The 288,358-nt window shown below is 37.3% G+C and overlaps 1 long non-coding RNA gene and 1 pseudogene across 3 annotated transcripts; both read left to right on the top strand.

Annotated features, from left to right (window-relative positions):
• Nucleotides 1-51,381: 51,381 nt before the first annotated feature.
• On the top strand, nt 51,382-285,970 carry LOC149177328 (uncharacterized). Of its 3 annotated transcripts, none has more exons than XR_016258760.1 (5): nt 51,382-51,580; nt 52,247-52,479; nt 52,631-52,896; nt 52,991-53,142; nt 205,860-206,099. It is a non-coding gene; the product is annotated as an uncharacterized LOC149177328 (long non-coding RNA). The 3 variants fall into 3 exon arrangements; XR_016258759.1 differs by lacking the exons at nt 51,382-51,580; nt 205,860-206,099 and adding exons at nt 51,596-51,975; nt 285,658-285,970; XR_016258758.1 differs by lacking the exon at nt 51,382-51,580 and adding an exon at nt 51,597-51,975.
• On the top strand, nt 66,612-67,649 carry LOC149177329 (heat stress transcription factor A-1 pseudogene; annotated as a pseudogene).
• Nucleotides 285,971-288,358: the final 2,388 nt, after the last annotated feature.

Raw genomic sequence — 288,358 nt, 5'->3', positions numbered from 1 at the left:
AAAAACTAAGAAAAAGCAAAATCTAAGAGGAAAAATGTAAAAAATGGAAATTTCTTAATTTTTAGCAGGGTACGCAGGCAACCTGTTAAGCCAGGTGCGGGCCCGCTCTGTGCACACAGCAATAGTGCGTACAAGTACGCACTGTGCAATACTCAGAGGGTGCATACTACTGAAAAAACCAAGAAAAACTAAATTCAAACTGACCCTAAGCTAACCCACCCAAATACAAAGTCATAGAGCCAAAAACCAGAAAATAAATGACTTTTCTCAGATCAAAGTTGCATACAAAGGAAAAGACTTTCACATCAATGGAGTCCCCAGCGGAGTCGCCATTTTTTCAGGCGGAAAGAGTCGATAGTGCGGACACAACCAACCTCCCTAGGAGCCTAAGACTCTCTAGTGACAAACAAGACAAACAAGAGCAATCCTTCTCTAAACATGCATTTACTATACGAGAAATCAAGTGTTTAGATCCTACCTGTAGTCCAACGCCATTGTAGCAGTCCAGCCTCACTGATCCGGATGAGCTCCTCCTTCACTTCGAAACCTGCATTCACTAGCAATCAAATGATTAAATAGCACTTGATAATCTCATAAAATAAAACATATTTAACACATAGACCAAGGAGTACATGAAACAACTCATAAATAACAAGTTATTGAGAAGAATGGACTCATTTGTATTAATAGGAAACAAAAGGAACAATTACAACCTGAGCCTTGGTGTTGTGCAAGTCCCTCCCAGGGTCCATCAAGAGTTCTCCTTTACTTTGACAAAGCTCACCCACTTCCAAATAGAACAAGCAAAGATGGCAATCTCTCCTCACAAGCTTCTAAATGGGAGTCCTAATTCCAGCAGCATCTACCCTTAGAAATGTTTAGCTTTCAACCTCCTCTCCCTTTGGCCCATGCCTATATTTATAATGCTCTAGAGGAAGTTATTTAGGTCCACCATCAATGGGATAAGCCCCTCTTTGGATGGGATAGCTCCCTTATTGATGGGATAAGTTCCTCTTTGGTAGGGGTACATGAACCATCTGGAGGTGCTTCATACACATCAAACATACTTCTAGAAGCCTCTAGAAATGACCACAAGTAACTTTTTTGGAGTGAAACTTGCGCTTTTTTACCTTTACAGGGGTACGCACCTGCCCCTTTACATACAGAGCGTACAAGTACGCAGCTTTTGTGAACATTAGGTGCGTACCCGCAGGTAAGGCCGAGAGAATCTGCGTACCCAGAGATAAACACATTTACAAAGATTTTCTCTCTTTCTTGAAGTTTGACATGGAGAGCAGAGGCATGAGACTTGCCCAGGAGGATAGCATGACTGTTGATGGAGCCATACTAACTGTAAATAGCCATGGTGACATTTTTTAGTGTAACACTATATTCCAATTTTTTTGAGTTGTTTCATTTTGATAGGTCCTTTAGGTTAAGGGAAGGCCAAACAGTTTAACCTTGGTCTCTTTAGATTTCAATTTCCTGTTTTAGAATATAGAGAATGATATCTGTCCAAACAGCTTAATCTTGGCAGATTTGTAGATAGGTAGAGAATCAAAGGAGCCCAATCGCTTAATCTAGGCCCTTGGCAGAAATAAGTGTAGATTTAGATAGGAAGGCAATCAAAAGAAAAAATTGTAGAGCTGGGTTTGCAAGTCTAAGTGCACCCAATCCAAAAGAAGGAAAAATGCTAGGAAAGTAGGCTGGGTAGGTAGTTTTTGAGGTTGCAGAATGATGATTCATGATCAATTTTGTGTTTATAAGTGTTATATCTTTTCAGATCACAGTCATGATGCAGTTTTCACCTAAAGGATCTCAAGCTGGACATAACTAACTCCACTCGCTTCTTGTTCCCCAAGTCACTCACTGATTTTCCCAAAGAGGTCAAGATCTTCTTAAGCCTCTTAGTCCCATCATGTTCCATAACATTGGCCTTGGTGAAGCTCTGCTTCCCTCAAGGATTTCCATTCTTCTGTTACAAAGTTCTATTTCCCCAAATAGCCTAAGGTCCCTTACCTTAGCGCTTTCTGGTCACCTCCATATTAATTACTAACTATATTATCTAACTCCCTAATCCGTTTCCATTTCCCCTACTAAAACTATGTATAAATTCCCAAAAATATTAAATATCCCCTCCCTGGCACTATAGCCATATTTTTCCTAAGTCTGGGAAAAAACAGACTATCTGGGGTTGTTTTTAGCCCATCCGAGTCTTAACAGGAGTTAGTTTGACACCTGGTCATACTAACAACCTTTTTCCCCTAGTCCTAACCCTCAAAAACCCATTGTTTCACCCTTATGCCTAAGTCCCAAGTGCAAAAATATTAACCTGCTCGTTTGTACATGACCCAAAACCCATTTTTTAAAAGTTTTTAAACCCCCCGACCGCGCCATATGAACATTCGCATATTCCCGCGTCCTGTCCCTTAGCCCTCCGCCGTATCGTCCTTGCCGCCAGCCGTCAGATCTGGCCCGCCCGAGATCTACGGTGGGCGGGCCTTCCCATACGCCAAGAGCCCGAGGGTTAGCGTCCGGGAGATGGGTAGTATTACCGCCGTACTCCCGCCACGCGTCACCTTCCCAGGCATGGTGGAGCCCCCCTCCCCGAAACCACCTTTGCTCCAAGGTGATGCACCCAAAAACCACAAACCGCTCTCCTCTGGGTGACGTAAGCCCCATGTCATAGTGCTACGTCATCCGCCTGCATGGCCTCCTACCACCGTACTGCCGAATCACCCTGCCACATCACTGCCACCGTGTCCCTTTACCATATGGCCATGTCACCTCCGTATGTACTGACGTCATCACCTTGACGTCATCCCGCCATGTCATCCACCGTACCATGGTCCCACCTGCTGACGTCATCCTGACATCATGCTGATGTCATCATCAATTTTGAGGCGAAAGGCGAAAATCGTGCTTAGGAAGCCCGGATTCAAATTCTGAGGCAGTTTTTCATGCGTGATTAGCACCTACGGGAAAAGGGCCGAAATGGAAAATCCCTCATGTCGCAGCCCCCAGCAAGCCCAAAAGGCGCCGAATGACCCATTTTTCTTTGCGAGGCATGCAGAAAGGATCAAAAGACAGTTCTGAAGGAGACCGAGGGCCGAACAACGGCCATTAAATTTTGATTTAACGCACAGCACATCAGAGAAGCAGCCCAATTCATTTGTCAAAGAGTATCAGAGGAAAGATGAAGCGGCAAAGAGTATCAGTTAAATTTTTAAATGGAAATCTCCAGTTCCCAAAGTAGGTCAGCATTAAATGGCCTCCAGCAAAGTCAAATCAGGAGGCGTAAGCCCATCCCAGCTCTCAAATCACAGTTAAAGCATTTAAAGCCACTGAACTACAATGGAGCAGAAGTCCATGCGCAGTTGTTGCAGAAACACTGCACCAAGCCACCGAGGACAACACTTTAATTCAGTTATGATACGGCTGCCCTCAGCGCAGCCCATAGATATTTTCTTGCATTTATTGTTGATAGGTTTAGGTTAAAATAGTCATTTACTTTCAGACCTGTTTAGGTCACAGCTGTAATAAACAATTTTGGAGAATTTTCCCTATATATACCACCCTCTATATTGTCTCAAGGGTTGGTCGATTGATAATTTTCACTAGAGACTCGCACGGTATACCTGATATGTTTTACTTAATCAAAGATTGCTGAAGAGATTGGAGGAATGACTGTCTGCTTTGTGTCTACTGATCTGAGGATGTGAATGTGGAATTCTTGTGCTGCAACACGGCTCAATAAGTGCTTCTTACCTTTGTTTCCATCATTTCACCATCTAAATAGCAGAAAGAAAGATTAGCTTAGAACTTGTTTAAATGCACTCTAAGCTCAATTTCTGTTGTTTCTTTATGTTTTTTTCATCTGAACTAAATTGGATATGAATATGAATTCCCTGTGGCTCATATTTACTCTAATTCACATGTGTTTGACAGTTATCTAGGGATTCTTTACTGCCCCTAAATAGAGCACATTCACCCTTCCCTGTTAAGCTGATTGAGAGATCCTTAATTGCCTCTCCTTCCTTTGCATTCTTTCCATCCTTTAAACTTGAAAAATTGTTCCATGTGCAGCTACCTTGCTCCTTATTCCTCCTATGACAAAGAAAATGCACCAGCGAGTCCTACTCCTTGACTCCATGCCCAATGGTTTGAAACCTCCACACTATACCTGCCTCTTTACCTGAAAACATCAATTTTCCCACCAAAACACAAACAAAACACAAATCCCTGAACTCAATAGCTAGCCTAAAATCATCATCAACAAAGCTAAATCATAAAGAGAGAGCCCTCTCTGACTGCAAGTGGGCTAGAACCTGCAGTCCAAAGTTGGTTTGTGGTTACCTCGGCCGTATCCCTTCACTCCGACCTGGGGGACAACCTGAGTGATAACAGGACCTCCATGTGGGTATAGCCTCTCCAATGTGATTTCCGTAAATAATAAGTCTATTAGATGAATATTAAAAAAAGGGCCTCTCTAATATAATTTTAATATGTGACATCATAAGTCGGCCTCTCCTCCAATAAACGTGTCTTTTGGGTATTGATGAGACTCATATATATACAAGTTAAAAACTTCACCTCAAGAATTGATCTTGGGAATCTATCACAGAGAAGAAGGACAGTTCACAACTCGTGAACGTGAATTAGCATAAGAAAGGAAGCCAAAGGTCGAGCGAATGAAAGTGGAAGCTGAAGGTCGAACTTTCTATTGACTGGATTATTTATTTTGAAAAGCTCGGACCTATGTTTGACAGTGATTCAGATAACAGTTCAAAAGGACGCTTTGCAGATCTAAGAAGATTATCTAAGTATGAACATGGTTGTTTTATAATTGTGTGCACAACCTAAAGCCGCAACAATCATTCTTCTAAAGCAGTTACTCTTTAAGCGTACTCTTGAAACAGTTACCGTGATAGAGGATCGAAACAAAAAGTTGGTGTGTGCAAAGCTTAGTACAATTCATTGAAGGTACATTGAAGTCGTGAAGATACTATTGAAGACCATGATGTGTTAGTCATCATGATGTGACTTTAAGATTTTGCTTGGATTTAATGAAGAGCGACGGTGACACCATGAGTCAATGTTGTCATTGATTTGATAGCATGGAGACTACAGTGAAACTATAGAATGACACAATTCAGTGAAGAAGATTTTGGGAGCAAAGAATTACTATCAAACATATCTAGACAAAATATAGCAGTTGGTTGGAGCCCAAAGGGTTGGTGCCGTGAAGGTTGGAGCCTCGAACAAACAAGGTAGGTGTCTTGAAAGATAGGGTCGGAGCCCTTGGGGTTGGTGCCTCAGAATTGGAAGGATTGGTATCCTTGGCATTGGTGCTCCTAAATCCAAGGTTGGTGCCTTGACAAGATAGGGTCGAAGCCCTAGAGGTCGGAGCCTCATCAAAACCAAGTTGGAGCTTGGAACACATTTATATTTTATTTATTATTTTACTCAATAAAATTATACTTATACATTTCTCTATTTAAATTGTGAATAATTAAACTGGTAATAATAACAATTGAAAGAAAATACTGATTCACCTCTGTCTCAGTATTTCCAACAGGCTCTTCATACATAAATGTTGTTAAATCTTACTAAATGCCCACTAATGCTTCGTTATCTCTTAGCTTTATTGCTCATAAATGTCTGCATCATAAGTCAGGAAGAAAGCTTCTAGGGCGGCGAGCCTTTGAATTGCGATAATATTGATTTTTCGATTTGCGAAGCAATATCACATATCACAATATCACATTATTCCTTTTCACTTTTCATACCTTCCCTTACGTTTCTGCGAGATGCAAGATGCGAGCGGCTCGTTTATTGCCTCAAAACATAGCTACTTGTCAGGTTTTTCTATGTAAAGACCTTTTTAATAAGTGGCAGACCTAAACATTTGTTCATAATGTATCCAAGGAGTGGGTCCTGGTCTTGATCGCATTTTGCAATATCAACTAATGTTAAGTTTGTGGTGCTCTTTTAAATTCTCGAAATGTGATGCGGTAAAGGTTATGATGCCATTGCAGTTTCACATTTTGCTTGTTTTGAGGTAACCTTTTAAGGCGGGCCCTTTATAATTAACGATATGCGATGAGAGACTTGGTTTTGACAATAAAACCTTTAGGACCTAGTTTATATCAAAATATGATAGTTTCAAGGTATAAGGCATGGAGTCCCCTTTTAATCATTTTTCACTAAATTTGGTGGGTTAGCAAGGTTTTTGATGATGCTTAATCATGCGATATGTGGGAAGGCAAGCATTTAGTAGTTCTTTTGAAAAAGGGGTTTGATTGACATCTTGCTTTATTCCAAAATTAAATAAGAAAAATGCCTAAATGCTAAGTTTGTTTTTGGAAGGATTTTTTAAAGGGTCCCCATTTATTAATGTAACATTAACTACTATTATTAATAAATTAGGGGTTGTTGAATAGCACAACAGAATGCAGTGGAAACTTTTCAGAGAAGTATGGACATTGCATTTGCAGCTGAGATAAATAGGTTTGTAGTGGTATATTTATATGATATGATTGTGTTTTCTAAAAAAAAAGAAGAACATCTCAAGCACTTGGAGAAAGTCTTTCAAAAATGCAGAAAATTCGGTATTTCTTTAAACTTGAGTAAGAGTATTTTTTCTTTGACAAAGGGAAAGTTGTTGGCTCATATTATATCAAAGGAAGGAATTAAGATTGATCCAAGTAGGGCTTCTGTGATCCAGAAAATTGGTCTGCCCAGAAATAGAAAAGAAATCTAATCTTTTTTAGGTAAAGTGAATTTTGTGAGGAGATTTGTTCCTAACTTTGCAGAAATTATGAAATACATCACAAAGATGCTTAGGAAATATTATGGTATTAAATGGATAATAGAGGCTAACCATTTGTTTGAAGAAATAAAAAGGCTCTTACTTAGGCTCCAGTCCTCATAAATCCTGATTTTTCAAAGCATTTTATGGTTTTTACTTTTGCTTCAGAACACACAATTGCTAGAGTATTGTTGCAGAAAGGACAACAAGGTTATGAACAACCTATTTCATTTTTCAGTAGAATACTTGGAAATTCTGAATTGAAATATAACATCATGGAGAAGCAAGCTTATGCTTTGGTGAAAGCTCTTAGATATTTCAGGGTGTATGTCATTCATTCACACATTATTGCCTATGTGCCTAATGTTGTAGTAAAGGACATATTAAATCAAGTTGATCCAGATGGTAAAAGGAGTAAATGGATTGCTACTCTATTGGAGTATGATTTGGAAATCAGGCCTACAAAATTGGTAAAAGGACAAGAATTGACAAAGTTGATGACTCAACTAAATTTTGATTGTCTAGATATCAATTTTGTTGTAGAAAATTTAGATACAATTGAAGATGAAGAGGTGATCCCTGTTGAAGAAAAGTTTACAATGTCATATTGGTATAACGGTGTTATCTTTGTACTACAAAATCATAGAGCTCCTCCTGAACTAAAAAACCAAAATCCAGATTTTTCGATTTGAAATCAGTGAGATATTGTATTTTGAATAAATGTTTGTATTGGAAAGATTTAGGTGGAATACTTCTTAATTGTCTATTGGAAGATGAAACTGAAAAAGTGATCGAAGAGTTTCATAAAGGTGATTGTGGAGGACATCATTACTAGAGAGAAATAGTGAATAAGATACTCAAAGAAGGATTTTATTGTCCTTCAATGTTCAGAGATGTATACAAAAATGTTGTTGCTTCTCATGAATGTCAAATATTTGAAGGGAAAAGGAACTTACTCTCATTGACTCTAAAACCTGGTTTTGTGGAAGCCCATTTCCAACAGTGGGGGTTAGGTTTTATTGGAGAAATACATCCTACTTCTTCAGGCCAACGATAGTGGATCTTAACAACCACTGATTACTTCACAAAGTGGATTGAAGTAATTCCCACAAGACAAGCTACAGATGTAGTCGTTATTAAATTTCAGGAAAATAACATCATGTCAAGACTTGGCTGCCCCGTGAAGATCATCACTGACAATGCTCATGTTTTCAAATTAAAAAGGCTGGTAAGTTTCTGTAACCAGTATAATATCGCTCTTGGTCATTCTACAGCTTATTACCCCCAAGGTAATGGCTTAGCTGAATCTTCAAACAAAAGCCTAGTTAGAATCATCAAAAAGATTTTGCAGGAAAATAAAAGGTCATGGCATTTAAAACTTAAATTTTATCTATGGGCTAACAGAATTTGTACTAAAAGATCTATAGGAGTTTCTCCTTATGAGTTAGTTTATGGAATTGAAGTTGTTTTTCCTAGTTCGCTTGGAGTTCCAGTCATGAAACTATTACAGGGACTAGAGGAAGAACCAAATTCTATCCAAAGGAGTATCAACCAACTAATTGCTTTACAGGAAAAAAGATAAGAAGTTTACAACAATCGTCAACAATATCATAACAGAATCAAAAGTACTTTCGACAAAAAGATCAAAGCAGAAAATTTCAGTCCTCAAGATGTAGTTTTGAAGTGGGAAGGTAAGATTGAAGATAAAGGAAAACACGACAAGTTTGAGAATATCTGGAAGGGGTCGTATAAGATTTGAGGTTATCATGGAATAATACATTTATATTGCAAGAGATGGATGATCAACTATATGCGGGAGGACATGTTAATGGTAGGTTTCTCAAACATTATATCTCTCAATCCAATTGAAAGAAATACCATTGTATATATTCCATTTTTCTTTTTTTATCATTTGCAGGTGTGGATGATATATTTGACACTTTTAAGCCCGAAGTGAAGGCCATAAAAACTTGGAGATTATGTTGTCATTTTCAGTTTTCAATAAGGCAACTGGTCCACTGGTTCTTTGTTGCACCACAAGGGCGCTACATCCCCATTGGAACAATTGTTATCCATGATAACATCTAGAAATAAATTTTAGCTTGATTAATCATTTGCATCTATTTGCTTCTTTTCCAAAAGAGGTTGTTGTACTTTGAAAATTGGATATTAAAGAAGGAAAGAACAGGTCCAATTTGAATTATTTTGGATAAATTCCCATATTCTATAAAAACCAATTTTCTTTCACAAACCCCATTTTGCCCTTTCTTTTATGAAAACTCTAGCCACAATGACCCATTTTTAACTTTAACTAAAATCCCTTTGTATTTCCAACTCTAGCCGTGTTTCCCCATTCCCCTTTGAAATTTATTGAAAACATTAATAAAACATGCCGTAAGCCTTTTAAAAGGTTGGGACTTACAATTTATATCACAATCGTCCTTTTCCCTTTTTCGAAATCATATCCGCCTGTGTCCCTCCTCCGCTTGCGATTGCAATATCACAAATTGCAAAGTCTCTCCTTCGCCGATATCGCAAGTCCTCCCCATTGATTGTGATATCACAAAAACCCATCATCGCTCCTCCGCCAATATCACAATTCCTCCTCGCTGATTCTAATATTATAAGTCCTTCAGCTATTGTCATATCGCAAGTCCTCCGTCGATTGTCATATCCACGTTCCATTTCCACTCCACCCGCCGATTGTGATAAAGACCTTCCCGCCGGTCGCGATAAGACCCTTCCCACCGATCACGATAAATCCTTCCCCCACCGATTGCGATATCACAATCGGGGATCACACAAAACATAACTCCTTCCTTCACTCAACTCCCTTCTGACTTGCGATCGTGATGGGTCTGAAAGGTTATGTATTATAGTTTTGATAAATTTCAAGTCCGACATATTGGGAAATCACCATAAAATCAATGTTAAAGCTCCTTTTCTCTTTCCGATGGCGTATTTCAATTGCGATAAAAATAGGCCTAGGTGAACGACCCAGATTGAATTAGTCTGGAACAATGACCCAGATCAACGAATATTAAAATGCCCTTTTTTCCTTCCGCTCAATGGGACAACGAGGATGTTTTTTAGCACCATGGTCATCAAAGAGGACAGTGAGGGTGTTTTTCGGCATATATCCAGCAGCATGGTCATCAAACAGAACACAAAGAAAAGAGGACAGTGAAGGCACTTTCAAACACGTTTCAAACAACAAACAACATGCCTACCAGTGCAATAAACAATATTGCTTATTTAAAGGCCCAGAAACAGCACAACAGAATTCAAAAGGTCGGATGCTTTGAATTTCCACAAATACAGTGCCAACATTACAAATAGTTGCAATTTTTCTTGAATTATTGTAACAGTTGGATGAATTTTGTTTAGATGTGACTCCTATTTGTATTCAAACTGTTAAAATAGAAAATTCCTACACTGTTAGTTAGAAGAAAAGGAGGAAGAAGACTCTAAAACAATGAATCAAATTTGGCGCAAGTGGCAAGATATGTAAAGGGATCTTTTCTCTGTAAATAGGAATATTTTTAACTCTAAGAAGGGTTGATGGAGAGTGTGAAAAACTAACCTTCTGTAATATTTTGTTCTTTTAATAGAAAATTAGCAGTTACTTTGTTTTTGTACGTGGGATTCGTGTTATGTCTTTTATGAGTTTTTACTATGTTGTTTCAAGTTTTACAGAGTATCTTGATTACTTGGAATTTTTTCAAACAACACCAATTTCCTTCATTTACTGTGTATGACTGTGGGTGTCCATTTGTATCAGTTTTAAAACCATAGATGCCCCAGCTTCCATTAAACATTGTTGTTGATCATAATCTGTTTTAATTTGACTCCATGCCCAATGGTGGCAGTCATCACATTTTTCTTCACCTACAAAATCACAAAAAGAGATCAGAGTTAGTGATCTGAATTTTGAGTTTCACAGTCATTTATAAATATTTTGAGAGAGCCCTCTCAGATTGGAAGGACTACCTTCCAGTCAAAAGTTTGTTTGAAATAGTTACACTTGGTTGAAGGTTGATACAACCCAAACCTTTCCAGCACAGTGATAATAGGTTGCAGGGGATTTCTTCTTATTTTCCTTTTGTATTATGTTAAATTATTGTTATAGGGTTGCTCTACTCCTAGATTCGTAATTTTGCCATGCCAGGTCATCTCTCTGTGAGCTAGCCTCAAGCTTGGACGAGCTCCTGGGAAACAATGTGGTGGTTAATTAGTTATTAGGTTCAAGGGCACTTGCGTGGATTGTGGTTTAGTTCCATGGCTCGATCCTCTCACAATGGGGCCACTAAACAGGGGGTCCTGGCCAAAGCCGAAATAGTGGAGCTAGACAAGGAGACTAACACTCCCAGCCACAACATACTAGAGGTTGAGGGCATCGTAGTATCTCAAGCATGACCTGCGAGGCTACTCAATATTTCCAGGCCGACACGCCCCCACAAGTTCAACAATTGATTTTTGGGTGGAAGATTGTAGATTTTTCCTGTAGATTCACAACTCATGTAATTTCCTAAAACCACAAGACAAGATTCTTCTCTACTCTTTAACCAGCAAAAGCCCATAAAGAACGATAAAACAGTAATCGAAAAGAGGAAGATAATCAATGACATATAACACAATATGTATCCAGGGAAACCCACAGATCAAAACCCCTACTATCTATATTGCATTAATCAGAAATCCAAGATGAGAATACAATGCTTGTTCTCACAAGAAAAATCCCTGCAAAGTATAATCAACTCTCAGCTCATAAGCTAGTTCAATCCAAACTCTTGGCCTATTCTGCAACTCTCCAAGCCCCTATTTCCTTGCACTCTTGGTCAAATAATTTTGATGAGTACAATATGCTCTGCTCAACCTGCATAAGTATTTCCTATCCTTCGCTTGATGACTTCCTTTGGCTAATACTTAGCCAAATTTCCAAGCCTCCAAGCTTCTAATTCCTTGCACAACTCCTGAGAGAATTAACCTGTATTTAAAGGGAAATCCACACTCTATAATTGCACAATCCAAACATAGGTCCTTCTCTGATTGCATGCATGATATTTACAACCTAGTAAATAATACAACTGCTAGTACATTGTCCTTGCACTTTAGTCTCAATTGGGTCTTTCTCTAAACTGACATGCATGAGTTTCTCATGAGGGAATCTTCAGTCAACCAGAGTAACGCTTATGGATACACCAGTGCACCAACTGACTGTTAGTCCTCTATTAGTTCCCCAAACAATTAGAACTAATTTAATTGACCATAATTTAGTAAACTAAGTTATCTAATTACAACTTAATTTAAACTCATCCTGGACCCCTAAAATTTATGGAGAACATATACATGACTATAGAAAGACTTCCAACTTGAAATTCCTAAGCTAACTAAGTTAATTAAACTTAATTAACTATTTAAAAGTTGATATGAGAATATAATTACAATTTTAATTCACAATTTAATTCAAGGAAAAATTAAATTGGATATTTTGGATTCTATTTTTAACATTTCTTCTTGCTATTTTCAACACTCCCTCTGACCAATAAAGGAATTCAACTCTATCCTGATCTTGAACCTTTGGAATGTTTTGCATGCAACACTTCTCTCTAGTGTTGTTGCTACAACAACTCTAGCAACAAAAAACATCCAACCTGGATCAGTATGATGCATCTGTCATCAAAGTTTATGACTGCTATTGCCTTTGTCGACCGAAAACTTTGCGCTTTTGCCTTTATGCATTGGTGTCAAATCTTCTCTATGATCTTTAGTATCTGACTGCTCTAGCCTCTATCACTCTAATCTCTGATTGCATCATCCGCTACTGATTCCTCCCACTATTATGTACTTTGGGCTCTCGTAGCAAGATATGATCCATGAGATAAAACCTCTCAATGGGCCTTGCCCAATTTCAACCCTCTTGGAACTTATCACTTCACATCGCCCCACCTCATGCCTAGAGGTATGGCTGCATGTGCTCCCTCTGTCCACTTGGCTCAAAATTTCCCCTACTAGAGGTATCTTCATGAGTGGATGCCTCCACTCGATCTCCTCTCTGCTTCTCCAATTGTGGCTTCTCCACAATTTCCTGAAGATGCTTTTGAGGCTTCTTTTGGGGTTGCATGTTGAGAGGTAATTCACTCTCCCTCTCAACCACCAAGTCTCTAACCTTTACCTTGCTCCTCAAGGCTTTGCACACATATTGTACCTCAAGAGCATACAAGTTCTTGACTCGTGCACCATTTTTTTTTCATCTGTCCTGTGGCAATGTGTCTAAGGAAAACCTTTCCCTTATTAAAAATCACATCATAGCCACGGTCTTCCAATATTGCGACAGAAACAATATTCTTCTTTAGTCCTGGAACATACATCACATATGTGATCCTGAGAGTGGAGTCAGACTCCATTTGAAAGGTAACTTTACTGATCCTGATAGCTCTATACCTCCCATCATCTCCAAAATCTATACATTGCTTGAGGTCTTTCTCATCAAAATCACTAAAGAGATCTTTGTTCCCCATCATATGGAACAAGGCACTGCTATCAAGATACCACATGCCTCCCATGACAATTTTGGCCATGCATGCAATGAGAGTGAAATCAAGTTCAAATTGTGAAGCTAGTGCTTCACCTACTGCATCTACTACAATCTCCTTCTTGCTTGCTTTTGTCTGTGGGAAATTCATGGCATAGTGCTCGTGCTCTTGAAAGTGAAAACACTTGACTTTCGACAACTCCATATTCTTTTCACCCACCTCTCCTTGGGACTTCTTTCCCTTGGCCTTCTTTGCCTTACTCGCTAAGTCAAATTCCTTTTCCACTTCCTTGGAAGAGGTCCCATCTCTGGTGTTCAGTTGAAACTCCTCTTGTACCAAATCCGACCATATTCATTCCCAATTTGGTAGCTTCTCCCTCACATTGGTAGAGTCCTGATAACTATGCCAACTCTTGGGAAGTCCTAGAAGATCTAGGTTCACCATATCATCCTTGGCATTATTGATTCCAATACTTCCAAGCTCATATTGACAATGAGTGAACTTGGTCAAGTAATTTGGAATTGAGTTTCTCGCCTTTGTCTTGATTTTTCGAAGTTTATCTTTTAGTGCCAACTTCGTATGATCACTGTTGTTCTAGAAAAGTTATGTCAATGCTTTCCACATAGCATACAAAGTCTCCTTCCCATGAAGACTTGAGACAATGTGGTCTCGAACTCCCCCAAGGATTATCTGCCTCGCCCTTGCCACACACTTCTTCCATTCGGCCAGATATTTTGCTTCTGACACAGGTGGCTTAGGAATTTCTTGATCAATGAATTCATTCGAGCCATTATCCTCCAACATGACCTCCATCTTGTCCTTCCAGGATATGTAATTCGAGGTTCCATCCAAGGCATACTTAAGCCGCAAACCGTAGAATGCCATCTGCCGATCTTGAAGTATGTATTGAAAATTCGAATTTCACCTGTAACCCTAAATTCAAAAAATTTGAAATATCCTCTACTGTATTGTAATCAGCTCTAATAAAATGTATATTTTTCCTGTAGATTCATAGCTCATGTAATTTCCCAAAACACAAGAAAAGAATCTACTCTACTCTTTAACCAGTGAAATCCCATAAAGATCGATGAAAATAATAATTGACAAGAGGAATATAATCAATGGCACATAACACAATATGTATCCAGGGAAACCCACAACTCAAAACCCCTACTATCTATATTGCATTAATTAGAAATCCAAGATGACAATACAATGCTTGTTCTCACAAGAACAAGCCTTGCACAAGTATAATCAACTCTCAGCTCACAAGCTAGCTCAAGCCAAATGCTTGGCCTATTCTACAGCTCTCCAAGCCCCTATTTCCTTGCACTCTTAGTCGAATAATATGGATGAATACAATATGCTCTGTTCAACCTTGAGCTCAACTTGCACAAGTATTTCCTATCCTCCACCTGATGACTTCCTTTGGCCAATACTTAGCCAAGTTTCAAGGCCTCGAAACTTCTAATTCCTTGACAATTCCTTAGAGAATTAGCTTGTGTTTAAAGGGAAATCCTCACTCTATAATTGTGCAATCCAAACATAGGTCCTTCTCTGATTGCATGCATGATATTTACAATTCAGTAAATCATAAAACTTATAGTACATTGTCCTTGCACTTTAGTCTAAAATGGGTCTTTCTCTGAACTGACATGCACGATTTTCTCATGAGGGAATATTCAGTTAACTGGAATAACACTTGTGGATGCACTAGTGCACCAACTGACTATTAGTCCTCTATTAGTTCCACAAACAGTTAGAACTAATTTAACTGACCATAACTTAGTAAACTAAGTTATCTAATTGCAACTCAATTTAAACTCATTTTGAACCCCTAAAATTTAGGGAGAACATATACATGACTACAGAAAGACTTCCAACTTGAAATTCCTAAGCTAATTAAGTTAATTAAACTTAATTAAATATTTACAAGTTGTTATGAGAATAGAATTAGAATTTTAATTCACAATTTAATTCAAGGACAAATTAAATTGCAATTTTTGGATTCTATTTTTAACATATCTTGTTGCTATTTTCAACAAAGATAGATATAAAAAAACAAGCAGAGAATATTGATTTGGACATGGTGGAATGACATATATAATCACAGACCCAACCCACTCTGGAGGACGATACACCCAATTTCTATAGAAATTCCTTGTAGATTCAAACTGTTAATTATAATTTACTAAAACAATAGACTTGAATCTACTTTACTCATCAGCGAAAACAACTAAACGATCGTTAAATCACGAAGCATACAAGAGATAGAATTTAATCAACACATTACACAATGATTTCTTGCAGAAATCCACAACTAAAAACCCTTGTTATTTGTATATTGCAATAGTAAAAAAATATGAGAAGATTACAATGCTTTGCTCAAGCTTGAGCAACCTCTGCAGTATCTCTATCTATTTCATTGCTTCCTAGACAAGCCTAGGCCAATACTTAACCAAATTTCTTCTTTCCCAAGTCCCTATTTCCTTGTGTTGTTTGCTTGGGAATTAGCCCCTTATTAATTATGAAAATCCCTCAATATGAATTACGTAATCCTCAAAGGCCTTCATCTTACTGTATGCACCACTTGCACAATTCAGATGATTATACAACTAATAGTACATTGTCCCTGAACTCCAATATCAACTCGGTAACTCTCATATTTGACATGCATGGGTTATTTAAGAGTGAATCATCAGTTAAATGGTTGAACACATGAAGCAACACCCCACTATCTGACCTCCTACTAGTTCCTCCATCACTTGGAACTAGTTTAACTGACTTTAACTCAGTTAAATTGGATTTATTATTTACAACTCAAAATAAACTCAATCAGGGCTCCTATAATGTAGGAGGCACTCTACATGACTCTAGTTAGACCCTCAACTCGAATTAATTGAGCCAACTAAGTTAATTTAACTTAGTTAACTTGTACAAGTTGTCTTGTTATGTGGAATTACAAATTTTCTCCTAATTTAATCCAAGGACAAAATTAAATTAGGATTTTCTTGGTCCAATTTTCAACATTTCTTATTTCCATTTTAAACACCCCCTCTCAAAAAGAAAGGGGTTCACATCTATCCTAATCCAATACCTTTGGGATGCTTTTGGTCCCCAAAAGCTTTTACTGAATGAGGTGAGTAAATTTTTCCTCCACCTTCTCTCTGGTGTACCATTTAGCTTTGCCTGGAAGTTGCCAAAGGTCTTGTTTCCCTTGTCTTGTATCTCTGGACCTCTTCTGCAAAATTGTATCTTCTTTCAACTCTGTCAGAGCGTCTAGTGCCAAATCCTCCACAAAAGGTAGGACTTGTTCCTCTTCCTAATCTAGCATGGAAGGGTCATAGAGTTTCAAATTCTCTACATTTACAATTGAGTAAATACATATATATGGTGGTGAATTGAGTCGATATGCATTATCACCCACATTTTCTAGTATCTCAAAGGGACCATACCTTAGAGCCTTGATTTTCTTACTAGGCCCCTACAGCCTCTCCTTGTTCAACTATAGCCATACTCTGTCTCCCACCTTGAATGATTTCTTTGTTCTGTGCTGATCATGCCTATCCTTATACTTCACCTGCGACTTCTACAGTGTTTCCTGTACCTATAAATGGATCTACCTAATCTTCTCTATAATTTTTTCATCCCTCAAAGCATCTCTTGTAAGGCCTTCCTTCAATCCTCCTTGCTGCCCATATGCAATATCCAAAGGTGAAGGTGGAAAATATCCAAAACAAGTTTCAAATGGGGACTTTCCTATAGAAGTGTGGACTGCTATGTTATAAGAATGTTGTATATATACCAGATTTTCATCCCAGGTCTTTAGATGCTTATGGTTTTAACCCCTCAAAAGCTGCGCCAAATTGTTGTTGACTACTTTTCTCTACCCATGTGTATGTGGATGGAATGATGTAGATCTCTTCAACTTCGTGTCCATATTCTCCCACAATGTAGTCCAGAATGCACTAATAAATCTTGTATCCCAGTCTGAAATGATGCTCCTTGGTATCCCAAAGTGTACCCAGACCTGTCCAATGAACAAGTTTGATGCTTCTTGTCCGCTGATGGTATTTTTACATGGAATCATAATGAACATCTTGTTGAACCTGTCAACTACCACGAACAGGTAGCCATGTCCCTTTCTGGTTGTTGGTAAACCTCCCACAAAATCCATTGAAATGCTTTCACAAGGATGAGTAGGTATAGGTAAGGGATGATACAGAGCCTGTTTCCTATTGTGAGGCGTGCTAATACGGCAAAGAATGCATCCTCTTATGAATCTAGCTACTTCTTCTTGCATCTTGGGCCAATACACATACCTCTACAAGTTACCACGGTCTTCCCTACACCAAAGTTCCCTGCAACCTTGTAGGTGTGAGCCTCTCTAATCAACTACAACTGCTCACCTTTAGGAACACATAGCTTATCCAGCTTGTAGATTAACCCATCCTGGAGATGGTAGTCAATAATGTTGTCACCATCGTGCACATGACTCTAACTTTGCAACTGTTGATACAACTCCTTGAAGTCCTCTTCTTCTGAATATGCCCTCTGTATACATCATGTGTAAATGGCTCCATGTGCATAAGAGTCCCCAAAGTTGTAATCTTTGATGTGGGTGGCCTTGAAAGCATATCAGCCAACTTATTTGTGTTTCCCTTCTTATAATTGATCACCAAATGAAACTGTTGTAAAAACCCCATCCACGTGGCTGGTTTGTTGTAGCTTATTATGGTCCTACAAGTACTGTAATGGTTGGTGATCTATGTGGATTATTTTCTCCTTTCCCATGAGATAGTGCTTCCACTTCTTCAAAGCTTGCACCATGGCATAGAGCTCCTTATCATAAGTAGGGTAGTTAAGAACTGCCCCATGAAATATTTCAGAATGGTAGAAAATGGGTCTTCCTCCTTGCATCAAGATAGATCCCATAACATACCCACTTGCATTTGTCTCCACTTCAAAGGGTATTTGCAAGTTTGGTAATGCCAAAAATGGTGCTTCACTGATCTTCTTATTTAACTCATCGAAAGCCTTTTGCTACTCTTTTCCCCACTGGAAACTCTTGCCACTTTGTGTTATGGTGTAGAGTGGTGTTGTCACCGCTAAAAACGAGGCTATGAATTTCCCCAGGTACTGTGCTACTCCAATGAAACTCTTAACCTTAGTAACATTAGTAGGCATCGTCCATTTCATGATGGCCTCCATCTTGGAAGGATCTATCTTCAATTCTCCTCCATCAATCACATATCCCAAATACACCAAGGACTATTGTGCAAACTCGCACTTCTTGAGATTTGCTAGCAACTGGGGCTTCTTCAATGTTTCCAGCGCCTATATCAAATGTGAAATATTCTCCTCCTAGGTAGCACTATATAGCAATATATCATACAAATAGACAATAACAAATGAATCTATAAAAGGTACAATACATCATTCATTAATCTCATAAATGTAGATGATGCATTACATTGGCCAAATGGCATAACTAACCACTCATACAAACCTTGTGTGGTTTTGAAGGCTATCTTCCATGTATTTTCTTCTTTTACTCAAACCTGGTGATATCTAGACTTCAAGTCCAACTAGGTGAAGTACTTTACTTGCTTCCACTGATCTAGCAGATTTTCTATCCTGGGTAGTGGGGTATTTGTTCTTGAGAATGATTTTATTCAACGCCCTATAATCTATACACATTCACCAAGTCCCATCCTTCTGTGGCACAATGATGATGGGTGACCCACATGGTGATGTACTTGGTCGAATGACACCTTGTTCCAGTAGTTTCTGCAATTGTTTCTTCACCTCACTTGCTTTTATAAGAGACTACCTGTACAACCCAATATTTGGCAGTGGGGAGTCTGGCAATAATTGGATCTCGTGCTACACTTCTTTCTTAGGGGGTAGCCATTTAGGCTCTCAGAACACGTCCTTATATGACTATAGGAAATCCTCCAATTGTTGTTTTTGTTTCTTAGTACACCCCTCTAGGTATGCCTTATCTCTTATTCACTTCCCTACAGACTAATTTTCTCTTAAAAATAATAAAACATACTTCTTGTGGAACTAATTAATTTCTTGGACTGGTTGGCACTTACCAGTGAAACTTTTTACTTGCCTTTGTGCGCGTTGATGATGAATGATTTTCCATCCTTGATGAGATAGTACTAGTTAGATCTCCTCATGAAGATTGCATCATGCATGTACATGTATGGACTCCCAAGAACGACTCCACATACATCAAGGGGAACCACATCCAGATCTACTTCATCAATAAACTGATAGCAAATCTATTTTTTCATTGTTTTGTTACCTTCATCTCTGCATCCTTATGTACCTATCCCAGTGGATACGGGTTTGGATGATCACGAACTTCCAGCCCCAACTTCTTGACCAGATTTGCTACAATGAGATTTTCCTACGATCCTGAGTCAAATAGAGCATCAATCTTCGTCTTCTTGACCTGTATCTTTATATGGAAGAGTTTGGTCATTTCTTTCTCTTCTTGTTGTTGAAGGCTACTCATATTCACCTCCTTCTACACTGATGTACATTCGATCTTCTCATCCATGTATAAGTTTCTTTCAACTTAGTTTCTCGAATCAGTGGCCATGAGATTCTTCTTCTTATTCTCTTTCTTCTTGTTTTTTGGGTTTAGCTTTGGATGCAATTTCCAACACTTATCCTCTATATGGCCATCAATGTTGCAGTGGTTGCTAGGACCTTTGCACTGGTGTGTTGTGGCTTTCGTCTTTTTATATTTGCCCCCTTTTTGCTTCTTCTTCCCCTCCTCAGAAATGTCTTGTTGCTCCTTTTGCTTCGATCCACTTTATTGCACTCTTTTCAGGCCTATGTTCTCCAGGTACTGTGCCTGTACACAAGCCTCGTCCACTATTTTGGGATTGAATAAAATCACTTGCTCACACAGATGGTGGTGCAGAACACCCAAATACTTGTGTACATTTGGGTTCTTTGGAGAGATACCCAACATTATAGCCATCTTTCTGAATTGTGTGGTGTACTCCTGCACGCTTTGTCTTGGCTTTTGCCTGAAGTAATGCCACCAGATCCATTGGTCTTCCATGTACCCAATGGGATAAAACTATGACTTAATGAGGGTTTTGAAATCCTCCCACTTAGTTACTGCAGGTTCTCCCTCCAACCTCAGGGTTTCCATGTGGCTCTCCCACAAATTCATTGCATGGCCCTCAGATTTCAGTCGCGCGAATGACATCTTCTTCCCTTCCTCGATCTAATGGACACTAAAAATAAACTTCCAGTTGTTGCAACTGGTGGTTTATGTTCAGAGTGTCGATATCGTTGTGGTATGGCTTGATATCGACTTTTTATTCCACTTTAAATGGGGATTGGTTCATGACACTCGAACTGGGTTGATCTTTTCTAGGTTCTTTCTTTGGCTAGTTGTCTGCATCTTCTGGATCTCCCAATCCCCCATATGATTTGTCCTCTACATTCAAACCCCCTTCTTCTCCAAATATCCCTAGCTTATTGCTTAGGGTTGCCATGAGGAGGTTTACGTTGCAGTTTATATCCACAACTTGTTCTTTGAGCTGTGAAAACCTCATCTCTGCAAGATCACGAGGTTCATTTACATATTCATCGCCCATGATCAGGGTTTTACGATTTTCGGCCTGGCCGATCTAGATCCCTGCAATCTCCACAAAATACCCAAATAAACCCACTATGATACCAAATGATCTGTAAACCATCATGGATATTCCACTGGACAGTTTGTCACAACAAATATGATAATATTATATTAAAAATATGAGATTCTACATTATTACAATTTTATTTAATTTATAGATCTATAAAATTAACTGTAATTAGTGCATACATGTAAAATTAAATCAAGTAAAAAAGTAGGGAATGACAAAGTAAGCCCACACGCACATAATACACAAGATATGCTCTCTGGGAAACCCTTTCGGGAGAAAACCCAACTGGAAGGTGAGGTCGCTTTATGCTCTTTCTTTGTTTGGAAATATGGCTGCAGATACAAAGAAGTAATGTTTGTGGCCCATGGGATGCTACAATGCACATATCCTCTCTATGTGATCTACCTCCTATCTCTCTTGGCTATCTTTACTCAACTATGGAACAAAATGGTATCTAAAGAATGGAATGCCTCTTCCTCCTAGTGGCCCGGTTATAACAACTCGATAGCCTACTATTGGTTAAGTTTGACTACATCAACTCTTAACTAGAGTTACAAAATAGACTCTTCTAGAGTCTTTTACATCAAAAACACATGGCTAGTCCCTTTGAAATAAATAATGGGGGCTGACGCGCCATCCTCCCGAACTATAGGCGTGAAAATAGGAAGGTCAACTTCTAAGTGGCATAACTTTTGCATACGAACTCCAATTGATGTGATTCTTGCATAGTTGGAAATCTATCTATGTGTAGAATAGCATGAAAAGGTACTACATTTACGAGGTAAATTCCCCCCCCCCCCCCCCCAAAAAAAAACTTTGTTTGATGCCTCAAAACACTCACGGAAGGTTTCAGACTCAGTTTCGCTAAATTGGGTCCCGCCAGTAAAAATAGTCATGTGAGATGATTCCGTCACTTTTTCCACTCCAAATGCATTGAGATGGATGAAAAAAAATATAATGATACAATTTGAATCATCAACACTATTATGCACTCCTTAGTATTTGACTAACACTGATTCTCCTGCCACTGAATACTGTGGGCCCCCGTAGCAAGGTAACGATCCATGAGAAAAAAATCACCTCAATGGATCTTGCCCAAATTTCTGTACTTTTGGGAATATTGCTTCACATCGTCCCACCTCTCACCTTGAGATATGGCTGCATGTTCTCCTCTTCCCACTAGCTCAAAATCACCCCTCCTGGAGGTCTCTGCTTGAATGGATGTCTCCATTCGGCCTCCTCTCTACTTATCCAACTGTGGTTTCTCCACAACTTGTTGAGGTTGCTACTGAGGCTACATGTTGAGAGGTTTTATGCTCCATATCAACCACCAAGTCTCTAACATTTTCCTTGCTCCTCAAGGATTTGCATCCACCTTTTACCTCAAGTGCATACAGGTTCTTGACTCACACACCGATCTATTTCACCTGTCTTGTGGCGATGTGTCTAAGGAAAATCTTCCTTTGTTAAATATCACATCGTAGCCATGGTCTTCCAATATCGCGACGGAAATAAGATTGTTTGAATATTTTTGTGGTGGGTATCTTGGGTATGTTTAATGTTCAAAAGTAATTCCACAGTAGCCATATTTTTTAGTTGACATTTTGAGCCTATAACAAGACTCATCATTGTCCTGATGATGAGTCTTGTTATAGACTCGAAACATCAACACAAAAATATGGCTACTATAGAATTAATTCTGAGAATTAAAAATTCCCATTAAACAAGATTCTTCTTTAGTCCTGGAACATACATCACATCTGTGAATCTGAGAGGGGATCCAAACTCCCTCTAAAAAGTAACTGTATCAATATTGATCGTGCTATACCTCCAATCATCTCCAAAATATATTTTATGCTTGAGGTCTTTCTCCTCCAAGTCACTGAAGAGATCTCTATTCCTCGTTATATGGAATGAGGCACCACTGTAGAGATACCACATGCTTCCTATTACAATGCTTTTCATGCATGTAATAAGAGTGAAATCAAGCTTGAACTGTGAAGCTATAACTTCACTTGTTTCTGCTATTGCAGGCTCCTTCTTGCTTTCCTTCTTCTATGGGCATTCCATGGCATAGTTCCTGAACTTGTGATAGTGAAAGAAATTGGTGTTGGACAAGTCTTTCTTCTTTCCCTCTCACCTTGGGACTTCTTTTCATTGGATTTCTTTTCTTTGTTGACTAATGAAAAATCCTCTTCCACTTCTTTGGATGAGGTCCCATCCCTGGTGTTTCACCTTATCTCTTCTTGCACCAAGTCAGACCATAAACACTCCCGCTCTAGTAGCTTCTCCCTCCCATTTACCAAATCCTAGTAGTTGTGCCAGCTCTTGGGAAGGCCTATAAGGGTTAGGATGACCAGATCATCTTCAACAACTATAACACCAACAATTCCAAGATCATTCTGACATTGGGTGAACTTGGTCAAGTACTTTGGTATTGTGTTGCCCTTCTCCATTTTGGTTTTCCTAAGCTTATCCTTCAATGCCAAATTCCTATGGTCACTATTGTTCTGAAACAGGTTTGTCAAGGATTTCCACATTGCATATGGAGTCTCCTTCCCATGGAGGTTCGAGAAATATGATCTCGAACTCCTTATAGTATGATCCTTCTCGCCTTTGCAACACATTTCTTCCACTCTTCCAGATCTTGAGCATCTGTTGTTGGAAGCTTAGGAATATCAGTGTCTATGAATTCCTTCATCTTGTTGTCTTCCAAAACTACCTCCATCATGTCCTTCCAATCAATATACTTCAAACTACCCTCAAGGGCATATTTGAGTCTTAATCCATAAAATGAAATCCTGTTGTCTCTAAAGAATTATATTGCAAATTCGATTTCACTTGCAAAAGACAAACTCATATTCTCCTCTTCTAGGGTGATTTATGCTCTGATACCATGTAGAAATTCCTTGTAGATTCAAACTGCTAAATGTAATTTACTAAAACAATAGACTTGAACCTACTCTACTCATCAACGGAAATCATTAAACGATCGTGAAATCATGAAGCATACAAGAGAAAGAATTCAATCAACACATTACACAATTATTTCCTAGGGAAATCCACAGCTAAAAACCCCTATTATCAATATATTGCATTAGTCAGAAAATATGAGAAGATTACAATGCTTTTCCCAAGCCTGAGCAACCTTTGCACTATCTCTATCTGTCTCACTGCTTCCTAGACAAGTCTAGGCCAATACTTAACCAAATTTATGCTTGCCCAAGTCCCTATTTCTTTGCATAGTTTCCTTGGGAATTATCCCCCTATTAATTAGGGAAATTCCTCAATATGAATTGTGCAATCCTCATAGGCCTTCCTCTGACTGCATGCACCACTTGTACAATTTGAATGATTATACAACTGATAGTAAATTTTCCCAGAAATCCATTCTCAACTGCGTAACTCTCAAATTTGGCATGCAAGAGTTATTTATGAGTGAATCATCAGTTAAATGGTTGAACACATGAAGCATCACCCCACTGTCTGACCTCCTACTAGTGCCTCCATTAATTGGAACTAGTTTAAGTGAATTTAACTCAATTAAATTGAATTAATTAATTACAACTCAAAATAAACTCAACCAGGGCTCATACAATGTAGGAGACACCCTACGTTACTCTAGTTAGACCCTCAAATCGAATTAACTAATCCAAATAAGTCAATTTAACTTAGTTAACTCGTACAAGTTCTCTTGTGATGTGGAATTACAATTTTGGTGATGTGTGTGTGTGATATTCTTTCCATGACTAGCCCCACGCGCAATGTCGTGGGGGAGGGGGGGGGAGGCGCGACCAACCCTCCTTTCATTGCATTGGGCATAGCATGGGGGTCACAAGGGGGCTTGTTGGGGGGTTTGAGGGGGGCGGTAGCCCCCCTCTTCAGGGTTTGGGGTCCGGGGCAGTGCCCCAGGAATCTTTTCTTGGACCCTATATTAGGTGAGCGAACCTACCTATGGTTTTGTGCATGGGTTTTGCACATGGTTTTTGGCATGGTTTTTTGCCCATGGTATCTTGTAGATCCGGTCAATGGAACTACAATTATGTTCTAATATAAGGTTAATGGATTGGGGTTTATGAATGCCTCAACATGTATATATATGTATTGTAACATTGAAAGGAATAATAATGAAAAATCAATCTAGTAGTCCCGGTTTTGGGGTCCAGGGGAAAATCTCTGTGTATATCTATTTTTATGTTTTATGCTCTCGCCATTATTTATTTTCTTTTTTTAAGAATTTGTTTGCATATAATTTTTGTACAGGGCTAAAACCTACATTTTGTATCATAGTTGTTTCGACTTCAAGGGGATGCCTTTGTTGCTAAGTGGTTTTGATCAGACCTATGGTAGACCATGTTCAATGGGAGATATACGGGATCAATTCTTGCGGTGAAAGAAGATGGAGAGAAATGGAAAGATAGAGATCAAGAAATTTAATGGTCAGATTTTTGAGTTGTGGAAACTCAAGATGGAGGATCTTCTAGTGGATAAAGATCAGTGGATCATGGTAGATCCGGGTAATAAACCAACGACAATGTCCGATGAAGATTGGAAGAAGTTGGATAAGAAAGAAAAGAGAAAAATATGGTTATGTATCTCAGATTCAGTATTCTTGAATGTATTAGGGGAAGCTTGGGCGAAGGCTTTGTGGGACAAGTTAGGGAATTCATACCAATCTAAGTCTCTGGTGAATAAATTGTTCCTACGGAAAAAGTTGTATAACTTGAGGATGAAGGATAGAGACTTAATGATAGAGCATATGAACGCCTTTAATGCTGTGGTAAGCCAATTTTTCTATGTTGATATTAAAATATCAGATGAAGATAAGTGCATCAATTTGTTTTGTTCTCTACCAGATTCGTTGGATAATCTGGTTGTTGCAATAGATAGAAATACAAATACCTTGTAGTCTGATGAAATAGTCTCATCCTTGTTGTTGGAGGAGATGAGACGCAAAAATATGGATGGACAAAATGGTGATGCCTTGTCTATACAAGGACGATCCCAAAACAAAAACAAAAATAAATCTTCGAGTGGGAGATCTAATCTAGAGGGAGATCTAAATCTCTAGGAAAACCTCTAAGGGTGTGCTCGAAATGCGGAAAGGAAGGGCACTTCAAAAAGGATTGTATATTTAAATCTCTTGAGAAAGGAAATGGATCTGATGATGCTCCTTCTACAAAGGTGAAAACCCCTCAGATGAAGGTGGAGATGTGTACTTGGCTTATTCTTCAAGTACAAACGTAGATCATGAGGCATGATTGATTGACTCAGGTGCATGCTTTCACTTCACTCCCCACAGGGAGTGCTTCTACGAGTATGAGAAATATGATGGTGGTGATGTCTTCCTATGGGATGATAGGAAGGCTAGAATCATCAAGCACGGAAAATTCAAGTTGAAGTTGCAAGGTGGAAGGATTAGAATACTTTTGGGTGTTATACATATTCTTGCATTGGCCAGAAATCTAATTTCTGTAAGCAAGATGGATGATGCAGGTGTAAAGATAGTGTTCGAGAAAGATACCTGCAAGATGGTTCAGGGAGCACTGATATTGATGCAAGGAGTTTAGATTGGAACTTTGTACAAGCTTCTGGGCATTATTGTTATTGATGGGTGCAATAGTTTCGTGGTTCCTGAAATTGGAGTCGAAAACCTAATGGTCTCTGGAGAAAAGACCATGTTATGGCATCAAAGGCTTGGAAATATTGGAGAGAAGGGCATTCAAATACTTCATGGTAATGATATGGTAGAAGGTATGTCTAATTTCTCTCTGGATTTCGATTTCAGTGAACATTGTGTATATGGGAAGCAGAATCGAGTGAGTTTCCCCTCTGGTGCTAACAGGGCAAAATTGGTAATAGAGCTTGTGCACAGTGATGTGTTTGGACGTGTGTCGGTTCCATCACTAGGTAAGTTTGTGTACTATGTATAATTTATAGATGAATTCTCAAGGAATACATGGACATATTTCCTTAGAAAGAAATCTAAAGTTATTGATAGGTTTAAAGAATTTAGGGCTTTGGTGGAACACCAGACAAAGAAGAAAATAAAAGTGTCGAGGATAGATAATGGTGGAAAGTTATGCAAGAAGGAATTTGAAGAGTTCTGTAAGAAGCATGGTATAGCACAACAAAAGACTACTCCATACACACCTTAGAAAAATGAAGTTGCAGAAAGAATGAACAAGACGTTGATGGAAAATGCAAGAAGCATGCTCAATGGTGTCGGGTTAGGACAAGAATTCTAGGAAGAGGTGGTGTCGATCATTTATGCCAATGCTCATTAACAAAAATCCTTGTCCACTTCATTAGTTTTATGAAGCAAATTTGATTTTCGAGAGGCCACAATTTCCATGGAGTCATGTTTAAGCTTGTTTGCACATCATCAAGACCAAGATGTTGTAAGAATTGCACATTTGTTTCCACCAACCATATTGAAAAAAATGGTAAGATTTTTTTACCATAAATATAATGTGAAACAGAGGAAAAAGGTGAGGATTTCCACTATATCGATGTTGATGAAGAAAGTAATGTCTATGATAAAGATGATGATGGGTTGACCAAAATATATTAAATTAAGACAATGTCTATCTAAGGGGAATTTTGAAAGGAATTTTTTAATATGGAGGGTTGTTTAGGTGGATTATTCCTTCAAGCTAAGGATACATGAAGAGAGAAATCAAAATTAGTCTATATGTCATTAATCTTCTTTATTGGATTTAGAACTAGTGAAATAAAGGGGTCTATGGATGTGTAAGAAAAAAGTGTATTGATTAGGGCTTTGGCATAATATCAACATACAAATATGTCTTATTTAACAGTAACATTAACATTAAGGATGTGTTCGAATGTAAAACATAAAACTAACATGTAAATATTCGGTGGTTAAATCACCTAACCATATGCGAAAGACCAAGAAACACGACATTACGGTAGTTACAAATATCTATCCCACCATGTAGAATGGAAGTGAGATTGCCATAATAGAAACAAGTAGGGAACAAACAGTTCCATATGGACTCAAGATAAGTTTGAACACTATAATGACATGTTGGCACAGAACATAAATGTAGAGATAACAACATATTTTAGGGGAATTTTCCTTGATATTTTATTAAAAAAAGATATTCAAAACAATGGAAATAGGATTTTTATTTTGCGTGGAATATGTATGATTTGTCCAAATAAAAATTTATATAAGTTTGAAGAAAAATGAATTTACCCCCCCATGTGATAGTTAAAATATGGTAATAAAGACCTTTGATGGGGTGCTTGAATTGTGATAGTGTGGGGGGCGGGCTAGCACCTCTCACCAAGCCACATGACAGTGGGACATGACAACACACACCCATAATGATTTACATAAGCGCATGTAAAGGGCACATAGTAGCCTCTCATCTCCCATTGATATGAAAGACATATTTGTTTAGGTTCTATAAACATCAATCGATGAATTACATACATTCAAGGAAAGAAACAAATCGCTTGAGGATATTTGCTCGCATAGTGAGCTTATCACTCAGTCTCAACTCATTAAGTTTTCATTCAATGGTTGTTAAGTGGTGAGGAGATGTCTCAATTCTCGCTCAGTGAAATTATCTCACATAATTTCCATAGTGGTTAGGCTATTAAAAGGTGAGCCATAGGGAATTAGCTCAAGGGGCCTCCTCAGCTCACCTGTGGTAGCATATTTTTATTTATTATTTAGCCATGGATAATAAAAATACCTCTTTAGTACTATGACTGGTTTCTAGTTTTGGATTTTGTCTTCACAAGCAACTTCCTCGAGGGGTCACGTAGGAAAACAACCAAGAAGGCTTCATTTCTCTTGCCCCTGTAGTCATCCATCTCTTCTACAGACCTCTACAAGTATTTATAGAGCATTGGTTGGGCTATTGTAGGAAACAACTCAGTCTATTGTAGTGCTTCCTCGAATTGTACATCCTACTAGGTGTACAACCCATAGGAGGTTTCAAAAGCAAGCTACTCAGGTTCGATTCCACCCCTATTGAGAAAATTTTTAAATTTTTCATTATTATAAGCTTGGTGCTATCTATTATTCCTTGTAAGAGTGAAGGAAACAGGTTCAATTTTGAGAGTGGGTTTCCCCACTATCACGAGGTCACCAACATATTATTTCGAGTCAACCATCATTGTCTTCCTCTAGCAAAAGAGGCCCTCCTCATTTGTAGCACTACTCAAAGGTTCAACATTTCTTCGGAGATCAGCTCCATGCTAGGGGGAAACTCAATTTGTCATTAGGACCAAATCGATCTTCAGGAGGCTAGTACGCCACGTCAAAGAGCCTGAGTGCAACATGTTTGGTCAATTTAGTGTGTTCTAAATTGCTTATTAAAATGTCAATCCGGGATTCGTAAACTGACAAAGTGAAGTGTACTATATGTACAAGATAACCATTTTCTTAGTCTTTTGTCGTTTTTGAGTTTTTTAGTTTGTTTTTGGATTTATCTTTTATGGATTCCCTAGTGTGTGATGGCGAAAATGAAAGTTAAGTATGGATAGTAATGGTGATTTCTACAGTGATTTTCCAAACATAAAAGTGTTCAAAAAGAAAGCTCTAAAATAACTATAATGAAATCAATTCTTAAGAGGAAGTAAATGTATCAAATAGTGAACTAATGACAATGGCCCAGTATCCTTACTGTTGTATGAAAAAGAAAGTAAAAACTGAACTTAAAGCAACTCAAAGACTGAAAGCAAAGCAACTAATTCACACTACTTCAACTCTTCTGATCCTTTACCCTTCAACTCAATCTGCCTTATGGGAAGCAATCATGAACAAGTTAAGCAATATGATATCTAAATTGCAAAAAATTAAATTGCATAAAGGAAACTAATCACACTACTTCAACTCTTCTGATCCTTTACCCTTCAACTCAATCTGCCTTATGGGAAGCAATCATGAACAAGTTAAGCAATATGATATCTAAATTGCAAGAAAGCAAACTAAATCACACTACAATAAGTAATATTCTGATTCCTTACTAATAGAGTCACTTGACTATAGAAAGAAACCATAAACAAATGAGTAGTATGATGTCTAAGTAGCAGAAAAATAAATAAGCAAAACACAATTTGAAAAATGACAGTGCTGGAATTTAACTTTAGAAAATGAAAACAACAGCCAAAATGAAGGACAAGATGATCTCATATGTCAGTAGTTATCAAAAAGATGAAAATTTGCCCGGGCTGCCTAAAAAAACCTGTAGAAAAGCACTGATTAGCTGACAGCTATAAGAAAACATAAATGAAAATGTAAACAACAGTGAATTAAAACATCAAAACAACATGTTATATACAAGCTAATAATTATGAAAGCAAAAACATAATAAAATCAAATGAGAACTATACAAAGCTTTAGTGCGCAGGGGCCCTCTGCCACCTCAGCCAATCAACGAACAATCACAAAAACGAGCTCAGGAAAGTAGTCTTCTCATGTATTAAAGCAACAACAAAACACGTAAAATAGAGTACAGTGGGGTGATAACAACAGTCAAAAATTACATCTCAAAAGCTCTTTACACAGCATTTATCAACACATTATTTATAATGAAAAGTGCTGTAACTAACTCCTAAATCCTATGCTGTTAACTGTGTTGCCAGAGACACATAGATCTCCTCAGCCCGAGATCTAGCGTAATGGTTATCATGTCCATCAAATCCTCGGAGTGGTAGCTGTTGGATTCAGGTTACGGGGTTGATCTCCAGGTGTGCCGATATCTCTGTGAGCTGAGGACTGTGCAAGTAAACCTTCACGTGCTCAAAACAGAGACGTGCCACCGCTAAATTCCTTGGTTGGCTTTGCCTTTGACCCTTGTTGATCGTGACCGTTTATGGATGATTTGGCTGATCTGAAGGGACACGTTCCATGTACACGTCACCTGTAGCTTGCCCATGTGGCTCGTTTCTTCATAGGACACCTGTAGCATAGCCTTTAACAAAATGGCTGCGGAAACTGACAAGTTTCCGCAGCTGCCTGAACAAAAATCTAAACCAAACAACAGTCATAAGCATAGTTAGAAAACCATGTCAGAAGCTCTTTTTAGACTATAATGCAATGATTTAACAGCTTGGTGGATGAAGTAAGTGGAAAAAGAAGGCTGAGAGGGTGTATAGGAAGGTGCAGGTTTGAGGCTCAACATACCCCCACTGTGAAGGTGTTGCATGTCCTCATGCAACCAAAATTTAGTCATTTCCCTCTAATCCATATGTTCTGAGGCTTCTGCTAGGACATCTAGCCCTCTTTTCTTCTTCTTTGGTGCTAACATCATCCTGGGTTTCCTGACTAGACATTTGAACTTGAGATTAATCAATGCTCTGCTTAACTTTTTGCACTTTTTCTTCAGTTTCTTGTTTTTCTTTTGCCACAGTCCTAAATGGAGCATAGTGTTATCATGGATAATCTTATCTACCTTGCTCTGCTCTTTGAGTGCTTCATTTTCCTGCTTGATATGCCTATTTAGGACTTCTAATTCAAATACCTCCTGTTTCAAGGACTGAACTTGTGCATCTAGTGGCAGAGTGGTACTCGGACCTGCAGCTGATTGTTCTAAGGATTCCAGGTAGTTATATACCTCTTGCTGATTGGGATCTACCTCAGGTGTCTTTCTCGGACTAAGCTCAAAATCTGGTGGAGGAGGAGGACTGCTCTCTATTTCTGGCCGAAAAGGGCTTTCATCATGTGGAGGACTTGATTCAATGCTTGGCTGAGCTGGAGATTTCTCAAGTGTCTCTTCACCTAAATTGATAAAGTGAGGCTGTTTTTCTTGGGTTTTACTCCCCTTTCCTCTTAGCCTAGTGCTCCTCCTTAAGTATGGACTAGTACTCTTTTCTTGTGTACTCTATTTTCCTTTTTGCTTTTTCTTTGCTATAACAGCTTGTTCTTGAAGATGTACTAATCTCTCTGACAGTGTTTGATGATCCTCCTCTATGGATTGCTCAGGAGAGGGGTAAACTTCTTGAATGGTCCTTTTTTCTTTCCCTTTTTTCTGTTTCTTGTCTTTAATTCTGTTCTCTTTTCCTTCTTGAGTTTCTGTAGTAGGGGAGTCTTGGATTGTGGTATCCTTTTCCTTCCTCCTACTTTTTCTTGGAATCTTTGGTGGACTACTTCCAGAGGCCTCAGATGGCTCTTGGAAGTAGTTTCTTATCAAGAATTTCTCCCAAGTATCTTTAGTTTTCTTCAGCTGGTCCTCAATAAGAATTTTTATGAGTCCATGATGATATAGATGAGGTTCAATGTTGCCTATGTGTTTTTGAACTGTAATACTCATCTTTTTCAAACTCAACAGCAGAAAATGAGGCAAATTAAGAGTGTGACCCTCTAAGAAATTCATCATCAGTCTAGCATGATACATATACATAGAACCAAAACGTCCTTCACACGTGATAAATTTTTGGATAACTAACAGCAGACTAGACCATTCCTCTTTTAGTGCATGAACAGGGATGCCTCTTGTAAACACGGTGGTATCCATACCTTGGTTTTGTAGCATAATTCTCCATATCTGATCATCCACACTTTTATTTTTAAACCACCTCTCACCTTTCTGAGGTAGGCCTGTGGCAACTGCTACTGTGGCTTCAATCACCGTGAGCTTCAAGTCTCCAATCTCCACTGTTTGTCCATCAAAAGACCGTGCAAAAGCTTTGGTCACCTCCTTGTTATGGCCTTTAAACTTTTGGATAAATCGTAACCATCTGGCTTTCTTCAGCAATTCTTTAGTTTGAGGATAACCTTCCAAGTATTTCGATCCTTATGGATCTGCTCTCAGTAATTTTCCCATCCTATGTTTTGAATTTCAACTGAGAGCTCTTCTGCGTGTGAGGGTTCAGAGAAAAAAATGGCTCGGTTACAGGGTTTAGGATAGACTGTAGTGGCTGCAATCGGGGTTTAGAATAAACTGTAGTGGCTGCAATCAGGGTTTAGAATAAACTTTAGTGGCTGCAATCGGGGTTTAGGATAACTATAGTGGCTGCAATCGAAAATGGAGAACAGGGAATGGAAATACCTGAATTATAGGAGGAATAGAGGGTGAGCAGCAGTGAACAAGTTCATAAAATAAAATGCGGATGCATGTGAGGAGTATGGTATTAATGGAGTGGTAAACGAATGGAGTAACGTCGGGATTCTTTTGAATCGGATGACTGTGTATGAACTGTTACACGTCTCAATGGACGGCTGCGGAAAATGCGACTAAGGAGAACCATAGCGAAATAGGTAACGTCTCAAGAGTACGGGTAATAAAAGAAAGTGCAGTCAATCTTGAGTTTAAACTCGAAATAATCATGAGACTGTTGGAGAAATGAATGCAAGATGTGTGGAGTGATATCGTGGAATAGGAGTGGTTTAATGGAGCCATCGTATCAAATCATTGCACGTAGTAGAACTTTTTATGGTTTGATAACTATGCGTAATTATGACTTGAATTGTTATTTGATAAAAAAAATTGCTCATACCTTTGGAAACTTTGTCATTTCTTGCTCAAGGCTTCTAACCAATTGCTCTTCCTTGATGTCTTGGAGATGCCCCATGTCTTCAGCTCAATTACACCTGCATTTCATGATTATTGCACTAACAGTTGACTGTAAATTTGAAAAACAGAGTGATGGTGGCTGTAGAAATCATTTCTGGCTGCGGAAACTGCTTCTGGCTGCGGAAATGGCTTCCAGCTGCGGAAACGGCTTCCAGCTGCGGAAACTGAGACATCACCCACTTAGCTGAACAAAGATAGTTAGAGAAGAACTAATTGAATGAAAATAGTCATGAAAGGGACTTTTATTGATGAAATGAAATGGAATGAGTGGAATGAAATGAAAATGAAGTGGAGTGAAGTGAAATGGAAATGAGAATGAGATGGAGATGGAGTGAAATGGCAAATGAGAATGAGATGGAGATGGAGTGAAATGGCTAATGAGAATGAGATGGAGGTGAAGTGAAATGGAAAAGGAGATGGAGTGAAGATGGAAAGATAAGGAGAGGAGATTTTTTTTAAGAAAATATAGAGTGTCAAGTGTCCTTGATTTTCACTCCATATTTTCTATATAAGACTGCCAATCTATGATTGGTTTTCAGGCTTATACATTTTTTTTTTTTTTTAACTGAAAAAATAAAAGGCTAGGCTGGTGGGGAAGAAGGATTCTTCTCCACCAGCCTTATTGCAGAATTCTCTTGGAACATCTTGACAAATTCTTCTTTTGAGAGTGGCTTATGATAAATTTTCAATCGGTGGCCATTCACAAGAAAAGAAATCTGAAATTCATCAATGGTCTTGACTCTTACTGCTCCATTGTTAAAGACTTTGTCAATCTCATATGGCCCAAGCCAATGAGTCTGAAATTTTCCTTTGAAGTCTTTAAACTTGGAATCAAACAGTAACGCCCAATCTCCCTCTTGAAACTTTCTCTCTTTGATGTATCTGTCATGCCACTTAGCTCTTTGATGTTGAACTAGATTAGTCCTTAAAATTGCATTTTGTCTGATCTCATCTAGCTCATTCAGCTGCTCCATTCTGTGCTTTTGGGCTTCTGATAGATTCATCCCCAACTGGACTGTCATCTTGAAAGTCTTGACTTGAAACTCAATGGGAAGCAGGAATTCTTTCCCATTAACAAGTTCATAGGGAGAATGTCCTGTTGTATTCTTCCATGTAGTTCTATAGGCCCATAAGGCTTTAGGAAGCCTTTCTGCCCAATCTTTTCTGTGTAGATGAACAGTTTTGGTGATGATGCTTTCAAGAACTTTGTTTATAGACTCCACCTGGCCATTTGCTTGCGGATGGTAAGGAGTAGATTTTCTGTGCTTGATTTTGTATTCTTCCATCAGCTTCTCGATCAAGTTAGATGTAAATTGACTTCCCTGATATGTCACAATTTATCTTGGGACACCAAAACGAGTAAAAATATCCTCAAAAAGAAATTGAACAACTGAATTTTCAGTGGCATAAGGCAATGCTTTGGCTTCTACCCATTTAGTGACATAATCAATGCATACCAATATATACTTCTTTTGTCTAGATGGTGGATTAATGGGTCCAATGAAATCTAAAGCCCATTTTTCAAAGGTTTCGATGAGTACCTGTGTTTGTAATGGCATTTCATTTGAAAGAGTCGGTCTCCCAAATCTTTGGCAGCTGTCACACCTTTTGACATATTGTTTTGCATCTTTGAAAAGGGAAGGCCAATAATATCCTAAAGAAAGGATTTTGTAGGCTATCCTTTTGTCAGCAAAGTGTCCACCGCATGGTTCATCATGACATGCCTTGAAGATGTCAGGCATTTCATCTTCCCGAACACATCTTCTGATCACACAATCTAGCCCTGTTTTAAACAATTCATTAGAAATCCATGAATAACTTGAACTCTCCTGAATAATTTTTCTTTTTTCACCAGGAAATAGATGTGGAGGTAGCTTTCCTGTAGCCAAATAGTTAGTAATATCTGCATACCAAGGAGTCTTAGTAGTTATTGCAAATAAATACTCATCTGGGAACTTATCCTCTACAGGAGAATCTTCATTAGTATTTTGGATTCTAGACAAGAAATCAGCTACTGTATTTTGTTTCCCTGGTCTATTTAACATAGTAATATTGAATTCTTGTAAAAGTAAAAGCCATCTTGTAACTCTGCCATTAGTAACAGGTTTATTCATGAGATATCTAATTGCAGAATGATCAGTATGGACAAAAGTTTCATAGCCAGTTATATAGTGTCTAAACTTATTGATTGCATGAACAACAACTAAGAACTCTTTCTCAGTCACAGTATAGTTTAACTCAGTGGGAGTCAAATTTTTACTGGTGTAGTAAATGGCATAAAGAACTAAATCCTTTTGTCCCAACGCAGCTCCTAGAGCTGTATCTGAAGCATCTGTGGAAATATGGAAAGGAAGTTTCCAATTCGGCACTCTCAAAATGGGTGCTTCAGATATTCTTGTTTTCAAAGTTTCAAATGCAAATTGACAACCACGATCCCATTTGAATTCACAGTCTTTTGTAAGTAATTTGAAGAGTGGAGATGCTATTTTGGTGAAGTTTTCAATAAATCTTCTATAGTATCCAGTAAATCCAAGAAATCCATCGACTATCTGAAATTGGATAAATGAAGTTTACATTAAGTAACTTTTGGAGCTCTTCTTTCACTATCTCCCTAAGGTTTGGATTCATCCTTCTCTGAGGTTGTCTGATTGGTCTACTGTTTTCCTCAATGTAGATGTGATGAATGCAAGTCTTAGGGTCAATACCTTTCATATCAGTATATTCCCATGCAAATGCGGTAGAATGTTTTTGCAAGATTTTGGTTAGTTCTTCCTATTGTGATCTTTCCAAATTTTTGTTGATATTCAATGTTTTTCCTGGAAAGATCTCAATGGTGGAACTACCAAACTCTTCCATAGAGAAAAGAGACATTTGTCTAGATGATAAATACTCAATGTCAGAATCTAACTGAAATTGTGTGTGTTTATATTTTGAAGATGTTTCAAATTTTTCTAATGTGTTCAGAATTTGACTATCTTCACTAACTTCAGAAATGGTAAAGACAGGTTGTATAGTATCCTCATCATCAACCCACTCATTATCTCCTATTTCTGTAATTGCTTTTGCTGGAGGATACAGATTGAATTTCTTTGTCGAATTACCATCAGAAATATACATATCCCCAGACCTACAACTGATGAAAGCATCGGCTGTGGCTAGCCAAGGTCTTCCTAAGATGAGAGGGTGTCCTCCTAAATTACTCTTGGGGGTTAAAATCATAAAATATACTGGATATTCCCAAGAGTCTAAGGAGACTGAAATGTCTTCTAATACACCATCTGGTTTAATAATTGATCGATCTGCAAGTTGTAGTAAAGTAGGTGTAAAGAGAAGATTAGGAAGTTTCAGTTGTTCCATAGTCTGTCTACTCATAATGTTGATAGCAGCCCCTAAATCAATCAAAGTATTTGGAATTTCAACCCCATTGATATGTGTTTTGACAATTGGACTACCGGGATCTACATATTTCTGCATAGTAATTTTTCCCATCATGATGTCTGCAATTTTCCCTACCAGGTGGATTCTTCTTGTGTCTCTAGGTTTCCTTCCTGGTCTTTTAAGACTCAACTCCTTTATTGTTTTTGCTAGAATAGGAATCTCTCTAATGGCTTGTAACAAGGGAATCTTGATACAAACATTCTTCAATTCATCTAGAAAATCATAGTCAGGCAACAAGATTTGTTTTTCCACCCCTTTGTCAATTTGTAATCTTTCAAGAAAAGGAGGTGTGGATGAAGATGCAGGTTGCTCAACTATAGGAGTTGTGGGGGTTAGCTCTTTTTCTTTTTCTTTCTGAGTGTTTGGGTTTTGAAGAGATGCTTCAGAACCCTTATTGGCTTCAAGAGATTCTTCCTCAGAAATGCTTTGATTTTGGGCATCTATAGAAGGTTTATCAAGAACTCTACCAGATCTGAGTTGTACATCATTGAAAGGAACAATCATATAGGCAGGAAATTGTTGACCTTCTACCATGTAAGCATTTTGAGGGTTTTTATTATTGGGGTTTGGTAATGGCTGAGAAGGAAGTTGATTTGACTTCTGTTGAAATGGAAGCAAGAGTTGAGAATTTGGGTTCTGTTGAGAGGGTTGTTGTTGTTGAAATGGCAATGATAGTTGTGGGTTTTGATTTTGAAGTTGTGGAGCTTGTTGGTTTTGAAAAGATGGAGGATATTGATAAAATTGAGCAAATCTCCCATAAGGATTTTGCATGCCTTGTACCCATGATTGAAAAGGATTTTGCATGCCTTGTACCCATGATTGAAAAGGATTTTGAGGTTGGGACCAAGGTTGTTGCCAAGGATTCCAATTTGGTGGGGGTTGAAAGTTCATAGAGTTGTTAAATCCTTGATTTTGTTGCCCCTGCCAAGGTCTCCTTGCAACAAAACAGAGAGACTCAATTGTATTTGGATCTTCTTGAAAGACAGCTTTGAGCCCAAGAATTGAAGGACAATCCTTGGTCTCATGATTTTCTGAACAAATTACACATGTTTCTACAACTTTTGCATCCAAGGGACATTCCCTGAGAGCATGATTTTTTCTACATTTTGGGCAAAATATGGCTAAAGCTTCAGCTTCTTCTTTTTGCTTATTGTGTATCTTAAGAGTGTCTAGTTGCTCACTAAGATTCCCTAAGATATCAATTTTGAATTCATCAAGCATATTGCCAATCTCAGCCCTACTTACTGATCCAGTTGAAGACTTGTTTGCTCTGATGAGAGAAGGATCTCTAGGCCCTTTTCCAGTTTTAGATTTTCCCCTTGAGAGATGGACGCATAGCTCTGCTATATTATGAAGTGGAAGTTGAGATATATCTCCTTTTCCCATCATGTTCAAAATATCTATCCATTCATCTCTAATGGCTTTTAATAGAAGGGATTTCAAGGTTTCCTCATCTAAGTTACTCATTTTTGCTCTTTTCAGGTTGTATTGAAATCTTTCAAGTAAATCCTCCAAGTTTTCATCTTCTCTTTGTACCATTTTAAATACTTCATCCTTGTGGTTGGTAGGCATACAATAATCCATGTATCTATCCAGAAATGTTTGTTTCATATCATTCCAAGTCCTAATGGATTGAGTGAGTAATCCCATGAACCATTTCAAAACTGCTCCTTTCAATGTTGAAGGAAATAGTTTGAGTTTTTGAGAGTCTTCTAGATAATCATAGGTTCGACACACGACCTCAAACTCAAATAGAAATGTTTCAGGATCTTCATTTCTTAACCCATGAAAGTTTGGGAGGACAGATGGTGAAATATTTTTCATTGTTGCTCGAGAATCCTCATCGACTATAGGAAATCCAAATGAGTTATCTCCATCCCTATTTCCCCCATTGTTACCTCTACCTCCTCCATTATTTCCTCCTCCTCCTCTACCTCTACCTCTACCAAATCCGTTAACTCCCTCTTCTGTCATGGTAGTTTTCTCAGAGATTTCAGAGTCCTCTGGTTCCTCTACTAATGGCGAACGAGGAGGAATTTCTCCCTCTTCTTCCTCAGATGATTCTACTTCTTCAATTACAATGTGTCTCCCTGTAGAAGAAAAGAAAGGATCCTTTCCTAATTCAGATTCGATGGATGGTGAGGAAGAGTCTCCTAACTCAACTACTGTCTATTGAATTCCAAGAATCCTAGGGCTAGGAGTGTAGGTTGGAGATGATGGAGGTGTCTCTTGTCTATTCCTTGAGGTAGATGGAGTTGTGAAAATCGAAGTCTTGGCTCTAGCTAAAAACCTTCCCCTAGAATCTCTTGCTCTATGCATATCATTTTTATTTTTCTTCAAGTCAGGCTAATAATTCTCTTTCTGATCTTCCAGGTCACTCTAGGTGCAAGAAGAGAGCATACTCAAGAAACTATTAAACCAATAACTTTCTCTTTTCTGATCCTCCAGATCACATTAAGTGCAAGAGGAGAGCATACTTTGAGAGGTTATCAATTTTCCTTCCTTGAATTTTTTTTTTTTAAGAAATTGGCTACCTAGTTTCACTTCCCCGGCAACGGCGCCAAAATGTTTGGTCAATTTAGTGTGTTCTAAATTGGTGATTAAAATGTTAATCCGAGATTCGTAAACTGACGAAGTGAAGTGTACTATATGTACAAGATAACCATTTTCTTAGTCTTTTTTCGTTTTTGAGTTTTTTTAGTTTGTTTTTGGATTTATCTTTTATGGATTCCCTAGTGTGTGATGGCGAAAATGAAAGTTAAGTATGGATGGTAATGGTGATTTCTACAGTGATTTTCCAAACTTAAAAGTGTTCAAAAAGAAATCTCTAAAATAACTATAATGAAATCAATTCTTAAGAGGAAGTAAATGTATCAAACAGTGAACTAATGACAATGGCCCAATATCCTTACTACTGTATGAAAAAGAAAGTAAAAACTGAACTTAAAGCAACTCAAAGACTGAAAGCAAAGCAACTAATTCACACTAATTCAACTCTTCTGATCCTTTACCCTTCAACTCAATCTGCCTTATGGGAAGCAATCATGAACAAGTTAAGCAATATGATATCTAAATTGCAGGAAATTAAATTGCATAAAGGAAACTAATCACACTACTTCAACTCTTCTGATCCTTTACCCTTCAACTCAATCTGCCTTATGGGAAGCAATCATGAACAAGTTAAGCAATACGATATCTAAATTGCAAGAAAGCAAACTAAATCACACTACAATAAGTAATATTCTGATTCCTTACTAATAGAGTCACTTGACTATAGAAAGAAACCATAAACAAATGAGTAGTATGATGTCTAAGTAGCAGAAAAATAAATAAGCAAAACACAATTTGAAAAATGACAGTGCTGGAATTTAACTTTAGAAAATGAAAACAACAGTCAAAATGAAGGACAAGATGATCTCATATGTCAGTAGTTATCAAAAAGATGAAAATTTTCCCGGGCTGCCTAAGAAAACCTGTAGAAAAGCACTGATCAACTGACAGCTATAAGAAAACATAAATGAAAATGTAAACAACAGTGAATTAAAAACATCAAAACATCATGTTATATACAAGCTAATAATTATGAAAGTAGAAACATAATAAAATAAAATGAGAACTATACAAAGCTTTAGTGTGCAGGGGCCCTCTGCCACCTCAGCCAGTCAACGAACAGTCACAAAAACGAGCTCAGGAAAGTAGTCTGCTCATGTATTAAAGCAACAACAAAACACGTAAAACAAAGTACAGTGGGGTGATAACAACAGTCAAAAATTACATCTCAAAAGCTCTTTACACAGCGTTTATCAACGCATTATTTATAATGAAAAGTGTTGTAACTAACTCCTAAATCCTATGCTGTTAACTGCGTTGCCAGAGACACGTAGATCTTCTCAGCCCGAGATCTAGCGTAATGGTCATCATGTCCATTAAATCCTCGGAGTGGTAGCTGTTGGATTCAGGTTACGGGGTTGATCTCCAGGTGTGCCGATATCTCCGTGAGCTGAGGACTATGCCAGGTAAACCTTCACGTGCTCAAAACAGAGACGTGCCACCGCTAAATTCCTTGGTTGGCTTTGCCTTTGACCCTTGTTGACCGTGACCGTTTATGGATGATTTGGCTGATCTGAAGGGACACGTTCCGTGTACACGTCACCTGTAGCTTGCCCATGTGGCTCGTTTCTTCATAGGACACCTGTAGCATAGCCTTTAACAAAATGGCTGTGAAAACCTGTGCTGGCTGCAGAAACTGACAAGTTTCCGCAGCTGCCTGATCAAAAATCTAAACCAAACAACAGTCATAAGCATAGTTAGAAAACCATGTCAGAAGCTATTTTTAGACTATAATGCAATGATTTAACAGCTTGGTGGATGAAGTAAGTGGAAAAAGAAGGCTGAGAGGGTGTATAGGAAGGTGCAGGTTTGAGGCTCAACACAACGTAGGGTAGCATATTATCATGAAATGGGGCACACTCAATCTCAATTGAGAGCTAAAAATTCTGTGGCTCAGTATAAAAGTTTACTCAACGGCCAATCCAAGAGGAAATTTCTCAAGTAACGAGTGAAATGGTTAACGAGAGGTGCAACTCCAGACACATTGAAGTGCTAGTAAAATTAATTGATTGGGTTCTAGATGAAAGGAATACTAAAGGGAATTATAAGCCATACATGTACACAAAATATTTATTTATTGGCACCTCAATATCCTCCTTAACAAAGTTTCAGTGGGAAAAACTGAGAGCAAGGAGGACATTCTTCTATCTTTGGATCACATGTAGTGGCAAATAGCACCTATGGACCACAAATTGGGTTGTATTAAGAAACACATGGGAATCCCTCCTAAATGAGGTTGTTCCTTGGGTAGCAACAAGGATCCCATTCTTGGTGAAGCCACCAATTCAAATAACTCAACTTAATTGTCTTTTAGTCTCTTTTCCTTATACATTTTATGTTTCAGAGTTTTAATATTCAGTCTAAAAATGGCCCAGGAGGCCTAGAAACTAGTATAGGTATTTTGGCTCTAGGAACTATGGAAAATATATTATCTTCTACATTTTTGAAGAGACTAAACCCAATGGTTAACCAAGTCAGACTTCAAGAAATTAGAATGTAACCCTAGGTTTTCAAGAAACACAAATCATTTATTTCTAAAAAATGGTAAGAAAGAAATAAAATGTGTTTGCCTCCAAATATTATGTGAAACAAAGTGTGAGAATTGTCACCATATCTATGTTGATGAAGATATTGGTGTTGATAACAAATATGATGATCATCTACTTCAAAGGTGGCCTACCAAGGCAACCTTTCACTGAGGGGAACTATGGACGGAGTTGTTTAATATAGATCCTTTTCTAGGTGAATCTTACCTTCAAAATGAGGATATATGAGGATGATAGAAACCCCATGAAAAAATGATGATTGGTTCCAAATCTATTTGAAGTAACAAATAATCTATATGTTGTTAGTCTTCTTTGTAAAAGTTAGAACTTATGAATTGAGGAGAGACTATTAATGTGACACAAAACTTGTGTTGAGTGGCATTTCAAGATAATATCAACGAACGAATATGTGTTATTTAACACTAATGTTAGTGCTATGACATGTTCCCAAATGTCTTGCGTGACACTAAAAGTTGGAGATAGGAAACTATGGAAAGCACACCATCTTCTCCTTGATATCTCTTCATCTATGTAATTGCCTTGTCTATTTCTCCTCATCCATGTGTTTATTATTACAATGCTCAACCTCTCTCCATCATTCAATGACATTCTCTGAATGAACTATGTCCACCCTAATTATCTAGAACATTACCATCAACTGAGATTTTAATGCTTCACTTCCATCTCATATTTCAATTTAGGATTTTGGGAAGCTTACCTATACTTCATCCATAAACTCTCTAATATCTCAAATTTCTATCAAGTTTCTACCATGTACCCTTTAATTATTGTTCATCATTTCCTTTTTCCTCTTTTCATGTTCGATCCATATATCCTATCTTTGTAAACCTTTTATTATTGACACATTCTATTATGTCCCAATCTACCTCAATGATACTTCACTCAATGACCATTAACTTATAGTCGACCTTGTGCCCATTCGCATCATCTCTACAATGCCTGTACTTTATTTCCATTGATGACACATTCTACATCTCTTCGACTCTCTTCAATCCATCAATGCCTCATGCCTCCACAACCCACACTTTGTCTTATCTTGTTGCAATGCTTTTGCACACATGTGGTAACCTCCAAGGTACTTTTATCCCCAATGTGTCCCCCATATGAGCATCATGTCAATATGTTGAAGTATCCTTGTATTCTTAATATTCCTATACTTCAAGCTTTCTTGTTTTAAAACTATTGTTGTTCCCTTTGCAAATTCACCATTGTTCTAGTTGTGTATCGACTATCCTCCCATACTTATCATTTGTCTCAAACTCCAATCCAACCTTGGTTTGCATGCTTGTACAACCCTCGGGGTTTTGAAACTCTGCCTTGTCAAAGTACCTCCAATGCCCCTGCATCAAAGTCTTAAAGTTAATTGAAAAGAACATATTTATGCTTAGGTGCCACATCCTCACCTCATTGCCACTACAATTCCTTATTTTTAGATTTTTCCTCTCTTCTTGTACTCGTCCTCTTCCAAGATAATCACTTTTACAAATACTTTTTACTCAATAAGGTGTCCTTCACAACATCCACCCAATAGAGTTTGTATTAGAGCTATCACTCACTTCTGCAATGTCTCCCCAATAGGCCATTATCTGATCCATATAAACTTCGCTTCCCTTTGAGAGACTTCAGTTGCACAATAATTTTTTCTTTTTCTTTTCTTTTCTTGTAGTTTTTCACTATTTTGTGATCTTCTATCACCTTCTTCATATTCATTTTTTGGAAGGACTCTTATTTTAACAATATAACCTACATTCAAAGGTTAACATGGTAATTGAATTACTCATACACACTAAAGGATTACTTTCATTTTCCTACTACACTCAAGACACTCATAAGCATACATATAAACACATAGTCATTTACAACAATATAAATACTAAAAATACGAGTCAAACGCTCATCCTTTAAACTCAACCACCCAAATTTTATTTAGTTCTAACTATCTTCTAAGCTTGTACACTAATTGTTGGCTCCATCCACCACTACCATAACTCTACAATGCTAAGTTAAAGGCCATGGTAGCTTGCAAAGTCTTAAGGTTGTTCCCTATTATTGAGTTTTCCAATCTCTATCTCTTTGCAGCTTATATTATTTAACATTCCTTGCATGTAAAAGTGACTCATGGTTATTTGTTTCCTTGATTTTCCGTCCCATTATACAATTTCTCAAAATGCTCCATCTTCTTCCTTGTGTCTCTTAATCTTCATTAATACCGTTTTGGTCGTTCCCCATCCATTCATTTATTGTTGCAATGCTCCCCCTCTCTTCATATTCTAATAGGAGTCTCTAATCAAACACACTACTGATGTTTTTGGGACCATCCTGTTGTGAGATTTAGCATTTCACTTCACTTCATCCACTTTTTGATCTAGTATATTTCGGGAAGTTTTCTTACATTCCTCAGTTAACTCTTTGAAACTCTCGAACTCTAATCCTTTTTGATCTTGTGTCCTTTTCTTATCATTTGTGGGCATATTTGGCCCCAGTGTCATTCCATATCTCTTATCTTTGTAAGCCATTTACCACTACCACATTATCTTAAGTCCCAATTTACTTTGCCAATCCTTCACTTAATGATCAATTGCCTATGAATATATGATCTGCCTCGTGCCCTTTCTCATCATCTTAATGATGTCTATAATTTGATATCATTCACCATGCATTGCACATCTATAGGAAACTCTTTGATCCAATTATCTAGAATGCCTCTCATAACCCATATTTTGACCTATTTCTCCCTCTACTGCGATTGCACTTATATGGTGATTTCCAAGTAATTTATGTGGTGATTTCCAAAATGATATTATCCTTATGCATCGGTCTTAAACATCATCCTATCAATATTTTGAAATATCCTTACATTCTCTCTGCTCAATGACAATATACATCCTTCCACATCTAGGATACCATCACATAGCATAACATAATTATGACCCATGACATCCTTTCTCCATTAAGAATAACATCACACATTGCTCAATGACAATACACATCCTTCCACATCTGGGATACCATCACATAACATAACATAATTATGACCCATAACATCCTTTCTCCATTAATAATAACATCACACATAACTATGGCACACTGCTTCCTTCTCCATTGAATGAGGAATATTCATACATGATACAATCCCTTCCGTTAATCCAAAACTGAGTTGTCTTTATTCAGAAGGGCTTCATTAACAAAGCAATACCACATCACGTGAGTTCATACTGGGGCATAAAAAATGATGAAAAATTGAAATAATATATTGAGAATATAATAGGGGGTAAAGGGATTTTATATGTTGTATAACAATATGTTTATTATAAGGTATTATTTATACAATACATTTGCCACACGGAGGCAAAAAACAAGTGGGCTGGAGAAATAGAGGTTCAAGAGTATTGTGAGAGGGAGAAAGAAAAAAATATGGTAATATTAGGTCCATAGTTATATAATATTCAAACTTATGGCCCTAGTATTGACATGCAATTCATGGTAATGTTAAACTCTACTTAAATTTTTAACATTACCATGAAATGACTCAAGATGTTTGAGAGTGGTTTTGACCTCATTAGATTTCATATGGAGAAAGTAGAATTTTAGATCTCACTTAAAATCCAGCAGGCTTATTAGTTTTTCAGGATTTCGGGATTTGAGGGATCGCAATGTTCTATTGGATTTTGTCATGTACTAGGGTATGGAACTCGTATTTAATCAAGAGAACCAAACCCTCTACATGCCTTGATGATAGTGACATTGGTTGTCAAACTCCTCTATCATGACCATACTAAAAATGTACCTATCACTCAAACGAAATCTTGACTTGAAATGCTACGTTTTTTCTATCTTATGTTAATGCTTAGAGGGTGGTATTATTGACAAAGATCCCAAGACATGCAATGAATTTGATTATATGTAGTTATTTGTCGTAGCGTGATTTTTTTGGATGTTAGAGGTCATCGAGAGCATATTTGTTGATGTATTTTTGGTTAAGATATGGATTTCACTTAATGTTATTTTGGTTATGTGCACCCTTACATGCTATATATAATTTGTGGACCTGTAGTTGATGAAGATTATAACTTAGCTATATGAATGATGTTATGTGGTTTAATCCATGTTTTTATGTTTTTATCACAAATTCATCATTCTACAATATTTGTTAACATATGTGCACCAAAATATATAAAAACCAAAATTGCTCCCAACCTAGGAGCTTTTGAAAATGTCACTCCTCGCTCCTGCTTACACTCCCACTTCCTGCTTGTATTCTGACTTCCTTCTTCTGCGCCCGCTCCCAAGTAGCCTTGCTCCAGAACATACATGCATCACATTACTAATACCTCTACGAACTATGTCTAATGTGTGTGTTAGGATTTTTTACCTATTGCTATGCTAGTGATCCTACCAATGATGGGGTAGTATAGAAGACAAAAATATGGCACCTTCACCCTTTCCTTACATTAGTGATGAATAGGTTGAATGAAAGTGAAGGAGACAATGATACTGACTATTGCTTGGTAGAGGGCGCTTGCATGACATAGGAGATAGGGAAATAGACTATAGTTTGGAAGAGAGTGCACGCATGCTAAGGGCACACATGTCACACCTTCAATTAATTTTAGTTTAGATGTTGTTTCAAATTTAGAAATTTCAGTTTTGGATAAAGTTTTTCTATTGTTAGAGCTTTTCTTTTGTTATTTTTAGCATGCATGCTATATTCTTACTAAGAGGCTACAAATCCTTAGTCAATTAGAATACTTATGCACGTGAAATTCCCATCTTAGGTAGATGACACATATTTGTAGGAAGGGATGTGTGATTGCATGCTCCTGTTCATCTTTAGATGGAGACACACTTACTTGGCACTCTTACCATGCAACTGTGGTGCACTAAGTGATCAAGTTAGGGTGATGATTTGACAAAGTCCAACTAGATAGGATTTTGCATGTGTTCATATTCATTGTACTTTCTCTCCCCTTCCTATTTTATAAGCAAGATGAAAGGTGCACCATTCTGTTGGTTATCAAGGTATTATTTTGAATCGTTGTAGTGCATCTTTTTCAATATGCAATAAAATATAGATGCAATTGAGAGTTCAAATCTATGTATTTTCCATTCAAATTTTCCACAATATGCATATGTAAATCAACCAACTTATATCTGCCTCTTTTTGTTGAAACTTTCGAGTTTTCAACTACCTAGTATTTAGGTTATTCTTTCTAGGTGTAGAATTTATTTACCATTGTTAATGAAAATAAAGGGATATAGATATAAAGGGGTATAAAAATGTTTATGAAAAAATGCATACCTACAATATCTAGTGAAAGTAGGGGCTTTTAAAATTGGGGAGGTGTATTGAGTTAGTATTGGTAGGGGGTTAAATAAACTGATTTTTAGAGGTGTTTTCCAATATGTGGTCAAATTAAGGGTATTGTTTAGTATGCCACGAACTCACGTGCTATGTTAGAGGTTCATTGAGTGAAACCCCTGTGTCTTTAGTTAAGACTTTTTAGAAGCTTTTCTGGTGGGTTTTTCCGATCTAATTTCTCTAAAATCCCTCAGGAATTTATTGAAATCACAAGCTTGATGGGTAACCCTTGCATAATTGAAGTGCCCTAAAAGTTTTTCAGAGTGCTGAATCTATATATATATATATATATATATATATACAGTCAAAATCAGTTTTTCCGCCCTCAAATTTTTCCGCCAAATTCCAGCACTAGAAAATCCAAAAAATGACACTAAAGATAACTCCATCCAAAACACATGATAATCAAACTATGACCCACCAGTGATCAAATTTGAAGGGCTGGTCTTAATTTTATTTGGAAGGGCATATATTTATCTAACCCTTCAAAGATGAAAAGTTATTTAAAAAAATTGTATTTTTATTAACAAGTGTATATTAAATGAACTCTTTATAAAAAAAAAATGCCAAAATGAAATGGTGTCCTTCTAAACCTTTAAAATTTAAAAAGTGGCTACATTAAAAGACTATAAAACCTCACTAGAATTTAGCATATAGGCAAACATTTTTCTCAAATTCTTTTAAAAAAAGTAAACATATGTTTATTCTATCTATTAGATAATCTTCAAAAGTATTTGAATTTACATCATTGAAAATATAAATTTATTTGCACAATGGAAAAAGTCTTTTTAGTTTTCATTTGTTTCTAATTTATACTATATGTTTTGTTCAACGTAAAACAATTTAAAGAAAACCAAAAAACAAATATATACCTTCAACAACCAAGGGAATTGAACTTTTCTCTTAACATTGCTCAATCAAAGAACACTATCAATAGACTTTCATCTCCATTAAAAACTTCAAGCTCTATAGATTCAAAAATTTATATAATTAAAAGGAAAGTTTTCCATATCTAATAGGGAAATATTGTAATATGTAATACACATATGCAGTGTGTTGTTGTATGGATTGGTTGGTCGTTTTTTTGTTGTTTAAGAATAGTTTTCAAATTTGGTCCTTACAATGAATTCAAGTTTGGTTGATATCTTTTTCTAATAATGTGGTTTCTGTTCGTTGATGTCTTTTTCTAATAATATGGTTTCTTTTCATTAACAATGTCTTTTACTTCTTCTATGATTTCAAAATCTCCTTAAAAACCCCTTCATAGCAGCAGCTACATGGAAACCCACACGCACAACTTATTTCCTATATGCGGAATGGAGAGAATGAAGCGGCACAGACAATAGTAGTTGTATGGATAGCTATTGGCATTCTATATTTCTAGGAAGACTGACAAGAAAAGGAAATTTAAGTTGTAGCCCCGTAGGCAGACCAATCTTCAGTTGTGTGGTTATTAATAGAGCACTCGAGTTTCATTTTAACATTTCTCCCTGGTTCAAAATTCTACATAATTTTATGGGAATGACACTTATTATTTCTAAATTTTTTTATAGCATTAATTTCTATGTTTTCAAAAACTAGAGAGTTAATAAAGAAAAATGTTTTTTAAGATAAGAGAAGAAATACAGGGTTTTAAATAAAGTTTGATTTTACAAATGTTAGGCTTAATAGTAAGCTTGATTAGAGTAAGTTCAAATGGAAGCAAAGCTAGGCTTTTGTAAGCATTATGGTTGTCAGTCATGGAATCATCTAAAAATAGAAAAGAGATAGTAGTAGTTATTTACCACCATCTAATGGGGTAATTTCACACTTGAACAATCTTGTATGAATGGTTGGTTGACAACAAAGAAATAAAATTTTGAAAATTAGGAAGTAAATGAAGATCCAATATAAAATATGGTTATGTAAAAATATCAATATTATCACTTTAATCTATTTCTAAACACGACAAAATTACATCTTTAACTAATGTATTTCATTTGTTACTATAAAATGAAAAATTATTCATTTATTACTATAAAATGAGAACATATTCATTTATTACTATAAAATAAAAATTCAAATTAATAAAGAGATTACTCTATCTATATATCGATGTTTGCTAAAAAGAAACCTTAAAGAAAGAACCCTATCGGTCTTATTATGCTATCTCAAGATTTCCATGCTGAACAGAGTTTCAAAGTAATGATGTTTTCATGGAAAATGTAAAGAACCCTATCGGCCTTATTATACTGTGTCAAGATATCTATGTGGAACATCAAAGTAATGTCATGAATATGTCCGCATAAAGGTAGGATGGAAGATGTTTTCATAGCCATAGGATGATCAATGCTCGAATATATTCAGCATGATCAGTGCTCGAATATATTCGGAATCCTCAAAGATGTAGTAGATGGTAGTAGTTATTTAGAAGATGACAAATAAAAGTTTGTGAATCAGTAAGTGTAGTTATCACTATCTAATGGGGTAATCTCATAATTCAACAATCTTGTGTTAATGGTGGGTTGACAAGAAATAATAAAATTTTACAAATTAAGGAAAATGGAGATACCACAGAAAATGCAGTATGTTGTTATGATGTAAAAATGGCAATACTATCACTTTAATCTATTTTTAATCATTGGACAAGTATGAAAAATATCGTTTTAAATGTTGAATTGCATACCTGTTGAAGGCCATTGATTGGGACTGTGAAATCGTTTGCCTTTATCGACAATTCAAAAGTTTCATAACTCCCCTTCCAATCCCCTAGAAAAACGAATATATGAAAAAATATGAAGTGAAATACTTCAGCAGATTGATTTTTCAGAGTTGATTAGAGCATGATGTAATTACAAGCATACGTAAATAGAAGGAGACACAAATCCACATCAAACCTTCGGGTTGAATGGAAAGATTAAAAGATTCTGCTTGATACGAAGTGTAACCTTGATGGTTCTCATTCCGCCGCTATTTCATCATTTCCTCCTCAGGAAGGGCAAAAAGTCGTCGACTTTGCTCAAAGACTTAGTCCAACAAATCTTCATCGATGAAATGATGGACGATATAAAAAAGATCCAGAGTCTACACATGACTATATAAAGATCAATAAATGATTCCATGCATAATAATTTTAATCAGTTCCGCCTAAATCAATGAACTAAATCAAAGGTCAGGGAAATGAAAGTTGAAAGTTAAAACTGAGAGTTAAAAATATTTTGCGAACTTGTGCTACACTCGCCGTAACGTTGAGATTGGAAAAATCAATGCAGGCAAGATTCACAAGCTTAGAATAATCTACCTCAGTTATTGTTAATTCTGCCTTTTGTCATTTGTTTCTTTTAAATCCCCGATACCTTCAAAATATGCCCGGTTCACAAATACCAATACATAGCTACTTCTCCTCTGCTATCAATGAATGCGAAAAGAAACCTCTGTTATCAACGAATGATAAACAACATATCATCACTGCTAACTCTATCAGTGTTGCCATTATGACTAATGCCCTCGGAATGGATGAATGACCTCCATTACGTCCCATTGCACTTTATCGAGTGTGGATTTTTTTAAGTGTTTCCAAAACCTACTGCAGACATTAAAGTGTTACGTCAATCGAATTGGATTTTTTTGAAATGTCCTACAGACAGGCAGCCCTTCATACAACATTTTATAATATTATTTAAAATTTTTAGAAAACTTATCAAAATTTAAATTTCTGTTAACTAGTAAATTTCTCTAAGCGCTTCTCTAACGTGCTAAAGGGCTTCGGAAGGGCTGTGATGTGTTCAAATTTGAACACTGTGACCCACTGCATCCTTTCTTAAGGGCTGTGATGTGTTCAAATTTGAACACTGTGACCCACTGCATCCTTTCTCCATTGGATGATGAATCTTTTTACCTGATACAATCCTATCCGTCAATCCAAAACAGAACCGGCACCCTCGAAAGATCAACAGGATGTCAGAGAGATCAACATCAATGGGTAGTGCTACAAAAAGCAGGAATTGATCAACGGGTGGATGTCAGAGAGATCAACATCAACAGGTAGTGCTTTTGGGTAGTGTTACAAAAAGCAGGAATTGATCAACGGGTAGTGCTTTTGGGTAGTTCTATAAAATGCAGGAATTCACATAGAATCCGTTGTTTGAAATCAAGGCGAGTTTGAATTACCTTTGCACTTTACATTCCCTTTCTCCACCTCTCAGGGCTACTGCGTTCAGCTGTCGTCTGGTTGGTTTGTTTGTATGGAGCTCCATGTTGTGTGTTCTAAGTCTGAGTCGAGTCGACTCGAGTCGAGTCTGGTCTGTATGAGTCTAGTCTCCATGTCATCTGTTTTCTGTGTGTGTTGTCTGTAACGGCATTGAGAGGCAGAGGAGGCAACCAGCACATCAATTTTCGAATCAGCAACACGCATAAGGTTTCAATGGCTGCGAAATTGGGTGCTGTCATCTTCCTCCTCAGATCCGGATAAATTTCTGTGGAATCTCTTTCTTACTGTCTATTTCTTTATTTTTAATTATAAATTACAATGACTTCTCAGACACCAATATGAGGGTGAGGTTAATTGCACTCATCCTCATCCTGGTAAATTTATGCTCAGTGTCTTTCTACGCCTTCTTTTATTTATCTTTTCTTTCTCTAAAAAAATTATAGATAAAAAATTAGATTGGCCAGTAACTGAGATATGAGTTCCTATTTTAATTTTATCAGAAAGTAGACGTCAAGACCGGCTGCCCCTGTCTTAAAATCACTTGAAAGAGGACGATCATGCAGTTGATATGAGGGTTTTCCTCTTTGAAAAACGACTGCAGAGGAAGTGGATCTGCTATAGAATGAGAAAAGACAAAAAGGGAAAGAGGGATTGGGGAAGAGGTTCTGGGTGGAGTCAAAAATATTACAGAGCAGAGCAAAGAGCCGGCCAGCTCCAAAATATAGGTACCCAGGTATAATGTTATATTTATGACAGTAGGCAACTTACATCTGCAGAAACAGAGATATAGGTTTCATTATTTTTCATTTATGATAGTAGGTAACTTATGATCTGAAGAAACAGAGATGCATGTTTCATTCTTTTTTCATTTATTGATGTTACAGTGAATTTAGATTTTCATCGTTGATTATGATGCGGAGACAACTAGTTCTGTCATTTAATAGGAGTCTAAAGATGGGGAGCAGTATACTGCAAATTATAAGGTGAAATGGAGTAAAGAAGGGGTTAGCCACCCCAATCATGCTTTTGCTCTTGCTTTCTTTTTCAGAGCTTCAAACTGAGCTGAAGAAGAAGGTGCGCTATTTGTGGATGGAAGTGCGAGATGGGGTGACCGACCAATGGTGGCTCAACGGTACCTTACTAACCAAAGGTATGTCCCTGCCCACCACATTTCACCCAGAATTTGGAACTCAGTCCTACCCTGTGTTGATCATATATGTTAGCCCACCCACCCGGTTCAACAGGTCATATGCGCCTACTGCTGAGGTGTGGGAGGACGCTTGTAATAGCATTTCCACGTGCTTTCGAGATATGCAAGTGAGTTGGGGCCTGGGAGAGGTGCCAGAACAGTTGCTAGGACCAGGAGGCAATTGATGAACACATTGATTCGAAATTGGTACGTCTCCCTGCTGTTGAAATGAATTTATCCCTGGCCATTTATTTTTATTTCTTTGTCTTCTTCGACACTCTATATGTTTAGGAATTCTCTAGGAATTAAACTATTTTAACTCATTTGAAAATAGGCACGGAACAACTCAACTCTCTTAAACCATCTAGGTTTTTGGAGATCTTAAATATCAATCTAACAAATTCAAATGTGATGATGTCTAGACTCTAACTACTGCTTCACCATACTATTTGTGAGGTAGCTTTTTCTTCACATGGAGTTTGCAGAGGGGAAGAATCGATGGTCTTTTATCATTAGCTCTCCCTTACGGTGTAGTGATTTAGGGAGTACCCTAAGTCATTGGACCGAGTAAGGGAAGAATTGAACCCTGAGCTTTGTCATCTCAAAACTTAAATCAAATTAAATACCTATAATCCGACTCATATATTTGTTTTCACAAACCTTTCTATTGCTGAATAGTCAGAAATTGTGTTAATTGAGGGTTGATTAAGTTTATTTTTGGTAGTATAGAAAATTTTATTATGATGGATTTCTCTGGTAGGAATATGGTGCCATGAAATTATGGTATTTTTTTACAGCATACATGCTTTTTGAAATGTTAGTTTTACTAGCATTGGAAAACAAATTAGTACAATGAAGCCAGCTAAGCAATGTCTCTCTGCCATTTTTGTAAAGTAGACCATGAGATCCATATTTACAATCACCCTCAAAAATTTGTTTAATCTTTAATGTTTGATAGTGCCCAAAATGAAACCCTCGTTCTTCTGAGGCATTAGTCCCTATGATAGATTGTATTAGGTATTTGTTATGCTATAGCACTATGGATTACGATAAATTTTTCATGTTCCAACACTAATTTAGGGGTTGTATATAAGCTGTATATACTCAAATCTCAAGTAGCCATAAAGACTAGCTATTGCTGATTGTGGCAGGGACAAGAATTTTCAATTTTGGTCCTTATTTTAAATCAAATTGTTTCCATGTCCCTTGGATGAGTACCATTTGTCTTACTTAGAGTGCCTTATGTCCACAAGGAAAAAAAGGGCTACCACTACTGATGGCTTCCCAACATTTATATATCCACCAATTGCTAAAATAGGAAAGCCACGACCTTGTTCACTATTCCGACATTCATGAGTCCTTCATACAGTAACTAGACACCATATCTTTTGAGGGGAGTCGTGCCAGGATAAAAAATTCTTGAATGTCAAACAAATTTCTCATGACAACCCACTGACTAATAGTACCTGTACCACCTGACCAATTCTTCCAAAACTGAAGGTTACATACAAAAATTATTAAAGACAATTTTGCACCAGGTATGTGATTCTCATTCTTTCTGACCATAAATTCACTATGGACATAACTGCCACCACAAGGATCAAGTGCCAAGTGTCTCCATTCCTTGTATAATTTATTGCTTGACATTTTTCACAATCTGGCTGACTTGTATATCAATGATGAAAGGAAACACTGAGTTTTGGACCATGAAAGGTTCAAGACATTGCCCAAATGACCTTCAAGAGGAAAGAATGGCTTTTCTGAAAGCAAAAATACACTTTCTGGCAACAAAACACAGTCCATTGTCAAGCTCTTTCCACCAGAGGTGACATTTCCTCTTTTCCTTTTATCTACAGGGCTTTCAGTATGCAAGGATAGCAACTCTGGTGAAACGTTGATTGTAATATAGGCATTGGAGAGAATGTCATCTGATTCTATATGAATCAAAAGAAGCTACCCAGAAAACTTTGATGTCTCTTCACTGTCTTTTAATCCAACGCCAACATCACAGAGCTCTAATTCTGTCCTGAATCTGGCTTTCCTCTGCCTTTTAGTTTACAATTTGACATTCGTTGTTGTCTAGATCTATTGAATGCAAACTAAGGCTGTCAGTAGTCACAAAAAAATCAGAAAAATCATCAAGGGAAAAGTATTATGTACTTGACCACAAAGATCTTCAATAGTTATGATAGATTTTTCCTCTATGTTTGCTTCAAAATACCCCTTGTGTCCAAGAATGTGTTCATGGTCTCCATCATATGCATTTACAGTTTTGTTATGTTCACCCTTTTGAGAATTAAGGTTGCTGTTGGACTCATTTATTATCCCCCTTTTGAGAATTAAGGTAGCTGTTGGACTCATTTATTGTCAAATCAAAATAACCCTAGTTCTTTTACTCTAGGGCACTGATCAAAATCCTTTTTACAGTAACAAGAAAAGAGAGGATCTGACTTCCTTTCTGTCATAGTTACCTTACAGGTTCTGAAATTCAAAGCTGCCCTTGTCCCTCATTTATGTGTTTGTCGTCCACCTGTATAAGAAATGTTTGGTTAATGCCAGGACTGTGGTCTGAACCCAAGGGTTTGACCTCATTCATTTCCAATCTGCCAGGTTCAGATTATTTAATGGAACCAGCATTATCTTCATGGCATGTCAAGACATCTTGCTCTAAGGTTGCTTCTTCTACATCTTTGTTATCTTCATTGTTGTTGCCACAACGATGTCCTTTTGGAACAGTAGAAACATCATTATACTTTGGAAAGAACTACCATCCTTTCTCCTTGATCAAGGTTGGGATTATCTTCAGGGGGTTTAGATGTGCTTTTGATTATATCACAAGACCACAGTGAGAGCAATGGAAGATTATTTCTATGGTTATTGAATTGCATAACAGATGTTCAGCGTTGCTCCTTGAACGCTATACATTAAACCAAATATTTTCCCTTTTGAGAGCATATTGTAAGAGTAAATTATAGGAGTTGAACGATGCCCAGAAAATTTGTGTGCATGACTGCCTTGATAGCTTTAGGATCCCTTATTCAGATTGATATTTATTTTTGGACATTGTTACCCAACCATATCTCACTGCTCTTTGGCCCTTGGATGCTGAAATTTAGGTGTATCATGATTTATAACCTGATATATACAACATTTCCAAAGAATGAGATGTAACAAATTAAGGGCTTTGAAACCTTTCAAATCTGTCTTATGGAATTTCTAGAACTTTCAAATTAAGGGCATTTTAAACCTTTCAAATCTTTCCCGGTACTCTGACACTACTGCAAGAACATTGTTCATTATTCCATCTCATTTTGTTTGCTTATGATCTCCCCAGGATGATTTTAACATATCTCTTGAAATGCAGGCTAATCCTCTTCCTATTTGTCGTTTTCCCTTTTCTTCAATGCATATTGCAGCCCCTCAGTTTGTCATCATCCTTTGGATCTAGAAAAGAACCATTGCTATACCTCACACCAACTTGTTATTCATTTCATGTGCGTTTATTCCGATTCACAGTTTTTTGAAATGGTCTGTATGATCTTGAAATGACAAACGATTTTATTTTGGATTCGAAAATTTCTCAGACAGAATCTGATGGTAGGAATTATTTTGTGAATGACAATCGATTTGTTTTAAATTCTAAAATGGTCCAAACAGAGTTTCGCCCATGAATTTTTGAAGTTTGGACATTTCTTTCCACAATCCGATTTTCTCCTCACCCTCTTCACCCGGGATGACACAGACCAGACTCGGATTCTGAAATAGTCTCGAATAAATGAGTCCACGCACGATCGATTCTGCTTGCGAGCACTTGGCGTTGTAGAATCCTAGCGACAGCCTGTTTTGCGCCAATGTAGGTCATAGAAACGCCAAAACAGGAGAGAATTCACAATTCTGAGTGCCACTATAATCAAATCCTTCGATGTCATTGCAGCACAGAAGATTAATATCTCTTCTATTTCTTAGCGAAAACCCAACAGTGCTAATGGTGAGCAGTCTCGTTATTAGAACAGCTGGTCTATAAAGCAGTTAGAGTTTGGCACCCGATTGGAGAATGAGCTGTACATATTCTGCGAATAAACGAATTTATAAAAACTCTACCGATTGCCGTGTGGGTCCATTATTTCATTATTAATGGAACTGTGAAGCTGGAATGTAGTGTTACACTAAATCAATCAGGTTTTCGTTCAGAAATTTGATATTCACGCAAGGTCTAAGAGCTCTAGGTTCTTCATAAACTCGATCTTAACCTTAACCCGATTCGGGTTATCGTAAGGTTCAGCAACAAAGTCAATCGTTGATTGTTGGCTTTGTAGCTAGGATCTTCCATAACCAGAGCATTGGTTGATTGTTGGCTTTGTACCTAGGATCTTCCATAACCAGAGCATTGACTTTGTCCCTAGGTTTTCCCATAATCAGAGCATTGACTTTGTCCCTAGGTTTTCCCGTAACCAGAATGTACAATCGATATATCTGTCATATGTACTTTAAGTACAAGAATCTACTTTACAGACAATATCTTAGTTTTACCCGAAAGCAATCATTCGGGTCTAACAGATGGACCGAATGATTGCTTTCGGGTAACGCTAAGATATTGTCTGTAAAGTAGATTCTTGTACTTAAAGTAAATATGACAGATATCATGATTCTTTACACAATGGATGCTTTTGTACTAAAGCCAACGAGAAAAGACTTGATGGAGAATATTACACTGTAGAGGCTTTTGAACAGTGAAGCCCACGGGAAATCTGGTCACAATTCGGCCCTTGTGACTGGTTCACATTAAAATATCTTGAGATCTGGAAATCGGTCCCGCTTATATTGCATAGTGTCCCATGCATTGGTGTAGATCCGCCAAACAATGATGGGCTTCCCCAGCACGATTTGATGTTGTACTTTAGTAAGGACGAGCCATTCCATGTGCTCTCTCATGTATTCTTCAAGGGAATTATTACACTGGGCGGTTTGATAAGTTGTCCGTTCAGTACTGACCATTTCTTTTACAGTATGATAGACTGGGTGATTAAATTCTCTGTTGCATTGCATAATACAGGTTTTACCCATATTTTTACAATATTTTTCATGTTCTACAGGATCCATGGTTGTCATGTTCATTCCATAGTCTTTCCACCAGTCCTTGAACCATTCACATTGTTGATAACCTTGGTAGTGGCCAACTGTACTAAACTTGATTATGGTATAATGAGTCTCTGTTTGATCATCAATGTTTAAAAATTGCCACCAGAGCTTCTTGTAATCTGCAAAATCATAAACAGTATCAGGGAACATGATATGTGGATCATTTCTGGGCCATTGAGCTACAGGGTGAGCTTTGCCATGACCAGGCTCCTTCCATAAGTCTCGGGTTCTATAAATACAGACATGTCTTTCATATATTCCTGTATTTTTCCCTCCATGATACTAGAATGTAGCAATATCATGAAAATTTTGTTTTAATGCTACTCTTGCTGCTTCAACATTTCTTCTTGCTTTATCATAGACCATGTCGTGTATCCATTTTCTTCCCTTTGGGTAGACCTTTCTTTCTGGCACATAACACTGGAGATATGTATGAGGCTGTAGATTAGCATCTAGTACTTTGGTATTACGGAGCTGCCATGTTGGTTTCCAGTTTCTCTTATAAGTCTCCCACTCTAATTCATCTGGCACAGTCTTCAAAACTTCTTGTTTCTGGTTATTATCCCATTCAGTGATAATAATCATAACATGAGCTTCTTTTTGTTCAATATATTCTCGGCTAAGAAAGTCAGGAAGACTGTTGTGTTTTCCTTTGATGTGTTCTATCGAGGAATCAAAATTTGCGAAGAGTGCCTGCCATCTAGCAAACTTTGATTCTCCAGCATTCTTAATATCTTTAGATAAAACTTTCTGCATAGCTGAAGCATCCGTCCTAACAAGAAAATGCTTGTTTATCAAATAATCTTCAAATTTGTTGATACAATTCCATGCTGCTTTTACCTCCCTTTCAATGACAGAGTAGTTTTGTTCTGCTGAATTCCAAATTCCTGAAGCAAATTGGACTGTTCCTCTTTTCCAATTTTTTGTTTCAAGATTCCTCCCCATCCACCATTGCTTGCATCAAATTCAACTATCTTGAAAGCTTGGTCATCGGCTATGTATAATATAGGTAAAGACTTTACCTTGGCTTTAATTTCTGGGACTCCTTTGGTGTGGAGATTTGACCATTCAGGGGGATTCTTACCAAGCCGTTTATTGAGTATCTTCCTGTCACTGGCACAATCCTGGTAGAAATTACTGACATAATTTAAGCACCCCAAAAATCTTTGCAGCTGCGTTTTGTCTTTAAGCTCATCTGGGAACTTATCTGCAAATTCGATGGCATGCTGTTGTAGAGAAATTTGCCCATTGCAAATTGTGTGTCCCAAGAATTTTATAGAAGTCTGGAACACTTCTATCTTCTTCTTGCTCAGTACCAGTCCATTCTTTTGAACCAATTTCAAGAAAATATTTACATGTTTGAAATAGTCATCAATATTCTTGGAAAAAATTAGAACATCATCAATATAAACAATTAGCCAATCAAAATATGGCTTGAAGATATCATCCATTACCTTCTGGAACTTTGAGGGAGCATTCTTGAGGCCGAATGGCATGATGTTCCATTCATAATGCCCTGCTGGAATACTAAAAGCAGTTTTGAATTTATTTGTTTCATCAATGGCAACCTGCCAAAATCCTGCCTTTAGATCAAATTTAGAAAATATCTTGGCACCTGCAATCCTTCTGATTAAATCTCCTTTGTGCGGAATCGGGTAAGTGTCATCAGCCAGAACTGAATTTAGAGGTTTGTAATTTATAACAAGTCTAGGAATTCCTCTAATTTGTTCAGCTCTTTTATTCACATAGAATCCATAGCAATTCCAGGGGCTATTGGATTCTCTGATCAGTCTTCTGTCAAGCAATTGCTGGATTTATTTTTGGCAAAGATCTCTATATTCTTTGCTCATTGGGATGGCTCTGCTCTTACAGGGTTTTCCATTATATCTTTCTTTGTAAGGCAATTTGACAGTATGTTGCTTCCTATGCCGGAAGGAATTTGGTTCTTCTGAACATCATGTTTCTTCCAATTTTCCTTTTAGATCCTGGATCCTTCTTTTAATATGGGGCAATTTCAGTTGTTCCTCAATCCTTAGTGTGCCTTTTAGATCTTTGAGATCTGACAATAAAGATTCCGCTTTATCCAATTTTTGCATGGCTTGGACCATTGTTGAAATTCTTGGGCTGGAAACATAAGGGAGTTCAATTTTCTTTCTTTTGCCCTTTGATGTAGGAACAGAAATGAAATAGCCAACTTTTCCTCCTTTTAGCCTCGTTGAGCCATGGGGTTCTACTGCAGCTAGAAAGACATTTCCTAATATACAATCCACAGGGATGCTGGCCACAACAAACTTCATATAAACACAATGAGTATCAAGACATAATGAAGCTCTAGGAACTTCATATTGGAGATTCTTATTTCCGAGGCCTACTACCTGCCTTTCAGCTGAAACCAAGTACTCGGCTGGAATATTTTTTATGTTAAGAATGTTAATATACGCACCAAAATCTAATAATGCAACCATTTGAAAAATTTTCCCTTGGATGCAGCTTCTTACCTTAACATGGTGTTGTTGATAAGTAATTGTGAACAATCTCATGTCTTTAAATCCAAAGTGTGGATCTTGCATCCCTTCTGCAACTTGCAATTCGTGATGATATGCAGTAGGATTCCAAGAATCGTCTTTTTCTTCTGCAGATTGTTTTCCTCTTTGTATTTCTGCAATCTGAGTTTTTATTGCAGAGATTTCTGCTTTAAGATGATGGATTTCACAACTTACTTCTCCAAGAGTAAGTCATCTTACTTTTCCGGGCTTTTGATGATGCATTTGAAATGATTTAGCATTTCTTTCATAATATGCATCAATGAACAAAGGCTTCTTACCTGATTCTTTAGAAGCTTTGGTTTTAAGCTGGTCAGTGAATGTTTCGATTAGGCGATTCTTCATGTCTTCTTCTTCCATTGCCCTGATCTGAGATAAAAAATTCAACTTTGCTTCTTCTTCAATAGATGCCATGAGAACCTTCTCCTTTGGCGGCTTAGGCCTTTCCTCTTCATTGGAGCTGGTGTAATATTCAAAATCATCTTCATAGAAGACATGGCAAGCGCACTCATCTGAATTTGAGCATGAACATTCAGATAAGTTTGATTCTGAATACTTGCCCAAGTTGGCCTGCAATTCATCTTCTGTTGTAGAAAAGGAATCAAGAGAAGATTCTTCTAGTTGATGCTGTTGGGTTGTATCTCTGATGGAAAGATTTGGGCATCTTTCTGTAACATGTGTCTTGGATTTGCATCTAAGACAAAAAATAGGTCCTGAATGTTCTTGCTTGACTTGCTTGGACTTCTGAGCATAAACAACTGTTTTCTTTCCTTTATTGAGCTTTGATTCTTCTCCTTGAGGGCATCTGGAAGCTGTATGCCCATTCTGGCCACACAACCAACAAGTGACTTTATTCCATTTTTCTTGTTTGGTTGAATGTAAATGAATATCAGAGGGGTTGTAATAATGAGTCTTTGGAACATATCTGTAATAACCCTTCTTCTTATATCTCTGATTTTTATCTTTTGCAAGATATCTTCTCTTATCCTTTGGATAATTTCTTTTATTTCTGTAGAAAGTCTCTTTAAATTCTCTTTTGGCTCTCTTTCTAGACTTTCTTTTCTTGACCAAAGGATCATCTACTGTAAGTCCATACTTGCTGCAAATGGACTTTTTATCTGGTAACTTTGATAGTTTTTCCAGAGACTTGTCAACCTTTGAACTAGTACAAAGTGTGAGGACCATACCCCCAGACTGTATACATTTTTTTTTTTCTTCAGCAAATACAACCAGAAAAGAAATGCATTGAAATTCAAATTTATTTAACACACACATTCCTGCCACTCATTTTAGGAAACATATCATAACGTTTTCATACTTTTAACTAAGATCAATAGTAATGAAATACATATGTACCGTTCACCAGAAGGCGAGACTCCACTTGCTCTGCTGTTGCTGGTATTCCCTTGTAGCTGGTCACCTCCGCGAGTGAATGATGACGCACTTGATCCAAATGCGAAGACCCACCAGTTAACCTCCTAGCCTACTCCTTGGGTACTCTTCTTCCCCGCGGACCCCCGAGCTGCAATGGGGTTGTACAATGGAGGAAAGCACTAGCTGGTAGAGGAGAGCACACCTTGGCTCCAGAGTCCCCTCTCTAAAATCCTCTACCCCACTTGCCCTTCAAGCATCCAGTGACTACGAGGGGAAAGTATAGGTGCAACATCGTAGACCGCTATCATCTCTTATGTTGCCTGCTATAGTGAGACTAATGGTGTCAGGGATCAAGGAATCCGCCTTGATGCGCGCCCCCCGGTAAAATCCTCATGAGCGCCCCAACTTGGGGACTTGTCCTCATGGCATCATGATCTTCAAGGCAAAGGTGTTTCAACCCTTCCAGCCCAAGTCACGGCGGGAGTGCTAGTGGGTGAGATCAGGGACACTGTCCCACCCCTCCCATGTAGTTCCATCCACTTGTACAACCCCATCACCCATATGTGAGTCATTCAGCCAAGCAACTCATCTGTGTCTGCAACCATTATCATATCATCAGAATATAGCTAAACATATATAGCAGGTTTCAAAATCGATTAGAACTTCCAAGATAAAATAATATAAATTTTCATCAAACCAGGTGTCGTCAACTCGTCATGTGCGAGTGCCTCTGGTGGTTTCCTGCCATACTCAATAATAATCAGTAACCAGGTTTTTCAGTGTTAGTCATTGTCATAATAGCATTTTTACCATCACCTAGTCATTCACATCATTGTTCATTGTGAACCAGAACTAATGTAAGTAGCTAACATAGGGGATACCTCCATCATGGCTAGCATCATCATAACCTTAATGGAACCATACATATAGATCAAAGTTATCATCATTATAACATCAATAGAAACATGTCTATCCTTTACTACTATCACCATCATGATATCAATAGAGAGTACACATAACCATTAATTATATCGTAATCATAATATTAATAGAGAACATACATAACCATCACATTCACTGATACTAGAGTCACGTTTCTGGATCCTCAGCCTGAGTTCCTCATAGACTAAAGTATGTAAGATAATGTCATAATAGAGTCAGGAAACTAGAGTGGGCACTACATACGCCCCCTCTTAACAATGGACTTCGTCCCGAAGTCCTTAGAACGTAAAGGAGAAACGACAACACATAATCTTAGGAACCCTTCCTGAAACTCTTGCCAACCTTCTGGTGGGCAGGTTATAATTTTCCCAAGGTATCTATACCACGAATTCCGTTATAACTAAAGGACTATATCAGTGATCATTGCAACCCATAATTATTTATGTATTAAGAAACAACAAAACAAGAAGCAGGACAATCACAATCAATATTCATCTCATGGTACAAATTAATATATGATGCATTCAACCAAGTGAAGTCATTCACACACAGTACTCCTGTAGCCTCTAATTAGTTGTTCATTTCAAACTACGTCTACAAGACCCTATAAGTGACAATATCGGGGACAATACAGAAAGTGATTTGTATGATCATCATTGCATATGGTAGAGTTCACTATCATAGATGTTGCAATAATATTGTCATAGAAGAAAAGATCGTATAAATTATCCATACGCTTGATATTTTTCAAAAAGTTTTAAATTCTAAGTTATCCCTTCTGATAATTCTGCAATATTTTTCCCCAATATCTCAATAAGTGTCATTTTAGACCCTTGTCAGTATATTCCCTAAAATGATAATTGTAGCATTGTATTTAGGCCATAGGCGGAAAATGTTGAAAGAGGTGGACAAGTAAGAATAAGAAATTCAAATGGTGAACTTAAGCTCACAAGCTAGTAAAAGATGAAGGACTTTGATGTCAAAAGTGCTAAAATTTTAAAATATACTTATTAACAATTGTAAATAAATATATAATTAGATACATTACAAAGCAAGTGATTGTGCGTCAAGATGTAGTGCTCTATGAATAGTTCCTAGGAGTTCATCCAACCAAGAAACTCTTTGAAACATCACCACATTACTTACTTATAGATAATATCCTAGTAAGTAATGATGTTAGTGTCTCAACTAGTTAGAGATGATGCGCCACGTGACCTAGCAATGGAAGAACCTAAACATGCAGTCAATAATATATTGAGCATTGAATTGGGCATAAAGAAGAATACTCTAAGTAAGGAAGTCAAACTTGGCTACAGGGAGTCAACAGTAAGTACTCACAAGTTTTCAATGCCCAATTAAGCAAGCGTGAGCCGAAAACTCAGTAAGCACCACTATCAAGTAAAAAAAAACTAAAAAGGGTCATCTAAATTGGGGCAAGATTTTTTTCTGAGGTTTTGTCCAGTCCAAGTTGTACTTTCCTCTCCAGGTTCCCCAAGTCATTCACCGAGCCAAGTCTTGCTACTACAACCATAGGTGTATTCTTTATGATCAATTACAATGAACTATGCAAATGGAAACAAAAAAAATGTAATACAAGGCTTGCACCAATCATTTCAAAAAATCAGAATTCATCCATAATTGAATCCTCAAAGATAAAAGAGATATCTAGACCAATGTGCATCTCAATAGAAGTTTAAATTTTGAAACAACATGCCAGAAGAAGAGAGTAAACTAGAATAAAGCTGCATTCCTTACCCAATATATATAAGATATGTCTAATCAGAAATTGAATATATTAGGAATGTAACCTACGTAACAGAACTTCAGATAGAATGGGTGGTCAGAGAATTCAGTCAGATCAGTAAGTTTACCTGGCATAAATGCAGGGTTGTGTCATCAGGAGCTTCTATTGTTAAACGAAGATTCCTTGAACAACCAAATCTGCAGTATTTCCTTTTGTTCATGGTGTATATATTCCACATTTGGAACCCAGAAAGTCCAAGAGGAGCCGTAGGAATTTACAGCTTTGGCTGCAGAGAGAATGTGTATAACATATGGACATTTGAGAATTAGTAATTAACTGGAATTTGTAGGAAAGAGCGAGTGAGAAACAGAAGGTGCTTTTCTATTTTGTGGAAATACTTCCAACTGTAGATCTCAGAAGAAGACCATCTGCATATACAATGACCTATCAGAGTATGAATGTCCTCTATGCAAAGTTGGCAACTTCGGATGGGAAATCTCGAGCCACATCAAATTTTATGACCTGCATCTTGTTTGCTTGCGGATGTTTTCAACTCATCCATGTGAAGTCAGAAAATAATTTGCTCATGCATATCTTCTGAAAAGTAATGCACTGTATATAGTCACTCCATTGTCCCTCATGTACTGTCATAACTGAATATACAATTTCCTACCAAAAATACTTGAGATCGAGGTTTCTTGTAAAGAATTCATCTAAGAGCCAAATCAGAAGTAAATAAAATCACATGATACCTTGAATCAATAACAACTAATTTCCCAACAATAAATAATGAATGCTGAGATAAAGTATACTGGTCACTTGAGGGCCTGTCGCTAACAAGAAAGATAGTAGAGTTGCATTCATGTCAGACTGAATGTCTCAGTAGACAAGGAATGCAGCAGTAGATGAAAATTGCCATGGGTGAAATTTAGTGGTAGATGTGAGAACCAATCAATCTGTAGCCAAGAAATGCTGATAAAAGTGCCGCTCTTGCAAAAATAGGACTTGTTTTGCCAAACTAAGTGTTGTAATTTTCATTAGTTAATTTATTTTACCATGTTGAATGATCTGCCATGCCAATAAATAATTACTAGTTTTGTAAGAGGCACGTTACATGTAAATGGTTAATGTTCTTTGAACTAAATCAATTTCTTGAATATTCCCCATCTCTTTCCAGGTAGTGTGTGTGAGTGAGAGTGAATGTTATAGTAGTGAACATCATAGTCCCCACCAGAAATTCTTTGGAGCTCCTTTGCTGTGGCAACCAAAAGGAAAGAACCTATGTTGGTTACACTGGAAGGCTGCACTTGTGCCACAATTATCACCGTTCTCTCAATGGCAACAGATTCAATGCGCCTCTAGAGTGGTGCTTCTATAGCCCATCAATCCCCCCATCACCTCTAATATAGCCAGAGAACATTAGCACCTTACGGTGTCAAGATGACGAAATGTGAATTACCAAATCTAAGAACCTAAAGGAATGTAGACCAAATGTGGCAAGCACCTTTCTAGAGTAACCTCCTAAAGTTCTTGAGAGCCTTCTTATAAAGCTTGATTTCCAAATTTTGCAAAATACACCCCTGGAAACAGAGAAAAAGAAATCAAAACCCATTTCCTAATAATTCATGATTTCCCCATCCATTTTCATTTTATCAACCAACATGTAGCCACACATTAAAAACATCAAAAACCCTTGTAGTATCTCTGATAATGACAAGTTTAACTACAAGTAAATTGTTAGCTTTACAGTGTGGAAGCTGCTGAAAGTAAGAAGATAAGGGTGCTGACACCAGTTTTGCCGGTAAAACTCACCACAAATAGAAACACTAGGACCTTACTTCAATATTTACAGTCCCCTCAAGGAAGTACAAAATTTGCAGGACTTAGTTAAGAATCATGATATACAATTTGAAAGCTAAAAATGAATCCTACTTTTACTGCTCACCAAGACGTATGACATGGTGGACGACAGCTCCACGGACTCGATAGTTTCATGGAGCTCGGGAATAACAGTTTCATTGTGTGGAATCCCCCAGAATTCGCACGAGACTTGTTACCCAAGTACTTTAAGCACAACAATTTCTCCAGCTTTGTCAGGCAGCTCAATACATATGGCTTCAGGAAAGTTGATCCAGATCAATGGGAATTCGCAAATGAAGATTTTCTTCGGGACAAAGGAATTTGTTGAAGATATTCACAGACGCAAGCCTATGCACAGTCATTCTCAGAATCCCCAACAAGGCGTATGTAATGATGCTATAAAGTATGAACTGGAGGAGGAAATTCAGAGGCTCAAGAGGGATAAGAGTCTGCTCATGATGGAGCTCGTTAGAATTAGGCAGCAACATCAAGGTACCGAGATGCATATGCAGACCTTGGAGGAGCGTTTGCAAACCATGGAACACTGCCAACAACAAATGATGGCATTTCTGGCCAAAGCTGTACAAAAGCCTGGATTTGTGGCACAGCTTGTGCAACAGAGTGAAAACAGTAAGCTTCTTGAAGCAGCTAATAAGAAGAGAAGATTACCCAAACAAGAGAACTGTTCAGAGGCTGGGGACCGGGAAACTGAGTTGACAGACAGTCAGATTGTGAAGTATCAACCTGCTTCAGGTGATGAATGTAGTGCAGTTCCGTTGAAGGTTTTAAACACGGACCCATTTAATAGAATGGAATCATCTTTAAATACTTTGGAAACCTTTTTCCAGGATGTGGGTCAGGCATGCGGTGAAGTGATGGATAGTGGAAATTCATCTCAAGCAGGTCTTACAGAGATGCACGGAACATGCTTTTCAAGTATATGTATTTTACATTGCTGGATCCACATTAGTGCTCACCTGCCAACACACAAAACGTTCATTCACAATTATAGGGTAGTTTCTGTACTTCTTATGACAGAATCTCTTCCAGTTTGGACCTATTTCCATTATTTTCCACATATTCTCTTTAAAGTTGTAAACATATGTAGATGACGATGAAGAAAACAGTACGAGCTTGCAAACGCTATGTTTCCAATCGAAGGCTATTCCTCGCAACCAGGTGTGGGATTTAGAATAGCGCATATTCAATGAACAACGTTTCCCCGGAAAAAGAGGGTTCACCACCCACCACAGATCAGAACTTGCATCAAACACAAGAACCCATCACCAGAAGTCAACAGATGGGCATCTCTGATCTTTGGCACATTAGAGAATCTATGTTGCAAACTGGGTCCAGTCGCGGACCTCGACATGGCATCCTCGTGTTGTATACATAAAACAATATCGTGACTGAAAACGAGGCCACTGCCCCCGCATCTCACCCAGCTCAAGGAACGAACAAGGTAGTTAGGGTGAGCGGCGCGGTCATACTCAATAGAAATGGAGGGATTTGAGAATAAGGAATAAAATTACTTGCATGTCAATTGCATTTCCTTTGAAATATTATTGTCCTAAAAACGTTTACTCAGCATGCAAAAGCTTGACAATAGCTGCAATTTATATTCTTTCATTCTAGCTCTGAGAGCTCATGACACAGACTATCATTCGGTTGTCATTAGAAATATCCAAACACAGAAGCATGGGTATTCATTTTATAAATGTATATCACTCAAATAAGTGGCACAATGAGTGGGACATTGGCAAAATTGATGGCATCACCTATTGATAATCTACAGTCAGTAAAATTTCAGCTCATGTATCCAACAGTGATAATATAATGTTTTGATTGTCTGCCCACAAAGTCATGTTCTGTAGAAGGCTGACTTCACAACTACAGTTGACCAAAACGATGGGATTTCTTCACCACACATGAGTGTCCCGGGTCATTATTCTAGAGCTATCCTGCACCATGACATGCATTCTTTGTAGTAGCATCCACATAGGATCTCCTCCCAAAAGGAGAACATGTCAAGTTCTAGGCCCTAGTACCTACATAGTCAGTTTTTGTGGAGTACACTAGAGAAAGATGCACCCACTTTGACACAATATTACTTTAATTGAATCATATACTTTCCTACCTTGTTTGATGATCAATGTTGGCTCAGAATTTATTTACCTCACTGGATGTACCATATTGTTGATCCATCTAACAGTCACATTGACCACTTTTCTTCACGTGAGGAGATTAATAACATTTCAACTTTTTAATCACCCACAGAAACTTAAGAATTTTGCTTGAGAACCCATGTGACATAACAACAGGTCATACTGACAAGCAACTAGCGTTGAAAAACCCACAAAACAAACAGGTATCATAGGCAAACAACTAAAATTGAACATTTTATCCAGTAATTGTCAGATGCACTTCCTGGATATTAAATTTCCAATTAACCACTCAGACATTAATCCAAAGTTTAAAATTTTTATAGAAATTGAAATATATTGTTCACATACAATTGACATCCATGAAAGGAAAATCTTGAGAATGAATTTCTACTAATTGGAAGCACAGGCTCTGTGCAGCAATCTTAAATGATTTTGTTTACAGATGTTAGCATAAGCCTCAATCCAGCTCTCTTTAACCAAGCAAGAAAAACATCAGCATACAAACACGTACTTACAGCATTTGTAAAAGCTGATAGAACCTCTACTCACCTCCAATGCACAGCAAGCTATTGAGAGAGCCAAGGACCTCACAGAAGGATGGAAAAGCGTATCCAAGTCCTGTATGCAGATACTGGGATACGAACGCTGGCCAGTTGATTTCTATATATCTAATTGGAAACCCACCAAGGGGGAGACTCTCGCTGTCATGGTCTCAGTTCCGCCTCCCAGAAATTTCATCGACAGATTGAACTTGGCTTTCAGGGAAACCTTTTGTAAGGGACGATTAGTTGAGATTACTTGTGGAGAGGAAACCTTCCCTGCTTATCCAACTTCAGGGTTCTCAAATATACGGAGAACCTTAATTCCATTCACTCCTCTTGACATAAGTGGGCACCGATCATTTACTCAACACACAGTGAGTTACGTGCAGTCAAAAAATTGGTATCCAAGAAGTCAGCTCAACAATATTGGTGTGGTCCATTTAGATTGCCAACAGATGGTGAAGTGACAACGGAGTATGGTCTCAAAAGATATTACAATGGAGTTTTTGCATCTGGGTATTATCATCGCGGTATTGACTATGGAGCTTGTCATGGAGCATATGTGGGGTCACCTGCAGCTGCTCGTGTATCTCTAGTGGGCAGGGAGGAAGAAGGTTTTGTGCTACATGGTAACTGTGTTGGCCTTGATCATGGACATGGTGTAACAAGCATTTTAATGCACCTTGATACTATTTTGGTGGAAGATGGAATGGTAGTTCAAGCTGGAGATCCACTGGGGACAGTGGGTGATACGGGTTTAGCTACAGGTCCGCATTTACATTGGGGATTATATGTCCACGGAAAAGCAGTGGATCAAAATCATTGGATGACAGAACAAACTTGGATATGAAGAAGTTACTCAATGCACATGGTAGAAGAAATTACTACAATATAGACTTTGGCTTTGAAAGAAGTGTAAGCTCTGCATGCACGTCAAATGCCAATGAAGTCGTTTTCGATCGCATCCCTCAACCACGATTCGCTAGCCTCAGTTGACGAAGAAACCAGAATCGTCTCCAGGCACAGGCGATCGATTGCAAAATAAATTCTTGAAGAGCACGTGCGATACAAGGCAACAGCTAAAATTGACGAATTTGTGAGCAGAGATTATTTAAAATTCCCCGCCAGACGAAATTGCAAGGGATAAACGAAGGAGGAGGTCGGAGTTCGTCACATTAGTTAGAGATTTTTATCATATTATTTAACAAAACTAGCCATACATGCATGGGCCCATAGGCCTCAAGGGTTCAACATAGCTCTGATACCAAGTGTGAGGACCATACCCAGACTGTATACATTTTTTTTTTTCTTCAGCAAATACAACCAGAAAAGAAACGCATTGAAATTCAAATTTATTTAACACACACATTCCTGCCACTCATTTCAGGAAACATATCATAACGTTTTCATACTTTTAACTAAGATCAATAGTAATGAAATACATATGTACCGTTCACCAGAAGGCGAGACTCCACTTGCTCTGCTGTTGCTGGTATTCCCTTGTAGCTGGTCACCTCCGCGAGTGAATGATGACACACTTGATCCAAATGCGAAGACCCACCGGTTAACCTCCCAGCCTACTCCTTGGGTACTCTTCTTCCCCGCGGACCCCCGAGCTGCAATGGGGTTGTATAATGGAGGAAAGCACTAGCTGGTAGAGGAGAGCACACCTTGGTTCCAGAGTCCCCTCTCTAAAATCCTCTACCTCACCAAACTCACTATAGCTTCGTAATCACTGCTCTGACATCATCTCATCCATCCAACAATAGGGTTCCCCAAAAGTCCCTTCTCCCATGGCTTGCCCCTTCTTTTATAGGAGTCCTCAAGGTGACACTTGTCATGTCATGCATAATTAATTATTTTTTTATAATTCAATAGCTTGATTATTCACCCACCCATGTGTCATTCTCACATCAAGGGTCTCCCAAAATTATTTACTTAAATTTTTATTGAAAACTAATATTTTCCTCACCTCAACAAGATTCTTAATTCTTCTCCTAGTTGTCTCTTTATTTCCCCCCCTTTTATTCCTTAATTTGTGTTCATTACTTGAAGTCAATTAATGAGTCAAGATTTTATCCCCAATCTACTCCCTAATTTAACTCAGGTTATCTCCTAGATGGATATTCTTATGTTGGTTGTTGACACATGGAGCTTCTCTACATTTCTCTAAATTTAATTTATTATTCTCATTTTAATTCACCTTCCTCTTTTGTTAATTAGATTTAAATTAGTTTAGGATTAATCTTTATCCTTACCATTATGTTTGTCTTTCCCCTTTTTCCTAATTAAACCACATAACCTTCCTAGTATTTTCCAACATGGGAAGGATAGAGTTTTTAAGGTACTCTATTTTAATTCTTCCTATGATCCTCCTTATTCCAAGTTTTATTTTTGATTTAATTACATTTGTTTCTAATCATCATTTACCCTTGATGTAAATTTACCTAGTTTTCAGTCTTTGCTTATATTTATTTATTATTATTTATTTTTAATGATTCCAAGGATGCCAAGATTGGTTGTGCCCTTCAAGAACTTCCCTAGAAGTTCCAAGGGTGCCACACCTAATAATTTATTTGTGATGCCAAGGGTGCCAGTTTGGTTGTGCCCTTCAAGAACTTCCCTAGAAGTTCCAAGGGTGCCACACCTACTAGTTTATTTGTGATGCCAAGGGTGCCAGTTTGGTTGTGCCCTTCAAGAACTTCCCTAGAAGTTCCAAGGGTGCCACACCTACTAGTTTATTTGTGATGCCAAGGGTGCCAGTTTGGTTTTGCCCTTCAAGAACTTCCCTAGAAGTTCCAAGGGTGCCACACCTACTAGTTTATTTGTGATGCCAAGGGTGCCAAGTTGGTCGTGCCCTTCAAGAAATTCCCTTGAAGTTCCAAGGGTGCCACCCCACTTGCCCTTCAAGCATCCAGTGACTACGAGGGGAAAGTATAGGTGCAACATCGTAGACCGCTATCATCTCTTATGTTGCCTGCTATAGTGAGACTAATGGTGTCGGGGATTAAGGAATCCACCTTGATGCGCGCCCCCCGGTAAAATCCTCATGAGTGCCCCAACTTGGGGACTTGCCCTCATGGCATCATGATCTTCAAGGCGAAGGTTTTCCAACCCTTCCAGCCCAAGTCACGGCGGGAGTGCTAGTGGGTGAGATCAGGGACACTGTCCCACCCCTCCCATGTAGTTCCATCCACTTGTACAACCCCATCACCCATATGTGAGTCATTCGGCCAAGCAACTCATCTGTGCCTGCAATGAATGTCCATTAAACCTTATAGAAATCTGCTCGGCTTGTGAAGAAAACCACTCAACAAACAAGTGTCCTTCTCCACCTGGACTAAAAGCTGTGTATCAGGGAACTGAAGGGGTGACTGAACAACTTTGCTACATAAATCAAAGGAGATCTCATGGGCCTCGACCATACTAGCAAGGCATGTAAGGGTCATCCTATTCATATTACAACCCTAACAGAACACATCCATTCCCTCTTGAGGCTCCTCTGTTCATCCATCCTGGTCTACACTTTCTCCCTAGTATTTTGCACCTCAATACCATTCCAGCTAAGCAACCAACCATTTTAGCCATATACACCTCCACAACCTTAGTGGAATGCACCACCCCAGGGGTGGAGGCCCCCATACAACAATGCTCCAACTTTATTACATTCACCTCCTACTCCACCACAGCTTTTACACCCTGCTCCACCCAAGCAACCTCAAATGCTTGCCCATCCAAACCTGAACTCGAACAATAGACATGCATAGCAGGTCTACAGTGGAGAGACATCCTACCTTGCTTATGCTATGGAAATTCAGGAAATCAACCTTAGATCCTGGATAATGCTTCTGGATAATCAACCTCCATCTCCACCTAGGGAGAGTGAGGAAGAAATAGAGGAAAGTATGCCTAGATTGAATCCACCACCCTTTTCTAAAATATTAACTCATCCAGTATAACCTACCCCAGAAGAGAATGAACTTCTAGGTGAATTGAAAAATCTATGTGTCAAAATCCCACTTCTCCAAGCTATTAAGGATGTGCCTATTTACAACAAACTGATTAAAGAGAAGTGTTTCAAACATCCAAGGAGGCGAAAAATAGACACCCCTATCATTCATGTCATTGGATAGTTGTCTGACTTAATGTTGGGATAGGTAATTTTCCCAAAGTATTTAGAGACTAGAAGCCCTTTAGTAGATGTACACATCAATGGCACCATTGTCCCATATACCTTGATTGATCTTAGGGCTGTCATTAATGTAATGACTAAGGACGCCATGCTCAAGCTGAATCTCCAGGGTTCATGAAGAAATACCACAACAGTCTTGTATCTTGCAAAACTGATCCACAGTAGCTCTTGATGGGATTGTTGAGGATGTGTTGGTATCCATTGACTCCTGGGAATACCCTACAGAATTCTTAGTTCTCTAGCCTAAGACCAAATTTAATGGTTATACTCTCATACTTTGGAGGCCTTGGTTAGCCACTGTCGATGCCTACATCAGCTGCAGAGCTAGAAACATGACTATAAAAAATGGGCATCTATCCAAGAAATTGGTCCTGTACCCTCCTACTCAGCCATCTCTAGAACATGACTTACCTTTATGGCTAGAAGAGGAGGAGGAAGATGAATTCTACTCCACCCAACTCTATACCCTAGAAATTTCCATGGGAGGAGGACAACCTGATGAAGAGGATTTGATTGAACACATCCTCCAAAATCTAACTCCCAACACCTTGTCACTAGAGGAAGTAGTAAAGGAAACCAATAAAAACCATCAGATTAATATATGCTTAGCTTATTCAAACCCTACTCGTGTCAAGATAATAGAATTCGGTCGTGAAATAACACTGAAAATAAACCCCTCTCTTTATGTGCACCAAGAAGAAGAGTTATGTAATATGCTAAGAGAGAATTTGGATGCTTTTGCTTGGAATTACAAAGAGATGAAGGGAGTGCACCCCTCGGTGTGTACTCACCACATTTATATCAAAGAAGGTTGCAAACCAGTCCAACAACCCCAAAGGAGAATGAATCCATCTATAAGGACCATATGTGTTTCAACAGTAATGAAACACATATGTACCGTTCACCAGAAGGCGAGACTCCACTTGCTCTGCTGTTGGTTGTATTCACTTGTAGTTGGTCACCTCCACGAGTGAACGATGACGCACTTGATCCGAATGCGAAGACCCACCGGTTAACCTCCCAGCCTACTCCTTGGGTACTCTTCTTCCTCGCGGACTCCCGAGCTGCAATGGGGTTTTACAATGGAGGAAAGCACTAGCTGGTAGAGGAGAGCACACCTTGTCTCAAGAGTCCCCTCTCTAAAATCCTATACCTCACCAAACTCACTATAGCTTCGTAATCACTGCTCTGACATCATCCCATCCGTCCAACCATAGGGTTCCCCCAAAAAGTCCCTTCTCCCATGGCTTGCCCCTTCTTTTATAGGAGTCCTCATAGGTGACACTTGTCATGTCATGCATAATTAATTATTTTTTTTATAATTCAATAGCTTGATTATTCACCCACCCATGTGTCATTCTCACATCAAGGGTCTCCCAAAATTATTTACTTAAATTTTTATTTAAAACTAATATTTTCCTCACCTTAACAAGATTCCTATTTCTTCTCCTAGTTGTCTCTTTATTCCTCCCTTTTATTCCTTAATTTGTGTTCATTACTTGAAGTCAATTAATGAGTCAAGATTTTATCCCCAATCTACTCCCTAATTTAACTCAGGTTATCTCCTAGATGGATATTCTTATGTTGGTTGTTGACACATGGAGCTTCTCTACATTTCTCTAAATTTAATTTATTATTCTCATTTTAATTCACCTTCCTCTTTTCTTAATTAGGTTTAAATTAGTTTAGGATTAATCTTTATCCTTACCATTATGTTTGTCTTTCCCCTTTTTTCTAATTAAACCACATAATCTTCCTAGTATTTTCCAAAATGGGAAGGGTAGAGTTTTTAAGGTACTCTATTTTAATTCTTCCTATGATCCTCCTTATTCCAAGTTTTATTTTTGATTTAATTACATTTGTTTCTAATCATCATTTACCCTTGATGTAAATTTACCTAGTTTTCATTCCTTGCTTATATTTATTTATTATTATGTATTTTTAATGATTCCAAGGATGCCAAGTTTGGTTGTGCCCTTCAAGAACTTCCCTAGAAGTTCCAAGGTGCCACACCTAATAGCTTATTTGTGATGTCAAGGGTGCCAGTTTGGTTGTGCCCTTCAAGAACTTCCCTAGAAGCTCCAAGGATGCCACACCTAATAGTTTATTTGTGATGTCAAGGGTGCCAGTTTGGTTGTGCCCTTCAAGAACTTCCCTAGAAGCTCCAAGGGTGCCACACCTAATAGTTTATTTGTGATGTCAAGGGTGCCAGTTTGGTTGTGCCCTTCAAGAACTTCCCTAGAAGTTCCAAGGGTGCCACACCTAATAGTTTATTTGTGATGCCAAGGGTGCCAAGTTGGTCGTGCCCTTCAAGAAATTCCCCTGAAGTTCCAAGGGTGCCACACCACTTGCCCTTCAAGCATCCAGTGATTACGAGGGGAAAGTATAATGCAACGTCATAGACCACTATCATCTCTATGTTGCCTACTATAGTGAGACTAATGGTGTCGGGGATCAAGGAATCCGCCTTGATGCGCGCCCCCTGGTAAAGTCCTCATGAGCGACTCAACTTTGGAACCTACCCTCATGGCATCGTGATCTTCAAGGCGAAGGTGTTTCAACCCTTCCAGCCCAAGTCACGGCGGGAGTGCTAGTGGGTGAGATCAGGGATTCTGTCCCACCCCTCCCATGTAGTTCCATCCACTTGTACAACCCCATCACCCCTATGTGAGTCATTCGGTCAAGCAACTAATCTGTGCCTGCAACCATTAATATATCATTAGAATATAGTTAAACATATATGGCAGATTCCAAGATCGACTTAGACTTTCAAAGATAAAGTAATATAAATTTTCGTCAAACCAGGTGTCATCGACATGTCATATGCGAGTGCCTCTAATGGTTTCCTGCCATACTCAATCATCATCAGTAACAAGGTTTCTCAATGTTAGTCAATTATCATACTAGCATCATTAACAATTCCTCATTCACATCATTGTCCATTGTAAGTCTGAACTAGAGGAAGTAGGTAACATAGGGGACACATCCCTCATGGCTATCATCAATAATCATCAATGGAAACATACATATTCATTAAGCTATCAACATCGTAACCTCGTAGAAATATACCTATCCATAAAATTTATCCTCATCATGTTTTTAGTAGAGCGCATACATATTCTTTACTACCCTCATCATAATTTCAAATAGAGACCAACTTAACTATTTAATATTGCAATCATCAGAATACTGATAGATAAGATACATAACCATTCATGCTACCATAATATCAATGGAAAGCATTCATAAACATCACAACCATGAATATCTCAATCGTTAATAATAGTGTCATGGGTCCAGATCCTCAATCTGAGGTCCTCGAAGAAAAAGTGTCTAAGATAATGTCGTATTAGGGTCAGGAAACAGAGTGGACACTACATACACCCCCTCTTAACAATGGACTTCGTCCCGAAGTCCTTAGAACATAAAGGAGAAACGGCGACACATAATCTTAGGAACCCTTCCTGAAACTCCTGCCAACTTTCTGGTGGGCAGGTTAAAATTTTCCCAAGGTATCTATAATACGAATTCCGTTATAACTGAAGGACTATATCTGGGGAACATTGCAATCAACTTTTTGTATAAATGTACAAAACATACATTATAGATATTATTAAAATCAATAGTTAAAGGAAGCGTCATACATAAACTTTTCCAACAAAATCATCATAATCAAAATCACAACTAATTAAAGCAACAATTAATAACACCCACCTTCCTTCAAATGACAAATTGACTAATTTAGGAGAAATCTCTCTAGTTTTATTCATTCAATCATGCAATTAAGATAGCAATAATTTTGTATTAACTCAAATTCATAGGGGATGCCTATGCCTTTTTCATAGGAGGAACTACCCACCTTAAGCTTGGACTTCAATATTTGTAATGGTCAATAATAATTGTGTTAATTATTGTTGATATTTCACCTATGACGTAATCCACCTTTGTTTACCATGTTCTAAATCTTCAATTTTGTTAGGAACTACAATCAGTACTTTGAACTAGTCACAATAGTGGCAGGTAACCTTGGGGCTCGACTGAATTTGAACTTGTCACCAATAGCCTCCTAGTCGGTAACATCCCTTAGCGATATGTTCGCCTAAATACTTAAATATATCCATCTTTGTCATGTTGTTTAGTTGGCATTAGCAAAGGGAAAAAACAGAAATGCGTTACCTAACTTATCAAAATGGGCTCTATGTTGCAGAGTTTAAAGTTAGTCATGCTAATCATCTGTTGTTTTACTTTAGGCACCCTATCTTTGTTTCTAATTCCTAAAAAAAAAAACCTCTCTTTATGATTGGCATGTATTGCTAGTGCTCTATGTTTTCCATACAACGTTACAGTTCAATAATTTCAAAGGAGAATCTGTTCAACCAAGGACGACAACCCACTGCGCAGTAGTAGTGATACACAGAAATGCAGGAGTGGGAACTCTCGAGTGTCCAAAACAAAAATTTCAGCGATTGGCAAGGGAAAGTTAGTCTCATATAAAGATACTTAGAAGTCATTATAATTGGAATGGCATGAGAGTCCAAAATGTTAACAGCTTTATGATCAGCCCTCCCAACAATTAGGAAATTCGAACAATATATAGAATGCTTGTGACCACGTCTTGTAATTATTCACATCTAGCCTGCTGCAACAAGAATCATATACTAAATATTACAGCCACAACTACAGTTATAATGCTAGTTGAGGTTTAAACTTTATTAATGATGTCATCAACCAAATAGGGATAAAAGTGATGGCCTGACGACTTTGCTATAAGACTAAGGAACATATCCTTTTTACAACGAAGAGAAGTGCAATCAGGCAATGAATTGTGTGCCTAAAAGTAACCATGTATCTTAGCCCACTAACAATATTACAAAAATAGTTCATGGAGACAATGACATGACTAGTGTGTGCTACCACAGTGCAAACACAATTATATATCAAATACTTGTATTTTCCTTCTTGCATTCTACAGATATTCTTTTCTTTTTCTTCTTAATTTTTATTTTTCATTTGTGGGCCCCTGTGGAACCACAGATCCAAATGACCAAGTTTTCAAGCTCAGACACAGCAACCAGATTCTAGGAAATATTGAGGAAATGGCTCCGAGAAGTTTTCAGAATCAGAAACAGCCTAGGAAACATCTTTGTTGCCGCAATTTACTAAAGGTTTCGATTTCAAAAGTATTTCCTGCTTGAAAAGAAAAAAAACATGCATGCAAAGGGATGGTGCATGCATCTCTGTGTGTGTTGGTGAGGGGTGAATGAGCATGCTCTGCTACTTGGTCCCCCGCCTATCCCTTTCTTGATCCTCTGTATATTCCTAAAAAGAGGACAACAATAATACAAAATAGTTGTTCGTACTCCTTAAAGGTCTCTTGAACCACTGGAGTCTCTGCTTGCTGAATACATGCATACAAGCATGACTTTTATATTACTGCTACCACATCATGAAGACTATGGTCTGTATTCTCCTCATGATCACTACTTCTAAGATAGCCCAGGTACAGTACTGATGCATCAAGCGTAGTAGCCCCCCTCCAAATCCTTCTCTTTATTTCATGTATAGCATGTAATTCATGTTTGTAGAAAAGCAGTGCGAAAACATAATAATTTGGTGGACAAAGTACTGAGATGTGATAAATTTTAGTTGATTCCGTAATTTAATAAATAAACATATGCCACTGCTTGCTAGGGGGACCTAACAATGCCTACTACACCTTCTTAGAGATTTGATTTACCTTCATGATCCATGTTCAGAAAGTTCAATGTTGTACAACTACCATTAGCACTTTAAAAATAAATACATACCACTCCTTTCTAGTGGATACCTAATGGTACACACTATCTAGAGATAAAAAAAATGTTAACTACATAGACCGTAATCATCACTTGCAATGAATGAGTAGTCCAAACCTTCATCCCTTCAAACCCAGCTACCCTACTTCCTTTCGCTAGGGTAAGCGAGTGAGGCTATCTGGGGCCTATCTTCATTTAATCCTACTGAATCTAATGTCAAGGAGTGTAATATTGTTGCAATCTTTAAAGGTGTTGTGACTATTAAGGCTCTTAATTTCTTGGTGATGAGGAATGCATATTCTCGCAGTTTGGCCATCCAAGCTAATGGAAGACAAAGCATATAGCAAGTTTCACTAGTGACCAAAGATGGCAGTCAGACATCATTTACCAGTCTTTGCTTGATTCCAAGCAGAACTAAAACTATATGGATTGAAGCCTTTAAGGTTGGATGATCAATTGTAGCCGCATCAATTCATTAACAACCTAGAGCATAGAACCAAAGCCCAGCTGCTGTGGCTCCAAAAGTAGCTAGAAATACTCTTAAATGAAGCTTTCCTATCAAGATTTGACGCCCAGATTTGCAGCCGCGTCGACCTTTTGACAACATGAGAATGAGGTTGAATCATTTTGTTCCTAAGGTCACAAAGCATAACGTCACAATCATAACATCACAAAGAATTAGTCTAGATATATTGACATTGGTATTTTAAAATATTGGACATAGCTTCAAAAATTAATGTAAAATATGCATTGGCCAAGAAACAATTTAATTATTGTGAATTAATGGTTTTCATATAGGTCCAGAGACTGACTCATGAGGCTGCCACTAATGCATGAAACATTCAAATCCTTGGAGATTCCCTACTAGTTATTCAATGAATGTGGAAGACAATAACAATGAGTAATTTCACATTACAATAACTGTATACTATCATTCATTCTCTTCTATCAATTTTCTCACATATCCACAGGGACGGAAATAAGACTGTTGATGGACTTTCTAAAGATTGAACAAGGTTGGAGCACAGAATCTAGCATGATTCTAAACAGTGAGGGCATTGCCTCAGATTATACTCATGATGCATGGCTGTAAATCTGTTTTATTAGAGAATCTGGTGTGCTTCAGTAACTAGTCACATTACGGATGTGGTGGACTTTCAACAGTTCATAAAATTTCAGATGCATGCAAGGGTGCCGTCTAGTTTACAAGAGCATCTTGCAAACATTCCATTTGAAGAGCTTCAGAAAGTGCGCTCTGATGGTCAAGAATCAACCCTTTCTAAATTCAAGCATGATGCCAAACCCTCAAGAGTTAACAAAAACAAACCTATGGAAATGAGCAGCAAGAAGCCTGTTGTAAGGCTTAGGGAAGTTGTTCAAGGTGAGATATGCGAGGAAAATAAATGGGGCAGTATTTTTGTGAATTTTTACTGCACAGGTATCACCAATGTGCTCTTTAAGTCTGAATAAATATCTTTAAGGCAAGAAAACAAGAAAAATGGACCTCTAACAAAACTGCAATAAATACCTAAATAGGGGAACAAAAATGTAAACCAGCACTACAAGATGACAACTACCACTTTATATGCATTCATTCACAAAGTTACTAGGTCCGCTTAAGTGCAATGCAACACAATACATAGACACATCAGACCCCAATTATCATATCGTTAAGATCCTCTTCAAATCCCTTTCTTATAATGGATCTTAGAAGGATGGTTAACGCATTGAATTAATTGTTTACATAGACATAAATTCACAGCATGCAGCCATGTTGCAATTGATTCAATGAAAGGTTGAGACCAATGTTGAAAGCTTCAGCTCAGAACAAATCCACAAGACCAGGGTACAAGTATTGGACTTGGCATAGAAAAAAAACTTAATCAAATATAATCATTCAAAATGAGGGTTTTTCTTTTCCTTTCTGGCATTTCTACTCGACACCAGTAAAGTTTTCCACCCACTGCTGGAGAGGGCGACTTTTGCAAGAAGTTGGAATCAGAAAATTTAAGCAGAACATCAATGCCAAATCTAGTTGAAAACACGTAAGCTGTAGAATCTGAAACCAGATTCAACCCAAAGAACAACCCAGCCATAATGAAGAGAGTAAGGGTTGACTTAGAGTCAGGAAAAAACACAGAAGTTGACTAGGGAAACATGAAAAAAACAGTAAATCTCAGAAAAGAGTTTTTTTCATTAATATGAAATCCAAACACAAATTTTCAGTAACAAGAATAACTCGTTTCACAGTAACACATATGATGGTACATACTACGAAACAACATGGATTCGAAATACTTAACAGATCTATTGTTAGGAAAATTACTGTTTTTTATCTTTTATAAGAAGACAAACAGAATCTGACTCAGTAGACTTAGAGGAAACTTGCATTTGACTCTAGGAGTGGAGCCATTCAAAGAAGTCAAGGTTGCATGTGTAACTTTGGGCCAAGTCACATTAGAACGAAGCTGAGTCCATTTGTTTTCTCAGGCAGTGGAGTCAGTTGACTTGGGAAACATATAAAAGTACACTAAATTTGTTTTCTATTGATATCTTGCAAATATTTGCAGTGTCCTATAAATAATACACATTTTCAACAATAGCTCATTTCAAAATACAATAATATTTCATTTCAAAGTACAGAGATGATACAAATTTTCAATATTAAGATAACAGTACACACAAAACAACATGGATTCTAAATAGTTAACAGTCCTGTTGGTAAAACAAGCTAATGAGCAATTATTTTATTTATTTTTCATGGGAAGACAGCAGAATCTAACTGTCGTCACTAAGAAGAAAACTGCATTTGACTTTGGGATTAGAATTATGCAAACAAGTCAAACTTGAAACCATAATTCGGCCACTTGTGGACAAGTTAGACTATGATTAGATCTGACTCCACTTTTTCTTTCCTCAAGCAGTGAAGTCAGACTCAAAAGTCAAATCAGACTTAGAGGAGTTCACTAAAATTAAATCTTCTACTATGAAAACACAACTCAATTCTTTCCATTAGTCCCCTTCATCACATCTCATTTATAAGATTTCTAGCTCGTTTCAAGCACAACTATCTCCATGAACAACATTGCAGACACAATGCTTAATTACGGCAGTTTTTTTCAAGATGACTAACTTTTCACAACAATGTGCAGAGAAATTCAATGCATGGAGAGCAGAAACAATTAACATTATACACATGAAATAAATAGATTAACAACTTCCAAGCTCGTTAAATGCAATAATATTCTTACTGCAAATATTCCAAATTCACACATGAGAAGTCTCTTCCTATAAAAAGTTAAAACCAATCCAAAAGAAATATTTTCTTGCAGTGTTAGTCCAGTTTCACTCGTTGCTATGTCATTGCATTCTATTTTCTACTTATAACAAAACAGTGAAAATATTTTCTAGTTTCTCTAGCTCCAAATCCCAAGTCTCCAATATTTGCTGGAAGCCTGGTTTCCCCAGAGACCCTGTTCATCCTCATAAAGGAGCTGGACAGCTCTGACATATTATCAGCTTCAGATACAACCTCAGACTGTTCAACCTCGTCTCTATCACAAACGGAGGACAACCCATATTCGTCATCTTCAAGAGTCCCCAATTGCCCAGTATCATCTTCGTCTTCTAAACCTCCAAGCTCTACCTCTTGCGTAACATCCCTTCAAAAAGAAAAAATGCATATTGTGATGCATCAAACCGGTCAATAAGGGCACGCTCTTCCGCTAAAGTCTTCAGATCCTTTGCGTCCTCCGTCAGATCAGACGATTGAGTGCCTTCGGCGTCTTCGAAGTCATTCATCTTGATTTATTTCAGCTTATAATAGCACTGTTTGACCCCAATATCCCAATAACTGCTACTAAACGTCGTTAAACCTTATCTGTAAAGATTTCAATCCTTACAATCCCAATCTAGCAGCTTCTTACCAAATATGCCCTAAATAAATCTCAAAATCGCGGATCTCGTCGGATACAAAAATACTGAACCACAAGAGACTTCAAAACTGCACCAAACGGCTTAAACCTTTACAAGCAGCAGAATCTATCTTCTGGCAATACAATACAAAAACACGAATATTCCCGCACAATACCACAAGGGAGCTTTGGAGAAGCAGAGCAAATGTAAGCTACACTAAAACACAAAATCTTCAGAATCTTCGGTCATGCAGAGCTCTTCACATCTATCCAACGCCTAAAACGCCCTCCGATTTGAATCTTGGACCTATGGCTTCAAACAGCAGTGGGGCACAACTAAAGAAAGAGCAAATCACCCCTAGATTTGATCCTTGACACCTACGGCTGCCAAGAATTACAGCAAAAGATGCCAAAAACTTCCCAAAAAGCGAGTCATACCAAAAACCTTTCTCGATTCGAACTCGAGACCTGGAGTTTCTAATAATAAGCAAAACCCGGCCGTGGGACAAAGAATAAGAACCTTCTGCGGACTCCAACCTTGGAAACTCGAAATGGGTCGATGAGTCTAATGAATTTAAGGTGATTTGGATTTGCAATTGCAGCAAATCGTGGAGCTTCTGAGCCGACTGGGGTTGGGGTTCGCTGAGAATCCTTTGCTTTTAAATCCGATGCTGATGGCATCCAGAAGTTGCGCCCCCCCTGCAATGTTAAGCCGATTTAGGCAATGAATTGATGAAAGCATTATAAGAAGAATCCAGATCAAATAACAACTGACGGGCCTGCTGTTCGGTTAACTCCTCCGATGCCCCCATGTTCTTCAACCTCGAAATCCATTCTCTGGCTTTCACTTTACCCTCAAAGTCCGGTGGAAGCTGAGGAACCCTACTCAGGGCCGACAAAAGATCCGAAAGCGCGGGGTATAGTATCTGAAACAAAATCTCGGATGTATATTGAATAGTGTAAACATGTATTGATATGATTTAGGATTGACCGAACTCATTTTTTACTAGTCCTATGTGCTTTACCGTAATTCGAATATCTAGTATTATAATACGAGCCTTTGGCATTTAGTGGAATGTTCATCATTAAAACAAATTTCTTTATTGGAATTGATTCAATATCATAAATTTAATATAAATTAAAGAAGGCAATAAGTGTTTGTTTGACTTCAATTTTCTATATTAATGTTTTGTCCATTTCTTATTTTTATTGTTTTTAAATAATAAATACACCATATTCAATAGTATCATAACATAAATGTTCTTAAAAATAAATATTTGTCGACAACTATTATGAAGCTTTCTATATTATGTTATCCCTACTACATTAAATATTGGCATGTTCCCTATTTGATAACTATCAAGCAGCTGGCAACCATTCCAAAATTTTTGCACATGTGCTCTGTCTCTAGCCCATGTAGGCTCAGTGCTGCAACCTAGGCTCTGATACCAAGTGTAAGGACCATATCTAGACTATATACATATATATATATATATATATATATATATATTAATTTTTTTACTAATCAACAAATATAACCAGAAAAGAAACTTATCATAACATTTTCATACTTTTAACTAAGATCAATAGTAATGAAACACATATGTACCGTTCACCAGAAGACGAGACTCCACTTGCTCTGCTGTTGCTGGTATTCACTTGTAGCTGGTCACCTTCGCGAGTGAACGGTGACGCACTTGATCCGAATGCGAAGACCCACCGGTTAACCTCCCAGCCTACTCCTTGGGTACTCTTCTTCCCCGCGGACCCCCGAGCTGCAATGGGGTTGTACAATGGAGGAAAGCACTAGCTGGTAGAGGAGAGCACACCTTGGCTCAAGAGTCCTCTCTCTAAAATCCTCTACCTCACCAAACTCACTATAGTTTTGTAATCACTGTTCTGACATCATCTCATCCATCCAACCATAGGGTTCCCCCAAAAAGTCCCTTCTCCCATGGCTTGCCCCTTCTTTTATAGGAGTCCTCATAGGTGACACTTGTCATGTCATGCATAATTAATTATTTTTTTTATAATTCAATAGCTTGATTATTCACCCACCCATGTGTCATTCTCACATCAAGGGTCTCCCAAAATTATTTACTTAAATTTTTATTTAAAACTAATATTTTCCTCACCTCAACAGGATTCCTATTTCTTCTCCTAGTTGTCTCTTTATTCCCCCTTTTTATTCCTTAATTTGTGTTCATTACTTGAAGTCAATTAATGAGTCAAGATTTTATCCCCAATCTACTCCCTAATTTAACTCACGTTATCTCCTAGATGGATATTCTTATGTTGGTTGTTGACACATGGAGCTTCTCTACATTTCTCTAAATTTAATTTATTATTCTCATTTTAATTCACCTTCCTCTTTTCTTAATTAGGTTTAAATTAGTTTAGGATTAATCTTTATCCTTACCATTATGTTTGTCTTTCCCCTTTTTCCTAATTAAACCACATAATCTTCCTAGTATTTTCCAAAATGGGAAGGGTAGAGTTTTTAAGGTACTCTATTTTAATTCTTCCTATGATCCTCCTTATTCCAAGTTTTATTTTTGATTTAATTACATTGGTTTTTAATCATCATTTACCCTTGATGTAAATTTACCTAGTTTTCATTCCTTGCTTATATTTATTTATTATTATTTATTTTTAATGATTCCAAGGATGCCAAGTTTGGTTGTGCCCTTCAAGAACTTCCCTAGAAGTGCCAAGGTGCCACACCTAATAGCTTATTTGTGATGTCAAGGGTGCCAGTTTGGTTGTGCCCTTCAAGAACTTCCCTAGAAGCTCCAAGGGTGCCACACCTAATAGTTTATTTGTGATGTCAAGGGTGCCAGTTTGGTTGTGCCCTTCAAGAACTTCCCTAGAAGTTCCAAGGGTGCCAGTTTGGTTGTGCCCTTCAAGAACTTCCCTAGAAGTTCCAAGGGTGCCACACCTAATAGTTTATTTGTGATGCCAAGGGTACCAAGTTGGTCGTGCCCTTCAAGAAATTCCCCTGAAGTTCCAAGGGTGCCACACCACTTGCCCTTCAAGCATCCAGTGATTACGAGGGGAAAGTATAATGCAACGTCATAGACCACTATCATCTCTATGTTGCCTGCTATAGTGAGACTAATGGTGTCAGGGATCAAGGAATCCGCCTTGATGCGCGCCCCCCGGTAAAGTCCTCATGAGCGACCCAACTTTGGAACCTGCCCTCATGGCATCGTGATCTTCAAGGCGAAGGTGTTTCAACCCTTCCAGCCCAAGTCACGACGGGAGTGCTAGTGGGTGAGATCAGGGACTCTGTCCCACCCCTCCCATGTAGTTCCATCCACTTGTACAACCCCATCACCCCTATGTGAGTCATTCGGTCAAGCAACTAATCTGTGCTTGCAACCATTAATATATCATCAGAATATAGTTAAACATATATGGCAGATTCCAAGATCGACTTAGACTTTCAAAGATAAAGTAATATAAATTTTCATCAAACCAGGTGTCATCGACATGTCATATGCGAGTGCCTCTGATGGTTTCCTGCCATACTCAATCATCATCAATAACAAGGTTTCTCAATGTTAGTCAATTATCATACTAGCATCATTAACAATTCCTGGTCATTCACATCATTGTCCATTGTAAGTCTGAACTAAAGGAAGTAGGTAACATAGGGGACACATCCCTCATGGCTATCATCAATAATCATCAATGGAAACATACATATTCATTAAGCTATCAACATCGTAACCTCGTAGAAATATACCTATCCATAAAATTTATCTTCATTATGTTTTTAGTAGAGCGCATACATATTCTTTACTACCCTCATCATAATTTCAAATAGAGACCAACTTAACTATTTAATATTGCAATCATCAGAATACTGATAGATAAGATACATAACCATTCATGCTACCATAATATCAATGGAAAGCATTCATAAACATCACAACCATGAATATCTCAATCGCTAATAATAGTGTCATGGGTCCAGATCCACAATCTGAGGTCCTGGAAGAAAAAGTGTCTAAGATAATGTCGTATTAGGGTCAGGAAACGGAGTGGGCACTACACCATCTCTCAAGAATATAGTCAAAGAAGAGTTGCAAAAGCTGCTAGATGCACGATTCATCTACCCTATCTCGGACAATGAGTGGGTGTCTCCTTTGGTGTTGGTTCCAAAGAATAATGGAAAGTGGAGGATTCATGTTGATTACAGAGAGTTAAACAAAGCAACAAAGAAGGACCATTTCCCTCTACCTTTCATTGAGCAAGTGTTAGATGGCCTAGTAGGGAAAAAGTTTTTCTCTTTCTTAGATGGGTTCAATCGGTACAATCAAATCTATACTAGTTCAAAGGACCAGGATAAAACCACCTTCACCTGTCCTTGGGGTACTTTCACTTATAGGGTCATTCCTTTTAGTTTATGCAATGCCCTTGCCGCTTTCCAAAGGGCATCCCTGAGTACCTGTGCAAAGCTATTCCATGATGCAATAGAAATTTATATGGATGAATTTACACCATATAGGTGTGATTTCCAGGAGGCTCTCTCTAACCTGGGTAAGATGCTAAACAAATGCACTGAAATGAATGTATCCCTTAGTCCCGAAAAATGTGAGTTCTTGATGATTGCATGGACTGTTCTAGCTCACTCAATATCCTAGGAAGGACTGCAGGTACACCCAAATAAGATACCTATCATCAAAAGGGTCCTGACTCTACAAAAAATAGGGATGTCATAAGTTTTTTAGGTTTAGACGGATAATATAGGAGATTTTAAAATATTTTAGCAAGTTAGCTTCTCCTTTATTTGGGTTATTGGCCAAAGACTCCAATTTTTTATGGTCAGAAAGTTGTCAAGAAGCCTTGGACACCCTAAAGGACAAGTTGACTACTACACCTATTCTCCGAGGCCCAAATTGGGCTCTTCCTTTTCATATACATGTTTATGCCTCTCACAAAGCCATAGGAGCAGCTCTAGGCCAGATAGATGACAAGCTGCATTATGCCATTTACTTCATCCGTAAGAATCTATTGAAAGTCAAGCTAAACTACACAGTGACTGAAAAAGAGCTCCTAGTTGTTGTGAATTCATTGAATACATTTAGGCATTACATTACCGGTTACCAAACATTTGTACATATTAACCATGCTGCAATTAGATACTTGATGAATAAACCTGATGTAAATGCCTGGATTATTAGATGGTTACTTTTATTGCAATAGTTTGATTTAACTATTATTGATAAGCCTCGCAAGGAGAATCTTGTTGTAGATTTTTTATCCAAATTGACTTTTCTTATAAGGGAGGAAGGAATGGTTGATGATCAGTTCTCATATGAACATTTATTCAGCATTTTAGTTCTCCCCTCATGGTTTGTTGACATAGCAAATTACTTGGTGTCTGCACAGTTTCCACAGAACTTGTCCTCCAAAGAAAAGAGCTGGATCATAAGAAAGAGTGCCCCATTCACTTGGATTAGGGGCAATCTCTTCAAGATGGGTCTAGATAAAATTCTAAGAAGATGTGTTAGGGAGGAGTAACTCTTTGAAATCCTTCTGGCCTATCATGATGGGCCTTGTGGAGGTCACTTTGTAGCCAAAAGAACATCATTCAAGTTACTACAAGATGGTTATTACTGGCCTAATCTTCACCAAGATGTCAGGAGGTATACTAGTCAATGTGATCGGTGCCAAAGGATGGGGAAACCTACCCCAAGGGATGAGATGCCTCTGCAACCTCAAGTGATTTTCGAACCATTTGACAAGTGAGGCATGGATTTCATCGGGCCTATTGACCCTCCATCCAAATAGAAGAAGTACATCATTGTGTGCAGTAACTACTTAACCAAATGGGCTAAAGCCAAATCCATCAAAGCAGCAACAGAAGAAAAGGTGGTTGAATTCTTAAGGAAAAATGTGTTTTATAAGTTTGGGTACCCTAGAGAATTGGTCACTGATCAAGGCAGTCAATTTACATCTCATGTGATTGAGAATTTGTTAAGCCAGCACAAAATCATGCATAGAACATCCACTCCTTACCACCCACAGGCTAATGGGAAAGTGGAGGTAACCAACAGAGCACTGGAAGGCATTCTGACCAAGGTGATAAGCAGTAGAAAGGATTGGAAAGACAAATTAGTTGAGGCCACCTGGGTCTATAATACCACCTAGAATACCACCACTAGCTTCACCCCTTATGACCTGGTCTATGGGAACAAATCCCTATTGTCCAATGAATTTGAATACAACACCTTAAGGATGGAAGCACAACTGGATCTAGATATCACCAAGGCACAACAAGAGAGATTGCTCTAGCTAAATGGGTTAGATGAATTTAGGATGCAGGCCCTCCTGCACACATAGGTGACTCAAGTTCAAAGGAGAAATTGGCATGACAATAATATAAAAGATAAATAGTTTCAAGAAGGTGATTGGGCTTTGTTGTATGATTCTCGATACAAGGATTTTAAAGGAAAGTTAAGAACTAGACGGTTAAGGTCTTATGTAATAGAAAAGTGTCATGATAATGGTGATTTGCAGATAAGAACCATTGATGCAGAGGCTATCCCTTTTCTTGTCAATGGGTATATATTAAAGACCTATAAGAAGCCCTTGTCAAAGAAAGAATTCATCAATAGCATCTGCAAGACAATGATGGTGGTGGAGCAAGTCTCAGCTTCCACCCCACCAAGTCCTTGAAGAAGAAAAAAGCAAGAAAAAGAAAAAATAAATAAATAAAGAGACTCAGGTGAAAACCTCCACGAGGCACCTGATTCCAAAGGGTATTTTAAAAAAACCTCTTGTGGCAACCCAAGGGTGTTTTAAAAAAAGGAGAAAAAATAAAAAAAAATCTTTGGGTGAAAACCTCTTTTGAGGCACCCAGGGCAGGAAACTAGGATGAAAACCTCCTTGGAGGCAGACTAGTTGTTTTACAAAAAAAGAAAAAAGAGAAAAGATACAAAAGATGGAAATTTTGTTTTACAAGTCAGCAAGAGGAGGATAAGCACAACATGAGAAGGATAGCAGGACCTACAAGAGCCATGTTTTAATCCACCTATCTCATATCTTCCACTATTCACCTAGTCTTCCATTTATAAACCCCTCCATCTCATCTCATTCAAACTCAGTTTTTTCTACAGAATTCCTTGTAATCCTACAGGAGTTTCCTATAGGAATGACAGTGACCTTGAAAACCACAAGAAGGATAGTCCGAGATCAAGGTGATGAAGCAATCCCATGTATAGATGAAAAACCATTTACTCCACCACACCATAGCCATTCCTTTCATCACCATGTCACCCCTGCATCCATCAAAGAAATCAATTCAAATAAAAATATAGATTACAAAAAGAAAAAAGGAAGAGGAAAAAAAACAGAAGAGAGAGAGGAGGGAAAGAGGAACCATACCCAGAGGCAACATCTCTCACCTACCATTCCCTACCACCCTTCTCCACTCATTTCAACATCCCTTATGCTTCAGAGTTGAGAAAAAGTATGAAATTTTAAGGGAGAGGCAGCTATAGGACATCCTGTAGGTATCTTGTAGGAATTCCTGTAGCAGCCTATCCCACAAAGAAAACCACACAGTTTGCAACCATATTTAGAACAAGGACTCCAAGGATGAAGAAGCTCCTCCAAATTTCAGCAGCAGTAAGAATATCACCAGCAACAAGGTCCAACACCTACACATCAAAAGAAATAAGCATCAAAAGAGGCAAATACACAGAAAAATATGCAGATTGAAAAGCACAGCAAAGAGGCACCACTCTCCAGCATGCATCATCAACGAAGCACCTTACCCATAGGTATGTCATCTTACTCATTCTCTCTCATTGGTACGATATGATCAAAACTGTAGGATTATGTGAGAGTTGGTTTTATAAGTAAAGGTGTCTAGTTAACTTGGCCACCTTCAGCCAGTCGATGAGAAGAAAAGAGTTAGACCACTCCACATGTGGAAAAAGTCAAATCAAAAGATTAAGGGAATAAAGCCAAAAATGGTTAAGATACAGAGGATAGGAGTGCGAGATAATTATGAGGTAAGGTGGAATGATGGACTGATAGTGGGACCAATGGTCCAAAAGGAGGTGCTCATTCTTAGATAGCTAGCACACCACCCCACACGATCATCCATATATGGAAATAAAACATCGATTCCCATACAAAGAGAGTAAAAGCAACTTCAATAATTCATCGAATGAAGAGGTTTCTCTCAACCAACCTGAAGAAACACCTACAGGAAACAGTCAACACCTATAGTGCAAGAGACCTACAAGAAGCCTACAAGATACAGAGGAATCAACCTACAGAGTTGTCAATGGGCACTAAAGGAGGTGAAATGAAGGGTTATCCTCACTAGAATGTATCAAAGTGAGGTAGGAGCTATACCTTCCATATTTTCCATTTGAGAAAAGAAACCCCCCATTTGGTTAGGAAATTGTAGTGCATCTCAATATAGGAGAATTGTATTGCATGTCACTATAAGTTAACATTCAAAATTCCCTCACCTACCTGAATTCTTGAATTGTATACACATGAGCCTCTATAATTACCAGGGAAAGATGACAGGAGGTTTCAACAAGAGAGAACCCACAAACACAGCAAGGATCCACCAAAATCCTCTTGTAGTGGAAATTTTCACAAGGTGCTAATGGATGGGGTTCTTTGAGAGGATGAAAGGATACGATGATGATGTGGCCAAAGAATTTTCACTCTCACTCATACTCACTCATACCCCTCACCAAGACCAATTCCACTACTGTGGTGAAAGGGTTATCAGTAGCAATTACCCCTAAAGTTATAAGTGGAATCACTACACTCCCTTTAGGGTTACCATGGAGAAAAGAAGACAACAGTAACAACATCCTTGCAAAGAAAAGCTTCGTTTTGGAAGTTGAAGACCCAATGGAGGACAAAAATGGGGTTAGGAGGGAGATATTTCCATACCCTTGGAATGAATTTAGTTACCACCTCATTAAATAAATTTCATGTGAAGGGAGATACAATGTAGTGTATGGATACCACTTCAGACTCCTCCAAGAACTAATATTTGGAGAGAACATACCTCCTCAAAATAGATTAAGTATACCCTATTTTCTTCTACAATCAATGATAGACATGAGCATCAAAGTGCAGGAGGGGGAACATCAACAACTAGCCCATCATGGGTTGATCAAACTCATCCTTGAATATGATATACAAAACTTAAGGCTTTGTATTGCATGGACAACATTTACAAACATGCAGGCAGAAGGATAAATTCAAGCTATTGAATATGATAGAAGCCCTACTGCTAGTGAGGGAGAAGAAGAAACATAAGAGGAAAAATGAGAAGAAAGAGATGAGGATATTGAACAAGAAATGGAGGAAGAAAATGAGGAAGAGACAGAGGAGGAAACAAAAGAAGAATCATATGAACAGAGTGAAGAAATAGAGGAAGAAAAAGAATAGGAAGGAGGAGACAAATAAGAGGATGAGAAAGAGAATTGAAAAGAGGAAACAGGACAGAAGGATGAATAGAGGTCTACAACTCAAGGCAGAGAGGAAGAAGGAATGCCAAGGGTATCCCCTAAGCCTATAGAGAAAGAGGCAGCATCTTCTCTTACTGACCTAAGTACACCTGTCAAATCAAAGGGGAAGAGGAAAAGACAAACCCCACTATACTTTGGGACAAGAAAGAGCACTAGGATTAAACAAGGGATACCTCAAACCCCCACCAAAACTCCAATCGTCATTGAGGATTCACCAAAGCAACAAGAGAAGGCATCCCCTCTAAAGAAAAATGAAGGAGAAGGATCATCAAAACAAGCTTCTCCAAAATATCTAGTTACCTATGTTAGGAGGCCTATCACAAGGTCAGCCTCATCAAAGGGAAAAGGTCTCCTACAGGAGACGCAAATAGACCTACAGGAAGTAGAGCCCATCCTACAGGAAACTTTGTCAAACCTACAGGAAACACAGAAAAGAGAAGATGAAGGTATCACTCAACAGGAAACAAAGGAAGAAGACCAAGAACTGAGAGAACCTAGTCCACAGCAAAACCTCAGCACCTACTACAAGTTCATTGAAGAAGGTATGGTAATACCACAGAAGTTTTCCATTCCCCTATTCTTTGAACTTGAAAAAGAGAGGGCAAGGAAACACAGGTGGATGAAAATTTCCAAACAAAAAGGGGTGGAGGATGTAGGCCACATGGAGGAGAAATTGCAGGATACTGGTAGAGAACTGAGCAACATAAGGGACAGAGAAGCAATGATGAAATCTTAGTTAGAGGTTGAGAATACATGGCTAAGGAGACAACTACAAGAAAGGGAAAACTAATTGGCTACTATGGCCAGTTTGTCCATGGAGGCAATCCAGTGCTAGATGCCAGCAAATTCTTATGCCTTGTATCTCAAGGAACAATGGCTACAATTCCAAATAAAGACCCTAGGACAATGAGGAACTATGCCCTTCCAAGACTATAGATAATTTTTTGATCTCTATGATCAAAGCACCTTGGAAGATAGAGCAAAAAATATGATTTTTACCTACACAATTTGGCCTTGATAGATTTAAATTTGTGGGACCCAAATTCCAAGCTAGGGGACTTGTAATTGATGGCCTTAGCATCATGGATGAATCATGAGGAGGCAAGAGCTACAGAGATGAAAAAGGTAATGGCAAAAGAAGAGACAAAACCCCTTATGATCATAGCATAATAATCTAACCCAATGGATGTCATCAACACCCACAACCTCACTGCAAATGATCCCAAGCTTGCACCAAGGTACCTTGATGTACAAGAACACGTAGTCACACACTTGGAATACATGTTTAGATTGTTAGGAGACGATAGCCAACAAGCTTGCCAAAGGAGATGGGACACCTTGCCTTACAACCTAAAAATCAGAGAATATCATTCCCCTTACAGAATGAGAGAGGCACTAAATAGAGCCCCCATGCATAAGTAGGAACTTCAAAGACTCAAAGTCAATTGGATTGGCTTGAGGCTTAATCCACCATTTCTTTTGGGAATGTTGGAAGGAAGGAAAGAATGAGAAGAAAGAAAGTAGTGGGAAGAGATAGAGAGGGTAGGATTTTATTCATAGGAAGAAGAGACTACAACAGAAGCATGGGATGTCAGGGAAGCCACCAGAGCAATGAAGGACATGGACATAGATTAAGTTGCTCAGAGGATGAGCAACACTTTTAGTAGGGGGTGATTATGAGGCTCATCATTGGGTAAATATATGGACCTTAATACACCTGCAAGATTACTAAAATAAACTCTTCTCATAATTCCTTACATGTTTTAATTATATTTTGCTTAATGATATGAGTAAAAGTAAGATGTTATGCCTAGTGGTCTAATGTGCATTGATTGTAGGCTTTTTGGGAGAAAATTATGGCTAATTAAGGTGCAGGAACTTGAATGAGACAAGAAGGAGATATTATAGGAGATGGATCTTTCTCATTAAATCCTCATGCATTCAAAAATCCCTCAATCAAATCACACTAGATTGGAGTTGCAGGCAGTCAAGTCATGAGGATCATTGGCATCTGAGCCAATGATAGTTAAGAACTAGTTTATCTTAAGATTGGGTGCCAAGCCTCCCTAGATTTAAGGAAGTTTTTGGAAACTTCAATTGTATAAATAAGGAGACCTAGAACCTCATTAGGATTTGGATCTTTGATGGAAGATATCTAAACACTTTCAAGTTGAAAGATTGTGAAAAAACATTGTTATGTGTTTTTTGATATGTTAATGAGATGAGCATTCCCTTGATCCAGCACTGGGTTGAATCATAGGGATGAATCTCTTGCGTTAGGGCCCAACCCTAGCAGCAGATGTTCCTCTCACTATACTTGTATGCTTAGGTTATTTCATAGATCACTTGTTGAATTGATTTTGGCATTGTTTTTTTTTGACAAAAACGGTTAGATTTTATTTGAAAATCGGCAAAACAGCTGCCGAGGGCTTAAACACTGATACTCTGTAGATCCTTGTTACAGTCGGCAGGGACAAAAGAATTGGTTTTTGAAAAGCCCGCTGAAAGATTTACACTGTGATTGCAAAAAAAAGGATTGAAGAAGGAGTTACAGCAAAATTCCTCCTTAATCCTGCCTTTTGGGCTTTTAAGAACCAAAGACCAAAGGTAAATTCTAACAAACTTCAGTAAAAAATAACAACATTTACAAAGCATATCAAACTATATTACTGTGTCTGCATTTTTCTTTTTTGTTGTTCCTTTTCTGCTGTTCCTTTTTTGCTATTTCTTTTGTGTTGTTTCGTTTTTTCTGCTGTTCCTTTTCTGTTGTATTTTTTGTTGTTCCTTTTTTTTTTGTTCCTTTTCTGTTGTTATGTTTTTTCTACTGTTCCTTGGAGTTTCGTTGCTTTTGCTTAGCTTGTAGATAGGAGACCCACCGCACCGGAGTGATGGATCAACTCGTGAATCACTACATTTTCTTTCTGAAATTGTGATCCAGAATACCAAGTTTAGTAAACAGGGCTTGAGGTGGCCCTCTTGAACTCCCCGACACCTACCCACCGTGCCACTTAATGGCAGGTAGTGCAAAAGTTTCGAACCCGAAGCTTTGGAGGCGCTGAACCAATGAAATACAATGGCCCAAACATCTCCAAAATTAAGGAATGCTGCAATCCGATTCAACCTCATTGACTAACAGGGATCTCCTGCTCCGGATAGAGGCTAGGTTGGTTGCCTCATCCGCCTGTGAGTTTAACTTTCTCAACACATGATAGAAGGAGATTTTGTGAAACTTGGGCAGCACTAGTTTGATTTTTTTGAGGATGGGGGCTATCTGCACCTAAGAAGGGATCTTTTTGGAGTTCATAGCCTGAATAATTAGTCTGGAGTCTCCAAAGACTGAGATGGAGAGAGATTCCTCTTTAAAGCTATATTTAGACCTTGCCACAGAGCTAGAGCCTTCGCTTTGTTGTTTGTTTCATGCCCTAGAACCCAAGCAAAGCGCAACTTAGTTGAGCCACCTGGGCTTAAGATAACTCCACTACCACCTGCCTTTCCTGGGTTGCCTTTAGAGGCCCCATCGAAGAAAAGGCAGTGGTCATCCAAAGAAAATCTCCATTTGATGAATTCCTATTCTTCCAGACGAATTTCCCAGTGAGAAGAGGCTTTAGCAGGAGGAATGGGTCTATTCTAATGATTAGGAACAAGCTCTTTTAACCATTGATCTTCCTTGCTATCCAAAGTCGTGCCATTTCTTATGGTGGGTTTGGTTTCTAAAGTCTCCCCCAACAGGGCTTTGATCTTAGTGATAATTTTGACCGGGTTGCAACTCTCCTCCCTAAAAATTCTATTGTTCCTCTCCAGCCATAGTTTCCAGCATGTGAATTTGGGAATCCACATCCAGCCAGTCTTGAGAAGGTTTTTTTTGGAGAGGCAGAACAGGGATAACTTGGCCTAGTTTCGAAAAAGGTCTTGAATATTTCCTGGGAGCTCCATATTGTCAGGTCCTAACATCAGGACACCCCTCCAAACTTCTTGAGCAAAGGGGCACAATAAGAACAAGTGGTTAGCCGTTTCTTCGTCCGAAACATAGAGAGGGCATCTGGAGGGACCTGCCATTCCACGCTTCCTCAGGTTGTCTCTAGTGAGGATACTTTTATGCGCCATAGTCCAGCAAAAGAAGTCAATTTTGGGGAGATCAGGAAAAGACCAGATAAATTTCCATTGAGTTGGCTCTGGGGGGACACTAGGGATAGCCATCAAACTTTGTAATGTTCTACTACTGAGTAAGAGCCTGAAAGAGAACCCAAACCTCTTTTGTCCTTAGAAGAAGCCTTTAAGGGAGATTTTCCTTGGAGCAAATCCATCAATAACTTGGCTTCATCATCCAGCCAATGAGGGACCTCCCCCAAATTCCAGCCATCCCATAGACTTTCTGCATCATTTTTCCAATTGGAGATGTCCCAAAGGGTTTCCAAATTGCTGGCCTGAAGCCAAACTCTGATATTTTCCAAATCTGCCATTTGATTCAGGGGCTGATCTCCAAGAATCGAGTCTTCCCATATTTTTATTTTTTTCCCATCACCTGGGATCCAATAAAGCTTATGACTGAAATGTTTCATAGCTATGAGACAGAGTTTGAAAAATGGGGATCCTTTGGATATTCTAGGAGGCTAGTCCAAACACCTCAAATGCTGCCCATGAAAGTATTTTTTCCATAGAACTCTCTTGCTCCAACTAGAATTCCCAGAGACAATGTTCCAAAGGAGCTTGGAACCCAGAGCAAGATTTTGGGCTGCCAGATCCCGCATTTGAAGACCTCCTTCCAAGAATGGCTTCTTAATTGTGTCCCAATTTACTAAATGGAGCCTTCTTTCGTTATTTTTCCCTCCCTCCCATAGAAATATTCTAAGGAGACCATCCACTTTACTGATAAAGGTTTTAGGAGCTAGAAGAATGGAATTCTGATAAACCGAGAGACTTGTGAGAACAGATTTCATTAGGATTACCTTCCTAGCATTATTCAACCATGAGGCTCCCCAAGCTTGTATTCTGAGTTTTAGCTTGTCTAGCATGGGCATCTAGTGAGCTACCTTATGATTTGACTTGAAGATTGGGATCCCAAGATACTTAAATGACTCCCAAGTCAAGGTTCTTTCCATTTCTAAAATCCTTTCTATGTCTGTCAAATCCTTGGTCGAGCAGTTCTAGCCATAGATCGTGCTTTTTAGATAGTTAATCTTGCTACCCGAAACCTCCCTATAAATGTCCAGCTCTTTCTTGATGGTTCTAGTAGAATTTATGCTAGCTCCTCCTAGTAACAAAGTATCATTAGCAAACTGGGCATGATTTATGTCTTTAACATTTTGAGCCATTCTCAAGCCTGGCAGAGTTTGGATCTGTTGACAATAGTCTAGCTGGAAGCTGAGCATAGAAGCTTGAATGGCATAAAGAAGCAAGGACAAAGGGCAACCTTGTATTAGCCCCCTCAAGGCCTAGAAGAATTCCATTGAATGACCATTAACTAGAGGCGCTATCCAAGGGGAGGCAATGCAAGCTTTCACCCAAGTTATGAGAGCTTTTGAGAAGCCAAATTTCCCCATCACAGAGAACAGGAAATCATGTCTCACCCTATCAAAGGCATTTGTCAAATCTAGCTTAATCACCATGCCTTTCTCTTTTTGGTGATAGCTTGAATGAATTTCTTCTTGCACCAGCACAGTATTGTCAAGAATCTTTCTCCCTTTTATGAATCCTCCTTGGTTTTCAGGGATGATGACCGGTATGATTTTCTTAAGACGGTTGGCTATTATTTTTGTAATCAGCCTATAACTTGTATTACACAGAGAGATAGGCCTAAATCTACTAAAATCAGTGGCACCTTTGTCTTTTGGAATCAATGTAAGGAAGGCCGAGTTGGTGCTGCCTCCAATCTTGGTACAGTTTGAGATTTATGGATCATTCTCAGAAGGTCTTTTTTAATTGTAGGCCAGCAAGTCAGATAGAACCTTGCTATAAACCTGTCAGGGCCTGGGGCTTTATCTGGGTCCATGCAATCCAAAGCATTTTTAATCTCATTCATATTGATCGGAGCAGTCAACATGATATTGTCGGAATCTTGGACACAGTGAGGAATAAGATCAATCAGATAGGCTTGAGAATCAATAGGAGGGTCTTCCGGGGCAGAATAAAAATATTTGAAGAAGGAGTGGGCTGCTCGCTTTATGCCATCAGAATCTTTAACCATAGTGTTTTGATAGTGAATTTCATTTACTGTTTTGAAGTGCTTGCGTGCTTCATCTTGCTTATGGAAGTAGCTTGTATTTTTGTCTCCGACATGTAACCAAAGATTTCTGGACTTCCGTCTCTAGAACTTTTCTTCATCCCTACTTGATCTATAGTGACTTAGCTCATTTTCATTTAATTGCTGCCTCTAGGATAAGTATTAAAGAATCTGTCTGCCAAGTTCAAGAAAACTCCGACAGTATCAATACTATGTCTCTGCTTAATCCCAAAGCTTTACAAGCAGAAGCAAAGAAACTAAAGATAAATTATTTGCATTTAGGGTGCATTCGGGTCGGAATCAATCCTTTAATCCATAAAGGATTACATACTTTTGTGCTTGCAACAGTAAGAGACATGACGCACAATAAGTATACAGATTCCATCATTGGTGGAATTGTGGCCTCGCTGTCTGATGGCCCAGTCTATTTCGATTGCTTCCCAAATTTCTCTGTGTATGTCTATGATGAAACCATTGAGGAAATCTTGCAGTTGCAGATCCAAACAATGGGGTTTGATATGAAGAAGAAGAGGAATAATATAGCCATACAGACTAAAGCTTGTTTCCGACATACAAATACTTTGTGGCCAGCCATCCGTCATACACCTAGTAGGGACTCCAAGTCCAGTGTTGTCGTCAAAACAGATCCCAAGAACCAAAAGGTTGAACATCTGTTAATCAAATGGGAAGACTTGCAGTTTCCAGAACATTGGGTCGTAAACCATTCTAGGCCTCATATACCTAGAAATATCACCTCTGCAAATATTACTGAAAATTCTTCCAGTGCAATCATTTCTTTTCCCCGAAGATCCACCATTGACCGCCGAAGAATTGATGCTGCTTGTAAATCTTCAAAATACTACAGAGATCCTTCCACTGTGGATACCGCCTGTTCATCCTCATCCTCCTGTAGACATAACCAGTTATATGAATTAGCTCAGCTTGTAAATTATTCTTCTTTAGAAGTAAAATGTCCAGACTGTGAAGATACCATAAATCTGCTTACATTAGCCGAACAAAATATTCATCTGCATCATAATCCAAGAACTGGTATTGCTCCACCTTCTACTTCTATAAATTCATGTCTGAATCCTAGATGCTCTGATATTCCCTTCCCACATGAGCCAGAGCCTGATTCAGACCATGTCCTTATGATACATACAATTGAAGAAGAAGATCCTAGACTTACTGAGATGATTTGCTTAATGAGACCATCAAAACCAAGATATGGCCTAGGAAAACTTGAGCAATCACAGTTAATCCCATAATGCAGGTTTAAGCAAATTCCTTCTGACTATAAAAAGCCTGCAGTTATGGAAATGCACAAGTTCTTTTCACTCATGGAAGGATGCTTGAAGTCAGAAATTAGTGCCAAATGGATGAAAGATATGTTGAATTGGGATCTGTATACAAAACCTCAGGCAAAAGAGTTTGACCAAGCATACACCCCTGAACAAAAGAGACATTTGACATCTGATTGGAAACATCATATGGAAGCAAATAACACTTGGATATCTTTCTACTCATGGAAGGATAATATTGCTCCTATAAATGTTTTCACTGGAACTACCTCTAGCACTTCAGTTGATAAACATGGATGGACTGCACTTGATGGGTCAAAAACAGAAACTCCCACTACATTTCCTCCTTATAAGGGAATTATTTTAGGAGAAAATACAAATGTAGCAAAGGCCATTCCTCTGGTCCAAAAGGATGACAATGCTCTAGGCATTGATGGAAGAATCCAAAAAGCCAGTGAACAATTAAATTGGACCAATACTGCTATCAAAGGCCTAGAGATGAATGTATCAAAAACTGAAGATGTAAAAAAGCAGATAGATGTTGTACAGTCTTCATTAAATAGTGTAAATAGTTGCTTGAATAATTTGCAGTTTGATTCCAGCATGACTCGCTCTTATACCAGAGAATCAATAAGCAAGATAGAAGAGGTGGGAGAAAAATTAGTTGGACACATAGGTACAATTAAGACTCTTCTTACTAGCTTAACAACAAAAGTTGAAAGGATACAATTGACAAAAATTGAAAAGCCAGTTCCAAATTCCTTTCTGGTAAAGAGAAATATAAAAATTGAAAATCCTGTGAGAAATGTCCAGAAATTCCCTCTTTTGTTTCCCAAAGAAATTGCCTCATCTTCAGGAACTGATGAATCAGAACATATTAGTATTGTTTCCTTATTTAAGGAAACAGAGGCAGAAGCTGAAGAAATAGGGCAGAAATCATCATAGACACAGATTTTTCCAATCTATGAACCTCTAGAACATAGATTTTTTAGATATTCTGCTCCTGATATTGAAGGAAAAGGGAAAATGCCTGAAGCTCATACTTTCTTCCTTGATTCTCACAGAGAATGGAACATTGATAACATGAGCATTGGCCAAATACGCCAAATGATAGATTTGATGTACACTGAATATAAGCTCATGTGTCTCAGAGGCAAATCTGAAATAGATGCTTGTAGAACTATCATTCAATGTTTTACAGGTACTCTCCTCCGGTGGTGGGAAACTGAATCCTCTCCTAAACTCATTGAAACTATGGAAGCAGAAGTCCTCAAAGATGAGAAAGGGGATGTTATTCACAATCTAGATGGCATTGTCATCAGCAATATGATTGGCGCATTGACATCAATGATTCTGGAACATTGGTGCGGCAGTGAGACATAGATCGCCAATAAACATGAGGTTATTCTTATGAACCTTAAGTGCCATAAAATGTCACAGTTTGATGATTTTCACAGAGATTGGATGCAGTGGATCTATGAAGTAAAAGACTCCAAGAATTTGTTGTGGAAACAAGTATACCTTGCTGCTTTACCCTCTAGATTTGTTGATTATATTAGAATGCAAGAGATTTTCCAGTTACCTTTTGAATCTTACACATGGGGTGAGATATACTCTCATATTACAAAGACATTGGTGAGTCTTTGTACTAGTTCAAAGGTTAACAAGTCTTGGAAAAACTATCAAGGTTACTAGATAAAAAGTCCATTTGCAGCAAGTATGGACTTACAGTAGATGATCCTTCGGTCAAGAAAATAAAGTCTAGAAAGAGAGCCAAAAGAGAATTTAAAGAGACTTTCTACAGAAATAAAAGAAAATATCCAAAGGATAAGAGAAGATATCTTGCAAAAGATAAAAATCAGAGATATAGGAAAGAGGGTTATTACAGATATGTTCCAAAGACTCATTATTACAACCCCTCTGATATTCATTTACATTCAACCAAACAAGAAAAATGGAATAAAGTCACTTGTTGGTTGTGTGGCCAGAATGGGCATATAGCTTCCAGATGCCCTCAAGGAGAAGAATCAAAGCTCAATAAAGGAAAGAAAACCGCTGTTTATGCTCAGAAGTACAAGCAAGTCAAGCAAGAACATTCAAGACCTATTTTTTGTCTTAGATGCAAATCCAAGACACATGTTACAGAAAGTGCCCAAATCTTTCCATCAGAGATACAACCCAGCAGCATCAACTAGAAGAATCTTCTCTTGATTCCTTTTCTACAACAGAAGATGAATTGCAGGCCAACTTGGGCCAATATTCAGAATCAGACTTATCTGAATGTTCATGCTCAAATTCAGATGAGTGCGCTTGCCATGTCTTATATGAAGATGATTTTGAATATTACACCAGCTCCAGTGAAGAGGAAAGGCCTAAGGCTCCATATGAGAAGGTTCTCATGGCATCTATTGAAGAAGAAGCAGAGTTGAAGATTTTATCTCAGATCAGGGCAATGAAAGAAGGAGACATGAAGAATCGCCTGATCGAAGCATTCACTGACCAGCTTAAAACCAAAGCTTCTAAAGAATCAAGTAAGAAGCCTTTGTTCATTGATGCATCTTATGAAAGAAATGATGAATCTTATGAAAGAAATACTAAATCATTTCAAATGCATCATCAAAAGCCCGGAAAAGTAAGATCACTTACTCTTGGAGAAGTAAGTGGTGAAATCCACGAAAGCAGAAATCTCTGCAATAAAAACTCAAATTGCAGAAATACAAAGAGGAAAACAATCTGCAGAAGAAAAATATGATTCTTGGAATCCTACTGCATATCATCACGAAGTGCAAGTTGCAGAAGGAATGCAAGATCCACACTTTGGATTTAAAGACATGAGATTGTTCACAATTACTTATCAGCAACACCATGTTAAGGTAAGAATCTGCATCCAAGGGCAAATTTTTCAAATGGTTGCATTATTAGATTTTGGTGTAGATATTAACATTCTTAACATCAAAAATATTCCAGCCAAGTACTGGGTTTCAGCTGAAAGGCATGTAGTAGGCCTTGGAAATAAGAATCTTCAATATGAAGTTCCCAGAGCTTCATTATGTTTTGATACTCATTGTGTTTATATGAAGTTTGTTGTGGCCGACATTCCTGTGGATTGTATATTAGGAAATGTCTTTCTAACTGCAGTAGAACCCCATGGCTCAGTCAGGCTAAAAGGAGGAAAAGCTGGCTATTTAATTTCTGTTCCTACATCAAAGGGAAAAAGAAAGAAAATTGAACTCCCTTATGTTTCCAGCCCAAGAATTTCAACAATGGTCCAAGCCATGAAAAAATTGGATAAAGGCATAATCTTTATTGTCAGATCTCAAAGATCTGAAAGGCACACTAAGGATTGAGGAACAACTGAAATTGCCCCATATTAAAAGAAGGATCCATGATCTAAAAGGAAAATTGGAAGAAACATGCTATTCAGAAGAACCAAATGCCTTCTGACATAGGAAGCAACATACTGTCAAATTGCCTTACAAAGAAGGATATACTGGAAAACCCTGTAAGAGAAGAGCCATACCAACGAGCAAAGAATATAGAGATCTTTGCCAAAAAGAAATATAGCAATTGCTTGACAAAACACTGATCAGAGAATCCAATAGCCCTTGGAATTGCTATGGATTCTATGTGAATAAAAGAGCTGAACAAATTAGAGGAATTCCTAGACTTGTTATAAATTACAAACCTCTAAATTCAGTTCTGGCTGATGACACTTACCCGATTCCGCACAAAGGAGATTTAATCAGAAGGATTGCAAGTGCCAAGATATTTTATGAATTTGATCTAAAGGCAGGATTTTGGCAGGTTGCCATTGATGAAACAAATAAATTCAAAACTTCTTTTAGTATTCCAGTAGGGCATTATCAATGGAACGTCATGCCATACGGCCTCAAGAATGCTCCTTCAAAGTTCCAGAAGGTAATGGATGATATCTTCAAGCCATACTTTGATTAGCTAATTGTTTATATTGATGATGTTCTAATTTTTTCCAAGAATATTGATGACCATTTCAAACATGTAAATATTTTCTTGAAATTGGTTCAAAAGAATGGACTGGTACTGAGCAAGAAGAAGATAGAAGTGTTTCGGACTTCTATAAAATTCTTGGGACACACAATTTGCAATGGGAAAATTTCTCTACAAAAACATGCCATCGAATTTGCAGATAAGTTCCCAGATGAGTTTAAAGACAAAACACAGCTGCAAAGATTTTTGGGGTGCTTAAATTATGTCAGTAGTTTCTACCAGGATTGTGCCAGTGACAGGCAGATACTCAATAAACGGCTTGGTAAGAATCCCCCTGAATGGTCAGATCTCCACACCAGAGCAGTCCAAGAAATTAAAGCCAAGGTAAAGTCTTTACCTATATTATACGTAGCCGATGACCAAGCTTTCAAGATAGTTGAATCTGATGCAAGCAATGGTGGATGGGGAGGAATCTTGAAACAAAAAATTGGAAAAGAGGAACAGGTTGTCCAATTTTCTTCAGGAATCTGGAATTCAGTAGAACAAAACTACTTTGTCATTGAAAGGGAGGTAAAAGCAACATGGAATTATATTAGCAAATTTGAAGTTTATTTGATAAACAAGCCTTTTCTTCTTAGGACAGATGCTTCAGCTATGCAGAAAGTTTTATCTAAAGATATTAAGAAAGCTGGAGAAGCAAAGTTTGCTAGATGGCAGGCACTCTTTGCAAATTTTGATTTCTCAGTAGAGCACATCAAAGGAAAAGACAACAGTCTTCCTGACTTCCTTAGCCGAGAATATATTGAACAAAAAGAAGCTCATGTTATGATTATTATCACTGAATGGGATAATAACTAGAAACAAGAAGTTTTGAAGACGGTGCCAGATGAATTAGAGTGGGAGACTTATAAGAGAAACTGGAAACCGACATGGCAGCTCCGTAATACCAAAGTACTGGATGCTAATCTACAGCCTCATACAGATCTCCAGTATTATGTGCCAGAAAGAAAGGTCTACCCAAAAGGAAGAAAATGGATACACGACATGGTCTATGATAAAGCAAGAAGAAATGCTGAAATAGCAAGAGTAGCATTAGAACAAAATTTTCATGATATTGCTACTATCTGGTATCATGGAGGGAAAAACACAGGAATATATGAAAGACATGTCTGTATTTATAGAACCAGAGATTTATGGAGAGAGCCTGGTCATGGCAAAGTTCACCCTGCAGCTCGATGGCCCAGAAATGATCCACATATCATGTTCCCTGATACTGTTTATGATTTTGCAGATTACAAGAAGCTCTGGTGGCAATTTTTAAACATTGATGATCAAACAGAGACTCATTATACCAGAATCAAGTTCAGTACAGTTGGCCACTACCATGGTTATCAACAATGTGAATGGTTTAGGGACTGGTGGAAAGACTATGGAATGAACATGACAGGCATGGATCCTGTAGAACATGAAAAATACTGTAAAAATATGGGTAAAACCTATATTATGCAATGCAACAGAGAATGTAATCACCCAGTCTATCATACTGTAAAAGAAATGGCCAGTACTGAATGGACAACTTATCAAACTGCCCAGTATAATATTTCCCTTAAATAATACATGAGAGAGCACATGGAATGGCTCGTCCTTACTAAAGTACAACATCAAATCGTGTTGGGGAAGCCCATCATTGTTCGGCGGATCTACACTAAAGCATGGGAGACTATGCAATATAAGCGAGACCGATTTCCAGATCTCAAGATATTTTAATGTGAACCAGTCACAAGGGCTGAATTGTGACCAATTTTCCCATAGGCTTCACTGTTCAAAAGCCTCCACAGTGTAATATTCTCCATCAAGTCTTTTCTCATGGGCTTTAGTACAAAAGAATCCACTGTGTAAAGAATCATGATATCTGTCATATTTACATTAAGTACAAGAATATACTTTATAGACAATATCTTAGCGTTACCTGAAAGCAATCATTCGGTCCATCTGTTAGACCTGAATTTTGTGCGGACGTCGCTTTGATAAAGACTGAAAAGCAATGATTCCTTTAAGCTTTAAGTCTTTTCTTTGTTCCGACCAACAATAATGTTTGTCCCCCCTCTCTTCCTATATAAGGAGGGTAAGGCTCATTTGTTAGGCATCGGGTTTTAGGAAAGTTTTTGAGTCTTGTGAGTTTTGAGTCGAGTCACCAACGATTGAAGTCTTTAAGTGGTCATTGTTGTATATGACACAAAATTATTCTAGGATTTCATAGCAATATTTGGAATGTTATTCACAATATTTTCATTTTTGAATTCGGGCTTTTGTGATCCATTAAGAAGATTTTTTTCGGGAGAAATCACATAGGAGAAAATTTTAAGTAGTGCAAAATCTAGAATAAACTCTTACCCTCTCTTACCATCTTCTGCTGGAACAAACTAGGCTCCCATTTCATAATTTCATAATGCTCAAATTTCATACTAGATGCTCAATGTTCCTCCTTGAACCCTGTGCATTAAACCAGTTCCTCCTTGAACCCTGTGCATTAAACCAAACAACCTTGTATGACCGTTCTTTGGTCCTCATTAGGTAGATAGGTAGTCATTCATGGCCAAATGGGTTTAATCAACTCAGGAGAGATAGTTAGGTGCAATAGTTAAGCACACATATATGCTTAATTAATATTTTGGTGTAGTTGTTAATTGTTGTCAAGTTTTTTTATGGCAAGCCTTCTATGTATGGGAAGTATTGTTTTTCTATAGTACTGGAGATCTACGTTAGGGTCTTAGAATCACTGACACTACCAATCCAAATATCACAACCGACTACTTTACACAACAAAATATAAACATTAGTAAATCAACATGTGCACAAATATGCAACTTTTTACAATTTTCAATAACCCAACTTCGTTATACTAACAAACTGTAATATAATTGTCTAGGGCTCCCGTACCAGGGATAATAGACTACCACATGGACTTGATGTCAACAACTATGACAACCAAATTGCCCAAACAAGATACACTAACCATCTAGTTGATGTAGCACGCTCTCTTAGCTTCTCTTGGTTGTATCCAGAACACACATGTCCGGTCCTTTGGCTCCTGATCTACAACGACACCAACCAACTCTATCAATGAACCAACTCCTTTAGGCCACTAAGTATGGCTCCAATATGTCCTTTAGTTGACCATTCGTCCATCAATGCATCAACACATAGGGTCTTCTTGCGAGTTGTTCACAACTCCATTTGTGAACAACTCTACACTGTCCACTACTGCTCCTCAGCTCCTTTGGGACTTCTTGCCCATTCGCTGCTCCTTAGTCCTTTAAGGACACAATTCTTAGGAACTTCTTCCCACTAGTGCTTTCATGTGCTGCCCAATGAAGACACACTTAGGGCATGGAGGGATGCCACCTATCACCAACAATGAACTTGGGCTAGTCAAACAACTCCCTTTGACATCCTTTTTTCGTCCTTCAAAGATCAAACCTGATCTTTTTCAATTCTGCATCTTCTAACAATCATGTTAGTCCTTCAAGGGGTTGTACTTAGGGCTTGGAAAAAGTCACTACAACCCTCCTACAAATTGTTCTTTTGACTGTCCCAACCTTTCTCCTAAACTAGGACCTCCCATCCACTTAGGAAATGGAGGGATGCCACCTAACATCAACAATGAACTTGGGCTAATCAAACAACTCCCTTTGACATCCTTTTTTCGTCCTTCAAAGATCAAACTTGATCTTTTTCAACTCATCCTTTTCTAACAATCATGTTAGTCCTTTAAGGGGTTGTACTTAGGGCTTGGAAAAAGTCACTACAACCCTCCTACAAACTATTCTTTTGGCTGTCCCAACCTTTTTCCTAAACTAGGACCTCCCATCCACTAACAAAACATCAATTCAAAAAGGGAAAACATACCTTGTTCCTCAGAATACTTCTACCCTTTTGACCTCGACTTTTGTACAAAAATATGATCTTTTCGGCCTGCTACTAGCGTTGACGGTAACTAGGATTACAGTCCCAAACTTGACCTTAAATCCCCTTAATCTTCTATGGCTAGCCTTTTTCTACAAGTATGCCTCCTTTGTAGACCTTTGTGACACCTTCTTGCCTTCCTATTTATGCTTTAGGCCTCTCCAAAATTCATCTATAGGTTTGTCGTTGTCACTAGGGCATACTACAAATAATTCAGACCTATGTCATGAAGAAAACCAACCCTAATTCTTGGCACAAAACTTACTCTTCCTCGTTGGCTTATCCTTTCTCAAACTTGGCCCAAACACCTATGATAAATCATCCTGAAATAAACCTTAATCTCCCTTCGTGTGGACTCCTAGAGCTTAGTTGCCTCATAGGTGATCAACCTTTGATGCTTGTTATTTGGATGTATCAAAATGAGACATCGACATCTTCTATTTATGGCTTCCCTTATAGTGGCATCCAACCCATTAAGAGGGGCACTTTATACTAAGGCTGACTTGATCTTAAGACAAATTCTCCCCACAAAACATTCAAAAATTAATATTTCCATTTCTACAAGGCATCTCTTGGTGCTATGACTAGCTCCTTACTCCTTTACGGATGACCAACATTCTTCAAGTACCAAGTGTCCAAATCTCGTCATGGTTTTGGCCCCACACCTTTGGGTGCAAAACCCCAAGCTTGGGTTCGTAGCCCACAAGTGACCTTATGAAGCCAATTCCCCCATAACCCTCTAGCTTAGGGCTTGGAGTACCTCCCAAGCTACAAATATCAACAGGAAGTTCCATGGGATATGCATGGTTTAATTTTTTCTATATAATTGCATACTTTTACTCATAAACATAGATCTAGAAGACAAAAGCATCAAGTATGCAATGTTGAAATCTTGCATGAGACTTAAAGCCCTTACCTTAACCTCTTCACCCTAAGGAGACTGAATGTCCAAATGATCATTGGAATTGACACAACCCAACATCCTTCCCTTTCTAATCTTGTTTTGTTGAATAATAATGTTGTTTCATAATTTCATAAGACCCTTCATGTGATCTTGAACTTCCTTTATGTCAGACCTCTTAATCCTTTTTTACCCTCCTAGAAAAATTACCCAACTTGACTTTAACAGTAACCTTTCCACTCTCTCTCTACATTCACAAAGCCTGACTCCCTTCATGTTATTAATCTCTAGACTTTTTATTTTGATAGTGCCGCCCATAACCTTTTAGAAAACAACTTGAATTGGCTTCTATCACAAGCTTGCTCGACTCTTGGCCTTGCTGTGTCTCTTCGATTGTCTTCACTTAATCGACCTCTGGTGAACCTGTGGTGAACTTAGTGCGAACCTACTCGGATCTTTCACGCTCTGCGACCTTACACACGGCTACCTCGCCTTTCAATGGTTTGGCGTCCCTTCGAACCTTTGGCGAACCCCTAATGAACTTCCAGTGAACTTCGAGTGAAGATGATGAGACAACTACTACACAACAGACAATTCAAAATAAGACATAGGTATTCAAATGCGGAAATGTATTCTCATATTATTTCTCAGAAATGGATTTTGATTACAAAGAGTATTCTTTTCAGAGATGGACTATTGTTGCATTTATCGGACTTCTGCTTTTCACTGAGGAATAAGCATTACCGAAGGCTTCCTAGAAACAGATAGGCTCTGCCTAAGAATATACAAATGATCCAGGTGGATGTTGGTGGCCACCCACCTAGCCCATTTGAACCCCCACAACTGTCTCTTTCAACATTTTTAGTTTCCTTAATTGTAGCACACAAAGAACCAGATATGCAGCAAAGATGTGCCAAGATATATTTGCTTCTCAGATAATTACAGAATCCAGATATGAGAGTAGCGCTCCGTGATGCAAGCAGATCGAGAAAACTTCTCGCAGATGCAGAGCAGGGAGATCTCGTCTCGTCTAAAACTCAAACAACTCAAACTTCACAATACAGACTATAGAGTTAAACTCCGTGATGCAAGCAGATCGAGAAAACTTCTCGCAGATGCAGAGCAGGGAGACTTCACTCAGACTACAACACTACTCAGACTCTCTCAAAACTCTCAAGACTCCAATGCCTCTAATGAGCTTACAATGCTAGTATTTATAATATCCTAGCAGGTCATCCGGTGAAAGGTTTTACCGGGAACTTGAAACTTAAAAGATTCGTTAGAACATCATGCAAGATGTCTATCACGAATCACGAAAGAACTTTGTACAAAAGTAATGAATAGTCCTAAAGATTCGGGCAAGTGGGGACAACCACTTGTTATCTCATCCCTTGGAGGCTAAGCCATATGGGGACCGAATCATGACATCTCTGAAGTGAAAAGATGGCCGGAATCTAGGACGTCGTCTCTTATACAAAAGTAATTACACAGTGGAGATTTTATTCGGACCAAATCCCACGCAAACCAAAGAACAGCAAGATAAAGTAATTACACAGTGGAGATTTTATTCGGACTAAATCCCACGGAAACCAAAGAGCAGTATATGTACAAATAAAGCAGGATATGAAAGGATTTCATTTGATTGATCCCTTCAATCAGTCGCTGTTAGCCCTGTCGTCATAATCATGTGCATGAGTATCTGGAACAACTGGATTATTATGGCCAAGTCTGATTTGGTCTTGTTCTATTAATTCTTCAATTAGTTCTTCATTATTTGGAGCCAGCACTTCGTATGGGACAGATTCATCTAGCCAATATGGTGCTACATCTCTGGTACAACAAAAGAATGGAAATGTGAACATGAATGTTGGCCTGTCATGTGGGTCCACTGATATCAATCCTCTGAATCTGTCAGAAAGCTTAAAGGACTCATCTTCTTCATTAGGAATGACAATTGTGTGTTTGTGGATGAATTCAAACTCTAAGACGAAATCATTTTGGACAGCTACATGCATTTCCCAATGAAAGATTCTGACAAACTCAGTAAAAGTCCTATCAAAAATGCTTTTAGCTCTAGGCAAATATCTAAACATGAATAGCTTAAACCATGGACTCCACCAATTGTTAGAGGGATCTATAGCATTAGCATAAAATATGACCTTAACCGAACCATGTATCCTAGCTCTTTGGTGAATGGAAAAGTAGTCTGACCATGTCCAGTCAGTATTTTGAATACACCCAAAATAAACAGGATCTGGTTCCCTAGACAATGCATAATAAACACGCCATGGCCTAATCCTATATGGTAACTCTTTTGTATATGACCATCTAGACTCCTCAGAATCAAACCATTTTTGCAAAATGATTTGTCTTAAGCATAATGGCAAGACTCGGACCTGTTTTGATAGACATTCTAGACAAAACTCATAATGACAGTTACTACAGACTGTAACATACTTAACTCTTTTAGACTCGACATGACTGGACTGACTTGTGGAAGCTTCGTGTTGGTTAAGTGGTCTGAACATCTTGATCTCCTTGGTTTCTTGAGCACCCTCTCTGGTAAGCATGTCAGCAAGATAATTTTCTGCACCAGATTTGTAAACAATATCAAAATCAAAACCTTCTAGCCATAGTGCCCATCTTAGTACTCTGGTACTACCTTCTTCTAACAATCTTTTGTTTGCCAACATCTGTTTCATATGCTTTAGATCTGTTCTGACAATAAATTTAACACTTTTCAAGAACAAGCGAAATCTTTTTATTCCTCTCTTTACTGCAAGTATTTCTTTATGAGAAGAAGGATACTTTTTCTCTGTATCATCAAAAGATCCTGAGGAATAGGCACAAACCAATTCTTTTCTTCCATGCTTTTGTAGCAAAACTGCAGCCCAAGTGTGATAAGAAGCATCTGTTTCAAGTATAAAAGGAAGATTAATGATTTGCCAAAACTCAAGCTTCCTGATACTAATCTTCCTTTTATACTTGAAACAGATGCTTCTTATCACACTTGGGCTGCAGTTTTACTACAAAAGCATGGAAGAAAAGAATTGGTTTGTGCCTATTCCTCAGGATCTTTTGATGATACAGAGAAAAAGTATCCTTCTTCTCATAAAGAAATACTTGCAGTAAAGAGAGGAATAAAAAGATTTCGCTTGTTCTTGAAAAGTGTTAAATTTATTGTCAGAACAGATCTAAAGCATATGAAACAGATGTTGACAAACAAAAGATTGTTAGAAGAAGGTAGTACCAGAGTACTAAGATGGGCACTATGGCTAGAAGGTTTTGATTTTGATATTGTTTACAAATCTGGTGCAGAAAATTATCTTGCTGACATGCTTACCAGAGAGGGTGCTCAAGAAACCAAGGAGATCAAGATGTTCCAACTGACAACAACAGTAATTAGTATTAAGAGTAAGCTTAATGATATGCCAAAACTCAAGCTTCCTGATACTAATCTTCCTTTTATACTTGAAAGAGATGCTTCTTATCACACTTGGGCTGCAGTTTTACTACAAAAGCATGGAAGAAAAGAATTGGTTTGTGCCTATTCCTCAGGATCTTTTGATGATACAGAGAAAAAGTATCCTTCTTCTCATAAAGAAATACTTGCAGTAAAGAGAGGAATAAAAAGATTTCGCTTGTTCTTGAAAAGTGTTAAATTTATTGTCAGAACAGATCTAAAGCATATGAAACAGATGTTGACAAACAAAAGATTGTTAGAAGAAGGTAGTACCAGAGTACTAAGATGGGCACTATGGCTAGAAGGTTTTGATTTTGATATTGTTTACAAATCTGGTGCAGAAAATTATCTTGCTGACATGCTTACCAGAGAGGGTGCTCAAGAAACCAAGGAGATCAAGATGTTCAGACCACTTAACCAGCACGAAGCTTCCACAAGTCAGTCCAGTCATGTCGAGTCTAAAAGAGTTAAGTATGTTACAGTCTGTAGTAACTGTCATTATGAGTTTTGTCTAGAATGTCTATCAAAACAGGTCCGAGTCTTGCCATTATGCTTAAGACAAATCATTTTGCAAAAATGGTTTGATTCCGAGGAGTCTAGATGGTCATATACAAAAGAGTTACCATATAGGATTAGGCCATGGCGTGTTTATTATGCATTGTCTAGGGAACCAGATCCTGTTTATTTTGGGTGTATTCAAAATACTGACTGGACATGGTCAGACTACTTTTCCATTCACCAAAGAGCTAGGATACATGGTTCGCTTAAGGTCATATTTTATGCTAATGCTATAGATCCCTCTAACAATTGGTGGAGTCCATGGTTTAAGCTATTCATGTTTAGATATTTGCCTAGAGCTAAAAGCATTTTTGATAGGACTTTTGCTGAGTTTGTCAGAATCTTTCATTGGGAAATGCATGTAGCTGTCCAAAATGATTTCGTCTTAGAGTTTGAATTCATCCACAAACACACAATTGTCATTCCTAATGAAGAAGATGAGTCCTTTAAGCTTTCTGTCAGATTCAGAGGATTGATATCAGTGGACCCACAGGACAGGCCAACATTCATGTTCACATTTCCATTCTTTTGTTGTACCAGAGATGTAGCACCATATTGGCTAGATGAATCTGTCCCATACGAAGTGCTGGCTCCAAACAATGAAGAACTAATTGAAGAATTAATAGAACAAGACCAAATCAGACTTGGCCATAATAATCCAGTTGTTCTAGATACTCATGCACATGATTATGACGACAGGGCTAACAGCGACTGATTGAAGGGATCAATCAAATGAAATCCTTTCATATCCTGCTTTATTTGTACATATACTGCTCTTTGGTTTCCGTGGGATTTAGTCCGAATAAAATCTCCACTGTGTAATTACTTTATCTTGCTGTTCTTTGGTTTGCGTGGGATTTGGTCCGAATAAAATCTCCACTGTGTAATTACTTTTGTATAAGAGCTGATGTCCTAGATTCCGGCCATCTTTTCACTTCAGAGATGTCATGATTCGGTCCCCATATGGCTTAGCCTCCAAGGGATGAGATAACAAGTGGTTGTCCCCACTTGCCCGAATCTTTAGGACTATTCATTACTTTTGTACAAAGTTTTTGTGATTCGTGATAGACATCTTGCATGATGTTCTAACGAATCTTTTAAGTTTCAAGTTCCCGGTAAAACCTTTCACCGGATGACCTGCTAGGATATTATAAATAATAGCATTGTAAGCTCATTAGAGGCATTGGAGTCTTGAGAGTTTTGAGAGAGTCTGAGTAGTGTTGTAGTCTGAGTGAAGTCTCCCTGCTCTGCATCTGCGAGAAGTTTTCTCGATCTGCTTGCATCACGGAGTTTAACTCTATAGTCTGTATTGTGAAGTTTGAGTTGTTTGAGTTTTAGACGAGACGAGATCTCCCTGCTCTGCATCTGCGAGAAGTTTTCTCGATCTGCTTGCATCACGGAGCGCTAGTCTCATATCTGGATTCTGTAATTATCTGAGAAGCAAATATATCTTGGCACATCTTTGCTACATATCTGGTTCTTTGTATAAATTCACTTTTAAGATCAAAACCTTCTAAAAAAGGTGTGTGTTTTATTTGTGGTAAAGAAGGTCATTATGCTAACACTTGCAGAGAAAGAAAGGATAAAAAGCAGATGAAGATAATGAATATCTTTTCTACAATACATGATCCACAAGATTGGGATCTCATATCCCACTCTGATGGAGAATATTTTGAAGTTTCAAGTTCTTCTTCAGAATCTTCGGATAGTGAAATTCCTGAAATCAGGAAATTAACAATTGATTCAGAATCATCTGATTCTGATGAAACATTCATTCCTGATATTAAAATGTTTAGTTTGAATTCCTCAGGAGAGATACAAGCAAAGATTGCAGCAGTCAAAGCTGATCTAGCACAGTTAGATCCAGTTCAGTTTACGGCAAGAAGAAGATTGACTGAAAAACTTGAAAATCTTGAGAAACAACTGCCATCCAAAAGGAAAGAAAGATTTTCAGAGGAAGAAATAGATGATGATGACTTCATCGAAAAAGAGTTCGATTCAATGTTCAGACCTTTGCAGATTTCAGTATCTCCAGGTATGAATCAAATTGATGCTCTTAAAAAGAAGATCACAGATTTGGAATCTTCAATTCACCATACAAGGTCAGAAATAATACAGTTGTCTTCCAAACTTCAAATACTTATTTCTGATTATGATGATTGTAATTCCAAATTAACCAGCCTACTGATGAAAAATGTGCCAGTTATTGAAGAAATATCCCCAAAGAAAAATGTTGAGCTTTTTAATGTTATGGGCATCAGAGATAGAGTAGTTATTCCAATAAGAATTAAAGTCCCTAGCATTAAACCGTATACTTTGGATGCTCAAATAGATTCTGGTGCTATGAGTAGCTGCTGCAAATATAAAGCTATTCCTCATTATTATTGGCAGCCTACTAAACTCCGATTCAGGGCTATCACTGGTGATTTAATGGAAATAAGTCACATAGCTCCTGAATTTCCTATTTTCTTGAATGATGTCCAGGTTTTTGTCACTTTGTATAGTTTTGATACTGGTGCTGATGTTCTATTAGGACAAGATTTTCTGAAGAAATATTTGCCAGTCACTTTTGGACAAGATTATGTTATATTCTCCACTACTGCTGGTCCTATCACAGTCCCTGCTTCTAGTGACTGTAAAATTAATGTGCAACCTGAAGATCAGGATCCTCTCCAGTATAGTCTGCAAGATCTGACCAAGATTAATAAGATCGTAAAAAATGCAGAGTTACATGGTCCAAAAACATTGCAACAAATTTCTGATAAACTTCGTGCAGATTGTACTTCAAGTAGGCCAGATGCCTTTTGGGCAAGAGAAAAGTATTTTGTTGCACTACCTTACCGAGAAGGATATATTCCTAGGCCACAAAAAGCCAGTGCAAATCATATGAGTCCAAAAGAGCAAGAATTATGCAAAGCAGAAATTGAACAATTGTTAGAACAAAAGCTTATTGAATCCTGCAAGAGCCCTTGGGCCTGCCCGGCTTTTTATGTCAATAAGCATAGTGAGCAGAAAAGAGGCAAGAAAAGGCTTGTGATTAATTATAAGGCTTTGAATGATGCTCTTCTTCCTATTCGATATCCTCTGCCTAACAAAGAATTGTTACTTGCCAAGATTGCTAATGCTAATGTGTTTAGCAAGTTTGATCTTAAAAGTGGATTTTGGCAGATTGGTATTATTCCTGATGACAGGTATAAAACAGCCTTCACTGTTCCTCATGGCCAATATCAATGGACTGTGATGCCCTTTGGTTTGAAAAATGCTCCATCTGAATTCCAAAAAAGGATGGAAGACATTTTTGGTGGGGTAGAGTACATTATTGTATATATTGATGATTTGCTTGTATTTAGCAGAGATGTAAATATGCACAAGATCCATTTAGAACAATTCTACCAACTTGTATATAAGCATGGATTAGTACTTTCAGATTCAGAAGAGAAGTTTCAGATTGGAAAAGTCAAGATTGATTACTTGGGTTTACACATAGAAAAAGGACATGTAGAACTTCAGCCACATGTGCTAACCCATCTATTAAAGTTTCCTGATATAATTGCCGATGTAAAGACCCTGCAGAGATTTCTTGGATGTCTGAATTATATAAGAAAATTTTATGCTAAACAATCAGAGGATACAAATATACTGCAGAACAGACTAAAGAAGAAAGGTGTCAGTTGGACAGATGAAATGACAACAACAGTAATTAGTATTAAGAGTAAGCTTAATGATTTGCCAAAACTCAAGCTTCCTGATACTAATCTTCCTTTTATACTTGAAACAGATGCTTCTTATCACACTTGGGCTGCAGTTTTGCTACAAAAGCATGGAAGAAAAGAATTGGTTTGTGCCTATTCCTCAGGATCTTTTGATGATACAGAGAAAAAGTATCCTTCTTCTCATAAAGAAATACTTGCAGTAAAGAGAGGAATAAAAAGATTTCGCTTGTTCTTGAAAAGTGTTAAATTTATTGTCAGAACAGATCTAAAGCATATGAAACAGATGTTGGCAAACAAAAGATTGTTAGAAGAAGGTAGTACCAGAGTACTAAGATGGGCACTATGGCTAGAAGGTTTTGATTTTGATATTGTTTACAAATCTGGTGCAGAAAATTATCTTGCTGACATGCTTACCAGAGAGGGTGCTCAAGAAACCAAGGAGATCAAGATGTTCAGACCACTTAACCAGCACGAAGCTTCCACAAGTCAGTCCAGTCATGTCGAGTCTAAAAGAGTTAAGTATGTTACAGTCTGTAGTAACTGTCATTATGAGTTTTGTCTAGAATGTCTATCAAAACAGGTCCGAGTCTTGCCATTATGCTTAAGACAAATCATTTTGCAAAAATGGTTTGATTCCGAAGAGTCTAGATGGTCATATACAAAAGAGTTACCATATAGGATTAGGCCATGGCGTGTTTATTATGCATTGTCTAGGGAACCAGATCCTGTTTATTTTGGGTGTATTCAAAATACTGACTGGACATGGTCAGACTACTTTTCCATTCACCAAAGATCTAGGATACATGGTTCGGTTAAGGTCATATTTTATGCTAATGCTATAGATCCCTCTAACAATTGGTGGAGTCCATGGTTTAAGCTATTCATGTTTAGATATTTGCCTAGAGCTAAAAGCATTTTTGATAGGACTTTTGCTGAGTTTGTCAGAATCTTTCATTGGGAAATGCATGTAGCTGTCCAAAATGATTTCGTCTTAGAGTTTGAATTCATCCACAAACACACAATTGTCATTCCTAATGAAGAAGATGAGTCCTTTAAGCTTTCTGTCAGATTCAGAGGATTGATATCAGTGGACCCACATGACAGGCCAACATTCATGTTCACATTTCCATTCTTTTGTTGTACCAGAGATGTAGCACCATATTGGTTAGATGAATCTGTCCCATACGAAGTGCTGGCTCCAAACAATGAAGAACTAATTGAAGAATTAATAGAACAAGACCAAATCAGACTTGGCCATAATAATCCAGTTGTTCCAGATACTCATGCACATGATTATGACGACAGGGCTAACAGCGACTGATTGAAGGGATCAATCAAATGAAATCCTTTCATATCCTGCTTTATTTGTACATATACTGCTCTTTGGTTTCCGTGGGATTTAGTCCGAATAAAATCTCCACTGTGTAATTACTTTATCTTGCTATTCTTTGGTTTGCGTGGGATTTGGTCCGAATAAAATCTCCACTGTGTAATTACTTTTGTATAAGAGCCGACGTCCTAGATTCCGGCCATCTTTTCACTTCAGAGATGTCATGATTCGGTCCCCATATGGCTTAGCCTCCAAGGGATGAGATAACAAGTGGTTGTCCCCACTTGCCCGAATCTTTAGGACTATTCATTACTTTTGTACAAAGTTCTTTCGTGATTCGTGATAGACATCTTGCATGATGTTCTAACGAATCTTTTAAGTTTCAAGTTCCCGGTAAAACCTTTCACCGGATGACCTGCTAGGATATTATAAATACTAGCATTGTAAGCTCATTAGAGGCATTGGAGTCTTGAGAGTTTTGAGAGAGTCTGAGTAGTGTTGTAGTCTGAGTGAAGTCTCCCTGCTCTGCATCTGCGAGAAGTTTTCTCGATCTGCTTGCATCACGGAGTTTAACTCTATAGTCTGTATTGTGAAGTTTGAGTTGTTTGAGTTTTAGACGAGACGAGATCTCCCTGCTCTGCATCTGCGAGAAGTTTTCTCGATCTGCTTGCATCACGGAGCGCTAGTCTCATATCTGGATTCTGTAATTACCTGAGAAGCAAATATATCTTGGAACATCTTTGCTGCATATCTGGTTCTTTGTATTTATGGTATCAGAGCCATCTGGTTCTTTTTCCAAGAGCTGTTTTAAATTGTCTGTTTCTTCCATTGAGTAGTATTTGTCCGAGCTATTGTCCACGAGTCTAAGTTTGCGATAAGCGCTGGTAGAGAGCTGTGAAGGTGAAGGACTACCGTGTTTGCTTTCCTGGTGCACAAAAGCTTTGATTCTCCTCTGTTCAGGTGCTTACTCATACTTTCTTTCAATGGCTGGTTATATGAATGAGTTTTCTCTTCAGAAGCCCGAAGACAGAAAGATAGCTCATAAGAATCGATGGTCTTTTATGAATAAGTTTTTAAATAAAACCAGAAATGAAGATGTTCTCTATGATGAAAAAGTATTAGTACAAGAATTTGAACCACAGCCTAACTGGACATTGCCAGAGATTGATATTGATAAGCTTTATAAAATGCCTGTTTTCCAGTTTCGAGCTGCTCAGTTATTTAGATTTACATCTGTGAATATTCCTATTTCCACTGGCCAGTCTGTATATCAAATCCCACTAATACAGCCAGAAGATATCAAATGGGGTTTAGAAAATGGTTATAGATATATCCATATCGGTATCGTACAATTTGGAATTAATCCTCTAGTCCGTCCTGGTCTAAATACTTCATGCTTGACATGTGTCCTTGATACAAGAATGAATAACTTTGATGACGCTTTATTGGGAGGATTCCAAAGTCCCCTCAATAATGGCCCTGTTTGGTCATCAGTTATCCCTAGGTATCAAGTTTCATTGACAGACCCTTATATCAATGAATTCTTGAATGCTTATATTCAGTTTTATGGCTTTAATGTTGCCCCACAGTCACAGATTGCTCAGCTCCATGCTTCTACATGCCTGAGATTTGTCCCCACCTCCATGCCTCCTCTGAATCCAAAGTTAACTGATAGAGCTTTAAAAGAAGGTGTTATTGTTGGCCCTGGTAACACTGCTCCCCTACAGATTGGTTTTGCAGAATGTACTCTTCCAGATGAATGGAATAGTACTTATATTCCACTTTCACAGAAATATCCTCAACTGCAAACCTCTAAAGTTCCTCCGAAATTGTCTCTCATCCATCATCCTGACGGATCCACTGGTCTTAAATTTACCACTCCTTCACTTACTAGATCTATGTCATCCTTCCCTAGATCTACAATCTTGGGTGGTAGGAATCTACAGATACCCCCTGTTCCCAGAAGTTTATCATCAAGACATTCTGCTCCAAGAGAGGATCATAGAAAATCCACCTCTCATAAACCTGATGATTGTCAGTTCTATGTTCCATCTTCATCTTCTACATTCCAGACTGATGAATCCCCTAGCTCTGAAGTCTTTATACCTGATATCAAAAGTTTCTCACTTCCTAGAGCTCAGTTAGAAGTTACTGCAAAAATACCAGAAAGATATTTAGAATCTGGAAATTCTAGAAGGACATTTAGCAATGGAACGAAGAAAGCAGATTTCCAATGGTTATCTATGAGAGCAACTTCTGATCCAGATCAGAATGAAAATGAAAAGCTGCATAATTATACAAACTACCAAATAGTTTGTATGCTTCAGAATATTGATGATATAGCCCGAGATGTTTTAGAAATTAAAGAGCACATCAAAAAGATGCATACTGGTTATATTGAGACATTGGGAATCCAAGATGCACACACACAAAAGTTAAATAATATTCAGTCAAACATGGGTATCATCTCCAAGTCTTTGGAACATCTTACAAATGCACTCCCCACTCCTGCTTCTCCACCTCATTATAGAGAAATAGATGTCTTAAGTTCAAAGCTGAAATTCTCCTCCAATTCTGATGAATCAAAGCAGATCTTTTTTAAAGGGATAGAGAATATAGATAAAGCCAGACTTGAGAAGATCAAGAAAGGAATCAATCTAACTAGAGAAAAGACAGAGTTGATGAAGAATAGACTAGCTGATCTTCCTTCTGTTGAAAGTCTAAGACTACCAAAGAACTATGTTAGCCTTAGTTCTTTGATGAAACAAAATGGCCAACCATCTGCTCCTTCAATAATGGCCATGTCAGGAGTAACTGGTGAGCAAACACAAGGTGAATCAAGTTCTAAAAGAGACAGAAGTGATTCGTTTTTCCATTCCAACAAAGGGAAAAGAGGTGCCGGTGATACCAATGCACATGAAGCATCAGCATCCAGCCCGTTCAGCAGATATACTGAAAATCTGCAATCTGTACCTATAAGGCTAGACAATCCTACTTCCAGAGGATATGGAAACTCATTGTTAGTAAATATTGATTGCCTTGATTATAATGAAGTAATTGCTGTTTTGCATAATGTCCATGCTTGGGCATTATAGAGGAAAGCTGAAGCCAAAGTGTCATGGTCTGATGTAGTTACCCAGATTGTATGGTCTTTTACTGGCATACTAAAGCAATGGTGGGAAAGGCTTGCAGAGGAAGAGAAAGATCAAATAGTTGAACATAGTACTGATCCATTAAGAGCACTTTTTGAAGCTTTAAAACACGAATTTGTTGGATTAGTCCCTGAAGATTCAGCCCATCATTCACAGCTATTTCTCTCCCAGAAGTTATGCGACATTGATTACTTGCAAGAGTACTTTTGTGTTATGCAAAAACTTCTGTATCAGGCTAGTGATCCACATAATGTTGCTTATCTGAGATATTACATCCAGTCTATGCCTGGAAGAATTCCTGATCTAATTAACCAGTACATAGCAGATCATAAAGTAAATTTGGAAGGACAATCATTTGCAGCTATTCACAAATTGATTGTCACAATATTGCAGAAAGAATGTGCAGAGAGCAAAGCCAAGAAGAATTTTTCAAAACAGATGCACTTTAGCACAAAGCTTTGCAATAATTTCAAAGAAACCTATAATTTTGGTTGTCACAAGAAAAGTGAAAGAAAGGTTTCTAAAAAGGCAAAGTTTGATAACTCTTGCTCCTGCAAGGGTGATAAATACTTTCCTAAAAAGAAAAAATGCTTTCCTTCCAAAAGATCATTTAAAGGACGAACGATGATTTTCAGCATATCTGCTGAACGAGCTGGATGCTGATGCTTCATGTGCATTGGTATCACCGGCACCTCTTTTCCCTTTGTTGGAATGGAAAAATGAATCACTTCTGTCTCTTTTAGAACTTGATTCACCTTGTGTTTGCTCACCAGTTACTCCTGACATGGCCATTATTGAAGGAGCAGATGGTTGGCCATTTTGTTTCATCAAAGAACTAAGGCTAACATAGTTCTTTGGTAGTCTTAGACTTTCAACAGAAGGAAGATCAGCTAGTCTATTCTTCATCAACTCTGTCTTTTCTCTAGCTAGATTGATTCCTTTCTTGATCTTCTCAAGTCTGGCTTTATCTATATTCTCTATCCCTTTAAAAAAGATCTGCTTTGATTCATCAGAATTGGAGGAGAATTTCAGCTTTGAACTTAAGACATCTATTTCTCTATAATGAGGTGGAGAAGCAGGAGTGGGGAGTGCATTTGTAAGATGTTCCAAAGACTTGGAGATGATACCCATGTTTGACTGAATATTATTTAACTTTTGTGTGTGTGCATCTTGGATTCCCAATGTCTCAATATAACCAGTATGCATCTTTTTGATGTGCTCTTTAATTTCTAAAACATCTCGGGTTATATCATCAATATTTTGAAGCATACAAACTATTTGGTAGTTTGTATAATTATGCAGCTTTTCATTTTCATTCTGATCTGGATCAGAAGTTGCTCTCATAGATAACCATTGGAAATCTGCTTTCTTCGTTCCATTGCTAAATGTCCTTCTAGAATTTCCAGATTCTAAATATCTTTCTGGTATTTTTGCAGTAACTTCTGACTGAGCTCTAGGAAGTGAGAAACTTTTGATATCAGGTATAAAGACTTCAGAGCTAGGGGATTCATCAGTCTGGAATGTAGAAGATGAAGATGGAACATAGAACTGACAATCATCAGGTTTATGAGAGGTGGATTTTCTATGATCCTCTCTTGGAGCAGAATGTCTTGATGATAAACTTCTGGGAACAGGGGGTATCTGTAGATTCCTACCACCCAAGATTGTAGATCTAGGGAAGGATGACATAGATCTAGTAAGTGAAGGAGTGGTAAATTTAAGACCAGTGGATCCGTCAGGATGATGGATGAGAGACAATTTCGGAGGAACTTTAGAGGTTTGCAGTTGAGGATATTTCTGTGAAAGTGGAATATAAGTACTATTCCATTCATCTGGAAGATTACATTATGCAAAACCAATCTGTAGGGGAGCAGTGTTACCAGGGCCAACAATAACACCTTCTTTTAAAGCTCTACCAGTTAACTTTGGATTCAAAGGAGGCATGGATGTGGAGACAAATCTCAGGCATGTAGAAGCATGGAGCTGAGGAATCTGTGACTGTGGGGCAACATTAAAGCCATAAAACTGAATATAAGCATTCAAGAATTCATTGATATAAGGGTCTGTCAATGAAACTTGATACCTAGGGATAACTGATGACCAAACAGAGCCATTATTGAGGGGACTTTGGAATCCTCCCAATAAAGCGTCATCGAAGTTATTCATTCTTGTATCAAGGACACATGTCAAGCATGAAGTATTTAGACCAGGACGGACTAAAGGATTAATTCCAAATTGTACGATACCGATATGGATATATCTATAACCATTTTCTAAACCCCATTTGATATCTTCTGGCTGTATTAGTGGGATTTGATATACAGACTGGCCAGTGGAAATAGGAATATTTACAGATGTAAATCTAAATAACTGAGCAGCTCGAAACTGGAAAACATGCATTTTATAAAGCTTATCAATATCAATCTCTGGCAATGTCCAGTTAGGCTGTGGTTCAAATTCTTGTACTAATACTTTTTCATCATAGAGAACATCTTCATTTCTGGTTTTATTTAAAATCTTATTCATAAAAGACCATCGATTCTTATGAGCTATCTTTCTGTCTTCGGGCTTCTGAAGAGAAAACTCATTCATATAACCAGCCATTGAAAGAAAGTATGAGTAAGCACCTGAACAGAGGAGAATCAAAGCTTTTGTGCACCAGGAAAGCAAACACGGTAGTCCTTCACCTTCATAGCTCTCTACCAGTGCCTTATCGCAAACTTAGACTCGTGGACAATAGCTCGGACAAATACTACTCAATGGAAGAACCAGACAATTTAAAACAGCTCTTGGACAAAGAACCAGATGGCTCTGATACCATAAATACAAAGAACCAGATATGCAGCAAAGATGTGCCAAGATATATTTGCTTCTCAGATAATTACAGAATCCAGATATGAGACTAGCGCTCCGTGATGCAAGCAGATCGAGAAAACTTCTCGCAGATGCAGAGCAGGGAGATCTCGTCTCGTCTAAAACTCAAACAACTCAAACTTCACAATACAGACTATAGAGTTAAACTCCGTGATGCAAGCAGATCGAGAAAACTTCTCGTAGATGCAGAGCAGGGAGACTTCACTCAGACTACAACACTACTCAGACTCTCTCAAAACTCTCAAGACTCCAATGCCCCTAATGAGCTTACAATGCTAGTATTTATAATATCCTAGCAGGTCATCCGGTGAAAGGTTTTACCGGGAACTTGAAACTTAAAAGATTCGTTAGAACATCATGCAAGATGTCTATCACGAATCACGAAAGAACTTTGTACAAAAGTAATGAATAGTCCTAAAGATTCGGGCAAGTGGGGACAACCACTTGTTATCTCATCCCTTGGAGGCTAAGCCATATGGGGACCGAATCATGACATCTCTGAAGTGAAAAGATGGCCGGAATCTAGGACGTCGGCTCTTATACAAAAGTAATTACACAGTGGAGATTTTGTTCGGACCAAATCCCACGCAAACCAAAGAACAGCAAGATAAAGTAATTATACAGTGGAGATTTTATTCGGACTAAATCCCACGGAAACCAAAGAGCAGTATATGTACAAATAAAGCAGGATATGAAAGGATTTCATTTGATTGATCCCTTCAATCAGTCGCTGTTAGCCCTGTCGTCATAATCATGTGCATGAGTATCTGGAACAACTGGATTATTATGGCCAAGTCTGATTTGGTCTTGTTCTATTAATTCTTCAATTAGTTCTTCATTGTTTGGAGCCAGCACTTCGTATGGGACAGATTCATCTAGCCAATATGGTGCTACATCTCTGGTACAACAAAAGAATGGAAATGTGAACATGAATGTTGGCCTGTCATGTGGGTCCACTGATATCAATCCTCTGAATCTGTCAGAAAGCTTAAAGGACTCATCTTCTTCATTAGGAATGACAATTGTGTGTTTGTGGATGAATTCAAACTCTAAGACGAAATCATTTTGGACAGCTACATGCATTTCCCAATGAAAGATTCTGACAAACTCAGCAAAAGTCCTATCAAAAATGCTTTTAGCTCTAGGCAAATATCTAAACATGAATAGCTTAAACCATGGACTCCACCAATTGTTAGAGGGATCTATAGCATTAGCATAAAATATGACCTTAACCGAACCATGTATCCTAGCTCTTTGGTGAATGGAAAAGTAGCCTGACCATGTCCAGTCAGTATTTTGAATACACCCAAAATAAACAGGATCTGGTTCCCTAGACAATGCATAATAAACACGACATGGCCTAATCCTATATGGTAACTCTTTTGTATATGACCATCTAGACTCCTCGGAATCAAACCATTTTTGCAAAATGATTTGTCTTAAGCATAATGGCAAGACTCAGACCTGTTTTGATAGACATTCTAGACAAAACTCATAATGACAGTTACTACAGACTGTAACATACTTGACTCTTTTAGACTTGACATGACTGGACTGACTTGTGGAAGCTTCGTGCTGGTTAAGTGGTCTGAACATCTTGATCTCCTTGGTTTCTTGAGCACCCTCTCTGGTAAGCATGTCAGCAAGATAATTTTCTGCACCAGATTTGTAAACAATATCAAAATCAAAACCTTCTAGCCATAGTGCCCATCTTAGTACTCTGGTACTACCTTCTTCTAACAATCTTTTGTTTGCCAACATCTGTTTCATATGCTTTAGATCTGTTCTGACAATAAATTTAACACTTTTCAAGAACAAGCGAAATCTTTTTATTCCTCTCTTTACTGCAAGTATTTCTTTATGAGAAGAAGGATACTTTTTCTCTGTATCATCAAAAGATCCTGAGGAATAGGCACAAACCAATTCTTTTCTTCCATGCTTTTGTAGCAAAACTGTAGCCCAAGTGTGATAAGAAGCATCTGTTTCAAGTATAAAAGGAAGATTAGTATCAGGAAGCTTGAGTTTTGGCAAATCATTAAGCTTACTCTTAATACTAATTACTGCTGTTGTCATTTCATCTGTCCAACTGACACCTTTCTTCTTTAGTCTGTTCTGCAGTATATTTGTATCCTCTGATTGTTTAGCATAAAATTTTCTTATATAATTCAGACATCCATGAAATCTCTGCAGGGTCTTTACATCGGCAATTATATCAGCAAACTTTAATAAATGGGTTAGCACATGTGGCTGAAGTTCTACATGTCCTTTTTCTATGTGTAAACCCAAGTAATCAATCTTGACTTTTCCAATCTGAAACTTCTCTTCTGAATCTGAAAGTACTAATCCATGCTTATATACAAGTTGGTAGAATTGTTCTAAATGGATCTTGTGCATATTTACATCTCTGCTAAATACAAGCAAATCATCAATATATACAATAATGTACTCTACCCCACCAAAAATGTCTTCCATCCTTTTTTGGAATTCAGATGGAGCATTTTTCAAACCAAAGGGCATCACAGTCCATTGATATTGGCCATGAGGAACAGTGAAGGCTCTTTTATACCTGTCATCAGGAATAATACCAATCTGCCAAAATCCACTTTTAAGATCAAACTTGCTAAACACATTAACATTAGCAATCTTGGCAAGTAACAATTCTTTGTTAGGCAGAGGATATCGAATAGGAAGAAGAGCATCATTCAAAGCCTTATAATTAATCACAAGCCTTTTCTTGCCTCTTTTCTGCTCACTATGCTTATTGACATAAAAAGTTGGGCAGACCCAAGGGCTCTTGCAGGATTCAATAAGCTTTTGTTCTAACAATTGTTCAATTTCTGCTTTGCATAATTCTTGCTCTTTTGGACTCATATGATTTGCACTGGCTTTTTGTGGTCTAGGAATATATCCTTCTCGGTAAGGTAGTGCAACAAAATACTTTTCTCTTGCCCAAAAGGCATCTGGCCTACTTGAAGTACAATCTGCACGAAGTTTATCAGAAATTTGTTGCAAAGTTTTGGGACCATGTAACTTTGCATTTTTTACGATCTTATTAATCTTGGTCAGATCTTGCAGACTATACTGGAGAGGATCCTGATCTTCAAGTTGCACATTAATTTTATAGTCACTAGAAGCAGGGACTGTGATAGGACCAGCAGTAGTGGAGAATATAACATAATCTTGTCCAAAAGTGACTGGCAAATATTTCTTCAGAAAATCTTGTCCTAACAGAACATCAGCACCAGTATCAAAACTATACAAAGTGACAAAAACCTGGACATCATTCAAGAAAATAGGAACTTCAGGAGCTATGTGACTTATTTCCATTAAATCACCAGTGATAGCCCTGAATCGGAGTTTAGTAGGCTGCCAATAATAATGAGGAATAGCTTTATATTTGCAGCAGCTACTCATAGCACTAGAATCTATTTGAGCATCCAAAGTATACGGTTTAATGCTAGGGACTTTAATTCTTATTGGAATAACTACTCTATCTCCGATGCCCATAACATTAAAAAGCTCAACATTTTTCTTTGGGGATATTTCTTCAATAACTGGCACATTTTTCATCAGTAGGCTGGTTAATTTGGAATTACAATCATCATAATCAGAAATAAGTATTTGAAGTTTAGAAGACAACTGTATCATTTCTGACCTTGTATGGTGAATTGAAGATTCCAAATCTGTGATCTTCTTTTGAAGAGCATCAATTTGATTCATACCTGGAGATACTGAAATCTGCAAAGGTCTGAACATTGAATCGAACTCTTTTTCGATGAAGTCATCATCATCTATTTCTTCCTCTGAAAATCTTTCTTTCCTTTTGGATGGCAGTTGTTTCTCAAGATTTTCAAGTTTTTCAGTCAATCTTCTTCTTGCCGTAAACTGAACTGGATCTAACTGTGCTAGATCAGCTTTGACTGCTGCAATCTTTGCTTGTATCTCTCCTGAGGAATTCAAACTAAACATTTTAATATCAGGAATGAATGTTTCATCAGAATCAGATGATTCTGAATCAATTGTTAATTTCCCGATTTCAGGAATTTCACTATCCGAAGATTCTAAAGAAGAACTTGAAACTTCAAAATATTCTCCATCAGAGTGGGATATGAGATCCCAATCTTGTGGATCATGTATTGTAGAAAAGATATTCATTATCTTCATCTGCTTTTTATCATTTCTTTCTCTGCAAGTGTTAGCATAATGACCTTCTTTACCACAAATAAAACACACACCTTTTTTAGAAGGTTTTGATCTTTTCCTAAATACTACCCTTCGTCCTTTAAATGATCTTTTGGAAGGAAAGTATTTTTTCTTTTTAGGAAAGTATTTATCATCCTTGCGGGAGCAAGAGTTATCAAACTTTTCATTTTTAGAAACCTTTCTTTCACTTTTCTTGTGACAACCAAAATTATAGGTTTCTTTGAAATTATTGCAAAGCTTTGTGCTAAAGTGCATCTGTTTTGAAAAATCCTTCTTGGCTTTGCTCTCTTCACATTCTTTCTACAATATTGTGACAATCAATTGGTGAATAGCTGCAAATGATTGTCCTTCCAAATTTACTTTATGATCTGCTATGTACTGGTTAATTAGATCAGGAATTTTTCCAGGCATAGACTGGATGTAATATCTCAGATAGGCAACATTATGTGGATCACTAGCCTGATACAGAAGTTTTTGCATAACACAAAAATACTCTTGCAAGTAATCAATGTCGCATAACTTCTGGGAGAGAAATAGCTGTGAATGATGGGCTGAATCTTCAGGGACTAATCCAACAAATTCATGTTTTAAAGCTTCAAAAAGTGCTCTTAATGGATCAGTACTATGTTCAACTATTTGATCTTTCTCTTCCTCTGCAAGCCTTTCCCACCATTGCTTTAGTATGCCAGTAAAAGACCATACAATCTGGGTAACTACATCAGACCATGACACTTTGGCTTCAGCTTTCCTCTGTAATGCCCAAGCATGGACATTATGCAAAACAACAATTACTTCATTATAATCAAGGCAATCAATATTTACTAACAATGAATTTCCATATCCTCTGGAAGCAGGATTGTCTAGCCTTATAGGTACAGATTGCAGATTTTCAGTATATCTGCTGAACGGGCTGGATGCTGATGCTTCATGTGCATTGGTATCACCGACACCTCTTTTCCCTTTGTTGGAATGGAAAAATGAATCACTTCTGTCTCTTTTAGAACTTGATTCACCTTGTGTTTGCTCACCAGTTACTCCTGACATGGCCATTATTGAAGGAGCAGATGGTTGGCCATTTTGTTTCATCAAAGAACTAAGGCTAACATAGTTCTTTGGTAGTCTTAGACTTTCAACAGAAGGAAGATCAGCTAGTCTATTCTTCATCAACTCTGTCTTTTCTCTAGCTAGATTGATTCCTTTCTTGATCTTCTCAAGTCTGGCTTTATCTATATTCTCTATCCCTTTAAAAAAGATCTGATTTGATTCATCAGAATTGGAGGAGAATTTCAGCTTTGAACTTAAGACATCTATTTCTCTATAATGAGGTGGAGAACTTACTAGATCTATGTCATCCTTCCCTAGATCTACAATCTTAGGTGGTAGGAATCTACAGATACCCCCTGTTCCCAGAAGTTTATCATCAAGACATTCTGCTCCAAGAGAGGATCATAGAAAATCCACCTCTCATAAACCTGATGATTGTCAGTTCTGTGTTCCATCTTCATCTTCTACATTCCAGACTGATGAATCCCCTAGCTCTGAAGTCTTTATACCTGATATCAAAAGTTTCTCACTTCCTAGAGCTCAGTCAGAAGTTACTGCAAAAATACCAGAAAGATATTTAGAATTTGGAAATTCTAGAAGGACATTTAGCAATGGAACGAAGAAAGCAGATTTCCAATGGTTATCTATGAGAGCAACTTTTGATCCAGATCAGAATGAAAATGAAAAGCTGCATAATTATACAAACTACCAAATAGTTTGTATGCTTCAGAATATTGATGATATAGCCTGAGATGTTTTGGAAATTAAAGAGCACATCAAAAAGATGCATACTGGTTATATTGAGACATTGGGAATCCAAGATGCACACACACAAAAGTTAAATAATATTCAGTCAAACATGGGTATCATCTCCAAGTCTTTGGAACATCTTACAAATGCACTCCCCACTCCTGCTTCTCCACCTCATTATAGAGAAATAGATGTCTTAAGTTCAAAGCTAAAATTCTCCTCCAATTCTGATGAATCAAAGCAGATCTTTTTTAAAGGGATAGAGAATATAGATAAAGCCAGACTTGAGAAGATCAAGAAAGGAATCAATCTAGCTAGAGAAAAGACAGAGTTGATGAAGAATAGACTAGCTGATCTTCCTTCTGTTGAAAGTCTAAGACTACCAAAGAACTATGTTAGCCTTAGTTCTTTGATGAAACAAAATGGCCAACCATCTGCTCCTTCAATAATGGCCATGTCAGGAGTAACTGGTGAGCAAACACAAGGTGAATCAAGTTCTAAAAGAGACAGAAGTGATTCATTTTTCCATTCCAACAAAGGGAAAGGAGGTGCCGGTGATACCAATGCACATGAAGCATCAGCATCCAGCCCGTTCAGCAGATATACTGAAAATCTGCAATCTGTACCTATAAGGCTAGACAATCCTGCTTCCAGAGGATATGGAAATCCATTGTTAGTAAATATTGATTGCCTTGATTATAATGAAGTAATTGCTGTTTTGCATAATGTCCATGCTTGGGCATTACAGAGGAAAGCTGAAGCCAAAGTGTCATGGTCTGATGTAGTTACCCAGATTGTATGGTCTTTTACTGGCATACTAAAGCAATGGTGGGAAAGGCTTGCAGAGGAAGAGAAAGATCAAATAGTTGAACATAGTACTGATCCATTAAGAGCACTTTTTGAAGCTTTAAAACACGAATTTGTTGGATTAGTCCCTGAAGATTCAGCCCATCATTCACAGCTATTTCTCTCCCAAAAGTTATGCGACATTGATTACTTGCAAGAGTATTTTTGTGTTATGCAAAAACTTTTGTATCAGGCTAGTGATCCACATAATGTTGCCTATCTGAGATATTACATCCAGTCTATGCCTGGAAAAATTCCTGATCTAATTAACCAGTACATAGCAGATCATAAAGTAAATTTGGAAGGACAATCATTTGCAGCTATTCACCAATTGATTGTCACAATATTGCAGAAAGAATGTGTAGAGAGCAAAGCCAAGAAGAATTTTTCAAAACAGATGCACTTTAGCACAAAGCTTTGCAATAATTTCAAAGAAACCTATAATTTTGGTTGTCACAAGAAAAGTGAAAGAAAGGTTTCTAAAAAGGCAAAGTTTGATAACTCTTGCTCCTGCAAGGCTGATAAATACTTTCCTAAAAAGAAAAAATACTTTCCTTCCAAAAGATCATTTAAAGGACGAAGGGTAGTATTTAGGAAAAGATCAAAACCTTCTAAAAAAGGTGTGTGTGTTATTTGTGGTAAAGAAGGTCATTATGCTAACACTTGCAGATAAAGAAAGGATAAAAAGCAGATGAAGATAATGAATATCTTTTCTACAATACATGATCCACAAGATTGGGATCTCATATCCCACTCTGATGGAGAATATTTTGAAGTTTCAAGTTCTTCTTCAGAATCTTCGGATAGTGAAATTCCTGAAATCAGGAAATTAACAATTGATTCAGAATCATCTGATTCTGATGAAACATTCATTCCTGATATTAAAATGTTTAGTTTGAATTCCTCAGGAGAGATACAAGCAAAGATTGCAGCAGTCAAAGCTGATCTAGCACAGTTAGATCCAGTTCAGTTTACGGCAAGAAGAAGATTGACTGAAAAACTTGAAAATCTTGAGAAACAACTGCCATCCAAAAGGAAAGAAAGATTTTCAGAGGAAGAAATAGATGATGATGACTTCATCGAAAAAGAGTTCGATTCAATGTTCAGACCTTTGCAGATTTCAGTATCTCCAGGTATGAATCAAATTGATGCTCTTAAAAAGAAGATCACAGATTTGGAATCTTCAATTCACCATACAAGGTCAGAGATGATACAGTTGTCTTCCAAAATACCCTACCCAAAGTTGTAGTGCTCGGATAGATCTTTCTAACGAGCTATTGTACGTGTCAAATGGAGATCGTATGCCAAAGTTACGACCCCGGGAAATTGATGTACCAATTTACCCAAACAGGGCCCACAATTTGGCGTTTCATCTTCTAGGATTAGCTTTCGGGATGTGAAGGGTTTTCCATTGTTTCTCAACAATAAATAGGCCTTCGAGCTTCATTGTAACACAGTTCAAAGGCATGTAGCCGCCACATCTCTTCTCAGAGATAAGCTACCATCGCCCTAGCTGGTTTATTTCCATTTCTGTTTGTAAGCATATTTCAGTATTTTATAGTAATGAAATGAAGTGTTATTTCCGCTGCATATATGTCTTTATGGTTATCTCTGTAATTTGTTGCGTTCCTATTTAAATCCGGATCAGTGGTATCAGAGCGGTCTGCTTTTTCTCTGTTTTTCTTTGCATGTCCCCGACGAGGTTGGGATATAAGGAGTTAGGGCTTGAACTGGTCGAACCTTTGCAAGACCAGCCTTGCAAATCCCGATGGTCTCCCATGGCAGATGAGAAGAAAGATGAGGGGGCAGCAGATCCTATCAAAATCTTGCTCGAAGAAGCCCTCGAGCAACAAAGGAACGCGATGATGGATAGGTTTGTGCAGATCCTTCAGCGGCTACACAGAGGTGACGCATTGACTTCCAACAGCTACTTTGAAACGCCACAACGTTTAAGGTACAAGTTAATCTTGAAATCCCCATCTTCGAGGGTCAAATAGATGTACATGTCGTAGATAAATGGTTAAATATGCTAGATGGGTATTTTTCTGTTCATGAATTTTCAAGTCGGGAAAAGATTATTTTCGCTCTTCTCAAAGCAGCCCCCCATGTCAAGTACTGGTGGGAAACCTACTGCGAGCAAAAGGATGAAAATATAGGCTCATTATTTTTAGCCACACCCACTTGGGATTCATTCCGAGATGCCTTCAAGGAGCAGTACTACCCTGTCAAAAGCTATGAGGACAAATACATCAGATGGACCACACTTCGGCACGGGCAGGACCAAGATGTGCCAGAGTTCACAAACATTTTTCATACCCTTCGTGCACAGTTGGGTATCAAAGATTCTGAGCTGCATTTGGTACTCAAATACCACGACTGCCTACATAGATACATCTAGGAAGAGATGCAGTCCCTGAACATCTCCTCGCTCGGCACGACATACCGATACGCTATCAAAATCGAGCAAAAGTTCAAACATAAGAAACAAGACTTTGGATCTGCAAATTCGAAGCCCAAAGGACAAAGCCAAGGCGGGGTGACGCAAGACAACCCGTCGAAGCCGCAAGAAAAGAACAACACCACGAAGCCGAAGAAGGACACTGGAAAGTGGTGTGAGTTCCACAAGAGTCCCACTCATAACACAAGTGAGTGTCGGACCAAGCAGTCGCTGGTGGCCGAGTTGAAGGCTTCCGAATCAAATGCATGTTCCGACCTTCAGCCAGAACCCAACAAGGGGAATGGCAAAGGAACGCAGATCATTGATGCGGAGCCCAGCGCTACTATTGCCACTGCCAAGATCCAGAAGAATGAACCAGAAGATCCAGAGGAGGGGGAACACCTTTTCCACTCACAGATGTGGATGAAGGGTTCGCCGCTGCAATTCATTGTCGACAGTGGCAGCCAAAAGAACCTCATTACAACAGAGGTCATGAAGCGGTTGGGCCTATCGACTACACCACACCCGCAACCGTACAGTATCGGGTGGCTTCCTGAAGGACAAGATCTCAAAGTTCGCCAGCAGTGCCGCCTTCCCTACAACATCAAGTCTTTCACAGACGAGGTATTGTGTGATGTTACACCTCTGGATGTTTGTGATGTATTATTAGGCCAGCCATACTTGTGGAGGCGGCATGCTGTGTATGAGTCAAGGCCTCGCGCTGTCATTATTTCTTTGAATAATTCATTATACAGTATACCATAGGTAGCCCCACCTACCGCCACTTCTTTGATCGCTGCTAAGAAAGGCAACAAGCTCATCTCACATACTAGGAAATTTATTTTCTGTTTGATTCGCTCCCAAAGTAGGGGGAAGGTCGTTGCCACATCCATGACCCCCGCGAAGGGTTCCTCCACATAGCAGTAGCAGCAAAGTGATACAGTCATGACAGAACATAGGAACAACTTCTCCTCACCCACAGGGGTACGACACAAGCTTCAGGTGGGTAGCAAAGTCTGGTTGCATCTGCAAAAAGAACGCCTTACCAGAACCCATCAGAAACTCAGACCACTCCGACATGGTCCTTACACCAGTACCAGGGCTACGAGCAACAATGCTTTGAAGCACAAAATTCCTCCATTCCTTGGTTTGCACTGAGTGTTCAATGTGGATCGTCGTCAACCATGCTTCCCACCATTTCTGGACACGTCATAGATTGCAGAACAACTCACCAGAGACCCAGCTCAGCAGAAGCTTCCTCATCTCAGGGAGGAACTCAACGCAATGGGGACCATTGCTTCCTAAGGGGGGAGGAATGATCCAGGTGGATGTTGGTGGCCACCTACCTAGCCCATTTGGACCCCCACAACTGTCTCTTTCAACATTTTCAGTTTCCTTAATTGTAGCACAACTTACTATTTTTAGCAGTTTTTCAGGTCCACTTTGTTTCTCCTCTGTTCAGGTGCTTACTCATACTTTCTTTCAATGGTTGGTTATATGAATGAATTTTCTCTTCAAAAGCCCGAAGACAAAAAGATAGCTCATAAGAATCGATGTTATTTTCTGACTAAGTTTTTAAATAAATCCAGAAATGAAGATGTTCTCTAAGATGAAAAGTGTTAGTACAAGAGTTTGAACCACAACCAAACTGGACATTGCCAGAGATTGATATTGATAAGCTTTATAAAATCCCTGTTTTCCAGTTTCGAGCTGCTCAGTTATTTAGATTTACATCTGTGAATATTTTGATTTCCATTGGCCAGTCCATATATCAAATCCCGCTAATACAACCAAAAAATATCAAATGGGGTTTGGAAAATGGTTATAGATATATCCATATAGGTATCATACAATTTGTAATTAATCCATAGTCCGTCCTGGTCTAAATACTTCATGCTTGACATGTGTCCTTGATACCAGAATGAATAACTTCAACGACACTTCATTGGGAGGATTCCAAAGTCCCCTCAATAATGGCCTTGTCTGGTCATCAATTATCCCCAGATATCAAGTTTCACTGACAGACCCTTATATCAATGAATTCTTGAACGCTTATATTTAGTTTTATGGTTTTAATGTTGCACCACATTCACAGATTTCTCAGCTCCATGCTTCTATATACCTGAGATTTGTCTCTACCTCCATGCCTCCTCTCAATCCAAAGTTAGCTGGTAGAGCTTTAAAAGAAGGTGTTATTGTTGGCCCTGGTAACACTGCTCCCTTACAGATTAGTTTTGCAGAATGTACTCTTCCAAATGAATGGAATAGTACTTATATTCCACTTTCACAGAAATATCCTCAACTACAAACATCTAAAAATCCTCCGCAATTGTCTCTCATCCAACATCCTGACAGATCCTCTGGTATTAAATTTACCACTCCTTCACTTACTAGATCTATGTCCTCCTTCCCTAGATCTACAATTTTGGGTAGTAGGAATCCACATATACCCTTTGTTCCCAGAAGTTTATCATCAAGACATTCTACTCCAAGAGAGGATCATAGAAAGTCTACCTCTCATAAACCTGATGATTGTCAGTTCTGCATTCCATCTTCATCTTCCACATTCCAGATTGATGATTCCCCTAGCTTTGAAGTCTTTATCCCTGATATTAAAAGTTTCTCACTTCCTAGAGCTTAGTCAGAAATCACAGCAAAAATACAAGAAAGATATTTGGAATCTGGAAATTCTAGAAGGACATTTAGCAATGGAACAAAGAAAGCAAATTTCCAATGGTTATCTATGAGAGCAACTTCTAATCCAGATTAGAACAAAAATGAAAAGCTGCATAATTATACAAACTACCAAATAGTTTGTATGCTTCAGAATATTGATGATATAGCCCGAGATGTTTTAGAAATTACAGAACACATCAAAAAGATGCATACTGGTTATATTGAGACAGTGGGAACCCAACATGCACACACAAAAAAGTTAAATAATATTCAGTCAAATATGGGTATCATCTCCAAGTCTTTGGAACATCTTAAAAATGCACTCCCCACTCATGATTCTCCACCTCATTGTAGAGAAGTAGATGTTTCAACTTCAAAGTTGAAATTCTCCTCCAGTTCTGATGAATCAAAGCATATTATTTTTAAGGGGATAGAGAATATAGATAAAGTCAGACTTGAGAAAATCCAAAAAGGAATCAATCTAGCTAGAGAAATAATAGAATTGATGAAGAATAGACCCGCTGATCTTCCTTCTGTTGAAAGTCTAAGATTTCCAAAGAACTATGTCAGCCTTAGTTCTTTAATGAAACAAAATGGCGAATCATATGCTCCTACAATAATGGCCATGTCAAGAGTAACTGGTGAACAGTCACAAGGTGAACCAAGTTCTGAAAGAGATAGAAGTGATTCCTTTTTCTATGCTAACAAAGGGAAAAGAGGTGTTGGGGATACCTCTGCACATGAAGCATCAGCATCAAGCCCATTCAGTAGATATACTGAAAATCTACAGTCTACATCTGTAAGATTAGACAATCCTGCTTCTAGAGGCTATGGAAATTCATTGTTAGTAAATATTGATTGCCGTGATTATAATGAAGTGATTGATGTATTGCATAATGTCCATGCCTAGGTACTATAGAGAAAAGTTGAAACCAAAGCACCATGGTTTGATATAGTCACTCAAATTGTATGGCCTTTTACTGGCATACTAAAGCAATGGTGGGAAAGGCTTGCAAAAGAAGAGAAAGATAAAATAGTTGAACATAGTACTGATCCATTAAAAGCATTGTTTGAAGCTTTAAAACATGAATTTGTTGGATTAGTCCCTGAAGACTCAGCCCATCATTCACAAATATTTCTCTCCCAGAAGTTATGCAACATTGATTATTTGCAAGAGTATTTTTGTGTTATGCAGAAACTTCTGTATCAGGCTAGTGATCCACATAATGTTGCCTATCTGAGGTATTACATTCAGTCTATGCCTGGTAAAATTCCCGATCTCATTAATCAGTACATAGAAGATCATAAAGTGAATTTGGAAGGACAATCATTTGCAGCTATTCACCAAATGATTGTCACAATTTTGTAGAAAGAATGTGCAGAAAGCAAAGCTAAGAAGAATTTTTCCAAACAGATGCACTTTAGCACAAAGCTTTGCAATAATTTCAAAGAAACCTATAATTTTGGTTGTCATAAGAAAATCTAAAGAAAGGTTTCTAAAAATACAAAGTTTGACAAGTCCTGCTCTTACAAGAATGATAAATACTTTCCTAAGAAGAAAAAGTACTTTCCTTCCAAAAGATCATTTAAAGGAAGAAGGGTAGTATTTAGGAAAAGATCAAAACCTTCTAAAATAGTTGTGTGTTTTATTTGTGGTAAAGAAGGTCATTATGTTATCACTTGCAGAGAAAGAAAAGATAGGAAGCAGATGAAGATAATGAATATCTTTTCGGCAATCCATGATCCGCAAGATTGGGATCTCATATCTCACTCTGATGGAGAATATTTTGAAGTTTCAAGTTCTTCTTCAGATAATGAAATTCCTGAAATCGGGAAATTAACAATTGATTCAGAATCATCTGATTCTGATGAAACATTCATTCCTGATATTAAAATGTTCAGTTTAAAATCTTCAAGAGATATACAAGCAAAGATTGCAGCAGTCAAAGCTGATCTAGCACAGTTAGATCCAGTCCAGTTTACATCAAGAAGAAGATTGACTGAAAAACTTGAGAATCTTGAGAAACAACTGCCATCTAAAAAGAAAGAAAGATTTTCAGAAGAAGAAAGAGATGAGGATGAGTTCATCGAAAGAGAGTTCGATTCAATGTTCAAACCTTTGCAGATTTCTGATCTCCAGTTATTAATCAAATTGATGCTCTCAAGAAAAAGATCACAGGTTTGGAATCTTCAATTCATCATACAAGGTCAGAAATGATACAGTTGTCATCCAAGCTTCAATTACTTATTTCTGATTATGATGATTGTAATTCTAAATTAACAAGTTTACTGATGAAAAATGTTCCAGTTATTGAAGAGATATCCCCAAAGAAAAATGTTGAGCTGTTTAATGTTATGGGCATTGGAGATAGAGTGGTTATTCCAATAAGAATTAAAGTCCCTAGCATTAAACCTTATACTTTGGATGCTCAAATAGATTCTGGTGCTATGAGTAGCTGCTGCAAATACAAAGCCATTCCACATTATTATTGGCAGCCTACTAAACTCCAATTCAGGGTTATCACTGGTGATTTAATGGAAATAGGTCACATAGTTCCTAAATTTCCCATTTTCTTGAATGATGTACATGTTTTTGTCACTTTGTATAGTTTTGATACTGGTGCTGACATTTTGTTAGGACAAGATTTTCTGAAGAAATATTTTCCAGTCACTTTTGGGCAAGATTATGTTATATTCTCCACCACTGTTGGTCCTATCACAGTCCCTGCTTCCAGTGACTACAAAATCAATGTGCAGCCTGAAGATGAGGATCCTCTCCAGTATAGTCTACTAGATTTGACCAAGATTAATAAGATTGTCAAAAATGCAGAGTTACATGGTCCCAAGACTTTGCAACAGATTTCTGATAGGCTTCGTGCAGATTGTACTTCTAGTAGGCCAGATGCCTTTTGGGTATGGGAAAAGTATTTTGTTGCACTACCTTACAAAGAAGGATATGTTCCTAGGCCACAAAAAGCTAGTGCAAATCATATGAGTCCGAAAGAGCAAGAATTGTGCAAAGCAGAAATTGAACAGCTATTAGAATAGAAGCTTATTGAACCCTGTAAGAGCCCTTGGGCTTGCCCTGCTTTTTATGTCAATAAGCACAATGAGCAGAAAAGAGGTAAGAAAAGACTTGTGATTAATTATAAAGCATTGAATGATGCTCTTCTTCCTATTCGATATCCTCTGCCTAACAAGGAATTGTTACTTGCTAAGATTGCTAATGCTAATGTGTTTAGCAAGTTTGATCTTAAAAGTGGATTTTGGCAGATTGGTATTATTACTGCTGACATATATAAAACAACTTTCATTGTTCCTCATGGCCAATATCAATGGACTGTGATGCCCTTTGGTCTGAAAAATGCTCCATCTGAATTCCAAAAAAGAATGGAAGACATTTTTGGAGGGGTAGAGTACATTATTATATATATTGATGATTTGCTTGTATTTAGTAGAGATGTAAATATGCACAAGGTCCATTTAGAACAGTTCTACCAACTTGTATATAAGCATGGCTTGGTACTTTCAGATACAGAAGAAAAATTTCAAATTGGGAAAGTCAAGATTGACTACTTGGGTTTACATAGAGAAAAAGGACATGTAGAACTTCAACCACATGTGCTAACCCATCTATTGAAATTTCCTGATATTATCACTGATGTGAAAAGACTGCAGAGATTTCTTGGATGTATGAATTACATAGGGATTTTTTTTGCTAAGCAATCAGAAGACACAAAGATACCACTGAACGGAATAAAGAAGAAAGCTGTCAGTTGGACATATGAGATGACAACAACAGTAATTAGTATTAAGAGTAAGCTTAATTATTTGCCAAAACTTAAGCTTCCTGATACTAATCTTCCTTTTATACTTGAGGCAGATGCTTCTAATCACACTTGGGCTGCAGTTTTGTTACAAAAGCATGGAAGAAAAGAACTAGTTTGTGCCTATTCCTCAGGATCTTTTGATGATACAGAGAAAAAGTATCCTTCATCTCATAAGGAAATGCTTGTAGTAAAGAGAGGAATAAAGAGATTTCACTTGTTCTTGAAAAGTGTTAAATTTATTGTCAGAACATACTTCAAGCATATGAAACAGATGCTGGAAAACAAAAGATTGTTAGAACAAGGCAGTACCAGAGTGCTGAGGTGGGCACTATGGCTTGAGGGTTTTGATTTTGATATTGTTTATAAGTCTGGTGCAGAAAATTATCTTGCTGACATGCTTACCAGGGAAGGTGCTCAAGAAGTCAAAGAGATCAAGATGTTCAGACCTCTTCACCAGCATGAAGCTTCTACATGTCAGTCCAGTCATGTCAAGTCTAGCAGAGTCACGTATGTCACAGTCTGTAGTAACTGTCATTATGAGTTTTGTCTACAATATCTTTCAAAACAGTTCCAAATCTTACCATTATGCCTGAGATAGATCATTTTGCAAAAATGGTTTGACTCTGAAGAGTCTAGATGTTCATATATAAAAGAGTTACCATATAGGATTAGGCCATGGCATGTTTATTATGCACTGTCTAGAGAACCAGATCCTATTTATTTTGGATGCATTCAAAATACTGACTGGACATGGTTAGACTATTTCTCTATTCATCAGAGAGCTAGGATACATGGTTCGGTTAAGGTCATATTTTATGCAGCAACTATAGACCCTACTAACAATTGGTGGAGTCCATGGTTTAAGCTATTTATGTTTAGGTATTTGCCCAGAGCTAAAAATATTTTTGATAGGACTTTTGCTGAGCTTGTCAGAATTATCCATTGGGAAATGCATGTAGCTGTCCAGAATGATTATGTCATAGAGTTTGAGTTCATCCACCGCCACACAAACTTAGAGGATTGATATCAGTAGACAAGCATGACAGGCCTCTATTCATGTACACATTTCCATTCTTTTGTTGTACCAGAGATGCCGCACCATATTGGCTAGATGAATCTGTACCATACAAAGTGCTTGCTCTAGATAATGAAGAACTAATTAACGAATTAGTAGAACTTGACCAAACCAGACTTGGTAATATTGATCCAGCTATCCCAGTTACCCATGCACATGATTATGGTGACAGAGCTAACAATGATTGATTGGAAGGATCACTCAGATGATATCCTTCCATATCTTGCTTTATTTGTACATATATTGTTTTCTGGTTTCCGTGGGATTTAGTTCGAATAAAATCTCCACTATGTAATTACTTTTGTAAAAGAGCCGATGTCCTAGATTCCGACCATCTTTTCGTTTTTAGATATATCATGATTCGGTCCCCATATGGCCTAGCCTCTAAGGGATGAGATAACAAGTGGTTGTCCCCAATTGCCCGAATCTTTAGAACTATTCATTAATTTTTGTACAAGGTCCTTTCGTGATAGACATCTTGCATGATGTTCTAGCCGAAAGTTGGATTCTTTTGGTTTCAAGTTCCCAGTAAAAGTTTTCACCGGATGATCTGCTAGGATATTATAAATACTAGCATTGTAAGTTCATTTGGGAGAGGAGTTTTTTGAGAGTTTGAGAAGTTTGAGTCTGAGTGAAGTCTCCCTGCTCTGCATCTGCGAGAAGTTTTCTCGATCTGCTTGCGCCACGAAGTTCTAACTCTATAGTCTGTGATGTTAGTTTGAGTCTTTTGAGTCTGTCTGATACTAAGTCTCCCTGCTCTGCATCTGCGAGAAGTTTTCTCGATCTGCTTGCATCACGGAGTGCTATTCTCATATTTGGATGTCTGTAATTACCTTAGAAGTTAATATAAACTGAGCATGTAGCTGGTAGAGCTTTAAAAGAAGGTGTTATTGTTGGCCCTGGTAACACTGCTCCCTTACAGATTGGTTTTGCATAATGTACTCTTCTAGATGAATGGAGTAGTACTTATATTCCACTTCCATAGAAATATCCTCAACTGCAAAGATCTAAAGTTCCTCCGCAATTGTCTCTCATCCAACATCCTAACAGATCCTCTGGTCTTAAATTTACCACTCCTTCACTTACTAGATCTATGTCATCCTTCCCTAGATCTACAATTTTGGGTAGTAGGAATCCACATATACCCTCTGTTCCCAGAAGTTTATCATCAAGACATTCTGCTCCAAGAGAGGATCATAGAAAGTCTACCTCTCATAAACCTGATGATTGTCAGTTCTGCGTTCCATCTTCATCTTCCACATTCCCGATTGATGATTCCCCTAGCTCTGAAGTCTTTATACCTGATATTAAAAGTTTCTCACTTCCTAGAGCTCAGTCAGAAGTCAATGTAAAAATACCAGAAAGATATTTAGAATCTGGAAATTCTAGGAGGACATTTAGCAATGGAACAAAGAAAGCAGATTTCCAATGGTTATCTATGAGAGCAACTTCTAATCCAGATCAGAACGAAAATGAAAAGCTGCATAATTATACAAACTACCAAATAGTTTGTATGCTTCAGAATATTTATGATATATCCCAAGATGTTTTAGAAATTAAAGAACACATCAAAAAGATGCATACTGGTTATATTGAGACAGTGGGAACCAGATATGCACACACAGAAAAGTTAAATAATATTCAGTCAAATATGGGTATCATCTCCAAGTCTTTGGAACATCTTAAAGATGCACTCCCCACTCTTGATTCTCCACCTCATTATAGAGAAGTAGATGTTTCAAGTTTAAAGTTGAAATTCTCCTCCAGTTCTGATGATCTCTAAAACTCTAAAAAAGCTACTCCCCCAAATGAACTTACAATGCTAGTATTTATAATATCCTCGCAGGTCATCCGGTGAAAACTTTTACCAGGAACTTGAAACCAAAAGAATCCAACTTTCGGCTAGAACATCATGAAAGATGTCTATCATGAAAGGACCTTGTACAAAAAGTAATGAACAGTTCTAAAGATTTGGGCAAGTGGGGACAACCACTTGTTATCTCGTCCCTTGGAGGCTAGGCCATATAGGGACCGAATCATGATATATCTAAAAACGAAAAGATGGCCAGAATCTAGGACATCAGCTCTTTTAAAAAAAGTAATTACACAGTGGAGATTTTATTCGGACTAAATCCCACAGAAACCAGAAAACAATATATGTACAAATAAAGCAAGATATGGAAGGATATCATCTGAGTGATCCTTCCAATCAATCATTGTTAGCTCTGTCATCATAATCATGTGCATGGGTATCTGGGACAACTGGATCAATATGACCAAGTCTGGTTTGGTCAAGTTCTACTAATTCATTAATTAGTTCTTCATTATCTGGAGCAAGCACTTCGTATGGTACAGATTCATCTAGCCAATATGGTGTGGAATCTCTGGTACAACAAAAGAATGGAAATGTGTACGTGAATGGAGGCCTGTCTTGCTTGTCTACTAATATCAATCCTCTAAATCTGACGGAAAGCCTAAAGGACTCATCTTCTTCATTTGGAATGACAATTGTGTGGCGGTGGATGAACTCAAACTCTATGACATAATCATTCTGGACAGCGACATGCATTTCCCAATGGAGAATTCTGACAAACTCAGCAAAAGTCCTATCAAAAATATTTTTAGCTCTGGGCATATACCTAAACATAAATAGCTTAAACCATGGACTCCACCAATTGTTAGTAGGGTCTATAGCTGCTGCATAAAATATGACCTTAAACGAACCATGTATCCTAGTTCTTTGATGAATAGAGAAATAGTCTGACCATGTCCAGTTAGTATTTTGAATGCATCCGAAATAAATAGGATCTGGTTATCCAGACAATGCATAATAAACACGCCATGGCCTAATCCTATATGGTAACTCTTTTGTATATGACCATCTAGACTCTTCAGAGTCAAACCATTTTTGCAAAATGATCTGTCTCAGGCATAATGGTAAGATTTGGAACTGTTTTGAAAGACATTCTAGACAAAACTCATAATGACAGTTACTACAGAATGTGACATACGTGACTCTGCTAGACTTGACATGATTGGACTGACTTGTAGAAGCTTCACGCTGGTGAAGAGTTCTGAACATCTTGATCTCTTTGATTTCTTGAGCACCTTCCCTGGTAAGCATGTCAGCAAGATAATTTTCTGCACCAGACTTGTAAACAATATCAAAATCAAAACCCTCAAGCCATAGTGCCCACCTCAGCACTCTGGTACTGCCTTGTTATAACAATCTTTTGTTTGCCAGCATCTGTTTCATATGCTTTAAGTCCGTTCTGACAATAAATTTAACACTTTTCAAGAACAAGTGAAATCTCTTTATTCCTCTCTTTACTGCAAGTATTTCCTTATGAGATGAAGGATACTTTTTCTCTGTATCATCAAAAGATCCTGAGAAATAGGCACAAACCAGTTCTTTTCTTCCATGCTTTTGTAACAAAACGGCAGCCCAAGTGTGATCAGAAGCATCTGTCTCAAGTATAAAAGGAAGATTAGTATCAGAAAGCTTAAGTTTTGGCAAATCATTAAGCTTACTCTTAATACTAATTACTGTTGCTGTCATCTCATCTATCCAACTAACAACTTTCTTCTTTAGTCTGTTCAACATTATCTTTGTGTCTTCTGATTGCTTAGCAAAAAAATTCCTGTAATTCAGACATCCAAGAAATCTCTGCAGTGTTTTCACATTAGTAATAATATCAGGAAATTTCAATAGATGGGTTAGCACATGTGGTTGAAGTTCTACATGTCCTTTTTCTATGTGTAAACCCAAGTAGTCAATCTTGACTTTCCCAATTTGAAAATTTTCTTCTGTATCTGAAAGTACCAAGCCATGCTTATATGCAAGTTGGTAGAACTATTCTAAATGGACCTTGTGCAGATTTACATCTCTACTAAATACAAGCAAATCATCAATATATATAATAATGTACTCTACCCCACCAAAAATGTCTTCCATTCTTTTTTGGAATTCAGATGGAGCATTTTTCAGACCAAAGGGCATCACAGTCCATTGATATTGGCCATGAGGAACAGTGAAAGTTGTTTTATATTTGTCAGTAAGAATAATACCAATATGCCAAAATCCACTTTTAAGATCAAACTTCCTAAACACATTAGCATTAGCAATCTTAGCAAGTAATAATTCCTTGTTAGGCAGAGGATATCGAATAGGAAGAAGAGCATCATTCAATGCTTTATAATTGATCACAAGTCTTTTCTTACCTCTTTTCTGCTCACTGTGCTTATTGACATAAAAAGCAGGGCAAGCCCAAGGGCTCTTACAGGGTTCAATAAGCTGCTGTTCTAACAACTGTTCAATTTCTGCTTTGCACAATTCTTGCTCTTTCGAACTCATATGATTTGCACTAGATTTTTGTGGCCTAGGAACATATCCTTATTTGTAAGGTAGTGCAACAAAATACTTTTTCCATACCCAAAAGGCATCTAGCATACTGGAAGCACAATCTGCACGAAGCCTATCAGAAATCTGTTGCAAAGTCTTGGGACCATGTAACTCTGCATTTTTGACAATCTTATTAATCTTGGTCAGATCTTGTAGACTATACTGGAGACGATCCTCATCTTCAGGCTGCAAATTGATTTTGTAGTCACTGGAAGCAGGGACTGTGACAGGACCAACAGTGGTGGAGAATATAACATAATCTTGCCCAAAAGTGACTGGCAAATATTTCTTCAGAAAATCTTGTCCTAACAAAATGTCAGCACCAGTATCAAAACTATACAAAGTGACAAAAACTTGTACATCATTCAAGAAAATGGGAAATTCAGGAGCTATATGACCTATTTCCATTAAATCACTAGTGATAGCCCTGAATTGGAGTTTAGTAGGATGCCAATAATAATGTGGAATGGCTTTGTATTTGCAGCAGCTACTCATAGCACCAGAATCTATTTGAGCATCTAAAGTATAAGGTTTAATGCTAGGGACTTTAATTCTTATTGGAATAACCACTCTATCTCCAATGCCCATAACATTACAAAACTCAACATTTTTCTTTGGGGATATCTCTTCAATAACTGGAACATTTTTCATCAGTAAACTTGTTAATTTAGAATTACAATCATCATAATCAGAAATAAGTAATTGAAGCTTGGATGACTACTGTATCATTTCTGACCTTGAATGATGAATTGAAGATTCCAAATCTGTGATCTTTTTCTTGAGAGCATCAATTTGATTCATACCTGGAGATATGGAAATCTGCAAAGATTTGAACATTGAATCGAACTCTCTTTCGATGAACTCATCCTCATCTCTTTCTTCTTCTAAAAATCTTTCTTTCTTTTTAGATGGCAGTTGTTTCTCAAGATTCTCAAGTTTTTCAGTCAATCTTCTTCTTGCTGTAAACTGGACTGGATCTAACTGTGCTAGATCAGCTTTGACTGCTGCAATCTTTGCTTGTATATCTCCTGAAGATTTTAAACTGAATATTTTAATATCAGGAATGAATGTTTCATCAAAATCAGATGATTCTGAATCAATTGTTAATTTCCTGATTTCATGAATTTCATTATCTGAAGATTCAGAAGAAGAACTTGAAACTTCAAAATATTCGCCATCAGAGTGAGATATGACATCCCAATCTTGCGGATCGTGGATTTTCGAAAAGATATTCATTATCTTCATCTGCTTCCTATCTTTTCTTTCTCTGCAAGTGTTAGCATAATGACCTTCTTTACCACAAATAAAACACACAACTTTTTTAGAAGGTTTTGATCTTTTCCTAAATACTACCCTTCTTCCTTTAAATGATCTTTTGGAAGGAAAGTACTTTTTCTTCTTAGGAAAGTATTTATCATTCTTGCAAGAGCAGGACTTGTCAAACTTTGTCTTTTTAGAAACCTTTCTTTCGCTTTTCTTATGACAACCAAAATTATAGGTTTCTTTGAAATTATTGCAAAGCTTTGTGCTAAAGTGCATCTATTTGGAAAAATTCTTCTTAGCTTTGCTTTCTGCACATTCTTTCTGCAAAATTGTGACAACCATTTGGTGAATAGCTACAAATGATTGTCCTTCCAAATTCACTTTATGATCTGCTATGTACTGATTAATGAGATCAGGAATTTTACCAGGCATAGACTGAATGTAATACCTCAGATAGGCAACATTATGTGGATCACTAGCCTGATACAGAAGTTTCTGCATAACACAAAAATACTCTTGCAAATAATCAATGTTGCATAACTTCTGGGAGAGATTCAGGGACTAATCCAACAAATTCATGTTTTAAAGCTTCAAATAGTGCTCTTAATGGATCAATGCTATGTTCAACTATTAGATCTTTCTCTTCTTCTGCAAGCCTTTCCCACCATTGCTTTAGTGTGCCAGTAAAAGACCATACAATTTGAGTGACTATATCAAACCATGGTGCTTTGGTTTAAGCTTTTCTCTGTAGTGCCCAGGCATGGACATTATGCAATACAACAATCTCTTCATTATAATCAAGGCAATCAATATTTACTAACAATGAATTTCCATAGCCTCTGGAAGCAGGATTGTCTAATCTTACAGATGTAGACTGTAGATTTTCAGTATATCTACTGAACGGGCTTGATGTTGATGCTTCATGTGCAGAGGTATCCCCAGCACCTCTTTTCCCTTTGTTAGAATAGAAAAATGAATCACTTCTATCTCTTTTAGAACTTGGTTCACCTTGTGACTGTTCACCAGTTACTCCTGACATGGCCATTATTGTAGGAGCAGATGATTGGCCATTTTGTTTCATTAAAGAACTAAGGTTGACATAGTTCTTTGGCAATCTTAGACTTTCGACAGAAGGAAGATCAGCGAGTCTATTCTTCATCAACTCTATTTTTTCTCTAGCTAGATTGATTCCTTTCTGGATTTTCTCAAGTCTGACTTTATCTATATTCTTTATACCCTTAAAAATAATATGCTTCAATTCATCAAAACTGGAGGAGAAATTCAACTTTGAACTTGAAACATCTACTTCTCAATAATGAGGTGGAGAATCATGAGTGCATCTTTAAGATGTTCCAAAGACTTGGAGATGATACCCATATTTGACTGAATATTATTTAACTTTTCTGTGTGTGCATGTCTGGTTCTCACTGTCTCAATATAACCAGTATGCATCTTTTTGATGTGTTCTTTAATTTCTAAAACATCTCGGGCTATATCATCAATATTCTGAAGCATACAAACTATTTGGTAGTTTGTATAATTATGCAGCTTTTCATTTTCGTTCTGATCTGGATCAGAAGTTGCTCTCATAGATAACCATTGGAAATCTGCTTTCTTTGTTCCATTGCTAAATGTCCTTCTAGAATTTCCAGATTCTAAATATCTTTCTGGTATTTTTGCAGTGACTTCTGACTGAGCTCTAGGAAGTGAGAAACTTTTAATATCAGGTATAAAGACTTCAGAGCTAGGGGAATCATCAATCTGGAATGTAGAAGATGAAGATGGAACGCAGAACTGACAATCATCAGGTTTATGAGAGGTAGACTTTCTATGATCCTCTCTTGGAGCAGAATGTCTTTATGATAAACTTATGGGAATAGAGGGTATATGTGGATTCCTACTACCCAAAATTGTAGATCTAGGGAAGGATGACATAGATCTGGTAAGTGAAGGAGTGGTAAATTTAAGACCAGAGGATTCGTCAGGATGTTGGATGAGAGACAATTGCGGAGGAACTTTAGATGTTTGTAGTTGAGGATATTTCTGTGAAAGTGGAATATAAGTACTATTCCATTCATTTGGAAGAGTACATTCTACAAAACCAATCTGTAAGGGAGCAGTGTTACCAGGGCCAACAATAACACCTTCTTTTAAAGCTCTACCATTGGATTGAGAGGAGGCATGGAGGTAGAGACAAATCTCAGGCATATAGAAGCATGGACCTGAGCAATCTGTGACTTTGGGGCAATATTAAAACGATAAAACTGAATATAAGTGTTCAAGAATTCATTGATATAAGGGTCTGCCAGTGAAACTTGATATCTGGGGATAACTGATGACCAGACAGGGCCATTATTGAGGGGAATTTGGAATCCTCCCAATAAAGCGTCATTGAAGTTATTCATTCTGGTATCAAGGACAAATGTCAAACATGAAGTATTTAGACTAGGACATACTAGTTTTGGTATCATAGCCATCTGGTACTTTGTCCAAGCTATTTGGTACTGTCTGGTTTTTCCATTGAGTTGTATTTGTCTAAGCTACTATCCACGAATCTAAGTTGGCGATAAGGTGCTGGTAGAGAGCTGTGAAGGCGAAGGACTGCCGTGTTTGTTTTCCTGGTGCACAAAGACTTTGTTTCTCCTCTGTTCAGGTGCTTACTCATACTTTCTTTCAATGGCTGGTTATATGAATGAGTTTTCTCTTCAGAAGCCCGAAGACAGAAAGATAGCTCATAAGAATCGATAGTATTTTCTGAATAAGTTTTTAAATAAATCCAGAAATGAAGATGTTCTCTATGATGAAAACGTGTTAGTACAAGAGTTTGAACCATGGCCGAACTGGACATTGCTAGAGATTGATATTGATAAGCTTTATAAAATGCCTGTTTTCCAGTTTCGAGCTGCTTAGTTATTTAGATTTACATCTGTGAATATTCCTATTTCTACTGGCCAGTCCATATATCAAATCCCACTTATACAGCTAGAAAATATCAAATGGGGTTTGGAAAATGGTTATAGATATATCCATATAGGTATCATACAATTTGGAATTAATCCACTAGTCCGTCTTGGTCTAATTACTTCATGTTTGACATGTGTCCTTGATACCAGAATAATAACTTCATCGACGCTTTATTGGGAGGATTCCAAAGTCCCCTAAATAATGGCCCTGTCTGGTCATCAGTTATCCCCAAATATCAAGTTTCACTTACAGACCCTTATATCAATGAATTCTTGAACGCTTATATTCAGTTTTATGGTTTTAATGTTGCCCCACAGTCACAGATTGCTCAACTCTATGCTTCTATATGCCTGAGATTTGTCTCTACCTCCATGCCTCCTCTCAGTCCAAAGTTAGCTGGTAGAGCTTTAAAAGAAGGTGTTATTGTTGGCCCTGGTAACACTGCTCCCTTACAGATTGGTTTTGCAGAATGTACTCTTCCAAATGAATGGAATAGTACTTATATTCCACTTTCACAGAAATATCCTCAACTGCAAACATCTAAAGTTCCTCCGCAATTGTCTCTCATCCAACATCCTGACAGATCCTCTGGTCTTAAATTTACCACTCCTTCACTTACTAGATCTATGTCATCCTTCCCTAGATCTACAATTTTGGGTAGTAGGAATCCACATATACCCTCTGTTCCTAGAAGTTTATCATCAAGACATTCTGCTCCAAGAGAGGATCATAGAAAGTCTACCTCTCATAAACCTGATGATTGTCAGTTCCGCGTTCCACCTTCATCTTCCACATTCCAGATTGATGATTCCCATAGCTCTGAAGTCATTATACCTGATATTAAAAGTTTCTCACTTCCTAGAGCTCAGTCAGAAGTCACTGCAAAAATACCAGAAAGATATTTAGAATCTGGAAATTCTAGGAGGACATTTAGCAATGGAACAAAGAAAGCAGATTTCCAATGGTTATCTATGAGAGAAACTTCTGATCTAGATCAGAATGAAAATGAAAAGCTGCATAATTATACAAACTACCAAATAGTTTGTATGCTTCAGAATATTGATGATATAGCCCGAGATGTTTTAGAAATTAAAGAACACATCAAAAAGATGCATATTGGTTATATTGAGACAGTGGGAACCCAACATGCACACACAGAAAAGTTAAATAATATTCAATCAAATATGGGTATCATCTCCAAGTCTTTGGAACATCTTAAAGATGCACTCCACACTCATGATTCTCCACCTCATTATAGAGAAGTAGATGTTTCAAGTTCAAAGTTGAAATTCTCCTCCAGTTCTGATGAATCGAAGCATATTATTTTTAAGGGGATAGAGAATAGATAAAGTCAGACTTGAGAAAATCTAGAAAGGAATCAATCTAGCTAGAAAAAAAACAGAGTTGATGAAGAATAGACTAGCTGATCTTCCTTCTGTTGAAAGTCTACGATTTCGAAAGAACTATGTCAGCCTTAGTTCTTTAATGATACAAAATGGCCAATCATCTGCTCCTACAATAATGGCCATGTCAGGAGTAATTGGTGAACAGTCACAAGGTGAACCAAGTTCTAAAAGAGGTAGAAGTGATTCCTTTTTCTATTCTAACAAAGGGAAAAGAGGTGCTGGGGATACCTCTGCACATGAAGCATCAGCATCAAGCCTGTTCAGTAGATATGCTGAAAATCTACAATCTACATCTATAAGATTAGACAATCCTGCTTCCAGAGGCTATGGAAATTCATTGTTAGTAAATATTGATTGCCTTGATTATAATGAAGTGATTGTTGTATTGCATAATGTCCATGCCTGGGCACTAAAGAGAAACACTGAAACCAAAGCACCATGGTCTGATATAGTCACTCAAATTGTATGGTCTTTTACTAGCATACTAAAGCAATGGTGGGAAAGACTTGCAGAAAAAGAGAAAGATAAAATAGTTAAACATAGTACTGATCCATTAAGAGCACTGTTTGAAGCTTTAAAACATGAATTTGTTGGATTAGTCACTGAAGACTCAGGCCATCATTCACAACTATTTCTCTCCCAAAAGTTATGCAACATTGATTATTTGCAAGATATTTTTGTGTTATGCAGAAACTTTTGTATCAGGCTAGTGATCCACATAATGTTGCTTATCTAAGGTATTACATTCAGTCTATGCCTGGTAAAATTCCTAATCTCATTAATCAGAACATAGCAGATCATAAACTGAATTTGGAAGGAAAATCATTTGCAACTATTCACCAAATGATTGTCACAATTTTGCAGAAAGAATGTGCAGAAAGCAAAGCTAAGAAGAATTTTTCCAAACAGATGCACTTTAGCACAAAGCTTTGCAATAATTTCAAAGAAACCTATAATTTTGGTTGTCATAAGAAAAGTTAAAGAAAGGTTTCTAAAAAGACAAAGTTTGACAAGTCCTGCTCTTGCAAGAATGATAAATACTTTCCTAAGAAGAAAAAGTACTTTCCTTCCAAAAGATCATTTAAAGGAAGAAGGGTAGTATTTAAGAAAAGATCAAAACGTTCTAAAAAAGTTGTGTGTTTTATTTGTGGTAAAGAAGGTCATTATGCTAGCACTTGCAGAGAAAGAAAAGATAGGAAGCAGATGAAGATAATGAATATCTTTTCAACTATCCACGATCCGCAATATTGGGATCTCATATCTCACTCTGATGGAGAATATTTTGAAGTTTCAAGTTCTTCTTCAGAATCTTCAGATAATGAAATTCCTGAAATCAGGAAATTAACAATTGATTCAGAATCCTCTAATTCTGATGAAACATTCATTCATGATATTAAAATGTTCAGTTTAAAATATTCAGGAGATATACAAGCAAAGATTGCAGCAGTCAAAGCTGATCTAACACAGTTAGATCCAGTCCAGTTTACAGCAAGAAGAAGATTGACTGAAAAACTTGAGAATCTTGAGAAACAACTGACATCTAAAAAGAAAGAAAGATTTTCAGAAGAAGAAAGAGATGAGGATGAGTTCATCAAAAGAGAGTTCGATTCAATGTTCAAACCTTTGCAGATTTCCATATCTCCAAGTTTGAATCAAATTGATGCTCTCAAGAAAAAGATCACAGATTTGGAATCTTCAATTCATCATACAAGGTCAGAAATGATATAGTTGTCATCCAAGCTTCAATCACTTATTTCTGATTATGATGATTGTAATTCTAAATTAACAAGTTTACTGATGAAAAATGCTCCAGTTATTGAAGAGATATCCCCAAAGAAAAATGTTGAGCTGTTTAATGTTATGGGCATTGGAGATAGAGTGGTTATTCCAATAAGAATATAAGTCCCTAACATTAAACCTTATACTTTGTATGCTCAAATAGATTCTGGTGCTATGAGTAGCTACTGCAAATACAAAGCCATTCCACATTATTATTGGGAGCCTACTAAACTCCAATTCAGGGCTATCACTGGTGATTTAATGGAAATAGGTCACATAGCTCCTGAATTTCCCATTTTCTTGAATGATGTACAGGTTTTTGTCACTTTGTATAGTTTTGATACTGGTGCTGACATTTTGTTAGGACAAGATTTTCTGAAGAAATATTTGCCAGTCACTTTTGGGCAAGATTATGTTATATTCTCCACCACTGTTGGTCCTATCACAGTCCCTGCTTCCAGTGACTACAAAATCAATGTGCAGCCTGAAGATGAGGATCCTCTCCAGTATAGTCTACAAGATCTGACCAAGATTAATAAGATTGTCAAAAATGCAGAGTTACATGGTCCCAAGACTTTGCAACAGATTTCTGATAGGCTTCGTGCAGATTGTACTTCCAGTAGGCCAGATGCCTTTTGGGTACGGGAAAAGTATTTTGTTGCACTACCTTACAAAGAAGGATATGTTCCTAGGCCACAAAAAGCTAGTGAAAATCATATGAGTCCGAAAGAGCAAGAATTGTGCAAAGCAGAAATTGAACAGCTGTTAGAACAAAAGCTTATTGAACCCTGTAAGAGCCCTTGGGCTTGCCCTGCTTTTTATGTCAATAAGCACAGTGAGTAGAAAAGAGGTAAGAAAAGACTTGTGATTAATTATAAAGCATTGAATGATGCTCTTCTTCCTATTCGATATCCTCTGCCTAACAAGGAATTGTTACTTGCTAAGATTGCTAATGCTAATGTGTTTAGCAAGTTTGATCTTAAAAGTGGATTTTAGTAGATTGGTATTATTCCTGCTGACAGATATAAATGTTCCTCATGGCTAATATCAACGGACTGTTAAGCCCTTTGGTCTGAAAAATGCTCCATCTGAATTCCAAAAAAGAATGGAAGACATTTTTGGTGGGGTAGAGTACATTATTATATATATTGATGATTTGCTTGTATTTAGTAGAGATGTAAATATGCACAAGGTCCATTTAGAAAAGTTCTACCAACTTGTATATAAGCATGGCTTGGTACTTACAGATACAGAAGAAAAAATTTAAATTGGGAAAGTCAAGATTGACTACTCGGGTTTACACATAGAAAAAGGACATGTAGAACTTCAACCACATGTGCTAACCCATCTATTGAAATTTCCTGATATTATTACTGATGTGAAAACACTGCAGAGATTTCTTGGATGTCTGAATTACATAAGGAATTTTTATGCTAAGCAATTAGAAGACACAAAGATACTGCTGAACAAACTAAAGAAGAAAGCTGTCAGTTGGACATATGAGATGACAACAACAGTAATTAGTATTAAAAGTAAGCTTAATGATTTGCCAAAACTTAAGCTTCCTGATATTAATCTTCCTTTATACTTGAGACAGATGCTTCTGATCACACTTGGGCTGCAGTTTTGTTACAAAAGCATGGAAGAAAAGAACTGGTTTGTGCCTATTCCTCAGGATCTTTTGATGATACAGAGAAAAAGTATCCTTCATCTCATAAGGAAATACTTGCAGTAAAGAGAGGAATAAAGAGATTTCACTTGTTCTTGAAAAGTGTTAAATTTAATGTCAGAACAGACTTAAAGCATATGAAACAGATGCTGGCAAACAAAAGATTGTTAGAACAAGGTAGTACCAAAGTGCTAAGGTGGGCACTATGGCTTGAGGGTTTTGATTTTGATATTGTTTACAAGTTTGGTGCAGAAAATTATGTTGCTGACATGCTTACCAAGGAAGGTGCTCAAGAAATCAAAGAGATCAAGATGTTCAGACCTCTTCACCAGCATGAAGCTTCTACAAGTCAGCCCAGTCATGTCAAGTCTAGCAGAGTCATGTATGTCACAGTCTGTAGTAACTGTAATTATGAGTTTTGTCTAGAATGTCTTTCAAAACAGTTCCAAATCTTACCATTATGCCTAAGACAGATCATTTTTCAAAAATGGTTTGACTCTGAAGAGTCTAGATGGTCATACACAACAGAGTTACCATATAGGATTAGGCCATGGCGTGTTTATTATGCATTGTCTAGAGAACCAAATCCTATTTATTTTGGATGCTTTCAAAATATTGACTGGACATGGTCAGACTATTTCTCTATTCATCAGAGAGCTAGGATACATGGTTCGGTTAAGGTCATATTTTATGCAGCAGCTATAGACCCTGCTAACAATTGGTGGAGTCCATGGTTTAAGCTATTTATGTTTAGGTATTTGCCCAGAGCTAAAAATATTTTTGATAGGACTTTTGCTGAGTTTGTCAGAATTCTCCATTGGGAAATGCATGTAGCTGTCTAGAATGATTATGTCATAGAGTTTGAGTTCATCCACCGCAACACAATTGTGATTCCAAACTAAGAAGATGAGTCCTTTAAGCTTTCTGTCAGATTTAGAGGATTGATATTAGTAGACGAGCAAGACAGGCCTCCATTCATGTACACATTTCCATTCTTTTGTTGTACCAGAGATGCCACACCATATTGGCTAGATGAATCTGTACCATACGAAGTGCTTGCTCTAGATAATGAAGAACTAATTAATGAATTAGTAGAACTTGACCAAACCAGACTTGGTCATATTGATCCAGCTGTCCCAGATACCCATGCACATGATTATGATGACAGAGCTAACAATGATTAATTGGAAGGATCACTCAGATGATATCCTTCCATATCTTGCTTTATTTGTAAATATATTGTTTTCTGGTTTCCATGGGATTTAGTCCGAATAAAATCTCCACTGTGTAATTAATTTTGTAAAAGTGCCGATGTCCTAGATTCCAGCCATCTTTTCATTTTTAGATATATCATGATTCGGTCCCCATATGGCCTAGCCTCCAAGGGACGAGAGAACAAGTGGTTGTCCCCACTTGCCCGAATCTTTAGAACTGCTCATTAATTTTTGTACAAGGTCCTTTCGTGATAGACATCTTGCACGATGTTCTAGCCGAAAGTTGGATTCTTTTGGTTTCAAGTTCCTGGTAAAAGTTTTCACCGGATGACCTGCTAGGATATTATAAATATTAGCATTGTAATTTCATTTAGGGGAGGATTTTTTTGAGAGTTTTGGAGAGTCTGAGAAGTTTGAGTCGGAGTGAAGTCTCTGTGCTCTACATCTGCGAGAAGTTTTCTCGATCTGCTTGCACCACGGAGTTCTAACTCTATAGTCTGTGATGTTAGCTTGAGTCTTTTGAGTCTGTCTGAGACTAAGTCTCCCTGCTCTACATCTGCAAGAAGTTTTCTCGATCTGCTTGCATCACAGAGTGCTATTCTCATATTTGGATGTCTGTAATTACCTGAGAAGTACCCAAAGTTGTAATGCTCGGATAGATCTTTCTAACGAGCTATTGTATGCGTCAAACGGAGATCGCATGCTAAAGTTAAGACCCGAGGAAATTGATGTACCAATTTACCCAAACGGGGCTCACAATTTGGCGTTTCATCTTCTAGGGTTAGGTTTTGGGATGTGAAGGGTTTTCCATTGTTTCTCAACAGTAAATAGGCCTTCGAGCCTCATTGTAACACAGTTCAGAGGCATGTAGCCGCCACATCTCTTCTCAGAGATAAGCTACCATCGCGCTAGCTAGTTTATTTCTATTTCTGTTTGTAAGCATATTTCAGTGTTTTACAGTAATGAAATGAAGTGTTATTTCCACTGCATATCTGTCTTTATGGTTATCTCTATAATTTGTTGCGTTCCTATTTAAATCCGGATCCATTTCTATTTTTAAGCATATTTCAGTATTTTACAGTAATGAAATGAAGTGTTATTTCCACTGCATATCTATCTTTATGGTTATCTCTATAATTTGTTGCATTCCTGTTTAAATCCGGATCAATAGACTTGAATCACTCTATAGACTTGATTTATTTCTACCTTCTAATAGATCTAGCCACTTTAGGTTCTTACCAATGCTGAGCACACTGATACTCAGGCTTCTCAAATCTCTAAGACTTTCAGACTCTAAGTCTCTAAATCCTAACTTTGAATGCCTCAATAATGAACCTTACCCTCTTTTTATAGCAAAAGTGAGGGGACAAAAATTACTATTGAGCATCTGACAAAAGGATGGAATCATTGCTTTCGGGTAACACCGAAGTGATATCCGCACAAAGATTCTCAGTCCGAAAGTAAACCTTACGAAAAATATGCTAACTGCATAATTTACACAGTGGAAACTTTTGTACAGCAAATCCCACTAGAAAAGCTGGCCACAACTAAATCCTTGTGATTGGACAACATAATTACAATAATGGATACTTTTGTCGGTTAAGCCCATGAGAACCATCATAATATAATAATTTCAGGGAATCTATTTTTTTGTACAGTAATTCATCCCATGCTTTAGTAAAAATTCTCTGAACAATCATGGTTTTCTTAAAATGATTTGATGTTTTACTTTGGTTAATACAAGCCATTCATGATGGCGGGACATATATTCTTTTGAGGTTTTATTTTCATCGTGAAAAGGTGACCATTCTCCTGTCATCATTTCTTTAACAATTTTGTATGGTATGTGGAAGCAATCTGGGATGTTATGTTCAAAACATATGTCACCATGGAGTCTACAGTATGATTCATGGTATAGTGGATCCATAGTTGTCCTGTTGACACCGTAGTCGGCCCACCACTTTTGCAACCGTTTACATTGCTGTTTTATTTGCATTATTCCCGTTGTACTAAATTTTAATTTAGTATAATGGGTTTCTTCCTTGTCATCTAAATTTAGTAGATCCCACCATAGTTGTTTGTAAGCTGCAAAATCATACACTGTGTCTGGAAAAATTAGCTTAGGATCTCCTCCAGGCCATAATGCAGAGGTATGAGTAGGCATGGGCCATGCAAGGTTTCTGGTATGTTTTATGCAGAAGTATTTTTCATAAACTCCACAGCGGATGCCACCATGACGCCAGATACCTTTTATATCATGAAAATCTCTTTGGAGAGCATCTTCGGCATATAATGCATCTCTTTTAGCTTTTGTGTAGATCATGTCATGAATCCATTTACTCCCTTTTGGGTACACCCTTCTTTCTGATACAAGATGTTGGATGTCAGTATGTGCCTGCAGATTGGCATCTAATACCTTGGTATTTCTCAGCTGCCATGTTGGCTTCCACTTGTCTCTATATTCTTCCCAGTCCTGGTTATCTGGTATTGTACGCAGGACTCCCTATTTCTGACTTTGGTCCCATTCTGTAACAATGACCATGATATGTTCTTGTGGCTAGATAAATTCTCTACTCATAAAATCAGGTAGACATTTTTTTATGCCCTTGATATGTTCGACTTGAAAGTCGAAGTTGGCAAAAATTTCTTGCCATCTGGAAAATTTTGCTTCTCCTGGTTTCTTGATGTCCTTAGTCAGGACTTTCTGCATAGCTGAAGCATCGGTTCGAAGCAAGAACTATTTGTTTATCAAATGGATATCAAACTTGCTAATATAGTTCCAAGCAGCTTTCACCTCATTTTCAATATTGGAATAATTTTGTTCAGTGGGATTCCAGGTGTCTTGTGCAAACTGGACGACTTGCTCAATGCCATCTTTCCTTTGTTTTAAGATGCCTCCCCCTCCTATATTGCTGGCATCTGTTTCAACAATCTTGAATGCACTGTCATTAGAGACATATAAAATGGGAAGAGAGTTTACCTTAGCTTTAATGTTCTGAACAGCTTTGATGTGTTCTTCTGTCCATTGAGGTGGCTCCTTTGTAAGCCTTTTGTTTAAGATGCTTCTATCTATGGCACAATCCTTGTAAAAGTTACTAACATAATTTAAACAGCCCAAAAATCTTTGAAGTTGATTTTTGTCTATAATAACATCTAGGAACTTGTCAGCGAATTCAAGTGCATGCTTTTGCAGAGAAATTTGGCCATTAAAAATGGTATGGCCAAGAAATCTGATAGTAGTTTGAAAAACTTCTATCTTTTTCTTGCTTAAAACTAGACCATTATGCTTTACCAGCTGTTTGAATGTATGAACATACTTGAAATGGTCTTAGATGTTAGAAAAAATTAGAACATCATCAATGTATACTATAAGCCAATCAAAATAAGGTTTAAAAATTTTATCCATTGCCTTCTAGAATTTGGATGGTGCATTGTTCAATCCAAAAGGCATGACATTCCACTCATAGTGGCTTGCAGGAATACTGAAAGCAGTCTTGAACTTATCTTCTTCTGAGATGGCTACTTGCCAAAATCCTACCTTTAAATCAAATTTTGAAAATATTTTAGTTCCTGCTATCCGTCCCATCAGGTCTCCTTTATGGGGAATATGATAGCTATCATCTGCAAGAACATAATTTAGAGGCTTGAAATTTATTACAGTCTCAGAATACCTCTAATTTGTTCTGCCCTATTGTTTATATAGAATCCGTAACAGTTCCAGGGACTGTCAGATTCTCTGATGATTTTTCGATCTAGGAGTTGTTTGATCTCTTTTTCCTAGAGATTTCTATATTCCTTATTCATCGGAATAGCTCGGCTTTTACAGTGCTTTCCTGTATAACCTTCTTTGTATGGGAGCTGGATAGTGTGCTGCTTTCAATGCCAAAAAGCATTTGGTTCTTCTAAACAACATTATTCTTCAATCTGTTTCTTTAGTTCCCCAATTTTTCTGTTAACCTGAAGACTTTTTAACTGTTCTTCTACCTTCAGTGTAGATTTCAAATCTTTTAGATCTGTCAATTTTGCTTCTGCTTTGTCCAGTTCTTGGACAGTCTGGATCATTGTGGAGACTCTGGGATTTGAGATATAAGGCATCTCAATCCTTTTTGTTGTTCCTTTTGATGTAGGAACATAGATGAAATAACCAGCTTTGTTTCCTTTTAGCCTGGTTGACCCATGGGGCTCCACGACTTCTAGGAAGATATTTCCTAGAATACAATCGACTTGGTATTTCTGCTACTGCAAATTTCAAATTGATGCAGTGATGGTCAAAACAAATAGAAGCCTTAGGAATTTCATAATTGAGTGTTTTGTTACCCAATCCTACAACTTTTCTTGTTGCAGAAATCCAATACTTTGCTGGTATCACCTTCTTAGCTAAAATGTTCACGTCAGCACCTGAATCAAGGAGTGTTGTGAGTGTAAACATTTATCCCTTTATACATATGTTCACTTTCACATGATGTTGTTGGTAGAAAATAGCAAGAATTCTCATTTCTTGAAATCCGAAGACAGGATCTTTCTTTCCTTCAATGATTTCAAGATTTGGATTAGAATCTTTGGCATATTCTTCTGTATCCCATGGATGAGAATTTTCTTATACAATTTGTTTTTCCTTTTTAAATTCAACAAGTTGAGATTTCAAAGCAGAGATTTCAGATTTGATATTATGTATTTCTCTACTTACCTCTCCCAAGGTGAGTGATCGCACCTTGCTGGGCTTCTCTTGATGCCGCTGAAATGATCTGGGATTTCTTCGAAAGAAGCATCAACAAATAATGGCTTTTTCCCTAAATTCTTGGAAGAACTAGATTTGAGCTGGTCCATAAATGCTTCTGTCGGTCGATTCTTCATTTCTCCATCTTCCATTGCTCGAATCTGAGAGAGAATTTTTATCTCATCTTCTTCTGTAGCAGCCATTAATATTTTCTCTTTCTGTGGTCTGAAGGACATTTCTTCAGAGCTCGAGTCACTGTATGATTCTGAGTTAGAATCATAATGCATATGGCAAGCACATTCTTTTGATTCGGGACATGAACAAGATTCTGGTTCTGAACATGAACAATCTTGTATGTGTGCTTGTAATTCTTCTCCAGGTGAAGAACTGTAAGAGTCAAAGGATGACTCTTCAAGTTGCTACTATTGTATTTGGTCTTTGATGACCACATTTGGGCAGCGTTTAGTTCTATGAGTATGGGCACCACACTTCATGCATTGTATATGTCCCTCTATTTTGATAGTTTTACCTTTCTAGAATAAGGCCTGAGACTTCTTCCCTCTATTCTTCTTTGATTCTTCTCCTTCTGGACATTTTGTAGATGCATGTCCAATTTTACCACATAACCAACAGGTAAGTTTGTTCCATTTTCTTGCTTGGATGTATGTAAGTGAATATCAGAGGGTTTGTAATAGTGTGTCCTTGGAACATACCATAGTAACCTTTCCTGGTTTTGGAGGAGTGGCTTTTATACTGCTGAAAAGGCTTTCTTCTGTCTTTGTAGACTTTAGTATTTTGTTTGTACTCCTTTTTAGCCTTTTTCTTTGCTTTTCTTCTTTTGACCAGAGGATCATCAACTGAGAGTCCATATTTGTTGCGAATGGACTTTCTGTTTGGAAGCTTTGGAAGTTTATCCAAAGACTTATTTACTTTGGAACTTGTGCATAAGTTTACTAATGTTTTTGTAATGTGAGAATAAATCTCACCCCAAGTATATGATTCAAATGGCAACTGAAAAATTTCTTGCAGCCTGATATAATCAACAAATCTGGATGTAAGAGTAGAAAGATATACCTGTTTCCATAATAGATTTTTTGAATCTTTCACTTCATAGATTCTTTGCATCCAATCTCGGTGAAAGTCCTCATATTGTGACATTTTGTGGCATTTGAGATTCATGAGAATAACTTCATTCTTATCTGCAATCTCTGTTTCACTGCCACACCAGTGCTCTAAAATCATAGAGGTTAGAGCTCCAATCATGTTGCTTGTAGTTGAGCCATTTGAATTGTGAATAACATCTCTTGCCTCATCTTTAAGCACTTCGGCTTCTATTTTAATCAGTAGTGCTGCAAATGATTCAGTCTCCCACCACCTGAGCAGTGTTCCTGTAAAACACCGAATAATGGTCTTGCATGCTTCTATTTCACTTTTTCCTCGAAGACACATGAGTTTATATTTTGTAAACATCATATCAATTAGTTGCCTAATCTGATCAACGCTCAGATTATCAATATTCCATTCTCTGTGAGACTCGAGAAAAAATGTATGAGCTTCAGGAAGTTTGCCTTTTCCTTCAAGATCAAGTGCAGGATATTTATGGAACATACTTTCCAGTGGTTTGTATATGGGAAGAATCTGGGAATCAGATTCTCTCTGTTCTTCTTCTTCTTCTTTGAATAAAGAAGCGATAATAATTTTCTGAGTGGAAGATGTGGCTACTTCTTTAGGAAACAATGCTGGGAACCTGTTGACTGATTTAACAAGATCTTGAATCTTTATATTCCTTTTATAGAGAAAAGAGGTACGAACTGGTTTATTAGTTTTTGGCAGACTTATTTTTTCAACTTTTTCAGTTAAACCAGTAATTATGATTTTAGTAGTACCCATGTGGTCTACTATCTTTTCCTCTACTCCTTCTATCCTCTCTAAATATTCTTTGGCATAAGATCTAAGAACTGATGATGAATATTGTACGTCATTGAGGTTTCTGTTAACTTCATTCAGAGAGACTTGAACAGTATTAAATTGTTCTTTTATTTCTACAGTCTTTGCTGTATTAATTTCTAGGCCCTTTATTGCTATATTAGTCCATTTGATATGTCCACTGGCCTTTTGAATTCTTCCATCTATCCCCAATGCATTATCATCTTTTTGAACTAGAGGAATGGCCTTTGCTGCATTCTGGTTTACACCTATAATAATTCCTCTATAAGGGGGAAATGTAGATGGAGTCTCTACTCTACTGCCATCTAAAGCAATCCAGGCATGTTTGGTGGAAGATGAAGAAGATAATCCAGTCCTTATTACTTCAGGGGAAACATTTCTTTTCCATTCATAAAATGAAATCCAGGAATTTGTGGCTTCCATATAATGTTTCCAGTCCTGAGACAAATTAATCTTCTCCTCAATGGTATGACTAAGACCAAACTGTTTTGCTTCTAGATGTGTGAATAAGTCCCAGTTTAACATAGCTTTCATCCATTTGGAATTTATTTCTGATTTCAAGCAACCATTCATTAGAGTAAAGAACTTATGCATCTCCATGACTGCAGGTTTTTTACAGTCATCAGGAACATGGCCAAGTCTGCATGAGGGAATCAGACCTTTGGCTTTCTATAAGTAGCCTAATCCATAAGTAGGCTTAGCTGGCCTCATTGTGCTGAAAATTTCTGTCAATCTAGGATCTTCTCCTTCTAGGGTGATAATCTCATGCATCATCAAAACATGGTCAGACTCTGGCTCATGAGGAAAAGGGATGTCTGAACATTTTGGATTTGGACATGGAGTAACTGATGTGGAAGGAGGGGCTTCTCCGGTCCTTGGATGATGATTCTCATGGATGACAGATTCAACAAGAGTACGTAGATTAACAGAAGACTGGCACTCGGGACATTTGACTTCTAAAGAATTAAAATTGACGAGTTAGATAAACTCAAATAAAGAATTATGTTTACAAGAAACTGAACTTGAACAAGCTGTATCAACAGTCGATGGATCGCGGTAAAACCTGGAACTTTTGCAAACTTTGTCAATTCCTCTGTAGTCAATTGTGGATCTTCTTGGGAAAGATAAAACGACAGAGGATTGGTTTTCATGAATATCTGCAGAGGTTATCTTTTTTAGAGCAGGAAGTTTGGGATTGGAAACTATCTAGTGTTCGGGGAAAGTGAGATCTTCCCAAAGGATGGTCTGATGTTCTATTTTCTGATTTTTGGAATCAGTTAGAACAACAACACTAGCTTTTGAATCTTGACTGGGAGTATGGTGTCAGGCTGGAAGGTATTTGTGTGTCGAAAGCATCCTCTTGTTTTTATGGCTATATTATATCTTTTCTGGTGCATATCAAATCCTATAGTTTTGATTTGTAACTGCAAGATCTGTTCTATTGTTTCATCAAAGACATAGACTGAAAAATTAGGATAACAGTCAAAATATACTGGGCCATGTGACAGAGGGGCAACTAGCCTCCTATCAGGGAATCAATATGCTTATTATGAGTAAGATCTCTGACTATGGCTAGCACAAATGTGTTTAGCCCCTGATGGGTCAGAGGATTTATTCTGATTCTTATGCACCCCAAATGTAAATATTTTGTATTTAACCTCTTGGCTTCGGCCTGCAAAGATTTTGGATCCAAAAGAGGGATGGACTAGATATTGTCAGAGTTCCCCTGAATCTGACTAATAAACTCTTTTATACTAATTCTAGTGGCAACTTTTAAATGGAAAATAGATAAATCATTATAAACTTCTGACGCAGGGATACAAGGTAATTGCCAACGAGCAGAAGGTTGTGGCTCTTCATATTCTAGTTCTGCTTGGTTTAAGACATGACTAGAACTTGATGAAAACATGACCCTGAGGGGATTCTCTGTGGCAGATGACTCTCTCTCTTTCAATTCACGGAAATAAATTGATTTCCAGAATGAATCCATTTCTATAATGAGTGGTGATTTAGAATACCAACCTCTATTTTGACTGTTATCCTAATTTTTCAGTCTATGTCTTTGATGAAACAATAGAACAGATCTTGTAGTTACAAATCAAATCTACATGATTTGATATGCACCAGAAAAGACATAATATAGCCATACAAACCAGAGGATGCTTTCAGCACACAAATGCCTTATGTCCAGCCATACGCCATACTCCCAGTCGAGATTCAAAAGCTAGTGTCATTGTTTCAACTGATTCCAAAAATCAGAAAATAGAACATCAAACCATCCTTTGGAAAGATCTCACTTTCCCCGAACACTGGATAATTTCCAATCCCAAACCTCCAGCTCTCAAAAAGATAGCCTCTGTAGATATTCATGAAAACCAATCCTCCGCCGTTTTATCTTTCCCAAGTGTAGGTTTTAACCCTGTACAGAAATTACCTGCATACGAATTCTTAAACAAAGAAAATAAACAATGCGAGAGCATAACCCATAAAACACATATGCACAGAGATTTTTCCCTGGATCCCAAAACCGGGACTACCAGCTTGATTTTTCATTATGTTCCTTTCAATGTTACAATACATATTTATACATGCCGAAGCATCCAATACCATGGACCGAAAACCATCGCGTCCAATAGCATGGACCGAAAACCATCGCGTCCAAAAAACATGTGCGAAAATCATGCACAAAACCATAGGTGGGTCCGCCCAACCTAACATATGGTCCAAAACCAAAATTTTCCGGGGGGTTACGAGTGCCCTTCAAACCCCCTATTATCTACGTGGAAAGAATATAACACAACCCAACAATCTCCCACTTGTTTTCTTTCCACAGGGGGCCACAGGAGAGCTTAGTCATTTTTTCAGCCCTGAAATTCCCATTGCTTCTCTACACCAAGAGAACTTCTCAGAGCTCACAGATTTTGTCAATGCATCTGCAGTATTCTTCAAAGTGTCCACCTTTACTAGCAACACCTTTCTGTCTTCTATCATATCCCTCACAAAGTGATACTGAACATCAATGTGCTTTGTCTTTGAATGATAAGCAGGGTTCTTTGCCAAGAAAATTGCACTTTGGCTGTCACAGTCTATTCTTATAGCTCCCTGTACTAACCCCATACTTGAACACAATCTCTGCAACCAAACTGCTTCCTTGCTTGCATGAGTGGCTGCCATGTATTCTGCCTCTGTAGTTGATAGTACCACTACAGATTGTTTCTTACTGATCCAACTGACTGCACCTCCAAATAGGTTAAACACATACCCACTTGTAGATCTTCTCTGATCCAGATCTCCAGCCCAGTCTGCATCAACAAAGCCATGAATATCTAACACTCTGTCCAATCTTGGTCTTCCTTGGTAGCACAAACCATAATCACTAGTGCCACGCAAATACCTGAAAACCCGCTTCACTGTTGTCCAGTGCTCCTTCCCACGTTTTGACATAAACCTGCTCAATACTCCCACTGCATGTGCAATGTCTAGTCTAATACAGACCATTGCATACATCAGGCTACCCACTGCACTTGCATATGGAACACGGGACATGTCCTCTTCCTCTTCTTGTGTCTTGGGACACTGTTCAGCAGATAACCTCACACCTACAGGAATAGGAACCTTCACAGGTTTACTATCCTGCATATTAAACCTCTGGAGTATTGTCTCGACATACTTCCTCTGGTTTAACCAGAGCTTCCTCTTTGACCGATCTCTTTTAATTTCCATGCCCAAAATATAGTTTGCAGCACCAAGATCTTTCATGTCGAATTTGGAGGACAATTGGGTCTTCAAATCCTGGATAATTTCTTTGTCATTTCCAACCAGCAACATATCATCCACATACAAGACCAGATAAATAATACGGTCACCAATTAATTTAAAATACACACAATGATCTGCTTTGCTTCTGGTGAAGCCAAGTCCCCGTATAAATGTATCAAATTTCTGATACCACATCCTTCGTGACTGTTTTAACCCATACACAGACTTCTTTAACTTGCATACCAATTCTTTCTTACCCTTCACCACAAAGCCTTCAGGTTGCTTCATGTAGATTTCCTCTTCCAAATCCCCGTGAAGAAATGTTGTCTTCACATCCATCTGTTCTACCTCAAAATCAAAAGCAGCAGCAACAGATAAAAGTAATCTAATAGAAGTTACCTTGGAAACAGGAGAAAAAATATCACCAAAATCAATTCCCGGCACCTGGGAATAACCTTTTGCTACCAACCGAGCTTTGTATTTCTCCACCTTTCCTTCTGCATTTGTCTTCTTCTTGAACACCCATTTGCTGCTAATGGGTTTCCTTCCAGCCGGCAACTCCACCAGATCCCAAGCCTCATTTTTGTGCAAAGATGCCATTTCATCGACCATGGCCTCTTTCCAGAGTTTTCCATCGTCTGAATCCACTGCTTCCTTCATAGTTCTAGGATCATTATCAGTAACAGACAAAGCAAAATTTGAACTGAAAGCAGATGGACTATACCTTTCTAGTTGCCTTCTTTCTCGAACTAATCTTCTCACAGCCGGAGTTTGTGGCTCTTCATCTTCTGATTCCTCCTCTGCTGCAGAGTCTGATTCTTCCTCCTTTGGCTCAAACTCTATCTTCTCAGGTTCCTTTGGTTGGACTTCATGTTGAATAACATCTTTTACCTCTCTGAACAACACATCTCGGCTGTACACAACCTTCCGTGTGACTGGGTTCCAAAGCTTATAGCCCTTTAAACCATCCTTATACCCAATAAAGATGCACTTTTCAGATTTACTATCCAACTTGGTTCGTTTCTCTTTTGGAACATGTACATATGCATCACATCCAAATACCCTTAGATGTGAAAGAGAGGGTTTCTTACTAGTCCATACTTCTTATGGAGTCTTATCCTCCAACGCTGATGAAGGTGATCTGTTGACCAGGTAACATGCAGTATCCACCGCCTCTGCCCAGAATTCCTGTCCTAACCCAACACCACTAAGCATGCTTCTTGCCCTTTCCATCAACGTCTTGTTCATTCTTTCTGCGACTCCATTTTGCTGAGGTGTATATGGAGTAGTCTTCTACCGTGCTATACCACACTTCTTACAAAATTCTTCAAATTCCTTGCTACAAAATTCTCCACCATTATCTGTTCTCAGCACATTTATCTTCTTCTCTGTTTGATTTTCCATCAGAGCCTTAAATTCTTTAAACATGTCAAAGACTTCAGATTTCTTCTTAAGAAAATATATCCATGTATTCCTTGAGAAGTCATCTATGAATGATACATAGTACACAGACTTACCCAGTGATGGAACCTTCACAGGTCCAAACAGATCACTGTGCACAAGCTCTAATATCTGTTTCGTCCTCTTACCACCAGAGGGGAAACTCACCCAATTCTGCTTCCCATATACACAATTTTCACAGAAATCAAAATCCAGAGAGCTATTATTCATACCTTCTACCATACCTTTACCATGAAGTATTCGAAGGCCCTTCTCTCCAATATGTCCAAGCCTTTGATGCCACAACATGGTCTTCTCTCCAGAGACCACTAGATTCTCTACTCCATTTTCAGGAACCATAGAACTATTGCACCCATCAACAACAGTGCTACCTTGCAGCTTGTACAGAGTTCCAATCCGAACTCCTCGCATTAATATCAGTGCTCCTCGAACCATCTTGCAGGTATCTTTCTCGAACACCGTCTTTACACCTGCATCATCCAACTTGCTTACAGAAATCAGATTTCTGGCCAATGCAGGAATATGTAGAACACCCGGAAGTGTTCTAACCCTTCCACCTTGCAACTTCAACTTTACTTTTCCCCGACCAATTATTCTAGCCTTCCTATCATCTCCTAAGAAGACATCACCACCATCGTATTTCTCATACTCGCAGAACCACTCTCTATGGGGAGTGAAGTGAAAGGATGCACCTGAGTCAATCAACCATGCCTCATGATCTACATGTGTACTTGAAGAAGCCAGGTACACATCCCCACCTTCATCTGAGGTGGTTTTCGCCTCTGCAGAAGGAGCATCATCAGATCCCTTTCCTTTATCAGGAGCTTTAGATTTACAATCCCTTTTGAAGTGCCCTTCCTTTCCGCATTTCCAGCACACCACCTTTGTAGGTTTTCCTGGAGATTTAGATCTCCCTCTAGATTTAGATCTCCCACTCGATGACTTATTTTTGTTTCTGTTCTGGGACCGTCCTCGTACAGACAAGGCATCACCATTCTGGTTGTCCATATTTTTCCGTCTCATCTCCTCCGTCAGCAAGGCTGAGACTATTTCATCAAACTGCAAAGCAGTTGCATTGCTACCTATTGCAATAACCAGACTTTCCCACGAATCTGGTAGAGAACACAACAGACTGATGCACTTATCTTCATCTGAAATTTTAATATCAACAGATAATAACTGACTTACCACAGTATTAAATGCATTCAGATGCTCTGTCACCGAGTCTCCATCTTTCATCCTCATGTTATACAGCTTTTTCCATAGGAACAGTTTGTTCACCAGAGACTTAGATTGGTACAAAGTCCCTAACTTGACCCACAAAGTCTTTGTTGTAGCTTCCCCTGATACATTCAGCAATACTGAATCCGAGACACACAATCGTATTGTGCTCTTTGCCTTCCGATCCAACTTCTTCCATTCTTCATCGGTCACTCCCGATGGTTTAGTACCCGAATCTACCGCGATACACTGATCTTTATCCACCAACAGATCCTCCATCTTGAGTTTCCACAACTCAAAATTCTGACCATTGAACTTCTCAATCTCTATCTTTCCACTGCTCGCCATCTTCTTTCACCACCAGAATCAATCTCGCAGATCTCCCACTGAACAGGGTCTACCACAGGCCCGAGTGAAACCCCTCAGCAACAAAGGCGTCCCCTTGAAGCCAAAACAACTCTGATACCAAATGTAGGTTTTAACCCTGTACAGAAATTACCTGCATACGAATTCTTAAACAAAGAAAATAAACAATGCGAGAGCATAACCCATAAAACACATATGCACAGATATTTTTCCCTGGATCCCAAAACCGGGACTACCAGCTTGATTTTTCATTATGTTCCTTTCAATGTTACAATACATATTTATACATGCCGAAGCATCCAATACCATGGACCGAAAACCATCGCGTCCAAAAAACATGTACGAAAATCATGCACAAAACCATAGGTGGGTCCGCCCAACCTAACATATGGTCCAAAGTGGGGTTACGGGTGCCCTTCAAACCCCCTATTAACTACGTGGAAAGAATATAACACAACCCAACACCAAGAAGATCCACAATTGACTACAGAGGAATTGACAAAGCTTGCAAAAGTTCCATATTTTACCGTGATCCATCCACTGTTGATACAGCTTGTTCAAGTTCAGTTTCTTGTGAACATATTTATTTATTTGAGTTTGCCCAACTCGTCAATTTTAATTCTTTCGAAGTCAAATGTCCATAGTGCTAGTCTTCTGTTAATCTATGTACACTTGCTGAATCTGTCATCCATGAGAATCATCATCCAAGGAATGGAGAAGGCCCTCCTTCCACATCAGTTACTCCATGTCCAAATCCAAAATGTTCAGACATCCCTTTTCCTCATGAGCCAGAGTCTGACCATGTTTTGATGATGCATGAGATTATCACTCTAGAAGGAGAAGATCCCAGATTGACAAAAATGTTCAGCACAATGAGGCCAGCTAAGCCTACTTATGGATGAGGCTACTTAGAGCAAGCCAAAGGTTTGATTCCCTCATGCAGATTTGGCCCTGTTCCTGATGACTGTAAAAAGCTCACAGTCATGGAGATGCATAATTCTTTACTCTAATGAATAGTTGCTTGAAATCAGAAATAAGTTCCAAATGGATGAAAGCTATGTTAAACTAGGACTTATTCACACATTCAGAAGCAGAACAGTTTGGTCTTAGTCATACCATTGAGGAGAAGATTAATTTGTCTTAGGACTGGAAACAGTATATGGAAGTCACAAATTCCTGGATTTCATTTTATGAATGGAAAAGAAATGTTTCCCCTGAAGTAATAATGATTGGATCATCTTCTTCATCTTCCACCAAACATGCCTGGACTGCTTTAGATAGCAGTAGAGTAGAGACTCCATCTACATTTCCCCCTTATAGAGGAATTATTATAGGTGAAAACCAGAATGCAGCAAAGGCCATTCCTCTAGTTCAAAAAGATGATAATGCATTGGGGATAGATGGAAGAATTCAAAAGGCTAGTGAACAGATCAACTGGACTAATACAACAATAAAGGGCCTAGAAATCAATACAGTAAAGACTATAGAAATAAAAGAACAGTTTGATACTGTTCAAGTCTCTCTGAATGAAGTTAACAGAAACCTCAATGATGTACAATATTCATCATCAGTTCTTAGATCTTATGCCAAAGAATCTTTAAAGAGGATAGAAGGAGTAGAGAAAAAGATAGTAGACCACATGGGTACTACTAAAAGCATAATTACTGGTTTAACTGAAAAATTTGAAAAAATGAGTCTGCCAAAAACTGATAAACCAGTGCCTACCTCTTTTCTCTATAAAAGGAATATAAAGATTCAAGATCCTGTTAAAGAAATCAACAGGTTCCCAGCATTGTTTCCAGAAGAAGTAGCCACATCTTCTACTGAGAAAATTATTAATGCTTCTTTATTCAAAGAAGAAGAAGAAGAACAGAGAGAATCTGATTCCTAGATTCTTCCCATATACGAACCACTAGAAAGTAGGTTCCATAAATATCCTGCACCTGATCTTGAAAGAAAAGGCAAGCTTCACGAAGCTCATACATTTTTTCTCGAGTCTCACAAATAATGGAATATTGATAATTTGAGCGTTGGTTAGATTAGGCAACTAATTGATATGATGTTTACAGAATATAAACTCATGTGTCTTCGAGGAAAAAGTGAAAGATAAGCATGCAAGACCATTATTCAGTGTTTTACAGGAACACTACTAAGGTGGTGTGAGACTGAATCATCTTTGCACTATTGATTAAAATAGAAGCCAAAGTGCTTAAAGATGAGGCAGGAGATGTTATTCACAATTCAGATGGCTCAACTACAAGCAACATGATTAGAGCTCTAACCTCCATGATTTTAGAGCACTGGTGTGGCAGTGAAATAGAGATTGCAGATAAGAATGAAGTTATTCTCATGAATCTCAAATGCCACAAAATGTCACAATATGAAGACTTTCACCGAGATTGGATGCAAAGAATCTATGAAGTGAAAGATTCAAAAAATCTGTTATGGTAACAGGTATATCTTTCCACTCTTCCATCCAGATTTGTTGATTATATCAGGCTGCAAGAAATTTTTCAGTTGCCATTTGAATCATATACTTGGGGTGAGATTTATTCTCACATTACAAAAACATTAGTAAGTTTATGCACAAGTTCCAAAGTAAATAAGTCTTTGGATAAACTTTCAAAGCTTCTAGACATAAAGTCCATTTGCAGCAAATATGGACTCTCAATTGATGATCCTCTGGTCAAAAGAAGAAAAGAAAAGACAAAGGCTAAAAGGAGTACAAACAGAATACTAAAGTCTACAAAGACAAAAGAAAGCCTTTTCAACGGTATGAAAGCCACTCCTCCAAAACTAGGAAAGGTTATTATAGGTATGTTCCAAGGACACACTATTACAAACCCTTTGATATTCACCTACATACATCCAAACAGGAAAAATGGAACAAACTTACCTGCTGGTTATGTGGTAAAACTGGACATACATCTACAAAATTTCCAGAAGGAGAAGAATCAAAGAATAGAGGCAAGAAGTCTCAGGCTTTATTCTAGAAAGGTAAAACTGTCAAAACAGAGGGACAAATACAATGCATGAAGTGTGGTGCCCGTACTCATAGAACAGAACGCTGCCCAAATGTGGTCATCAAAGACCAAATACAACATGAGCAACTTGAAGAGTCATCCTTTGACTCTTACAGTTCTTCATCTGGAGAAGAATTACAAGCACACATACAAGATTGTTCATGTTCAGAACTAGAATCTTGTTCATGTCCCGAATTAGAAGAATGTGCTTGTCATGTGCATTATGATTATGACTCAGAATCATACAGTGACTCGAGCTCTGAAGAAATGTCCTTCAGACCACAGAAAGAGAAAATATTAATGGCTGCTACAGAAGAAGATGAGATAAAAAGTATCTCTCAGATTCGAGCAATGGAAGATGGAGAAATGAAGAATCGACTGACAGAAGCATTTATGGACCAGCTCAAATCCAGTTCTTCCAAGAATTCAGGGAAAAAGCCATTATTTGTCGATGCTTCTTTCGAAAGAAATACCAAATCATTTCAACAACATCAAGAGAATCCTGGCAAGATGTGATCACTCACCTTGGGAGAGGTAAGTAGAGAAATCCATAATATCAAATCTGAAATCTCTGCTTTGAAATCTCAACTTGCTGAATTTAAAAAGGGAAAACAAATTGTACAAGAAAATTCTCATCCATGGGATACAAAAGAATATGCCAAAGATTCTAATCCAAATCTTGAAATCATTGAAGGAAAGAAAGATCCTGTCTTCGGATTTCAAGAAATGAGCATTCTTGCTATTTTCTACCAACAGCATCATGCGAAAGTGAACATATGTATAAAGGGAGAAATGTTTACACTCACAACACTCCTTGATTCAGGTGCTGACCTGAACATTTTAAATAAGAAGGTGTTACCAGCAAAGTATTGGATTTCCGCAACAAGAAAAGTTGTAGGATTGGGTAACAAAACACTCAATTATGAAGTTCCTAAGGCTTCTATTTGTTTTGACCATCACTGCATCAATTTGAAATTTGCAGTAGTAGAAATACTAGTTGACTGTATTTTAGGAAATATCTTCTTAGCAGCCGTGGAGCCCCATGGGTCAACCAGGCTAAAAGGAAACTAAGCTGGTTACTACATCTCTGTTCCTACATCAAAAGGAACAACAAAAAGGATTGAGATGCCTTATATCTCAAATCCCAGAGTCTCCACAATGGTCTAGACTATGCAAGAATTGGACAAAGCAGAAGAAAAATTGACAAATCTAAAAGATCTGAAATCTACACTGAAGGTAGAATAACAATTAAAAAATCTTCAGGTTAAGAGAAAAATTGGGGAACTAAAGAAACAGATTGAAGAAGAATGTTTTTCAGAGGAACCAAATGCTTTTTGGCATCGAAAGCAGCACACTATCCAGCTCCCATACAAAGAAGGTTATATAGGCAAGCCCTGTAAAAGCCGAGCTATTCCGATGAATAAGGAATATAGTAATCTCTGTGAAAAAAAGATCAAACAACTCCTAGATCGAAAACTCATCAAAGAATCTGTCAGTCCTTGGAACTGTTATGGATTCTATGTAAACAAAAGGGCAAAAAAAATTAGAGGTATTCCGAGACTGGTAATAAATTTCAAGCCTCTAAATTTTGTTCTTGCAGATGATACCTATCCTATTCCCCATAAAGGAATACCATTTACAGGATCTTCAAAAGATATAGAATGCGAATAAGATATAACTGCGGGAAATCATGATTTATTAATGGAAGAAAATATTATAGACTCGATCAGACTCAATGGACTCAAGGAAGTTCCTTCTCAGGTGGACTGTTGCAGCATTTAACAGTAGTATCTTAGCAAAGCATAAGAAACCCCGTAGGCTACCTGGCATACAAGCAGACTGAGCCTAGAAAATCCTCTCTAGCTTTTCCTAAAATTCTCTCCTTTCCTCCCCCTCTTTGAATGAGCCTTACCTTCAAATTTATAGCTTGAAGGGGGACAAACATCCGTGAAGCATTAGCTTGCTTACTCAAAAGTAAAATATGTACAGACTACTTCGGGTATGAGTGGACAACTCATATTATCTCATCCCTTTCCTTTCGGAAAGCCAAAGGCATATGGGGACCGAATCTTCAGACAAAAGCAAAAGTAAAACATAGTGGGGAATCCAAACATGTGATCCCACTAGAGCCTTATTATTGTACCTAAAGTTACACAGTGGAGATTCAGAAATAGGTGAATCCACTAAAGCATGTCCAATACCAACGTCGATCGAAAAGATAACACAATCATAAGACATAGTATTCGATTTGGGGATGTGAGTAGTGCTGGTACCAGAATCTTTCAATCAAGTAATTCGAGAAATACTACACTCGTACGTCCTTTTCGGATTCCCAAATCTGTGAAGCATGACTATCAGGTGGCTCCAAGAAATTTATGTACTCGAAAGGATTTGATTCTTGATCCACTTGATCGTGGAAATCATCATAGCTGGAATGGGCATTGCTGGTGGCGATTGTCCTGGCTTTATAGTGATTGGTGACGAACCATCTGACATGACCACACCTTCTGAACCCATGGAGGAAATGGAGATCTTCAATATCAATAATATCTTTTACAGATTTGTACAGTATTCCAGATTGATGTGCTATCGGTTCACTAAATCCATATATTTTTAGCAAATTTAGGGAAAATGGCTTTATGATAAAGGTAGACATGCCATAGATTTTCCACCATTCAATAAACCAATCCGGAGTAGGGTCTTCTTCCTCCATTGTACCAACCGTCCATCCTTCATAGAGAAAAGAGAACTGCATGGAATAAAACACATTAGAAGAATAATTTTGTAAGTTCATACCTGTGTAGAATGCTTCTTTCTGCTGGTTCTCATCAAAGTTATTTCTGTTGACATGGTTGTTGAATTTTTTGAAGGTTATATGGCAAATTTTGATCAGGTCTTCATCATCATCACTTCTCTGGAGCACATAAGAAATACTTCCAATATGCTCTAAATAATCCAGGGCTTCTATGGCTTCATTGTTCATCTCGTCCTGCATTCTTTCATTCCACAAATAAGGAATTCCTATTCTATATCTGATTTCCTTTATGGGGAACCAATGTTCATCATGGACTATTAATGGGATTTCCAAATCATAGCTAATCCATTTGGCTGGGGTTTCTATCTGGACTGAGTCTTTATCCCTTCTGATGAAATTACAAGATAAAGAGAGGATTGAGTGTTCAGATAGAAATTCACGGCTTAACATATCAGCAAAGCTGTTCTTATCTCCAGGTATAAACTCGATGTCAAAATTATACTGGCTCAGCTACATCACCCATCTTACCATAACCGCATCTTCAAATTCACATTTTTGAATGGCATACTTCAAGGCTTGGCAATCAGTTTTTACAGTAAACTTGGTATAAATGAAAAAATCCTTAAACTTTGCAATACCAAGACATACTGCTCTTAGTTCATTTTTTAAACTTGTCCAATTTAATTGATTCTTCGCCCATAATCCTGAAGCATACTGGCAGACTTCAACTTCTTTCTTGCTGTTGGGATTTTTCTGACACAAGACTGCACCCTAGCCAATATAATTTGCATCTATGATAATAATCTTATTCCATCCTTCTTGTATGGGAGATAGAGGATGAATATTTCTCACTCTGTGTTTTATTCTTCTTACAGCTTGGGTACATTCATCATTCCATGGAATGGGAGTCCTTTGAAGCCTTTTGTTCAACAATTTTATTTCCTGAGCATAATGTTTCAGGAATTTTGAAATATAGTTTAGACTTCCAAGAAACCTTTGGAGTTGAACCCGATCTTAGATCTCATTAGGAAAATGATCTACAAAATTAAGACTCCTTTGAATTACACTATATGACCCATACTTGATATTATAACCTAGGAAGTCTATTATGGATCTGAACAATTTCATCTTTGATTCAGATAAAACTATCCCTTTTTCTCTGACTCTCTGTAGGAAGATTTTCAAATGTTTAATATGGTCAGGAATATTATCTGAATGAATCAACAAATCATTAATATATTTTTTGAGAAAATCATCCATTCCTTCAAATGTTTCGTCCATGATTCTTTGAAATGCAGAGGGTGCGTTTATCAAGCCGAATGGCATGATATTCTATTCATAATGACCTTCCGGCACCGAGAAGACAGTCTTCCATTTATCTGCTTCTTTTATCCCTACTTGCCAAAATCCGGACTTAAGGTCAAACTTTGAAAATACTTTAGATTTAGAAATTTGGGCAAGTATGGTGGAAGGTTTAGGTAGTGGATAGGCATCATAGTCTGTTATGCTCTTAACCTGCAAAAATGATACCCCATACAGAATATGCGAAGAAAAGATACCCAAAACACAGAATAGAAATGATTTTATTATTTAGAGAGTAATGTTCACTTGCCTCTTCGAGGTGGCAACCTCCAATAGAGCAGAGCTCGATTACAGAATAAGACACGATACTCCTCGCAGGGAGTCTCTATCCTTTATAGATGACTCATACATGCAATACCATGGGCCAATACCGTGGGTTTTATTAATACCATCTATCTAATACTACGGCCCATTTGCAACTAACTGTGGTCCCGTCATTAATTGCGGGTTAACCACTTACAAATATTAATATGGGCTTTATTGACTCTTGACTATGACGTGATCCCATGACATAAATAAGGGGGTTAGGGTGGGACCCTAACATGCCCTCCCCCTTAAGACTAGCCTTGTCCTCAAGGCTGAAGCTACGGAAACTGCTGAAGAATAGTGGTTGGTTCCCAAGTTGCATCTTCCAGAGAGGTGTCTTTCCATTTGACGAGGACTTCGTTAATCATGCGGCCGCGCAGGTGTTTGTTTCTTGTGTCTAGAACCTGTTCGGGTTGAAGCCAGATTGACCCTTCTTCGTCCAATTCAGGTAGACTGGTTTGAACTCGGCAATTGTTCCCGATCACTTTCTTGAGGCACGATACATGGAAAACTGGATGGATTTTTGCAGTAGGTGGCAAAGCCAACTTGTAAGCCACTTCTCCAATGCGCTGAAGTACTTGGTATGGTCCGTAGAATTTTGGAGATAGCTTCTGACAACCCTTGTCTTTGAGTGATGTTTGCTTATATGGTTGCAGCCTCAAAAAGACCTGATCCCCTTCTTGAAATTGGCGCTCTGAGCGATGCTGGTCTACCTGTTGCTTCATGCGGTTCTGAGCTTGATGAAGATTCTCTCTAAGATGGGCGAGCATGGTTGTGCGATGTTGTAGGAGTTGATCCACTGCTCGTACTTTGGAGCACCCCTTGAGATAAGAAGTAGGGGAAGGCGGAAGTTGACCATATACTGCTTCATAGGGAGTCATTTTGGTGGTGGCATGATAGTTGGTGTTATACCACCATTCAGCCAGAGGTAACCACTGTACCCAAAGATGTTGCTTTTTTGAAGTGAAACACCTAAGGGAGGTTTCTAGACATTTGTTGACGGCTTCAGTTTGACCATCCGTTTGCGGGTGATATGAAGTACTGATTTTTAGTTGAGTGCCTTGTATCCTGAAGAGTTCCTGCCAAAAATTACTGGTGAAGATCGGGTCGTGATCGGACACAATAGAAGTGGGCATGCCATGCAATTTGAAAATCTGATCCATGAAATATTAAGCGACCAAAGTTGGTGTAAATGGGTGGGGTAGTGCGCAGAAATGAGCATACTTCGATAGTCGGTCCACAACCACCATGATGACTGACTTGTTCCCGGACTTTGGAAGACCTGTAATGAAATCCATAGAAACTTCCGTCCAAATGGATGTCGGAATGGGCAATGGTTGTAATGTGCCTGATGTGTTGACTGTTTCCCCTTTGTGGCGTTGACAGACATCGCATTCTACTACAAAAGTAAGGATGTCCTTTTTCATTCCTGTCCAAAAAAATGATCTTCTGGTGCGAGCATACGTCTTCTGAAAGCCCGAATGTCCTGCAATGGGCGATGAGTGCAATTCTGCCAAAATGCGACCTTTGAGGGTGGATGTTAGGGATATTACGACTCTGTCCTTGTAGTGAAGAATATCATCCTGCCACGAGTAGCCCTTGGTGGAATTTGAATCTATCTACAATTGAGAAATGAGTTGGGATAGCCCAGGGTGTGAAAACCATTCCTTGCGAGCCTTTTCAATCCATTCTGGAATAGGGAGGGAAATTGCTAGCAGAGTACTTTCTTCCTCAAATTGGCAAGATAATGCATCTGCTACACTATTGTCTTTCCCTTTCTTGTAAATGATCTCATAATCATATCCCAGCATTTTGGTGAGCCATTTATTTTGTTGTGGGGAGGATAGGCGTTGCTCCAAAAAATATTTAAGACTGTGATGATCTGTGCGGATTTGGAAACGTCGCCCCAATAAGTAAGGTCGCCAGGTCTCGATGGCATGTAAGATGGCCATCATTTCTTTTTCGTAGGTAGATTGGCCCAGATTCCTCCCACTTAGTTGTTGGCTTGTGAAGGCCAAAGGTTGCCCTTCCTGCATTAAGACCGCCCCAATACCGGTCCCTGAAGCATCACATTCAATGACAAATGATTTGGTGAAGTCAGGTAGTGCTAAGACTGGAGTGGAACACATGGCGATTTTGAGAGCGGTAAATGCCTGTTGTGCTTCCTCATTCCAGAAGAAGGAATTTTTCTTTAGGAGTTGAGTGAGGGGCTTCGCTATGTGGCCATAGTTGCGAACAAATTTACAATAATAGCCTGTGAGACCCAAAAATCCTCTCAAGCTCTTCAAAGTGTTAGGTTGAGGCAATTCTTGCATTGCCTGGATCTTTTTGGGGTCCACCTTGACACCTTCACGCCCCACAATGTGGCCCAAATACTCAACTTCTTCCATGCCAAACGCACACTTGGACATCTTGACAAATAATTTATGCTTGCGGAGTAGGTGTAAGAGTAGATCTACATGCTGAAGATGTGCAGCCCAAGTGCCACTATAGATGAGGATGTCATCGAAGAAGACAAGGACAAATTTCCTGAGATATGGTTTGAGAATGTGATTCATAAGGCTCTGAAAAGTAGAGGGGGCATTACAAAGACCAAATGGCATGACCAGGAACTCATAATGGCCTTCATGAGTTTGGAAAGCAGTCTTGGGAATGTCGACTTCCTTCATGCGAATTTGGTGGTAGCCTGAGCGAAGATCCAGCTTAGTGAAGAATTGAGCCCCATTGAGTTCGTCCAGCAGATCGTCAACCACCGGAATGGGAAATTTATCTTTGACTGTCAACTTATTGAGGGCCCTGAAGTCGGGACACATCCGCCACTCCCCATCTTTCTTGAGTACCATGACCACTGGGGATGAATAAGGACTAATACTGGGACGAATGACACCTGCTTCCAAAAGTTCCTTGATGATTTTTTCTATTTCATTCTTTTGGGTGAACGGATATCTGTATGGCCGCACATTTGGGGGTTGTGCCCCTGGAACCAAGGTGATGCTATGATCATGTTCCCCTCGTGAGGGTGGAAGCTCATGAGGCTTGTCAAAGACCGGCAGATGGTTATTTAAAATCTGTTGCATCTCAGGATGAATTGGCAGAGACTTGGTTTCGACAACCTGGATGGCATTAAATTGAGCTACCACTCCATGATTGCCCTTTTTTAACAATTTTTCCATCCGATGCGAGCTGATGATAGAGGGGGCTCCCGCCTGGAGTCCACGGAGGGTATGTGTGTAGTTGTTCTGCTTAAAACTCATATATAACTCCTGAAAATCCATTGTGATTGGCCCAAGCGTGCGGAGCCATTCAGCGCCGAGGACAATGTCGCAACCCCCCATGTGTATGGCAAACATGTGGGTTTTCAACTAATAATCCCCCATTTGAAGTTTGACATTTTCACAGCGGCCTTCACATTTCATTGTGCCCCCATTCGTAATTTGGACTTGGAAGTTAGAAACTGCTCTTACAAAACAATGCACTACTTCTGCGATTTTTTGATGGATGAAATTATGGGTACTTCCACTATCAATCAAGACTACTACTGGGTGATGTTTAAGAAAACCCCTGATTTTGAGAGTTTGAGGGGAAGAAATCCCTGCCAACGCATGCAGCGAAATAACTGGTTCGTCAGAGACATTCTCCTTTGGGTTTTCTTCTTCTAGTGCCTCATGTTCCTCAAGTGGTGGATCTTCCTCTGTTGAGCTGTAGTCAGTGGCATCTATTTGAAAAAATTTGGGCTTCTTGCATTTATGACCTGGGGAGTATTTTTCATCACAGTAGTAACATAGTCCTTGCTTCCTTCTTTTGGCCATTTCCGCCGGTGACACCTTTTGGACCTTAAGTGTTTGAGTCGTGTTGTGAGCCTGTGGGAGACGACCTTTAGTGGGGAAATTTGGGCAACTGTATTGGGCTGCTAATGCACGTTCCACGTTATGGGATACCTTGCAAGCCTCTGTCCAAGTGGGAGGGTGGTGTAGTAAGGCTTGAGCTTTGATGGCTTCTTTAAGACCACTGATAAAACATTCCGTGTAGAAATCATTTGAGAGACCCCAAGTGCAGAAGGCTAAGGCTTCAAAAGCTGTAATATATTCATCCATGGTACCTGTCTGTCGGAGCTTAGTAAGACGACCCAAAAAAGAGTCCTCCTGTTCAAAGCGGTCTCGAAGAGCTTTGGTAAATTGGGTCCACATCTTAAAAGGTCCATTGCAACATTGATGCCATTCCCACCATTGCCACCGTTCATTGTCCAAGTACATGCTCCCCAACATAAGCTTAGTCGCATCATCGAAGATATGATTCAGTTTGAAATACTGCTCCATTTGTGCTATCCATGCGGACGAGTGAGAACCGTCAAATTTATGCATATCCAACTTGGAAGTTCGCTGACTGGGTGGTGGGTGGGCGTGCCAGACGTGAGGAGAGTGGCTAGACTCACCCTCATTGTATACATTGTCATTATACGCCTCCTCGTGGGCTGGCTCCTTGTCCTTCGGGAGTAATTGCTGGACCTGGAGAGATAGTCCGTTAAGCTGCCTATTGATGGATTGGATAGTTTCGTCAAGTTTGTCCAGTCTTTCATTGGCCATTGCTTGAGCTCTAGTTTCTACCATACACCAACTTGATGAAAAATTGGGACCGCCAAAAATTTTTCACTAATAATTGAATGGTACCACCGTGCTCAGCTCATCGTCCTGATTCTGATGGGCTAGATCGCAAATAAGTGCCCGGGAAGATCTCAGACTTTTTTTTTTTTTGAAAACTCCTAACGGAGTTTTACTCCTTCCTGATCAATACTGCAGTCACCAAATCCTCAAAATGTCAATGCAGCCAAACTTCCTGCGAAAATTATACCTCGGTATAGGAACCCTTCACAATAGCTCCAATCTGGTGGATCTGAGAGATCTGAATGCGGATTGGCTGGCTCTAATAGATTGGAATGACTGATCTGCGAACTCGAGACTGCAGGACTGATGTCGGCTGCTTCTGCACCCCTTTGCACCAGCGGATCTGGAATAGATGATGTGCGATCCCCCAGAGAAAAGGGAACTATGGTCTTGAGGAGTGTCAGGTGCTACAGATCGCAATATACATAAGGGTCTGGCAGTAGTACTCGGCCCAATGTTTTAGGGCTCTAACTAAGGAGGATCGACCGTACCCTTAGCCGTACAACCCGACTACCCTATCGTACGGGCGAGTAATCTCTCTGAGTGTTGTTCTCGGTGTACTGTAGCCACAAGATGGCCGACGGTTTATCTATGGCGAAGTTTCAAGGGAGCCTAGGGGTTTCTGATATACCCAGAGGGTACGTGGAAAACAGTCCGTGCGCGGTTCTGTCTAATGCGCTACTACTCGAAGGGGTACCCACAGGGGTTACAAGGGAGTCCAACAGACGTGACCACCTCTTGTATTTCCTGCATGCATGCCTCCCCAAATCCGCAGGTTTATTCGCTCAACGACAAATCCCGTGGTTTAAAGACGCCGGAACACGTCTCTAGCCAAAAAAAAAATTTGCTAAGAATTTGCGATCCCACCGGCCCTGGAAAGTGCTCTGATACCACTTGTTATGCTCTTAACCTGCAAAAATGATACCCCATACAGAATATGCGAAGAAAAGATACCCAGAACACAGAATAGCAATGATTTTATTATTCAGAGAGTAATGTTCACTTGCCTCTTCGAGGGGGTAACCTCCAATAGAGCAGAGCTCAATTACAGAATAAGACACGATACTCCTCTGCAGGGAGTCTCTATCCTTTATATATGACTCATACATGCAATACCACGGGCCAATACTGTGGGTTTTATTAATACCATCTATCTAATACTACGGTCCATTTGACAACTAACTGTGGTCCCGTCATTAATTGCAGGTTAACCACTTACAAATATTAATATGGGCTTTATTGACTCTTGACTATGACGTGATCCCATGACATAAATAAGGGGGTTAGGGTGGGACCCTAACATAGTCAAGGATACTATTCAGAGGCTTGTAGTTGACAACAAGTCTGGGTTTACCTCTGGCTACCTCTGAATGCTTATTTACATAGAAGGTAAAGTAGGCGATAGGACTTTTGCTTTTCCTTATAAGTCCTTTCTTCAGCAGATCTTTGATTTTGCTTTACAGAGTTTCAATTGCTCTGAATTCATGGCAATAGCTTTGGATCTTCTTAGCTTGCCACTAAAATCACCTTTAAGAGGAAGTTCAACTTCCTGCTTGTTGACATGCCAGAATGCGTTGGGATCGTCAGAACAACATTCTTTAAATTTGGTTGTGATATCAACAATTTCTCTGGCATACTTTCCATTATCAAGGAGTATGTGGTCCATGTCAACATGGAAAGCAAACTAGAACCAACCACACGACCAATGAGTTTTCTACATCAAAACCTTTGGAGATCATCCATGCTGATTTATGTGGACCAACTAGAACTCCGACACTCCAAGGAGAAAGGTACTTTGCTTTATTTGTTGATGACTATACTAGAATGATGTGGTATATTTTATAAAATATAAATTTGAAGCATTTGAATGTTTTAAGAATCTTAAAGCTCTTGTAGAAAATGAAAAGGATTATAAGATTAAATGTCTTAGAACAGATAGAGGGGGAGAATTCACATCAAAAGAATTTGATGAAGTCTGTAAAGTTCATGGAATCAAAAGAGAACTCTCTGTTGCTATAACACCCAAGCAAAATGGGGTAGATGAAAGAAGAAACTGAACTATTCAACAAATGACAAGAACAATGTTAATAACAACTGACTTGCAGCCAAAATTCTGGAGAGAAGCAGTCGGGGAAACTATTTATACCTTGAATCGAACTCAACTAAGACCAAATAATGAGAAGACTCCTTATGAATTATGGAAAGGAAGACCTGCTTCAGTAAAATACTTCAAGATTTTTGGAAGCAAGTGCTTCATAAAAATCAATGATGACTCACCAGGAAAATTTGATTCTCGGGTTGACGAAGGAATATTCCTTGGATATTCTACAAGGAGCAAAGCCTACAAATGCTACAATAATCGACTATGGAAAATAGTGGAAAGCATTTATGTGAATATTGATGAAGACCTTCCAGAAAAATAAATTGAAGATCATAAAGTTGACCCTCTCATTGAAGAAAATGAAGAAGAACCCGAAAAAGAGGAAAAAGATCAAGAAAATTACAAGGAAAAAGAACCATCTCAATTATATTCATATTGGAATGATTCAGTTTGGCATAAATCCTCTAGTAAGACCAGGATTGAATACTTCCTATTTGACCTGCGTCTTAGATACTCGAATGAATAATTTTCATGATGCACTTTTGGGTGGATTTCATAGTCCATTAAATAATGGTCCTGTCTGGTCTTCAGTCATTCCCAGATATCAAGTAGCCTTAACAGATCCATACATCAATGAGTTCCTAAATGCATACATCCAATTCCATGGCTTTGATGTAGCCCCTCAGGCTTTAATAGCTCAGCTTCATTCTTCAATATGTTTGTGTTTTGTATCTACTTCAATGCCTCCATTAAATACAAAATTGTGTCAAAGAGCTTTGAAAGAAGGCGTAGTTGTTGGCCTTGGTAATACACCCCCTTTACAGATAGGATTTTCTGAGTGTACCCTTCCTGATGAATGGAATAGTTCCTACACACCTTTGTCATAGAAATATCCCTAGTTAAAATCCTCTAAAGAGCCACGTCAACTATCACTTATCCAACATCTTGATGGATCCACTGGTCTTAAGTTTACTACACCATCTCTTAGTCGATCACTGTCTGCTTTAGCCAAATCTCCATTTTTGCCGGGTAGAGATGGAGATATCCTACCATCATCATCATCTCAGTCTACTGTTCCAAGAAATCTTACTTCCAAGAAAAGTCTTAAAAGATCTCAGCCCCATAAAATTGATGATTGTCAGTTCTGCATTCCATCCTCCAGTTTCCAAACTGAAGAACAACATTCTCCTAAAAAGGATACACAAGTCTTCATCTCTGACATAAAGAGTTTTACTCTTCCTAGAGCCCAACAAGAGTTATCTACAAAGATAAATGAACGACATCTAGAACCTGGAAATGTCAGGAGAACATTTAGAAATGGAACAATGAAAACAAATTTACAATGGTTGCAAATGAAGAATATTATAGATTCAGATCAAAGTGATTCATAAAAGATGCATAATTATACAAATTATCAGATTGTTTGTATGTTGCAAAACATAGATGATATAGCCAGAGATGTGTTAGAAATAAAGGAACATATTAAGAAACTGCATACTGGTTATAATGAGGTATTGGGAACACAAAATGAGCATACGCAAAGGTTAAATGATATTCAGTCAAACATGGGTATTATTTCTAGATCTCTAGATCATTTAAGAGATGCTCTTCCTACTCCTGCTTCTCCTCCACACTATAGAGAAGTAGATGTGTCCAGTTCAAAATTAAGGTTTACTTCTGAATCTGATGAAGGGTTAAAAGGTATTCTTTTCAAAGGAATAGAAAATTTGGATGCAACTAAGTTTGAAAGAATACAGAAAGGAATAAACTTAGCCACAGAAAAAACAGAATTGATGAAAGAAAGGTTAAAAGGTTTCCCTTCTCTTGAAAGCCTAAGACTCCCTAAGAATTATGTTAGTCTTAAAAATTTGATAGAAAATGGCCAATCATCTGCTCCACAATTTCCTCAAATTTTGGCCATGTCTGGTGTCACTTCTACTCCAAGAACCCCTGGTGAACAAGCACAAGGTGAACCAAGTTCTAAGAGAGAAAGAGGTGAAACTTTTTCTTATATTCATAAAGGAAGAAAAAATAATGAAGAAACCACTGCCCATGAAGCATCTGCAACAAGCCCATTTAGCAAATATGCTGAGAAGTTGCAGAATATTCCATTAAAAATGGAAAATCCTGCCACCAAAGGATTTGGCGATACTCTGCTTGTTAATATTGATTGTTTGAGCTATGATGAAGTCATTACTGTGTTACATAATGTACATGCTTGGGCTTTACAGAGAAAAGCAGAAACTAAGGCAGAATGGTCAGATATTGTTACTCAGATTATTTGGTCTTTTACTGGTATTCTTAAGCAATGGTGGGATAAGTTATCAGATAAAGAGATGAACCAAATTGTTGAAAATGAAGATGATCCCTTAAAAGCTTTGTTTGATGCATTAACACATGAGTTTGTAGGGATTGTACCAGAAGATTCAACTCACCATTCTCAGTTGTTTTTATCTCAAAGGTTATGTAATATAGACTATTTGCAAGAATATTTCTGCATTATGCAGAAATTATTGTATCAAGCAAATGATCCTCATAATGTTGCATATTTGAGGTATTATATAGCTTCCATGCCGGGAAAATTCCAGATCTGATTAATCAGTATATTGATGAACATAAGATCAAGATTGAGAACTCATCTTTTGCTACTATACAACAGTTAATTGTTTCAGTTTTGCAGAAAGAGTGTGCTGCTGCAAAAGCTAAAAAGAATTTTCATAAGCAAATGCATTTTAGCACTAAGCTCTGCAATAATTTCAAGGAAACTTATGATTTTGGTTTCCGTTCTAAATCTAAGAGGGAGAATATCAAGAATACACACCAAAATTGTTCCTGCAAGACAGACAAGTATTTTCCTAAAAATAAATATTATCCTTCTAAGAAAAGTTTTAAGGGGAGAAGGGTTGTATTTAGGAAAAGGACAAAGCCTTCAAAGAAAGTTGTTTGTTTTATTTGTGGAAAGGAAGGCCATTATGCTAATTGCTTGTAGAGAAAATAAAGACAAGAAGTAGATAAATATCATGGATATATTTTCTTCAGTATATGATCCAAAATATTGGGATCTCATATCCCATTCTGATGGAGAATATTTTGAAGTATCCAGTTCTTCCTCAAAATTGGAAGAAAATGAATTACCAGATATAAAAAGACTTGCACTAGATTCTGATTCTACTGACTCTGATGAGACATTTATTGCTGACATAAAAATGTTTCATTTTTTAGATAGTGTACAGGTAAAGATAGCAGAGGTCAAAGCTGAGTTGGCACAGCTTGATCCAGTACAGTTTATAGCCAGGAGAAGGTTAATAGAGAAACTTGAAAGCCTAGAAAGTCAGCTACCTTCTTCCAGAAGATCCAGAAAAAATTTCTCAGATGACGAATTCAGTGAGAAAGAGTTTGATTCAATTTTCAAACCTTTGATGATTACAGATGAGTCACAAGGATCAAGTATGGATACAATCACAACTCTTAAAAAGAAAATTGCAGATCTAGAGTCATCCATTCATCATACAAGAACATAAATGATTCAGTTATCATCTAAACTTCAAATGCTTATTGGTGATTATGATGATTGTAATTCCAAGCTAACAAGCTTGCTGATGAAGAATGTTTCAGAAGAGATTCCCTCAAAATCCACAAATGTTGATATGATAAGTATTATGGGAATTGGAGATAGAGTGATTATTCCAATTAAGATCAAATTTCCCAAAGTTAGGGAATACACTCTAGATGCTCAGATTGATTTTGGAGCAATGAGTAGTTGCTGCAAATTTGGCGCCATTCCTGCATATTATTGGTAGCCTACAAAATTACAATTCAGGGCTATTACAAAAGACTTTATGGAGATTAACCATATAGCTCCTAATTTTCCAATTTGTTTGAATGATGTCCAAGTATTTGTGATGTTGTACAGTTTTGATACTGGTACAGATTTTTTGTTAGGACAAGATTTTTTGAAGAAATTACTTCCTGTTACTTTTGATATAGATTCTATTACTTTTTCTACAACAAAAGGTCCAGTGATAGTAGCTGCTTCCAATGGCTACACAGTTAACGTACAACCTATTGAAGAAGACCAAATTCAGTGCAGTCTACAGGATTTGTCAAAAATTCACAAAATTGTCAAAAATGCTGAGATTCATGGTCCAAAAACATTATAGAATATTTCGGACAAGCTTCATAAAGATTGTACAACAAGCCACTCAGATGCTTTTTGGACAAGAGAAAAATATATTTCGTGGCACTTCCTAATAAAGAAGGATATGTTCCTAGACCACAAAAGGCAAGTGCTAATCACATGAGTCCACAAGAGCAAGATTTATGAAAACAGGAGATTACTCAATTGCTGCAACAACAACTTATTGAGCCATGTAAAATCCCTTGGGCTTGCCCAGCTTTTTATGTGAACAAGCATAGTGAGCAGAAGAGAGGTAAGAAAAGGCTTGTTATCAATTACAAGCTCTTGAATGATGCATTTCTCCCTATCAGGTATCCTCTGCCTAATAAAGGACTCCTTCTTGCAAAAATTTCCAATGCTAATGTTTTCAGTAAATTTGATTTGAAAAGTTGGTTTTGGCAAATTGGCATTATCCTTGTAGACAGGTACAAAACAGCTTTTACAGTCCCTCATGGACAATATCAATGGACTGTAATGCCTTTTGGATTAAAAAATGCTCCCTCTGAGTTTCAAAAAAGGATGGAAGACATTTTTGGAGGGGTAGAGTTCATAATTGTGTATATAGATGATTTACTTGTTTTTAGCAGAGATGTAAATAGTCACAAGATGCATTTAGAAAAGTTCTATGAAATGGTGTACAGACATGGAATTGTTCTTTCTGATTCTGACGAGAAGTTTCAAATTGGTAAAATCAGAATTAATTTCTTAGGACTGCATATAGAACAAGGTTATAGTGGGCTTCAATCACATGTTGTGACTTATTTATGAAAATTTCCAAATGTCATTTCAGATGTTAAGAGTTTGCAGAGGTTTCTTGGTTTTCTAAATTATATCAGACAGTTTTATGAAACAATCAGATGATACTAAAACTTTGCAGAAAAGGCTAAAGACAAAGACAATTGGGTGGACAAAAGAGATGACAGAAGCAGTTAGAAACATTAAAACTAAAATCATTGAATTGCCAAAACTTAAACTTCCTGACACTAATCTTCCCTTTATATTTGAAACAGATGCTTCGCATCACACTCGGGCTGCAGTTTTGTTACAAAAGCATGGAAGGAAAGAGTTAGTCTGTGCATATGCTTCAGGCACATTTGATGACACAGAAATAAAGTATCCTTCTTCCCACAAGGAGATACTTGCAGTAAAAAGAGGGATCAAAAGATTTCATCTATTTCTTAGAAGTGTCAGATTCATTGTTCACACAGATCTCAAACACATGAAAGGAATTTTGGCAAATAAAAGATTGTTAGAACAAGGTAATACCAGAGTCCTCAGATGGGCACTATGGCTTGAAGGATTTGATTTTGATATTGTGTACAAGTCTGGTGCTGAGAATTATCTTGCAGATATGTTGACAAGAGAAGGAGCTGAGACCAAGGAGATTAAAATGTTCAGGCCTCTTCGTCAAGATGAAGCTTCATCAAGTAGCAGTTCAGTCCAGTCTAATAGAATCAGTCCAGTCGTCATTTGTAGTTTGTGTCAGTATGAGTGTTTTTGGAGTTGTTCTGTAAAAAGAGTCAAGTCTTTGCCTTTAGGTCTTCAGCAGCATATATTACAGAGATGGTTTGATTCTGAAGAAGCTATATGGTCTTATGCTAGAGAATTACCATATAGAAATAGGTCATGGCGTGTGTACTATGGATTGTCTAGAGAGTCTGTATATTTTGGTTTCATTCAGAATACTGACTGGACATGGAATGATTATTTCACAATTCATCAGAGAGCTAAGATTCATGGGTCCGTTAGAGTCATATTTTGTGCAATTGACATAGATAGTGCTGTAAATTGGTGGAGTCCCTGGTTCAAGTTATTTTTGTATAAGTATATGCCTAGAGTGTGTTGGATGCTAGATCATGCTTTCCAAAGTACCATCAGTGCTCTAATTTGGGAATTGCATGTTGCTGCACAAAATGACTATGTCATAGAGTTCAAGTTTGTCCATCAAGACACAATTGTAGTACCAGATGAAAGAGATGAATCTTTTAGTCTCTTTGTGAGTTTTCAAGGGAGGATCACTGTTGATGAAGAATACAGACCACATAATATGTATTCTTTTCCTTTTACGGTTGTTTCAGAGAAGTTGGTCCACTTGGTTGGATGGCTCCATACCACATGAGATATTTGCTCCTGAACCAGAAGAATTATTAGAAGTTGAACAGTTTGCCAGGCATAATCATGAGCATATCAGACATGATCATAAGCATGATTATGAAGACAGAGAGAATAATGATTGATAGCAAAGATCACTCATTTGATATCTTTGCATATCTTACTTTTGGTTTCCGTGGGATTTGCTCCAGCAAAAATCTCCACTATGTATTTACTTATCTAAAAAGCCGATGTCCTAGATTCCAGCTTGATTGTACTATTTACTTTATCCAATTATGTCGGATTCGGTCCCCATATGGCTTAGCCTCCAAGCGATGAGGTTAAATGATATTCAGTTAAACATGGGTATTATTTCTAGATCTCTAGATCATTTAAGAGATGCTCTTCCTACTCCTACCTCTCTTCCACACTATAGGAAGTAGATGTCTCCAGTTCAAAATTAAGGTTTACTTCTGAATCTGATGAAGGGTTAAAAGGTATTCTTTTCAAAGGAATAGAAAATTTGGATGCAACTAAGTTTGAAAGAATAAATAAAGGAATAAACTTAGCCACAGAAAAAACAGAATTGATGAAAGAAAGGTTAAAAGGTTTCCCTTCTCTTGAAAGCCTAAGACTCCGTAAGAATTATGTTAGTCTTAAAAATCTGATAGAAAATAGCCAATCATCTGCTCCACAATTTCCTCAAATTTTGGCCATGTATGGTGTCACTTCTACTCCAAGAAACCCTAGTGAACAAGCACAAGGTGAACCAAGTTCTAAGAGAGAAAGAGGTGAAACTTTTTCTTATATTCATAAAAGAAGAAAAAATAATGAAGAAATCACTGCCCATGAAGCATCTGCAACAAGTTCATTTAGCAAATATGCTGAGAAGTTGCAGAATATTCCATTAAAAATGGAAAATCCTGCCACCAAAGGATTTGGTGATACTCTGCTTGTTAATATTGATTGTTTGAGCTATGATGAAGTCATTACTGTGTTACATAATGTACATGCTTGGACTTTACAGAGAAAAACAGAAACTAAGGCAGAATGGTCAGATATTGTTACTCAGATTATTTGGTCTTTCACTGGTATTCTTAAGCAATGGTGGGATAAGTTATTAGATAAAGAGATGAACCAAATCATTGAAAATGAAGATGATCCCTTAAAGGATTTGTTTGATGCATTAACACATGAGTTTGTAGGGATTTTACCAAAAGATTCAACCACCATTCTCAGTTGTTTTTATCTCAAAGGTTATGTAATATAAACTATTTGCAAGAATATTTCTGCATTATGCAGAAATTATTGTATCAAGCAAATGATCCTCATAATGTTGCATATTTGAGGTATTATATAGTTTCCATGCTAGGGAAAATTCCAGATCTGATTAATCAGTATATTGATGAACATAAGATCAAGATTGAGAACTCATCTTTTGCTGCTATACAACAGTTAATTGAGTTCAATTTTGCAGAAAGAGTGTGCTACTGCAAAAGCTAAAAAGAATTTTCATAAGCAAATGCATTTTAGCACTAAGCTCTGCAACAATTTCAAGGAAACTTATGATTTTGGTTCCCATTCTAAATCTAAGAGGGAGAATATCAAGAATAAGCACCAAAATTGTTCATGCGAGAGAGACAAGTATTTTCCTAAAAAGAAATATTATCCTTCTAAGAAAAGTTTTAAGGGGAGAAGGGTTGTATATAGGAAAAGGACAAACCTTCAAAGAAAGTTGTTTGTTTTATTTGTGGAAAGGAAGGCCATTATGCTAATGCTTGCAGAGAAAAGAAAGACAAGAAGCAAATAAAGATCATGGATATATTTTCTTCAGTACATGATCCAAAAGATTGGGATCTCATATCCCATTCTGATGGAGAATATTTTGAAGTATCTAGTTCTTCCTCAGAATCAAAAGAAAATGAATTACCAGATATAAAAAGACTTGCACTAGATTTTGATTCGACTGACTTTGATGAGACATTTATTGCTGACATAAAAATGTTTCATTTTTCAGATAGTGTATAGGTAAACACAGCTTGATCAAGTACAGTTTACAGTCAGGAGAACGTTAACAGAGAAACTTGAAAGCCTAGAAAGTCAGCTACCTTCTTCCAGAAGATCCAAAAAAAAATTCTCAGATGAAGAATTCAGTGAGAAAGAGTTTGATTCAATGTTCAAATCTTTGATGATTACAGATGAGTCATAAGGATTAGGTATGGATACAATCACAACTCTTAAAAAGAAAATTGCAGATCTAGAGTCATCCATTCATCATACAAGAACAAAAATGATTCAGTTATCATCTAAACTTCAAATGCTTATTGGTGACTATGATTGATTGTAATTCAAAGCTAACAAGCTTGTTGATGAAGAATGTTTCAGAAGAGATTCCCTCAAAATCCACAAATGTTGATATGATAAGTATTATGGGAATTGGAGATAGAGTTATTATTCCAATTAAGATCAAATTGCCCAAAGTTAAGGAATACACTCTAGATGCTCAGATTGATTCTGGAGCAATGAGTAGTTGCTGCAAATTTGGCGCCATTCCTGCATATTATTGGTAGCGTACAAAATTACAATTTAGGGCTATTACAAAAGACTCGATGGAGATTAACCATATAGCTCCTGATTTTCCAATTTGTTTGAATGATGTCCAAGTATTTGTGACGTTGTACAGTTTTGGTACTAGTACAGATTTTTTGTTAGGACAATATTTTTTCAAGAAATTACTTCCTGTTACTTTTGATATAGATTCTGTTACTTTTTCTACAACAAAAGGTCCAGTGACAATACATGCTTCCAATGACTACACAGTTAACGTACAGCCTATTGAAGAAGACCAAATTCAGTGCAGTCTACAGGATTTGTCAAAAATTCACAAAATTGTCAAAAATGCTAAGATTCATGGCCCCAAAACATTACAAAATATTTTGGACAAGCTTCGTAAAGATTGTACAGTAAGCCGTCCAGATGCTTTTTGGACAAGAGAAAAATATTTTGTGGCACTTCCTTATAAAGAAGGATATGTTCCTAGACCATAAAAGGCAAGTGCTAATCACATGAGTCCACAAGAGTAAGATTTATGCAAACAGGAGATTACTCAATTGTTGCAACAACAACTTATTGAGCCATGTAAAAACCCTTGGGCTTGCCCAGCTTTTTATGTGAGCAAGCATAGTGAGCAGAAGAGAGGTAAGAAAAGGCTTGTTATCAATTACAAGCTCTTGAATGATGCATTGCTCCCTATCAGGTATCCTCTGCCTAATAAAGAATTCCTTCTTGCAAAAATTTCCAATGCTAATGTTTTCAGTAAATTTGATTTGAAAAGTGGGTTTTGGCAAATTGGCATTATCCCTGCAGACAGGTACAAAACAGCTTTTACAGTCCCTCATGGACAGTATCAATGGACTGTAATGCCTTACAAGTTATTGTTTGAGTGGATCGCGAGTTTGCTTGATGTCCTGAATAGCGTTTGTAGCCTATGTTGCCGTGTTGGTGTTGAAGGTGTTGAAGATGTTGGACTAGAACTTGTACTTCGTTACGCGAGGAAGCCACAATATTTTCAGTAAAAGGAAGTTGAAATACTTCTTGATAGAATTCTGCAAGATCTAAATTGGTATTCATCTCTTTTAGTCTTACCCAATGGATTCATCTTTTTCTGCATCTACTTCTATGGGTCGCTTTGGTTCCAAGCATTTTGATGATTTAGAAACAGAATAACAGTTACGATCAGGATTAGATCCTCTATGTCAGTCTGAGGGTAAAGATGTAAACTCTACATGTTTGAATGTTGAAGAATAAAACCCTCATGTGAACTGGAAACTTCTTTCTGTCTCTCCGTCTGCTGTCTATAAAGGAGTTTCCCCATTTCATCTTAAAGCCCTCAGTCAAATCAAGATCAAAGAAAAATCTCTTAATACTGAACTAAATCTTAATGCAATGATGACAATCCCACTTCTCGAGCCCCGACATATCCAGGCCGCCTTAAAGTCTGGATACCAGTATGTCCATCTCGGGATGGTGAGAGTCAGCCTTAATGCATTACATAGAAAAGGCCAACAAAATTTTTGTGTTTTCGGCACTACTGGATAATAGATGGGCATCCTTTACGCAAGATTTAATAGAAGGAATTGAGACTAGCCTGTCTGATGGCCCAGTCCAGTATGATGTATATCCAAATTTCTCCGTCGCACTTGATGACCCTCACATTCTGAAGTGTCTTACTTTAGGAGTGCAGACCCAAGGCTATGAAGGTTTCAGATCTAAGGCAAAAAATCTGTCCATTTTTTATATAACTTGTGTTCGATTTTATAATACTACCATACCTGCAGTATTGAACTCCCCTGAAAAAGAGTCTGGTATCGTTACTCTCATACAGTATGACTCTGCTTGCAACCCCGTTGCTCCTGTCTATGTTTCTAGAAGGGCACTCACCCCTCCTGATGATTGGGTCACTAATTGGAAAAAACCAACTCTTAAACCTGTTGCTGCTGCCCAATCCATAATCACTGAAACAACTGATCAAGTCATTACCAGATTTCCCAGAGTTCAGCCAGTCCAGCGTGGTGGACCCTCTGTTACGACTATTCCTACAACCGTCCCTACAAATCAATTACATCCTGTACAGTCTCCACAGCAAATTGTAATTGATCCAGCAGTCTATGAGTCACTCCAAAAGCTTTTTGTACAACCAAATCCAAATCCAGTTTTCAGCTCTGTCTGTGACCATCCGCACTGCTCAAAGACATTTTGTCAATTCTCTTCAGATCCTCCCACTCCGCATGGAGAATCTTCTGATCACCATCGTGTAAATATGATCAGATTTGTACCATCATCTGATTCTTCTGAACAAAGTTATAAAAAGGTTTCATTCTTTAATGTTCAGGAAGAATTGCTTATAGATTCAGTCTCCTCGACTACCTCTCATGGTCTTGGTTTTGTGAATACCTCTGTTATTCCTTCCTACAGGAAAAGTCCAATCGACAAGATTCCTAAATCTGTTGAGATTTCCTCTAACTCAGAAATAATTGCCTTCTTGAAAATATTCAAAGGAATTGGACCATACAATCTAGAAGATGCATGGAAGAAAAAGATGTTCAATTGGGATATCTACACACATGAAAAGGAACACTTGTATATGCAGGAAGTACTCCTCCTGGAAAAATAGCATAGGAAAGAATTCAATCAGCAGAATGATGCTGCATAGAAAGCTTGGATGCAAGCTCAGAATCAGTGGATATCATTCTACGAATGGTATTACCCTTCTATAAATCAGGTAGAAGACTCTTTGATTAAACAATTCATAAACGAGGCAAAACAAAAGAAAATCCTAGAACCTGAAAAATTTATAGAAGAGAAATTAGAGAAAAACTGAGTGGTCATTCCATCTCCTCTGTAAGCTCCAGTCTTTCATCCCAAAATCTAGAATATGTTATCCAAACTAAATATTCCAAAATCATTGATAGTTGTAAGGGTAAAAGGAGAAAATTTGATCAGGGACATATGCTTGCAGTTCAATGTAAATGTAAGGACCAAATCTAGACTATATATATATATATATATATATACAGCAAATACAACCAGAAAAGAAACACATTGAATCTCAAATTCATTTAACTCACACATTCCTGCTACTCATTCAGGAAACATATCATGACATTTCATACTTTTAACTAACATCAATGGTAATGAAATACATATGTACCGTTCACCAGAGGCGAGACTCCACTTGCTCTGCTGTCGCTGGTATTCCCTTGTAGCAGGTCACCTCCGCGAGTGAATGATGACGCACTTGATCCGAATGCGAAGACCCACCGGTTAACCTCCCAGCCTACTCCTTGGGTACTCTTCTTCCCCGCGGACCCCCGAGCTGCAATGGGGTTGTACAATGGAGACAAGCACTAGCTAGTAGAGGAGAGCACACCTTGGCTCAAGAGTCCCCTCTCTAAATCCTCTACCTCACCAAACTCACTATAGCTTCGTAATCACTGCTCTGACGACATCTCATCCATCCAACAATAGGGTTCCCAAAAGTCCCTTCTTCCATGGCTTTCCCCTTCTTTTATAGGAGTCCTCATAGGTGACACTTGTCATGTCATGCATAATTAATTATTATTTTTATCATTCAATAGCTTGATTATTCACTCACCCATGTGTCATTCTCATATCAAGGGTCTCCCAAAATTATTTACTTAAATTTTTATTTAAAACTAATATTTTCCTCACCTCAACAAGATTCCTATTTCTTCTCCTAGTTGTCTCTTTATTCCCCCCTTTTATTCCTTAATTTGTGTTCATTACTTGAAGTCAATTAATGAGTCAAGATTTTATCCCCAATCTACTCCCTAATTTAACTCAGGTTATCTCCTAGATGGATATTCTTATGCTGGTTGTTGACACATGGAGCTTCTCTACATTTCTCTAAATTTAATTTATTATTCTCATTTTAATTCACCTTCCCCTTTTCTTAATTAGGTTTAAATTAGTTTAGGATTAATCTTTATCCTTACCATTATGTTTGTCTTTCACATTTTTCCTAATTAAACCACATAATCTTCCTAGTATTTTCCAAAATGGGAAGGGTAGAGTTTTTAAGGTACTCTATTTTAATTCTTCCTATGATCCTCCTTATTCCAAGTTTTATTTTTGATTTAATTGCATTGGTTTCTAATCATCATTTACCCTTGATGTAAATTTACCTAGTTTTCATTCCTTGCTTATATTTATTTATTATTATTTGTTTTTAATGATTCCAAGGATGCCAAGTTTGGTTGTGCCCTTCAAGAACTTCCCTAGAAGTTCCAAGGGTGCCACACCTAATAGTTTATTTGTGATGTCAAGGGTGTCAATCTGGTTGTGCCCTTCAAGAACTTCCCTAGAAGTTCCAAGGGTGCCACACCTAATAGTTTATTTGTGATGCCAAGGGTGCCAAGTTGGTCATGCCCTTCAAGAAATTCCCCTAAAGTTCCAAGGGTGCCACACCTAATAGTTTATTTGTGATGCCAAGGGTGCCAAGTTGGTCGTGCCCTTCAAGAAATTCCCCTGAAGTTCCAAGGGTGCCACACCACTTGCCCTTCAAGCATCCAGTGATTACGAGGGGAAAGTATAATGCAACGTCATAGACCACTATCATCTCTTATGTTGCCTGCTATAGTGAGACTAATGGTGTCGGGGATCAAGGAATCCGCCTTGATGCGCGCCCCCCGGTAAAGTCCTCATGAGCGACCCAACTTTGGAACCTGCCCTCATGGCATCGTGATCTTCAAGGCGAAGGTGCTTCAACCCTTCCAGCCCAAGTCACGGCGGGAGTGCTAGTGGGTGGGATCAGGGACTCTGTCCCACCCCTCCCATGTAGTTCCATCCACTTGTACAACCCCATCACCCATATGTGAGTCATTCGGTCAAGCAACTAATCTGTGCCTGCAACCATTAATATATCATCAGAATATAGTTAAACATATATGGCAGATTCTAAGATCGACTTAGACTTTCAAAGATAAAATAATATGAATTTTCGTCAAACCAGGTGTCATCAACTCGTCATATGCGAGTGCCTCTGATGGTTCCCTGCCATACTCAATAATCATCAGTAACACGGTTTCTCAATGTTAGTCAATTATCATAATAGCATCATTAACAATTCCTGGTCATTCACATCATTGTCCATTGTAAGTCTGAACTAAAGGAAGTAGGTAACATAGGGAACACATCCCTCATGGCTATCATCAATAATCATCAATGGAGACATACATATTCATTAAGCTATCAAACCGTAACATCGTAGAAATATACCTATCCATAAAATTTATCCTCATTATGCTTTTAGTAGAGCGCATACATATTCTTTACTACCCTCGTCATAATTTCAAATAGAGACCAACTTAAATATTTAATATTGAAATCATCAGAATACTGATAGATAAGATACATAACCATTCAAGCTACCATAATATCAATGGAAAGCATTCATAACATCACAACCATGAATATCTCAATCGCTAATAATAGTGTCATGGGTCCAGATCCTCAATCTGAGGTCCTCTAAGAATAGAGTGTCTAAGATAATGTCGTATTAGGGTCAGGAGACTAGAGTGGGAACTACAGTAAATATGATTAGGACCGAAACTCCTAGCAAGCATAAATGGGAACTCATGGATGGTTCTGTACTTGAAACAGAAACAGAGTTTCCTCCATGGAAAAACTTTGTAATAAGACAGCACGATGGAAAAATGTACAAATTACTTCCTTCCCATCTTGATGACTCTTCTTTGTCTGCTAAAGAGTCAGTAGCAGCCACAAACTGGACAAATTTGGCATTGTCTAGCTTAGAAAAATATCTCAGAAAAGAATTTGCTTCTATAGAAACTGCATGTTCAAAAATAAATACCATGCTCGACAGAATTCTCCAGAAGCAAGACTACAACTCTATATGTCTAAATGAAAGTGTCAAAACTCTGCAGAGAATGATCAGACAATTGCTCAAAGCCTTGACAAACTCTCTCTGCAGACAGAAAAGAAAATTCATGAAGCAGCTGTTGCTCATGGAAAGGAGATCGTTAAGGTTAACCACAACCTTGACGTCATTAAAAAACAAGTTTGGGTTGTTTCCTCAGGGGTAGATTCTCTAAAAAAGAAGCCTAGTACAGAGGCTTATAAATCTTCTACTCTATTTTCAGACCCGATGACTTCAATCCCATATTCCATAACTTCATCAGTAGAAAGTTTGATCAAAGCACCAAGTTCAATAAACTTTCCTCCACCAAGCTCTACTTTCCAATACTCACCTTTTGCTAATCCTAGTTTCTTTGGGAAGATTCAGAAAGAACTAGAAGAACAAACTAGGAGTAGCCTCTCTGAATTTTTGTTTGGTGAAGAAGATGTTGAAGCTTCTAAAACAAAGGATGATCATGATACTGGAATTCATAAGATAGAACTTTCTCCTGAATTAGAAGATCTTGAAGCATGTGTAAATAATTTTTCTACTCAGGACAAAGAACATTTTGGTTTCACAAATTCTGATGATCTTGCTGACACCCAAGTCAATTCTACCTCATCCAGGTCCAAGTGGACTAGCACTTGGGATCCTGCCCCAGATCGTAGAGATCTAATGAAATCAGAATATCATAAGGACTGGTCAGCCAACTCCACTTATTCATGAAATATAGACCACTGTACAGAGGCCGAAGTAATGTCTGTATTACATTCAATGTTAGTTTGCTACAGAACCTATCTAGCTGATGATATTGGTCCTATAAATGCTACCAAGAGAATCATTGGTGGATTTGAGGGAACTTTGGATGCCTGGCTGAAAGCTGAAACATTGAAAGAGCCGAATTTGCTTCCGTCATGGGAACAGTCAGTCGTCACAAATGACGATGGAAGCACTTACATGGATCCAGTCACACATCTTCCTGTTAACAATATGATAGGAAGACTTTTGTATGGTATCACTGTTAATTTTATTGGTTTCCCTCAGATAACCAACGAAATTACTACAATTACTTTGTTGGCCATGAAGCTGCATAATATGCAACATTTTGATGAGTATTTCAATGAATTTCTGCATCGGCTTCATACTCTATCCCCAGACCTCATTCTGGAACCAAAGTGGAAAGAAATTTTTGTCCCTTATCTTCCCCAATGGGTTTCTTCAGCAATTGTGAATAAGCTCCCTGGTAAAATCAAATATTATAAATTTGGAGTCATTCGACAAGCTGTAAAAGTTGTCATCGTGGAACTTTGTTCCCAAATGAAAATTGCCTGTGCCGCTACAAATCCAGAAAAACCACATGGTTATCAACAGATTTGTAAGCAATGGCATCTCGGTAAGGTTGGAAATTCTGAGAGGCGAAGACGAAAGCATAAGAATTCAAAAAAGAATTCCTAGTCATCCTGAATCCCACAGAAAAAAAAAAAAAAAAAGATTTCAAGAAAAAGCCATATAAACATACCGAAATGTTTTCGAAAGAAAAGGAGATCATCTGCTACAGCTGTAATGAAAAGGGGCACACTGCAAACCATTTCCCTAAGAAAAAGAAGGAGACTTCAAAGAAAAAGCTCTCTTACAGAAATAAAAAAGGAAAAATCAATTTCTTTGATTTACCCAGCAGTTGTGATGAGTTACTATCTTCTGATACAGAATCAGAAAATGATTTGAATTTTGCTAATTATTCTTCATCTTTTGAAGAAGAGCTATGCAGGGATCCTCATTGTACAAAATGTAAAGATTGTGAATGTAGTGATCTTGATGTTTGTCAATGCAATGCAGTAAGAATGATGAAGGTTGATTATGAAGAAACAAGCAGGAATTACTTCACTCAAATGATGGCGGCAACAGATCCGCAGATAAAGGAGATGTACAAAACTTTGTTGATGAATCATTTGAAGTAGACGCCCCAAGTTTCAAAGAACTTCCCAAATAAAGGGTATGTTCCTCTTGCATCCCTATTCTTAGTTGAAGCCTTGACTAGGCAATATAGGAATGAAGATTTTGGTGAAGATCTACCCCAGACCCTGCCTAGTATTCACCAAGCAATAAAAGAACTGAGAAAAACAGTAAAAGAAAACAGGAAGCTATGTGTAGAGAACCACAAGGATTTATCTGTTAGACTAATGCATGCACAAGAGGCTTCTACTTCCCAGAATCCTCTAATGTCTGGAGAATTAAAAAGTTGGACCCTGCATGGTAATCGAATCAGTGGGCAAATAAATCAGACAGGGAAAATAGGAAACGATTCTGACAATGAATCAGAAAGAACTGGTCTGGGATGTAATATACTTAACAGAGATGTTATGTATTGTGTTAAGATGAAAGTCAGGATCAGATCACAGTATGAATATTGGAAGGTACTAATGGATACTAGATCCCATTTGAATATTATAAATAACACAGTTGTCAGTACACATCTAAGAAGGACAACTGCTTGCCCAAGGGTAACGACAGCCAGCGACGACATTACAACTGTGTCAGAAGTTGAAGTTGATGTATTCCTGACTGATGAAACTGGTGTTCGTCTTGTTTTTTTGATAGTTCCAGGTATGGACTGTGCGATGTACCTAGGAACGTCGTTCTTCCAAAATTTTGAAAAACATGGAGCCAAGCTAGACAGTTCTAGTCAAAGGTATGGATATTTTGTCAGTCTGAACAATAAAGAAATCTTTTTTCCATTCATTAATGCTAACTCTCCAAATAGACTGAAAATGATAGAAAGAATGGAAAATCTGTTAGAAAAAATGGAAATCAAGAAAGAAATACTAAAGACTGGAGAACATCTTGATAATGGAAAGTATGCCAGAGAAATTGCTGATATCATAGCCAAATTTAAAGAATGTTGTTCCGACGATCCCAACGCATTTTGGCATGTCAACAAACAGGAAGTTGAACTTCCACTTAAAGGTGATTTCAATGGCAAGCTAAGAAAATCCAAAGCTATTCCCATGAATTCAAAGCAATTGAAACTCTACAAAGCAGAAATCAAAGATCTACTGAAGAAAGGACTTATAAGCAAAAGCAAAAGTCCTATCGCCTACTTTGCCTTCTATGTAAATAAGCATTTAGAGATAGCCAGAGGTAAACCCAGACTTGTTGTCAACTACAAGCCTCTGAATAGTATCCTTGACTATGATGCCTATCCGCTACGTAAACCTTCCACCATACTTGCCCAAATTTCTAAATCTAAAGTATTTTCAAAGTTTGACCTTAAGTCCGGATTTTGGCAAATAGGGATAAAAGAAGTAGATAAATGGAAGACTGCCTTCTCGGTGCCAGAAGGTCATAATGAATGGAATATCATGCCATTCGGCTTGATAAACGCACCCTCTGCATTTCAAAGAATCATGGACGAAACATTTGAAGGAATGGATGATTTTCTCAAAAAATATATTGATGATTTGTTGATTCATTAAGATAATATTCCTGACCATATTAAACATCTGAAAATCTTCCTGTAGAGAATCAGAGAAAAAGGGATAGTTTAATCTAAATCAAAGATGAAATTGTTCAGATCCATGATAGACTTCCTAGGTTATAATATCCAGTATGGGTCATATAGTGCAATTCAAAGGAGTCTTAATTTTGTAGATCATTTTCCTGATGAGATCCAAGATCAGGTTCAACTCCAAAGGTTTCTTGGAAGTCTGAACTATATTTCAAAATTCTTGAAACATTGTGCTCAGGAAAGAAAATTGCTGAACAAAAGGCTTCAAAAGACTCCCATTCCATGGAATGACGAATGTACCCAAGCTATAAGAAGAATAAAACACAAAGTGAGAAATATTCATCCTCTATCTCCCATACAAGAAGGATGGAATAAGATTATTATCACAGATGCAATTTATATTGGCTGGGGTGCAGTCTTGTGTCAGAAAAATCCCAGCAATAAGAAAGAAGTTGAAGTCTGCCAGTATGCTTCATGACTATGGGCCAAGAATCAATTAAATTGGACAAGTTTAAAAAAGGAACTAAGAGCAGTATGTCTTGGTATTGCAAAGTTTAAGGATTTTGTCATTTATACCAAGTTTACTGTAAAAACTGATTGCCAAGCCTTGAAGTATGCCATTCAAAAATGTGAATTTGAAGATGCGGCTATGGTAAGATGGGTGATGCAGCTGAGCCAGTGTAATTTTGACATCAAGTTTATACCTGGAGATAAGAACAGCTTTGCTGATATGTTAAGCTGTGAATTTCTATCCAAACACTCAATCCTCTCTTTATCTTGTAATTTCATCAGAAGGGATGCAGACTTAGTCCAGATAGAAACCCCAGCATGATGGATTAGCTATGATTTGGAAATCTCATTAATAGTCCATGATGAACATTGGTTCCCCATAAAGGAAATCAGATATAGAATGGGAATTCCTTATTTGTGGAATGAAAGAATGCAGGACGAGATGAACAATGAAGCCATAGAAGCCCTGGATTATTTAGAGCATATTGGAAGTATTTCTTATGTGCTCCAGAGAAGTGATGATGATGAAGACCTGATCGAATGTTGCCATATCACCTTCAGAAAATTCAACAACCATCTCAACAAAAATAACTTTGATGAGAACCAGCAGAAAGAAGCATTCTACACAGGTATGAACTTACAAAATTATTCTTCTAATCTGTTTTATTCCATGCAGTTCTCTTTTCTCTATGAAGGATGGATGGTTGATATAATGGAGGAAGAAGACCCTACTCCAGATTGGTTTATTGAATGGTGGAAAATCTATGGCCTATTTGCCCTTATCATAAAGCCATTTTCCCTAAATATGCTAAAAATCTATTTATTTAGTGAACCAACAACACATCAATCCAGAATACTGTACAAATCTGTAAAATATATTGCTGATATTGAAGATCTCCATTTCCTCCATGGGGTCAGAAGGTGAGGTCATGTCAGATGGTTTGTCACTAATCACTATAAAGACAGGACAATCGCCACCAGCAATGCCCATTCTAGCTATGATGATTTCCATGATCAAGTGGATCCAAAATCAAATCCTTTCGAGTACATAAATTTCTTGGAGCCACCTGATAGTCATGCTTCACAGATTTGGGAATCCGAAAAGGACGTACGAGTGCAGTGTTTCTCGAATTACTTGATTGAAAGATTCCGGTACCAGCACTACTCACATCCCCAAATCGAATACTATGTCTTATGATTGTGTTGTCTTTCCAATCGACGTTGGTATTGGACAAGCTTTAGTGGGTTCACCTGTTTCTGAATCTCCATTGTGTAACTTTAGGTACAATAATAAGGCTCTAGTGGGATCACATGTTTGGATTCCCCACTATGTTTTACTTTTGCTTTTGTCTGAAGATTCAGTCCCCATATGCATTTAGCTTTCCGAAAGGAAAAGGGACAAGATAATATGAGCTGTCCACTCATACCCGAATCTAGTCTGTACATATTTTACTTTTGAGTAAGCAAGTTAATGCTTCACAGTGTTTGTCCCCCTTCAAGCTATAAATTTGAAGGTAAGGCTCATTCGAAGAGGAGGTGGAAAGGAGAGAATTTTAGGAAAAGCTAGAGAGGATTTTCTAGGCTCAGTCTGCTTGTCTGCCAGGTAGCATACGGGGTTTCTTATGCTTTGCTAAGATACTATTGTTAAATGCTGCAGTAGTCCACCTGAGAAAGAACTTCCTTGATTCCATTGAGTCTGATCGAGTCTATAATATTTTCTTCCATTAATAAATCATGATTTCCCGCAGTTATATCTTATCCACATTCTATATCTTTTGAAGATCTTGTAAATGAGACCTGATGGGATGGATAACATGAACTAAAATATTTTCAAAATTTGATTTAAAGGCGGGATTTTGGCAAGTAGCCATCTCAAAAGAAGATAAGTTCAAGAATGCTTTCAATATTCCTACAGGCCACTATGAGTGGAATGTCATGCCTTTTGGACTGAAAAATGCACCATCCAAATTCCAAAGGGTAATGGATAAAAATTTTAAACCTTATTTTGATTGGCTCATAGTATACATTGATGATGTTCTAATTTTTTCTTAGAACATCCAAGACCATTTCAAGCATGTTCATACATTCAAATAGTTGATAAAGCATAATGGTCTAGTTTTAAGCAAGAAAAAGATAGAAGTTTTTCAAACTACTATCAGATTTCTTGGCTCTTGACATATTTGTTATGAATATATTTTTAATAAAATTGAATGTGTCATTTGTTTCCTTTCCACTAGTGATGTTGAGGAATCTGCTAAGATTGCAATTGTATCCTTTGATTAGAACAACCTTCCAAATCGAACTTAACCAAAGAAGAATATGGATCCCTTAATCATATCAACAGCTACACTAACATTATCATTATGAAAGTTCCTTTGAGTAATGCCATGATCCTCATAAACACTAATGACTACAATCCCCAAATTAAAGAAATCTTGTCTAGAATCTTCTCTCCATGAAATTAACATCATTTTTGCATATTCCACTACAAACAATGATATTGTAGAATACAAATCTTAACAACTTCAATATCCTCTTGATATTTGATCAAAGAGTGTAAATTTTACACTTCCATGATTGGATATAGACCTATAGTGTGGTCTTATAAGAAACAAAACAATATTTCCTTATTAACCACAAAAGTCGATCGTCAAGGTGTAGTTAATGCTAACATAGAGGTTGTGTGGATTGCAACCTAATGTTGGAGTTCCAATTTTCTTTCAAGAGTCAATTGTAGTGTATTTTGATAATTAGATTGCAACAAAAGTAATTGATAATCATGTTACTCATGGTGAAATGAAATATGTGGATCTTTACACTTATTATTTGAGATAAATGGTAGAGGAAGCCCAACAATCTAACCATTACCTATTGAGTTTTTTAGGAATGGTTCACAATCCATTTTTTCAAAGAATAATTGTAACCCTTTTTCAATGACCACATTTTTTAAGAATATTTTATTTATTTGCTATATTTCCACTTTACATTTAACAAACTTCTTCATGCAATGACTTTCAATGTAATTATTATTGAGATTTCTCACTTTGATTAGTTGTAATGTAATTTCTTATCAATGAATTCAACAAGATCATTATATTAGGTAACTTAAACATTTCCTAATTAGATTGACAGATTCATGACATTAACCTTCAATTTCTTATATGATTTAATTTTCAATATTTGCATTCATTATCCACAATGATCACAAGTTATGAGAAAATAAAACAATGACTAGCGATGAAAACAAATGATCTCTTTTACGCACACATTTTCATGTGCACATTACCCACAATGATCACAAGTTATAAGAAAATAAAACAAAGGCTATTGATGAAAACAAATGATCTCTCTCTTGTATGCGTATGCACGTGCACACTCTCTTCACACGCACGCAAGTGATGCACTATTATCTTGATCTTTATTGATTTTCTCTCTATCCATATTATCAATGTTAATAGTTTTATTAAACCTTCATTATATGCATTATAATGATACAATTTTCCTGGAATAAGTATTGTTTTTATGTTTCAATGTATTATTTAACTTAACCAATTTGGTTATGTTTAATTTCATTTTAGTTTAAGTACATGCTCCATTTATGACTTTCATTGTCAAATGTATCTCTCAACTAAAGTTTATGCATGAAGAATTTATTATCATTAAATTCGGTTAGCCACTCACTCAATTGCGAATTATGCATTTTTTTTGTTACATTATATAGAAAATATGGATAGTCATTAACTTTTAATAGATGATTTTTTGTTTTTTGTTTTTTGTTTTTTGTTTTTTTTGTAGAGGGCAAGAAAAATATACATACATTAGCGTGACAAACCAATCATATAGATGTATATGACAGAAGACATGAAAGTATTATGACATTGAAATAAATGAACATTTAGTTATGTTGTTTAGTTATTTTATTCTTTATCATGTAATTACTTAAAAAATTCATAGTAAAAAAAATTATTATTTTGTTTGAAGAGGCTACAAGCCCCTTCTCATTGCTCTTAATGAATGGACCATGGATATCCTTAAGAGTGTATGTGGGCACACTCTCTCTCTCTTTGTTTTTTATTTTACTTTTCTATCTACTTCTAAAACTAGAATTATTTTAGTCCAATAATTATAGATTTAATAATATTAAATGAATACATCACCATAAATTTTGATTTATAATTAGAAATTTATATTTTAAATCAATTTAATAGTTGTTGTATGTATGCTTTAAACATTTCTAATTTTGCATTTTATTCAATCAAGATAATAGACATTTTAAACATTTTTTTTAATTATTGATATTTTTGTATGTTTCTTTTGGAAATAGCAATGATTGTTTGATTTTAATTAATATGTTTAGGTATTTAAAATAAATGTGTATGATATATTGATTTATACTTTGAAATGTGTGTGAGCTTGCTCTAGCCATGCTTGGTGGTTAGATTATGTTTGAATGCTTGTGCTTTACCATTTTGGCTTGTGTAACGATCAAACTAATATGTTAATATTTGTTTTCAAATGTTTGTGTGTGTTTTATTTTGCAATACTTGATGTGCATTTATGATTGTATATATGAATGTTTATTATTTAGGTTTCATTTATATGAATGTGTAATGTTTTGTATGTTTATGATTATTGATTGAAAATTTGATGTGTGTGAATTTGCAATATTTTTATGTGATGATCAAAATTTGGTGTGTGAATTTGTAACATTTTTGGGTGTGATTAAAATTTGATGTGCATTCATGATTACATATATGGATGTTTAATGTGTATTCATGATTGTGTATAAGAATGTTGTTTCCCTTTTTATTAATGTATTTGGATATTTAGAATGAGTATGCATGACATGTTGATTTATACTTTAGAATGTGCGAGTTCGATCAAAATTTGATGTGTAATTTTTTTTTTTTAACTGAAATGGGTATGGATTTTTAGTAATAAAGAGCTCCAAATGGCCGAAGCCTTACAATCTTCAGTGCAGGACTTTTACATTTTCATGTTACAAGCTGATGTCTTTTTCATGGGATGCAAATTTTTTCTGGTTCTCCCTCGTTTATGCTGAGGTCTCCTTGGCTCAAAAGACATCCTTTGTTGGCATAATAGTTCGCTTCTTTATTTGATTCTCTGAGAATATGGTAGCATTTAAAGGAAGTGAAGCCTTGTAGGATATATCTCAGCCTTTGCAGATTCTTATTTAATTCGACATCATTAAATTGACCTTTCGAATGTACATTTTGATCAGGATTTTTGAATCAACGAATGCTTGCAGCTCTCGGTGTCCTCTTTATTTTGTTATTTAACATGCTTTTGTCAAGCTTAGGATTTCTACTTGGTTGTTGGTTCGTTGTCCTAGTTCCCAACAAAATATTTCTTTGTTGCTTTCGTTAGAAGAGTATATGAGTCCTCCAACTCCCTCTATCTCAGGGTTCCCTTTTGTGGCACCATCAAAGAAGACTGTAGTTATTCCTTGCTGCCTCCACCAACTCTGAAATATTTTGTCCTTATCTCTTAACCTCCACTCAAGATTGAGTTGGGGTTGTCCAACACTATGGATCCATTGGGTTAATGCAAGGGTTCCAAGCTAGCTCTTTTCCTCCTGCTACATCGAAGAGTCATCTTTGAGTTTTTTGGAGTTCAAAGTTTCCAGGAGAAGGCCTTTTGCTTTTGCTGCTACCGTGTTGGGTGTCCAGACTACATTGTTGAATATCTGCTTATTTCTAGCTAACCATAGCTTCCAACACACAAATTTGGGAATGGTGATCCAGATTCTGGCCCATGAGGAGTTGAGGGAGGACAAAAGATAGCGATCTTTCCATGATAAAAAGAAGTCCACTATTGAAATTTAGTGGGGATTTCCGCCTTGAGTCCTTGGAGTATGAGTGTCCAAACTTTGTTTACAAATGAGCAGTCTACAAACAGGTGATCCATGGTTTCCGTGGCCTCTTTGCATAGTGAGCATCTATGCGGACCTGCTATTTTCCTTTTCAATAAGTTTTCACCAGTCAAAATCTTTTTGAGTATTAATATCCAGAAGAAGAAGTTAACCTTGGGCAGCGCCAATGGATGCCATACCTCCATCCAAAACCTTGTAGGGAGAGATCTATCTCTGTGTGATTGCAACAACTCGTAACCTTTGGTTGAGGAGTATACTCTTGTAGGTCCACAACCCCATTTATCTTTTTCTGTCTTGTGCACCGGAGTTGCTTCACGAAGTTCTTCTTTTAGAATTTCTGTTTGCTGTGATAAATGATATGGTATGTTATTAAAGTTCCAATCAATCCAAAACCTGGATTCGTCCCATTTTGAGATATCATATATTATCTTATCTCCTCTACTTTCAAGAAGCTCACAGATTTCTTGCAGGCTATCATTTGATGCTAAGGGTCACTGCCCCATTATGCGATCTGTTCTCAAATTGACATGCTTACCATTCCTAGGGATACGATACAGATTTTGGGAGAAGAATCACAATCCTTTGATGCACAGTTGCCATAGCAGCGTGCTCCTTTTGTTGTTTGTGTTTTGCAGGTTTCTGAGCTTTGCATTTGGTATATTATTATGCCTCAATGTTTTGCTGACAGGGTGGTTGGGGTCGCTGTGGAGCTTCCATAGTATCTTGCATCCCAAAGCTATATTGGCGAGGTCCGGATCGCAAATTTGAAGGCCGCCTTCTCTCATGGTTCTCTTTGTTGTCTCCTATTTAACCAAATGGAATTTGTTCTGATTTCCTTTGCCTCCATGCCATAGAAAATCTCTCATGATTTTATTAATTTTCCCTGAAATCGACTTTGGTTCCACGAGGTAGGACGCTTGAGATATTGGCAGAGATGAAAGAACGGATTTTATCAGAGCTAATTTGCCACCATGAGTTAGCCATTGACCTCCCCATGCAGCGATTTTGCCTTTGATTTTTGTTATTACTCCTTCCCACAAATTGACTCTGTTTGTGCCTAATGTTAATGGCAGTCCAAGATAATTGATTTTGTCCCATTTTGAGTATCCGTTGAACCCCAAATTGTGAGCTATGTTTTGAGTTTCTTCCTCTTCTGCATTCCAACTATAGACTACGCTTTTTATTTCACTAGTTAGTGCTCCAGTTGCTTTGCAGTAGGCTTGGATAGTATTTTTGAATGCAGAGGCTATTCTGTTTGAAGCTCCGCCCAACATGACGGAATCATCCATGAACAAGGCGTGATTTATCGCTTTGAGATCCTTAGTTATTTTCAAACCTGGGGTAGCTCCTACTATCATGTCCTGCTCCAACTTTCTGCTCAACGTATCCACCATTAAAATGTAAAGAAATGGAGAAAGGGGGCATCCTTGCCTCAACCCCCTCGTGGCTTGGAAGAAATCAACTGGCCTCCCATTTACAAAAGGCGCAATCCAAGGACTTATGGTACAAGATTGGATCAGTTTGACAAATTCTTGGTTAATTCCGAAGGAAATTAGAGCTTGATAAAGGAAGGGCAGCTTTACTCTATCGAATGCATTGCCCATGTCTAACTTGATTAGCATGCCTTTCTCGTTTCTAAGGTTGCTAGAGTGCATGGCTTCCTGAACTTGAATTACGTTATCCAAAATGTGTCTCCCATTGACGAAGCCTCCTTGCGAATCTGATATGAGTTTGTTTAGCAGTGGCTTTATTCTGTTTGCAAGGAGTTTTGCAATTATTTTGTATGAAGCATTGCATAAAGAGATTGGCCTAAACCTGTCAAAGGAAGCGGGGTTTGACTCTTTCGATATTAAAGCAAGGAATGTTGAGTTGGTGCTGCCACCCAATTTTGCTTTCTGAAGGAATCCTTTTATCATTCGAATAAGATCTGTTTTGATTATGTCCCAACATATCCTGTAGAAGTGAATGGTGAACCCATCTGGCCCAGGGGCTTTATCTGGATTCATGGACCAAATAATTTTGTTGATTTCTTCTTCATTGGTTTGCCTCAACAATACTGCGTTGTCCTCTTTAGTGACCAGCGCCGGAATGTTATTTAGGAATTATTTTTTGTCTTCTTCACAGTCATCATTCTCTTTACTGTAAAGATGGTGGAAATGTAATGCAGCAACAGATTTTATTTGATCTATTCCTTTGCATGACCTCCCATTGGAGGTGGTGATCTCTGTGATGTGATTCTTGGAGAGACAGACTCTACATTGTCGATGGAAATATGTTGTGTTTCTATCTCCGGCTTCCAACCAAAGGCTCCGAGACTTTAACCTCCAATATTCTTCTTCATTTCTGAAGGAGAAAAATGTTTTGCATTGGGCTTCTTGCTCCTTTCCTAGCTCTGTTTTAGTTATATCTATTGTATCCATTTCCCTTTGCAGCTTTTCTAGGTGCTGCACTGACTCCATTCTTTCTTTGGGAGTATTTGATGGGAGTTTACTAAAGGGCCTTTTCTGTTATTTTTAATTTTTGTTCCCATACATAATTGGGGGAGCCATTGACTGAGGTGGACCATGCTAATTGGACCATTTCTGTAGAGCCACTCTTTCCATTCCACAATGGGTTGAATCTAAAAGGGATTGGACCCATATTTTCTTCCTCCTCTAACATTAGCCGGATGGGTTTGTGACTTGAGGTAAGCTTGGGAAGAATGGCTGATGAGATTAACCTCCTTTCCATCAACATTGTGCTTTGAACCAAGAAACTGTCCAATCTGGCAGATATGTGGTCTTCCCCTGTCCTGTTATTGGTCTAGGTGTAAAGCCCTTTTCTTGGTTTAAAATCCAGTAAGTCCCATTGTTGTATCATGTCTTCTACTACATAGATCATCTGATCCTTGCTGGTCCTGCCCCCTCTCTTTTCTTTTTCATTCATCACTAGATTTATATCTCCAACTATGATTATGTTGTTTGGGGTATTCAGTTCCAAAAACTCGTTTAATGTTTTCCAACAGTCTTTCTTTTCAAAATACAATACCGGTACATATAAATTGAATAATGCAATGGTTAACTTACTTGCTATGTGCTTCAGCTCATGTGAAGCTCCAGTGTTGTGTGTTGTGGGAGTTGACAACCTTGAACTAGTCTCCGTTCCACAGGGTTGCTATTCTATCGGAAGAGCCTCTTGCGCTTATTGCTTTTCCTGCGTTCTTCTGCCATTTCTTTTTGCTGATCTCTAGGACCTCCCCTTCTATCTTTGTCTCTTGGAGCATTAGGATGTCTGTTGGTTCCGCTTTCAGTGGATCTTTGACTGCTTCAATTTTCATCGGGTTCCCCAACCCTCTGCAGTTCCAAGAGACGATTTTCATTACTTACTGTTAGGGGTGGTTGGGCCTCCTCCTTTTGGTGGCCTTGTCCTTGTACTTTTTCCAATTGACATTTCTATAGTGGGTTGACTTCCTTGAGTCTTTTGCCTTTCAGCGTCTTCCTCCCTTGCTTCTCTACGAGACTTTCTTCCTGCTCTTTTGGCAGGCCTTTCTAAGATCTCATCCTCTAATGAGCTTGGTGATTCATGTACTTTCTTTCTTGCTATGTCGGCATAAGAGGGGGAGGGGACTACTTCGGGGGTTCCTGTGTTTTGCCCTTGCTCCTCTGTTCCTTTCCTGTTAGGAGGGGATTTGGGTTGTTCACTGCAGTCCTTATTTACTTCCGGCTCTTCTGCGGCCTTACTGGGCTCTGCATTTTGAGATCCTGATTTCGACATGGGGTTGGAGTTCCCATCTTTTTGTTCCTGCCCCGTTGGCCCAGGGTTGTTTTCCTTTGTTATTCCTTTGCTTCTAGGTTTTTTTGTCCCCGCTTTTTGCATTTTTGTCCATTGTTTTGCTTCCTCGCTCTCTTCTTCTTCCTTTTTTTGCAATGTCTTGCGAAATGGCCGTAGCCGTGATAGTGCCAACATTTGAAATGTAATTGTTCATAATCTAGCTCCTAGATGTGCTTCCAGTCTGCTACAGTAAGTTTAATTGCCCCTGGCAGCCCTACAGTCCACGTAGATCCGTGCGCATGAGTACTAATCCTTTCGCACTGCTTGATCAATATACCTTCCAAGCGAATTTCCAATATCTTGCAGTGATTTTTGATTCCAGCAATGTAAAGGAAGATGAGGTAGGCAGACCCAAATTGGAACGACAGACAACACATCCTGGGTTGGGTCGAAATCAGGGGTCCATTTGTTTAGGTATAAAGCCTGAGGCCCCATGAAGTATGGGCCGTTTCTGAAGATGAGATTTTTGTCCTCAGAGCTTTCGAACATGAATACATAGAATCCTTTTCCTATAAAGTGGCTCTTGCTTCCTTTTGATATGAGCGGCGTCCAATTCCTCTGCACCCAAGCTTCAACGGATTTGGGAGAAGGCCAAAGCCCGGTAAACTGTCCTATGAGCCCTTTGTCTGCAAGATTCACTGCTGATATGCATGTTTCTGCAATTGGCAATTCCACGATTGGGATGCAATCCAACTTTTTGACGAATTTCTGTTGAGTCTCGGATAGTGGTCTCTTGAGAGATTCGGCGATGAGCTTCTTGAACGCGAGTTCGGGCAAGGGAGGGGAGGGATCAGCACCCCCGCCAGCCTCCATTGGAGCTACAAACCTGTGAAGAGGTCTCTGTGGCGACGTTGTCTAGGTCATGGGCTGCGCAACATAGCACAGTGAAAAAAATCTGTAGTACCCAAAAAAACACTCTTAATTAAAATTTGATGTGTAATTTAGAATGTGTGAGTTTGCATATTTTTTTTTGTTGATGTATGTATGTGAATTTCCTTGAATATTTGTATGTTTGTGACTTTGATTGAAAATTTGATGTGTGTCAATTTGCAATATTTGTGTTATGATCAAAATTTAGTGAGTATTTATGATTATGTATATGAATGTATGAATATTTGTGTTATGATCAAAATTTGGTGAGTATTTATGATTATGTATATGAATGTATGAAGTGTATTCATGATTATGTATAAGAATGTTGTCTTGGTTTTATTAATATGTTTGGATATTTAGAATGAGTATGCATATCAAGTTAACTTGTAATTTAGAATTTGAATTTGGGACTATTTTTAGCCCAAGGCTCCCCTATTTCAATTCCCCTATTTTTAACCGGATATTTACCAAGTTTTCGACGTTCAAATGATTCAGTTCTGAGAAAAAGTAACACGTGGGGGATAACAATGTCAAATTATAGGCACTCTAACTCCATTTTTAATTGTTCAAAACTTAAAGCTTTAGAACAGATTACAGACACATCGTTCCATTTGAAACTCATAAAATTTGTTCGGATAGGCCAAATCCCGGACAGTATTGTCACCAAACCATCAGAAACTCATTAATGCTTTCATTGATAGTCCAAAATATACACCTTTGCATCTCTTTCACAGTTCAAATGCTCGGAAAAAAGTTATCGGAATTTGAACGGCCCAGAAGAAGAAGAAAAAAATGATAATATATTTTCTCCAATTGTAAAGCTTCAAATACTTACCAAAACTTGCTCAACTGTGTCGAATTTACACGAAGATTTGCTTCATTTTGTTTCATATTCACCGTTCAAAAGCTTCCAAAATCCCTCAGAAATGGCAGAAATCGTTCAAATTGCAGATCGTTAATTAGGGTTTCAGAGTAGTCTCAGTAGTGGCAGTAGAGTCCGAGCTTCACTGCGCTGGAAAAAGTGGGAGCGAGAAAACATGGTTAAAAACATAACCAAATTACCGACTTGGTTAAATTTTCAGTCATCAACATTGCGGACAACTTCTTTTGGTCATCAATCCCTCTGTTCAGATACTTTGTCGAGAGGGACCACAATCACTCCACGTGGAAACAATCACTCCAAAAAAGCCACTTGTCACAAACTCCAACAGGGCTTGCTTTGTTATAGCATTATCACCCTTAAAAGTCTACCCCTTTATATTGAAAAGTTACCACAGTAGTAGTGGCCCATTTATAAGAGGAAGAATGGGGAGTTAGAGTAATGTGTTTTTAGCAAGGGTAACAATAGTAGTGGTATAGTGGTGAAGTAGTTAGTTTGAATTGTTTTTGGTGTTTTGATGTGCTTGGGCTATGTTAATTAATATGGGAAATATTTTTTTAAAATCGTTTTATTAATGAAATAAATATATAACATTATTACAACATTTAAATAATATTTTTAACAGTTTAATATATTTTAATTATAAATAATTTTTTATAATTAATTAAATTATTATTTATTTATTAAATAATTAATTAAATTATTATTTATTTATTAAATAATTAATTAATTTAATTATAAATAATTAAATATTTTAAAATAATTATTATTATTACTAAATTACCAAATTATTTTAAACATGCAACCTAATCTATATTATTAAAATAGAGTTTATAGGATTATGTTTAATAATAAATGTCATTTTCTTGTTTTTCTTTTGATTTTATTTTGTAATTTAAGATTCATTTTTTTGTTTTTTTCCAAACTTGATGTTGTTTATGTCGGAAATCACATGGGAGCTCTTCAAAACTTCAAATATTAGTTTTAAATTCATTATGATGATGTCTTCTTGAGAATATTTCGCCTATATTTGGAAGGGGAATTTATAAAATGGTTTAGGATTCAAAACTTCAAATATTAGTTTTAAATTCATTATGATGATGTTTTCTTGAGAATATTTTTCTTATATTTGGAAGGGGAATTTATAAAATGGTTTATAATTTTGAGGTTTATCATAGTCAAGCATGGTATTGTGACAAAAATTATCTCCACATGAAAATCATGGACAAGGAATTTATAAAATGGTTTAGAATTTTGAGGTTTATCATAGCCAACCATGGTATTGTGACAAAAATTATCTCCATATGAAAATCATGGACAATCATGGTCAACCATGGTCGAACGTCACATCGTGACAAAAATTGTCTCGACATGAAAATCAACCATGGTCAACCATGGAAAACCATGGTCCAACATCGCATTGTGACAAAGATTGTCTCGATACGAAAATAAACCACGGTCAACCATGGTATAATGTTTCATTCTGACAAAGATTGTCTCGATATGAAAATCAATCATGGTCTAACATCACATTATGACAAAGATTGTCTCGATATGTAAATCAATGATGGTCCAACCTCGCATTGTGATAAAAATTGTCTCAATTTGAAAATCAACCATGGTCAACCATGTGTTTATAATATTTATCTTTGGGTTTATAATATTTCTCCCTTAGGTTTAATATTATCCCCTTGGGGTTTTAGTATTTATCCCTTGGGTTTATTATTCCCTTTGGTTTATAATATCAATCATGGTCAATCATAACCAGTCATGGTCAACCATGGTCGAATATAGCATTATGACGAAAATTGTCTCCACATGGACAATCATGGGTTAACCATGGTTGATCATGGTCAAAGATGGTCGAATGTCACATTGTGAAAAATATTGTCTCGACCTAAAAATAAATCATGGTCATCCATGGTCAACCATGGTTCAATGTCGCATTGTGAAAAATATTGTTTTGATATGTAAATCAACCATGGTCTTGAATGTTGCATTGTGACAAAAAATGTCTCCATATGAAAATAATGGAAAATGATGGACAGTCATGGTCAACCATGTTTTATAGAATGAAACATCGTCAACCATGGTAAACCATGTTTTATACAATGAAACATGGTTAACCCTGTTTATTTTAGTGTTTATAATATCGATCCCTTGGGTTTATTATTCCCTTAGGTTAATAATATCAATCATTGTTAATCATGGTCAACCATGGTCGAACGTCGCGTTGCAACAAATATTGTCTTGATATGAAAATCAACCATGGTCAACCATGGTACAACATCGCATTGTGACAAAGATTGTCTCAATATGAAAATCAACCATGTTCAACCATGGTCTAATGTTGCCTTGTGACAACGATTGTCTCGATATGAAAATCAACCATGGTCTAACGTGGCATTGTGACAAATATTGCCTCGATATGTAAATCAATTATGGTCAACCATGGTCTAATGTTGCATTGTGATAAGAATTGTCTCAATATGAAAATCAACCATGGTCAATCATGTGTCTATAATATTTATCTTAGAATTGTTATACCTTGGGTTTATAATATTTGTCCCTTAGGTTTAATATTATCCCCTTGGGTTCATAATCACTTGGAGTTTTAGTATTAACCCCTTGGGTTTATTATTCCTTTAGGTTTATAATATGAATCAATCATAGCCATTCATGGTCAACCATGGTCGAATATCGTATTATGACAAAAATTGTCTCCATATGAAAATCATGGACAATCATGGTCAACCATGGTTGGTCATGATCAACCATGTTTTACAAAATGAAACATGGCGAGCCATGGTCAACAATGGTCAAACATCGCATTGTGACAAAAATTGTCTCAATATGTAAATCAACCATGTTCAACCATGGTCTAACATTGCATTGTGACAAAGATTGTCTTGATATGAAAATCAACCATGGTCAACCATGTGTTTATAATATTAATCCCTTGGGTTTATTATTCCTTTGGGTTTATAATATCAATCATGGTCAATCATGGTCAATCATAGCCAATCATGGTCAACCATGGTTGATATTGGTCAACCATGTTTTATAGAATGAAACATTGCCAACCATGGTCAAATGTCACATTGTGACAAAGATTGTCTCGATATGAAAATCAATCTTGGTCAACCATGTTTGAATGTCACTTTGTGACTAAGATTGTCTTGATATGAAAATAAATCTTGGTCAACCATGGTCCAAGGTCACATTGTGAAAAATATTTTCTCGATATGTAAATCAACCATGGTCTCGAATGTCGCATTGTGACAAATTTTTTCTCAATATGAAAATATATTAGGGTGTCCATCGTCCAATGTCGCATTGCGACAATTTTTTTCTCAATATGAAAATCTATTAGGGTGTCCATCGTCGAACTTCGCATTGTGACAAAGATTGTCTCGATATGAAAATCAACCATGGTTAACCATGTGCTTATAATATTTATCTTATGGTTTATATGCCTTGGGTTTTTCATATTTGTCCCTTGGGTTTAATATTATTCCCTTTGATTCATAATCCCTTTGGGTTTTAGTATTAATCCCTTGGGTTTATTATTCCCTTGAGTTTATAATATCGATCCCTTCGGTTTATTATTCCCTTGGATTTATAATATCAATGATGGTTAATCATGGTCAATCATGTTTTATAGAATAAAACATGGCAAACCATGGTTAATCTTGATCAACCATGGTCGAATGTCACATTGTTGCAAAGACTGTCTCGATATGAAAATCAATCATGGTCAACCATGGTCAAATGTCACATTGTGACAAAGATGGTCTCAATATGTAAATCAAACATGTTCAACCATGGTCTAATGTCACATTGTGACAAAGATTGTCTTGATATGAAAATCAACCATGGTCAAACATGGTCTAACGTCGCATTGTGAAAAATATTGTCTCGATATCTAAATCAACCATGGTCAACCATGCTCTAACGTCGCACTGTGATAAGAATTGTCTCAATATGAAAATAAATTGTGGTCAACCATGTGTTTATAATATTTATCTTAGGGTTTATATACCTTGGGCTTATAATATTTGTCCCTTGGGTGTCATCCCCTTGGGTTCATAGTCCCTTGGGGTTCTAGTATTAATCCCTTAGGCTTATTATTCCCTTGGGTTTATAATATTAATGACTTGGGTTTATTATTCCTTTGGATTTATAATATTAATCATGGTCAATCATGGTAAATCATAGTCATTCATGGTCAACCATGGTCGAATATCACATTATGACAAAAAATTTATCCATATGAAAATCGTGGACAATCATGGACAATCATGGTCAACCATGTTTTATGGAATTAAACATGGCCAACTATGGTCAATCTTGGTCAACTATGGTCGAATGTCACATTGTGACAAAGATTGTCTCGATATGAAAATAATCATGGTCAACCATGGTCCAATGTCACATTGTGACAAAGGTTTTCTTGATATGTAAATAAACCATGGTTTCAAATGTCGCATTGTGACAAAAAAATTATCGATATGAAAATCTACCAGGGTTTCCATCATCGAACGTTGCATTGTGATAAAGATTGTCTAAATATGAAAATCGACCATGGTCAACCATGGCCTAATGTCACATTATGACAAAGATTTTCTCGATATGTAAATCAACCATGGTATAATGTCACATTGTGATAAGAATTGTCTCAATATGAAAATCAACCATTGTCAACCATGTGTTTATAATATTTATCTTAGGGTTTATATGCCTTGGAATTTTAATACTTGTCCCTTGGGTTTAATATTATTCCCTTTGATTCATAATCCCTTTGGGTTTTAGTATTAATCCCTAGGGTTTATAATATCGATCCCTTGGGTTAATAATATCAATCATGGTTAATCATGATCAATCATAGCTAGCCATGATTAACCATGGTCAACCATGGATGAATGTCACATTGTGAAAAAAATGTCTCCATATGAAAATCATGGATAATCGTGGTTAACCATGGTCGAACGTGACATTGTGACAAAGATTCTCTCAATATGAAAATCAACCATGGTAAACTATGGTCAACCATGGTTGAACGTCGCATTGTGATTGTCTCGATATGAAAATCAACCATGATCAACCATGATCGAACATCGCATTGTGACAAAGATTTTCTTGATATATAAATCAACCAAGGTCAGCCATGTTCCAATGTCACATTGTGATAAGGATTGTCTCAATAGGAAAATCAACCATGTTTAAGCATTTTTATTTTAATGTTTATAATATCTATCTTAGGGTTTATATACATTGGGTTTATAATATTTGTCCCTTGGGTTTAATATTATTCCATTGGATTCATAATTCCTTGGGGTTGTAGTATTAATCTCTTGGGTTTAATATTGATCCTTAGGGTTTATTATTCCCTTCGATTTATAATGTCAATTATGGTCAACTATGGTCAACCATGGTCTACCATGTTTTATAAATTCAATCATGATCAACCATGGTCCAACAACGCATTGTGACAAATATTGTCTTAATATGAGAATCAACCATGGTCCATTGTTGCATTGTGAAAAAGATTCTCTCAAATTGAAATCAATCATGGTCAACCATGGTCCAAGGGTTTATAATATTTATATTATAAACACAAGGAGTTAACAATGAATGCAAGGGGTTAATAATAAAACCCCAAGGGATTATAAACCCAAGGGAATAATATTAACCTAAAGGATTATATGCCTAAGGGATTATTACTAAAACCCTAGGGTTTATATTCCCTTGGGTTTATAGTATTAATCCCTTTGGTTTATAATATCAATCCCTTGGATATATTAATCTAAGGGTTGACCATGGTCCAATGTTGCATTGTGACAAGGATTGTCTCAAAATAAAAATCAACCATTATCTACTATGGTCAACCATGTTTATTTTAGGGTTTATAATATTTTTCTTAGGGTTTATATATGTTGAGTTTATAATATTAATCCATAGGGTTTAATATTAATCCCTTGGGTTAATAATTCTTTGGATTTTTAGTATTAATCCCTTGTGTTAATATTAGTGCCTTTGGTTCATAATCCCTTGGGGTTTTACTATTAAACCCTAGGAATATGAACCATTACATTAGTAAACTGAAAGGATTGATATTTTAAACCCAAGGCAATAATAAAACCAATGGTTAATACTAAAATCCTAAGGTATTATAAACTGAAGGGACTAATATTATAAATTTAAGGTATAAACCCTTGGTTGACCACAATTTATATTGAACCTAAGGGATTAATATTATAAAACTATGAATAATATCATACACTAGGAATATGAACACTTAGATTAATATACCCAAGGGATTGATATTATATACCTAAGGGATTAATACTATAAACCCAAGGGAATCTAAACCTTAGGGTTTTTAGTAATAATCCCTTGGGTTAATATTATTCCCTAGAGTTTATAATCCCTTGTCGTTTCAGTATTAACCCCTTGGGTTTATTATTCTTTTGCGTTTATAATATCAATCCCTAGAGTTCATATTTATATTAGATAATTTCAAATTAAATAATAATAAATAACATTTAATATTAAATAATAATGGTAATTATAATGATAATAATAACATTTTATTGCAATAGTGTTTTTTTGGTAGATACAAATCGTGTATTTATCAATGGTAGATACAAATAAAGTATTCGTCTTATATCAACCACATTAATACTTTTAATGTGGTTGTGCTAGTTGTTGATGTGTATTCATGTTTGTGTATAAGAATGATTTTTTAGGTTTCATTATTATGTTTATGTATTTACAATGAATGTGTATGACATGATTTGTGTTTTGAAATGTGTGAATTTATTTTAGCAATGCTTGACATTTACATTAGGTTTGTGATGTGTAATGTTTCTCATGCGTTAATTTCTAATAATTTTGTATGATGATCAAAATTTGATGTGTATTAATGTTTGTTGTTTGGATTATTATTATTTTTAGATGTGTATGACATGTTTAAATGTGCTTTGATATGTATATATTCCCTTGGTGCTTATGCTATTTTTATGTTTTTGTAATGATCAAAATTTGATGCATTTTTTTTCTACATGTTAATTTGCAATATTTTTTTGGAATGGTTTCAATTGTATGCCTAGTCATTTTAGCAATGTTTGATGCTTATATTTTGTTTATATGTATTCACAACTTTTTGTGGCGATGATCAAAATTTCTTCATTTAATACATAACTTATTTTGTTTTTTGGATTAGAATTTGATGTGTAGCCTATGAATGAAGGATTGCATTTTTGTATTTTCAACTTCATATTACATAGAAAATAAAATAGATGGAGTAGAAAATGAAATAGGTGGTTATTGGGAGAGTGATGAGAGTAGTTTAATTAGGAAATTAAAAGTGGAAGAGAGGCTAAATGAGCTTCCACCTTTGAGTGGTTTTGTTAATAAAGAATTTATGAATCTCGAAACTAAGAAAAACTCATTTTAAATATAAATATAAAAAATAATATATATAAATAATAAAATAATAAATAATATATTATATTTTTTAAATATCAATAAAAAATAAAATATTATATAAAAGTAAATATTCTTTAAATTATTATAAAAATGACTATAAATACATATTTAATAATAATAATAAAATATTTTTTATTAACCATAAAATATTAATATCATCTCAATAATCATTAATATTATTCAAAATTTTCAAATCAACGGGCTGAAAGATCATACTAATTAAACTAATATTTGAAAATTAAATATATTTGTATTTATATAGTTATTAACTTTTATTATTATTTGCTTAAATTTAATTAATAATGAGTTATTATAAATAAAATATGCGTTCAATCAATTATATATTTTATTTTAAAAATATTATTAGATTTTTTTTAATTAAAAAAGTTTAAGTTTTAGTTATTTTTTAATTGATAACAAATATTTAAAAAAATGATATTATTATTTATTTTATTTTTTAATTAATAATAAATTATTTATTCTTTCCATTATTTATTTTATTTTTTAATTAATAATAAATTATTTATTCTTTCCGTTATTTATTTTATTTTTTAATTAGTAATAAATAATTATAAATTATTTTAAAGGTCATTGATTAGTTTTTATTAATAACATTAAATTTTTATTTTAAATTTTAATTAATAATAAATAGTATAAACAAATGGTCATTTCCACTATTTTAATTAACATTAAATGGTTCTTCATAATATTTTTATTTTTTTAATAAAATGTGTTTTAAATATATATTTAATTTTCATTAATACATAGAAAATTGTATTTGTAAAAACTAAACCATTATTAATAACGATTATAAAAAATAAACCAAATTAATATTAATATGATTATATAATATTATTATGAAATATTTTGCGTATGTTTCCGAATTTAAAATATTATTAAAAATAATTTCAAAATTAATTAATAATATTTTCAAAAAATTATAATTTATTACTAATTAAAAACAAAATTAAAAAAATACTAATAAGTAAAAATTGTATTTATAAAAAATAAACCAAATTACAGTTATATATATATATATGATGAGGGAAAAAAATACTTATAACTATTATTATTATTATTAATTTTTAAAAATATAATTTTTATTATTAATTAAAGAATAAAATAAAAACCCTTCATCCAGGTGAGTGCTGGAGAACTTGCAACGATGGGATTCATTCTATGATCAGGTACATTATGATCCATAATAGAGGGTGGTTGGATGACGACCCTCATTTAATTCAATGCATGCATAAGGTGGCAAACAATAGATATGGATATGAGAGATGGTGTGAGGTACCCAGTCGAGTCTATTATAGTTAGTTTCCGCCTCTTTGAAGTTTCAAGGGCGATTGTGAAAGGTTTCTTCCAGCCCGGTTTCACTCCTTAAGCTGCAAGTGAAGGTTGTGGGTGTGTTCTCTTCACTTGTCCCAACCTTTCCTTTATTTTTGCGTTCACTTGCTTTTTCTTAATTCATCGAAGGGTTGTTTCTCAGATGGTACTACGAGATAGTCATGAAAAAGCCCTAATAATTTCGGTGGCAAGTATGTATTATTCTAGCAATTGGATGGTTATCTCTATAGTATTTCTATTTCTTATGGCATCATGTTATCATTAATGTTTGTGCATGATTTGAAAATGGGACACTTAGGCTCCTTGTATAACTTAGAAGGACCTCTCCCACTTCCAAAGCTTAAATATTCCCAAGTCTTTATGATTAACCAATGCGGAATTGAATATGTGCTTGACAATATAAGTGTATGCTTATGTTTGTTTTAAACTGTTCAGGTGTTGTAAATTAATTTGCTTAAACTGATATAGAGAAGTAGAAATTAAAAATAGCAGATACATTGCAGCAATAAAACACACACAGAACAACAATATTAATTAGGAGTTCACCCAAAGCTTCCTAGGCTACGTCTTTGTGAGCTCTAGTCAACTCGACTAGGCTCTCTGGGATTATGGCAGCAATCTTTTTACAAGCTCTATGGCTCAACTCCACGGTTTAAAACAGAAACAATAGGTTTAGAATGCCATTCTGTCCCCAGCTCTGAAGCTCTCGGCCTTCTTGCTCTGGCTTTGGCTCTTAGGCTCTTGCACTGGCTTTGGCTCTCGGCTCTTTGGCTCTAGCTTCTTGGCTCTGTCATAGCGCTGCCTTCTTTTCTCTATTTTAGCAACAAAACCCCCTCAGCTCTGTCATTTTGTGGATTTTTTTTAAGCCAATCAGCGTTGGTCAGTTTGTTTTCCCCTTTAGGCTCTTCGGCTCCTGACCTCTGTCTGCTCAAATCCCCTTCTGAGCATTTAACAATCATTTGTTAATGCTTTCAGGGAAGGTGGCCACCTGTTCTGTAACGGAATGGGTCATCGGGCCTTTGAAATCCTCGAAATAGTCGTTCTTTGTTTACACAGAGAAATCCATTCAGACGGGAAAAATCTGCCAAAACACTATTCATCGGACTTCAAATATCCATAAATCTGCCTTATACTTCTATCAGGTTTGCGCTTTAATTGCTGATCGCATCTCCACCGTTGATCTGGGAGATCTAGATCCAACTGTTGAGGTTTATTTCAGGCAGCTCTTTCGTACGGGGCTTAACCACTTGATAAGGGTGGTTTTCTCTCTCCAGGCCCTGGACACATGGCAGCCAATGTATGGGCTCGGGCGGAGCCCGGCCAAAACCATTTACCACCTTTGGCCCGCTCGAAATCCCGCTTGTATCGTGATTTTCCCTTTGTATTTAAAAATACATTAAAACATGAAAATCCCACTTTACCAGACTTGAAATGATATATATTTGCATTAAAAAACCCTTTCGGGTTCGGTTTCATTGTATTGGCACTTCCCTTCGTATTTCAGTCCGGCTATATCGCATCGCATATGGTATCGGCCCCACTCCTTTGAATAGCTCCGATGCGATAATGCGATGAGATTAATCGCAATCGCATATCGCAGAGACCCGGGGTCCCGCCTTAAGCCTCATGCCATGACCAATTATGATCTGTCGATATTGGCGATTGCAATATCGCATCAGCCCAGTCCTTTCCTTATGTTATATGCATATGCCCGCCTCCGACCCGATATGTCGGGTATCGGCAATCGGGGGTATCTCCCCTTTTTGCTTAAGTCCACCTTGGACCTCCTCTGATGTGATTTTTCTTCATAAAGCCTTTTAGGCCATTTTTTTGAAGATGTGCCTCTTTTTCCAAAGAACAAAGGGCATCCTCTTTCTGCCATAACTTTTGTATCCTAAGTCCATTTTTGCCCATTCAAGTCGCAGTAGATTCAGAATGAGACGATCTCTGCAATGGGGCTAATTCCAAGAACTTCTTTGGACTTTCATTTTTCCTTTGTGAGGAACACTTAGACTTAGGAGTCTATCCAAAATCCATTTTAGATCATGCCTTCCTACTAAAAGAACTTTTGGTCTCCAAAAGACTGATATATTGATCTAAACAGTATATGAGAGTGACTCACCCTCTTCTCCCTATACTTGCCTTGTATAGTTCCTCTGAACCAAAGTTTCTGACCGCTTCCCTTCTTGGATGGGTTGGTCTTCCTGGGAAGAGTTGTCTTCCTCCTTGCCTTCCCGCAAAACTTCTATTGAAATGGTCATAGAAAGTGGTTTGAGCTTCTTTGCCTTGATAATTGATCCAAGGTGGCTCAAACTAATGTGAAGTTCATCTGCCCCACAAAACTTTCATTTGTATCTGTTTGACAAGCTGTCAACAACAACTGTTAACAACAACAGAAATACAGACAACAATTAGATGGCCTAAACTCCTGCTTCAATAAAAGAAACAGATTTCATAGCTTGTGAACACCTCCATGTCTTACATCTGCATACAAATGATGGACTACATAACAAGCCCACAAAACATGTCTTTAAAAAAATGACTCTTCAAGTCAAACATGTAGAAAAATACCATTAGGACTCTTTCCAAAAGAGGAAACATTTCATCACTATCTCCATCTTGGAGACCAAGTTAACTTCTCCCAAGTCAACATTGCATCACATGCATGTCAAAACAATCAACCCTACAAGTTAATTACACATACATGTTCAAAACAAGGAAAACATCAACATCCATGTGTTCATGCATCTCATGCTCATGCATGCATTTCATCCTTCAACTTTCACTTAAGCACACTGTACTTTTGAAGCTAAAATGAAATATAATGTTGCAGCAACAAAGTGAGTCTCCTACCCAACCTTTTTCCATTCACCTTCTTGGTAGAAACCCGCAACTTACATCTCATCAACAAAGAAATGCAAATAGATACATCAATAGACATGCAATCCTTAATTGGAAAAGAACTCTAACCATTTCTTACCAATCCAATTCAAAGGTATTTCCTTTGTCTGCACATCAGCATCAACATGTGAATCATCCTGAGACACATCATTCATGGAAACTTCCTTTCCATTTATGCCATCTTCTCTTTCCAATTTCCTCAGCTTTTGTGGAAGCATTACTGGATTCAGAGTCCAACATCTTTTAGCAAGATGCCCTTGCTTATGGCAGTAAGTGCAACACATGTGCATCCTCTTGACAGCATGACTTGCCTTGTCCAATGGACCTTTGGCTTTTTGCTTCTTTTCCTTCAAAAGTTTCCTATATGTGGTCATTCTCTTCCAACATCTAGAAACATGATGGTTATCCAAACCACATAAGGAACATGCAATTATTTTCCCATGCTTATGTGGAAATTTACAATGCTTTGCAAAATCAGAAGGAATGTGTTTAGAACCAGATTTATACCTTTCTCTTTCACCTTTATTGCCTTCAAGAGGAGGTGAAGCCAATGAAGAAGTGGCTCCCTTTGGAGCCCCATCAATCTCTTCAAGGTTGTTAGAGTCTCCCAAAATCTCTGGTTCAAGTGTGTGTTTTTGAACATGTGCACCCTGCAAGTGATGTTTCAAGCTATTGCATTCCTCCTTAATACAATATTCACACTCTTGAGGTGGAGGACATGAAATGAAACTCCTTCTTGGGACTGTTTCAATGGCCTTCATGGCAGCTTTGGAACTCTCTCCATAAGACTGTCCATAGCCAAGACCTAAATACTTAGGCCTTTCCTCAATCATTATTGGCTCAACAATACCTTGCGCATGTTTGCCCAAGCCTTTTTCTTCATATCCCATCTTGGACATTAGCTTGGAACCTATGCCTCTAGTATGTTTTTCAAAAGAACCAATATAAGCATTCTTAGAGGAATTCGAAGACAAACTAGAATGTTTTACCTCTTCTTTAAGATGATACTTGACCAAGGCTTCTTTGGCAACAAAGATTTGTGACTCCAACTCATGCATCCTTTGCAGGTTCATATTTGCAATATGAATTTGCCTCTCCATTTCCTGTAGTTTGTCAGCAAGCAACTGCTTCTCTTCACGGAATTCAACTGCTCTCTAAGTAAGTTGTTCTTTCTTCCATCCTCATACATTTCTCTCACCTTTTCCATCATGATGAACAAGACTTGCTTCAAGTCTCCATCATAGAGTCTTGTGATGAAGGGGAAATTTGAGGATTCACTTGTAGAAGTTGTCATTATACCAATGAACAAAAGAACTTCAAACCAGATTAATAAAGTGCTTTATTAAGCAACCTTTTGCAACAAACCTCTTGTGCTTCAAAGATTCCTTTGAGGTCCTTTGGAATAGAATAATGTCTTCAACCATTCTTCCTTCTTGTCCTTCTAGGACTGAGCTATCAACAACCCTCCTTTTTGCTCTGCAAACTCAAACAATAATCAGTCTGCAAACAAGCATACATCAATCAGACAATCAATCCTTGACAGCCCAAACACCTTTCAGACAAGCAATCTTTGCTCTGTCGATCAAACATTTTGATATAACCTTCTTTGAAGGTGGGGTTAATCAATCTTAAGCTCTGATACCACCTGATCTGAACATGGGGCACTTAGGCTCCTTGTCTAACTTACAAGGACCTCTCCCACTTCCAAAGCTTAAATGTTCCCAAGTCTTTATGATTAACCAATGCGGAATTGAATATTTGCTTGACAATATAAGTGTATGCTTATGTTTGTTTTAAACTGTTCAGGTGTTGTAAATTAATTTGCTTAAACTGATATAAACCAAATAGCAACAATTAAAAACAGCAAATACATTGCAGTAATAAAACACACACAGAACAACAATATTAATTAGGAGTTCATCCAAAACTTCCTGGGCTACGTCTCTGTGAGCTCTAGTCAACTTAACTAGGCTCTATGGGATTATGGCAACAATATTTTTACAAGCTCTCTTGCTCAACTCCACGGTTTAACACAGAAACAATGGGTTTAGAATGCCATTTTTCCCCATCTCTGAAGCTCTCAGCCTTCTTACTCTGGCTTTGGCTCTTAGGCTCTCGCACTAGCTCTAGCTCTCCGCTCTTTGGCACTGGCTTCTCAAGTCTGCCTTTTAATTGATGATCACATCTCCACTGTTAATCTGGGAGATCTAGGTCCAACGGCTAAGTTTTATTTCGGGCGGCTCTTTTGTACGAGGTTTAACCGCCCGATAAGGGTGGTTTTCTCTCTCTAGGCCTTGGACACGTGGCAGCCAATGTATGGGCTCAGGCGGAGCCCGGCCAAAACCATTTAACGACTTTGGCCCGCCCAAAATCCCGCTTGTATTGTGATTTTCCCTTTGTATTTAAAAATACATTAAAACATGAAAATCTCACTTTACCAGACTTTAAATAATATATATTTGCATTAAGAAACCCTTTCGGGTCCAGTTTCATGGCATCAGCACTTCCCTTCGTATTTCGTTTATTAAACGAAATACGCGAAATACATAGCAAAACACCTTTTTACGAAACTGAAAATATTTTAAACTTGGTCTATAATCCTGTCGGGTCTGGCTATATCGCATCGCATATGGTATCAGTCCCGCTCCTTTGAATAGATCTGATGTGATTAATCGCAATCGCATATCACAGAGACCCAAGGTCCCGCCTTAAGCCTCATGCCATCACCGATTGCGATCCACCGATATTGGTGATCGCAATATCGCATTGGCCTGGTCCTTTCCTTATGTTATATGCATATGCCCGCCTCTAACCCGATATGTCGGGAATCGACAATCGGGGGTCTCTCCCCTTTCCGCTTAAGTCCGCCTTGGACCTCCTTCAATGCGATTTTTCTTCATAAAGCCTTTTAGGCCATTTTTTTTTAAGATTTGCCTCTTTTTCCAAAAAACAAAGGGCATCTTCTTTCTGCCATAACTTTTGCATCTTAAGTCCATTTTTTTCCCATTCAAGTTGTAGTAGACTCAGAATGAGACGATCTCTGCAATGGGGCTAATTCCAAGAACTTCCTTGGACTTTCATTTTTCCTCTGTGAGGAAAACTTAGACTTAGGAGTCTATCCAAAATCCATTTTGGATCAGTGCATACCCAAAATGTACTTGGGGTTTTGATGAGTGAGTTTCACGTAAAGGTTTTTCATCCAATGGTTTTCTCTGTATTAAATTATATGTCTAGATTGTCATGGGGTAATTCGAAGAGGAATCCCCGCGGTGTGACCAAAACTCCTATCTCAAGGAGATTATGTAAACAAAGTGTGAATGTGGGTGGCATGTTACCTCGTGCTTGGATCAACTCAGTGAGAAAAAAATGGTTGTGTTATCCATGATAAAATCTAGAAATAATTTTTAGTTTGATTAATCATTTGCATTTGTCTGCTGCTTTTTCGAAAGAGGTTTTTGTACTTTGCAAATTTGAGATTAAAGAAGGCAATAATAGGTCTAGTTTGAATTATTTTGGAGAAATTCCCATATTCTCTAAAAACCCATTTTCTTTCACAAACCCCATTTTTCTTCTTTGTTTTCTAAAAACTCTAGCCGCAGTGACCCATTTTTTAACTTTAGCCGAAATTCCTTTGTATTACCATCTCTAGCCGTTTTTCTCCAATCCCCTTTGAAATTTCTTTAAAACATTAATAAAACATGTCGTAAGCCTTTTAAAAGACTAGGACCTACAGTTTATATTGCAATCGGCCTTTTCCCTTTTGCAAAACCATATCCACCCGTGTCCCTCCTCCGCTTGCGATTGTGATATTGCAAATCACAAAGTCTCTCTTCCACCTATATTGCAAGTCCTCCCCGCCGATATTGCAAGTCCTCCCCATCGATTGCGATATTGCATAAACCCGTCACCACTCCTCTGTCGATATCGCAATTCCTCCCCGCTGATTGCGATATTGCAAGTCCTCCGTCGATTGTCATATCGCAAGTCCTCCACCAATTGTCATATCCACGTTCCATTTCCACTCTGCCTGCCGATTGCGATAAAGACCTTCCCACTGATCGCGATAAGGCCCTTACCGCCGATCACGATAAATCCTTCCCCTGCCGATTGCAATATCGCAATCGGGGATCACACAAAACATAACTCCTTCCTCCACTGAACTCCCTTCTGACTTGCGATTGTGATGGATCCGAAAGGTTATGTATTATAGTTTTGAGAAATTTTAGGTCCAACATATTGGGAAATCACCATAAAATCAATGTTAAAGCTCCTTTTTGCTTTCCGATGGCGTATTTTGATTGCGATAACAACAGGCCCAAATCAATGGACCACATTGAATTAGCTCGGAACAATGACCCATACCAATGAATATTAAAATGCCCTTTTTCACTTCCACTCAGTGGGACAGTGAGGATGTTTTTCAATAGCATGGTCATCAAAGAGGGCAACAAGAAAAGAGGACAGTGAGGGTGTTTTTCGGCATATATCCAGCAGCATGGTCATCAAACAGAATGCAGAGAAAAGAGGACAACGAGACACAAAGGACAATGAAGACACTTTCAAACATGTTTTAAACAACAAAAAACACGCCTACCAGCACGATAAACAATATTGTTTATTTAAAGGCCCAGAAACATCACAGTAGAATTCAAAAGGTCGGATGCTTTGAATTTCCATAAATACAGTGCCAACATTACAAACAGTTGCAATTTTTTCTTGAATTATTGTAACAGTTGGATGAATTATGTTTAGGTGTGACTCCTATTTGTATTCAAACTCTGTTAAAACAAAAAAAATCTATGAAAACTCTGTTAGTTAGAAGAAAAGGAGGAACATGTATCTAAAACAATGAATCAAATTTGGCCCAAGTGGAAAGATATGTAAAGGGATCTTTTCTCTATAAATAGGCAGATTTTTTACTCTGAGAAGGGTTGATGGAGAGTGTGAAAAGATGACCTTTTGTAATATTTTGTTCTTTTAATAGAAAATCAGCAACAACTTTGTTTTTGTACCTGGGATTCATGTTATGGCTTTTATGAGTTTTTATTATGTTGTTTCAAGTTTTACATAGTATCTTGATTACTTGGAAATCTGTCAAACAACTCCAATTTCCTTCATTTACTGTGTATGACTGTGGGTGTCCATTTGTATCAGTTTTAAAGCCATAGATGCCTCAACTTCCATTAAACACTGTTGTTGATCATAATCTGTTTTAATTTGACTCCATGCCCAATGGTGGAAGTCATCACATTTTTCTTCACCTATAAAATCACAAAAAGAGATCATAGTTAGTCATCTAAATTTTGAGTTTATCACATTCATTTATAAATATTTTGAGAGAGCCCTCTCAGATTAGAAGGACTAACTTCCAGTCAAAATTTGGTTTGAAATAGTTACACTTGGTTGAAGGTTGATATAGCCCAAACCTTCCTAGCCCAGTGATAACATTTTGGTGTGTCTGTCGGGAGTCCGAAAGTTATATCATCCTGGATGTTTCATTTCAAAAGATGAGCTCTTGAAGATAGCATGAGATCAGATTGTTTGAGGCTGCATTTTTACCTTGGTGACTCCACTGGTACTCTCAACTTAAAGGTGGCTTCTAATAAGATTTATATGAGGAGCAATCCAAACCCTAATCCACCAGAAATAGTTGATGATCCAGAAAAAAATAAATAAATAAATTTAAAAAAAAAAAAAAAAATAAATAAATAAATAAAAATAAAAATAAATAAATAAATAAATCTCAAAAAAGATGCTAGCTCATCAAAATCAGGTACTTCATTTCTCTTAAGATCTACCTCATTACCCTATGGAGATATTCAAGATATTGAAGGTATTAGATTTGATGAATAATATAAGCCTATATTTCTCAAATATAAATTAGAGAATGATTTACCAAAAATAGAGTTAGATTCTATTTTTGAGGTTCTTAAAGAAGTTAAAGATAGGTTTTGGGAAATTGTTGCATCAAAATTGTCACTTGAACAAGAGTCTTTAGAAAAACTAAAAGAATTTGATCATTTTGAACTGTTGTCAAGAAAAGAAATTAGTTTCCCTTTACCCAAAAGTACTTTTACTTTGAAAACAAAAGTCTCTGTCACTCAAGCCCCTTTGAGTAAATCTTCTTTCATGACTACCCCTACTAGTTTCATTTTTACCTCTCCTGTTGGAATTTCTGCTAGTACTTCTGTTATGGCAGGCCCTGCTAGATATGCTCCTCTTGTTTTACATGACTTACCTTGAGGGTACACCACTAGAATAAAAAAATTTCGAAGTGAAGAGGGAATAACTGCAAAACAAAATGTTGATCAGTTCAATGACTTTATAGACTTTGAAGAGGTAGATTATGAAGATGTTAAAATGAGGCTGTTTGTACAGAGTTTCATTGGTGAGGTGAAAAAATGGTTCAAAGCTTTAACCCATGGAAGTTTACATGATTGGAATGAATTAGAAGACACTTTCCTAAGAAAATGGGGAAGTAAAGTTAATCTTGTACAAGCTTTGACTGAATATAACAATTTGAAGAAAGCAAGCCATGAATCAATACAATATTTTTCAAAAAGATTCAATAAAGTCTATAATTCCATTCATGCTCACATTAAGCCTCCCCCAGGAGCTTCTCAGTTACATTATGTTGAGGCCTTTGATTATGAGTTTTCCATCCTATTAAGAGAGAGAGAGTCTGTTACCTTAGCTGACATGCAAAATGATGTTGTGAAAGTGGAAGTTAATATGGCTGCAACAAATAGGTCTAAAATTGGTAAAGGAAAATTAAGAGAGGAAGAACAACCTTCTACATCTTTTGATGTTAAATTTGATACCATAATGAAAAAAATGGAAATACTCATGGATACACTAGCCCTTGGGAATAATCCTCGTGCTGCACAACCCGAGACACCAGTTATAAATCCAAATTTCAGAAGGGGTCAAATTCAACAGAAGTAAAGTGAACAGAGAAATCAGCCTGACCAACAAGTTAGGCCTCCTTTCCATCAAAACATGGTAGATGATGAGGAAATGCAACCAGAGATTCGAGAAGATACCCTTCATTTCTTAGATGAAGATGAAAAAGGAATGTTTTTAACAAAAGAAGAACATGATGAGTCTTATAATGACTTGGATGGTGATGAAACTGAACCACAATCAAAATACTTAGAAGTCTATCACCATGATATTCTAGAAATGCAAACCAGTATAATTTGAGAAACAAATGTGTTCCTATAGTTGCAAATAAAAATCAGCCTAAGAAAGATGCTCCAAAGGTTACAGAACAAAAGAAAGACACCCCTGCAAAAGAAGTTGAGAAGAAACAACCAGTTTTCAACGTAGAGAATGAAATCTCAAAGATAAACATTATTGTCCCCTTTGGAGAAATAATAAGGGTTACAGAATACAGAAAGAAAATTGTTAAAATTCTTAACACTGGAGCTATATCATCCGATATTCTGAATTTGCAAGAAGATCGTCCTACTGTATTCCTATGGCCAAGAGCAGAAGATGAGCAGAATGAAGAGGTACCATCTTTCTATGTGAGTTTAAACATCCATGACATGATATTATATAATACCATGTTAGATTCAGGGGCATCACACAATTTAATGCCTAAGGTCATCATGGAAAGATTGGGTTTAGACATAACCAGGCCATACAAAGACTGGTTTCCATTTGATTCAAATAGGGTGAAATGTATAAGTATAATCAAAGATGTAGTTGTTACTTTAAGTCAAATTCCTGCTAAGACTATACTGATGGATATTATTGTGGTTTATATTCCACCAAAGTTTGTCATGTTTCTATCTAGATCATGGGCTGCCAAAGTCAAAGGAACCATTCAAATGGATATGTCCTTTGCTACTATCTCGGTTTTTTGTGAACAAAGGATATTATACAAAGAGTCTAAGATGGCATATATGGTCCAAAGTAAGGAAAAACCTAAAAACTTTCCAGTATATGCAATGGAGACTAAATTGGGCTCATCTATACTCTTCAATGAAATCACCAACAACACAGAAAATCAGCATGCAGAAAAGAAGCAACAAGTTGAATAAATTGATAGGAAAGGGTGGTGGCACATGAGCTTTAATGGTGTTGCAGGAAAATATGGAGCTAGTGCAGGCATATGGATAACTATCCCGGGAGATGAAAGTAAGCTTTTCTCTTATAAACTCAATTTCAATTGCACAAATAATATGGAAGAGTATTAAGCATTGGTTTTGGGTTTAGAAGTCTTGGAGAATTTAGGTGCTAATAAAATATATGTTTTTGGTTATTCTAAATTGATCATCAAACAAGTTAACAACACCTATCAAACCAAGGATGTTAGGATGAGAGCATACATAAAATTGATTCTTGAATTACTGGAAAATTTTGAAGAGTATAATTTCACCATTAAGCCTAGAGAACAAAACAGCGTTGCAGATTCTTTGGCTCTTTGAACAAGTTTATTTACAATTCCAATTCATTCCAACAATAAATATGAAGTCAAAATTAGGCATAGACTGGCTATACCTGATAACATAATAAAATGGCAAGTGTTTGATAATGATCATCAAGTCATAGATTTTCTGTAATTGAAAGAAGAATTTGAATCTATTCAAGTTGACCAACAAAACATCTTTGTTGAAACAAAAACCAATACTAAGGTTGTCTAGCTCAAACGAAATTGTATTCCAAAGGGACTGATTCCTCTTGAAAATTTATTTGACCAGAATGATGTGGCCAAAAACCTGAAGATAAAATCTGATGATGAGGAGGTTGAAACTTATAATCTTGGTACTACAGGAAATCCAAAGAATGTCAAGTTATCCAAATTTCTTTCTCTTGAGGAAAAAACAAAAATATCTAGATTCAATGAAGAAATACATAGATATTTTTGCATGGATTTATGCTAATTTAAAATCTATGATCCAAATGTTATTTAACATACAATACCAATAAAAGAAAATGAAAAACCTTTCAAGCAAAAATTGAGGACAGATCCATTTCCTTTTCCATTGATTGAAGAGGAGATTAAAAATTTATTTGAAGCAAAGATCATAGTACCATTGAGGTTTTCCAAGTGGCTAGCTAACTTGGTGCCCATGAGAAAAAAGAATGGGGAAATTAGGATATGCATTGATTTCAAGAACTTGAATAAAGCTTCATTAAAATATAATTATCCACTTCCCAAAATGGATCATATTTTGCAAAGCATTGTAGGATCACAAAGCATGTTGATGCTAGATGGTTTCTCAGGCTATAATCAGATATTGGTACATCATGATGATTAAGAGAAGACAAATTTTACCACACCCTGGGGAACATTTATGTATGCAAATATGCCTTTTGGACTTATGAATGTAGGGGCAACTTTTCAGAGAGGTATGGACATTGCATTTTTAGATGAGATAAATAGGTTTGTAGTGGTATATTTAGATGATATCATTGTGTTTTTTAAAAAAGAAGAAGAACATCTCAAACACTTGGAGAAAGTCTTTCAAAAATGCAGAAAATTCGGTATTTCTTTAAACCCAACTAAGAGTATTTTTGCTTTGACAAAGGGAAAGTTGTTGGGTCATATTATATCAAAGGAAGGAATTAAGATTGATCCAAGTAGGGCTTCTACTATCTAGAAAATTGGTCTTCCCAGAAATAGAAAAGAAATCCAATATTTTTTAGGCAAAGTGAATTTTGTGAGGAGATTTGTTCCTAACTTTGCAGAAATTGTGAAATACATCACAAAGATGCTTAGGAAAGATTGTGATATTAAATGGACAGCAGAAGCTAAACATTCATTTGAATAAATAAAAAAGGCTCTTACTCAGGCTCTAGTCCTCATAAATCCTGATTTTTCAAAGCATTTTTTGGTTTTTACTTTTGCTTCAGAACACACAATTGTTGGAGTATTGTTGCAGAAAGGACAACAAGGTTATGAACAACCTATTTCATTTTTCAGTAGAACACTTGGAAATTCTGAATTGAAATATAATATCATGGAGAAACAAGCTTATGCTTTGGTGAAAGCTCTTAAATATTTCAGGGTGTATGTCATTCATTCACATGTTATTGTCTATGTACCTAATGTTGTAGTAAAGGACATATTAGCTCAAGCTAATCCAGATGGTAAAAGGAGTAAATGGATTGCTACTCTGCTGGAGTATGATTTGGAAATCAGGCCTACAAAATTGGTAAAAGGATAAGGATTGGCAAAGTTGATGACTCAATCAAATTTTGATTGTTTAGATATCAATTTGTAGCAGAAAATTCGGATACAAATGAAGATGAAGAGCCGATCCATGTTGAAGAAAAGTTTACAATGTAAGATTTGTATAAAGATGTTATCTTTGTACTACAAAATCATAGAGATACCCATGAACTAACAAAATCAAAATCAAAATTTGTTAAGTTGAAATCAGTGAGATATTGTATTTTGAATAAATATTTGTATTGGAAACATTCAGGGGGAATACTTCTTAATTGTCTATTGGAAGATGAAACTGAAAAAGTGATTGAATAGTTTCATAAAGGTGACTGTGGAGGACATCATTACTAGAGAAGCAACATTGAATAAAATACTCAAAGCAAGATTTTATTGGCCTTAAATGTTTAGATATGTATACAAAAAGGTTGTTGCTTGTCATGAAGTCAAATATTTGAAGGGAAAAGGAAGTTACTCTCATTTCCTTTAAAACCTGTTTTTGTGGAAGCCCCTTTCCAGTAGTGGGGGTTAGATTTTATTAGTGAAATACATCCTACTTCTTCAGGCCAACATCGGTGGATCTTAATAGCCACTGACTACTTAACAAAGTGGATTGAAGCAATTCCCACAAGATAAGCTACAAATGCATTCATTATTAAATTTTTGGAAAATAACATCATGTCAAGATTTGGCTACCCCATGAAAGTCAACACTGACAATGTTGAGGCTTTCAAATCAAAAAGGCTGGTAAGTTTCTGTAACTAGTATAATATTACTCTCAGTCATTCTACAGCTTATAACCCCCAAGGTAACGGCTTAGCTGAATCTTAGAACAAAAGCCTAGTTAGAATCATCAAAAAGATTTTGCAGGAAAATAAAAGGTCATGGCATTTAAAACTTAAATTTTCTTTGTGGGCTGACAGAGTTTGTACTAAAAGATATATAGGAGTTTCACTATGAGTTAGTCTATGGAATTGAAGTTGTTTTTCCTAGTTCGCTTGGAGTTCCGGTCATGAAATTGTTGTAGGGACTAGAGGAAGAACCAAATGTTATCCAAAGGAGGATCAACCAATTGATTTCTCTGCAGGAAAAATGAGAATAATTTTACAATAATCATCAACACTATCATAACTCGATCAAAAAGACTTTTGACAAAAAGATCAAAGCAGAAAATTTCAATCCTCAAGATGTAGTTTTAAAGTGGGTAGCTAAGATTGAAGATAAAGGAAAACATGACAAGTTTGAGAATCTCTGGAAGGAGACATATAAGATTTCGGTTTATCATGGGAATAATACATTTATATTGCAAGAGATGGATGGTAAACTATATGCGGGAGGACATGTTAATGGCTGGTTTCTCAAACATTATATCTCTTGGTCCAATTGAAAGAAATACCATTGTATATATTCCAAATTTTTATTTTTTATTTTATTTTTATTTTTTTTATCATTTGCAGGTGTGGATGATATATTTGACAAGTTTGAGCCTGAAGTGAATGCCATAAAAACTTGGAGATTATGTCATCATTTTCAGTTTTCAATAAGGCAACTGGTCTATTGGTTCTATGTTGCACCATAAGGGCACAACATCCCCATTGGAGCCATTGTTATCCATGATAACATCGAGAAATAATTTTTAGTTTGATTAATCATTTGCATTTGTCTACTGCTTTTTCGAAAGAGGTTGTTGTACTTTGCAAATTTGAGATTAAAGAAGGAAAGAATAGGTCCAGTTTGAATTATTTTAGAGAAATTCCCATATTCTCTAAAAACCCATTTTCTTTCACAAACCCCATTTTTCCCCTTTGATTTCTAAAAACTCTAGCTGCAATGACCGATTTTTTAACTCTAGTCAAAATCCCTTTGTATTTCCAACTCTAGCCGTGTTTCCCCATTCCCTTTTGAAATTTCTTTAAAACATTAATAAAACATGCCATAAGCCTTTTAAAAGGTTGGGACCCACAATTTATATCACAATCGGCCTTTTCCCTTTTGCAAAACCATATCCACATGTGTTCATCCTTTGCTTGCGATTGCGATATCACAAATCGCAAAGTTTGTCCTCCGCTGATATCGCAAGTCCTCCCTGCCAATTGCGATATCACATAAACCCATCACCACTCTGCTAATATCGCAATTCCTCCCTGTCGATTGTGATATCACAAGTCCTTCGTTGATTGTCATATTGCAAGTCCTTCGTTGCTTGTCATATCCATGTTTCATTTCCACTCCGCCTGCCAATTGCGATATTTCCACCTTCCCGTTGATCATGATAAGGCCCTTCCCGTCGATCATGATAAGGCCCTTCCCGTCGATCACAATAAATCCTTCCCCTACCGATTGTGATATCACAATCGGGAATTGCACAAAACATAACTCCTTCCTCCACTGAACTCCCTTCCAACTTGCAATTGTGATGGATCTGAAAGGTTATGTATTATAGTTTTGAGAAATTTCAAGTTCGACATATTGGGAAATCACCATAAAATCAATGTTAAAGCTCCTTTTCACTTTCCGATGGCGTATTGCAATTGCGATAACAACAGGCCCAAATCAACGACCTAGATTGAATCAGCTTGGAACAATGGCCTAGATCAACGAATATTAAAATGCCCTTTTTCGTTTTCGCTTTGTGGGACAACGAGGATGTTTTTCAGCAGCATGGTCATCAAAGAGGACAGTGAGGGTTTTTTTCGACATATATCCAACAACATGGTCATCAAATATAATGCAGAGAAAATAGGACAATGAAGGCACTTTCAAACATGTTCAAACAATAAACAACACGCCTACTAGCACAACAAACAATATTTCTTATTTAAAGGTCCAGAAACAACACAACAAAATTCAAAAGGCCGGTTGCTCTAAATTTCCATAAATACAGTGCCAACATTACAAACAATTGCAATTTTTTCCTGAATTATTGTAACAGGTGGATGAATTTTGTTTCGATCTGACTCCTATTTGTATACAAACTCCCTTAAAATAGAAAATTCCTATGAAAACTCTATTAGTTAGAAGAAAAGGAGGAATAGGTCTCTAAAAAAATGAATCGAATTTGGCCCAAGTGGCAAGATATGTAAAGGGATATTTTCTCTATAAATAGGTAGATTTTTGGCTCTGAGAAGAGTTGATGGAGAGTGTGAAAAACTAACCTTCTGTAATATTTTGTTCTTTTAACAGAAAATCGGCAGAAACTCTGTTTTTGTACGTGGGATTTGTGTTATGGCTTTTATGTTTTTTTATTATGTTGTTTCAAGTTTTACATAGTATCTTGATTACTTGGAAAACTGTCAAACAGCTCCAATTTCCTTCATTTATTGTGTATGACTGTGGGTATCCATTTGTATCAGTGTTAAAGCCATAGATGCCTCATCTTCCATTAAACATTGTTGTCGATGATAATGTGTTTTAATTTGACTCCATGCATAATGGTGGCAGTCATCACATTTTTTTCACCTACAAAATCACAAATAGAGATCAGAGTTAGTCATTTGAATTTTGAGTTTATCACAGTCATTTATAAATATTCTGAGAGAGCCCTCTCAAATTGGAAGGACTAACTTCCTATCAAAAGTTGGTTTGAAATAGTTACACTTGGTTGAAGGTTGATATAGCCCAAACCTTTCCAACCCAGTGATAATAGGTTGCATGGAATTTCTGCTTTTTTCCTTTTGTATTATGTTACAGGGTTGCTCTTCTCTCAGATTTGTAATTTTTCCATGCCTGGTTGTCTCTCTGTGAGCTGGCCTCAAGCTTGGATGAACTACTAGGCAACAATGTCGTGGTTACTTAGTTATTGGGTTCAAGGGCACTTGTGTGGATTGCAGTTTAGTTCCATGGCTCGACCCTCTCGCAATGGGGCCACTGAACGGGGGGATCGTGGCCAGAGCCAGAATAGTAGAGCTAGACATGGAGACTAACACTCTCAGCCACGAAATACTAGACGCTGATGGCATCACAGTATCTCAAGCATGACCTGCGAGGTCGCTCAAGCTTTCCAGGCCAACATGCCCCCACAGGTTCGGAAATTGATTTTTGGGTGGAAGATTGTAGATTTTTCCTGTAGATTCATAGCTCATGTAATTTCCTAAAACACAAGACAAGAATCTAATCTACTCTTTAATGAGTGGAAGCCCATAAATATCGATGAAAACATTAATTGAAAAGAGGAAGAAAATCAATGACACATAACACAATATGTATCCAGGGAAAGCCACAGCTCAAAACCCCTACTATCTATATTGCATTAATCAGAAATCCAAGATGAGTATACAATGCTTGTTCTCCAATAACAATCCCTACACAAGTATAATCAACTCTCAGCTCACAAGTTAGCTCAAGCCAAATTCTTGGCCTATTCTACAGCTCTCCAAGCCCCTATTTCCTTTCACTCTTGATCAAATAATTTGGATGAATGCAATATTCTCTGCTCAACTTTGAGCTCAACCTACACAAGTATTTCCTATCCTCCGTCTGATGACTTCTTTTGGCCAATACTTAGCCAAATTTCCAGGCCTCCAAACTTCTAATTCCTTGCACAAATCCTGAGAGAATTAACCTATATTTAAAGGGAAATCCTCACTCTATAATTGCACAATACAAACATAGGTCCTTCTCTGATTGTATGTATGATATTTACAACTCAGCAAATAATACAACTGATAGTACATTGTCCCTGCACTTTAGTCTCAACTGGGTCTTTCTCTAAACTGACATGCATGAGTTTCTCATGAGGGAATCTTCATTTAACTTGAGTAACACTTGTGGATGCACCAGTGCACCAACTGAATGTTAGTCCTCTATTAGTTCCACAAACAATTAGAACTAATTTAATTGACCATAATTTAGTAAACTGAGTTATCTAATTACAACTCAATTTAAACTCATCCTGGACCCCTAAAATTTAAGGAGAACATATACATGACTATATAAAGACTTCCAACTTGAAATTCCTAAGCTAATTAAGTTAATTAAACTTAATTAACTATTTACAAGTTGTTATGAGAATAGAGTTACAGTTTTAATTCACAATTTAATTCAAGGACAAATTAAATTGGAATTTCTCGATTCTATTTTTAACATTTCTTCTTGCTATTTTCAACACTCCCTCTCAACAATAAATAAATTCAAATCTATCCCGATCCTAAACCTTTGGAATGTTTTGCATGCAACACTTATCTCTATTGTTGTTGCTACAACAACTCCAGAAACAAAAAAAACATCTAACTTGGATCAGTATGATGCATTTGTCATCAAAGTTTATGATTGTTATTACCTCTGTCGACTGAAAACTTTGTGCTTCTGTCTTTCTGCATTGTTTTCAACTCTTCTATGTGCTCTTTAGTATCTGACTTCTCTAGCCTCTATCACTCTAATCTCTAACTGCATCAACCGCTATTGATTCCTCCTACTATTATGTACGTTAGGCTCCCGTAGCGGGGTATGATACATGAGATAAAACCTCTCAATGGACCCTGCCCAATTTCAGCCCTCTTGGAACTTATCACTTCATATCGCCCCACCTCACACTTGGAGGTATGGCTGCATGTGCTCCCTCTGCCCACTTGGCTCAAAATTTCCCCTACTGGAGGTCTCTACACGAGTGGATGCGTCCACTCGGTCTCCTCTTTGCTTCTCCAATTGTGGCTTCTCCACAATTTCCTGAAGCTATTTCTGAGGCTTCTTTTGGGGTTGCATGTTGAGAGGTATTTCACTCTCCCTCTTAACAACCAAGTCTCTAATCTTTACCTTTCTCCTCAAGGTTTTGCATGCATCTTGTACTTCAAGAGCATACAGGTTCTTGACTTGTGCATCATTTTGTTTCATCTATCCCGTGACAATGTGTCTAAGTAAAACCTTTCCCTTACTAAAAATCACATCATAGCCATGGTCTTCCAATACCGCGACAGAAAAAAGATTCTTCTTTAGTGCTGGAACATACATCACATCTGTGATCCTGAGAGGGGAGCTAGACTCCTTTTGAAAGGTAACCGTACCGATCCCGATAGCTTTATACCTCCCATCATCTCAAAACTCTATACATTGTTAGAGATCTTTCTCATCAAAATCACTATAGAGGTCTTTGTTCCCCATCATATGGAACAAAGCACCGCTATCAAGTTACCACGTGCCTCCCATGACAGTGTTGTCCATGCATGCAATGAGAGTGAAATCAAGTTCAAATTGTGAAGCTAGTGCTTCACCTACTGCAACTACTGCAAGCTCCTTCTTGCTTGCTTTCTTCTATGGGAAATTTGTGGCATAGTGTCCATGCTCTTGATAGTGAAAACACTTGACTTTTGACAAGTCCATCTTCTTTCTGCCACCTCGCCTTGTGACTTCTTTCCCATGGCCTTCTTTGCCTTACTCGCTAAGGTAAAGTCCTCTTCCATTCCCTTGGAAGAGGTCCCATCTCTGGTGTTCCATAGAAACTCCTCTTGTACCAAATCCAACCACAGTCATTCCCAATTTGGCAGCTTCTCCCTCCCATTGGCAAAGTCCTGATAACTATGCCAACTCTTGGGAAGTTCTAGAAGAGCTAGGCTCATCATATCATCCTTGGAAACATTGATTCCAACACTTCCAAGCTCATCTCAACAATGAATGAACTTGGTCAAGTAATTTGGAATTGAGTTTCCCGCCTCCAACTTGATTTTTCAAAATTTATCTTTTAGTGCCAACTTCCTATGGTCACTGTTGTTTTGGAAAATTTCTATCAATGCTTTCCACATAGCATACAAAGTCTCCTTCCCATGACTACTCGAGACAATGTGGTATTGAACTCCCTCAAGGATTATCTACCTCGCCCTTGCCACACACTTCTTCCATTTGGCCAAATCTTTTGCATTCGATGATGGTGGCTTAGGAATGCCTGGATCAATGAATTCGTTCAAGCCATTATCGTCCAACATGACCTCCATCATGTCCTTCCTGGCTATGTAATTTGATCTTCCATCCAAGGCATACTAGAGTCGCAAACCATAGAACGACATCTGCTGATCTTGAAGTATGTATTGCAAATTCAAATTTCACTTGTAACCTTAAACTCAAAAACTTTGAAATATCCTCTACTATACTATAATCAGCTCTAATACCATGTATATTTTTCCTGTAGATTCACAGCTCACGTAATTTCTGAAAACACAAGAAAAGAATATACTCTACTCTTTAACCAATGAAAGCCCATAAAGATCGATGAAAACAATAATTGACAAGAGGAAGATAATCAATGGCACATAACACAATATGTATCCAGGGGAACCCATAACTCAAAACCCCTACTATCTGTATTTCATTAATCAGAAATCCAAGATGAAAATAGAATGCTTGTTCTCACAAGAAAAATCCTTGCACAAGTATAATCAACTCTCAGCTCACAAGCTAGCTCAAGCCAAACTCTTGGCATATTCTACAGCTCTCCAAGCCCTTATTTCCTTGCACTCTTGGTCGAATAATTTGGATGAATACAATATGATTTGTTCAACCTTGAGCTCAACCTGCACAAGTATTTCCTATCCTCCGCCTGATGACTTCCTTTGGCCAATACTTAGCCAAATTTCCAAGCCTCCAAGCTTCTAATTCCTTGACAATTCCTTAGATAATTAGAATGTATTTGAAGGAAAATCCTCACTCTATAATTGTGCAATCCAAACGTAGGTCCTTCTCTAATTTCATGCATGATATTTACAACTCATTAAATCATTGTCCATGCACTTTAGTCTCAAATGGGTCTTTCTCTAAACTGACATGCAAGAGTTTCTCATGAGGGAATATTCAGTTAACTGGAGTAACACTTGTGGATGCACCAGTGCACCAATTGACTATTATTCCTCTATTAGTTCCACAAACAGTTAGAACTAATTTAACTGACCATAACTTAGTAAACTGAGTTATCTAATTACAACTCAATTTAAACTCATCTTGGACCCCTAAAATTTAAGGCTAACATATACATAACTACAGAAAGACTTCCAACTCTAAATTCATAATATAATTAAGTTAATTAAACTTAATTAACTATTTACAAGTTGCTATGAGAATATAATTACAATTTTAATTCACAATTTAATTCAAGGACAAATTAAATTGAAATTTCTAGATTCTATTTTAAACATTTTTTCTTGTTATTTTCAACAAAGATAGATATTAAAAAACAAGCAGAGAATATTGATTTGGACATGGCGGAATGGCAGACTTTAATCACAGACCCATGTCACTCTAGAGGATGATACACCCAGTTTTTGTAGAAATTCCTTGTAGATTCAAACTATTAATTGTAATTTACTAAAACAATAGACTTGAATCTACTCATCAGTGGAAACAACTAAACAATCATGAAATCACGAAGCATACAAGAGAAAGAATTCAATCGACACATTACACAATGATTTCCTGTGGAAAGCCACAACTAAAAACCCTTGTTATCTGTATATTGCATTAGTAAAAAAATATGAGAAGATTACAATGCTTTGCTCAAGCCTGAGCAACCTCTGCACTATCTCTATTTGTCGCATTGCTTCCTAGACAAGCCTGTGCCAATACTTAAACAAATTTCTTCTTTCCCAGGTCCCTATTTCCTTGTGTTGTTTCCTTGGGAATTAGCCTCCTATTAATTAGGAAAATCCCTCAATATGAATTACATAATCCTCAAAGGACTTCCTCTGACTATATGCACCACCTGAACAATTCAGATGATTATATAAATGATTATACATTTTCCCTGAACTCCAATCTCAACTGGGTAACTCTCGTATCTGACATGCATGGGTTTTTTAAGAGTGAATCATCAATTAACTTGTTAGACACATGAAGCAACACCCCACTATCTGACCTCCTACTAGTTCCTCCATCAATTTGAACTAGTTTAACTGAATTTATTATTTACAACTCAAAATAAACTCAATCAGGGCTCCTATAATGTAGGAGGCACTCTACATGACTCTAGTTAGACCCTCAAATCGAATTAATTGAGCCAACTAAGTTAATTTAACTTAGTTAACTTTTACAAGTTGTCTTGTTATGTGGGATTACAATTTTTCTCCTAATTTAATTCAAGAACAAAATTAATTTAGGATTTTCTTGGTGCCATTTTCAACATTTCTTATTGCCATTTTAAACACCCACTCTCAACAAGAAAGGGATTCACATCTATCTCGATCCATTACCTTTGGAATGTTCTGCATTCAACACTTGTCACTGTGGTTGTTGCTACTACAACATCTGCAACTGAAAAGCATCCAAAAAAACAAAATAAATTGAATCAATTGTGTATGTGATTGTCTACTAGGAAAATTGTGTTTTTGCTTACTCTACTACTGAGCCTCCTGCTCTGCTATCAATTGATCCATAAACTACCATGGATATTCCACTAGACAGTCCGTTGCAATAGATATGATAATATTATATTAAAAATATAAGATTCTACATTATTATAGTTTTATTTAATTTTTAGATCTGTAAAATTAACTGTAATTAGTGCAAGCATGTAAAAGTAAATCAAACAAAAAAGTAGAGAATGAAAAAATAAGCCCACGCGCACATAATACACAAGATATGCTCTCTGGGAAACCCTTTCGAGCGAAAACCCAGCTGGAAAGTGACTCTGCTTCGCTCTCTTTCTCTGTCTCGAAAAATGGCTACAGATACAAAGAAGTAATGTATGTGGCTCGTGAGATGCTACAATGCACAAATCCTCGCTTTGTGCTCTACCTCCTATCTCTCCTGGTTATCTTTGCTGGACTATGGATAAAAATTCTTTCGAAAGGAAGGAATGTCTCTTCCTCCTAGTGGCTCGGTTATAATACAGCCCGATAGCATATTAGTGGTTAAGTTTGACTACAACAAATCTTAACTAGAATTACAAAATAAACTCTTATATATTTTACATCACAAACATGTGGCTAGTCCCTTTTCCATGAATAATGGGGCTAACACGACATCCTCCCGAACTATAAGTGTGAAAACATGAAGGTCAACTTCTAAATGGCATCATTTTTGCATATAGACTCCAATTGACATGATTCTTGCACCGTTGGAAAGCTCTCTATGTGTAGAATAACATAAAAATGTTCTACACTTACGCGAAAAAGTTTTACCCCCAAAAAAATTCGTTTGATTCCTCAACACTCTCCCGGAAGGTTTCAAATGTTGTTTCACCAAACTAGGTCCCGCCAGTTAAAACGGTCCTGTGAGCTTATTCCTCCACTTTTTCCACTCCAAATGCATTGAGATGGATGAAAAATAATATAACGATCCAATTCGGATCACACCTCCCCATTTTGGGAGGCTTTTGGTCCCCAAATTCTTTTACTAAATGAGGTGAGGAAATTTTTTCTCCACCTTCTCTCTAGTGTACCATTTAACTTTGCTTGGAAGTTGTCCCTTCAACCCAATCTGTTAAAGGTATTGTTTCCCTTGTCTTGTATCTCTAGACCTCTTCTGCAAAATTGTATCTTCTTTAAACTCTATCAGAGTGTCTAATGCCAAATCCTTCACAAATGGTAGGAATTGTTCCTCTTTCTGATCTAGCATGGAAGGCTCATAGAGTTTCAAATTATATACATTTAAAACTGAGTAAATAAACATATATGGTGGTAAATTGAGTCTATAGGAATTATCACCCACCTTTTCCAATATCTCAAAGGGACCATACCTTAGAGCCTTGATTTTCTTACCAGGCCCCTGCAGCCTCTCCTTGTTCAACTGTAGCCATACTCTGTCTCCCACCTTGAATGATTTCTTTGTTCCGTGCTGATCATGCCTGGCCTTATACTTCACCTGCGACTTTTGCAGTGTTTCCTGTACTTGTAAATGGATGTCCGTGATCTTCTCTATAATTTTTTAAGACCTCAAAGAATCTTTTGTAAGGTCTTCCTTCACTCCTCCTTACTACCCATATGCAATATCCAAAGGTGAAGGTGGAAAATATCCAAAACAGGTTTCAAATGGGGACTTTCCTGTAGAAGTGTGGTGGCTCTGTTATAAGAGTGTTGTATATATACCAGATTTTCATCCTAGGTCTTCGGATGCTTCTGGCTGTAACCCCTCAGAAGCTGCACCAAAGTCATGTTGACTACTTTTTTCTACCCATGTGTCTGTGGCTGGAATGATGTAGACCTCTTCAACTTCGTGTCCATGTTCTCCCACAATGTGGTCTAGAATGCACTGAGAAATCTTGTATCCTTGTCTGAAATGATGCTCCTTGGTATCCCAAAGTGTACCCAGACTTGTCCAAAGAACAAGTTTGTTGCTTCTTGTCCATTGATGGTCTTTTTACATGGCATCGGAACACACATCTTGTTGAACCTGTCAACTACCACGAACAGGTAGTCATGTCCCTTTCTGGTTGTTGGTAAACCTCCCACAAAGTCCATGGAAATGCTTTCTCAAGGACGAGTAGGTACAGGTAAGGGATGATACAGACCCTGTTTCTTGTTGCAACGCTTGTTGGTACAACAAAGAATGCATCCTCTTATGAACCTGGCTACTTGTTCTTTCATCTTGGGCCAATACACATACCTCTGCAAGTTAGCCACGATCTTCCTTACACCAAAGTGCCCTACAACCTTGGAGGTGTGAGCCTCTCTAATTAGCCGCAACTACTCACCTTTAGGAACACATAGCTTATCCAACTTGTAAAGTAACCCATCCTAGAGATGGTATTCAACGGTGTTGTCACCATCATGCACATGACTCTAACTCTGCAACTATTGATACACCTCCTTGAAGTCTTCATCCTCTGAATATGCCTCTTTGTATGCATCATGTGCGAATGGCTCCATGTGCATAAGAGCCCCCAAAGTTGTAATATTTGATGTGGGTGGCCTTAAAAGCATATCAGCCAACTTATTTGTGCTTCCTTTCTTATACTTGATCACCAAATGAAAATGTTGTAAAAAACCCATCCACTTGTAATCCTGGTTTGTTGTAGCTTATTATGGGCCTGCAGGTACTGTAATGGTTGGTGATCTATGTGGATTATTGTCTCCTTTCCCATCAAATAGTGCTTCCACTTCTTCACATCTTGCACCATGGCACAAATCTCCTTATCATAGGTAGGGTAGTTAAGAAATGCCCATGAAATACTTTAGAATGGTAGAAAAGGAGTTTTCCTCCTTGCATCAAGACAGCTCCCATAGCATACCCACTCGGATCTGTCTCCACTTCAAAGGGTCGTTGCAAGTTTGGTAATTTCATAATTGGTTCTTCATTGATCTTCTTCTTTAACTCATCAAAAGCCTTATGCTACTCTTTTCCCCACTAGAAAGTATTGCCACTTTGTGTTATTGCGTGGAGTGGTGCTGCCACCGTTGAAAACGAGGTTATGAATTTCCTCAGGTATTGTGTTGCTCCAATGAAACTCTTAACCTCAGTAACATTAGTAGGCATTGTCCATTTCATGATGGCCTCCATCTTGAAAGGATCTATCTTCAATTCTCCTCCAACAATCACATATCCCAAATACACCAAGGATTGTTGTGCAAACTTGCACTTCTAGAGATTTGCTAGCAGTTGGTGCTTCTTCAATGTTTCCAGCACCTGCGTCAAATGTGAAATATACTCCTCCCAAGTAGCACTATATACTAGTATATCATCCAAATAGACAATAACAAATGAATCTATAAAAGGGCATAGTACATCATTCATTAATCTCATAAATGTAGTCGATGAATTACATAGGCCAAATGGCATAACTAACCACTCATACAAACCTTGCCTAGTTTGGAAGGAAATCTTCCATGTATGTTCTTCTTTTACTCGAACCTAGTGATATCTAGACTTCAAGTCCAGCTTGGTGAAGTACTTTTCTTACTGCCACTAATCTAGCATATCGTCTATCCTAGGCAGGGGGTATTTTTTCTTGAGCGTAATCTATACACATCCACCAAGTCCCATCTTTCTTTGGCACAATGATGATGGGTGACCCACATGGTGATGTACTCGGTCGAATGAAACCTTGTTCTAGCAATTGTTGCAACTGTTTCTTCACCTCACTTGCTTTATAACTAACTACCTATACAACCCAATATTTGGCAATGGGGAGTCTGGCAATAACTGGATATAGTGCTCCACTTCTCTCATAGGGGGTAGCCATTTAGGATCTCAGAACACATCCTTGTATACCTGTAAAACTCCTCTATTTTTGTTTCTTAGTACACCCCTCTAGGGATGCCTTGTCTCATATTGACTCCTCTACAGATCGATTTTCTCTTAAAAATAATAAAATATACGTCTTTCTAGAATTGATCAATTTCTTAGCCTGGTTGGCACTTACCAGTGAAATTTTTGACTTGCCTTTGTGCGCATTGATGATGAATGGTTTTCCTTCCTAGATGATACGGTACTGGTTAGCTCTCCCCATGAATATTTCATCATGCATGTACATGTATGGACTCCCAAGAATGACTCCACATACATCAAGGGGAACCACATCCAGATCTACTTCATCAATAAAATCAACACTGATAGCAAATCTAATTTTGCACTTTTTTGTTACCTTCAGCTCTGCATCCTTATTTACCCATCCCAGTGGATATGGGTTTGGATGATCATGAACTTCCAGCCCCAAATTCTTGACCAGATCTGCTGCAATGAGATTTTCCTGTGATCCTGAGTCAAATAGAGCATCAATCTTCATCTTCTTGACCTGTATCTTTATATGGAAGAGTTTGGTCATTTCTTTCTCTTCCTGTTGTTGAAGGCTACTCAGATTCACCTCCTTCTACACTGATGTACATACGATCTTCTCATCCATGTCTAAGTTGCTTTCAACTTGGTTGCTCGAATCAGTGGCCATGAGATTCTTCTTCTTATTATCTTTCTTCTTTTTCTTCGAGTTTAGCTCTAGATGCAATTTCCAATACTTAGCCTCTATATGGCCATCAATTTCGTTGTGGTTGTAATGGTTGCTAGGATCTTTGCACTGGTGTGTTGTGGTTATCGTCTTTTTATATTTCCCCCCTTTTTGCTTCTTCTTCCCCTCTTTAGAAGCGTCTTGTTGCTCCTTTTGCTTTGATCCACTTGATTACGCTCTTGTCAAGCCTATGTTCTCCAGTTACTATCCCTGTACACAAGCCGCGACCACTGTTTTGGGATTGAATAACATCACTTGCTCATGCATAAGGTGGTGCAGACCCCCCAAATACTTGAGTACATCTGGGTTATTTTGAGAGATACCCAACATTATAGCCATCTTTCTGAGTTGTGTGGTGTACCCTTGCACGTTTTGTCCTGGCTTTTTCCTGAAGTAATGCCACCGGAGACATTGGTCTTCCATGTACACAATGGGATAAAACTATGACTTAATGAAGGTTTTGAAATCCTCCCACTTAGTTACTGGAGGTTCTCCCTTCAACCTCAGGTTTTCCATGTCGCTCTCCCACCAATTCATTGTGTGGCCCTCCAATTTCAGCCGCACGAATGATATCTTCTGCCCTTCCTCGATCTGATGGACACTGAAATAAAATTCCATTTATTGCAACCAGTGGTTCATCTTCAGAGTGTCGATCTCGTTGTGGTATGGCTTGATATCGAATTTTTCTTCCACTTGAAACAAGAATTGGTTCACGACACTCGAACTAGGTTGATATTTTCCAAGTTCTTTCTTTAGCTGGTTGTTTGCATCTTCCTGATCTCCCGATCCCCCTTCTGATTTTTCCTCTGCATTCAAACCCACTTCTTCTCCAAATATCCCTAGCTTATTTCTTAGGTCTTCCATGAGGAGGTTTACGCTGCGGTTTATATCTGCGACTTGTTCTTCGAGCTGCGACAACCTCACCTCTGTAGGATCACGAGGTTCGTTTACAGATTCATCGCCCTAGGGTTTTACGATTTTCGGCCTCACCAATCTAGATCTCTGCAATCTCCACAAAATACCCAAACAAACCTACTCTAATACCAAATGATCTATAAACCATCGTGGATATTCCACTGGACTGTTTGTCACAACATATATGATAATATTATATTAAAAATATGAGATTCTACACTATTACAGTTTTATTTAATTTCTATATCTATAAAATTAATTGTAATTAGTGCGTAGATGAAAAATTAAATCAAGCAGAAAAGTATAGAACGAAAAAATAATCCCACACACACATAATACACAAGATATTCTCTCTGGGAAACCCTTTTGGAAGAAAACCCAACTGGAAGGTGAGGTCACTTCGCTCTCTTTCTCTGTCTGGAAATATGGTTGCAGATACAAAGAAGTAATGTTTGTGGCCCATGGCCTGCTATAGTGCACAGATCCTCTCTACATTCTCTACCTCCTATCTCTCCTAGCTATCTTTTTTCAACTATGGAACAAAATGCTATCGAAGGAATGGAATGCCTCTTCCTCCTAGTGGCCCGATTATAACACAACCCGATAGCCTACTATTGGATAAGTTTGACTACATAAACTCTTAAATATATTCATAAAATAGACTCTTCTAGAGTCTTTTACATCACAAAAACATGGCTAGAACCTTTTCCATGAATAATGGGGGTTGACGTAGCATCCTCCCGAATTGTAGGTGTGAAAATAGGAAGGTCAACTTCTAAGTGGCGTAACTTTTGCATACAGACTATGATTGATGTGATTCTTGCACCATTGGAAATATATCTATGTGTAAAATAGAATGAAAAGGTGCTACATTTACAATGTAAATTTTTACCCCCAAAAAACTTCGTTTGATGCCTCAAAACGCTCCCGGAAGGTTTCAAACCCAGTTTCGCCAAACTGGGTCCCGCTAGTAAAAACGGTCCCGTGAGCTAATTCCCCCTCCTTTTCCACTCAAAATGCATCGAGATGGATGAAAAAAATATAATGATATAATTCAGATCATCAACACTGTTATGCACTCCTTAGTATCTAACCGACACTTATTCTCCTACTACTGAATATTGTGGGCCCCCGTAGTAAGGTAATGATCAATGAGAAAAAACACCTCAATGGATACTGCCCAAATTTCTGCACTCTTGGGACTATTTCTTCACATCACCCCACCTCTCACCTGGAGGTATGGTTTCATGTGCTCCCTCTTCCCACTGGTTCGAAATTCCCCCCTATTAGAGGTCTCTGCTTGAATGGATGTCTCCACTCGGCCTCCTCTCTACTTATCCAACTGTGGTTGCTCCACAACTTGTTGAGGTTGCTTTTGAGGCTGCATGTTGAGAGGTAATTTATGCTCCCTCTCAACCACTAAGTCTCTAACCTTTTCCTTTCTCCTCAAGGATTTGCATCCATCTTGTGCCTCAAGTGCATATAGGTTCTTGACTCGCACACCAATCTATTTCACCTATCTTGTGGCGACGTGCCTAAGAAAAACTTTTCTTTGTTAAATATCACATCGCAGCCATGGTCTTCCAATATTGCGACGGAAATAATATTGTTTGAATATTTATGTGGTGGGTATCTTTGGTATGTTTAATGTTCGAAATTAATTCCACAGTAGCCATATTTTTGTGTCAGCGTTTTGAGTCTATAACAAGACTTATCATTGTCCTGATGATGAGCATTGTTATAAATTTGAAACATCAACACAAAAATATGGCTACTATGTAATTAATTCCAAGCATTAAACATACCCAGGAAACAAGATTCTTATTTAGTCCTGAAACTTACATCACATCTATGAATCTGAGAGGGGATCCAGACTCGCTCTGAAAAGTAACTATATCAATATCGGTCGCGATATACCTCCAATCATCTCCAAACTCTATATTCTGCTTGAGGTCTTTCTCCTCCAAGTCACTGAGGAGATCTCTATTCCTCATTATATGGAATGAGGCACCATTGTCTAGATACCACATGCTTCCCATTACAGTGCTTTCCATGCATGTAATAAGGGTGAAATCAAGCTCGAATTATGAAGCTAAAGCTTCACCTGTTGCTACTATTGCAAACTCCTTCTTGCTTTCCTTCTTCTATGGACATTTCATGGCATAGTGCCTAAACTCATAATAATGAAAGCACTTGATGTTGGACAAGTCTTTCTTCTTTCCCTCCTCACCTTGGCACTTCTTTACCTTGGATTTCTTTTCTTTGTTGACTAATGAAAAATCCTCTTCCACTTCTTTGGATGAGGTACCATCTCTGGTGTTTTGCCTTATCTCTTCTTGCACAAAGTCAGACCACAAACGCTCCCGCTCTGATATCTTCCCCCTCCCATTTACCAAATCTTGGTAGTTGTGCGAGCTCTTGGGAAGGCCTAGAAGTGTTAGGATGACCAGATCATATTTAGCAACTATAACACCAACAATTCCAATATCATTCTGACATTGGGTGAACTTGGTCAAGTACTTTGGTATTGCCCTTCTCCATTTTGGTTTTCCTAAGCCTATCCTTCAATGCCAACTTCCTATGGTCACTGTTGTTCTGAAACAGGTTTTTCAAGGATTTCCACATTGCATATGGAGTCTCCTTATTGTGGAGGTTCAAGAAATATTATCTCGAACTCCTTCTAGTATGATCCTTCTCACCTTTGCAACACATTTCTTCCACTCTACTAGATCTTGAGAATATGTTGTTGAAAGCTTAGGAATATCAGTGTCTATGAATTCCTTCATCTTGTTGTCTTCCAACACTACCTCCATCATGTCCTTCCAATCAATATACTTCAAACTACCCTCAAGGGCATATTTGAGTCTTAATCCATAGAATGAAATCATGTTGTCTCTAAAGAATTATACTACAAATTCTATTTCACCTGCAAAAGACAAACTCATATTCTCTTCTTCTAGAGTGATTTCTTCTCTCATACCATGTAGAAATTCCTTGTAGATTCAAACTGTAATTGTAATTTACTAAAACAATAGACTTGAATCTACTCTACTCGTCAGTAGAAATAATTAAACGGTCGTGAAATCACGAAGCATACAAGAGAAAGAATTCAATCAACACATTACACAATTATTTCCTAGGGAAAGCCACAGCTAAAAACCCCTGCTATCTATTTATTGCATTAGTCAGAAAATATGAGAAGATTACAATGCTTTTCCCATGCATGAGCAACTTTTGCACTATCTCTATCTGTCTCACTGCTTCCTAGACAAGTCTAGGCCAATACTTAACCAAATTTCTGCTTCCCAAGTCCCTATTTCTTTGCATAGTTTCCTTGGAAATTATCCCCCTATTAATTAGGGAAATTCCTCAATATGAATTGCACAATCCTCATAGGCCTTCCTCTAAAAACATGCACCACTTGTATAATTTGAATGATTATACAACTGATAGTACATTTTCCCTGAACTCCAATCTCAACTGAGTAACTCTCAAATTTGTTATGAAAGAGTTATTTTTGAGTGAATCATCAGTTAACTGGTTGAACACATGAAGCAACACCCCATTGTCTGACCTCCTACTAGTTCCTCCATTAGTTGGAACTAATTTAACTGACTTTAACTCAATTAAATTGAATTAATTAATTACAACTCAAAATAAACTCAACCAGGGCTCATATAATGTAGGAGACACTCTACGTTACTCTAGTTAGACCCTCAAATCGAATTAACTAAGTCAATTTAACTTAGTTAACTTGTACAAGTTGTCTTGTGATGTGGAATTACAATTGTTGTTATTGTGTGTGTGTTATATTATTTCCACGATTAGCCCCACATGCAATGTCGGGGGGCGGGGGGCATTAACCCCCCTTTCATTGAGTTGGGCATAGCGAGGGGGTCATAGGAGGGTCCCCTCTATGGGGTTTGGGCAGCGCCTCGAGAAATTTTTTTTTGGACCCTATATTAAGTGGGCGAACCTACCTAGGGTTTTCTGCCCATGGTATCTTGTAGATTCGGTCAATGGATTCTATTTTTTAAGAATTCGTTTGCAAGTAATTTCTGTACAGGGCTAAAACCTACATTTCGTATCATAGTTGTTTCGACTTCAAGGGGACGCCTTTGCTGCTAAGGAGTTTTTCTTGGGCCTATGGTAGACCATGTTCAATGGGATATCTACAGGATCAGTTCTTGCGGTGAAAGATATGGAGAGCAATGGAAAGATAGAGATTGAGAAAGTTAATGGTCAGACTTTTTGAGCTGTGGAAAATCAAGATGGAGGATCTTCTAGTGGATAAAGATCAGTGGATCCCGGTAGATCCGGGTACTAAACCAATGAAAATGTCTGATGAAGACTGAAAGAAGTTGGATAGGAAAGAAAAGAGAAAAATATGGATGCGTATCTCAAATTCAGTATTCTTGAATGTATTAGGGGAATCTTCGGCGAAGGATTTGTGGGACAAGTTAGGGACTTTGTACCAATCTAAGTCTCTAGTGAATAAACAGTTCCTACGGAAAAACTTGTATAACCTAAGGATGAAGGATAGAGACTCAATGATAGAGCATCTGAACGCCTTTCATAATGTGGTAAGCTAGTTGTTCTATGTTGATATTAAAATATTAGATGAAGATAAGTGCATCAAATTTTTTTTGCTCTACCAGATTCGTGGGATAGTATGGTTGTTGCAATAGGTAGCAATATAACTATCTTGCAGTTTTCATCCTTGTTGTTGGAGGAGATGAGACGCAAAAATATGGAGGGATGGAATGGTAATGCCATATCTATACAAGGACTGTCCCAAAACAAAAACAAAAATAAATCCTCGAGTGGGAGATCTAAATCTAGAGGGAGATCTAAATCTCTAGGAAAACCTGTAAGGGTGTTCTGAAAATGCATAAAGGAAGGGAACTTCAAAAAGGATTGTATATTTAAATCTCCTGAGAAAGGAAATGGATCTGATGATGCTCCTTCTACAAAAGCGAAAACCACCTCAGATGAAGGTGGGGATGTGTACTTGGCTTATTCTTCAAGTACACATGTACATCATGAGGAATGGTTAATTGACTCAGGTGCATCCTTTCACTTCACTCCCCATAGGGAGTGGTTCTATGAGTATGAGAAATATGATGGTGGTGATGTCTTCCTAGGGGATGACATGAATGCTAGAATCATCGGACATGAAAAATTCAAGCTGAAGTTGCAAGGTGGAAGGATTAGAATACTTTTGGGTGTTATACATATTCCTGCATTGGCCAAAAATCTAACTTCTGTAAGAAATATGGATGATGCAAGTGTAAAGATAGTGTTCGAGAAAGATACCTGCAAGATGATTCAAGGAGCACTGATATTGATGCGGGGAGTTCAGATTGGAACTCTGTATAAGCTTCTGGGTAGTATGGTTATTGATGCATGAAACAATTTTGTGGTTCCAGAAATTGGAGCAGAAAATCTAATGGTCTCTGGAGAAAAGACCATGCTATGGCATCAAAGGCTTGGACATATTGGATAGAAGGGCCTTCGAATACTTCATGGTAATGGTATGATAGAAGGTATGTCTAATTTCTCTCTGGATTTCTATTTCTGTGAACATTGTGTATATGGGAAGCAGAATTTAGTGAGTTTCCCCTCTGGTGCTAAGAGGGTGAAAGGGATATTAAAGGTTGTGCACAGTGATGTGTTTGGCCCTGTGTCGATTCCATCACTGGATAAGTTTGTGTACTACCTATAATTTATAGATGACTTCTCAAGGGATACATGGATATATTTCCTTAGGAAGAAATCTGAAGTATTTGATAGGTTTCAAGAATTTAAGGCTCTGACTGAAAACCAGACAAAGAAGAAAATAAAAGTGCAAAGGGCAGATAATGGTGGAGAGTTATGGAAGAAGGAATTTGAAGAGTTCTAGAAGAAGTGTGGTATAGCACAACAAAATACTACTCCATACACACCTCGGCAAAATGGAGTTGCGGAAAGAATGAACGAGATGTTGATGGAAAAGGCAAGAAGCAGGCTCAGTGGTGTGAGGTTAGGACAAGAATTTTGGGCAGAGGTAGTGGAGACTAAATGTTACTTGGTCAATAGATCACCTTCATCAGCATTGGAGGATAAGTCTCCACATGAGGTATGGACTAGTAAGAAACCCTCTCTTTCACATCTGAGGGCGTTCCAAAGGAGAAAAGAACCAAGTTGGATAGTAAATCTGAAAGGTGCATCTTTATTGGGTATAAGGATGGTTTAAAAGGTTATAAACTTCAAAACTCAGAAACAAGGAAGGTTGTGTACAACCAAGATGTGGTGTTTAGATAGGTAAAAGATATTATTAAACATGAAGTCCTACCAAAGGAACCCGAGAAGATAGAGTTTGAAGCTAAAGGAGGAAGAATCAGACTCTGCAACAGAAGAGGAATCAGAAGATGAAGAGCCACAAACTCCATCTGTGAGAAGATCAATTTGAGAAAGAAGACAGTCAGAAAGATATAGTCCGTCTGCTTTCTATTCAAATTTTGCTTTATATATTACTAATGATGATCCTAGAACTCTCAGGGAGGCAGTAGATTCAGAGGATGGAAAACTTTGGAAAGAGGCCATGTTTGATGAAATGGCATCTTTGAAAAAAAATGAGGCTTGGGATCTGGTGGAGTTGTCAGCTGGAAGGAAACCCATTGGAAGAAAATGGGTGTTTAAGAAGAAGATGAATGTAGAAGGCAAGGTGGAAAAATACAAAGCTCGGTTGGTAACAAAAGGTTATTCCCAAGTGTAGGGAATTGATTTTGGTGATGTTTCTTCTCCTATTTCCAAGGTAGCTTCTATTAGATTACTTTTATCTATTGTTGCTACTTTTGATTTTGAAGTAGAACAGATGGATGTGAAGACAACATTTCTTCATGGAGATATGGAAGAAGAGATATACATGAAGCAATCTAAAGGCTTTGCGGTGAAGGGTAAGAAAGAACTAGTATGCAGGTTAAAAAATTATTTGTATGGTTAAAATAGTCACCAAGAATGTGGTATCAGAAATTTGATACATTTACATGGGGACTTGACTTCACTAGAAGAAAAGCGGATCATTGTGTGTATTGTAAATTAATTGGTGACCATGTTATTTATATGGTATTGTATGTGGATGATATGTTGTTGATTGGAAATGACAAAGAAATTATCCAGAATTGAAGACCCAATTGTCCTCCAAATTAGACATGAAAGATCTTAGTGCTGCAAACTATATTTTGGGCATGGAAATTAAATGAGATCGGGAAAAGAGGAAGCTCTGGTTAAACCAGAGGAAGTATGTCGAGACAATGTTGCAGAGGTTTAATATGCAGGATAGTAAGCCGGTGAAGCTTCCTATTCCTATAGGTGTAAATTTATATGTTGAACAATGTTCCAAGACATAAGAAGAGGAAGAGGACATGTCTCGTGTTCCATACGGAAGTGCAATCGGCAGCTTGATGTATGCAATGGTTGTATTAGACCAAACATTACACATGCAGTGGGAGTATTGAGTAGGTTTATGTCAAAACCAAGAAATGAGCATTGGACAATAGTAAAGTGGGTTTTTTCAGGTATTTGCGTGGCGCTAGTGATTATGGATTGTGGTACCAAGGAAGACCATGATTGGACAGAGTTTTGGACATTCGTGGCTTTGTTGATGAAGACTGAGTTGGAGATCTAGATAAGAGAATATCTACAAGCGGGTATGTGTTTAGCCTATTTGGAGGTGCAGTCAGTTGGATGAGTAAGAGACAATATGTAGTGTCACTTTCAACTATAGAGGTAGAATACATTGCAAACACTCATGCAAGCAAGGAAGCAATTTGGTTGCAGTGATTGTGTTCAAGTATGGGGCTAGTACAATGAGCTATAAGGATAGACTATGACATCCAAAGTGCAATTTTCTTGGAAAAGAAACTTACTTATCATTCAAAGACAAAGCACATTGATGTGCAGTATCACTTTGTGAGGGATAAGGATAAAATGGTGTTGCTGGTAAAGGTGGAAACTTTAAAGAATACTACAGATACATTGACGAAGTCTATAAGCACTGAGAATTTTTCTTGGTGTAGAGAAGCATTGGGTGTTGAAGGGCTAGACCAATGACTAAGCTCTCATGTGACCCCCTGTGTGGAAATAAAACAACAAGTGGGATAACGTTGGGTGTATGTTATATTATTTCCATGACTAGCCCCATGCACGATGTCGAGGGGTTAGAGGGGGGGCGGTTAGCCCCTCCTTCATTGTGCCAGGCACAGCGGGGGGGTCTCATGGGGGGGGGGGGGCAGCCTCCCTTGTCAGGGAGTTTGAGGGGGGTGGTAGCCCCCCTCCACGATGTTTGGGGCAGCACTGCATGAATTTTTTTTTGGACTCTATATTAGGTGGGTGGACCTACCTATGGTTTTGTGCATGGGTTTTGCACATGGTTTTGGGCTTGATGTTTTTCTGCCCATAGTATCTTGTAAATCTGATTAAGGGAACTACGGTTATGTTCTAATCCAGGGTTAATGGATTGAGGTTTATGAATGCTTCGACATGTATATATATGTATTGTAACATTAAAAGGAATAGTAATGAAAAATCAATCTGGTAGTCCCAATTTTGGGATCCGGGGGAAATACTTGTGTATATATGTTTTATGTTTTATGTTTTATGCTCTCACCATTCTTTATTTTCTATTTTTTAAGAATTAGTTTGTAGGTAATTTCTGTACAGGGTTAAAACCTACATTTTTATCCTAATTTAATTCAAGTACAAAATTAAACTAGGATTTTCTTGGTTCCATTTTCAACATTTCTTGTTGCCATTTTCAATAGTTTCAACAGACAGTGTACTTATACTGGATAATGAAAAATATTGTGGCAAAAACAATGATGGCTTCCTTAGTTGGTTTATCTATGGATGATTAAGACTTACAGGAAAGTCACAGGAATTTCAACGCATCCAACGTTAGATTCAACTTCAAAATGTGTGCCTCAACCGCATAGAGAAACACATCCCGTGCCTCCCTCAAACTAAAATTTTAGGCTCCAACGCTAAAGATCTGACACCCATAGACTCATGTAATGATTAATATGATAATATGCATGTTTCTTTTAAAATTTTGAGATGTAAACATGATATCTCTACATATTTTGATGTTTAGGTATATAGTTCATAGGAAAATCAAAGACAATCAAACGTATATAGCGATGCTAGACAATCTCAGACTTTTTAAGTTTTGGATAGCTTATAATGCAATTAGATGGCCAATAGACCTAGTTTCCCAATTGGCAGGTTCATGCCATCTGATCCTGATGGATTTGCATGTAAAACTTGCCTATTGATGTTTAAGAAAATGAAACAGAAAGATACTGCCAAGCTTACAAAAAAACAAATAAAATAAAAATTGAAAAATAATTAATAATATTGAGATTTTTTTTAATAAATATTCATTAACTGTTAGACTAATAGTTGTATTAACTTAACTGTTAATGTGGACCAATTTTTGGAACCCTCTATCTCCTAAGAAACAGATGAGTTATTGAGGGAAAATGTGGGCCACGCCACTCCCAGACCAAATATCAACACCAACCTACACTCTTCACCCTAGCTAACCTTCTAGGCTAAACCATTTTCAATGAGATCAAAATATTTTAGGACCACCCTCCAAATAGATGAGATATTCATCCTGGGCTTCTCTGGATTTCTAATTTGTTCCTCTAGTGAACAAGGGGACATATATTTATAGGTAATAACCAAAGTCCACATACTATATCTAGAGAGAAATATCCATTCACACTTAGCTTCCAAAGCCTTTGAAAACAAAAATATGTTTTTAAGTCCCCAACCGCCCAAAGGTTTTGGAACAACAAGATTTTTCCACTTGACCTAGGGCAAGGTCCCCTTTTCATGATGGTCGAACCAAGTTGGCTTCCCGGACATATTTTGTCAATATTAGGTGACCTACATGAGAGAGTCACTTGAAGCTCCAATTTTTCATCCTTTTCTCAATTATGGAAAGGAGTCATAGCCAGTTTATCTTACAATAACTATTTGGCTTTGATTTGAAACACAAATACTTAAGATCTTTCTTAAGAAGCATAACTTCAAAGGTGATATGCCATGAAATAAGTCTCACCTCCCCCTTTTGTAGATTGTGATGGGAGAAGGTTTATTTCCTATTTTTTATGGACATTCCAGTGGCTCTACCAAAGGGATTTATAATTTCCTCCAACTTGGTCACCTCTCTAACGGAACCACTATAAAAGATTAGGATGTCATCCAAAAATAATAGATGAGTCAATGATAAATCTCATGCAACGAGGGTACCCTGGGAAACTCCACTTTGTTTTTCATCAACCAAAAAGACAATTAACACCCTTAGCTACTAATAGGAAAGGTGGAGAAGGGTGAGGAGAAATGCCTCTAATTTCCCTATAAAGCCAGAGGGTAGAGAATGGTTTTCTCTGGACTCCCTTAGTGGTGTGGGTGAGGATTGTGTCCTTCAATTATTAGAGGGAGAAACTTTGAAATCTTCTTGCTATTGGATTTATAGTGAGTTTTGTATTCCCCTAGTGGGTGGAGCCACTGTGTTTTTATTTAAATGGTGGAGATTTACTCTTTGGATTCCCTTCACATTTCTTAGGGTGGAGGAAGTTGACCTCTGGATTCCTTGTGTTTTATTTAACTGTCGAGTGGTTAGTGGGAGGAGGAAGGAGATCCTTTGGAGTCCCTGTTTCATCTTATAGTTGGTGTTTTTAATCCCTGAAGCAAGCCCCTCAATCTATGGAATCTGGCTCAAGGGTGACAATTGCAAGTAGACTTGGTTGTAGTTGTCCAAAGTTGGGTGGAAAGTCCTTGTCCCGAACTCAATTGCCCACATTTCTGCTTAAAAATCTAAGATAAGTATTTATTCCTGTAAATATGTGTTATGAATTATGTGAGTACATATGTGCCTTAATCGGTGCATTGGAATGCATTTGTGATCGTATAATGGTTAAATCAAATCAGTATGGAGATGCTTGGATTACACATGAATTTTTGTTATAAATTAAAAGAGTGAACTATTATGTACTAGATCTCTCGTCTATGGCTTTGATCTAATCCATTGTTGTAGGAACTTGTATGATATATATATATATATATATATATATATATATATATATATATATATATATATATATATATATATATATATATATATATATATATATATATATATTGGCATCAACATTGAAGGCATTGGGAGTACATATTCACACACTAGTACGAGTAGCATTGGTGAGGTATTCATCCTTCATTAATTGAGAAATGCTTAACATGGTCGATGATCTGAACTTATGGTAACTTGGACCAATGTCTATGGGAGAAAAACCCATGATAATTAACTACAGCGAGCCCGTAGTGGCTTTATGAAGTTCCACTTCAACTACTAACAGGTGGGTTATTTAGAACATCACACCCATGGATCTTATGAGCAAGGTGTCATGGGCCATTGGCAGGCACCGAAATGGTGGAACTACGTCATGGCATGGCAAGAATCAACAGGGCAGGGCAAAACCGACAACAAGGTTGAAAAAACCCAATACCACTTCTGGCACCCTCCTTTGATCATTTTCGAAATAAGATGGGAGGGTCTTGAAATGATCGCAGGCCATTGATATGGCGATTTGTGGTATTCCTTTATCACTCATTCTGAGGTGTCACCTCTTATCGTCCATGTAGTTCACCTTGTCAGAACTATTTCTGATAGCCACACCACTCAGATGTGCAGAGATCCACCAGAGACATGCACACTTTTTATGTGGTGTTGGGTGGGGTCATGGATCGATGACAGATGATCACTGCCAGTGATATAACAATGTGTGCACCCCCTGGGTGATGTCAGCAGGAAGGGGAGCCCTTGCGCACACCATTAATCTACATTTCATTATCAATGATGGAGATCTCGTTGCGTCCCCCACCCCCCACAACACGGGGATGACCCCCCATGCAAATCATTAATCCACCATGGCCAATCATAATCGTTAGATTTGTTATTCAATGGTGGGGTTCGCAAAGCAGAATAACGTGGCCAATTATTATTGGTGCTATGGGGTTAGTGGAAGGTGGGGTCCACAGAGTAGAGTAATGTGGCCAATTACTATTGGCGCTATGGGGTTAATGGAAGGCAAGGAATGCCAACGCGACGTGGCTTAAAGTTATAGGTGTAAGGGAAATCAAATTAAATGGCGGAGCCCATTTCATGTGGCAATATAGAGTAGGATTTTCCAAGGTTTGTATATATATGTGTGTGTGTGTAAATGTTAATATATATATATATATATATATATATATATATACAAAAAAAATATATAAAAGGGTTTAATTAAAGGTGTATTATTATCACATTCCTCTAACAGCTACAAGAGGAATTGGATTAGAGAGACAACCATCCCACAATGGAAGTAAGGAGGGGTGGGTTGTCACAGGGGGTATTAGAGCATGGTTCAACACTTGGATTGAATGGACTCTATCATGAGCAAGTGAGGACAAAGATATCCTCATGGAAAAAGGCCATTAATTTTTTGAGAAATTTCCTAGAACAAGTGTTTAGGTGTTAAAAGTCTGTCTAAATAAATTAATAACAGACCTATTAGCATTTTTCACTTTGTGATATATTAAAATTTGCAGAAAATTAAACATTTGGTATGACTAAATAAATTAAGCATTGTAATAAATTAGGAGTTCTGCGGGCTTATATATTACAGTTAGTAAATAATTGTTGTTTTGCTATAATTATGTGTTAATATGGTTATTTTGTTGCAGGAAGGTTGTTATGCCAGCTTTGTAAGGGCAGGACTCTGCATTTAATTGGTTGTTTATATTATTGATGATGCACTAACATTTTTGGATGGATTGAATTGTAATTGATGCATATGAACTATTTAATCTCATGAGAAGGCTAATTTGGTTGTTTTGTCATGGCATGATCACCATGGACGTCTCGTGAGTATAAAATTCATGGCCATAACTATGTTTATTTACTTATTTATTTGAATTATCTAACAATGTGTGTGATTGAAAACACATCAAAAGAATCCTGAGATAGAGATAACATAGAAATGGTGATTGCAATGGTGCAGTATAGCTCAGATCAGTCACAACATGTAAGTAAATGGATCAGGGTCCATGAAGAAGAAATATCAATTGACCGAGGAGGGTAATCACTCTCCATATTGGATGGACACTTTGAGGATCCTAAGGGTTGAATTCAGAAGTTTCAAAGTAGATAATGAGAGGTTGGTAACAACTCAAGAAAGGAATACTGAGATAAATGAAATTATCCTACAAAGTCTCTCGAATTTGCAGAGGAATAGGAAATTTGAGATGAGGGCCAGTCATAGAGATAGGAAGAGCCATCAAGAGTCGAAAGAGAACTAATGGGGCAGATCATGGTAGATACGAAAGGAGGCACATACAAGGGAGTGAGGATATTATGGCAAGAGATGTACCCTTGAGCACCCCAAGAGGAGGGACCAACACACATGTGCATCATTCTAGCAAACCATCTAGTTCTACTGCCAGGAGGCACCACCATCATTCTCACCATTATCATCATCATCATTCAGGAATCAAGGGAAAGGATTACATGCCTAAGGAGTTTGAGAAATCCAAGCCACACACATTTGATGGGGATACGAAGAAATCGGAGGATGCAAAAGCTTGGTTGCTTGGCATGAAGAAGATTTTCAAAATTCATGACTATTCTAAGAATATGAAAGCCATAATTTCCACCTATAGATTAAAAGGGAAGGAATACATATGGTGGGAAGGTTTGAAGGATGTTAGAGGCATTGTTGAGAAGGAGCTAATTTGGGATGAATTTGAAAAACTCTTCAGAGAGAAATACATGTTTGAACACTATTATGATAACAAAGCAAAAGAGTTCTATGAACTCAAGATGGGGAAACTATCAGATGATGAATATGTCACCAAGTTCCTAGAATTATTGAGGTATGTTCCATATCTCAAGGATGATAAAGCCAAGATTCAAAGGTTTATTATTGGCCTTCCTATGGCATTCAGAGATGAAATTGAGTTGTTGGAGCCTCAGACTATGAAGGAAGCTATCAAGAAGATGAAACATTGTTATGAGCATGCATATCGCAAACCAAAGATAAAAGGTGACTGGAAGGCAAGGAACAATGTTGGGATCAAGAGGGATTGGACCAAGAACCATTTAGAGAAAAGGGAGGGTAAGAAACCATTACCTATGAACCAATTTTAGCAAAATACTAACACTGTCGTTAAGAAAAATTTGTAGTAGTCAGCACTAGAAAAAACCCAAGTTTGAAGGACGAGAACCACTAAAATGTTGGACATGTGGTGAAAACCATAGAAAAAGGGACAGTCCACATTAGCATAATGTTGGACAAAGGATTTACAGTGCCCAAGAAGCTCGCACAATGGGTGAGGTAGTTTGGAGTATGCCTAAAATTTATGCAAAAGTGGACAACCGCTAGGAAGACCACCAGACATCCATCATTGAGATGGGAGGTAATTTGAATGATGAAATTTTTTCCATTTTGATTGATCCAAGTTCTAATTATAGTTATTTCATCCCAGAGCTTGTTGACAAATGTAATCTAGTCAATGAATTGCATGAAGAACCATGGTTGGTAAAGTTAGAAATCAAAACAAATAGGAAGACCAATCATTGGGTAAGGTCGTGTGCATTGGAACTCAGTGGCATGCCCATAAAAACACACTTGAATGTATTTTCATTATGTTCATACAACATATTATTGGGCATGGACTGGTTGTACATGCACAAGTCTAAGGTGGGATTTTTTTAAAAGGAGATTGAGTGCTTAGATGAGCAGGGAGAAAGAATAGATTTGCAGGGAAAAAGAAAGCTTGCATCAGTAAGACTAATTAATGTTATGCAAGCTAAGCGCAATAGCAGAAACATGTGTACATTGTTTGTAGTACTGATTTCTAGTGATGAGAAAGTTAACAATGATATTTTGAATGAGGAGATGGAATTGTTGATAATGTACTATGTTTTGTAGCAATATGTATATGTATTTCTAGTGGAGGTTCTTGGATTACCTCCTTAGAGAGGAGATTTCTCTATTGAGCTAGTACCCAGAGAAACACCAACATCCAAAGCACCATACAGGACACGTAACCCTGAGTTGGTGGAGTTGAAATTGAAACTAAAGGAGATGTTGGGCACATAAGGCCAAGTGTGTCCATGGGGAGCACCTGTATTTTTTGTAAAGAAGAAGGATGGAACCCTTATATTATACATTGATTACAGGCAGTTAAATAAGGTGACCATCAAGAACAAGTACCCATTGCCGAGGATACATGATATCTTTGATCAATTAAGAGGAGCAACAATCTTCTCCAAGATCGACTTGAGGTTAAGATAGCATAAGTAAGAATCAAGTAGGAGTGTAACCCACCACCTCCCACATTTACCCAATTTCACCGGTTCACCTGAGGTAAACATGAGCTGAGGGTCACTATGATAAGACTCAAGTTGCTAAATGACCTTAAGGAAGTGTAGTTGATAACTTAAAACCTTACTGAATTCCCTCAAGTGCTATGCAACCTTCATGAGTCACCCAACACCTCCAAGTGTCCAACCCTTGAGATAACTCTCTTTTTCATTGTACTAGAGCCCCCGTTACTCCCTTGCCAAGGCATGCAAATGATTGTAGCCATCCATTCGCATTGATAATCCTACATCCATGTGACTGTGGACTTTCTAGTCAATTCTATGCCAACAACCTTGAATTTTGAGCCACTTTTTCAGGGCCAGGACTCAGGCCTCTTCCCAAAACTCAATCAAACTTCCAAAGATGAAAAATGACATAGAAATAAAGCTTATAAACCAAACATGAACCAAGACTTGACCTGACCTCTCCCAACCGGGACTGACATTCTGTCAAAGACATGGTGAGCATGCAAACTACAGGTCATGAATGAAAATATGAACATAATGATCTGAAAACTTATCTAAGGAATAACAAGAAGGAACAATGCATTCTCACAATAGCTATAAAACACCAATTAGGTCTTGCATTCATTATCCATACATTCATTAATATAAATGTATTAAGATGCATACTTAGATTTGTCAATTAACCATTCTTATAACCAACATATAACCAGATAAATAACAATGAGAGAACAACCATTAAAGCCAGATAATGACAAGTACATTTGATCATCAAAAGTAAGAGGAACTTAGCTCTTATTAACCATATGCAAAGCCAACCAAGTCAGGGACTTCCACGTACCACCTGACCATAGATTGAGTTGAACCAAATCTTTTCTTTAGCCAATCACCCCCATGCCATATTCCAAGCATGAATGTGGGATCTCATGGGATAAAACCATCCATAAACAACCAAGGGAATCTAGAGGTTAAATCACCTCCAGCCTCACCATACCATGATCTCACCTAAACCAATCCTAAGATCATAAAAAGAAACCAAGCTTCGATGCCCCAGAATTCCTTCACCATCCCTTGAGGAATTTTCCTGCCTCCACCCACCTATTGAGGGATTCCCGAAGAAAACCATTTCCACCCCCAACCCTTGGGATTTTCCTGAGACCACCTCACCAGGATCCAAAACCTTCTGGAAATCTATAGCTCAACCGAGAAAGGATCCCATCACACCACGGTTATCTAGAAATGGCAAGGCAAGGATGAAACCATTGTCAAAAACTCGGAAAAATCCATTCCATCGAAAAAAAGAAACCAAAATACACACATGCATATGCCATGCATGCCAAAACCAGCTAGAAAACCATACATGCAATCTGTTACGTGCAAGTATTCCTGTTAAAGCTGCTTTATCCAACCTTTCCTTGCTTAGTCCTTACTTTCCTTTTCCTTCCTTTGCTTTACTTGTCCTTCCTTTCCTTTTCTTGTCATTCATTTCCTTGCTTTATCTCCTTCTCTTCATGGTGCTTTTCTCTTCTCGGAGACTAACTCCAAAATGTTAGCTTTTGGTAGCATCAAAAGTTCTCTAGCCTTGAAAATTGGTGGAGAGGCTAAGGAACATGAGTTCTAAAGAACCCACAAACTGTTTGGTGAAATTCCATCCAGATTGTATTTTATTAAAATAATTAATATTTTTAATGGGGTTCCCAAGTCTAAACTTAGGAAAATTAAAATATTAATGGGTATTAACCAAAATATGGGTGAGAATGATCTAGAAGGTGGATCAAGTCATGTTTTAATCTTAGTTGTTGATTAGAGACTTAATCTTAGTCGTTGAAGACTCAACTGGAAAAGTATAAAATGGTGGCTTGGGTTCAATTGGAAACACACACAGAGATAATGAATTGATCAAGAATTTGATTAATAGGGCAGGCTTTGCTAAAGATTTTGAACTAAGTGATCATTCTGCAGCAGATGGGTAGTGAGAATCTGGGAGAAGGATTTTCTAGAGAATACAAATAGAGAGGTGGAAAGAGCCAGTAGAGCAGAAAAGTTGTATGTCACGCAAAAGCCAGAACTGTCGGAACAACCAGGAAAGTTGATGCAAAGGGTAGAAGTCGAAACTGCCGGGAAAAACCAAAACTGCTAGGAAAACTAACGCAGAGGGCAGAAGATGGAACTGTTGTAATTGTCAGGAACTGTCAGAACAGCCAGGAGAGCTGATGCAGAGCCAGTGCAGTAGCCGGAAGAGCTAACGCAGAAAACGCGCCTGTCACAGAGAATCCCGAACTGTCAGAACTACCGGGAACTGTTGGAACAACTGGGAGAGATGACGCTGAGGGTAGAGAAGGTGACGCAGAGCCAATGCAAAAATAGTTGGGGTTAACCAGTCTTGTGTCGGCCAGCTGAAATTTTGTCGAAAGAAGTGAGGTAAAACTCACTCAGATTTTTTGCCAATATTTTTCTCTGTAAAGGATTTCTAGATGAGCATCCTAGATTTGTATTCAAATATTTCTCTTGCATAATAATAAACCCTCAGAGTTGCTGCACTAGTTTTCCCGCATTGGGTTTTTCCCGTGACTATTATGTCCAAAAATAAGTGTCTTATGTATCTTGTTCTTTGCTCTGTTTTCTATTTCATGAGATCAAATATTTAATTAGTGTAGGTTGCAGAAGTAATTTGTTTTAGTATTCAGAAGAATAACTTGGTTAATGTATATTAAAAATCAAGTACTTGAAGTAGATTCAGATTTGCTGCAGTAGGGGTTCATTCAGAGTGTAGAATTTTTCACATGGTATCTTAGAGTTGATTTTGAAACAGGAAGAGCATATCCAGTGATGAGAAGTGAGGCTGAAAGTTGCAATTGGAAGAAATTTGAATCCCCTTGAAGGGATTTCATAGTCCTTATAGGGAAGCATATCCAAGGAAATCTCTCTCTGAGTGAGACGGCTGAGAGGTATGGTTTCCAATTCATGAGTTTGCAGAGGCAGAGGGAGTGACGCAGAGCCTCAGTGCAGTGCTTGAAGGGCACAGTTTCTGTCGGGGTACAAATCTGTCAGAAAAGAGTGAAGACACATAGAAGGGGAATTTTCTCCTCAAAGGACTTCCAACCAAGGAGTCTGAATCTTCACTTGCTAAATAGAAGCAAAGAGGGGCAGATCTACAAGCTCCAGCAAGGAGTGCCTAGGTCGGTCTAGTGTTATGCAGAGGAGAGAGGAGTTCATTCAACATTTGGTAGAGATGGCAGCCACATCTCCAGGAGGGAGGTAGGGAGATTTAGAGTTGTAGTTTGAAAAAGCTACATATGGGCAAGATCCTTGAGGAGTCCACCTCTTGGATCAATTCCTTGTTATGGGAGCCCAAGATTCAGCAGTAGCAAAATGGACTTAGTGTCAGATGATGCACTGGATTGTTTTGAGGACAGATGTAGTAGCGTGGGACCAGAGACTGATCAACACAGAGCAAGGTTGGCAGCAGTGCATTTGGCACAATGCAGGAGTCATCAGTAGCGCAGAAGATTCAGAGGGTCAGAATCAGCAGCAATCAGATTCCAACATTCATTGTATTATGTTGAAAACAGTTAAGTTCAATTAATTTTGGATGTTTTTCAGTTGCTTCTCTCATCAACTGAGTTGCAGTACAGATGCAGTGTTAGCAGTGGCAATGCTAGCAGCATAGTAGATGCATCGTTTTAGAGGGAGGTGTAGTACAGATGCAACAGTGGCATTGGTAATGTCATGCGAATCATTACAGTACCAGCAACAACACAGTGTTGGTGGCAGCAACAGTGCAGAAAGGAGGTGCCTTCGAAACAAAGCAACATGCAGATGGACATTGTTGCTAGAGCACTTTCCTCGCTAAGAGCGAGTGTCAGTTTTTAGTAGCATCGGAAGTGCTCTAGCCTTGAAAAATGGTGGAGAGGCTAAGGCACATGAGTTCTAAAGAACCCAGAAACCATTTGGTGAAATTCCACCCGGATTATATTTTATTAAAATAATTAATATTTTTAATGGGGTTCCTAGGTTCAAACTTAGGAAAATTAAAATATTAATGGGTATTAATCAAAATATGGGTGAGTGTTGGACCTCAATTTTGGTCATTTTTGTCTATCCTAAACCCATATATTTACCACCATATTTCATCATATTTCACTTACATATGCTTCATTTCACTCTTATTTTGCATATTCAGGTAACTAAATTAAGTTTTTCATTTTTTAGAGATTTTTGTAAAAATTGAGTTTTAAGAGTAAATTTGGACTGCACTAAAAATTCTCGTAATAGCTTTGTTAAAGTCATATGTTCAGGACACTTGGGCGAGAGTTGAGCGCATATTTGGAAATTTTAGGAACCATGGATAAATGAACACCTATTGGTTCAGTCAAATTGAGCAAATACAACCCTGGCCAACGCTGGTCAAACTTGACCTATCATTCAGAAATCCCTATTAAAAAAGGGGGAAATATTATTTTTTGGGATTTTGCCTAATTTTGTGAACCAGACTTAATGAGTTCGATGTAGATGGATGGATTAGGATAGATGAATATTGTTAGAGCTATTGTAGCTAAGTTTGTTAATAATTTTCTTATTTAAACTAAGTTTATGGACCATTCATGTATGTAATTTGTATTTAGACTATAGGAAACCTTTTGATAATTTGAAGTATACTTTCTACTATTCTAAGTTGTTGTTCATGAAGTGGATATTTTCATAAGTTAGTTGTAGCTGAGAGTTCCTTATGTGTACAAGGCAAGGTTGGAGGGCCTCCATACCAAGCTAAGTACACTTTGATTACATTAGCATAATTTAAATTTCAGTATTTCTTATTTCATATCTATGCTTCAGTTATTTAGATGTGTGATGCTTTTTGTGTGATTTTGGGATGATGATAGTTTAAGATCAAATCTGCATGTGAAAAGACAAACAAGAATTTAAGTTAAATTCTCTTTCTATCAAGTTATGAATCATAGCTAAAATCATCCTTTTTACATTTCTTGTATTATTTCTTGAATTTCAGTTTTATTTGATGCAATGGTAATGATATTGGAGTAGATATGTGAGGAAGGACAACCAAGTTCTCCTAAGTTAGGAGCTTCTTATTTTGCTATCTACACATTACAGACCACTGCTCTTTAGTTTCTCTTCTTGGGGGCAGTATTGTGAGGAAGGGCAACCAGGTTCTCTTAAGTTAGGAGCCCCTTCTCTTGCTTGTTGCATCTTGAACAAAAAACTTGTTAGCCTTTTAAAAACTTAGATTATATTTGTAATATGCACTTCCTTTAATTTTATAGTCTTACCTTCCTAATTTGATTTCACCTGAAATCCATATATTTTGGACATGCTCCCAAGTCTACAAACTCGGATTGACAAGTAAAACATATGTGTTAGTGTACTTAGTAAATTGACCCAAAATTTTGGCAATGTTTCTTAGTAAGCTTATTCAAATTTAATCAAAATAGGAAGTTTTTTTTTAAAAAACTACATAAAAACAAAAAAAATAAAAAATAGATAGGATTTTTCATTATGGTCATTTATGGCTAGAAAAAGAGATGAAAAATGTAGATACATAAAACAAGACCCCCCAATTACTAAACCACTAGTAGAAGCAGGACTACCTCTATTTGAATTAACTACACCAATTTCTGGAAAACCAACCTTGGAAGAGTTATAGGAAAAACAACGTTCAAGACAAAGGTTAACTCTTGTTGAAAGACAAACTTTGTTAGCTTATAAAGTGAAGAGAAAATAGAAACGCATAGAAACATCTTCTAGAGGAAAACAAAGAGAAACAAGAAAACCAATTGATCAGCCTATTCTTAAACAAATAGATCAACCTATCGTTGAACAAATAAAACAAGTTGAATTTCAAATTGTTACTGAAACATTTGAAACTACTGAAAAAGATATGGCAGAAGAAGGGCAAGGATCTACCATCCTCATTCTAGAACAAAGGTTACAATATGAAAAACAGCAAAAGGAATGGCAAAGAAGAAGGGAAGAAGAGGCAAAAAGAGAAGAAGAAAGAAAAAGAGAATAAGATTTCAAAAGAGAATATGATCATAACAGGAGACAAGATGTAGAAATAGACAATGATGAAGAAGCTACTTTTGGATTTCCAATTGTAGACGCTAGAGCAATTCTAGGAGAAGAAGTAAAAATGAAGAATATTCCACCTTCAGTTTTACCAAATTTCTATGGAATGTATTATGAAGATCCTGATTCATTCATGTTTGAATTTGATATCTTGTGTAGAACTTATGGTTATACTGATGATACACATAAGCTCACTTTTTCCTACTACTCTTAAAGCAACTGCCTTAAAATGGTTTATGGGATTACGAGAACACTCTATTACTTCTTGGGAAGAAATGAAGAAAATTTTTCTTAAGAAATATCAAGCCTATTGCAAGCCTAGAGATTCAAAAGAAGATATTTTTAAAATGTCTCAACAAAAAGATGAGAGTTTGGAAGAATACTTGGAACAATTTCTTTATAACCTGCAAAAATCCAAAAAACATTCTCTAAATCTCGATACCATTAGAAAAAATTTTCTTAAAGGAATAAGAGATGAGTATCTATATATTCTCAATGTAATGGGTAAAGGAGATATTTCATACATACTATTTGATGAAATAGCTGAACTATGTCAAAAGTACTCTAGAGGTAGATCTAAAATAGGAAAAAGAGATGTAACTTCTAGAGCTTCTAAATCAGCAACAAGAGGAGTGACAAGAGCATAAATAGGGATTTTGTTAGAAAACTTTAAAATATATATTTTGAGCACCTTAGGAATATAAGTTGATGTGTTAAAAAAAAACAAGAAACAACAAGAAGAAGAACAAACCATGTCAATCTTTTTTCCTAAGTGTAGGAAGAAGCATCTCCTACGAGAATGTCCTTTGGATAATATACATGTTTGTGGAATTTGTACAAAAAATCATGTTACAGACAATTGTCCAACATTAAAAGAGTTGCAAGCAGGTCAATTATAAAAAAACTCAAGGATTTTTTTATATGGCACCAAGAAGAGCTTGGCAACCACGTTTTTCAGGGACATCTCAACAGTTTCCTCAACAATTTCCCTAGAATTTTCAATATCAAAGTTCATGGAATACTCCTATGCTATGACAGGTTTGGCCTCCTCAGCAGAACCAAAACCAACCTTCATAAAGTTGGCAAGGATATGCTTATGGAGATCAACCTCCCCAACAAGTTTACCCTCAACAATATCAAACCTATCAATCATATCAACAGCCATATCCTCAACAATCATTCCCATATCAACAATTCCAGCAACCCCCCCAATCAAATCCATTCACACAACAATCAATGTCTGCACTAACTCAACCTCAACAGTTTCAGCTGCCTTCTAACTAATCACCACCTAGACCAACTCAATTACCAGCTCAGCCAGTAGCAAATTCGAGTAACAGAGTGGAGAGGCCAGCTTATAATGTGGAAGAAACAACATTATTTCCTACATATTCTATTCTTCCTATTCAAGACATCCACTTGAGATCAGGAAAATTTCTCCAAAAATATTTTCCACCAATCATAGAAGAAAAAATTGAAGAAGGAGAACAATCTAAAAAATCTAATCCAAGGAATCAAATTTAGAAAAGCAAAACTATTATGACTCAGACACCACCTTTCTGAGAAAGGTTAGTTGATCAAAAAGCTTCAATTTCTCTTCCTAAATTTGATATCATAGATGAATTAGAGAACTCTTATGTCAAAATCCCTTGTTGAAAGCTATCAAAGATATACCAATATATACAAAAAAAAAAAGGAATTATACATTAAGAAAACTGGCAAAAAGAAAAGAGATCCACCTACAATCCAAGTCATTGGCAAACTAGCTAGTCTCATGTCTGCAAAAACAACAATTGAAAAATATATTGATCCAGGGATACCTATGGTTACCATTTTAATCAATAATTTTTCAGTTCCTAAAACATTAATTGATCTAGAAGCTGCTATAAATGTCATGACAATAGAAACTATGAAGTATTTAAAAATGTCAAATATCGAACTGACTACTACAATTTTAGAACTAGAAGATAGATCTAAAGTAGTACCGGAAGGAATCCTTGAAGACATCATTGTTTCTTTGGATTCATGGTAATATCTAGTAGACTTTCTAATCTTGCAACCAGAAACTAATTTAGGAGGCCATCCTTTAATTCTTGACAGACCATGGTTAGCCACAGCATATGCTTCATTGGATGTAGAGCAGGAAGCATGATCATAGCACATTGAGATGAAAGGAAACATATCACACTCTATCATCTTGCTCAATCACCTTCTTTACTATCATGACCTGATGATCAATAGGAATAGGCCATGTTTTGAGTATTAATCAAGCCTTTAATTTTAGAGAAGAAGAAGAAAATAAGGATCTAATAGACCTTTTTATCTCAGAACCTGAGATTTCTGAGTAGCTAAGAATAACACAATATGACGCTGCAAATAATCTTTTAAATCAATGTTTTCAGGAAAATTGTACTATTCAATTATTACAAAATTCATTTGAAAGCATTTTTCCTGTCAACTCAATTACCAATTCTCAAAGCAAAATCATTGAAATTATCCCTAGAAAGAATTTAAATATTGATACTAATCTACAATCATCACAAGAACAACAGGTAATTGCATTATTATAGAAATATTCAAAATCTTTTGCTTGGGACTATACATATATGCAAGGAATCCATCCAAAAACATGTATCCATCACATTTACACAAATGAAACAATCAAGTCAATAAGACAACCACAAAAAAAAATGAATCCAATGATGAAAGAGATAGTGAAATAGGAGTTGTAAGAATTATTATAGGTAGGATTTATCTACCCTATATCTGATAGTCAATGGGTTTCTCCTTTAATTGTGGTACAAAAGAAAAATAGCAAATGGAGAATATGTGTAGACTATAGGAAACTCAACAAAGCAACGTTGAAATATCATTTCTCACTACCATTCATTGATCAAATACTATACTCATTAGCAGGGAAAAAGTTATTTTCCTTTCTTAATCGATTTAGTGGATACAATCAGATCAAGATAGCATTAGAAGATCAGGATAAAACCACATTCACTTGTCCATGGGGAACATATGCTTATAATGTTTTACTTTTTGGGCTATGTAATGCACATGCTACATTTCAAAGAGCACTCTTAGCTATATTTGCAGATCTTATACATGAATGTGTTGAAGTCTACATGGATGATTTTACTATTTATGGAAATGTATTTGATGATTGTTTAAATAATCTTGAAAAAATTCTAACAAGATGTATAGAGACAAACTTATCCCTCAGTAATGAAATTTTTTTTATGATGTTAACAGAAGGGATAGTGTTGGGACACCACATTTCTTCTTATGGAATTAAGGTAGACCCAAAAAAGACACAAGTCATCATAAATTTAATGCCACCAAAAACACAGAAAGAAGTAAGAAGTTTCTTGGGATATGTAGGTTACTACAAAAGATTCATTGAAAAATTCAGCAAGATAACTTTACCCTTGTTCAAACTACTTGCAAAAGACATTGAGTTTCAATGGACTACAAATTGTCAAAATGCATTTGAAAATTGGAAGAAAAATTGTCTATAGCACCCATTCTCCGAGAACCAAACTGGTCATTTCCATTCCACATATCCACTTATGCATCAAACACGACTATAGGAGCATCTCTAGTACAAAAGGAAAATCAGTTTAACTATGCCATATATTTTATAATAAAAAATTAAACTTCAGCAGAATTAAACTACACAATGACTGAAAAAGAAATGCTAGATGTTGTCCATGCAGTCAATAAATTTAGGCATTACATAACAGGCTATAAAGTATTTATTCATACATATCATCCAGCCATTAAATACCTAATGAAAAAAATAATAACTAACCGCATAATTACCAGATGGTTGTTACTAATGCAAGAATTCAATATCATTGTTCTAGATCGACCAGGAAAAGATAATAAAGTGGCAGATTTTCTGTCAAGACTTAATTCTCCTTATTATCTTAACCTTGTTTCAAAAAACTTTCCTAAGCATATATTTTTTGTCACAGCTAAAACCCCATAGTTTGCAGATATAGAAAATTATTTTTCATCTAGAATATTACCATCCCATTTCACTAGCAAGCAAAAAAGAAAAATAATTAAATAGAGTTCTAGATATACTTGATTTAATGGTGACATCTTTTATACTAGTCCTGATCTTTTGATAAGAAAATGTGTGAGAGAAGATGAAATTTTTTATGTTCTAAAAGCATGTCATGATGAACCGTGTGGTGGCCATTTTGCAGATAAACGAACAACATGCAAGGTGTTCAAACTTGGCTACTACTAGCTTACAATTTTCAAAGACTCAAAGACCTATTGCAAAAGATGTGATAGTTGTCAAATAACTGGAAGACCTGTAGTATCAAATGAGATACCATTGAAACCACAAGTACTCATAGAACCATTTGAACAATGGGCTCTAGACTTTGTGGGACCAGTTAACGCACCTTCAAATGGAAAGAAGCACATCCTTGTATGTACAGACTATGTTACAAAATGGGTCGAAGCAAAAGAAGTGGCAAGAGCAACAGAAGAAACAGTGGTTTCTTTCCTCTTTGAATAAATATTTTTAAGATTTGGAGTTCCAAGACAAATTGCTACAGACCAGGGAACACAGTTCACCTCTAAACTTGTTCGAGATCTTACAGAAAAATACAAAATCAAGCATAGAAAGTCTACTCCATATCATCCACAAGCAAACGGACAAGTAGAATCTACTAATAAGGTCCTGAAAAACATCATGACAAAGATAGTACAAATGAACAAAAAAGATTGGTCAGACAAATTGAAAGATGCATTATGGGCATACAGATTTACATGGAAAACACTACTAGATTCAGTCCATATCAACTGGTATATGGTAAGGAATCTATGTTACCAATAGAATTTCAAATTCATACATTCAAGCTTGCAGCAAAATTAGGATTGGATCTGTCAGAAGCTCAACAGCAGAGGCTTATGCAACTAAATGAACTATATGAGATCAGACAACAGGAAGTTGAACATACCTTATTAGTACAACAACAGAGAATTAAATGGCATGATAGATTTATCAAAAACAAAATTTTTCATAAGGGAAACTAGGCATTTATTTTTTACTCCAAGTACAAAGATTTCAAATGAAATAGAAGAAATCTTTGACAATGGAGTAGTCAAGATAAAAACAATCGATGAAGTAACAATTTCATTTCTAGTTAATAGTCATAGAATCAAAGTTTACAACAAACCTATAAATAAAGAAGACTTTCTGAACAGTCATAGCAGAAGACAATATGGAAGTATTGAAAAAGCATAGTAATATGCCTTCCCTATTTCCAGAAGAATAAAAATAAAAAAGGTTAAAAAATAATAAAGGAGTTTGGTTGTGAAAATCCAGGATACTGGCACAATACAAACTCAAATTCATATTGGAAAACCAACTTGTTTGGCCAATATGAATTCTCTCTTTTATGTTTTTCATTTTTGCAGGATCATCCTCCAAAAACTTAAAGACTTGAGGACAAGTCTTAAGATCAGCAAGGGGGAAGATTCATAATAAAATCAACAAACCATGCAATGGTTTAATACTGAGCAGCTATACTATATAAGGGACATGTTTCAAACAAAATCAACATTCATCAGTAAGGGACCTATTTCAAATAATATTAATATCATATACAGAAGGGACCTATTTCAAATCAATATCAAAGGGACCTAAGAAGCAGCTACAAGCATCTATTTACAGTCTAGTATTGATAAGGATTCATTTTAAAAAGGTCAAGTGTTGGCGAAAGAATCAAGCATTGACAAGGAAATATCAAGTAAAAGGGAAAAGTATTGTAAGTTTAAAATTATTTTTAAAGCCTTTGATTTTAAATTTTTTTTTAAAGATTGATAACTTAGTTTAAAATTTGAATATGCAATACTACTATCCATATACATTATCCTATATCACCCTACATAATCACTTCATCACTTAACCACATATTCACATCTCATTTCATCACCAAATCATGCATTTACATCTCATTACTCAATCATATCATTTGCAAATTTTGATTAATATTGTTGGCCACATCTCCTTGTGAAAAAAAATGTGTGCATCATGGAGAAATTGTCTATACAACTTGAAGGATTATCTTATGCATCTACAAAACAAGAACAAGAAGTTAGTCTCATTGTAAAAATATAAAGAAAAATTGATTTGATTTGACCTAAAACTATGGTCATTTCAAAATCAAATACATAAGTCTATGATGAAAGAGGAAAAAGGTTACAATGATAAAAATATGCATATGCAACATGTATATAAGTATAATGGACAAGAAAATGATTGTGAGCTAAGGTTGCATGCAATACGAAATCATAAGCTAAGGTTGCATATAAAATGAAATCATAAACTAGGGTCCTAATGGTTATGAGTATTCAAAATTCTAACTACGCAAACTATGATGCGACCTTAGTGATATAAACAATTGTCGAAAGGAGTACAAAAGGTAGCACGGTAATAAGTTAATGAACCATGATGAATTGTGATGCATTGACACAAGTGACAGCCCAAATACAAAATGGACAAGACAACTAAAACAATGAAATGATCAAAACAATTTCAAAGGGACAGAAACAAAGATTTTGCATATTCTCCTTCATCTTCATAGCCAACCTCAGCTCAGAGATAGAGAGAAGTATTACGCATTCACACACAATGTGATGAAGCTCTAACCAAAGGAATAATGCAGAGAGTAAATGCGTAAATGCATAGAGAGTAACCATGTGTTGTGGAATGACTGTGTGAGAGAACAGTGTGAAAAATTGCAGAACGGTATGGTGAAATAAGAAGAAGAAGAGTCTCGAGCAACGTGGAGAAATAAGGAAAGGAAAACCATGTGCTACATAAGAGAATTTAAAGGAACGTGGTTGTTTTAGGAAGGAGAAAAGTGATTGGGATTCTCTATGCACCGAGCTCCAATAAATCCACAAAATACGTAGAGAACTCATCAATCAATACAGTAACTCAGTGATAAGGTAAGCGCCAAAGACTCATTAAACAACTAATAATGATTTTGAAAAAGTTAAACTCCATGTTTGTTTAAGATGTGTCACAATGGGAGAAAAATACGACTTCAGTTCCGGATATTCGGTGATTTGTCATTTTCAAAATCCTCTGGAACCTGTAGAATCCACAATTTCTCAAGATATTAGAAATGATTTTGATTGAAACTACATGTTTACACAGGGAAAACAAATCATTAACAAGAGGTTTCTTTTTTCTACAAACTCTTCTTGCAGTTCAGGTATCAAAACCACGATTTCCTCATGCAAATGTTTGTCAAAAACTTTGCACAGTGAATGTTGTTTCCAATACACAGTATGAAATTTCTAAAATAGATGAGGCTTTTTCATAAATTTTATGAGGAAATATGATTTTCAAAAACATTTATAGGTCTTCTTACAATCGAAATTTCTCTTTGGGTTCTTTTTACACAGTCATAATCTTTCTTCAATCAAGATTTATAAACAGAGAACCTTGTGTTGATATTATTTGCAGCAACAATCAAGAAAGTTGAAGATTTATAAGCAAAGGAAGTAATCTCATTTGTTTTCAAAATATAGGGATATCTGGTATGTGCATTTACCAAGATTTTTATTGCATAAAAAAACATTTTGTTTATTATCTTCATAATGTGATTATTTACTAGGCAAGGTTATATAAATTGGTATACAGAGCATATGCAAATGGCAACAAAAATGGAACCCAAAGAATTCAAAGTAGAAAATTGGAGTAAGGAAGTAATGGAAAAATTGTTTCAAGTAGGACTACTAAAGTTCCTTAGGAATTTTAATGGCCACAATGACATAATTACACAAGAATTCATAGAAAATTTTGAAAATGGACAAAATAAAGTGGGAGAACTTCCTATACCAATAAATCCAACTTTCATATCTCAAGCATTAGAAATTCCTCTAATAGGAGAAGAATATCATAAAGGTTTACATTTCAAGGAGAAAGGATGGACATTTTTCCTAGAAAAACAAAGAAAATGGCCCTTTGATAGGACATAAGGAATTTTAAGGGAATGGTTCAGAGAGCCTTAGTCATAATTAGTTGTGATCATTCAAAAATATTTTATTTCTAACAATAGGCACAATATAGTCTACCTTTACCATATAAAATTGCTGCAACATATCAAAGGAGATTGTAAAATCAATATTCCTTACTTATTCTCAAAGAGCTTGACTAACATGATAGAAATTTTAAAAAAATTTGAAGCTAAAGAGGTTAATGTCTATCATTATGGGTTGATTAAGATCCTTGTAGAGTATCAAGGAAGAAACAAAGGGATACTTTGGAATGAATTTTTTGACCAAAAATCACTTTGAATACCAATTAACAGGGAATGAGGAAAGGCTTGAACAATTACATGTCACAAAAAACATCATGAATTTTCCCTTATATCCAAGCACAAGATTGAAAAAGAAGCAGGATGGTGTTATGATTGAGAAAGAAAAATCATTTTTGACCAGTCCTAGGTGATCAAGAAGAAAGTCACAATAAGAGCCAAACAACCAAGGGAAAGACCCAGAAGTTGAGATTGTTGAAACCGAACCTCCACAAACATCAAAACAAATTGATGAAATCATTCAGAGGTTGGAGAAGGAAGCTCGAGAAGAGCCCATAGAAAAATGCTCTTATTTTGAAGATGCTTGGGTTGGAGCTAAATCATCTCATTCATATGCTAAGGAGGCAAGGGAAGAATCCAGAGAATTGCACACTAAGGAATATTTGAAGAAAATATAAGAGTTGACTGGAGAGCTAGAGGACAATAAAATCATGAAAAGGAACTTGAAGAGAGAGAAAAAAAAATGTACAAGGAAAACAATAACAACATAGTCCAAGAAAACAAGAAATTGAGCAAGCAAATCAAAAATCTTGAAACGTAGAACATGTTCATTTCTAAACAAACCTATAGATGGCTAAAAGAGAGGAAGTTGTGGCAATATAAATATGAACAACAAAAATTAAAAGTTGTCATCTACAAAGCAGAGGAACATGAGGGCATTGATATTTTACGTCAAGTTGCACCAGAGGAGGTTACAAGTTCAGGTACAGCAGGGGAAACATCACTTAGAAGGTCTAAACGGAGGAAGCAATCATGAGGACATTCTTGAGGATTAGCAAGGGGAGATGTTGGCGCTCAATTTTGGTTATTTTTGTCTATCCTAAACCCATCCATTTACCACCATATTTCATCATATTTCACTTACATATGCTTCATTTCACTCTTATTTTGCATATTCGGGTAACTAAATTAAGTTTTCCAATTTTTAGAGATTTTTGTAAAAATTGGGTTTTAAGTGTAAATTTGGACTGCACTAAAAATTCATGTAATAGCTTTGTTAACTTAATATGTGAAGGACACCTGGGTGAGAGATGATGTAGTGCCCACTCTAGTTTCCTGACCTTAATATGACATTATCTTAGGCACGTTATTCTTTGAGGACCTCAGATTGAGGATCTGGACACATGACACTATTATTAGTGATTGAGATATTCATGGTTGTGATGTTTATGAATGCTTTCCATTGATATTATGATAGGATGAATGGTTATGTATCTTATCTATCAGTATTCTGATGATTGCAACATTAAATAGTTAAGTTGGTCTCTATTTGAATTTATGATGAGGATAGTAAAGAATAAGTATGTGAGGATCACATCCAGACTATATACATTTTTTTTTTTTTAAACAGCAAATACAACCAGAAAAGAACGCATTGAAAATTCAAATTTATTTAGCACACACCTACCAACCACACATTTCAGGAAACATATCATAACATTTCATAGGTTTAACTAAGATCAATAGTAATGAAATACATATGTACCGTTCACCAGAAGGCGAGACTCCACTTGCTCTGTTGTTGCTGGTATTCTCTTGTAGCTGGTCACATCCGTGAGTGAATGATGACGCACTTGAACCGAATGCGAAGACCCACCGATTAACCTCCCAGCCTACTCCTTGGGTACTCTTCTTCCCCGCGGACCCCCAAGCTGCAATGGGGTTGTACAATGGAGACAAACACTAGCTAGTAGAGGAGAGCACACCTTGGCTCAAGAGTCCCCTCTCTAAATCCTCTACCTCACCAAACTCACTATAGCTCCGTAATCATTGTTCTCACAACATCTCATCCATCCAACCATAGGGTTCCCCCCAAAAGTCCCTTCTCCCATGGCTTGCCCCTTCTTTTAAAGGATTCCTCATAGGTGACACTTGTCATGTCATGCATAATTAATTATTTATTTCTTTTTTTTATAATTCAATAGCTTGATTATTCACCCACCCATGTGTCATTCTCACACCAAGGGTCTCCCAAAATTATTTACTTAAATTTTTATTTAAAACTAATATTTTCCTCACCTCAACAAGATTCCTATTTCTTCTCCTAGCTGTCTCTTTATTCCCCCCTTTTATTCCTTAATTTGTGTTCATTACTTGAAGTCAATTAATGAGTCAAGATTTTATCCCCAATCTACTCCCTAATTTAACTCAGGTTATCTCCTAGATGGATATTCTTATGTTGGTTGTTGACACATGGAATTTTTCTACCTTTCTCTAAATTTAATTTATTATTCTCATTTTAATTCACCTTCCCCTTTTCTTAATTAGGTTTAAATTAGTTTAGGATTAATCTTTATCCTTACCATTATGTTTGTCTTTCCCCTTTTTCCTAATTAAACCACATAATCTTCCTAGTATTTTCCAAAATGGGAAGGGTAGAGTTTTTAAGGTACTCTATTTTAATTCTTCCTATGATCCCCCTTATTCCAAGTTTTATTTTTGATTTAATTACATTGTTTTCTAATCATCATTTACCCTTGATGTAAATTTACCTAGTTTTCATTCCTTGCTTATATTTATTTATTATTATTTATTTTTAATGATTCCAAGGCTGCCAAGCTTTGGTTGTGCCCTTCAAGAACTTCCCTAGAAGTTCCAAGGGTGCCACACCTAATATCTTATGTGTGATGTCAAGGGTGCCAGTTTGGTTGTGCCCTTCAAGAACTTCCCTAGAAGTTCCAAGGGTGCCACACCTAATAGTTTATTTGTGCTGCCAAGGGTGCCAGTTTGGTTGTGCCCTTCAAGAACTTCCCTAGAAGTTCCAAGGGTGCCACACCTAATAGTTTATTTTTGATGCCAAGGGTGCCAAGTTGGTCGTGCCCTTCAAGAAATTCCCCTGAAGTTCCAAGGGTGCCACACCACTTGCCCTTCAAGCATCCAGTGATTACGAGGGGAAAATATAATGCAACGTCATAGACCACTATCATCTCTTATGTTGCCTGCTATAGTGAGACTAATGGTGTCGGGGATCAAGGAATCCGCCTTGATGCGCGCCCCCCGATAAAGTCCTCATGAGCGAACCAACTTTGGAACCTGCCCTCATGGCATCGTGATCTTCAAGGCGAAGGTGCTTCAACCCTTCCAGCCCAAGTCACGGCGGGAGTGCTAGTGGGTGAGATCAGGGACTCTGTCCCACCCCTCCCATGTAGTTCCATCCACTTGTACAACCCCATCACCCATATGTGAGTCATTCGGTCAAGCAACTAATATGTGCCTGCAACCATTAATATATCATTAGAATATAGTTAAACATATATGGCAGGTTCCAAGATCGACTTAGACTTTCAAAGGTAAAGTAATATAAATTTTCATCAAACCAGGTGTCATCGACATGTCATATGCGAGTGCTTCTGATGGTTTCCTACCATACTCAATAATCATCAGTAACACGGTTTCTCAATGTTAGTCAGTTATCATAATAACATCATTAACAATTCCTGGTCATTCACATCATTGTCCATTGTAAGTCTGAACTAAAAGAAGTAGGGACACACCCCTCATGGCTATCATCAATAATCATCAATGGAACATACATATTCATTAAGCTATCAACATCGTAACATCGTAGAAATATACCTATCCATAAAATTTATCCTCATTATGCTTTTAGTAGAGCACATACATATTCTTTACTACCCTCATCATAATTTCAAATAGAGACCAACTTAACTATTAATATTGTAATCATCAGAATACTGATAGATAAGATACATAACCATTCATGCTACCATAATATCAATGGAACGCATTCATAACATCACAACCATGAATATCTCAATCGCTAATAATAGTGTCATGGGTCCAGATCCTCAATCTGAGGTCCTCGAAGAATAGAGTGTCTAAGATAATGTCGTATTAGGGTCAGGAGACTAGAGTGGGCACTACATACACCCCCTCTTAACAATGGACTTCGTCCCGAAGTCCTTAGAACATAAAGGAGAAACGGCGGCACATAATCTTAGGAACCCTTTCTGAAACTTTTGCCAACTTTCTGGTGGGCAGGTTAAAATTTTCCCAAGGTATCTATAACACGAATTCCGTTATAACTGAATGACTATATCTGGGGAACATTGCAACCCACTTGTCGTATAAATGTACAAAACATACATTATAGATATTATTAAAATTAATAGTTAAAGGAAGCGTCATACATAAACTTTTCCAACAAAATCATCATAATCAAAATCACAACTATTTAAAGCAACAATTAATAACACCCACCTTCCTTCAAATGACAAACTTGACTAATTTAGGAGAAATCTCTCTAGTTTTATTCATTCAATCATGCAATTAGGATAGCAATAATTTTTTATTAACTCAAATTCATAGGGGATGCCTATGCCTTTTTCATAGGAGGAGCTACCCACCTTAAGCTTGGACTTCAATATTTGTAATGGTCAATAATAATTTTGTTAATTATTGTTTGATATTTCACCTATGATGTAATCCACCTTTGTTTACCATGTTCTAAATCTTCAATTTTGTTAGGAACTACAATTAGTACTTTGAAAATAAACATATGTCACTGCTTGCTAGGGGGACCTAACAATGCCTACTACACCTTCTTAGAGACATGATTTACCTTCAAATTCTCTTCCATATGTAGATAGTTCCCAGAATCTAATCCTGAAAAACAAAACATACCTCCAATAAATTTGTATATTGTTCTTATTTTTCTCATTATTAAATTGCCTTAATTCCCTTATAGATATAGAGGTATTTTGTCTATCTTATAATATAGATCTCATAATATCATATGGCATTTATCGGTGTACATAAAGTATAAACAAAAACTAAAATGTATTTTAAGAGAAATGGATGCTCCCAGCACTGCAAAATAAAATTTGCCAGTGTCTTTTGCTATCCCCTTTTCGAAAAAGATCAACTAGCAAGTGAATATCAGATACCTATTAAACACCAGGCTGATCACTCTGTCTTTTTGTTTTGCTTGCTTTGCAAACTAGCAATAAATTATGTATTTCATGCCAAGGTAGCAGGCTTCAAGTGCTCGAATTCCTAATTTCTACTGGAAAATTAAGATATCAAAAAAATCAAACGACAATGATCTTGGTGGTCCAGATGCTTATATTCATTGATTGGTTCATCACGGAAAAGATCATCTTGCCCTTGCATAAAACATATTATCCAAAAGAAATAATTTCATTTCTGTAATTACACACTCAACACTCAAAGTATCATCTTAAATGTTTTACATGCCACTGCTTTCTTCTATTACATATTAATGCAACCTAAGCAATGAATGGACAACAGTGAAAGTCGTATTTCATATCAACACCACGTTACAGCATAATATTTCATTAACCAGCTTACAGAATGTATTGTATCTGAAACAATTCAAATTTAGAATTTACCTAGAGTTAGAATCTGCAATCAAGACCTATTTTGTTTCGGGGATAGGACCTAAATAATAGCAAGCCATCACAAGCTGGCATGACAATTTATAGAGTTTGGCATGAATAGGACCTAAATAATAGCAAGCCATCACAAGCTGGAATGACAATTTATAGAGTTTGGCATGAATATGTTGTACACAAAGAGAGCTATTAAAGAAAACTGACGAATGTGCAGGGTCATCCCAGACGTATTGACCAAGGATTGGAAGAAGTGCTCCACCAGCTGTGTATCATACCACTTGTTGGATTCACAATTGCTGTTACACCAAAACCTGCAGGTAAAGACCACTGCTGGCAATCCTGTATGGTCATCGTCTCAATCAAACATGTACATCACAAGCAACTCCGAGGCAGATCAGCCATCAACAACTGGAGTCTGTGCTCCCCCTGGCATTCTAAATATCCAGATGACCAAAATTGGGTTATTTTCATGGCTTTTGTTTTCCATAATCTCTCAGGAGACATATAATGCTAATTAAATATCAAGTTCTTTTCCTTTTTTTCTTTTTTTCTTTTTTTTCTAATTATCGAGGTTGGGATTTTCAAGGACCACGTGATGGACCAGTTTACCCTATTCTATGAATAGCACTCACTGCCAATATGTAACGGAAACGTTGGAAAGGCTTTGGCCTTCGAATAAAAATAAGAACTTCGGTAATGGAGCTGTAAACAGAAAAGCCCAGGAGACGATGGTTCTTATAAAAATACATATATATATATGGTAATTACAAGCAAATTCAAAAATATTATACAATAGGAGAAATTGGCTAGTTAAAAAATAATCTGACAAGGTAAGTTTTTTTTTGTGATTATAAAACTTGTTTCATTATAATAATAATTGTTTCATTATAATAATAAATGATGTTATGAAGTGAGATATAATGATTTCCTTTTAATATAATAATTTTTGAAAAATCAAAGAAAAACCTTTTTTTTTGGAAATGCTTGTTCAGGAAAGCTTTCTGTAAGTATAAGTATATTTGCATCAGACTTATGTTGATGCACAGTACTTCCGAACCTTCTGTGCTGTCACAAATACACCAAAATGGTTTTGTTGAAGTCACTACATTCAACGGATTTCAAGCATGAAACTTTAACATTTCACAACTAAGGAAAATGGTTTTGTTGAAGTCACTACATTCACAACTTGGAAAAACGCTATGCTCTTACCCTGCTTAGACGATTGCTAAGGCGGAGAAAAGGCTAATAAAAATGCAATTATTGCTCCACATGGACTCTCTGTGGAACGCTATGCTCTTACCCTGTTTGCACGATTGGTAAGGTGGAGAAAAGGCTAATAAAAATGCAATTATTGATCCACATGTGGTCCAGAAAAGGTATGCCAGTATTGCAGAGAAACAATATATGTAGGAATTAACTGAGAGTTCTACGACACCATATCACTGGTAAACCCAGAATACAAAGAGATATATGTTCAAGAATTCCTTAAAAAGAAAGCCAGTAAGATGGCTAATGTCAGGCAATTGGAAAATTGAATTGAAAATATAGAAACTGTTTAAGATATGCCTTGAACCCCTGTTATTTTCTTAAACTGTTTAAGTTATGCCTTAAACTTTTTTTTTTTTTATCAAATATTTTTATAATGCTTATTATTACTTTTATTAACCCCTGTACGAAAATAGTTTAGCAATGTAGGCACGAAAACATAGCAAGTTTCACTAGTGACCAAAGATGGCAGGCAGACGTCATTTACCAGTCGTTGCTTGATTCCAAGCAGAGCTAAAAACTATATGGATTGAAACCAAAGATGTGCACAGAATGTAAAACAATAGCGAGAAACCCATGTCTAAAACGATCATTGACTGTATCGAATGGCATTGGTAGAAGTATGGTGCTCCAGATAACCATAAACTATAGCTCTATTTCTGCATTAAGAACTAGCAAAGAATCCAAAAAGTCATAATGGCAAAGTTTTCTTGTTACATTACAAAACATTGAACAAAGCAGTCAATCAATCAATGAAAGAGAAGCTCAAACTCCCTGTAAGATTACAAGAAGAGAGCAGAGAAAGAACGACTAAGTTTGGCATCTAACATTCAAGGTGATGTAATTGAAATCTGCTGCCTATGGTGGACAATTTTGAAAGAGCCAAAACACAGATTAAGATATGAATCATAAATATTACAATGTATAAAATTATCATGATTGTAATATGCTCCTATGTTGCTTCTTGCAAAAATAGGACTTGTTTTGCCAAACTAAGTGCTGAAATTTTCATCAGATAATTTATTTTACCGTGTTGAATGATCTGCCATGCCAATAAATAATTACTAGTTTTGTAAGAGGCACGTTACAAGTAAATGGTTAATGTTCTTTGAACTAAATCAATTGCTTGAACATTCCCCATCTCCTTCCAGGTAGTGTGTGTGAGTGAGAGGGAATGTTATAGTAGTGAACATCATAGTCCCCATCAGAAATTCTTTGGAGCTCCTTTGTTGTGGCCACCAAAAGGAAAGAATCAGTGTTGGTTACACTGGAAGGCTGCACTTGTGCCACAATTATCACCGTTATCGAGATATCCTAAGCTCAAAAGCATTAGAGACAGACCCAATCACTCTACTTCAGCTTTTCTTAAGATAAAAGTGGGATTGATGATTAGAGATTTATCTGCGATACCTATCATTGCATAACCAGAAAACTTGAAAACCTAACGCAGCTAAAAACAAAGGTTTCTCTAGTTTGGAAATCATTGCAGGTAATACCAAAATCAATTAGTAACACAATCAACAAGATTGTGAAATAAAAGCCTCATATAAAAAGCATCCCTGGTATTACCCTCAAGTTCAGCTTGTCGTAAATGAAAATTCAAACTAATCACTAGCACTTCTATTCTAGGAAATGTAAACAATTTTCAT

Source organism: Pinus tabuliformis, chromosome 4_1 (genome assembly GCF_031772625.1).
Source record: "Pinus tabuliformis cultivar Carrire ecotype Pingquan chromosome 4_1, CPIR1, whole genome shotgun sequence".
NCBI lineage: Eukaryota > Viridiplantae > Streptophyta > Pinopsida > Pinales > Pinaceae > Pinus > Pinus tabuliformis.
The sequence above is the reverse complement of the archived record's forward strand: the minus strand, read 5'-3'. Positions and strand labels throughout refer to the sequence as shown.